Source organism: Vulpes lagopus, chromosome 19, assembly GCF_018345385.1.
Source record: "Vulpes lagopus strain Blue_001 chromosome 19, ASM1834538v1, whole genome shotgun sequence".
In the NCBI taxonomy this organism is placed as follows: domain Eukaryota; kingdom Metazoa; phylum Chordata; class Mammalia; order Carnivora; family Canidae; genus Vulpes; species Vulpes lagopus.
In genome coordinates this window covers 31,197,296-31,475,015 of record NC_054842.1, presented here as the reverse complement: position 1 = coordinate 31,475,015, position 277,720 = coordinate 31,197,296, and the positions used below count along the sequence as shown (strand labels likewise).

The 277,720-nt window shown below is 42.6% G+C and overlaps 4 protein-coding genes and 2 long non-coding RNA genes across 11 annotated transcripts; 3 read left to right on the top strand and 3 right to left on the bottom strand.

Moving 5' to 3' along the window:
• The first annotated feature begins 19,979 nt into the window (after positions 1-19,979).
• On the top strand, positions 19,980-77,278 carry RAB6B (RAB6B, member RAS oncogene family). Its single transcript, XM_041734424.1, has 8 exons — positions 19,980-20,285; positions 46,769-46,827; positions 64,879-64,932; positions 65,124-65,229; positions 66,971-67,082; positions 68,183-68,276; positions 71,132-71,198; positions 72,817-77,278. Exons 1-8 carry the CDS (start codon positions 20,216-20,218, stop codon positions 72,879-72,881), a joined length of 627 nt encoding a protein of 208 aa, XP_041590358.1. The 5' UTR covers positions 19,980-20,215; the 3' UTR covers positions 72,882-77,278.
• A 3,411-nt stretch (positions 77,279-80,689) lies between these two features.
• Positions 80,690-135,322, bottom strand: LOC121478740 (serotransferrin-like). Its single transcript, XM_041733979.1, is given in 25 exon segments — positions 80,690-81,944; positions 91,940-91,994; positions 93,551-93,687; positions 99,539-99,621; positions 103,475-103,552; positions 104,369-104,463; positions 105,926-106,096; positions 106,099-106,186; positions 111,031-111,035; positions 111,311-111,500; positions 112,680-112,864; positions 116,055-116,119; positions 117,220-117,364; positions 119,644-119,799; positions 121,384-121,422; positions 122,085-122,175; positions 123,758-123,912; positions 125,246-125,423; positions 126,186-126,364; positions 126,911-126,966; positions 127,799-127,946; positions 128,685-128,855; positions 129,643-129,751; positions 133,086-133,258; positions 135,166-135,322. Coding segments are annotated over 25 exon segments (3,009 nt in total). The 5' UTR covers positions 135,209-135,322; the 3' UTR covers positions 80,690-81,730.
• On the top strand, positions 106,215-136,245 carry LOC121478741. The gene is made up of 2 exons (XR_005984580.1): positions 106,215-106,303; positions 135,776-136,245. It is a non-coding gene; the product is annotated as an uncharacterized LOC121478741 (long non-coding RNA).
• A 22,346-nt stretch (positions 136,246-158,591) lies between these two features.
• On the bottom strand, positions 158,592-196,449 carry LOC121478881 (inhibitor of carbonic anhydrase-like). Its single transcript, XM_041734305.1, is given in 18 exon segments — positions 158,592-158,798; positions 159,880-160,066; positions 161,341-161,525; positions 162,088-162,152; positions 168,157-168,298; positions 171,341-171,496; positions 174,468-174,509; positions 175,658-175,748; positions 178,227-178,369; positions 179,278-179,449; positions 181,015-181,193; positions 183,074-183,129; positions 183,904-184,060; positions 185,286-185,447; positions 186,356-186,464; positions 188,927-188,991; positions 188,994-189,098; positions 196,389-196,449. Coding segments are annotated over 18 exon segments (2,097 nt in total). The 5' UTR covers positions 196,435-196,449; the 3' UTR covers positions 158,592-158,763.
• Positions 196,450-197,031: 582 nt separating this feature from the next.
• LOC121478882 lies at positions 197,032-207,407 on the bottom strand. The gene is made up of 3 exons (XR_005984601.1): positions 207,276-207,407; positions 197,366-197,539; positions 197,032-197,145 (listed from the first exon to the last, which is right to left on the bottom strand). It is a non-coding gene; the product is annotated as an uncharacterized LOC121478882 (long non-coding RNA).
• A 6,531-nt stretch (positions 207,408-213,938) lies between these two features.
• On the top strand, positions 213,939-275,986 carry TOPBP1 (DNA topoisomerase II binding protein 1). 6 transcript variants are annotated; one of them, XM_041734301.1, is made up of 28 exons: positions 213,939-214,115; positions 214,674-214,764; positions 216,885-217,019; positions 218,465-218,608; positions 219,890-220,071; positions 221,153-221,349; positions 222,770-222,949; positions 223,653-223,807; positions 225,450-225,613; positions 225,761-226,008; positions 236,697-237,013; positions 237,672-237,844; positions 241,324-241,535; positions 243,521-243,807; positions 252,932-253,105; positions 253,196-253,305; positions 257,299-257,422; positions 257,978-258,124; positions 258,247-258,349; positions 259,478-259,670; positions 261,210-261,430; positions 262,259-262,425; positions 262,849-262,960; positions 266,313-266,476; positions 267,451-267,588; positions 269,260-269,349; positions 269,524-269,685; positions 275,250-275,986. In XM_041734301.1, the coding sequence occupies exons 2-28, from the start codon at positions 214,681-214,683 to the stop codon at positions 275,391-275,393; spliced, it is 4,527 nt and encodes a 1,508-aa protein (XP_041590235.1). In that variant the 5' UTR covers positions 213,939-214,115; positions 214,674-214,680; the 3' UTR covers positions 275,394-275,986. The 6 variants fall into 6 exon arrangements, with proteins under 6 accessions (XP_041590235.1, XP_041590234.1, XP_041590233.1 ...); XM_041734300.1 differs by having other exon boundaries at positions 223,638-223,807; positions 262,262-262,425; XM_041734299.1 differs by having other exon boundaries at positions 223,638-223,807.
• The last annotated feature ends 1,734 nt before the right edge of the window (positions 275,987-277,720 follow it).

Below are 277,720 nucleotides of genomic sequence, written 5' to 3'. Positions count from 1 at the left end.
GTGCTGGGCTGTCAGGAGGCCTGATTTTATATCCATAAGTTTATATCCATAAGTAGAGTGAAATACCAAATCTTGGATCTTTGGAAATAGCTAAATCCATGATACAAATCAGAATTAGGATCATAATCATCGTTGGTCACTTGGTCACAGCCATACTACCACTCCCACAGCAAACCTTTCCTCCTGATGGCCAGCAGAGAATATAATGGTGTCACCTTCATTTCACTTCTAGAGCAAACACTTCTAAAGCTGAACAAACTTCCTTGAGTGCTGGACACTCATAGAGGGTGTGATTAAAATACAGATTCTCAACCCCTCCAGCCAGCCCCCAAGGCTATGGGAGTGGCCCCTGTAACTGACCATTGTGAGTGGTCCCTAATCCCTTGTGGGGTGTCATTGGTACAGCAGAACCTTGGGGCCTTATGCTTAGGCCATTGAGAAATTTACAGACTCTGTAGGCCTTTGGTAAGTAAAAGATGACAAGGGAAGGGGGGCCAGTTAATCTGATTTCCTGGGTGGCTACAGTCAGGAGCCAGCGGGCATGAAGAACAGCCCAAGAGCTCGCTGTACCGTATGCAGTTCATACCACGTACTGAAAGTGGAACCCTCACTCTCCAAGCTTGAATGTGCAAAAAATGTCACAAGTGTTCTCTAAATTAGTTATGTTTGATTTCTCGCTGTCATCCTGTTGACTGGCTGGAGATTTAGCATCGGCCATCCTCAAGCCTAGTCCCCAAAGCCATCCACAGTCCCGTGGGTCCTGCTAGTATGAGTCTCTGGTCCTTTCCCAGGCTGAGGCTCCCTGCTTCCCTCTGAGCCTGGAAACCCTGCAGAGGCTGGTGAGGGGAGGGCCCAGCCCTAGAAAGCCCACCCCTCTGCTCCATTCCCTCTGCCAGCATAATCCAGCCCCTCAAGGGCTGAACAGAAAAAGCCATAAAAGGAAGGGTCTGTAGGCACTTTTTATCTCATTCTTCTGGAACCTCCTTAGCATAGGAGTGGGAAAATGCAGTGGAAATCAAATATCGTATCTCCACAAATTATGGCCCCATAAGGGAGGCCAGACTGGTCCTAAGACCCCTTTGAGGATGAGGAATCTGAAACTGAGGAAATCGTTGTGGCTGACTTCACCCAAATGACACCTGGCTGGGTCTGGACGTAAACCAGGCCGTCTAGATCCTTCCATTCCAGCCCCAGCTGCAGCCTCAGCCTCCCTGCTGAGATAATCTGAAATAGGGGGAGGCCCCTCTATTCCCACTGAACTTCCTGGTGGCAGGTGGGGGAATCTACTGAGGGCTCTCTCAGGTGGGAGTGCAGGTGAGAAGGACCAGGTGCTGCTTCATTTACCCGCCTTCTGTTCAAGTAGCAAGAATGTCACGTGTGCTCATTAAGCAGGGCCGATTTAGCCCCATAGCACCATGAGTTACAGGAGAGTCTCGGAGAAAGTGGACAAAGAGGAAACAGCTTTCAGGAGTAAACGTCAGGAGAGCTGCACACAGACAAACCCTGAAGGGTGACACCTGGTGACGGGTTAGCAGATCCTCGCTTAGGAAACAAAGCCATATTGTGATTTTCTCCAACCGCTCGCAGAGGTGGAGAGGGACAGCTAAGCTGCGGGCTGAAGCCAGTCAGTCTCAGACTGTTATTAAAATATCCTATTACAGATTCCCAAAGTGATGAGATTGGCAGGAGCTCTGTGTGTGTGCGTGTGCGTGTGTGTGTGTGTATGTGAGAGAGAGAGCCCGCGAATCCAAAGGAGAAATCCTATCTTTCCCAACCATAGGAACTACATACCTGGGGAAAATACCCATCCCCTGCCAGTAGCACCCCATCCATTGTAACCTTTCCTCAGAGATTAAATATGTAAACAGGCCCCGGGCAAGCCCTTGGCAAATCACAAGTGAGAGAAAGCTTTGCTCCCTTGACACGCCCTGCCATTCCTCCCCACATGACACAGGTCGCCCCAGCTTGCCAAAGCCCCTGCCCCCCAGGCACCTGCCGCCCCTCGATGTCAACAACAGTGACTAAAATGCACAGGGATCCGTACAGCTCACAAAGCCGCCCAGCCACTCATCTAGCAAGCTCCCCTAATTGCAATTGGGTCAGGACAGGCTGGGCCGGGCTGCAGGTAACCTCAGCGAGGTGCCACGTGACATAACAGGAGGTCATATCTTGCTCACCTAGAGTCTCCTGTGGGTCTAGGTAGCTCTCCAGGGCAGGGGCTCAGTAATGCAGTCGGCTTGGGGGCCGAGGTCTCTCTGTTTCATCACATGCCACCCCAAACTGACAAGGCAGGGGCAGCAAGTACCCAAAGGTCTCATGCTGGTAAGTGGATATTCTGGAAGTAATACGCTCCACCTCTGCTCCCAGCCTGTTGGTCAAACTTGCATGTCCCTGCCACCCCTGTGTGCCACACAGCTGGGGAAAGATGAGCCTGTGAGCTCAGAAGAAACAAAAAGCAGGTATGGACAACAGTGCTAGCATCCTCTACCACTACGGATGAACCGGGGACATGGGTGCTCCCAGGACACTTAAGCCAGCTTTGTCAGGCTTTGTCAGGGGGCGGAAAATGTTTTCTGAAGGAGGCAGCATCAGTGCTGGCTCTGGAAAGGTGAGGAGATGATCTCCAGGCAAGGCCCAGCCCACAGGCAGTTGGCAGAGGGATGGAGAGGTGGGGAAGGAAGCAGAGCTGGGGTGGCAGCTGAGAGAGATGCAGGGAGCCAGGAAAGGTTCTCTTGAGGTGGGAGAGATTTTCTAGGGAGGCTGAAGAGCCAAAGAGAAGTACAGCTGTCTCCTTCCTTAGCGAAGGAGGAGGGGATGAGGCAATGTGCACTAGAGGAACCTCACCCAGAGCTTCCACCAGCCCTGGGAGGCCAGTATGGCCAGTCGTATCCTCTGAATGGAGAAAATGAGGCCCCTTCTAGTTGTCACTTGTGCCTCCATTTGTTCATTTAGTACCTGATACAGATGACAGCCAGAGATGACAAACACATGGTCCCCAGCCTTCGGGGACATATTAGGAGCCAGAAACAGAGGGCAGAGTTCAAGTGCTATGAGCTCATTTGGTTGAGAGATCAGAGAAGGGGGTTGATCCCAGAAGGGGGTTGATCCCAGTCTTGCAGGATGGACTGGATCTCAAGAGACCGCATGGTCCAGAGACATTCCAGGCAGAGGGAAAGGAGCAGGAAAACCTGGGCAAGCTCTGAGAAACCATGGACACAGGACCCACCAAGGAGATAAGATATAAGGCCTGGAGAGGCAGTTGGATCCAGGCTTAGAGGCTGCTGGAGGGTGTTGAGAGCTGGCTTATACCAGGTTGTTGGCGGTAGGGCCAGCTAGGTCCCAGGGCCTGGGTCAGGGCCTGGGAGGGGCACCTCAGAGCCCCAGCCAACCAATCCCAGGAAGGTGTTTCTAGCGCAGGGTCTCTTCCCAGAGTCTACACTGGAAAGGAGCTCCTGAGTGGACCCTGCCATACCCGCAGGGGGCTGTCCTTTCCATAATCCCAGTGTACACTGGCCCTGCCCAACACGCTCACAGGGAGCCTCCACCTCATGTGCTTGAAGGAGCCACCCACATGCAGCCGTCCTCTTGCCCAACGCTCCAAGGCTGCCCCAGCCCAGGGTGGCGTGGAAGCCACTCTCTCCCCATCCTTCCCCTCCCACCTCCTCTCTATGCCCATCTAGGCCCTGGAGCTCCACGCCTGGAGCTGGGAATTGGAGAGGCTCAGTGTCAGGGCCAAATAGGGCACTAGTTTAACTCTCCCAGTGTTGCCAACCCCCTTCTCTTTACCCTGTGGTCCATCAGTGTGAGATAGAAAGTCTGTCCCCTTTACAGACACCAAATCCATAGAAGTGACCTCAGAGGTCCCAGATTGGAACCAAATATTTGTTTAAACGTCGGTCCTCATTACACCTCACTACCCCTAGCTTCCAGAAGAGGAACAGCGACGGCTGGATGAGACGGAAGCTCTCCCTTTGGGTCCCCACTGGGAAAGGCCCCAGGCGGATCTCACACTTGACCCAAGTGGCCTCTCCAGACGCACTGAGGTTTCAGAAGGGCTCTTGAAGCGCAGAGTTTCAGTAGCTCAGGTGTGTTGAGCGCTCAGGCCACTGTCCCAGGTGCTTCAAACAGGTTTGCACCTTGAGTCAGCGCTGCAGCCCTGCAAGATGCAACCAGCGCGCCGCTTCTCAGACGCGGATCCTGAGACGCGGCGCTGCCCTTCTCAGCGAGGGGGCGCGCGGGGAAGGCGGGCGCCGGCCGAGGGGCGGTCGGCCACCAGGGGGCGCGCCCGCCCCTGTCCCAGGCCGCATCCCCGCCCCCGCCCCCGCCCCCGTCCCCGCCCCCGTCCCCGGCCGCGTCCCCGTCCCAGTCCCCGTCCCCGTCCCCGCCCCCGTCCCCGGCCGCGTCCCCGTCCCAGTCCCCGTCCCCGTCCCCGCCCCCGTCCCCGGCCGCGTCCCCGTCCCAGTCCCCGTCCCCGTCCGCGTCCCCGGGCCCGTCCCCGTCCCCGGGCCCTGCGGAGCCGCGGGAGCCCCGGGGACGCAGGGGTCGCGCGCCAGCCCGCTCCGCGCCCCGGGGGGCAGTCTGCCGGGGTGCGGGCCGCCCGGCCGCCCCCTCCCGCCGCGCCTGGGGCCTGCCGCGCTCCTCACGCCGGCCCCGCTCCCGCACCGCCTGCACCGGCCACCCCAGAGCATCCCGGGGCTGGGCCCCTGCTCAGGGTCGTGGCCTTGAGATGTCCCTCTGTCCCGCTCCGCGACAAGGCACCGGGTAGTCTGTTTATCTGTATGTTCAGTACGAAGGTGTAGTGAGCCCATTAAAGAACAAGGGAAGCATGGTTTGTCTCCCTCTCTCATGTTTCCCACTCAGTTCCCCTCCTTTCCCTTATAATCCTTTTCACTATGTCTTATATTCCATGTATGAGTGAAACCACATGGTGATTGTCCTTCTCTGATTGACTTATTTTACTCAGCATCATACCCCCCAGTTCCACCCACTATGAAGCAAATGGTAGGCATTCCTGTCTTCTGATGGCTGAGTAATATGCTCCTGACTCTGGGAAACAAAGGGTTGCAGAAGGGGAGGTGGGGGTGGGGGATGGGGTAGCTGGGTGACCGGCCCTGAGGAGGGCACTTGATGGGATGAGCACTGGGTATTATACTATATGTTGGTAAATTGAATTTAAATTTTAAACACATGTAAAAATAAATAGATAGATGACAGATAGATAAATTTTAAAAAGGAAAGCAAAGAAGAAGCCAGAAGCACCAAAACACACACAGGGCTTCCTGACACTCTCTGACCTGTTGCTGGCAGAGGGGCCACCCAGCCCGCAATATGGGATTCCCACAGCCTCTCCACAGCATCGCCCTCTGGAGACCACCCTTCTGTGGCTTCAGGGGGCTCAGATCCCTCTGACTCCTCTTTCCTCCAGTTCCTAGAGCACCTTGTAGGGCCTGGCCCTGAAATAGTAGCAGGCATCAGAGAAAAAGCTATGTCTGCCTGTATCCTGCGCATCTCCACTTGGGGAATGTCCCAACTGCCCATCCTGTGCATTTAGGCATCTGGAAAGTGCTGGACACCAGTCCTGTGGAGCGAACAAGACAGACCGAACCCCATCTCCCTTGGAATTTGCAATTTGGGAAGCAAGACAGACATAATCAAGAAGGCCCACAAATTGTGTAGCAATTGGCTAATAATCTATCACAGGTGCAGCCATGCTGTGAAGCAGGAGTGCAAACACACAGATGGATACCTGCATGGGAACGCAGTGGGGTGAGCAGGTATGCAGTGGACCCAAAGGGGAGAAAGGCCAGTTCCCTAGCAGATGTGGGGGGGGCAGGTAGGAGTGAAGGCAGTGAACTTCAGCTGAATCTTGAAGGGTAGGGCACGTTTGTTGAGCAGGGCCTCAGAATGGAGGTGTTCTGGGCAGAGGGGGCTGCAGGAGTGAAGGCTCAGAGGTGAGAAAGCTTGGGATACGTTTGCATGAAAAGCAGGGGCAGGTTGCATAGTTACGAGCTGCCGGAGCGTAATGAGTGGTGGTGTACCACGCACACCTCCCATTGTAACTGGCTGCTGCCTGTGGGAATGGAAGGCACTGACAGCTTTTTAACAGGCGATGCAACGCAGTTTCTGGGTTTAATAAAAGGTCACTTTTAAAATGGGCTGTGGGTGTACCTGGCTGGCGAAGGTGGGCTCTATGCAAGGAGGCTTCTTTCTTGTCATTATGGCTGCTGAGGGAACAGGTGCTGGAAAAGATCAGAGCTGGGGTGCTCCAATGGGACCAGAGCTGGGGGAAGGACCAGTGAGCAGCAGAGCACCCCAGGCCCCCACAGGCTCCCAGCAGCCAGGCTGTGTGCTGCCCAGGGTTCTGGGGCTGATCCCTGGGCCAGAATGCACCTCCCAAGCACATGCTGGGAACCGGCTGTCTCTGGGCCCAGCATATGGGTTCTAATAGGTCCACATGACATTTATGTTTTAAAGTTAGCTGCATATATCGGGAGAGTTTGAATTTTGGATTTCCTCTTGAAAAACCCTGGGCCAGCACTCCTGCCGGATGACAAGGGACTGGAGCTGAGTACAGAGCACCTTCGGATGGTCCCTGTACTCTTAGGGGGGGCTGTGCTCCCCACATCACTAGCTTGGTCCTTGTGGGTATTTAAATTTTCACACATACACATGCCCTTAGAGAGTCCAGCTAAGCCAATGAAAATCTAGGTGAATGTGGGAAAAGGCCTGGAGGAGGACAGAGGGGCTGTGTTTGAGAAATAACAAGCAGGTGGATGACTACCCAGTAGAAGATGAGAGGAATCAATGTGGACTGCTGGGCGGCTAGAGAGTCAAGTCGGAACTGAACTCCCCATCTCTCTGCCCAAACCTCTCACTGGCTTTCCCATCTCACTTAATGGCAATCCAGCCTTCAAGCTGATCAGACCAGAAACTGGGAGACAGAAGAAAATAAGAGAGGACAGCCTAGTAACTGGGGAGGCACGAGGGGAGGCTTCATAGTAGCAGCAACGCTCTACTTCTTAAATTCGTGTTGGGTAGCTGGTTTTGTGAGAATGCATTGAGCTCTCTGTGCTTCCGTGTATTGTAGTTTACAGAATAAAGTGTCAACATGTCATGCATGTGTCTCAGTTGGGCACCGCTATAACCACACCATCACCCCAGGGAAAAAACAGACTTGTCCTTAAAATAAAACTCACACTTAAGATTTGATTTTCCAAAGGCTTGTTTAATCAGTGATTCTGAGTAAATGTTAGATTTACACTCATGGTTTTATTGTACAGTAACATTTTACCATCTTTTTAGGTAAATAGTCTGTGTATTGAAATGTCCTCAAATGAAAAGCATTTCCCATTGTAAAACTTTTACCAATTTACTTTTATATTTATGATTTGTTTTTAACAAGGGCCAATATTACCATGTTGCAAGCGCCACCTGCCCTGCGATGTATTTGAGACAGAGGGATGGCTCCAAGCCAAAAGTCTGATTTTTTTTTTAACTTAATAAAATAAAGAAGTGACTTTTTTATGCTCTACTTTCTCAGTGTGCATTGTCTGATAGGGTAGAAAACAAATTATGTGAGGGAAAAAATAGAATTATCAGTTTTAACAGTCAGCATAAATTGTGATAACACTTTAATCTTTATTGTTTGAAATTCATCTGGAACTTAAAATGTTATTATTAATAGCCTTTTACTCGAAAATGCCTGCAAGTATTTGTTCTTTCTTGTCAGAGCATAATATTTACTTGTTAAATGGAAGCTTAATTTTTAATACATAGTTTAATTTTATACACACAAGCTACCTAGTTCAAGAACAAAGTTTTTGTTTTTTTTTATAAAGTCCATTCTCTATCCATGAATTTTTAAAACTCATTTAATATGCTTACACACATCTTAAGAGTTTTAAAATCACACTCTTTCGCTGGGCTTGCCTTAAGATTGCAGAGATGGGTGGGCCCCCTCGGGCTGCTGGGACACAGTGGGGGCCAAGGGGAATGAACATAATGTTCACCAAGTCTTTGGTTTTTAAGACAAGTCAGGAAGCCACGAGTCACTGTACTGTTTACCTGAATACCCCTGGAATATTATTGCACATCTTTGGATTGCACACCTCGTGTGGCCACAATTCCTACTTGCTGAGTGAGAATCCCTAGAGACACAGCCTCCTGTCGTCTCCCACTTCACTCTGTTCATGGGGAACATCTTTCACACTTAAACAATGGGACAGAGGTACTCGATCCAGTGCCAGAAGGGCGTCTCAACCCTCATGGCTTAGTATGGAGATTTCCTGGAGTGCAAAGCAGAAGGTGCAATCCAGGGTGGAGGCTACACATCCTGACACATACACAGCAAGCACCTCCTTTTTGCTCTGGCCCCATTGTTGAAATGTGAAGGATTCTCCATATAAATGCCCCGTGCACAGTTAAGAAAAGGAAAGAGACGACGTGGTGGGAACTGACTCTTGTTAACGTAAGTTGGAGCTAGAAGCATGAAAGCCCTAGACTGGCCCTTTGCGGATCAGTCCACCCTCTTCTGCCTTCCTGTCCTTACCAAGGGTCCCAAACAGCAAATAGTCAAGCCAGCCTGTACAGGGATCTTCTCCGACTCAGGCTTTATCCTCTAAAGGCAGAAAGACCTCCGGAAGGGTGGCTGGCGGGTGCCCAGAAGCCCTGAGGAAAGCCTCAACCTCTGCTTTGGCCTGGGGCAGTGAGGAAAACCTCCCGGGGTGGGGTGGGGTGGGAGGATTCACAATTCAGATCAGAGTACAGTCATGCATTCCCAGCTTTGGGATGGAAACCTTCATTTCTACAGTGTGAGGACAGAGAACTTTCTCTAGCTTTCTTTCTTTCTTTCTTTCTTTCTTTCTTTTTTGATTTTATTTATTTAGTCATAGACACAGAGAGAGAGAGACAGAGACACAGGCAGAGGGAGAAGAAGGCTCCGCACAAGGAGCCCGACGTGGGACCGGATCCCGGGTCCCCAGGATCACACCCCAAGCTGCAGGCGGCGCCAAACTGCTGCGCCACCGGGCTGCCCTCTCCAGCTTTCTTAATCTTATCACCTGTGGTAGGCTGAACGTTGGCCCCCAAAGATATGTCCATGCCCCAATTCCCTAGAATCTGTGAATGTTACTTTATATGGCAAAGATTCTGCAGATGTAATTTAAGGATCTTAAAATGGGGAGATTATCCTGGATTACCTGGGTGGATCCTAAATACAATCACAAGTGTCTGTGCAAGAGGGAGGCAGAGGAAGACCACACACAGAAGAGAAGGCCATGGGAAAAAGCCAGGAATGATTCTCCCTAGAATCTCTAGAGACAGCATAGCCCTATCAACGTCCTAATTTCAACCCAGTGATCCTACTTCCAGACTTCTGGTCCCTAGAACCCTAAAAATAAATTTTGATTATCTTCTGTTGGTCAGAATGAAGTCTGACCAAAGTGGTGGTCATTTGTCACAGCAGCCCCAGGAAGCTAGAGAAACACCTTCTCAGCCAGAACCCTACATTCTCCTTGTGACCAAATCTGTAAAATTTTGGTCCTCAACCCAGGACTGGCAGGCAGGCACTTCCTTGCTATATGTGATTTAGTGATTATTCGGCAAAATCAGCCTTCCTTGCTGTGAGCTGGCAGGGAAGTGTTGCATCCTCGGCATCCCACAAGATAAAGCTCCGTGCCAGGGAGGCCAGGCATCCTATCCCTCTGGCTAGGATTTCCATAATTGTTATAAAAGACTATATGTTTTATTTTAAAATAAATATCCTACAAATTCTTACCTAAATATTTTTAAGGAAGAAATCTTATCTTTAATTTTGTATTCCCCAGAGACTCTCCTTAGTTTAACAACTCTCAGATTAATTATAACAAGGTCAGAGGGGATATAGTCAAGGATTACTCATCAAGTGGTTGTGAGCAAATCAATTTCTACCACAAATATAGTTTGCAACTCCAGGCGAACATTCATACTTTTTTATAACAAGCATCTTGATAACTACTTTGCTCTACCGAACATACAAAAAATAATAATAACACTTTTCTCTACCAAACATACAAAATAAAAGCATTGCAGTTTCTAAAGCCTTGAGATGAGAGGTTACATTCCAAAGAAAATTAATGGTAATTCTAAAGGTAGACTGCAGAAGATTACAGTGCACTCCTGCAAATAAACTACTTAAGGTAATGATGACAAGATTCAAATAAGCAGATAATTTTTAAAATTTTTTCTCTTGTATATGAAAGAAAACCAGTAGGAGTTTTGTAAAGAGAATGCATACTTATTATGAATTATTCAAGCACTGCATGGAGGTGAAAAAAATTCAAATGCCACTGCTCATAAATAATTATCATTTACATTAGGAGAGTCTTTTCTTATGTGTGTTCCAGAAAGGCTAAATAGATATACCAAAAGGTTTTGATAAATATGTGATTATTTTGTATATGCTATTTGTAATATTACATTTGATTTCATTTGTATTTAAAACTTGAAAAAGAAATCAAAAGGAATCTAAAAGACTATATCTAACTCTAATTAGTATATCTAATAGTATCTAATGTGCATAATTATCATATAAGTATACATGACATAATAATTATATGTATTATAATTTTTAGATTTTTTATTAGATAGCTTTCTAGATTTTTTATTAGATAGCTTTTTTAGATATTAGATATATATTTTATTAGGTACATTAAATATTAGATTTTTTAAAAAGATCTTTTTATAACTACAAAGAGATTTGGAGGGAAAAACATTGAGACTAGAGAAATTGTTTTTATATTCTGTATTTAAATTTAGGCAAATCCTTTGACTCCTTGATATGAAAAATGAGGACATTGATCTAGAGCCTCCTTTCCCTCCCCCACATGCCTACATACTGTGATACAAATATCTTACATACACAGCATTTATATTTTAGCTCATGACTATAATTTGTAAATTTTTTTGTATTAATATTACTTTGTAGTTAAATGTTTCTGAATCTTACCACAGCTTCTCTACCCCTGAAATCTTCATTTTGATTTATAGAAATTTAACTTCAAATAAGACCTTTTTCCCCTCTCAGCTAATGATATTTATTGCTTGGATGTTTATATTTTCAAAAATACTTATTTTCAACAATATTTCCCCTTAACTTTTTTACTCTAACTTACAACTTCTACTTTTCTGAATATTTAAATTTTTCTCAAGGCTTAGAGAAATTAAAAGCTTTTACCCAATGTCACACAGCTAGTGTGCAAAGTCAGGACGCCAATGCAGGCCTAATTTCAAAGCTCACCATGTTGTCATCTATCCATCATCCACTGTTCCCATTCAGTTACACACTTGCTCATTATCTATCACTCCTCACCTATGTAGCTCTGTATCTATCTGTTACCTCCATTCATCCTTCAGACATCCATTTACCTACTTCGTTATTCCATTCATTCATATACGATACCAATGCGAGCATACGTACATAGTCATTCATCTATCCAGACATTCCATCTGTCAATCAGCCCATCATCCTTCCATCTACCTATCTATTTATCTACATTAATTTACTTTAGCATCCATCCATCCACCTATACATGGATACATAGATACAACCACTCATCCAGACATTCATCTATCCCAACTATTCATCCACAAAGCCACTCTTTCATAAATCAGTCCATTCCATTTCCTATGGATCCTTTTATCTTTTCTATTAATTCATCTGCTCATCCAACCAGTCTATCAATTTATCCAGTCACTGATAACTCTGAAAACGAGAACTTTCGTAGAATAGGGAATTGTCTTCTTCTAAGAGTCTGTTGTATTCTCATTCCATTTCCCAGCCATCAAGAGAAGACCATAGTATTTCATGAGACAATAAGGAGGTCTATGAGCCCTTGACTGTCTCTCACCCATATGGAAATTCTTGCAAGAGAGACTGTGGGTCTTATGGTCTTAAATATGGAGGTCTTAAATATGGATCCCTTCGGTAATCTACCCAATGATTGAACCCTCTAATGTTTGTGCAGTAACGAATCCTCTCTTTATGGAAGAGTCATCAGCAAAGATTACAACCTAAGACTATGAGGCAGAAATTTTGCCCATTTAGACCTCCTCTGTCATTGGCCTGGTATTTTTATTGCAGTCACAACCTTCCATCAACCGACCCACTGCTTAGTTCTCTGGCCATCCACATGGAGTCACTGAATGTGACTTGTCAATTTACACCTAGTTTATCATCACTTTCTTTCCCTACCCCCACTGTGGTGAAGCAGCCTGGAAGCACCACTTGGGTGGACCTCAGTAAGAGCTTAATGTGAAAGAAGCTCAGTTCCTCACTCAGATGAGTGATTCACAGTTAACATGATTGAATCTAGGCTATTCGTGACAAATACAAGTCAAAACAAATCAAGAGGAAAGAGTAGAGACGTAAAAATAAATTTTGAAGCCTCTCTTGCAGGGTATTTTGCAAATAGAGAAAGAAACTATAATCAAACTTAGAGCAGAAAAAGAAAAAGAGTAAGAGGAAGAAGGAGAAAGAAGAGGGCATTTGCGATAGTGACAAGGAGTTCTAGGAGGAGGAGGAGGGAGAAGAAAGAGAGAGAGTAGTGCCCTACAATCTAGAGAGCTAGACTTGTCTTCTGGTTGCCTCCAGAACAATCAATGATAAAGAAATTACAGAAATGAGACAGAGAAGTTATTATAATAACAGTGAATGGTTCCTGGGGAGACTAAAGCCAGGGTGAACTCATATGAAACGTTAACAGCAGTCCCAGGTGGGGGTGGGGCAGCAGGTATAGAGAGGGGAAGAAGACTGTGAGGAGAAACTTCCAGTTCTGTTCATTCCTCTCTCCCATATTTCCCAGGGAAGATGACTGGTGGCCTGGTGGCCTCTGTCACTGGAAGAAAGAAATCAGTGGTAATAGCTTGGCTATTACCCTTGCTCAGGAATGCCAGGGTAACATCAGAGCTGGGCCGAGTTGAGATTCTGATGAAAACACATGCAGGCTGACCAGATGCCCAGGCATTTACTCCTCTGTCTCAGTCTCCTCAAAACCCTCATGGGATGGCAGGTGACCATTTCAAGAACAGTGGCTGAGCTCCTTGTGAATGGAGCCAACCATTCTAAAGATCTTGTTTTCTTTCAGTGTTTTTTTTTTTTTTTCAAATAAATTAAAGAAGAAACCCTGAATAAAGAAATTTCTCTGTGAAATGAAAGCAAAAAGGGATGTTGAGTGGCAATCCTGGAGTACCTGAGGCTCTCCATTCCAGGGCTCGTTCCCACTCCTTCTTTCATACTCATTGGAAGGACAAAAGCAGACCTCTATTGCATCCCTTCCCATTATTGGACTGGGCAGCTGATAACCACAAGAGAAACATGATAGTATAAACAAGATAAGTATAAAAAATATAACAAAGATATTCAAAGATATGAGAGAGAATATTGGTAAAGTTAAGAAGGAATAAGAAGAGGTGCCTGAGTGATGCAATTGGTTACGCATCAGACTCTTGGTTTCAGCTCAGGGGTCCTGGGATCAAGCCCCACAGGACTCCATGCTCTGCTTTTCCCTCTGCCTCTGCCCCTTCTCACCACTCATGCTCCCTCTCTTGTTCTCTCTCTCAAAAAGAATAAATAATCTTTTTTAAAAAAAGGAACAAGAAGCAATAAAAGAAGACAAACATGTGCCTCTTCTGATAGAAAAATAGGAAATTCATTCAGGACAGCAAGAGAAACTAGGCACAGTTTTATAAAATATACTTAAAGATAACAAAGAGAGAACAAGGTAGTAAAGAAGTGGCTTTACCCAAGATCTTGAAGAAAACAGGGATCTAGAAAAGCATGCTTGACATTTGGACTACTTCTGCCCTGGGAGCATGTACTGATTCTGCACAAGTCAGCAATATCTGTAATAACCAAACACTGGAAACAACCAACATGTCCCTTACAATAGGTGGATAAATAAACGGACACAACCCCTTGTTCATTTCTCAGAGTTAGGAGTCTCTCATGTTGGTGGTGGAAAGGGAGGTGGGCAGGGGGTTGGGGTGACTGGGTGACGGGCACTGAGGGGGGCACTTGACCGGATGAGCACTGGGTGATATGCTGTATGTTGGCAAATTGAATTCCAATAAAAATAATAATAAAATAAAATAAATAAACTGACACATTCGCACAATGCAATACTACACAGCTGTGAAATGGATCAACTACAATTACATGCAACACCATGAGTGGATCTCAAAAACTCAATATTTAATGAAAGCAGCTAGATGCAAAAGAGTACATATTGTTTGATTCAATTTATAGACAGCTCAAATATGGGCACAACCAATCCATACTGCCATACCTGAATAGACATTTCCTTTGTGGGAGCAGCATAATGACTAGGGATGAGGTGATGAAGATTTCTAGGGTACTGGTAATATGCAGGTAGGAAGGTGAGCACACATACTTTTCCCTATTCCTCTGCTAAATACAACTTAATGCCCTAGATATTGTGTATAAAACAAACATAAGAAAACTCTGAAAGGTGGAGAGAAGAAAACAGACCAGCATTGGACCTTGGGACCCAAGGAATGACACAGTGATGAGTTCCCTATATTTTCTTTTTACTTATATATTCTGGACTTGGAGCACAAGAAGGTAGTGATAAAAAGACCACTGAATACAGACAAATATAAAGAATCAAACAAAGCCTGCTCTCTCTAGTCAATGGATGGAGAAAAGGATAGCCTAACAAGACAGAGAACTTTAGTCAACAACTGCTGTGCTCCAATCGAATACCACAGGTAAAAAAACTATGAGGTTTCCCCTATCATCTACCTACCCCAGCAAAGTCCAAGTAGTGAGTACAACCTTCCACCATCACTAAGCTGTATCAAAGCCGGGATGGAGCATCAAGGAAGGCCAAGATGGGAGCTGGCCCTTTCATCCCCACGGGGCAGTACTGAGGCCTCCCACCCACACTCACAGTGGAGACCATGCAGCAAGTCTTCACATTCATCCCCTCTCCCACCTTAACAAGACCCAACTGATTTTTTATAAAGGTGCAAAGGTAATTCAATAGAGAAAAGATAGCCTTTCCAAAAAGAAAGAAAAGAAAAAAAGACCACCTCCAACACACCCCATACAAATCTAACTCAAACTCTATCATAGACTAAAATGTAAAACTTAAACCTATTTTTAAACTTTTAGAAAAAACCTAGGAGAAAATCTCTGGGACTTAGGACTTATTGAAGAATTCTTGGACATGACACCAAAAACACAATTCCTAAAGGAGAAAAGTCAGTAAGTGGGCTTCGTCAAAAGTTAAAACTTTTACTCTGCAAAAAACCCTGTTAAGAGGTTGAAAAGACAAGCTGCAAGATGGGAGAAAATATTTGCAAACCACACATCTGATAAAGGACTAGTGTCTATAATATCTATATTGTATCTACAATATACAGAGAATTCTCAAAACTCAAATAATCCAATTTTAAAAATGGACAAAGGACATGAGCAGACAATTCACCAAGGAGGATATACAGATGGCAAATAAGCACATGAAAAGATGTTCAGCATTGTTAGTGGTTAGGGAAATAAGGATTAAAACCACAATGAAATATCACCAGATAGATGCCTCTCAGAATGGCTTAAAAAAATAAATAAAAAGTGACAAAACCAAAGGCTGTGAGGATGTGGAGATACTGAACCCCTCACACATTGCTGGTGGGAATGTAAAATGGTACAGTTACTCTGAAAAACAGTTCGGCAGTTGCTTAAAAAAAAAAAATAATAAAACCTGCCATATGACCCAGTAGTGCACCTCAGGCCTCTATTCTAGAGAAAAAACAAACAAACAAACAAACAAACAACTTACGTTCACATAAAAAACTTGTACATGGTTGTTCATAGCAGCTCTATTGGTAGTGGCTAAAACCTGGAAATAACCCAGATGCCCTTTAATAGGTAAATGCTTAAATAACCTGGGGTAATCCATACCATGGGATAATATAAAACAGTGAAAAGGGAGCTAATTATTGATTCATACAACCTGAATGAATCACCATAGAATTATGTGAGTGAAAACCAATCCCAAAGGGTTATATATGTATAATTCCACTTACATAACATTCTTGAAAAGAAAAAATTATTGAAAAGAAAAATAGCTGTGGGATGCCTGGGTGGCTCAGCGGTTGAGTGTCTGCCTTCAGCTCAGGGCGTGATGCTGGTCCAGGGATGGAGTTCCGCATCAGGCTTCCTGCAAGGAGCCTCCTTCTCCCTGTCTATCTCTATCTCTCTGCCTCTCTGTGTGTGTCTCTAATGAATAAGTAAATAAATAAAGTCTAAGAAAAAAAGAAAAAGAAAAAGAAAAATAGTTGACTGGTTGCTAGAGGTTAGGAAGGGGGTGGGGCATGAGGGACCCTTGTGGTGATGGAAATGTCCTGTATATTGACTTTATCAGTGACAACACCGTAGCTGTGTCATTGCACTACAGTTTCGCAAGATGTTATGACTGGAGGAATCTGGATAAATTATACACAGGATCTGTCTTATTTCTTTCAGCTGCTTGTGAATCTACAATGATCTCAAAGAGAAAGTTTAATTTAAAAAAGTATATATAGTAGCAAAGGGCTGAGAATAGCCAAGATTTTCTTTTTTTATTTTAAATTCAATTAATTAACATATAGTGTTTTATTCATTTCAGAGGTAGAGTTCAGTGATTCATCAGTCTTATATAACACCCAATGCTCATTACATTCTGTGCCCTCCTTAATGTCCACTACCCAGTTACCCCATCCTCCCATCCTCTCCCCTGCAGCAACCCTCAGTTTGTTTCCTATGATTGAGAGTCTCTGATGGTTTGTGGACATTGATGCTATAAGCATTGGGGTCCAAGTGCCCCTTTGGATTGTTATATTTGTATCTTTGGGGTAAATACCTGGTAATGCAATTGCTAGGTTATAGGGTAGCTCTATTTTCAACTTTTTGAGGAAACTCCAAACTGTTTTCCAGAGTTAGCCAAGACTTTCTTTCTTTCTTCTTCTTTTTTTTTTTAGCCAAGACTTTCTTAAAGAAAATTTAAAAATATAGGGAAGATGTAGAAGTACATCTAGATTGACCAGAGGACATTTTCTGGAAAACAGTTTGGTTTAAAATCAAACATATTTGGTTCTATATACCAATGTATCTACTCGATGCATATCTTAGAAAAACTTCTCTCAGGTGCATGAGGAAGCATATAAAGAATGTTCATAGCAGCATTTGTAGTAGCACAAACAATACTGTGCATTTTCCAATGTTAATTTCCTGGTTTTACTAATGTATGATGGCAATGGAAGATATTATCATTATAAATCTAAAATTATTTTAAACTTAAAAACATCTTTTATCTTGGACACATTTTACCGAAAATGATTTAAAAACTGGAGCATACACATCAGTATTCACTAAACAGCAGTGCAAACAAAAGAACTGCTACTATATGCATCAACAAACACATCTTAGGAATATAATGTTAAGAAAACTGCAAGTCATAACAGAGACCATACCTTACATAAAGTTCACAAGATGCAAAGAAAACAAAGTATTGTTCAAGGACACATCAAAATGTGATAAGACTCAAAGAAAAACCAGAGTTGTGCATTTCTGCAAATAGGGAGGAAGGAGAAAGGATGCACGGGGAGGGAAACAACTGGAGACCTTAGAAGTATTGTAACATTTGATTTCTCCAGCTGGGTGGAGGGTCAATGGACATTCACAATGGAAAGTTTTCTTTACAACTTACACAGACATCAAACTTGTGCAATAAGAAGCTTTACCTAATTAAAATAATAAATAAAATAAAGGAACACAAAAACAGCAGAACCTCAAGTTTTCAGAAACTTATTCTGGTGGGTTTACCAAACTGAGTGATCCAGGGGCCACATTTCCCTTTTTTTTTTTTTTTTTTTTGGAACCTGGAGAAAGCCTATTTCTTCCAGGGCAGGTTAAGGACAAGAGCCCAAATGAGGAGAGACAAGCAATGACAAAAGGTAGAGAAGGAGGGGGATATGGAGCAGAGCAGACTCAGACTTCCACAGCACAATGACCACATTCTCTGAGCAACAGCAGTTATTACCTCCAGCTACATGAGCCAACCTATCGTGCTGTGGTTGAAGTAGGTAGGGCTTTTGTCATTTGAACTGGAATAATTCTGACAGTGTCCCATAGGTGTCCTGGCCCATGGGTCTGACTTTGAGGCTTATAGGTGGCCAGAGGGGCCTGGGTCCCATCCATCCCTCCCCTACTGTCATACTGCCTTGCGTGTGGGGGACCGGGTGATCAGAGAAGGTGTAGGACTTGCCCAGGCTTACCTAACTTCCTGCCAGTAGCTTACCTGACTTTCTATCACAATTCAACTGCTTTGTCTCGACAGTGACAATGTCCTCAGTACAGGAGGATGAGAGGGTACAGGAAGACAGCACCAGGTGGCATCTGGAATATTGGTGGAGGGACCACTCAAGAGGTAGGAAGTGCTGCAGTGCTGGAATCGCCTCTCCTTCTAGAGCTTCCTTCAGCCCCATGCTGGATGCAGTCTCCTGAGAGAGCAAGAGCCCCAGAGCAGAAGTAGAGTGGGAGTTTGGAGGGTGCCCCTGAGCCTGATGCCAGGCACAGTGGGGCAGGTATCCTAGACTGCTGGCCCTACAATCTCTGAGGCTCCAAACCAAAGGCAATTCGGAGAAATAAAACAGTTGTTTTGATTTGCATTCTAGACATTCATTCAAACATTCAACAACTATTTACTGAGTTCTCATTTAGGTCCTTGAGATCCTGTGATGGAGCTTCAACAGCTGCTTTCATGGAACTCACTTTCTAGTTTTTAAACAAGCAATGAGAGAGGGATCCAGCTGGGTTGACTATGGGCCAGGATGCCTATGGGGCTGGTAAACAAACCAGAGACAGACAGGAAGACACCCCAATCAAGCCCTGTAAGTCAGAAAGAGGATGACAAATGTCCCTTGGTAATCTCTAGGGGCTGAGCTTGCTTCTCGTCTCTCTGTACACACACACACACACACACACACACACACACACACAGGGCTTGCTCCCAAATGTTCTTTGAACCACAGTAAAGAAGGAGACCATGTGGTGGTTGAACAGTAGGAGGCAGCTTCATGAAACCTCCATTAACTGGAATGTCTTACCATCTGCTGTCCTGGGGGTCCTTCTACCACTTGGGTTCCCTGCTCTCACCCACTCACAACTTGTCCCACGTGCCTCGCTGGGCCAGAGGAATACAGAGGGGAATGGGAAGCAACCCTCCTGTCCTCTGGAAGCTCCTTGTCCGGATACAACTAAGTGCCAGGGCAAGCAGAGGCCTCGGAAGCCTGGTGGCCCCAGAGTCAAGAACTGCAGGGCACTGTCCAGAGACAGCCGTGCTGATGTTCGGGCGTCTGCTCCTTCTCTCTCATGGGACAGCAGATTCAGGATAAAATTACCTGTCGGAGCGGTTGGCTTGAGATTGGCACCGTTTTCTGGTCCTCCTCTCTTGCTGGCCAGGTCTGAGGTGACACCCCTGACCCCAGAGAGGAGCCCAGAGGAGGGAGGGCTAGAGCCCACCCACACGGGGCCACAGCCACAGCCAGGCCGGTCAGGGCCCTGGCCCACCACCCGGCCCTCCCCCGACCTCCTTTCCTTTCCCTCTGGGCTCGCGGGAGGTGGAGGAAGGGACCCGCATGTAGGTTCTGGAAGACTAGAAACAAAGGTCCCCTGGCAATTTCGTGTCATTTTTCTGGATTCAAAGGAGGGGTCGCGTTAGAGCGGGGAAGGCAGGCAGACGCGGGGGGGGGCAACGAGAGGCGGCGAGACCCGGGTCTCCGGAGGCCGGGCGCGGGCCCCGCATGACATCAGAGGCTGGGGAGCGCGCAGGCGCAGGCGCGGCCGCGGAGGGCGGGCGGCAGGGGGCGGCGGCGCGCGGCTCGCGGCTCGCGGCTCGGGAGAGCGCTCCTCCGCCCCGCGCCGTCCTGCGCCCCGCGCCTCGGGCGTCCAGAGCGCGCCCCGCGCCCCGCGCCCCGCGGCAGCCCAGCCCAGCCCAGCCCAGCCGCCGCCGCCGCCGCCGCCGGACACGCCGCCCAGGCCGGGCCGGGCGCACCGGGAGGCAGGGACGCGCGCAGCCGCCCTTCCCCCTCCGGCTCCCGCACCGCGGCCGCCTCCCTCGCCCTCCGCCTCCCTCCCGCTCCTTCGCCTCGCCGCCGCCTGCACGGCCCGGCCGCCAGCACCATGTCCGCAGGGGGAGATTTCGGGAACCCGCTGAGAAAATTCAAGTTGGTGTTCCTGGGGGAGCAGAGCGGTAAGTGCCCCCTGGTTCTGGTTCTGGTTCTGGTTCTGGTTCTGGTTCTGGCTGGGCGCCGAGTCGAGCCCCGCCGCCGCCCTCGTCCGCCCGGTGAGGCCCCGGCCCCGGCCCCGGCCCCGGCCCCGGCCCCGGCGCGGAAGGGCCCCTCCGAGCCCGGGCGGGGGGAGGCCCCGGGGAGGGATGCGGGGGGCGCCGGCCCGAGGAGGGGTGCGGGGCTGCAGCGGCGGGAGGCCGAGGGCGGCGGCTGCGGGCGGCGGGGCTCGCGGGCTCGCTCGCAATGCGGCAGCGGCTGCGGGCGACCGCGCAGGTGGCGGGGCGCGGGGCGCGGGGCGCGGGGCGCGGGCAGGGGGGCGCGGGGGCGCGGGCAGGGGGCCGGGGGCGGGGGCCGGAGCCCCTCTCCCAGCACGAGGCGGGCGGGCGTCGGGCCGGCGGGGGCTCCCTGCGGACCCTGCCCCGACAGGTGTTTCGTGCTGGGCACGGCCAGGCCCCGGAGCGGGCGGCCTCGGGGGAAGCCGACACCTGTCTCCCGTGGGAAGGGCGGGCGCCCGCTGGGGGAACGCGGCGCCCACCTCCCCCGGCCTCACGTCCGGCTGGGCGCGGAAGGTTCTAGACGCTGCCCTGTGCCCGCGTGTGGGAGCGCCCTCGGGCCCAGGGTCTGGGCGAGGACAGCGAGGGTTCCCCGGTGCGAGGCGGATTTGGGGGATGGTGGGGGGCGCCTCGCTCCGGGACGCGGTGCAGCCCGGCGCTGGGCAGAGGAAGGACCGGGCGGCACGCCCTGCCTGGCCTCCCAGCACCCTCCCAGCACCCTCCCAGCACCCTCCCAGCACCCCTCCGGGAGCGCCGAACGCAGACGCGTCTTCCCACCCCCACCTCCCGGCTCTCCGCCCGCCTTGGGGGAGGGGAGGTCACCGTGGCAGCCGGCCAGGGGCGGGGGAGCGGGGGAGGGGGAGACAGCGGCTTCCCTGCCACCCGGCAGCCTCTCGGGACAGCATCTCAGAAGCCCCGGGTGGCCCCGAGGTGAGAGGACCAGATGGAAGAGCGTGGATCCCGCTGACACCTGTAGGAAGGAGTGGCCCTCGGAGCATCTCCCCAGAGGCCTCTCACCTGGGGCTGCAGAGAGACAGGCTGGGCCTTGCCCAGCTCACCTCAGGAAGAAGGCGGTCACTGGGGACAGGATCCCCAGCTCTAGCTCTGCACACCAGTCCAGTTCACGTGGTTTGATGCCTGTCCAAGGGGCCAAGACACAGGCAACCTTAGGAGGACCTGATGGGCTCAGGGAACAGTGCTACCCTGCTGCGTGTACAAGTGGGTTGTGAAGGTCACATGGCAGGCCTCTGTGTTGCTGCTCATTCCCTGGGGTGGATGGTTCAGAGAAGGATGTCAGAAGGTGGTCAGGCCCTAACGTGGGGATGGATCCTGGGGCCAGGCTGGGCATTTCAGAACAGAATCAACTCAGCCAGCCAGCCCTGGGTCCTGGACTATGAGTTTCTGATCTTAACAGAATCCAGCTTCTGAGCTCACTATGCCTGAAGGGATTTCAGGAGTCTTCACATCCCAGTGCTACTCTTACCCAGCCTGAAGCCCTGGGAGAGAACTCTGACCAGACAGCCTGGGAGTTGAATTCCTGCTTGTGTTGTCTCGAGCAGATTTCCAGGCCTCTCTGGGCCTCAGTTTCTGTCTCTGTGAAATGGTTGCCTGAGGGCAGTTCTCTTAGTCCTTCACATTTCCCCAGTGCTTCTCAAAGGGCCTTAGCTCTGTTAAGTTAGTTCTCAAGAAACATGTTTTGTTCCCAGTCTGAACATGTTTCAGCCCATCAGACCAGGGCTCTGATGAGGAGAATGCCTCTTGTGAATTTGAGTGAAAACTCTGGACTCCCTCAGAATCTCTGATGGGCTGAGGTCCCTGAGGAGCCATGCAAACCCTCTTTGTTCCTAAATCACAGAAACGAGAGCTTAAGGCCTCAGAGATGGAGTCCCCATTCTGCATGTGTAGATAAGAAGTCTGACCCCCAGGGAGGGGGAGGACTTATGGAGAGTCCCAGGGTGAGTTACTAGTACTTCAGGGGCTGGAACCAACATCTCCTGTTCCCAGTTGTCAGCATGTCATTGGGAATTAAGATGACCTTGAATCAGGGAGATGGAGAATTGGGGAGCCCTCCTGAGTTGAGGTAAGGATTGTCACCCTCTGGCCAGCCTTGTGGCCGTGTTGGATGACCTGGGGGGAATGCTGAGCTGTTTGGGCTGGGGACAGGGTTTGTAGGCCCACCCTTGGAACACAGGTCATTAGAGATGAAAGGCTCTGCCGTCAATGGGATTGGCTATTGGCCACTCTGGTCCCTTCTGGCTGGGAGCCTTTGGGCCCTGAGAAGCCTTCTCCCGCTAGACTGTGTAGTGATTGTGTACTTCATATTCTACATGGCTTTTGGGGCCCTGAAATTAGGTGGGGGACATAGGCATCCCAGAGCCTGGTAGGATGGGGGAACTGCCTTCGGAGATACTGCTTCTGTCTTGCCTGCACACAGTTTTGTCTGTGTTGGTCCTTTGTGTCACTGTAGCCTATGCAGTGTAGGGAGCCCCTGAATTCTGGCCCTCCCTCTACCCTGGCTCTCTCTCCCTATGTGACTTCAGAGGTCCTTCACCTTCTCTAGCTGAGACACTTGGGTCAGCTGAGCTTGACAGAAGCCATCTAGAGAAGCATACCTATATGAGCTGACTCCCCTGGATAGAAGCCAGGGGAAGGGGCTGGAGGAATGTGGCCTTTTCTTGTTTCTTGTGGGTGGTATAATGGTGCCATCTCCCTAGGCTAGTGGATGAGAACACCTGGATTCCAAAAAGGAGTACCTGACCTGGAGCCCAGTGATGAGGAGGACACCTGGAACGGATAATTCTAGGAGGGCATCAACCCTTCAAAGATACCAGGATCTGGTTTGAGTAGGAAGCCCTTAAGGAACCATGCTAGAGAGAATACCTCTAGCCCACAAGAAAGCCCTCCTCTTGGCAGCAGAATGACTGCTGTCCCCTAGACCATGGAATACAGGCTGACTGACAATGTCAGCCTGGCAGGGGGTGGGACTGTGGAGAGGGCTGTGGTTCCAGAATGAGAGGAAGGCTGTGCAGTACTGCTGGTGTTCAGATGGCTGTCACTGGGCCTGCTGGCCATGCTCTTATGCTGATGGCAGTGGTGGGGGATTCGATGGAGGATGAGGCACACTGGTCCCAACTGCAACACTTGGTGACATCCAGAGAATATAGGCATGAACTGGTGTCTTAGGAAGGAGAGGAGGTCTTCCTCCTCTGGGGGGACACATCTTCCTCCTAAGTTCTGATAGTGTTCTGCGGGGGTGGGAGTGGGGCATTAGGCCTCCCTCGGGTGCATCTGGGTGTGTCATGGGGACTAGGGATGTGGCGGATAGGCCTGTCCAGTGTTCTGGCCCCTTCTAATCTCCATTCTCTGAGACTACTCTGCCCAAAGCAGAAAGATTGAGGGCCCGCCACAAGTTTGATCTGCTTTCTCAGGTTGAGGTCACCAGACAGCGTGTCCCTCTAACCTGCCTCCTCTCTGTCTTGTCCCTGGCAATTGTGCTGCTCACCATAGTGAGCACCATGTGAATGGCGTCCCCAGAGTTGTGCAACACAGTGACTGTGCACAGCTGCCTTTGACTATCTAGTCATTTGTTCACTTATCCCTCTCTCTCCCACACATCCCTCTTTCCCTTCCTCCTTCCATCATCCATTTATTCATTTAGTCAGGTCTTTGAGTGTATTCCTGAATCATAGAATTTATGGTCCACTGGGGAGTTCAGACATTTGTGGCTATAATTATAGTAAAGGTCTGTGCAAGCTATGACAAGAGAAGAACAGCTGCTGTGAAAGCACATAGCAGGGCGTCCCACCCACCTTTGTGGGCAGGTGTCAGAGATGGCTCCTAAGACTTCAGAGGAGGAGATGCTTCTCTAGGCAGCCGTCTGGTACTCCGGTGGGCTGAGTGAAGGGGCCCACCCTCTCCAGGGAGCTTTGTCTGTTCTTCATCCTGCTCTGGAGAAAAAAAAGGGCTGGGATGGGGAGCAGGAGGATGAGGGTGTCTGGCTTCCTAGTGCTGAGAAGGGGCTTTCCCCCACTGTCATCTCATTCCTCTGGGTTAAGGAGTGGTTGTTTCCCCTACACACACACACTGCCCAGAGGCTTGGCCTGCCTTGCCTAGGGCCTGGCCCAGCCTGACCCCTGCCATCCCACCACACACCATCCATAACCACATGGGGAGCCCTTTGCTGACCTGGGCATTGTACCTGAAGCCCATCCTGGAAATCTGCTCCCTGCTACCTCCCAGATCCACTCATTCTGCTGTGCCTGGCCCATCTGGACACTCACCATGGCATAGCTTTGGTTTCTTTCTGAGTATTTTAAAAACACAATCACATGCTGCCCCATGACCTCTCTGTTGTTTCAGTTATTCTGGATTTTTACGTGTTTATTAGCTCTTTCAGGTACAAAACCCCTAACTGAATTTTTAAGCCCCTTAAAGGAAATTTAAGTGCCTAAGAGGACAAGGTCTTAGCTCCTTTCCCCTTTCCCTTTTACAGGGAGTTTGTGCTCCTTAAATATCTGCATTTAAAAATGATGAGATTATCCTCGCTGTGTGATATGTCCTGATAGTCCCTCAGTAGATTAAAAGCCAGGGGAGTCAAGGCAGCTTTGAAACAGGATTCTTCTTCCTGACACCTGCTGGTTTCCCAAGCCCGAGATTTTTACCAGCAACACTTAATCTTTCACAGAGGGTTGGAGCATTTAGCCTTGATCGTGCCCAATCCATAGTTCATCTCACAAAAGCTGACATTCTCAGGGTACCCACCTCCCCACCACCTTCTCTAAAGAAATAGGAGAAAGCAGCAGGGCCACCAGAGGTGAGAAGGAAGGGAGGCGCCCAAACCGGATGTTGCCAGAGCTCACTTGGAGATCTGAGGTAAATCACCAGTCGTCCTGTGTCTCAGCTTCTTGGTCTTGTTTTCTCTCCTCCCAATTTTTTCCCTCTCTTCCGCAGTGGCTGGAATGATGGGGGGAACCTTGGGTGTTGGGTATGGACCCAGAATATTGGTTTTATTTGTGTAAGGAAGGTGTGCATGAGATGAGAGAATCAGATGAGACCCCAAGGTGAGAATTAACCTGTACTTGGCATAAGACAAGCATGGCACCCTCAATGCTGAGGTCAGAGACAAGAGAACTAACCAGAAGAGAAAAACGAGACCATTAGAATACACTCTGGTTCTGCATGATCTGATAATCATTATCATTTGCAGCCCCCAAATTATAATCAGTCCCATTAAAATACAACCAAATAACCTCATCGTTCTTTTGTTATCTATCACATCCCTAAAGTCAGCCCATGAATATTTACCCTTATAGGTGTTCCCCTGACCTTGCGAACTGGCCCGGGGCAGACCTGTGAATGGTACCGTCTGCGTCCACCCCGGCTGCAGTGTCTTCCAGTCCTCTGCCTTCTGTGTCTTCCACTGTTGCTGAATGAATGAACCATTGAATGTGCAGGGCTGTTTGGTCTCAGTGTAAATAAGTTAGAGAAATTGCTGGGCAGAACCATTGATCAAGGTGAGAAGAGATTAGGGTGAGCAGCAAAATCTATAGACATCAGGGGTGGACTGCCCGAAAAACTGGGCTGGGCACCTTCCTCAACTATCTGTCTGTCATCCTTTTCCATTTGTCAGCACAGAGTAGAGGAGATGGGGGAGGTTGTCAGGGAGAAGTACCAGCCACGCCCTGAGATGAGCAGCTTTTGTTAGAGCCAAAAAGATGTGCACCAGGAAATGGGGCCCCCAGCAGAGCCCCTGCTTCATGAGAGAGGAAAGGAGAGGATAAAGATTCATAATGCCCTGTGAACTCCTAGGAGGAGTTCATTGCTGTATCTTAAGGCTTGAAACTTCCATTTTTCCTATTTCTGTAACTATTGCCCTAAACTAAGTGGGATTTTTTAAAAAGTAAATGTTCACTGCTGTGAATGCTTTGTCATGTTAGTGAAGTGATTTATTTTTAGTTTTTAAAAAAGCATATTTATCCTGGTCTCTTGGTAACAAGACCAGTGGGAGCCCAGGTAATTCAACCACATGTCCCGGGCCAGGCACCACCTATTCCCAGGTGGGGACATATCCAAGGGACAGGCTAGGGTCCAGGAGAAAACAGATGATACCCTGCTCCTTTGGGCAGAAGAGAGTCTTAAAAGCAAAGGTTACTCCCAGGAAACACACTGAAGACTGGCAGCCTAAGCCACCAGCAGGTACTGTGGACAGTGAGAGGAAGACTTGAGTTGTGTGCCTTCTGTGCTAAAGACCACAGCTTTCTTCCAGGACTCGGAAGGATAGTTGGTGAAGGGGCATGATGTCTTGGGATTTCCCCAGAGAAAGGAGCTTCCAATATCGGGTTAACTGGGCTCACCCGATTTCCCCTGTGGCTAGAAATGAGGTAAGGGCAAGTCACAGAGATTGGCCATGAGCTGGGACTTTATTCTGAGGGAATCACATCCACACCTAGGAAGGATTCTTCATCCTAAGGGCATAGAGAGGGTACTAGATGGGTAGGGGTCCAGAACAAGTCTGTCTTTCCTAGAAAATGGAGCTGACCTTCATGGGTTTCTGTGTTTTTCCTCCAGTTAATCTCAGGTGGCATTTAGGCTCTACACGGGGTACTTTCTCCCCAGTATGTTAAGATAGATGTGGAATTCTCCCTGTTTTGCAGGTCAGGAGACAGAGGCTCAGGCAGAGCTGGTCATGGCCACGGACTCACAATGCTGCTAATGTGGCAGCATTGAATTTGAACCCAGGTCACTATGAGAAACCCAGAGTGATCTGTTGGACCTCATGCCTCACAGGCAGATTCAGGCCCTGTTGTAGGGTAAGAGGACAAAAGAACACTGAGGCCTTATAGACACGAGGTCTGCTGTAAATATTTCCTGTGGAATTATGTGCCAAGCTCTTTGCTGAGGATGAGCCAGTGGATCACAGCATGGGGGTGCATGGGAAGAGGCCTTAGATTCCCCTAGGCTGGTGAGGAGGGCAGGGGGATTGCTCTAAGAAGCAGGCAGGGTCTCCATGTGGGAGTCCTGGAGCTGGATTGCATATCAGACATTCCTTTCTTATGCAGAATGAACTACTTATTTGAGGTGGTTTGAAGGGAGTTGATTGTAGAGATTGTAGGGATAGCTAAAGCCTTCCCAAGTCATCCCTGCACTGTCATGGAGGCAGATGCCATCCCAGTTTTAGCAGAGAACTAATTCCTAAGCAGGGAGAACCAGTCAGACTAAGCAGCTTGTTCCCACCTGTTCTGGGGCAGCCCTTCTCCTGGCCTCATCCTCCCTTCAGACCTGGAGATATCAGGGCCCTGGAGACCCTGATTCTCTTCTGGGTCAGCCACCAGCAGCCTCTGTGGTTGGTTAAGCCCCAGCCTTTCTCTGGCTTTCCCAATATATTCTCAAAGGCTGCTGGACTAGATGGCCACTCAGGCCAATGAAGCTCTAACTCTGGTCCTGTAATTCAGCGCCAGCTCAGGGTATGAAGCTAGTAACACTGCCAGCCTGGAGAAAGCACTGCTGGCTAGTAAGGTCAGAGGGGCTGCAGAGATGAAGGCATGTAATCAGGGCCTCTGCTAACTGTTTCCCCCAGAACTTCCCTCGCCAGGCCTCAGTGCAGGGTCCTCTCCAACCAGCTGCCTCTTCTCCTGGGAGAAGAGCATTGTTGGCCCTCCTTCCTCGTGTGCCCCCAGGGTGCTGTGGCTCATCTCTTCTCATGGTGTGTTTGACTCAGGTTGCCAGGCAACAGGGAGGGGACTGTCCTGCCCTTCCTGCTGGCATGCGTTTTATTCCATACAGAGAGGACCTTTGGTGGGGACAGCAGAACAGGTGACAGCTCCCAGGTACTTCTACTCCAGGATCTTCTTTCTGAGGTCAGGTGGGTGGGTGGTAAGCAGGGAGGTCTGGGAAAGGGCTAGCGCCAAGTGGGATATGCAGTATCCCCACCAGACCAACCTTAGCTCCTGCTCCAGCCCCAGCCCCATCACTTACTTGGTGCTCCTGAGCCCTATACTTCCACTCCAGGCCCACTCCTCACTCCCTGGGTGGTGCTGAGATATAACAGGACCACCCCAAGCTCATTTTCCTTTCCAGACAGCAGGGTAATCCTTACCTTGTTGGAGTTGCACAAAGATCAAATATGTCAATACACGGCACTTGGTAAATGCTCGAGTGATAGGTAATTTTGTTAGTGAACCAGTGACAGCAGTCCCCCCCCCCTTTGTAGATGAATGAGGGAGAAAGAGGTAGGGGTAGAGTGGAGGTTTTTGAGACTCACTGATGGGTCATTTTTGTGTAGTGAGCTGCAGAGCCCACATCCTTGTGATGTGATGAGTGGAGCTGCATAACCATTTTAAAGATGAAGGAAAGTGCATCTCTGAGAGGGGAAGGCTTTTGCATGGATTGCAGGGCTCAGACTGCTTACTGCTGAGCTGGGAATAGCTCCTAGGCTTTGGACTCCCTAGTTGGCATTTTTCCACTGCCCATCCCAGTAGGAAGTAGGACAGATTCACCCAGCCTTGCTCTGCTGGGCCCCCACAGCTGCTCACAGGAAGAGTACCTCTTCTTCACAGCTCTGTAACTTCCCCCAAGGACAAGGAGCAGAGCCTGGGTAGATGACAGGGGCAGAGGCTTTGCCATGTTGTGATTACAACAGTAGTTAGTGAGGTAAGCAGGTAATAAATCTCAGCTAGTGGTAACATGACTATTAAGCACGCAAATAAGGCTGTGGGCATGGTCTGCTGGTGCCCTGGGGTTGGGGGCAGTCAGGGAAGGCTTCCCAGAGGAGGTTTTGCACAGTGAGCAGGAATTCATAGGCACACAAGGAAAGCATCTTAAGCAGATGGCCTGACTATGCCAGGGCTAGGGGGCTGGGAGGAGCTTGGAGCTTGGGAAGTGGGGGGAGTTGCACATACTTCAGGGTGGCTGGACTCTGGCATAGATGTTGGGGGCGAGGTAGTGAGCATGGTTGGAAAAAGCATTGAGCCTGAGGAAGTGAGCAGGGTCAGGCCCCAGAGAACCTTGCTTCCATACACAGGGTCTTGTTCTTCCCTAAAGGTAACGGGGACACATTTAGGAGTTTTGACTAAGGAGGGACATGCTCATGGATTAGAAGACAAAGGTGGAGTATGGGCAAGAGATGCAGGCAGCCTGAACCAGGCCATGTGGAGAAGAGTCAGAGGATGGAATATAGAGGAGGTTTGTGTGCCTGAGATTTAGACCTCTGGGCACATAGATTTTCCTGGTTCTTTATAGGGTGAGAACTCCAGGATATTGGAAGGTGGCAGGGGAGGAGCTCTTGTCCTTCTCTACAATGCTATACTATACTCAGATGTACCCAAACCAGTCACCTTGACCTCCTCTGCCCTTCCTGCTTCTACAATGCCCTGCGTGTCCTGACTGCTTCTGTCTGGCCAAAGGGGGTGCTCCAGGGCTGCTGGTATCCCTTCCAGACGCTTCACCTCTGCTACCTGTTCAGGGCATGACGTACTACCTGGTGTGAAGTTGATTATTAGATGTCTGTGCCCCCAGCCACCTGGTTATTGGGTGTGTGAGCTCCCCCAGCCCCCTGGTCATTGGGTTTGTGAGCTCCCCTGGCCCTTTATGCAACCTCTTATCACTCTTTCCCTGGCTGGGCTCCTCTTCCAATAGATGCTTGACCCACCATCATTGTTTTCTCCCATGATTCATTTGCTCTTCTTTTTGGAATTATATCTAGCTGCCCAACAACTTAGGGGTGCCTGAGAACTTGAGGGAGGACAGCACTGTATAAGGGAGAGCCCCACTCCCTGTCTTAGAGACAAAAACCCAATCTCAAGCTGGCCGGCTGCACAGAAAATAGAGGGCAAGAGCCAGGGAGCCAGAGTAGAATCAGCAGACTGCCGTCCTGAACCCAGGCCTGGCCCAGAGAGGGTGGCCTGTTCAGATCAATGGGTGCAGTCCCCTGCCCATGAGTCAACTCATGGTCTCTTTTCAAGGGCTGCAGCTTCACCCTGCAAAGCCCTGGCGACCTCTGCTCCCTGTCCTTCCTGTCTTCTGCCTAGGCAGTGCCCATGGAAGTTACTAAGCATCTTTGTTAGTGTGACTGGTGAGTGAAGAATATTCTAATTATCAGTAATCAAGCACATTTTAGTCACTGCCTATGGTCCCGGTAAGCCGTGCCAAATTGTCTGTGAAGTCAGGATGGGTAAGGAGACTTATTCCCTTGCTCAGCACTCAGCAGAGGTGTCTCCCCTGCCTGGAGTTGCTAGCCTGGAAAAAAATGGTCCCAGAAGCTGGCCAAAAGCAGCTCAGTGCAGCTCTGACCATTTGAACCCCCTCTGTTCCCTCCTCATTGCCCCAGCTCCTGGGGCAGAGGCAGGACCAAGAGACCCGTCATCCCTGGTACAGGACTGGAGAACTATTACTGTGCCCTTTACACACGAGACAAGTCCCTCTGAGGATAGTGTACTAATTCAGAGACATGGAGAAAATGTTCTATTCTGATCCTGTTGATGAGCAGGGAGTAAACACTGTGCAGCCTGAAGAGAGTAAAGCGAAGCATCTCAAACAAGTGTTTCTTGTTTGTTTCCTGTCCAGTGACAGGAGAGGGCTAAGAGGAAAGAATAGAGAAGGGAGAGCCGTGGAAGCACTGAGACAGAGTGGGGAGGCACTCCCACCAGACACAGGCAGACCCAGGTGTGCCAGGCACAGAGCTTCTGGGCCAGCACCAGGGCCTTGGGAGAGCCCGGGTGCTTTGCAGCTCTAGATGGTGGGGCCATCCGTCCCAGGTTCTGTCCAAATGGAATGAAAGACTGGAATGCCTTTCAATGGAGGCACTGATGTGTGCTGGGCACAGGAGTGAGGGGACCTGTCCTGTGTTGGGTCGAGGACAAGGTGAGGAGCAGGGCTGCTGCTGCAGAAGGCTGATGACCTCCAGCGAGGCAGAGCAGCCGAGGAGAGAAGGGCCCTTACCTTGTCATGGAGGATGAGAGAGGATGCCCAGCAGCAGCACTGCCACAGTGCTGGGCCTTGGAGCCGACTCAGCTTTGTCCTTCCCTCTCTGAGGTGGGGTGCCTCTGCCCCACTGGGACCCTACAGTTCCCAGATTGGGCGGCTGTGAGTAGGGACTAGTCTTGGGACCAGGAGATCTTTGTTTAGTTCGGCTCTTCTCTGAGTAGAGAGAACCTCTGAGAATGGTTTCCTTTTAGGGAGGGGATAAAAGCACCCCCCCACCTAAAATTAGCCAAACTTTTAGAATATTAACAGATCTTACCTATAGCACCAGGATCCAGAAATTCTCTGATTCTAATTCATTAAGGCCCTCCTTGCCTCCCCCACACCCAGCCAAAGTGCTGCAGGTTGCTGCCCAGATCAGAATCTGAAATGCAGGCCTGAAAACATGCCCCCGAGAGACCGACCACCCACCTTGGTTCTCTCCCACCTATGTCAGAAGAGGGTAGAGTCCACATGGGGGGCCAGAACCCAGTTGTCTCCTGCTCTCAACGTGCAGCAGAAGGGCTACTTTTGTTTTTAAAGATTTTTAAAATTTATTTATTCATAGAGACAGAGAGAAAAAGAGAGAGAGGCAGAGACACAGGCAGAGGGAGAAGCGGGCTCCATGCAGGGAGCCCGACGTGGGACTCGATCCTGGGTCTCCAGGATCACGCCCCAGGCCGCAGGCAGCACTAAACCGCTGCACTACTGGGGCTGCTCTAGAAGGACTACTGTAAGCCAGCTTTCTGATCCGGACAGTGTCAGCTCGTCCATGCACCTTGGCTTGGGAGGGCTGGATGTGTGCAAGAACTCTGCAGAGCAGTATGCAAATACATGGTGCAGTAGATGCCACAAGGGGCTGCCGCTTCCAACCTCCGCCCAAGACTCTGTTCAAGCCTGCTGTGATAGCTTCTGTCTTAGGCAGGGAGGCCCATGAGGTTCTGTTGCAGGTGACCAGCCATTTTACCGCTGTAGGAGAGGAGGCAGAGGCTTAGTAAAGAGTAGAGGTGGTGTCTCTTAGAAATGTGTGAATATGAGATAGTAGATCACATGTGACCTCAGGTGACCCCGAGTGAGGCATGCCCTTGCATAGCCCCTCACCTTGAGTGCACATGGAAACGAAGGCTTGCTTCTCATTAGTATGGTATGGCAGAGGTGATGGATGTCCTTCCCATGGTTGTTCCTGTAGAAGATTCTTCTTGCTGGCCTTGAAAGAAGCAAGCTACCACATGTGAGAAGGCCTGCGAGGGATCATGTGGCATTGAACCTCCAAGAGGTGGCCTCTAGGAGATAAGAGCAGCCTCTAGCTGGCAGCCCCAACAAAATGGGGGCCTCAGCCCTCCAGCTTCAAGGAACCGAATTCTGTCAACAATCACAGGCGCTTGGAAGAGCTTGGATGCCAAGCCCCAGAAAAAAGTGTTGACACCATGCTCATACCTGATTGTAGCCTTGTGAGACCTGGAGCAGAGGACCCATATAAGCCATACCCAGACTCCTGCCCACAGAAACTGTGAGATAATGAAGGGCTTGGATTGTGCCCATTGCCCTCTTGTCAAAGCAGCAAATTGAGCAGCAGTGAGCAGGCTGTGTGAGGGTTTACATAGGAGAGCAGGAGAAGAAGGAGTACCAAGGACAGGAGAGCAAGAAAAGGAGTGTCAAGAACAGTTCCCTATGCTCATGGAGACCTCAAAGACAGCACCCATGGATGTCCAGCCCAGGGTCCTCTGACAGACTCTGGATGCCACCCTCCATCTGCCTGAGTGAGCTTGCCCTCTTGGCCAGACCGTAGCAATGACCCCATGGATGGGGACTTTGGGTCTACTGTCACAGGGCCCCTCTGACTGGGCCTCAGCTGACAACCTGGGTAACATAAGCCATGCCTATCAACACTGCCTTCTTATTCTCACTGCCCTACTCTTCCCTCCCTGTTAATGAGGCTTTTGCCCTTGATGACACCAGCAGTTTGCTTCTGGAAGAAAGGATAAACATGAGCATGTATGTGACTTTGCCAAACTCCATGCTGTGGATGGGCCAAGAGTTCCTATGAGTTAAATAAACTACCAAATTGCATTAACACCAGCCTAGTCAAAAGATCAGCTGGTGGTGGAAATTTAGCATTTGCTTCCTTCTCCTTTCAAACAAACATACATATCCTTACTATGAATTAATTTTTCACAGCACCCATGCAGCTACTCAGGCATGTGAACATGACTGGCCTGTGTAGGGTGTGAGTGGGATTGGGCTGAGCCACAGGCCATTCTGCCCACCCTGGTCTGGCTAACGAGGGAAGCCATGCCAGAGGGTCACTGTGTGTGCTGGCAGTGGGGGCTCCTGACCTGAGCAGGGAGTGGAGGGTGGCTAGTACTCAAAGCTAGCAGGTGCTGGTGCAGCCTTTGGGACCTGGATGGGAGACCCTGCACCGTTTTGAAGCTGACAGGAGTGTTTGAGATGACTCAGTGAGGCATAGAAGGTCCAAATAGTAGGTGTACTAGTTGTGGTTGGGATGAGCTCTATAGTCTACACACACTATCTGGCCAGGTCCCAAGTGATTGTCAAGAAAGTCCTGCAGATGTTGTCTTAATAGGGTTCTCAGTTTCACAGCTAAGACACCAGAAGGATCAGAGAATTCCCACACACACTGGTCCCTAACTGGATTGAGTGTGTGTGTGTATTTGCATGGATCTCCATGCACCTGCACACGTGGTGGTTACACTTGGGCTCTGCCCACTGAGCTCATTTGTCCAGGCTTGCTCAGTCTCCTGGCCCATGGTTAGGAGGGCTCACAGCAGCTTCCCAGTTAGATTCTGGTTTTCTATAAAAGACTAAGTTGATGTCAAGCACAGTTATATTCTGGTTTCTTAGGAAAACTTCATGTTAACTGGTATGTTTAATAAATCAGAATAAGCCATTTTCTGAAGGTGCCAGGAATCTGAGAGACATGGATGTGTGTATGTGTGTGTGTGTGTGTGTGTGTGTGTATGTGCATAATTTTTAAAAATCACCATATTTTTCTTCCTTTAACTTTTTATTTTGGCATAATTTTAGGCCTTTAGAAAAGTTGCAAGAATAGTACAGACTTCTCAAATGCCTTTCACCCAGAATGTTAACTTTTTACTGCTCTCATAGAATTCATAATATGAGAGGTGAGGCTAGGCATTTCTGCCTACATTGTACATATGAGGAAGCTGAGCCTCAGAGAGGATAGTAACTAACTTAAGATCACACAGCAAAGAAGTGGCAGAGACAGGATTCAAATCTAGATCTGTCAGACTTTAAGCACATGTACTATGTGTGATGTAAACATGAGTGTGAGTGTCCTCCTCTGCCCAAAGCACTTTCTTTCTTGTGTTGTAGGTTTGCTAGTGGCAAATTGTTTTGGCATTTGATTCCTTTCTTCCACCTTCATTTTTAAAATATTTTTGTTGGGTATAGAATTCTGTGTTGACAATATTTTTCTTTCAGTACTTCAAAAATGTTACTTCATTTTCTTCTAGTTTGCATGGTTTCTGACAAGGTAACAAAAAACTTTTTCTTCCATGTTTTTGTAGGTCTGTTATCCAACAGAGTGTTGTTATTTTTGTTTGCAAAGTCAATGATCTTTTAAATATTTTTTTTTTTAAGATTTTATTTTTAACTAATTTCTGTGCTCACCCTGGGGCTCAAACTCACAATCCTGAGATCAAGAGTTACATGCTCCACCAACTGAGATTGCCAGGTGCCCTAAAGATTTTTCAATAATATGAAATAAATATTACATATTTTACCATATATTAACCATTCCTCACATTCATCGTTCCATTGTGCAGATCCCCATTTCCATCTGATGTCATTTCACTTTCTCCTAGAGGACTTCTTTTAACATTTCTCATCGTGAGCATCTGTGGGTAATGAAATCTATCAGTATTTGAATGTTTGAGAAGGTCTTTATTTCATCTTTGGTTTTGACAGATGTTAAATAATATATACCTGAAAGTATAGAGTTTTATTTTAAAAAAATATTTATTCGTTCATGAGAGAGAGAGAGAGAGAGAGAGAGAGGCAGAGACACAGGCAGAGGGAGAAGCAGGCTCCATGCAGGGAACCTGATGTGGGACTCGATCCTGGGTCCCCAGGATCATGCCCTGGGCTGAAGGCAGCACTAAACCGCTGAGGCACCCGGGCTGCCCAGTTACAGAGTTTTAGGTTAATAGGTTTCTTTCAGTACTTTATAGCTATTGCTCCATTGTCTTCCTGCATGCATTCTTTCTGAGGAGAACCTGTTATCTTCTTCTCTTTGTTTCTGTGTATCTAATGTGTCTTTTTTCTCTTGCTACCTTTATGATTTTCTCTTTATCACTGAATCTGTGCAAATGCATTATGGTGTGCCTTGATGTGGTTTCTTTTACATTTCCTTTGCCCGGGATGCATTGAACTTTTTGTATCTGTGTGTTTACATTTTTCTTCAAATTTCATATATTTTCAGTAATTATTTTTTCAAATATTTTTTCTTTCATTATTCCCCCACAACCAGTCTTCTGAGACTTTTTTTTTTTTAATTCATGAGACACAGAGAGAAAGAGAGGCAGAGACACAGGCAGAGGGAGAAGCAGGCTCCATGCAGGGAGCCCGACACGGGACTCCATCCTGGGTCTCCAGGATCACACCCCTGGCCGACAGCGGCGCCAAACCGCTAAGCCACTGGGGCTGCCCTCTTTTGAGACTTTAATTACATATATGTTAGTCCACTAGACATCATTCCACAGTTCACTGGGGTTCCAGCCATTTATTTCTATACTTTTTTCTTTGTTTCATTTTAGATATTACTGTATCTTCAAATTCATTGATCCTTTCTTCTGCAGTTAATCTGGGATTCATCTCTTGTTAATCCCATATGATGTATTTATAAGTCTCGGAGATCCCTGGGTGGCACAGCGGTTTGGCACCTGCCTTTGGCCCAGGGCGCGATCCTGGAGACCCGGGATCAAATCCCACATCGGGCTCCCGATGCATGGGGCCTGCTTCTCCCTCTGCCTGTGTCTCTGCCTCTCTCTCTCTCTGTGTGACTATCATAAATAAATAAAAATTAAAAAATAAAAAGGAAATACAGGCAACTTAAGAGAAAAAATTATAAATCTCATACTTCCATACATTGTGTCTTTTTAAATGTTTTCTACATCTCTATTTAACTTTTTGAACACATAAAATAGAGTTGAGAGCTTGTTTGGAGGTTCTAGCAGGGGAGCGCAGCTACTCGTATACCCTTGACTGGAGAACGGTCCTCCTCTATTGGGGATGGTTGTCCTCTTTGACCGAGTGCGCAACTTCGGGAGGGACGCACATTGAGCGGTGAGGGAGGAAGGGGACACCCGCCTAGCCAGCCAGATCAGCTGAATCAACCCTGGCAATCAATGGGGTGACAGATGTTGCAGCCAGATCGCCCTCACATCCCATAAAATGGAGTTGTAACAATTTTTTAATGTCTTTGCTGATTCTAACATCTGTGTCTGTTTGAGGCTGGTTTTGATGGATTGGTTTTTCTTCTTCATCAGAGATCTATTTTATTGGTTCTTTGCATGCCTAGTGATTTTTTTAATTAGGTCTTAGACATTGTGAATTTTGCCATGGTGGATATTGGATAGTTTTTTGTATTCCTATAAATATTCTAAGATTTGTTAGCTGGGACTGGAATGGCGCTCACCACAGTGGGGCTGATTATGGCCCAGTACTGAGGCACAGCCCAGTGTTCCATAAATGGTGAGGCTTTCCACTCTGGCTGGTAAGAACAGGTACTTTCCCCAGCCTTGGGTAGTTTCCCTACATTTGCTGATCCATCCTCAGCTGAAGACTGAAGATGTTCAGGAGTTCTCTGTCTCTCCATGCATCTCACTCTTCTTAGGCACTCTGTCCTGTGAACTCTAGCTGCCTTGTTTTTCTGGACTCTCAGCACTACCTCTTCAACTCAGGGAGTCCACCTGGCTCCATCCTTCCTGTGCTGTGGCCTGAAATGTCCTCATAGCAACAATTTGAGGATAGTTGTGGGGCTCATGTCATTTGTTTTGTGTCTCTCAAGGTTTCCTGTCCTTCATTGTCTGCTGTACGATGTCTTAGAAGTCATCATTTCATGTATTTTGTCTTTCTTTTGATTGTTTCAAGTGGAAGGATAAGTCTGGTCCCTGTTATTCCATCTTGATTAGAAGCTGAAGTCCCAGGCCCTTGGTTTTTCATTTAATCATTTATTTGTAGGAGACACTGGTCTGGGCTTATGACTGTGATCACTGACTTGGGCAGGTGGTGTTGGGGCTGGTTAGCATCCTCCTTGATTTTCATCAGTGATGTTCATCTAGTTGGTTGTATTAGCATGTAAATTTAACTGGCTACATGATTTATGCCCTCTAGACTCTTGAGGAACTTTCTGTTGTCCAACTCTTATAAAAAGTGCAGTATTAACAATTGGTTTGGTTTATCTCATAAATACAGTGAACAGTGAATCTTACAGTTGGTCATGAGGTTTGTTTGTTTATTTTGGTCTGAGGGGGCTTATGTTTTGTTGTTTATTGCTTTGACTGCCAAGGAGCTCAGGTAATTTTTTGGTCTGACTTCTGGAGTTGGGTAAGATGTTTTATATTTATATATATGTGTGTTTTTTTTTTTAACAAACTCTTCATTCCAGCCTTATCTTTTTAGCTTATTTATCTTTTGCCTTATAATGCTCTCAGAATTATTAGTTGCAAAGCAGAGATATCTGTTCTTACTATCCAGCTGATTTGAGCAGAGCAGACAATGAATGTGAGCAGTGATTGGGAAGTTCAGAGTCTCTGAGAGGGTCAGAGAACCAGGCCTGGAGCAGCAGTCTGAGTCAACCAGGACTGATCTAGGAGGAGGCATGGTTCCTGTGCTGAGTTCTGGCAAGAGCTGATGCTGAAACCCACATCAGGCTGCCTGCATGTGCAGAACCCAGAGGTTCTGTTGGTCATTTCTGGTAGAGTCTCACATGAGGGTCTGATGGGAGAGCCTAGGTCATATGCCTACAACATGGCTGCAAGAAAGACTCCTACACTGGGGTGGATGGCTTTGGACCTCCTCAAACAGAGGAAGGATATTCAGAAAGATTCGAGGCTATTCAATATTATTATTGATACTTAACTACTGAATCCTGATATTTTAAACAGTTATATTTCCAAAAGTAACCAGTAAATCCTTTTGGAAGAAAAAAGGTGGGGGGATTAGCCCAGGCAAGTGCTTCTTGTACACAGCAGTCACATGCCAGGCAGCACAGCCTCTTCTCCATGCCAGTGCACCATCCCTAGCTCTCCTGCCAGAGTAGACAGCCAGGGAACAACCCCTTTTTAGGCTCTCAGGGCTCCTGGCTGGTTGGGGTTGGCGGTGGCGATGGGATGAAAAGTTTGAAGGTTGACAAAGCGCAAAGGTTGGAAGAACTCTGGCCAAACAGGAAAGGAGCCCATGTTAGTGCTTCCATCAAGCGGTACTTCAGGCTTGGTGAGCCTTTGTCACCAGCCCCAAAGTAGAAGCAGGCCTTTAAGACCATCTAGCCTGGCCTCACTGGAGTAATGACCTCTTAGCCTAGTGAATGGCAGAGCTGAGATGTATGTTGGTAGGGGCTAAGGGAGGGGATGACACCCCATGCCCCTGACTCAGAGTGGGCTTTCCTAGGATTGCTGGGCTTGCACAGAGAAGACAGGGAGGGATGGAGGACAGTGGGTAAGTGAGAGGGTCAGGAACAGGTCAGGTTCCCAACTGACCAGGAGAAAAGGCCTCGGCCAAGCCAGCCCCTGGCACTGTCCTGCCAACCCCTCCACCCACTCCCTTCTTCCTCCTCCTCCTCTGTTCTGTCTACCCTGGGTCCCTTAGTGAGGCCCAGGTGGCTGAGCAGCCTCTGTCAGAGGGAATTAACACACTTAATTAAAGTGTCCAATGAAGAGCTTTGCATATTTCTTAATTACTGTCTGAGTCTTTTGGGGGACGGTTTGAAATGGGATTTTTCACATTTCCTCATTTAGCCTACAGTGAGCCAGCTGGCCCCTCAGGGCTTAGGTAGAGGCTGGCAAAGCCCTGGTTTGGAGCTGCCTTTCTGAACACGGGGTGGCAGGGTGGGTGGGGGTGGGGGGGCCTGGCCCCTAGCCCTCCAGGCTTGTCAACCTTATGGGAAGGTTAGAGCAGGCTTTTCTGTTCTGTGAAAACAGCACAAAAGGAAACAAGGGTCAGACAGTAACTGGTGTCTCACCGGTTCCTCTCATCATCGTAGAGCCCCGAGGCTGTGTACCTCATGGTCAGGCCAGAATGGGGAACTATATGGGTATGGGGGTGCAGGGGGACAGCGGAGTCCTCTCCCCAGGCCCCTGCAGAGCAGGGATACTGGCCCAGGATAGCCTGGCCTCCTTCCTAGCTGCTGGGCAGGGATGGAACCCTTCAGCAGGAGGCCCACACCAGCACTCATACAGTTTTTCCCGCTTGTGTTCTGGAAACTGAACCACCAGAATACCTGAGTCACCTGGGCCCAACCTCAGCCTTGGGAAGCAGATGTGCCTTTTTAGTGCCAAGGGCCACCTTCTGACAGCTGCAGACATTCTCTGACCTAGACCTGGCTATGGGCCAAGGATGCAGGGACCTTTCCCTGGCATGAGGACTGCTCTCCTAAAAACACAGGTATCAAAGAGGCGGGCGGCCTGCCGTGTAGCTGAGAAATGGCAGGAGGTTCTTCCTAAGTCTTTCCTGCCTCTACCCTCCCACTCTGGGCCTAGCTCTCTGGCCCCAAGGAGGACCAGATGGAACCCCACTGTCTGTCCAGCAGGGTCCTATACCTGGTGTGGGCAGTAAATGTGGTTGTGTCACTTAGAACAGATTATGGGCCAAGGTTCTGGCTTAACCCAGCAAGAGGGCTACCCGGTGCACAGTTCATGCTCTTCCAGGTCTTGCCAGACCTTCCACAAAGTCTCCAGCTAACTTTTTGTGCCCTCCCTCATATTCTTCCCCATTCCTGGCCCTCTCAGCAATCTCTCCACCACACCCACACCTGCTGTGGAAATGACAGGATGGAGAGGGGTCCTTCCTGGAGGGAGACAGTGTTAGAGCAAGAGTCTGGGGGCTCAGGGCCCATTCAGCTGTCAGCATGTTGCCTGGGCACAAGCCAACCCCAGGAGCCCTCATAGCCACTGACCCCAAAGCCATGGAAGAGTTTGGCTTCACGTGGCAGCCTTGGAGAAGTGTGAGTCACCGCTCTATGCAGAGGATACCTCAGCCTTGCATCACCAGCTCCATTCAGTCCCTCCCCTGGGGACACTGTTCCCCCTGACACTCCATCCCGTTAATCAGCCCAAATGGCCACCTCCTTCAGGAGACCATTGAGTTTGCCAGCGGAGTGACCTTGCCTTCTGGTTGGTTCTCAGCAGCCCCTCCCAAGTTGCTTGGCACTTTTAGAGTCTGCACTCGAATAGCTCCACCACGGGAGCAGGGCTGCTGGGGAGAGCAGAAGAGCACCTGCTGTCTCGCTGAGAATTCTGTGCCCAGCATGGGCCTGGCACAGAGTAAGCCCCTAATGGCTGTTTGTTGAGTGGCTAGGGAGACCTCTGTGGCTACCTGGAAGCCACCCAAATGTAAAAAAAATCTACGTATCTGGGACCCGCCACTGAGATGGGGACCGGGGCCCATGGGAGGCCGGTGGAGTGAGGTCCAGGTGGGTGCTGGTAGCTGATTGTGAAGGGCTGGCATTCAGTCCACATTGCACTAGTGGAATTCCCAGGATGTATGGGGCTGAGCCCACCTGGACAGGCTTGCAAAACCCCTGGGCTAGCAGCTCACACTTGGGTAAGAAAATAACTATTTTGAATAGTAACAATAATAAAAAAAAATAAGCTTCAATATTTAGCTCATGAGATTGAAAAGTTATTACTAATAATTTTTTAATGGTTTTCTCTCTGAATTTAGTGCTGGTATTTGTGCTTTGGCCTGACAGTTTTTTATGGGTGGCCTGAATCCAGGTGATTTTAGTTACTTGCTCCTCATCCGGTTTGCTTAGGCTTAAGGAATGACTCCATTGTCTGCTAGTAACAAAGCCAGGTGACAGGGAGGTGTCCTGGGCTCTTCTCTGCATCCGACCAGTCACTAGATCCTGCCATCCCCAGCTCTATTTCTCTCCAACCCCACTGCCTCTGCTTTCACTGAGATCTGCTGTCTCTCGCTGGACTCCTGCCCCCAGTCTGGCCCCTTCTGCCCAAAGTGGTGTTAAGTTTTCTTCCTAAAGCACAGATCTGTTGCTCTGATTACCTAATGCTATACCACAAACACCACAAAACTCAGTGGCAAAGACAATGTGAATATTTCCTTTGGTTAGGAATCTGTATGGTTTGGGCAGATCCTGGCAGGGAAAGAATGTTTCTGTTTCACTGGGCGTTAGCTGATGGTTCCAAGGCCAGGGGCTGGAGTGCTTGGAAGGCCCCCTCGCCCACAGGTCTGCTGCTGGTGGGGACCTCCATTTCTTGCCAGGTCAGTGTCTCTGTGTGGTCCTTCCTCACATTGGCTGCCTTGGGCCTCCTCACAGAATGGCACGGCTGGGTTGAAGGGACAGCGTCCAGAGTGTGAGGGAGCAGAAGCACTCGGACAGGCTGTGCCACCTTTCCCAACCTAGCCCTTGAGAGTCACAGCACCATCCATTTCTGCCCTAGTCACAGGCCTTCCCCTAGACAAGTATCAGTGGCACATTATAAAAAGAGCATGAAGATGGGGAGTACCATTATGGAAGTTATGAATGGCCGCACCTGTTTCTACCGTCTCTCTACTTAAGACCCTTCAGAAGCTGCTACCACCCTTGGGAGAGAGTCCATGGTCCTTGGTGTGTTCCCTGCCCTGCTGGCTTTGCCCCTCTCTGCCTTCCCTTCTTTCTTTCCCTCTGTCCACAGCTGGCACCAGAGATAGAGTCTGGCTTAAATCAACCTGCTGGCCACAAGGAGCTTCCTTGAACAGTGTTTGCCACTCAGGCCTCTCTTCACACACTGGTCGGGCTCCATTTTCCCTGAGATAAAACTCAGATGTGGAGACCTCCACATGTATTCCCCATGGCTCCTAGACACGTTTCTGCTCTCCCTGGACTATTGCCTCCTGTCCCTTATCATGGCCTTTGTGTCTCTGCCTCTGTGCCTTTCCTCACACTGTTCCCTCTGCCTGGAACACCCATTCTCTCTCACCTCACCCTCCCACAGCTCAGTGACTGCCTCCTCCCTGTGGCCTTTCTGACTGCCTAGCCACCTGGGCCCCTGACTTTTGTGATCTCCTGCTTTGCTGCTGGTCAGACCTTTCCATAAACCAGCATAGCATTGTGCATGCAGCATGGACAGTGGCGTCAGATCTGGGTTTACACGCCAGCTCCTGTTTGTCTGTCTACCAGCCCTGTGACCTTGTTGACAATAACTAACTCATTGGATCGTGATGAGGATTCAATGAGGGAACCTAAGTTAAGCACCAGTAAGTGCTTGTCTGGCATCGAGTAGAAGCCCAGTAAGAGAGTCCGTCTCCTTCTTTGTAAGGACTCCTGCTCAGTAATGAATTTTCTCACCCTCATTTGGTTGAAAGAGGAAAAATGCATCTCCCTGTTTAATCATGTGGGACTAAACTACCAGAAGATATTGCTGAGCCGTGAGCAGTGAGAAGAGCTCAGTAACGATATGCCTGCTTATTTAATCTAATCCTGCCAGTAGAGCTGAATCTTTGTCCTCAGAAAAAGCTCTGCGTTGCTGCAGTGGTGTCCAAGAGCTGCTGTTAGAAGGCATGTGGGACAGCATGACCTTGAGAACAGAGCTGCGAGGGGAGGACAGCTCCCAGAGGCAGCAGGAGCTGCTCGACTGCACGACTGCACGATGCCGCTGCCCCTCTCCGGCCTCCCCCGCCTTTGGCGCAGTGGTAGTACCCAGTCAGGTGATGGCTGCAGCTGTCCTGCCACCCTTCACAATGAGACTGAGAATAGGATGGCCCAGGAGGTGGGCGATGCGAGCTCTCCGTTTGCAGGTTCCCAGACCTTTCTCCACCAACCCTCCTGCTCCCTGGGCAGTTGTAGAAGGTCTGAGCCACATTATCCTGGCCGCTGTGGACAGTGAGGGTGGTCTTGGAGAAGCTCTCAGGCAGGGAAGAGGGTGGGCTTCTGCTCTGAGAAATGAGAAAGATGGGTCTGGAGGAAGAGTAGGAAATTACTCTCGTTTGCAGGGAATCAGTAATGAACCTGTCATTCGGTCCAGGCCTCGGTTGGGGTGCTGGGCCCCAGGTGTTCAAGCCCACTCACGTGTACATTCTGAGCCCTGCCTTGTGTCCCTCACTTCCCAGTTTCTGACCTTCCAGACTGGCCCCAGTGGGGAAAAGCCCCCTGCCTTTATCTAGTCCCAAGGAAAAGGTGCTGTGGTTTGGTGGGGCCATTTCCAGAGTCCTGTGATAGTGGTGGTGGCGGCAATGACTTATAAGAATCTGGAGACCCAATGTGACCCCAAGATGCTGAAGAGAGTCAGGGAGAGGAGCTTGTTCCCTGGTCAGGCCAGCCCTCTACCTGGCCCCACTCAGTCGGGCCCTGGGTAAATAGCTGTCAACTTCTGTCCCCTTGCATATATAAAATGAGGATGATGTGAACACCTGCTTCAGAGTTGAGGCCTAAACCATGTTATGGTTAGTGCAGGGTTGCTGCAAGCACAAAATTCCCACAAGCTTCTGGTGGGTAAGGGTCTCATGTCTTCTGCTCACTGCTGTCAAGCAAATCTGTGCCTGGCACGTACCAGGAACACACTCTGTAAATACAGAAGGCATGTGCTGCCCATCATGGTTATCGTGGGAATGCTCAGGAAATACTGGCAGGACTGCACACCTAAAAGTTCCTCCTGCACAGCCCCAGTGAACAACTTGTTGTCCTGGAACCTCCTTCTTCCACCTAGTAGTCACCCTGTGAGCCAGTGCTCACCCACTGCCAGTGGATGTTGTCTCGAGATGGGGTGACTTGGCCATAGAAACCCTTGCAGGGATTTCTAAGTTCTCAGCCACTCCATGGACCTCCTGCCCTTCTAGTTACTTTTAGCAATTCTGTGGTCTCACCTCCCTGCCTGCTCAGCTGTCCCAGGGAAGAACTCATCACAGGAAGAGAACTGGTGCCATCCCTCCTTCTCCCTATCCTGCTCCCTGATGCTTGCCCCTCACCGAGATATGAGATGCAGTGTGTCACCACCTGAAGAAATTACTAGTGGACCCTGTGATCCCTCTCTTCCTGGGGAGGTGATAATTTTCCACTATCTTTTGGAAAAGGAGGATGCTGTGTTGTCTTCAATTTTGTCTGCCTCTTGCTGGCTCAGGATTTCACTCTGTGGTCCCCTTAGCACTTTGCAGCGAGGCCTTTCTGTGTGGGAAACCTCTACTTCTCACCTTCATGTGAAAGTTAAGAGGAGATTTAAAGCATTTGGAAAGCACTTAACAGATTAATACCTATCAGTTTCCAAGTTAGATTAGAAGAGATTGTGGCTGTGTTACTGCTCACCCCAGAGATGTTCAGAATAGAAATGTGGCTATTGTGATGCCAGCTGGTATATGACCTGGCACTACTGCATCAGACCCCCGGTTTAAGGGCATGGCCCCCCCACTTAGGTGCCAGCTACAAGTGGGCTCCCAAGGACACCGCATTTCGGGCCAACTGGCTGCAAATTCAGGGGGTTCTCATGACCCTCCTTAGATTCTGTAATTTACCTGAACAACTCACAGGACTCAGGAAAGTGTTCTACTTATGCTTTTAGTTTTATTTTAAAGGATGCAAATCAGAAACAGCCAAATGAAGAGACATGATGGACAAGGTCAAGCCAGTGGCTATGGTAGTTTTGTTTTTGTTTTTGTTTTTGTTTTAAATCTGATCTTCTGGAAATTATCTCAGTATGTCAGTTACCTGCCACCTCCTTCCACTTTTAAGCATTTCCTTTGTGCCTGGCACTTTTGTTTAATTCTTATCACTGTTCTTTGAAGTCTTTGATGTTATTGTACCCATTTTAAAATGAGGAACAGAGGTCCAGAGGAGCGGTCCTCACCACCTCAAAATGACACAGCTAAACAGCACCTCAGCTAGGATTTGAGTCCAGCTAGTCAAATCTGGGTCAGAGGTGGGGCCTTCTAAGTTTTGCCACAGGCAGTCTGTCAGATGTCCCTTTTGGCTAGAAGATGATTATCTTTCCCTTAGAAATGTGGCTTTTGGAAGACAGTTGCTTGTCTCTTAAATGGTGTACTACTAAGGCTTCACAGCTGGTAAAGGACCTTTCCCAGAGTTGCCAAATTGGGTTGCCCTGCTCCATCCACAGAGTGACCACAGCCACGCCACTAAGCCCAGCCTGTGGACATCCCATCCAAGAATCAAGGGGCTGCAGGCTGGAGAACCTGCAGGTGCTGGCTCTTTTGTTTTCCCTGCCAAGGTTGTCTGTCTCCAGCAGTACAGAGCGGGAGGGGCTCTGAGCCACTCTCAGCTGGGCCAGTCTCTGTCTGAGCCTCCCAGACCCATGGCAGAGACTTGATGGGACAGTGTAGAGAAGCACTCCTCGCTGGGCCTGACCCAACAGATGTTCTTTGGTCACCCTTCTTCCCCTCCCAGATAATGGGAAATGCCGCCGTAGGCATTTCCCTTACTTCTGGGCCCCAGGGGACCTGCACAGGGTTAGGTTAGAAGGCAAGTCCTGCAGTTTGGGAAATTAGCAGCATTTGTGGAATTCCCAAGAGACTGCCTCGTTTCTCTCAACTATGCTAGTGGTTCTTGTTTGGGGGTGACACTGCCCCTTAGAGGGCATTTGCAAATGTGGGAGGGGGGTCCTGGGTTGATACAGTGACTAGGGATCCTGCTAGCATTCATCTGGCAAGGTCCAAGGATGTTAAATCTCCTGCAAGTAGCTAGACTGTCAGGCACACACTGCAAAAAATACTCCTGCCCTTGAGACATTAGGGGATAGCCCATTTACTTCCACTTCCCCCCAGTTCCTTGGAAAACCACTCTCCTTACTAGTCCCCAGGCTGAGTGGGAAGAAAAGAGCATGCCACCCTCCCAGTGTGTGCCCAGTGGCAAGGCAGTATTTCCAGGTGAACATGGGCCCAAGCCAGAGGAGCATCTTGTGTTACACTCTGACTTGCTCTGATTCTTCATATATGGTTCTTGCTTCATTCAGACTCTTGGAGATCAAGGAAGACCCGGTGTGGGTGGTGAGAATTCTCGGGATGGGAGAGGCCTCCTGCTTGTTCCTGGACAAGAATTCCCCTACAGCCCACCCAGTGGAGACTTGGCCACCTCTCCTCGGGGTCCCTGTCCAGGGGTCTGTCTCCTGCTTCTGTTTCCACTTTTCATCCTTTCCTCTAGGCTTTTTCGTTTCCTTATCTGTTTGCTTCACATGACATGTGTTTAGAGGAGTCTAGCATACCTGTTACAGCTGAACCCCTCTCTTCTTGTTTTGCAGTCGGGAAGACGTCTCTGATCACACGGTTCATGTACGACAGCTTCGACAACACATACCAGGTGAGGTTCTGGGTGCTCATGCCTCCCCCACCATGTCTGCAGCCAGAATGGCTGCCCAGAGACTATGCTGGCCTCTCTCAAGGTCTTCTAATGCTGGACGCGCGCACAATGGTCCTGGGGTCCTTGGGCATCTGTTCTGCTTGAAAGACCTTTCCATCTGTGCATTGGCCTCAGTCCAGTGAAGACCCAAAGCCCTTTTGAAAATCCAAACCTTGGTAAAAGAAACACTTTCAAGAGGAAAATTGTAAAAACAGAGAGAAGACACATTTTAGTCTCTGTTCTTTTGCTCCCCATGGACAGTGTTTGGTTATGTGCAGGGTCATCATGTAGAGGAGAGTGGATAGGTAAGATGTAAAATGAGGGAGATGAAAATTAGAGCAGTAAGAGAACTTGCTCCTCAAGCATGATTATTTTTGCTGGACCCTGCACGCATGCACTGTTGCTAAGGCACTTCCTTCCTGGAGAGGCTGGTTCCACTGCTGTGCATGGGCAGGAGGCTGGACAGAGTGAGCTCCATGGCTTCTGGCTCTCAGGAGTGGTTTGGGGCCAACCAGTGGCCCAGAGGTGGCTCCAGCTGGCCCAAAGACTGAGCTCCTCGGTGTCAATAACATATCACTCTCCTGAAATTACTGGTGAGTCAGGAGGTATGTGCAGATGAAATGAATTTCCCCTGCAACTATAGCTTTTTGCAGAAGGCACCAAATTTAATCATCTCAACTGTGTTTAAGGAATAAAAAAAGATATTGTCTTCCGTAACAAAGGGACAAATAATAATTTTTCTAAGCTAGTGAATTCTGTAAGATACTAGTTCCAAGAGATGTTAGCTGGTGTTACTCCAGAAGAAAAGATAGGTATGAAGGCTCAGTGCTTATACAGATTTAGGGAACACTGGTAAACTAAAGCCAATTGACTTTTCCATTGCAGGATTTCTCAAGACTTTTACTACATCGATACATGGTTTTGATTTGCTGAAAGAGGGATATGGGTGTCAGGATCTCCCAGATGTGTTTGATCATGGAATCCTTTTGTTCCTGAGTCCTCAGAGGACAAGTATTTACAGCACAAACTGGGGAGCTCTGTGCTAAGAGGTCCCTCTGCTTCCCTGGCTTTACAGAGGATGCAGAGCACAGCTCAGTGCAGATTACCGTTCTGTGTCTGCTCTTTGGTCTTGTCCCCTCTGGACCAGTCATTGCTTTTGCCTCCAATACAGCCACTCTTTCTGCCCCCTCTCATTCCCTGCTTTTCCTCTGCTGTGTCTGCAATACCAGACAACTAGCGGCCTTGGGAACAGTGGGTAAGAACGTGCGGCTGAAGCCAGGACCTGTCAGATCTGCTCCTCCATTCATAGGCCCAGCACAGGGCCTGGCCATAGCTGGTGGTATCAGGTGCCTGCTGGCACCAGAGTGGCTTGGAGAGGCATCCTCTGCCTTGGTTTTCAGACCCCACTAGGCTCTCTGGGAGAGGGGCCCTGAACTCTCTGCACGACCCAGGTCGTAGGCTGTAGAGTGTCTATCTTGGCCACACTTTGTCTTCGTTGTGTTCTCTCTGCAGGCCAGGGCTTTGTATGACTTTGTACAATAGCAGGCTTGCCAGGGCCTCCTCCCCATAAGGGGGCCTCTTCCCACATCAGTCTTCCTTCGAGATTATGGTTCTAACAGACTTTAGTTCTGAAAGCCTGGGTATTCATTTATTTGTGTATGTGCATGTGTTTGTGTGTGAATGACCTCCAGATATTATTTTGATTATTTGATTTTTAAAAAAAATACTAATTTATTTATAACGCCTCTTGTTGGTGTCCCATTGAAAACAATGGGACTCTTGGCTGACTACTGTTCTTGACAGTAGGTAGCAGCATATATGGCTTTTGCAGTGACTGGTGATTCTCATGGGCATGGATCAAGGCCTCAACTCCCCCTCATGTCCTTCGAGTTTCTCAGAATCTCCTCCTACCTCCATCTCCAGTGTCCTCTCCCACTGCCTCCGCTTGCCCCACATCCTGTGGTCCAGCAGGCGTCTCTGCTAGCTGCTCCCCACACGGGCAAACAGTCACGCCCTCCACACTTTGGCTCATAGTGTTGCCTCTGCTGGAATGACCTTCCTTCTCCTCTCCTTAGCTGTAAAAAATTCTTCTGACTCATCAAGGCTCTGAGCACTTGTTTGCTCTGCATATGGGGCCCTCTCTCTTCTCTCTGCCACGGCCCTCTCTGCCCTGGCACATTGTCCTCAGGTCTCCTTTAGTCTCCCAGTTCCACAGGAACTCCAGTGTGCTCTGGCTTCTTGGACGGTCTCTGTTTGGCTGAAGCCAGGACCTGTCAGATCTGCTCCTCCATTCATAGGCCCAGCACAGGGTCTGGCCATAGCTGGTGGTGTCAAGTGCCTGCTGGTACCAGAGTGGCTTGGAGAGGCATCCTCTGCCTTGGTTTTCAGAACCCACCAGGCTGAGAAGCCTCAGGGGCCAGATGTCTTGGTGAGAAGGGGAGAAAACCCAAAGGGAAGCAAGACCTTCACCACCTTGGACTTTTTTGCCTTTGTTATTGCAGCAGATAGAATTTCTTTCCCAATGCTCTTTAAGATGGTAATTAGGCTGGGAGGCCAGGGATCCAATTCTGTGTACACATAGGCCATTTTAATGAACTCTCTGGAGAAAGAGAGGGGGAAATGGTATTATTTTGTTTTTCTTAACATGGTGGCAGAGACATTTGGGAAGTAGACAAGATCCCCAAGGGCTCTGGGGAATATTCCTAGTTGTCCCTGACCACTCCTCACCAGCCCCCTCAAACATCTACTCCATTAGCCCGCAGGGCCCCTCACTTTCGCATAGCTAAGATGCTCAGTTCCCTGGACAGAATCCTTCCTCCCTTTCTCCCATCCTTTTGTGTGCCTCACGCGCTGTCTCTCATCCTCCGTGTCCCTCATTTACTCATTCTGACAACAGATGTCTGTCACATGCCTTCTCTGTGTTTGGAGGGACAGCGGGAGAAGATGACCTGGCTGCAGAATCTGGCCCTGCCTTCAGCCAGGGCATGGAGGGCAGAGGGTGTCAGATCTCAGCCTGGGTGGCAGTCAGTGAGCCCTCTCTCCATCTGGGGCTGAACAAGCCTGAGGCCCTAAGGGGCTGGCGTGAGGTCTTGTGAAGACCAGGGTCGTGCAGAGTTGGATTTCCTTGTTCCACCTCTTGGAAGGGTCCTGTCTGCCTGGCAGGCCACAGAGAGAGGCCACCTTGTCAGCTGGCAGGCCTCAGGAGAGCAGGTCCCCTGCCACCTCTTGCCTGGCACTACCCCTGCTACATACACACATGCACATCCTTGTTCTCCTCTTGGCGTGTTTACTAACCAGCCTCTCACCACCCCTCCCTTTACCTCATCTAAATCTACTCACCTGAAGAAGCCAAAAATCAAGACTTTCAGCCTGGTGAGATTAACGTCTACAATAATTCTCTTGTATAAAACACCAACTAAAACATTGCTTTCAAAAGTAGTTGTAGAAGACACCTTTTGGTACCTGCACTGTGATGAGACTTGATCTTCTGTGTAGGCCACATGAAACACATCTGCAGGCTTAGTCCTTAGGCTACCTGTTTAAAACCTGCACTAGCACCATGATGGGAGGTTTCACGCATCTGCAGGTGGCCACTGGGATGAGAGGCCAGGATTTGGAAGCAGCACTCTTCTGGGGCTTCTCATAGGTCCTTCATGGGCTCTCTGTCTTGGCCATACATTAGCATCACCTACAGGGGAGATGGCCTAGAGATTCACAGGATGGGTCAGACAGTAGCATTTTTTAAATCTCTGAGGTGATTTAAATGAACTTTTAGCCAAGGCCTGAGCCAGTGGCCCATTCTTAGATCTCCTACAGCAGCACAACCTAGGAGACACTGACCTAAGGGGCTGCTCCTGGGAGAGGCCCCCACCTGCCGGAGCTTACTCAGCTGTTCCAGGAGTACAGGACCACTCCTAAGGGACTGGGAGGCTTTGCCTGTGCTGGGTCACTCCGAGGATCCCACGGAACCTCTGGGAAAGGAACAGAACAGATGTGTCCGCTGTGCCGGCACAGGCCAAGGGGTTGCCTAAGGGACCCGCACCCCCTCAGTGATCTGCACCATAGTTGCCAACTGCTCTGCCCCGAGGCTTTCCTCTCACTTCTGGGCTCTGGATTGGTTTTCTGAGTTTTGCCATAGCAAATTGTCACAAACTGAGTAGTTTTATACAACAGAATTTTGTTTCTCACTGTTCTGGAGGCCAGAAGTCTAGGACCAAGGCTGAAGGCTCTGGGTTCCTCTGAAGGGACTCTGAAGGCTCCTGTGAGGCTCTGGGAGAACAGTCCTTCCTTGGGCCTCCCCCCAGCTTCTGGCAGCTGTGGCTGCAGCCTCTGTTGTGAGGCTGCAGAGCTAGAGTCTCTGCCTCTGTCTTCATGTGGCCTTCTCACTGGGCTTCTGTGTAGTCTGCTCTTCTTGTGGGGACACCAGTCGTTAGATTTAGGGTCCTACCCTAAATACAGAATGATTTTTCATCTTGAGATTCTTAACTAATTCCATTTATAAAGACCCTATTTCCAGATGTCATGTTCTGAGGTTCCAAGTGGGCATGAATTTGGGGTGGATCATTATTTTCAACCCATTATGGCACCCCCAGTTTGATCCCATCAGGGACCAGAGCTTCTGGCCTGGGCCTCAGCACCATCTGGAGCTTCAGACAAGGCAGGGATCAGTGGCTGTTCTAGTGGACACAGAAGTCTTCCTGGAGAGAGTGAGGGACGATTTGACTGTAGCTGCGCTGGAGGGAGGAATGATTACGTGCTGAAGGAGAAGCATTTGTGGAAGTCCAAAGTGTGATGGTCCAGCACTGTGTGTGTGTATGACGGGGAGGGGCCTGCCTACTGCAGTGGAAGGGAAGAGTGGGGCCTTTGGATGGATTATTGGCAGGCTGCATTTTCATGTTCATGGGACTTACACACTTTTGTCTTTATGGGTTCTTTGTTCCTTCCTTCATTAAATATATATATATGAAGTTATATTTAATAACTTGTTAAAAGAATATATAATCCATACTAGATTCATTATTATATATTTATTATTATATTCATTTTTATCTTGATTTTAAAAGGAATTAAAATTTAAAAGTTAAATATTTTCGTGGTCCCCTGAAAGTACCATAGGCCCTAGGCTCTTAGCCTGCCATGCCTCGTGGATAAGTGGGCACAGACGGTTGGGATTGTGGCAGGCCCTGGAAGCTCAGAGGGGCTTGGGCTTGTAAGGCAGGAAACAAAGCTGTTGAGGGTTCCTACTATAGGCACTGGTGGGATCGAAGATTTCAGACTTTGTAGGAGACAGATGTGGAGCACTGGGCTGGGGCAGAGGGGACAGTTGCAGGCGGGGCCCACATAGACTTGGATGCAGCTGCGTGTGACAGGGCAGGGCATAGAGAAGTGTGATGGAGCAGTTAATGCAGGGCTGCATGGGAGCTAAGTGAGGAGCCTGGGCTGAGGACAGAAACACCACAGGGCAGTGAAAGGAATGAGTGAACCGAGGATCTTAGGGTGCAGAAGAGGGAGAGGCCGGGGTGGGTCTTAGGTTTCTGTCCAGACACCCTGGAAGACTCTCAATGCCATCAGCACAAATGAAAATGAAGAGTTGAGTAGGAAGGGCTGATGGAACAGCCAAGTGAAAGTGTTTGAGAATTTTACATGGGGTAGACCCTCCAGTGGTTGCACAGAATCTGGATCCCCAGAGTCCTAGGAACTGATGAGTCTTGTGGGTTGGTATACAGAAAGGAGGAGCAGACAGAGGGGCCTTTCTCCACAGAATCTAAGATGCCACATGTCCCCCCCGTGTGATGTTCAGGTAACCACGCAATACCTGGGGGAGACAGGGATAGGATCTTCTGCCCCTGGTTGAGGTGGTCAGAGTGAGGTCACATACCAAGGACAAGGATTCAACATTTTCCCTTTTACCTCAACTCTTTCTTTCTCCTTCAGAATGATGCCACATGCAGAGGAGGCCTGGGTTCCAATCCCAGGTTTGTCACTTAGCTCAGAGACCTTGGACCAGCATCCCCATTTCTTAGTACTGCATTCTCTTTTGCCCTGGGAATTATTTGGATAGGATTTAACCCCTATTTCATCTAGACCAGTTGCCTCAAACTTTAGCACTAAAAATGTGGTTAAATTGTATTTAGACCATAGCTCGCATCAGTCTTAAAATCTAGATGATGGAAAATCATAGGCCAGAAGTACTGTTGACACAGATGTGCATTACTATACACCATATAGAGAAGCAGAACAGAACAGAAAATTGAGGGACACCTGGGTGGCTCAGTGGTTGAGCGTCTGCCTTTTGGCTCAGGTTGTGATCCCGGGGTCCTGGGACCGAGTCCTGCATTGGGCTCCCTGCAGGGAGCCTGCTTCCCCCTCTGCTTATGTCTCTGCCTCTCTCTTTGTGTCTCTCATGGATAAATAAAATCTTTAAAAAAAAAATCCAAAACACAGAAAATTGAAGGCAATAGCAGCAACTCTCCTGCCAACTAGGTCGATAGTGATGAAATGAAGCTGACAAGAGCTTACTAACAAAGTGTCCTGCTAGGAAATCATGGGCCTCCCAGCCATCCCTGTGCTTACACCTGGGCAGTGCTTGGCGACTCTGCCAGATGCTGCTGTGCTTCTGGCAAAACACTGAACTCTAGTCCTAACTTAATTCTAGCAACATGATGATTTTATTTTCATAGAGTGGAGTTCCACCTTTGCAGACATTAAGTTCTGTGGTCAAAATATGAGGCGACAGTCATACAATGAAATCCCCCTGAATGCCGGGCATCTTGGCAAGATGACCTGGCCCTCTGAGACCCACCGGAGTACCACTGGTCATCCACGTGCTCCTTCTGGAGTTCTGGACTGAGGGCAGACCTGGTCTTGCTCTAACATCTTTTCTTTCTCTCCACCTCTCCTCTGTCCTTTCTCTCTCTCATCTGTTGAGCATATAACAAATTAGGAATGTGGTTACCTCCTAGTACAGAAAACTGACTAATGGTGGCTTGAGAAGAGAGGGTGAGATTTTCCAGGTACAAGCGGTCACAGTGGGACTTGAGGTGGCACGGCTGCACAGTGATGCTGTCACTCCCTGCGCTCTTGCTCTCACTCTGTTCCTCTTTCTGGTGTGTGGGTTCTTATCTGCATGTGGGCTGGCTTTTGCTCCAGACATCATCTCTGCATTCAAGGCAGGAAAAGAAAGCAAGAACTTTCCTAGGATCTCCTCCCCCTCCAGCAGACCGCAGCTTATGTCTTAACCAGCCAGAATTAGGTCGCCCAGTCACCCTTAACCCCTGGAGAGGCTAGAAAAGCAGAATTTCACTTTTATTGTCTTTAGGCCAGCAAGAGGTGGAGTAAGAGGTGGCTGGGGTTATTGGGCAAGCTCACCAGCAGCAACTGTTACGTTTCATAGATTAATGGAACTCATATTGCAGTTCTCTGCCCTAGAGGTCAGGAGTCCATCCTGTTCACTTTGCAGGTTACCCTTATATGGTTCTTAGACACCCTCAAAAGTCCACCACTTTTGGAGGAGCATCTTTTGCCCTGTTAAGGAGAGGAGGGCAAAAGATCCTCCGTGCTTGGATCCTTCCATGACCTTTTGAGAAGCCTCCAAGGGAGCATCAGGCCACACACATCACTGAGCATCTCTGTGGCTTTTGAAGGGATCGACCGATTTGGATGAAATTTAACATTTAATCCCTTAGTTAAAGGCAGGAGGTGCATACTCCTTGGTTGACCTTTCAGACCGTAGGAGATAAAAGAGCAATTGATAAGTACTTAAATTGGGTGGTGACAGGCACAAGCCACATTCCACTGGGAGGAAAGTGACTGTGCAGGCTTTGAGGCTGAAGTGGCTGAAAGGAGCCTGGTACCTGTGCCATGACCTCCTGAGTCAGCATCCCCTCCCCCAGAGCACTCTGCTGAGCAACTGGCACAGACGGATCCTGCCCAGCATGTTTTCCCAAGGCTGCCGCCTCCTTCCCCCACAGTGCCCACTTGCCAGTCTGAATCCTAAAGTTTTGCCAGCCTCATTTGCATGCTAATTTGCATGACTCTACCCTGTACTCTCATCTGATGGTCAGTGCAGAGCACAAACAGCCGCTTCATTGTTGAGGGCTTGTCATGCCCAGCTGCTTTCTGCCACTTATGGATGCTTCCCCAGCCATGGGCCAAGGCCTGGCCAAGGCTAGAAAAAGACACAAATACACTCCTTTCCGTGAGTTCTCTTCCTGAGAAGAGTCTTGAGTCAATTTATGCAAATCATCATGCAGATTTCCACTGCGGACTTTATTACTGTGTCTTGTCAGAATGTGGATGCAAAATTATATTTCATAATAAATGCACACAGCGAAAAAGATTCCAACGAGTGCTTCAGGAGACATCTCTTTTCTTGGAGATCCACTGGGCTGATGGTGGTCTCGTACAGAGGGAGGTGGGCAATGTCATTCTGTGCTCTGTGTCTGAGCCCCCATGGACACTGTGATACCACCTTCAGGACAAAGTGGATGTAGATGTGGCTATGAAACCTGTGCTTGTTAAGATTCCTCATATTTTGTATAAAATGAAATGCTTGCCCTTTTTCATAAGCAGTGCAGTGTGTAAGCACGATATTAAAGGAGTAACTAGTGGAGTGTAGAGTGCAGCCCAACCTCCTGGGAAGGGGCATCGGGCAGCACAGCTGAGGAGGGGAGGGGAGGATCCGGGGAACTGTGGACTGGCAGGAGGGCCCCCCAAATCAAGCCTGCTGCTCATGTGTCTTGATATCCTGCTTACATTCCTGTGGCATAGTTACCAGCAAGACTTATTTATAAGAGGAAACAAAGTACAGAGAATGAATACTTTGAGTCAGACTCCATGCCAAGCTAGAAGAGGGATGTGGTCTCCTTTAGAACTCAGCCAGCCTTTCCTGAAGCCCTGGGAACACTAGTTTATTGATAAAGGATGTTATGGAGATTACAAGCCCAACGTTTCCTAGAGCAAGGAAGCTTGGGAAATGTTGGGTTCCATGTAATTGTTCATGTTTCTTTCGTGCAGGACTTCTCAGAGTGTTTACTGCACCAGTGTGTTTTATGGCTCTCCCCTAGGAGCTGGAATATGCAACCTTTCTCAGAAACATTTGATTACAGTTTACCTTTATCCTGTAGATTGCCGCATGGGGATGCATTTCCCATAACCAGTCTGAGAAACTTGGGAGGGTCTTCTGTGGAGTGGGTTTCTAGAGTTTCTTCCGGAAATCCTCTGGTGGGTTGGTCATTTGTGTTTTTACAGAGTACCTTTGCATAGTCTAACACACGTGATCTGCAGCCCTTAACGGAGGCTATGAATATACCCATTTCAGAGAGGAGAGGCTCCCAATCCAGTGCTCTTCCAAGCCCATCACTGAGTACTTAGATCCTGCAGAGCACTGGGAGAGGTCACTAAAAACAGCCCGTGATCCATCCGGTCCATTTGGCAAAGGTGGTAGCAGCATCCTCTGGGCCTGGCCATGGTCAGCCTCAGGGAGTCATTGAAGGCAGCCTACATTTGCTGGCAGAAGTCTGACCTTTCCCTCTCCCCAAAGGTCCATGAACTTCTGGTCTCCTCAGCCTCTCAGCCTCCTGGCATCACCAGGCTATGTGTATCTCATGGATCTGGGCTTTGCCTTCAAAGCAGAAGTGACTCCCTCTGCACCCCACACTCACCCACACAAGCACCATGTTCCTGTCAACACACACCCCCCTTTATGAGGCATGCTGGCCTTTAAGAGGGAATGTGGGGGTGGCAGGTAAGAGGGAATCACTGAGGTTTCTACCTGGGTGGCTCGTTCTTTTTGCTTGCTGTCCTCCTATTGTCGTGTCGCGTTGTGTCCTATTTCTGTTGATCTGTTTTCACATTCAGTGTTTATGTGCTGTCAAGCCCATGAGTGATTTTAAAATTTCAGATATCTGTTTTTTAGTTCTAAGTTTGTATTTGGTTTTTCTTTATAGTTTCTCTTTCTCTGCTGAGATTTTTTAAATCTGTGCCTTGGTTATGAGTGTATCTATATATTTGAGCATAATCCTATTAGCTACTTTAAACAACTTGCTACCTTCAGTAGCTGTTCACCTCAGCGTTGGTCTCCACCTCTTTTTTTTCTTGAACATGGTTGGCACTTCATATGCTGAATAAATCAAGATTTATCCTACATGTTGTGATTAAGACTGAATTGTTTGTTCCTTTGTAAGAGTATTGGTTGGATCCAAATTCTTCATTGTCTTCCCTGTAGGCAGTAGGTAGGCAGCAAATTAAAGTTTTGTTCAGGGATGCCTGGGTGGCTCAGTGGTTGAGCATCTGCCTTTGGCTCAGGTTGTGATCCCTGGGTCCTGGAATCGAGTCCCACATCAGGCTCCCCACAGGGAGCCTGCTTCTCCCTCTGCCTGTGTCTCTGCCTCTCTCTGTGTGTCTCTCATGAATAAATAAATACAATCTTTAAAAAAATAAAGTTCTGTTCTGATTTGTTTGTTTTGTTTTCAGTTTTAGGTAGGCTGCTTGGGGTCTGCACAAGCAGAGGTAGTGGCAGAGGGAGAGGAAGAAGCAGGCTCCCTACTGAGCAGGGACCCTGGGATCATGACCTAAGCCGAAGGCAGACACTTAACCAACTGAACCACCCAGGCGCTTGGGCAGCTTTTGTATATAGAATTTGGAGTGCCCTCTCTGTGGCTTTCTTGTGGTTAAGATTTTGCACATTTTCTGGCTGTTGTGGTAGCTTTGGGATCTGACTTGTTTCTCAAAAAGCAGACTCTGGGTTTCTTGCCAAATTTTAGCAACCCCTGTGCTCCAGCCAGGGCTCCCCTCAAGTGAGCAAGCAGTCATAAAAACAGGAGCTTCACCCAGGGCTGTCCCCCCCCCCCCTTTTTGCAAGTTGACTCCCCTCCAATCCCTACCTGCTTTTGGTCACTTGGCAGTGCTTTCAGATAGTTGTTTGTTGTGTTTTGTTCAGAGTTTATAATAGTAATCTGCAAGAGGGTTGGTCTAATAGGAGCTCTGCCATTAAGGAAATCAGAACTGTCCCATTCCCTCCATCTGGGCTTCCCCCTCCACACACGTTTCCCATCCTCCACTGCACCCCCTTTTTCACCTGCTAGAAAGTTAGTATTCACTTCAGGACTTGCATAATTCCATCATCTTGCCTCAGGAAATTAGTTAGAAGCTGGGTCCCTCTCCTCTTCATGTTCTTCTCACTACACACTGTTCCTTTCCATCGTCAAGGAGCACAGCCCTGTGTGCTAATGTTAGCTCCTCTACAGGTTGGAGGTTCAGCTCTGAATAGGTATTAACCATGTGAAAGAGCATTCCAGGGGAGCATTCCAGCTACTCATGGGCAGGAACAAGGGCTCATTCTGCTCTGTGACTAACACATAGTAGGCATTCGAGGATGAGAAGGTGAAGGAGTATTACTTACTTGCAGTGTTTGCCAGAAAGGAGCTGCCCAGGGCCTGACAGAGATGGGCTCCAGCTGGCAGTGCTGTGGGGCCAACTGCTTGTGCCTTGTGTCTGGGAAAATAGATGATGCCAAGGAGCTAGAAATTTCCTGGTAACCAAGGCTCAGCCAAGGCCATCTTAAAAGTTCTTGTTTTTGCTCTGTCTTTAGAGAGCGGACTTTAGTTGTCCTTGTTAAAATGCAAATGAATTTCCTCTGAAGTGGGCTCTGCAGAGCTATTATGGCTAATGACCATAAGAGTCTGACAGTAGGAAGCCAGACAGGATGTGACCCCCACGTAGACCCAATGACAGCTTCAGAGCACAGTGACAGCTTCAGAAGCGAAGGGATTTCAGGAAGCAGAGGAAATTCAGCGGAATAGTCAAAAGCAGAGGCTTTGCAGTAAACGAGACCTGGGTTCAAATCCTTGGAGATACTGCAGGTTTGGTTCCAGACCATGTGATAAAATGAAACATGAATTTTTTGGTTTCTTAGTGCATATAAAAGTTATATTTATACCACATTGTAGTCTATTAAGCATATAATAACATTAGGTCTAGAAAATAACATACATACCTTAACTTAAAAAACTTTATTGTTAGAGTGTCTGGTCAGTTAAGCGTCTGCCTTCAGCTCAGGTCATGATCTCAGGGTCCTGGGATTGAGCCCCACATCAGGCTCCCTGCTCAGAGAGGAGCCTGCTGCTCCCCTTGCTTGTGCTCATTCTCTCTCTCTCTCTCTCTCTCTCTCTCTGTCAGATAAATAAACAAAAGCTTTAAAAGAAAATAAAAAGGACTTTATTGTTATGACATGTTAACCATCATCTGAGCTTTCAGCAAGTTGTAATCATTTTGCTGGTGGGAGGGTCTTACCTCAGTGTTGGTGGCTGCTGACTGATCAGAGTGACAATTGCTAAAGGTTGGGGTGGCTCTTAAAATAAGACAACAATGAAGTTTGTCACAATTGACTCTTTCACAAAGGAATTCTCTGTAGGATGTATGCTGTTTGATAGCATTTTACCTGCAGTGGAACTTCTTTCAAAATTGGAGTCAGTCCTCTCAACCCTGCCACTACTTTATCAGCTAAGTTATGTGATGTTATCAATCTTTATTGTCATTTCAACAGTCTTCATAGCATCTTTACCAGGAATAGATTCTATCTTAAGAAACCCCTTTTTTTGCTAATCCATAAGAAGCAAGTCCTCAACCATTCAAGTTTTATCATGAGATTGCAGCAAGTCAGTCCCATCTTCAGGCTTCACTTCTAGATCTCTTGCTGTCTCCACCACATCTGCAGTTAAATACCACCTGAAGTCTTGAACCCTTCAAAGTCATCCATGAGTGCTGGAATCAACTTCCAGACTCTTCTTAATGTTTATATTTTGATCTCTTCCCATGAATCACAAATTGTCCTAGTGGCTTATAGAGTGGTTAATACTTTCCAAAAGGTTTCAATTTACTTTGCCCAGATCCATCAGAGGAATCACTATCTTTGGTAGTGATTTACAAATGTAATTTACAAAATGTATTTCTTAAATAATAAGACTTAACAGAATTATAACTTGATTCTTGGCTGCAGGGTGGCTGCTGTGTTAGCAGACACAAAAACAACATTAATCTCATTGTACATCTCTATCAGAGCTCTTGGATGACTGGGTGCATTGTCAACGAGCAATAATATTTTGAAAAGAGTCCTTTTTGCCGAGCAGTAGGTCCCAACAGTGGGCTTAAAATATTCAGTAAACCATGTTGTGAATAATGTGCTATCCTCCAGGCTTTATTGTTCCATTTATAGAGCACGGCAGAGTAGATTTAGCATAATTCTTTAGGACCGTAGGAGTTGGGAATGGTATATAAGTACTGGCTTCAACTTAAAGTGACCAGCTGTGCTGGTGCCTAACAAGAGAGTCAGCCTGTCTTTCAGAGCTTCCAAGCTAGGCATTGACTTCTCCTCTCTAGCAATGAAAGTCCTAGGGGTACCTGTGTGGCTCAGTCATTTAAGCATCTGCCTTTGGCTCAGGTCATGATCTCAGGGTCCTGGGATGGATGGAGCCTCGCGTTGGGCTCTCTGCTCAGAGGGGAGCCTGCTTCTCCCTCTTCCTCTGCTCCATCCCACCGCTTGTGCTCTCTCTCTCTCTCAAATCAATCAATCAACTGCTACCTAGCTAGCTATGAAAAAGTCCAAGATGGCATCTTCTTCCAACATACGGCTGTTTCGTCTATATTGAAAATCTGTTGTTTAGTATAGCCACCTTCATTAGTTATCCTAGTTAGATCTTCTGGATAATTTGCTGCAGCTTCTACCTTGCTGCTTCATGTTGCACTTTGATGTTATGGAGATGGCTTCTTCCCTTAAACCTCATGAACCTGTACTGAATTCAAGCTTTTCCTCTACAGCTTCCTCACCTTTCAGTCCTCACAGAACTGAAGAGTCTGGACCTTGCTCTGGACCAGGCTTTAGCTTAAGGGAATGTAGTGGCTGGTTTGTTCTTCTACTCAGACCACTAACACTTTCTTCAATTCAGCAATAAGGTGGTTTCATTTTCTTACTGTATATGCGTTCACTGGAGCAGCACTTTGAATTTTCTTCAAGAACTTTTCCTTTGCATTCACAATTTGGCTAACTGTGTGGTGCAAGAGGCCTACCTTTCAGCCTTTCTCAGCTTTTGACACCTTTCATCACTAAGCTTAATCATTTCTAGCTTTTGATGTAAGAGATGTGCAGCTCTTCCTTTCACATAACACTTAAGGCCATTGTGAGTTATTAATTGGCCTGATTTCCACCCTGTGGTGTCTCAGGGAATAGGGAGGCCTGAGGAGAGGGAGAGTTGGAAGAATGGCCAGTTGATGGGATACTCAGAATACACAACATTTATCGATTAGGTTCACTGTCTTATCTGGGTGCAGCTCATGGCACTCCAAAATAATAACAGTTGCAACAGCAAAGATCACTGATCATAGATCACCATAAAAAATATAATAATGAAAATTTTGAAACATGAGAATTATCAAAATGTGACACAAAGACACAAAGTGAGCAAATGTGATTGAAAAAATGGCCCCAATGGACTTGCTCTACACAGAGTTGCCACAGACTTTTAATTTGTTTAAAAAAAAAAAAAAAAGAGTTATCTGCAAAGTACAGTAAAGCAAAGCATGGGACAATGAGGTATGCCTACAATAAATTATAGAGATTCTTGGATTCTGTTACCTTCCTCTGAAGAGTGTTTGAGTTTTATTTTAATAGGCAGTTAAATTATGGAGAGCTAATCTTTTTGGGAGGATGGGGCAGGATTACTTATCATGTTTAAATTTTGTTAAGATAGGTCTCTCTTGGTTTTTCCCTCAGTCCTCTGGTGTGACCCTCAGTCCTGCGATGATACCTTTCCTCCCAACGCCAGCCCTTCTGGGTTTCCCGTGGAAAGCCTGAGGTGTTTACCAAGCCCCTCTAACTTGTAGGACTAGGAAGTTACCTCCGGAAAAATTGGTTAAATGTTGGATCTCACTTCGTTCTCTTGCCTTCCTTCAAAGCTTGTAACCCCTCCATTTTTCTGCCTGCTTTTGCTCACTCTTCAGTGCTTAAAAATTATTTCTTGTATTTTTCCACAGTTTATAATAGTTATCTGTAGGAGGGTTAGTTCGATAAAAACTACTCAGCCATTATTGGAAACTAATCATAGGAATATATTTTGGGGCAAAGCTGATGGTTCAGCCATTCCCAGGAACAATGCCTGTGCTTTGGCAAAAATGTGTACAGTTACAGGAAGGTCTGCTGTGGCTCAGTGGCCTGGCTTGTTGGAGACAGAGTAGTCAGTTAAGAAACCAGATATTTCTCTGATGTGCAAGAAGCATGAAAGTAGGACTAAAGGTGGGAGACAGCTGGAAAGGGAGGAGGTAGAGAGGAGGTTGGCCTCTCCCAGACTTAGTTCTTCAGTACCGATGATGTGGTCAGGCTTTTGCAGGGGGGCGGGGGGGGGCAATGGAAATAAAATATGTGGGTGTCCAGTAATGGCAGTTATGATTGTAGAGGCCACTGAGTTGAGCTTTGCCAAGGCTTGATCCAGATGGCACAATTCTTGTCATGTCATCTGGTGACTTCTCAGTCCTCCATGGAAGCAGAAGTGGCTTGTGCCCACATGAGATAGATTGGGGTTGTTACTGTTACACTATCATCAGTAATATCACCATTGCCATCCATGCTGCTTACCTTTGAGGGGTATGTTTCTCCAAGGTTCTTTGCTCTATTAGTTAGACTATTGTTAATCTGTGTTAAAAGAAACCCAAAATAACAGTAGCTTAAGCAAAATTGAAATTCCATTCTCTCTCGCACAATAGTCTGGATGTAAGCAGTCTAGGACACTGAGGTAGCTCCCCTAGGTCAGGGACTCAGGCTTCCTCCATCTGGTTGCTCTGTCATCACTACTATATCACCTTCATCTGGATGGGCCAGCATGACTCACCACTACCTGTCTTCATTCCAAGCTGCAGGAAAGGGAAAGAGGGCAGCTGTGAGCATGTCACCTGCCCCCCATCATCCCAGAAGATGCATACATCACCTTTACATCCCACTGACCAGAATTTAGCCATCTCCCTGCAAAGGAAGCTGGGAAATACCATCTTTATGGGGGTAGCCATTGATCCATCTACATATCTAGAATCCTATTACTGTCGAAAGGGAGACTGCATATGGGAGGATAGCCAGCAGTCCCTGCCACCAATCCTGAGGTCACACACCTGGTTTTCAGCTCAGGGGTCACTTTACAGAGGAGCTTGCCACTCCTGGGGCACTGATGAAGGGAGAGATTTCCACGTGGTCTGCACAATTCTCCTTAAGGGTATCTGGAAACAAGGACTGTCACGCTTCATTGATGAGTGAACATTGTGTGACTTAAGGAACAAGGCTGGTTCCACAAGCCACCTGTCAATTCCAGACTTGTTCCCCAGTGACTACACCATGTAGGAAAGATGTGCACGTTGGGCTACAAAGAGCCCAAGTGATACCGAACTTGTAGTGTTGACCCTTCCAGCTCTGCCTCTGACTCGTGAAGTCACCCCAGACGTGCCCTCTAACTTCCCTGATCTTTCATCTCCAGTGTAAGGGCTTGGATGGAGTTATGTCTAAGGTGTATGTTTTAACACCCGTGTTCTAGGATTGTAAGATTCCTCGACACTCCAGGACTCTGCATTAGGGCAGACTTCCAGGGGGGATACAGTTTAACTCCTTTGTGGAATGATTTGGAGGTCTGAATGTACATGAACATGCTTGCAGACAGCCTGGGACCTGCAAACATGGGTTTTTCTATCTCCTTGGGCTTCCCTCCATTGTGGTTTTTGTAATCAGAAGTCACTGCAGTTTCCCATACAACTAAGGTTACTTTTTAATCTTATATTTTTGTTTAAAAATATTCTATTTCTGCTTCTAGAACTATTACACGTTAATCGGAGAAAATGGAGAAAATAGAGGAAATTATAAGGAAGGAAGCAAAAAGAACTGCCCATACTGTCGTCATTCACACTGGTGTTTAGTGTGTTCTTTTCATTTTAGTATCCAAGAAAATATGAAAAATACTTCTCCCTACTTAAGTGCATCCTGTTGGGATTACGCTATACGTGATATTTACAACCTGCTCTTTTCTGCTTGATGACTGATTCCTCAGGTCCTTAAATACTTTTTGAGAACACGATTTTAAATGGCTGCTAAGGATTCTAACCACATGGGTGTACCACGCTGTACTTTATCATTTATCATTGCCCTGGACATTCAGGCTTTGTCATCAGGCATTATTATTAACTGCATAGCAGTGACATCTCCATATCACACTGACAGTGTCTTAGTTCCTATCCTAGATGCTGTGGGGCAGGTGAGCCTAGAGAGGTTGGGTGGCCTGTCCAAAGCCACATAGTGAGTGGTGGGTCCCAGCCATCTGGCCACAAGGCTGACTATATCCTACCCAGCCACCTCTCCCCACTGCCAGAAAAGAGAGGGCACAGGGGTGTGCTGGGGACAGTTGGCTCCTAATATGTTGGTTTGGAAGAAAAGAGTCAGTGTGGTTTCCCAGGGAGATGCTGCTCTGGATGGTTTGTTGTGTCCCTGAGGAAACCCAGCTGCTCTCTTCTGCCCACACAGCAGCAAGCCTTGCTCCTGCTCCCCACTCTACCCCTGCCTGCTGGGGGCAGTGGTGGACCAAGCCTGGGGGCCGGAGTTCCAGGAGCCCGGAGCGGAGGCTGTGAGAGAAGGGAAGCAGGTGAGGTCAAGCAGGCTTGGGCCAGGAGACCACCCAGCTTCTGCTCCTCGAGGCTCCCACCTGAGGAAGGCAGGGGATACACCTATCAGAGTGGGGAAGTCTCCTCGCCTGGTTCTCTTGTCCCCTTCACAGAGCAGTTTTGTCACTCCCTGAAAACCTGTCCTCATCCTTACTTAGCCCCAACCCACTTCCTCTGAGAGGCACAACTGGCTTCACTGTTGACAGGGGGAGGCAGGGACAGCAGGGCAGGACTTGCCTTAGGCTTGGCATGGGTGTCTCTTCTTTTGCTGGCTATCACTGCCTGCCTGAGGCATTTCAATTTTAACCTTTCCCTGTTTTTCTCTAATAGGCAACCATTGGGATTGACTTCTTGTCAAAAACCATGTACTTGGAAGATCGTACGGTGAGTACCTGACTTTAGAACTAGAAGGACAGAGAGGGCTCCTTTGGACTTATCAGCTGAGGCCATTAGCTGGGCAGCACTGAGAGAGCCCATGTCTACCGCAGAGCTGGCAGGGCCGGCATCCCAGAGCCAGGGCCTTCCTCCAGCCCCCAGTGAGGATCACACTGACCTCCCTGCCTTCCGTGTGACAGGTACGGCTGCAGCTCTGGGACACAGCCGGCCAGGAGAGGTTCCGCAGCCTGATTCCCAGCTACATCCGGGACTCTACAGTGGCTGTGGTGGTGTATGACATCACAAGTGAGTGTGGGTCCAGGGTGCCAGAGGGAGGGTGGCTCATAGAGGCTCTGGGGCCTGTGTGCATGCTCATGTGTGCACACGTGTATGCTGTGTATGCTTGTCTTCTCACTGCAAAAAGATGGGTCCTTGGTGGTGGAGGGTGAGTTGCCTTTGAATACGAGCATGTTTTCCACCTTCCCCCACCATCCTGTGACAGGCATGGGTATACAGGATTGAGTTGGGCCTGCTCAGAGCAGGGGGCTGTGTGTAGAGGTAAGCGGAGGTGCCCATGAGGCTGGCCCTGCTCCTATCACTCTGTGTCCTCATTGGCCCTGATGGCCAGAGAGACCCCTGTGGAGCCACTTCAGTATGTATATATGTCTGGATGGGAGAAGACACTGGTCTCTGGGCCAGCCTTGAACCAGCAGCCATGGTTTTGTCAGCTGACATCCCAGCTCCTCAAAGGGTCTCCTCTGAGGGGAGGCCAAGCAGGTCTGGGAGAGCCATGGGTGGGCTGCATTTCCCACACAGTGTGGCTCCTCTGGCCAGGGCAGCTGTTCTTGAGAGGAAGACTTATTTCAGGGAGAAGGGGTGGGGCCTGGTGCAGCCTCAGCTGCCCAGACAAGTTAACAGGACACACCTGATAAGCCCTGGTGCCATGGTCACACCTGGGGTGGGAGGACACCCGGGTGCTGTCCACAGTACTGAAATCACATGGGGAGGCATGTGTGCTCCACTGCTTTGAGCCTGCTGCCCTTGGCCCTGCCCAGCTCCTCTTTCCACCCCTCCATCTGACCACAGGCTCCCCCCACACCTGAGTAAGGTGGGAGCTGGGTCCTTCGGCCTGGGTTTGTGCAGCCTGACACAAGCAGGATGCAGCGCAGGCTGGGAGCAACCGAGGCTTCCTGGGATAGGCCATCTCCCCTGCCTTCAGGTGTACGGGTGTTGCCCTGCAACCACTCCCCAAGGTCTGTCACATCTTTTTTTTTTTTTTAAAGATTTTATTTATTTATTCATGAGAGAGAGACAGAGACAGAGACACAGGCAGAGGGAGGAACAGGCTCCATGCAGGGAGCCCAACATGGGACTCGATCCCAGGTCTCCAGGATCAGGCCCTGGGCCAAAGGCAGGTGCTAAACTGCTGAGCCACCCGGGCTGCCCACATCTTCTGAGAAAAAGGCTGCCTTCAAATGGCCTTACCTTTTGTGGCCATTGTCTCTCTTGGGGCCACCTCTCCCCTCCTCTTACTTGCAGATCCTGAGAGTTCTCTTTGGAGACTCTGGCCCTTCCCGAGCACCACCCTCCTCGGTCAGAGCCCACTGTGTAGGGCCCGCCTCCCCCAGGGTCTGTTGTGGCTCTCCACCAACACTCACACACACGCACACACATTTCCAAGCTCAGCCAAGTCCAGTGTACCCATTTCTCACTCTCTGTTCTGCACCTACAAAGTCAGGTCTGATTCTCAGGTGGGCTCCTAAAACCACTAGTCTGTGTAGCAAATCATGACAATGACCTTCCAACAGGAGGACTCCCACCCTGCCCCAGGGGGTGGTTCAGCAACACGAGGTTTCTCCAAGGCCGTGGGGCAGCAGCTCCACAGACACCCATGGGCCCCCCACTAGAAGGCCCAGACCCACTGGTCTGGGTGTGAGGATGCACAGCCCCCCTCCCTCCTGCTCCTGGTCTCATGCCCCCTCCCACTTTGCCCTCTGTCTGCTCAGGCAGACTCTCATTCTGTTGTCTCCCCACTTTTCCCACCCAGATCTCAACTCCTTCCAGCAGACCTCTAAGTGGATCGACGATGTCAGGACAGAGCGGGGTAGTGATGTTATCATCATGCTGGTGGGCAACAAGACGGACCTGGCCGACAAGAGGTAGGTGTGAGGGTGCAAGGTGTGGGGTGCTGGCAGGCCTGGCCCACCCTCTCCTCTGCGGCTCCTCCTGGCGAAGGAGTTCTTGGATGCGTGAGTGGTGAGTCTGTGCTTCTGATGTGTCCCCATGCATCTGAGAAAGGCGCCTTTGGGCCACTGGAGGCTGTGAGAGCCCTGGGAGACCCTTGTGTACAGTGTCTCAACTCTGCACCCTACCTCACACTGTCTGCAGGGGCGCTTCTCCATGAGAGGTCTATGGAACCCTATGTGCCTGGCCGTGCGCAGCAATGGGTGGTCTGGGGCCCAGCACGGCCACAGCCCAGCTGCAGATGGCAGTCCCTCAGGCCCCAGTTGGCTTCTGCTTCTGCATGTATCTCTGCCCCCACGAAATACTTGCACTGGTGTGAGGGTACTGATCCCCAGGAGTGAACGTGCAGAATTTCCCATCTGTGGCTGTGTCTGGGTGGTCGTGATGCTTCCTCCGGAGACGCTGCTCCATGGCTGCCTCCATAGACAGGGCTCACTTAAGTGAGAATACACTTTGTCCTACATATATACTTTGTCCACTCATCCCGTGGGACCCAGCTTGGTCAGATAGAGCAGCAGGTCCTGGACGGTGGGCTTCCTCCAGTGTGCTCTGACCATCTACAGAATTATCTGCCTTCGAGCCTACTCTAATAGAGTCCTGTCTTTCAAGTAAGGGAAATGGGGCTCAAAGCCCAGTTCCATCACTCAGTAGCTCTAAGTACAACCTTGAGGCAGTCACTTTTAACCTCACCATCTGCCTGTGGAAAAGGAGACTGCTGACACCACCCAGAGAGGCAATATGTGGCCCAAAGTGCTTTCTAGACACAGACACATGGGATGGTTGATTGTTAGGAAGGGCAGGCATGGGAAGGTCCCTGACCTTCCACAGAGGTCTCTTCCTGAGCTGGGAAGCACCACAGAAGGAAAAGTGGGCATGCTCATATCCTGCTGTGGCCCTGTGCCCTTCATCCTGGACGGGAGCCCTGTCCTCAGCTGACTCATGGGCGAGGCCCTCATCTCAGCTGCTCCCTCCACCTCTACCAGGGGCTCATTTTGCCCTCTCCCCTCACTCACAGGCAGATAACCATCGAGGAAGGGGAGCAGCGTGCCAAAGAACTGAGTGTCATGTTCATCGAGACAAGCGCAAAGACTGGCTACAACGTGAAGCAGGTAGGATGCACCTGGCGCTGGTGCCAGCCAGCCTGGCCAGGGAGCCACGTGTGGCTTCCAGCCTGGTTAGTCATGGGCCTGGCTCTGCCTTGCCCTGAGGGGCTAGTGAGCAGGTTGGGGCAGGCCACCAGAGCACCATCAACCCCACTTCATGGGAAATGAGCTAACCTCTAGAGCTGGTAAAGCACATGAGAGAGGGTAAGAGCACTCACTCTCTGGGGGTGTCTCGAGCATGTCATCCTTAGCCACTTTACCAGACTCATGGCCGTGTAACATGCTGAGTGTCTGGCCACCAACTTCCAGGTGACAGCAGCAGCATTTCCCTAACATCTTACCTCACTTGGGATGGAGGAGTGGGAAATTGAATCTGACCAGCATTTTGGGGTTCATGCATTGTGCTTGACAAGTGCTCAGGGCTGTGGAGGGCCAGGTGGGCTTGGAGCTTACAGAGGGAGAGGCCTGGGGAATCAAGATGGTCAGAGAAGCCCTGGAGGAGGTTACTGCTGAGCCTCGCAGCAGTGGGCTTCCCTAGGACCATGGACCTCTAAGGGTGGGGATCCATAGGTCAACAGACTTGGGTTGGCAAGGGCTACCCCTCCAGTCTTCATACACCTCCTCAGAAATAAACGTAGGCAGGACAACTCTGTGATGGTGGCAGCCCCTGTGACTTTATCACCGTACAGATCCCAACCGTTCTCTTGTCCACCTGCCATGTTATGGGTCTCTTGGCCTCTACGTGCATCATTGCTCCAGTTCACGGGGTAACTACACCTGCTGCCAGCTCTCGCTGTTTAACATGTCCACGGGGAAGCACAAATGCAGCTGCATAATCACCTAGTGTCTTTAAAGACTTTAGAAGTGTATTTCAGTCCTGAATGATTTCCTTTATACCCCTATGTAACCGAGGTCACATGCTTATAAGGAGCCTGTTGGCTTCAGCAGGCTGCCAGAGAGGTCTTTGGTTCACAAAAGGTTAGGAGCCCCTGTCTTCAAGGAAGAGAGGACTTGAAGAGGTGAAGAGGGAAAGTGTGTTCTCTGCAGACAAGGGTAATGTGTAAGCAGAGATGCGGCTGGAGGGGTGCGTGACATGGGGAGGGGACTCTGAGTGAGGAGCGTGGCTTGGCAGGGGTGTTACTTCTTCTCTGCCACCCCTAGCAGTGCCTGGGAGCATTACACAAGCTGCCCATCAGCTGTTGGCCTGGATACAGTGATGGTTCATCCCACATGGACAGTGCCCATGGCAGAGGAGTGGAGAAAGACAGAGTGAGGGACCCCTAACCCTTCCTCCCCAATTAGAGCACCCTCAGCATGGCTGTGTTCATGCCCATGCCCTTCCCAGTGCTGTTGTGGTGTCTCTTGGAGCAAGAGCTGCCTATCCCAGGAGGCATGGAAGTGGCCCTGGGTTGCTGCTCTGTGTGGCCCTGATGGAAATTCACAGGATGCAGGGAAGCAATGGGCAGTAGCCCATGAGGCAGGTCATTTCTGCCCTAGTGGTCAGGGGCAGGGAGATGCTGATGTCTCCCTTTTTAGAATGCTCTGGAAGCCACTTGATGGTCTAAGCATGAATTAAATGTGGTCCGTTCCAACTCTGTGGTTCAGAGGAATCTTCATGCAGCGCAGACTCCTGGATTCTAAGGCTGATCATATCTGCTCTCGGAGACCCACATGTGACCCCAGGAGTTTCCGTCTAACTGGCAGTTTGGCCGCCAGCAGGCAGGACACGGCTGCGTGGGCAAGGCCGTGAAGGAAAGCTCAAGAGTGACTGGGCCTCTGCACCCTCACTCACTTCTTCCTGCCCCACTTTGGAACCCCCTCTGCATTTGCCCACGGGCTTCCTTACCCTGCCAGGCCCACCAGTGACTTCCCCACTCAGGCCCTCCTCACCCTTGGCCCTGTCACTTGGCTTGGGTGCTCCCATAGAGCTGGGCTCTAGGGTGAGACCATGAACAAGACTCGCCCTGTCTTTAGAGAGCTCACTGAGTCCCTGGAGTTGGAGTATGTGGCGGGGGCTGTGGGGGGCGGTGGGGTGGGGATGTTCAGAATCATCTGGTGCATTATACTTCTGCTTTGTACTTGTCACCTGCTAAGTTCCACGTCTGCCCTGCCTGACGTCCCCACCACACGGTCCTCCCTGTCTGCCTACAGACACAGACACCCCACATGTGTGCAGCCTACACAGTTCTCCCCCCACACTTACACAAATTCGCACACAGACAGTCCACATGTGTATTTTCCACACATGCGCCTCTACACACAACATACGCATCACCCTAACACCCATACCCAAACAAACCTACAGCATCGCATTCACTCTCCTGTATGCTTTTTCTCTCAGAAGTCTTGTTTTCCATGATGTGATTGTACGGCCCTGGCTCCCAGCACCCTGCTGCCCTGGTGCCTGCAGCCTCACAGAACCCCCTCCCCCCACCCGCCCTGCATGAAGAGAGGGTCAGAGAGGGTCAGAGAGGGTCATTTGTCTCAAGGGCAGGTTGAGAGTTGGTTCCCCACCCAGGCGGTGGGACAGAAGCCTGCCTAAGGGCTTGTCTCCCAGGGCCTAGATCATTTTCTCCACTAGGGTAGGTAGGTCCCTTACAGTCACCAGGACGCATGCTGCGCTCCTGGGGACCCGTGGTCAGCCTGCCTGAGTGAGAGGCCTGCCGGGGCCCAGACCTGTGACAGGCACTAGGGCAAGGGAGGGGGCAGTTCAGTGCAGCACCGGCCCTTCAGGGCACAGTTGGAGGGCAAGACAGGAGAACAAGGCCCAGCGTCAGGACAAAGAGAGGCAAGAGGGTGGAGATGGGGGTGGGGGGCAGGATGGGGCCAGGGGCTCACGCTGCGTCTCCCCCTCTCTCCAGCTCTTCCGACGTGTGGCATCAGCTCTGCCTGGAATGGAGAATGTCCAGGAGAAAAGCAAAGAAGGGAGTATCCTTTTCCTTTATTAAGTGAGTGAAAGATGTGCTGGAGAAGCCATTTATCCACTGGTGGATCCCCTTAGTGTTTTAGAACAGTGGGTGAGCCCTCGCCTGGTCTCCAGCCCATCCTTCCCTGCTGAGTATGGCGTGGGCCCTCCTCTGTACCAGGACGAGGCTGGACTCCAGAGGCTTTAGGAACTCGTCCAGCTCAAACCATCCTAAAGCCTCTATTTCCAAAGCAGTGGGGGTACCAGGTGGATGTGAAGGATGGTGTGGGGCAAGTGAGAAATAGGAGCTCTGCCCATGTTTACAGTGAACACCACTTGTATTTCATGGGTACAAGTAGACTCTCCACTGCACGGAAGGCTTCTGCACCCAGAACATGGTCCAACCTATTCTACATGGGAGTTTCCCCAACACATCCCTCCTCCCGTGTCCTGCCTGCTTCCCTGGCCCAGCCCTGCACAGCCCCAGAGCTCCCTCTGCTCTGTGGGATGAGGTCTGCATGCGGCCACTCGCAGAGCCCACCCCAAACCTCAGATGACACCCAGAAGCTGAAATTGAGGCTCAGAGAGGTAGTCTGATATGCCCAATGGGAAGGAAGGCAGTTGTTCATCCTCTACTATGTTACCAAAAATGTGTTTATGTAGATATATACCAGAAAAATGTTATTTTTGTAGGTATGGGGAAAATAAAAGGAAGAAAGGTCAGAAATTCCTACTCAAAATATAGGCCATGGCCAGAAAGTGGCATGGAGGGAAAATGTGATCTTTGGGAGAAGCATGGCTCTGTAGTACTCAGAGCCAAAAGAGTCTCTCTCAGAGTCCTTAAACAGGGGCCACAAAAACATCCCTAGGACACCCACAGCAGGACTCACAGCAGGTCCCACAGCAGCACTTACGCTTCCGCCCCGTCCACTGCCCCAGCTCAGTCCTCCAGAGGGGCCCACAGCCCTGCCCGGGAAGAGCCATTCCTTGCTGTGCCAACAGCCTGGCCGTCAGCCGTGTTCGAGCCTGGCGTGAGGGGCTGTCAGCTTGATGAGGGCAGAGGAGCAGCCTGGCTATGCGTTTTGAACCCATTCCTCTAGTGGAGCTCTGATTGGGGCTCCTCCAGCCCAGTCCCCAGGGCACCAGTGGAAAGGGCTGGAGGCATTTCCCAGGGATGCAGCCCCCGGCAGCCCTCTCAGAGTCTAAGCGACACACTGGGACTAGAGCTTGAGGCGTCACTTGCTGTGAGTGGTTAGGGCAGGGCCCACGTAGCCCTGTGCTAAGATGTGGGATCGTCCACTTCCAGTGCACCCAGAGGGTGGGATTGCCTGGTAACCAGGCTGAGGCACTGCTTACCAAGAAGGCTTCTGAGGAAGGGCCTGTCCTGCCTGTGTTTATGTGGTCATCCCACAGCCTAGGACCAGCTTTGCTTCAGGTCGATGAAGGGGAGGGGTCGTGGGAAGGAGGGGGGTGGGAGCTGGTGACCCTGCCTCCTTCCTGCCCAGGCCAAGCAAAGACCTGAGTAGGTATTTGTGGAAGGACAGAGGATCTACATGCATAGGGCAGATGAAGGGTGCACAGGGACAGGAGCCAGGGAGCAGCTTCTCCGTCAGTCATCTTCCTTAGCCCAGGCCCCTGCAGTGATCGACATCAAGCTGGACAAACCCCAGGAGCCCCCAGCCAGTGAGGGCGGCTGCTCCTGCTAATGCAGCCTGACCTGCCAGCTTCCTTTGACACTACTCGCTTGTTGTGTTGCTTCCTATTGGTTAGCTTCCTAAGGGGGGTGGGAAATGAGCTTATCAAGATGGGAGGATTTTTCTTTTCTCTCTGTCTCTAGGAGTAGGGTGGGGTGGGGAGGGAGGCTGGGCATCAGGGATCACGTCACTCTTAACAGCTGTTACTTAAACAACTATTTTTTGGTTTGGTTGTAATATATTGTACTTTATTAAGATTGCCAAAAACTGTTAAAATTTAAAAAAATTTAAATCATGTGTATACAACTTTTTGCCAGATAAAAATGTAGTCATTTTTATTTAAAAGATGTGCTTTTTGTTTTTGTATATTTGTAAACTTACAGAGAACCTTTTCCACACACCTCCTCCTTCCTGCCCTCTTTGAACCATTCATCACCTCTGCCCTCCTTCCACCCTGGCCCGATAAATTACAATTAATGGGGCAACTTAATTAGGTTCCAATCCCAGGCCCCACCCACCAAACAGGCCCTCTCTGATTAAATCAAACACTGAACACAGCCGCCTCTGAAGAGGCAACCTTTAACTCTGTCCTTCCGTGGCCAGAGTGGGACATCAGCCATGGCCCTGAGCTGAAATTAAGGCCTTGTGGACAGCAGGGAGCCAGCAGCAGGCCTCACTGGAATTCCTCCTGCTTCTCCCTTCCCCTCTCCGATAAGCCGAGAAGGGCGTGGAGGGCACGTGCCACAGGCAACCTGTGTTCTCTGTGGTCCACTCAGTGGTTGGCAGAGAGGTCACTGGAAGGAAGGACGGGGTGCTGTTGGCTACTGGGGCTTGTGTCGATGTGTGGTTCATAGCCTTGGGGCACCATGTGGTTCTGAAAAATGTTCTAATCAGCCTTCCCAGCAATCAGCACACATGTCTGGGTTAAATCTAAGGGAAGGGCAGAAAGGAACGCAGTGTGTGCTGCCCTGAAGCCTCGTCCTCGCACCTCAGCAGAGCTAGAGCCTGTATCGCACAGTGTCCGTCTGTGATTGGGGCAGGGGGGTCAGCTGCTGTACTGCCACCTTGAAGATGCATATTCAGATCCTTGGCTGCTAGTACTATGGAGTGCTGTTCTGGAAAGGCTGACCTCTTGATGTGTTTGCCCCACTGGCATAATGCAGTTGTAATTATTGTGCACGTACCTTTGAGGGTATTGTGGCAGCACTCTGGTTGCCGGAAGGTGCTGCTGAGGTGGGGTCTCCAGAAGGCTGCCCAGAGAGAGCCATCCTTGCCATTTTGACTCATTTCTGAGAAGGGCTTGGTCCGAGGACCTCTAAAATCTCTGAAGATAATTCTAAGTGATGGAACCCATTTGGCCAGCGTTCCAAATAGACCCAGACTTACCGACCCTGAGCCCGCACAGAGCCAGGCAGTGGGCTTGGCGACTCCGGCCAAGACACAGTAAACCCTGCTCTCCAAGCTGGGCTTGAGTCTGCCTCCAGGCTGCTGTTGGGCATGTCTTAAGGGAGCTAAATGACCATCTGGGAGTGGTAGGGGCTGAATTCCTCCACAAAGCAGGACTCCAATAAGTTATTGCAGTGAACTTCGGAACTTCTCAGAAACTAATCCAAAATGGCAGCCAGTAAGTAGACAGGATTCACTGATATTTGTCCAGTGGGCCTGTCACACACTCTCAGCTTAAGGAGACGGTCAGAGCTGATGTTTAGAGAGGAATTTATCTTCAGGTGAAGAAGAGAGGAAGCAGGATTTTTCACTGAGCTCTTCTTCCAGAAAGCAGACTGATGTACGAACGTAATTCCAGTGTCATGTGTTTAGTTTTTATATGTGTGTACATAATTATATATAGAGATAGACTTGTGTATACACCTTCCACACACACATTCTCACAGAGATACATGTGCTCAATGTATATTGTTTTTCCTGCTCTCAAGTTGGAACTTGCATTGTGATAACAGTTTTGGAAATTCAAAAGTACTGCAACGTGTTGAAATAAGAAATACTTAATATTGTCAAAAAACTTGTGATTGTCTTGCCATCAATAAACTAATGCATAGATGTGTTAAACTACAGGCAAAAATAGCCATGGGAATATGTGCACCGTTTCTCTCTATACTTACATGCATAGGTGTGCATGCCCATGTGGGCCAGTACCCCCCCACCATGGCACACCCCCAAGTGGTGCTTGTTGGAAGAGTGCTTACTTACCTCGTGAGGATTGATAGAGTCCATGTTACAGTATCAGCCTGGTTGGCAGTGAGGCCCATTGCTTTTGGCCTTGGGGACAGCCCCATTTGCTGGGATCTGCACTGGGTCCCAGGGAATGAATGTATGGTGGATTTTAATATTCTTGGTACTAAGTAGCTTTTCTTAAACATTCCTGTAAAAACAAAGCAGAAACTCAGTTCCCTTCTCATGTGCACACGTAAGTTAAGGCACCATGAACATTTCTTTCCATCACAGCCCAAGAGCAGTAAGAGATGCAGAAGATGTCATTTGGCTTGATGTGGCCTCGGGGAGCCTTCCTAGCATGTACACAAGGTCCTCTCTCGAGTCCAGGCTCTCCTGAGCGGCTTCTTCTGAGGTGAGGGCAGTTGTCTCCTCTTGTCCTTCCAGCCTAGTGGTGCCATGCCATTCCATGACCCTCCTTCTCTCAGGCCTGATTTCTGCCCCTCACTTCCTGGTCTGTTGGGGCAGCCGGATCTCTTGCACAGAATTGGGTTGGTTCCTTGGCTCTCATTTTGAGCAGATGCCATCACTGACTCTTGGTTGTAGGTAGTATCTTGACTTGGAGCTGAGGTTTAGTAATAAAATGATCAGGTTCCTTTGAAGAGGGGGTGAAATTGCCACCACTTCCCCAGCGAGTGTTCCATCCCTGCCAAATCCAGATGGGCTAGCATGAGGCAAAGCCATCGTTCAGTCCCTCTCCCTACGGACTAGCCCTTACCTGGGAGATGGCCAGGGTCCTCTTCTTCAGGCCCTTTTTTTTTATTCTTTGAGGGGAAGTGTCAAAGAAAAGTTGTCAGTAAAGCTCCTATTCTAGAGGCATCTGAAAAAGCGTAAGATACAGGAAGCAGACAGCATAGTTATAAATGCACACACGTGCCAGAACGAAGGTCGGCGGCAGGTGTGAGAAGTGCAGCGTTTAGTCCGCGGTTAGCAAGCTGACCGGTTATGAGCAATCCCTCTCAGTCAGAGCCCTCTCTGCCATTACTCTCACCACTCTCTTCCTGTCAGCATCCTTAGACATTCTGGAACACTCCTGGGTCTGAGGAGCAACCAGATCACTTCAAGTGTCTCAGGCAACAGAAACAAGAATTAAAATGCCGGTAGCTAAGTGTACAGACATATCTTTGAGTGCAAACGTCTCTGACCTTCCAATGGCAAGCCGGTGCTGGGAGCCCCTGCCCTCAAGCACCAGGTGTGACAAAATGGCACCGCTGGCTTCGGTGTCCTTCAGGCAGAGCAGCCACATTCCTTCATATGGCAGAAGGCAGGTGAGAATGTCAGGATGTGAGAACAGGTGGCCAAGGACGGAGTCCCAATCTGAGCCACGTGAGGGGCAGCTGAACAGAAGTCATTGTGCATCAGCCAAGCAGGGCCGCATGCTCACTAGTTTCCAAACTACCTCTCCCCCAAGCATGTGATGAGGTGTCACCACCTAGCTACAGCAGCACGATGCGGAGGTCTCACGTCCTTCCTGTCTCCGAGACAGGAAGACTGAGGCAGAGAAGGGCCACTTGCTTGTGAGCACCCAGCAAGTCGGAAGTGCTCAGAGCCGAGGTGTTTCCATTCTTCATCCATCGCCAACCTGCGCGTACCAGTGTGACTGTGCACCCGTACGGAAGGGGCTGCTGTGCGCGGCTGCTCCTCAGACCACCTCTACTCTGGTTAGAAGGTTCTGGCCAGCGTACCTGAGCCAGCTGGGAAAGAACGCATGTCCATTTCACGCTCCTCCATTGCTAAGAAGGGCCAGTCCCCAAGTCCACTCTGACTGTCATGGGCACAGACCAGGGCATCCTTTGAGTTTTTGTTTGAAATGAACTATTTAGATGTTCCAAAACCTTGGGCTCTCGAGTGTACTCTCTCCAGCGCCACAGCCCTGCGTGGCTGACACTCCCCGCAGGGCATGGCTTATCCTTGCAGTGGGGTTTGGAAGCTTCCTTCCACTGGGAAGCCTCCATACATGGAAGGCCAGCCTGCATCGTGTGGTGTGTCAACTTGTCCCCACTTTCCCTCACCCATCCCCTTCAAAGTGATTGGCCACGAGGAGCACAGAGGGTGGCATTTCCATCTTTACTGGCTCAGCAGGCATAAATGGCCACGTTGACTTTACATGAAACTGTGTAAAATGTGGAAGACTCAGCATGTTGATCAAACAATAAACTGTCCTGATTCTCAACACAAAACCTCTTGTCTACTGTCTCTAAGTGGTGCAGTCATATATGGCGGGTGGGGGCGCAAAAATGTATTTCTTCAAGTGCCTGCTCCACAAAGACCCTCATCTCCTGTCTGGTGCAAGGTCTTCCACCCAGTGCCTTGTTTCTTCCTCTTCACCCAGGCCCTCCACATACTCAGACATACAAATGAGGGGAAAGGTGCCCTCATTTCCATCATCTCCGCTCTGCCTAAAGGCTGATGGGAAGGGAAGCCCCGGGCAGAATGGAGACTCGGGGGTGTGTAGTAACTTCTGTCAGTCCTGGTCTCCACAAGTCATGGCTGGAGGTCTTGAAAGGCGGGTGCAGGGACTGAATCTCTCCTCCTCCTGGTGATCTCCAGAAAGCCATTTAAATAATTTAGGGTGAACCATAATCATTCTCCAGGTGACACCACCAAGAAGCCACATACCACCTCCCCTTCCCCCCACACTAATTAGAGAACATCCCCTGAGAGGCCCCTCAGGTCTCCATCATCTCCAGACTAAAAGCTGCCATAAAGGCCAGGACAACTGTGGGGCCAATCCGGAGAGGATGCAAAGGCCAAGATCAGGCCCAGAACTGCCCTGTCTGGGAATGCTGGAGTCCTGGAGCTATGGAGTACGCCAGGTTCACCAGATCTCCCTCTTCTTCCAAGTTCAACTTTACATTATCTTTCCCCTTCAAAGTTTCTAAAGTTTCTGGAACACCCTCCAATCTGCCACCTCAGGGAAGCCACCTCTAAATTAGGAGGGACAGGAAATAGATGTCTCTGCCCACCAAGCCTAACCTTTGTGGCTGCCAGGTGTAAAATGTGAGGCAGAGGAGGTACCAGGGATGACAAGGGGCAGAGGAGGCCTGACGACCAAAGTACACGCACTGGTACAAACCAGACTGAAGCCAGAGCCAAGCTATTCCAAGACGGGGAGGGCATAACCTTACCGAGGAGGACTGCATTTATACACACGACCGTCCAGCAGCCCCTCCTCCTGCCAGATGAAGGGAGTAGCACCCTGGACTCCCCAGACTCAGATGTGAAGATAACAGAGGGTTGGTGAGTAACCTGTCCCAGGTGCCCCGTGTGGCACTGATGGATGCTGCTCAAGGTGACCAGTGAGCAAGAGTGGAGAAAGGAGCTTTGATAATCCTATGCTAACCTCAGACTTAGAAATGCCACAATAAGTATACTGATAAGTATATCAAAAATACCACAAATGAAAACACACATTTCAATTGAGATACAATCATCTTAAGTCAATGGAACACTAAATGTCTTACACATAACAGGACCCTGGGATCCGGGGGGGGGGGACACTGGGACACTGGGATCCCAGGAGGTGCTAAGACAGAAGCCATGGGGAAAAGGTAAGTGGTGCTCTCCATGAACGGCAGCTGTTGGTGCTACGACCGCAGCAAACTGGCAGATGCCTGGCAGTGGAGGGGCTACCGAGGCCCCAGAACCCTTGGGAGAGGGCTTGAAAAATGACCTGGAATAAGAACCGTATGGCCAGCACCCTGACCCCTCAGTCTGTATGTGTGCTCCATACCGTGTAGAAGGCCCCATTCCAGAAGCAGTGGCGTGCCCAGGCATATTCACTGCAGCCACCCGCCTACCAAGGCATCTCCCCACATCCCGAACCTCTCCCTTAGCCAGGAATGGGTGATTCGTACCAGGTGGCAGCTGGCCTGTGAGGAGGCCTTGGGACCCAAACACGCCCAGTGGCTCAGACACTGCTATGTTCCCAAGAAGGAGCGGTTTCAAGCCATGATGGTCTCTAGGACATACAGCTGTGCCTTATATGCCCGTCACCACTGACCTCTCTCCATTCTGGCCACACTTGCCTCCGGGCTCATGAAGAAACGGGACTACTGTGGCTGGATGGCTTCAGGGCCACAAGAAGACACCAACAGAGTAGAGCATACATGTAATCTCTTGAAAGCCCTTCCCAGCACCCAAGGACTGGTCACCATGGTCTCTTCCTGACCCAAACACAAGAATGGGAAAACTGTAGCACAGAAGTAGGAAACAGGATGAGAGTGCCCAGGAGGGACTCTGTAACCTGCTGCTTACACACCCTGCAGAAAAACTAAACAGGGCTGTGGCCCAAAGTAGTTACACACAAAGCCTACTGAAGGCACACCTGATTCTCCAGGGCAGGTGACGTCTGACGGTGCTCCAAGGAGCCCCCCATACCTGGTACAGGACACACTGAGCCCGCGGACGCCTGAGACCACACCCAATCTGCCACTGAACTGAATGTTTAGGAGCAGGGTCCTCAGAAGAGCTGACGGGCCTCACAGATCATTCTGATGCACACCAGCATCTGAGAATCATTGTTGGAGAGAGAACTCCACTTTTTCAGAAGATCTTTAAGCCCTGAAGATAATTCAACCTTGCTCCCCTTGTCATTTTTTTGTGTATTGCTTTCTCCAGTAAAGAAAATAATTAACCAGGAGAAAAAAAAAAGAAAACCTGAGAGAACATATATGTTTTTTTTTTTTAAAAAAAAAGATTTTATTTATTCGAGAGAGAGAGAGAGAGAGAGAGAGAGAGAGGCAGAGACACAGGCAGAGGGAGAAGCAGGCTCCATGCAGGGAGCCTGACATGGGACTTGATCCTGGGTCTCCAGAATCACACCCTGGGCCAAAGGCAGACGCTTAACCGCTGAGCTACCCAGGGATTCCCCATATATGCCTTTTAACAGAAACATCAAACCACTGATTTTTATTCACATGCGCACCTACTCTGATTATGTGAACATGTCACATTCATCACATTCTCTTTTGATTTCTAGTTCATTATTCTTACCTATTTCCTTAAATTACTGTTGGCTAACAAGGAAAGGACAAAAACTAAGAATCCAAAAAACGGTAAGGACATGAGCAGCAATGAGGCTTTTGAGTAAGAACTCTGCCAGGGGTGAGGCCCACTGTCTTCTCCATTTCAGCCTGGGCTTCCTCCACATTCGAGCGGCAAGTGCTCTCACGCAGAGCTAGGGTGACCAGAAGGAAGGGGTGACAGGCAGAGGCTCACGCTGTAGCGCATACGGGGACCACACTCACTGGGATCTTACCATGCTTCGCTTGACTCTCCCTGACACCCTACATCGCCCCCCCCCCCCGCCCCGCCAGGTGAGATGCCCCTCCTGCAGGTCTGCAGAGCAGCCCGTGTCTCTCTTGTCGTGGCTCTTGACCACACTGTTCTGGGATTAGCGTCTCATTGACCCACAGCTCCCCTTATTGCCTCTGAAACTGCAGCTGGGCTTGCCCCTGAGGGTGTGAAAAGTAGGGACAGCAGTTGGTTCTGGTGTATACTGCCGTCTTCAGGCCCTGGGAACGTGCAACCAACCAGGCCTGCACCCTAACACAGGCCCCTGTTTGTACACACTATACCATTCCATTTAATTGCTTCAAGCCAGACAGGTTGCTTTATTTAACCAAAAAATGCATTAATAATTTATAAAAGCCATAAAAAAGCCACCATACAAGATAATGAAGAGCGTCACTTTGAAAAGGCTAACTTTTCTTTTAACCACCTGTGACTATGGGCTTTAAGTAACTACAGAGAAGTGTTTTCATTCACAAGTGGTCCATGGCATTCTAGCTCTGAGTACAGGATAGGGGCTACTCAAACAGCACATGAACATAGCCCAGGAGCCCTCGGCCATCCAAAAACCCACAACAGTCTGGAAATCTTCATGTTCTCCTCTGTTAAGGAAAACCACAAGAACATACTAGAGCGTTGGCATGTGGGGATTTAGCATTTATAGTTCTATCACCTGGGAATGACTCCAAGGGTTCAGGGCAAGTTTTTGAGACCTAAGTGCTATGAGGCTGGAGTGCGGACAAGTCACCAAGCTGATGAAGAACAGACCCGCCATTGGCACAGCCTTGCTGTTTTCTACTGTCTTCACATGTTGAGGGACCGCACTGTAACTACACTCACACCTCTGAGAATTCACAAAGAACTAGACGATATACTGCCCATGAATGTCAAGGGCAAATGGAATCAACTGGCTCCAAACAGACAGATCTGTTTTCAGGAAAAGGGACTAATACATAGAAGCAGAGGATAAGAGACTTCTCAGATGATAACCATACTCTCATGACAATATCCTCTCTCTGTGGATCCACTCCTTAGGGTCACAAAGACCCTGACCCTCTGTCACGTATACACTAAAGGGACGCAACATACACCTTAACCAAGGGAAGACACATAGGCAGGTAAGTGACTAGAAAGCACCGAGGGAGAACTAAACTTAAAAACAAAAATTCCAAGTTACTTTCAACAATAATTTCTTTCCAGAACAAGAAAATGTTTTCTAATCACATTTTGTACCCCTTCTTTGTCAGCTCCAGACTACCACACCCTTTTCCAAAACTGTCAAGACACACACACACACACACACACACACACATTCACGTCCTGCGCTTTGCCTCTGCCCCTCAGGCGATTTTAGCCAGCCACTTCTCCAGGTCCTGGATGTCAGCGGAGCCAGTATCCCCTCTTCCGCCCTTGGCGCTGCACTCCAGGAACTCCACTTTGAGGGGCAATTGTGAGAACTCAAATTCTTTGCCTTTCTTTCCTAGCTGAGCAGGGGCAGTGCTGGAACTGTCCAGTGTGCTGGGGGCCGCAGAACGAGTGACCCGTAAAGTGTTGCTGTGAAACAAAAGAAGAACAAGTCAGAAGGAGAGAGTAATAACTTTTAAAGAGCAACTAAAGGCCTTTACGAAGCCAAACTCATTCCTAAACATTTCAGCACTCATTTACATATTAATCATAAAACTGTCAATTATGCTATTAAGACAGTTGAATAATCCTTTGCATTCATAGATTGCTCTCAGACAGCAGAGATGGTTGTCCAGCCTGACTTGGCTGGATAAGAGTAGGTCAATAATGTGCCCAGGTCACACCTTCTCTCAGCCTGGGGCCCCCCTATCCCCTACCACTAGGATCATCTACATGATGCTAGTTTTGAACAGATTTTTTAAAATATGCTGTGTCATAATAACTTAAGTCTCTGCAAGTTATGTGTGGGAAGATACAGTATTTATATTTGTCACGAGTCTATTTGGATACAGAGCTTAGTAAATCCACAAACTCCAGATTCTCAAACCCAGTTTGGGCTCCCACGTCTTTGCCCATGAAAACGTTCCTGATTTAAGCTGTTTTACTGCCACCTGCTGGCCCCAAAACAGCGTGCACAGCAATGTTCATGTGTCTACTTCTCCCACCCTTTCTGCTTTCCAGAAGCAGAGGAATACATGCTCCCAATGTGCCTCCTTACAAAATAAAGCATTTACTGGAGCTGTAAGACTACATGAAAATTAGTGAGGAATCTGCAGAAAAAATTAATACCTTGTCTAGAAAGAAACCTTCACACATGGAAAAATATTTTTAAAAAACAATATAAAATTCAAGATATTAGGGAGGAGCCTATAGGGCCTTCTAAGCAAGGTGGTGGGTCCATGGATATTCATTTTAATATTCTTTAAATTCAACATATGTATCCCTTTATATGTAAAATATTTTACAATAAAACTTTAAAAGGAAAAACACCCAACATAGTAATATGTACTCAGCTCTTGCCATAAATCCATGTGAACATAGTTATTAGCCTTGTTATCCAGAAGACTCTGAAATGCTTCAGGGCTGATAGGACCTAATTCTCACAAATACAGGATTAATCTAAAATCAGACTCCTGGGGCACCTTGCTGGCTCAGTCAGAAGGCATGTGACTCTTGAGCTCAGGGTTGTGAGTTTAAGCCCCACGTTGAGTGTAGAGATTACTAACAAAAATAAACTAACTTTTAAAAATAAAATTTGACTCCTAATTTGATACTAACCTTTCCAACTTCTAACTTTTTACTTCACTAACTTTTAATAGTATATATTGCTTTTCTATGGATCTTCAGAGTGAAAAACTGGACTAAGGAAAATATATGTTTAGAACATAGGAAAAGTTCAACCATACTGCTTAAAAGAAAAAAACAAAATGGACACATAAGTATTATGATCACATTCCCCCCTTCCCAACAACGGCAACAGAGTCTCTATAAAAACCAAATTATCAAAAAAAATAAAATAAAAATAAAAAAATATAAAATAAAATAAAAACCAAATTATCTAATTGTTCCAATTTCCTTAGCCTAACGAGCAACTTATAGTCTCAAGAGAGTGAACATCAGGACTAAGGGAAGAAATGATAAACATACAATTTCAGAAGGGACAAAAGACACTGACACTGACACTGACATCAGCAAGATGGGAGAATAGGAATTTCTAGCACAAGCCTTCTCACAGAACCATTAATTTGAAAAACCACCCATGCATTAGAGAGAAGCAATCCAGGTCTCAGATTACAGCACCTGACTATTACACAGAAATAAAAAAAGATGCATGGAAGAGAGTAGGAAGGACAGTTTCACATTATCTACATTATTTCTCCTGCAAGCACGGAGAGATATGTTTCACTTGGTGGTAGGACAATGAAGTAAGCACTCACTACATCACAGAATCCAACACCAGTCTAGACCCATGGCCGCAGCCCACTCCTGTGGGACCAAGCTCCAGGACCACCACCATGGACCACAGCACCAGGCCTGCCCCAACAGATCCAGTTCTAGGCCACCCAAATGGATCCTGGTGCAGGGCCCACTTCTATGAACCCAGGCAGTAGGCCCACATACCCATGGACCTAGGAGCCGGGCCAGTCTGCCCAAGGACTCCAGCAGCCTATCAAAGGCACAGAGTAAAGCACCAATAACTAACCTTAAAGAAATGGAAATCTATTAAATGCCTGACAAAGAATTCGAACTAATAATCTGAAAGTTCATTGAGCTATAAAAGAGGACAACTCAACAAAATGAGAAAAATAATATATGAATAAAAATGAAATTTGGGGCCCTTCACTGGCTCAGTTGGTAGAGAATGAGACTCTTGATTTCAGGTTTGTGAGTTCCAGCCCAACGGTGAGCATGGAGCCTAAAAGAAAGAAAGAAAGAAAAGAAAGAAAAGAAAGAAAGAGAAAAGAAAAGAAAAGAAAAGAAAAGAAAAGAAAAGAAAAGAAAAGAAAAGAAAAGAAAAGAAAAAATGAGAAGCTCAACAAAGAGGAGGCCATAAAAAATTTTTATGATATTCTGGAGCTAAAGAACATAATGACTAATGTGAAAAATTCAGAGATCCTTAACAGCAGACAAACAGAAGAAAGACTCAGCTTGAATGCAGGTAATCTGAAGTTATCTAATGAGAAGAACAAAAAAGAAAGAGTAAAGAGAGACTGACTACATAACTTATAAGACATCATTAAAGGAATCAAGTACAATCATTATGGCAGTCCCAGAAGGAACAGAGAAAGACAAACAGAAAACCTATTTATAAAGAAATAATACAGAAAATACCTAAATCTGGAAAGGGAAATGAACATCCAGGTCCATTAAGTCCAAAGAATTCCAAATAGATTAAACAGAGTTTCACCACGACACACTACAATTGACAAAAAGTCAAAGACAGAGAATTTTGAAAGCAGCAAGAGAAAAGCCAATGGTCACAAATATGGAAACCCCACATGAGCAACTTTCTTAGTCTTAGCAGAAACTCTGTATGCCAATAAAGAACGGAATGATATATTCAAAGTGCTGAAAGAAAAAAAACCCGCCACCAACAATACTATACCCAGCAAAACTGTCCTTCAGACATGAATGAGAAAAAAATTTCCCAGACACACAAACTCTGAGGGAGTTCATAACCACTACCCCCACCTTGCAAGAAATACTAAAGGCAGTTCTTCAAGGTGAAACAAAAGGACACTAACAACATGAAAACACGTGAAAGTATAGAACTCACTATAACAGTAAGAGTATATTCAAATTCAGAATACTCTAACTCCATAATGGTGACACATAAATCACTTAACTCTAGAATAAAAGTTAGAGACAAAGTATTAAAGGTAACTATGGCTACAATAATTTATTAATGGGGCGCCTGGGTAGCTCAGTGGTTGAGCGTCTGCCTTTGGCTCGGGTCATGATCCCAGAGTCCTGGGATTGAGTGCCGCATCAGGCTCCCTGTAAGGAGCCTGCTTCTCCCTCTGCTTATGTTTCTGTGTCTCTCATGAATAAATAAAATCTAAAATATATATATATATGTATCAATGGATATACAATATAAAAATGTGAATTGTGGATAAAAATGTGAATTGTGGAATCAACAGTATAAAGTGAAGGGGAAGAAGTTAATGAATATAATTTTTGTATGCAGTGGAAGCTGTTATCCACTTAAAATAAGATTGCCAATATTATGTTTTATAAAAGTTTCATTGTAATCACAAAGAAAAAAACTTATAGATACACAAATAAAGAGAAAGGAATCAAAGCATAACACCACAAACAAATCATTAAAGAAAGAGAAGAAGAAAGGGGCAAAGGAATTATAAAACAGAACACAACAAAACTAAGTCCTTACCTATCAGTAATTCTTTAAATGTAAATGGTTTAAATTCTCTAATCAAAACAGAGTAGATGAATGGATTAAAAAAAACAAGCTGTCTCCAGGAGACAGAAAAACATATACCAAGCAAATGATAACCAAAAGAATAGAGCTGGCTATGGTTATTTCAATAAAACAGACTTTCAGTCAAAAATTGTCATGAGAGACAAAAAAAGTCATTAAATAATAATAAAGGGGTCAATTCATCAAGAGGGTTTTGTAACCAAATATGCACCTAACATCGGAGAACCTAAATACATAAAGCAAAGAGTAATAGAACTAAGGAGAGAAATAGATATCAATACAGTAATAGCAGGGGATTTCAATACCACACTTCCAACAATGAATAGATAATCCAGAGAATCAATAAGAAAACAACATATACCAAATATACCTAACAGACAAATACAGAATATTTCATCCAACAACTGCAGAATGCAGTCTCTTTAAGTGTACAAAGAACAGTCTCCAGGATAGATAGTATGTTAGGCCACAAAACAAGTCAATAAATTTAAGAAGACTGATATCACATCAAGTATCTTTTCTGACCACAAAGGTATGAACCTAGAAATCAGTAACAGAAGGAATACTGGAAAATTTACAAATATGAGGGGAGTAAATAACACATTTATGATAACTAATAGGTCAAGGAAGAATCCAAAGGCAAATAAAAAATAACAAATGAAAATGGAAACCCAACACATCAAACTTACAGGATACAGCAAAAGGCAGTTCTGAGAGGGAAATTTATAGCAATAAACATCTACTCTAAGAAAAAAGAAAGATCTCAGATAAACAACCTAACTTGACACCTCCAGGAACTAGAAAAAGAACAAACTAACCCCAAAGTGAGCAGAAGGAAGGAAAAAATAAAAGCAGAAACCAATGAAATACAGACTAGAAAACAATAGAAAATATCAATGAAACAAAGAGTTGTTTTATTGAAAGATAAACAAAATTGACAAACCTTTAGCAGAGAGAAAGACGACTAAAATTAATAAAATCAGAAATGAAAGGGGGTAACTTATACTACAGAAATACAAAGGGTAAGAGACTACTACTACTGCCCAGATGCCTAAACAAATTAGACATCTGGGCAGCCCGGGTGGCTCAGCGGTTTAGCGCCGCCTCTGGTTCAGGGCCTGATCCCGGAGATCCAGGATCCAGTCCCGAGTCAGGCTCCCTGCATGGAGCCTGCTTCTCCCTCTGCCTGTGTATCTGTCTGTCTGTCTCTCTCTGTCTCTCATGCATAAATAAATAAAATCTTAAAAAACAAAACAAAACAAATTAGACATCCTAGAAGAAATGGATAAATTCCTAGAAACAGACAATATACCAAAACTGAATCATGAAAAAATAGAAAATCTGAACAGACCAATAACAAGGAAAGAGACTGAATCAGTAATCAAAAACCACCAACAAAGAAAAGCCCAGGATCAGATGGCTCACTGGTGAATTCCACCAAACATTTCAAGGAGAATCAACACCAATTCTTCTCAAATTCTTCCTAATTAAAGTGGAGGTAACACTTCCAAACTCATTTTACAAGGCCAGCATTACCCTGATATCCAAACCAGATAAGGATACTACAAGAAAAATATAGGCTAATATTCCTAATGAACACGGATGCAAAAGTCCTCAACAAAATACTGGCAAACCAAATTCAACAGTACACACATTAAATGAATTGTACACTATGATCAAATGGGATTTACTCAAGATAGATAGTTCAACATATACAAACCAATAAAGGTGATACACCTTTACTTTATGATCATCACATTATTGATGATCATCTCAACAGATACAGAAAATCACCTGACAAAGTTCAACATACTTTCATGATCAAAACTCAGCCAAATGGACACAGAAGGAATGTAACTGAAAATAATATGTGGGCCATATATGACAAGCCCACAGAAAATATCTTATTCAACAGTGAAAAGCTGGAAACTTTTCCTCTATCAAGACAAGGATGCCCACTCTCACCACTTCTATTCAGGGTAGCACTGGAAGTCCTAGATAGACTAATTAGGCAAAGAAAGAAAGAAAAAGCATGAAAATCTGAAAAGAAAATGATTATCTGTTCACAGATGACTTCATCTCATATATATAAATCCGTAAAGACAGCACCAAAAAAAAAAAAAACAGAACTACCAAACAAATTCAGTAAAGTTTCAGGATACAAAATCAACATACAAAAATCAATTTGTTTTATACACTACTAACGAATTATCAGAAATTAAGAATTACCAATCCTATTTACAGTAGCATCAAAAATGTAACACTTAGGCATAAATGTAATGAAGTAGGCAAAAGATCTATACACTAAAAAGTTTAAGACATTCATGAAAGAAATTGAAGACATGAATAAAGGAAAAGATATCCCTTATTCTTAGATTGGAATAATTAGATATTGTTAAAATCGCCATATGATGCAAAGCCCTCTAGAGATGCAATGCAATACTTATCAATACTCCAACGGAATTTTTTACAGAAATAAAAGAAACAATGATAGAATTCATATAGAACCACAAAAGACCCATAACAGCCAAAGTAATCTTGAGTAAAAACACCTTAAGCTGGAGGCATCACACTTTCAGATTTCAAATTGTGTAACAAAGCCATAGTAACAAAAACAGTATGATACTGACATAAGAAGACATACAGACCAACAGAATAGCATAGAGGGGCCAGAAATAAACCCACACATATGGTCCGTTAACCTCTGAATGACAAGGATGATGACAAGAAATAGAATTAGTAAAGGATAGTCTCTTCAATAAATAGTGCTAGGAAAACTGAATATCTATATGCAAAAGAATAAAATTAGACCTTTACCTTACACCATACACAAAAATTAACTCAAAATGGATTAAAGACTTACATATAAGACCTAAAACCATAAAAATGCAAGAAGAAAATACAGGGGAGAAGCTCAGTGACCTTGGTTGTGGCAATGAATTTTTGGATATGACACCAACAGAAGAAAACATAATTGTGATTGCTAAATTAAATAACTTCTGCAGAGCAAAGGAAACTATCAGTAAAATAGAAAAATAACCTGGGACTGGAAAACATACCTATGAACCACATAGCTGATAAGGGTTAATATCCAAAATATATAAGGAACTCATCCAAGTCAGTAACAAACCCCTAATAATCTAACTGAAAAATAAACAAAGGACAGACATTTCTGAATAGACATTTCTCCAAAGAGGACAAATAGCCAAGAAGTACATGAAAAAGTATGTAACATAACTATCAGGGAAATGCAAATCAAAACCACCATGAGATATCACCTCACATCTGAGATAATGACTAATAAACACACTAAGCTGTCTGTGGAGATGCAGACAAGGCCAATCCTGGTACATTGTTGGCAGGAATGTAAACTGGTATAGTCACTACAGAAAACAGCATGAAGATTCTTCAAAAAAATTACAAATAAAACTACCACCATATGGTCCAACAATCCCACTTCTGGGTATTTATCCAAAGAAATTAAAATCAGAATCTTGAAGAGCTACTTGCACCACCATGTTCACCGTCACATTATTACAACAGACAATATATGGAAGCAACCTAAATGTCCATCAAAGGATGAATGGATAAAGAAAATAAAGAACATAAACACAATGGAATATTATTCAGCCCTGAAAAAAAGAAGGAAATCCTACTATTTACAACAACATGGATGAACCTAAAGGACATTATGCTAAGTGATATAACAGGCACAGACACAGTAAGACAAATAATATATGATCACACTTATATATGGAATCTACAGCAAACACATGGAAGCAGAGTAGAATAGTGCTTACTAGGATGGGAAGAGGGAGAGAAAGAGAGTCTTTGACCATCAAGTCAAAGGTTATAAAGTTTCAGATATGCAGGGGTGCCTGGGTGGCTCAGGCAGTTAAGTGTCTGCCTTTTCAGCACTTGCCTAAGCAGCTCAGGCCATGACCTTAGGGTCCTGGGATGGAGCCCCACCTCGGTCTCCCTGCTTAGCAGAGAGCCAGCTTCTCCTTTTCTGAAACTCTTCTTCTGTCTCGACCCCTCACTCATGCTCACACACACTCTCTCTCTCGCAAGTAAAATCTTTTTGTGAAAGTTTCAGTTATGCAAATAAGTATGTACTAGAGACCTACTACACAGCATAGTATCTATAGCTAACAATACTGCATTATATACTTAAAATCTGTAATATGGTAAATCTTAAGTATTCTCATGAAACATTCTCTCTCTCACACACACATACACACACACATACACAAATAATAAAGAGAGCAGGAGGAAACTGAAAAGTGATAGATACTTTTACGGCCTCAATGGTGGTGATGGTTTCAAAGGTGGATACTTATCCCCAAATGCATGGAGTTGTATACATTAACTATGCACAGCTTTTTACATATCGATATTACCCCTCCATAAAAGGGTTTTAAAAAAATCTCTTTGATATTCATTCAACTTGAAGGCATGAGGTCTTTGATAAGTCTGATTAAACAGCTAACTTTACTCTTCTATTCATATATTAAAAACTTTAAAGCATATGGAATTAAATATATCATTCTCAATTAAAAAAAAAAAAAAGAGGGATGCCTAGGTGGCTCAGCGGTTAAGCATCTGCCTTCGGCTCAGGGTGTGATCCTGGAGTTCTGGGATCAGGTCCCAAATCCGGCTCCCTGCATGGAGCCTGCTTCTCCCTCTGCCTGTCTCTGCCTCTCTCTGTGTGTCTCTCATGAATAAACAAATAAAATCTTTAAAAAATTAAAATTAAAAAAGAAAAGAAGCCACAGAAAATACATAGACCAGGCCTGGTAAAATTTTTCTGTAAAGAGCCATAAATGAAATGTTTATGTAAATTAAATGTGACAGTTTCTGTCACATATTTTTTATTTTTTTTACCTGCCCTTTAAAAATGTAAAACTATACCTTCTTTGCACACCCTGAGCAGCAGTTTGTCAACCCTAAGCTCCTGAATATAGGAACCACACAACATTTTCCCCTATGGTCATATCCTAAATGCAGTGTTTGCCATCTACTAGATGAATTATATAGGTGCTTGTTAAATGTATAAACGAGTTAGTAAATTCTAGTGGGGAAGAAATGTGCTCAAAGTTGAAATGTTTTTTTAAAGATTTTATTTATTTATTTGAGAGAGCATGAGCAGGGAGCAGGATAGAGGGAGAAGAAAACTCTCCACTGAGCAAGGAGCCTAACTCGACAAGGGGCTCAATCCCAGGACACTGGGATCATGACTTGAGCCAAAGGCAGACACTTAACCAATTGAGTCACCCAGGTACCCCCCAAAGTTGAATTTATACAATTTTTCCTCATCAGATTCTTTAATAAAAAATAAAAAGTCCTATACGACAGCAACAAGAAAGCGTAACTTGCTTCATCAGGATGTTGATGGTAGCTCCGAGTAAGCAAGCTGTTAGCTAGCTCTTACAAATCGGTAGAGTAGGGATCCCTGGGTGGCGCAGTGGTTTGGCGCCTGCCTTTGGCCCAAGGCGCGATCCTGGAGACCCGGGATCGAATCCCACGTCAGGCTCCCGGTGCATGGAGCCTGCTTCTCCCTCTGTCTGTGTCTCTGCCTCTCTCTCTCTCTCTCTGTGACTATCATAAAAAATAAATAAAAAAACAAAACAAAACAAAAAAATCGGTAGAGTACAGACAAGCTGGATTCCTTAAATTCAGAAGGTTATTGCTCAACTTACAAATTTTTAAACATTAAAATCAAGCTAAATAATACTGCAAAATAGCTGGAAAACAATAAATTAAGTCATAAAATAGTATAATAGACTTTTTAATTCTTCGGAAGCATTCATTTCTTATTCTGTCAACAAAAATTTCCATGGCTTTCAAATTTTTTAGTTTCTAAAACCTTTCATATCTACTATAAATGAACTAGAAACAGTAGGAAAATAATTGAGCTTACAGTCTCAATAAACCTGAGATCTTCTTTCTATGAATTTATAAAGTATCCCATCCCATTGATGCTTTTTAGAATTCCATTAATTCTTTTGCCAATTATTTAACAAATATATTTCACACTATTCTTTAGACTGTGGTAATCATACACAACCAAAGATCTTAAGTGGTATATATATTTCCTAGGTTTTAAGATATACATTAATCAATATGACTTATTCATACTCACAGTTCTTTCTCAAGCTGTTGCTGAATTAACTTTGCGGATTTTGCCATTGTAATGTCTGTTAAAAAATAAAGACTGTTATAGTTTAAACAGAAAGGGTCTTTTCCCAAGACTTACACATATGGAAAGTTCCAATTTAAACTAAGAAACTGGGGATCCCTGGGTGGCGCAGCGGTTTGGCGCCTGCCTTTGGCCCAGGGCGCGATCCTGGAGACCCGGGATCGAATCCCACATCAGGCTCCCGGTGCATGGAGCCTGCTTCGCCCTCTGCCTGTGTCTCTGCCTCTCTCTCTCTCTCCCTCTGTGACTATCATAAATAAATAAAAATTAATAAACTAAGAAACTTCTTTTTTTTTTTTTTTTAAGAGCTTTTTACCATTAGTAGCTTCACTATCAAAGTAAGCTTTATATTTGCATGTATGGGATATCCCACAATAATGCTTACAAGTACATTAAGCTTGTGACCCTAAAACTGACTAGCTCTTTCATCAAAGTTTTCTACATCTTACAGACCTGCTAAATCAACATATAGAGAAGTCCAGCCCGAGTAACAGAAGAAAACCTTACAGCTTCTTATTTGTAACAAAAGCCTTCACCCCCAACAGAAATATCCTACTTGTCATATTAAAGTAAACCAAGCACATTTCCAGCTGATACTAAGACGGTATGTCACTCAGGTGCACCTTGGAAAGAAACACTGGTTTGGCACACAGCAAAAGCCAAATAAATATTACCTTTTCTCCTCATACTGAATAAAAGAAAACAGGTCAGGTAATGATCCTAAGACCAATTCCTGATTAGGCATTGTTAGGGTTATTACTACTCGATCACTTCTGAGAAATGTACTGGGTTCTCCATAAGATCAGAATTTTAATCTGAAAGAAGACTGTAAAATCAAATGGTTTTACCCTATGTTAGAGGTAATGAATAAAAATTAAAAAAAAAAAAAAAAAAAAAAAAAAGGGATCCCTGGGTGGCGCAGCGGTTTGGCGCCTGCCTTTGGCCCAGGGCGCGATCCTGGAGACCCGGGATCGAATCCCACATCGGGCTCCCGGTGCACGGAGCCTGCTTCTCCCTCTGCCTGTGTCTCTGCCTCTCTCTCTATCTCTCTGTGACTATCATAAATAAATAAAAATTAAAAAAAAAAAAAAAAAAAGAGGTAATGAAACTGAAGTCTAGTTTTATTGGGTGTGACAAAAAAAAAAATTAATGGTTACAGGGTTAAAGAAACACAACTTGTGTAAACTCCCCTTGATGAAATGTGCTGGAAGGTAAGCTTGTTCGAAAGGAGAGCTTCCCCCCAGCCCTCCGCAACTGTGTCAATACTGTCAATCTGACAAACTTAACTTGGTAAATGAAGTAAAATGATTTATGATTTTGAGAAATGCAAACACTGTATCAAAGAAAAGTTGGTAGTAGAACAGGTGTTCCTTAGAACAGCCTGGTAAAATTAATGAAGATGCAGGTATATAAATGATCTTAGGATTTAAAATCCTCATAGTTCATTAACAATTGCCTCTCATCTCAATAATAACAACTGTAGATAACTATATTAGCTCCTAGTAGCATTCCCAGAAAAATCTCAATTATTATTGCTGGAAAACATGATGGCACCTTGCTTATTGCAGGCAATTAAGAATGACGGTGTGTTCTTCAGACTCATGCTGTCAATGAGGACTTGATACAGGAACTCGGCCACATCTTTTACCTCTCGCTGGAAGGTTGCACTATCCACAACAAACACAATAGCCCTGGAGGGGGAGAAAGAAAAACCACCACAGAAGCATGAGGTACTGCAGCATTATATTGAAAAATTGTATCCTTAATTTCATCGAATTCAATCCTAATGAATAACACACAACAGACTCACATGCAAGCATGCACAGGTATAATCACACCATACAAATACTCACTTAACAAAGGACTACTGAGGAGATGTCAAGTGAAGTGTGTGCATTTTTGATGACTATGTACTTCTGGTGACTGTACAGTTTGAAATATTATTTTTTATCAAGTTTTATAAGACAACCAGAAACAAAGGACTACTGAGTGTTACTATCAATGACTGATCTGAAAAGACAAGAAGAAATCATGCCTGCCGTCAAAGACCAAGAAATCATTATATGCAATACTGTGATAAAATGCTAAAACAGACATATATACCTGCTATAACAGGAACAGAGAGGAAGACCATTCACATGAGAACAAGTCAAGAGGACTTAAAGGAGGATGTCAACAGCTGAGCTGGATTTTAGCCAAACAACTGGAACACAGTCCTTCTGGAAAGTAGTATGTGCCGAGCACAAAGGAGTGGGACAACATGGCCTAGAGAACTCAAGGTAGGCTAGTACACAGGGAGGAAACCGGGTCAGGCAGCAAAGGGGAATGACCCACTCATCTACAGTTTTTACTTTTCTGTTACAAAGAATTTTGGTGCTGAATGGAAGACAGATAATTCTAAGAGGGTAATCAAACTAGAAGCATAATGATCCAACAGGGCCTAATCTAAGGCAGCAACGGTGAGAATCTTCATGTGCCAGAAATAAAGAGGTATCAAAGCTAAAGCAAAGCAATCCAGGAAAAACAGCAGATAACAGACTGTAGGGACCAGGGTCTGAATGAGCATTCATCGCTGGAAATGTGCAATGGCCAACATGCAGCTGTGGAAGTAAACACCCTGCACAAAGCTTACACCCTAAAATCTAGTGGAAGGTGGTATGGGAAAATAATCCAAGAGGAACTGAAATACCAGACCTCCTGTGCCGCACAGATGGGGGGTGGGTATGAATTTACACTCTTTCATGGTGTATGATGCAGAAAAATTTATATAAAACTGGGGCAAGACTCAATGAACCCCAAGGGCCCCCAGGAGAAGGAAATATGAGCCCTTTCTGGAGAGAGGTTTTCATAGCCTACAGCAGTAAAAAACAGCAATGATAACAAAATATTAAAAACACAATACCATTTATATTATCATCCCCCAAAAATGAAACTTTGATATAAATCTAATAAAATATGTACAAGAACTATATAAGGAAAACTATAAAACTCATCAACACAATCAAAGCAGAACTAGATAAACAGAAATATTCCATCCACAATCATGGATAAGACTAAACGACTTCAAAAATATCAGTTCTTGGGATCCCTGGGTGGCGCAGCGGTTTGGCGCCTGCCTTTGGCCCAGGGCGCGATCCTGGAGATCCGGGATCGAATCCCACGTCAGGCTCCCGGTGCATGGAGCCTGCTTCTCCCTCTGCCTGTGTCTCTGCCTCTCTCTCTCACTGTGTTCCTATCATAAATAAATAAAAATTTAAAAAAAAAAAAAATATCAGTTCTTCCCAACTTGATCTATAGATTACAATAAAATCCAATCAAAACCTCAGCAACTTAATCTGTGGATGTTGAAAAACTGATTCTGTAGTTTATATAGAGGCAAAAGACTCAGAAGAGCCAACACTAAACTAAAGAGCAAAGCTGGAGGACACTGCCCAACTTAGTATGAAGCTTTAGTGATCAAGACAGCATGGTCCTGATGGAAAAAGAGACGAGCAGAACAGAATAAAGTCCAGAAAGAGACCCCTATCTATGTAGTTAAGTGATCTTTGACAAAGGAGGAAAGGCAATACACATGGTCCCCAACTTACAATACCAACTTAGAACTTTTTTACTTTACAACGATGCAAAAGCAATACATATTCAATAGATTTTGAATTATAATACCTCAGATTTTGAATTTTAATCTTTTCCTGGGCTAGTAATATGCAGTAAAATCGCTCATGATACTGGGCAGCAGCAGAAGCCACTACTCCCAGTCAGGCACTGGGTCAGGAGGGTAAGCAACTGATACACAGAACTATTCTGGTTTTTACTTGTAGTACACTATTCAACAAATTACACAGAGATATTCAACACTTTATTATAAAATAGACTTTGTGTTAGATAATTTTGCCCAACCGTAGGTTAATATAAGTGTTCTGAACACATTTAAGGTAGGCTAATAAGCTAAGTTATGATATGTGGTATGTGTATTAAATGCATTTTCAACTTGAAATATTTTCAACTTACTATGGGTTTTATCAGGATGTAACCCTATCGTAAATCGAGTAAGATCTGTACAACAGAACAAAGATAACCTTTTCAAATAATGCCAGAACGGCTAAACATCCACATGCAAAAAAATGAATACACATAACAAATAGATACAGACCATATCCTTTTCACAAAAATTAAATCAAAATGTATCACATAAATGTTAACCACAAAATTTTAAAACTCCTGAGAGAGAACACAGGAGAGATTCTAAATATCTTGGGTCTGGCAATGATTTTTTTTAAATGCAACACTAAAGGTACAATCCATGAAAAATAAAATCAATAAAGTAAGACTTTATTAAAGATAAAAATTTCTGCTCTACAAGAGTCACCATCAAAAGAATGAGAAGATGGGGGATCCCTGGGTGGCGCAGCGGTTTAGCGCCTGCCTTTGGCCCAGGGCGCGATCCTGGAGACCCAGGATCAAATCCCACGTCGGGCTCCCGGTGCATGGAGCCTGCTTCTCCCTCTGCCTATGTCTCTGCCTCTCTATCTCTCTCTCTATGACTATCATAAGTAAATAAATAAAAAAAAATAAAAATAAATAAAAAAAAGAATGAGAAGATGAACCAAAGACTGGGAGAAAATATTTGCAAAAGATATATTTGATAACAAACTGTTATCCAAAATATATAAAGAACTCTTAAAAACAAACAACCCAGGGATCCCTGGGTGGCGCAGCGGTTTAGCGCCTGTCTTTGGCCCAGGGCGCGATCCTGGAGACCCAGGATCGAATCCCACATGGGGCTCCCGGTGCATGGAGCCTGCTTCTCCCTCTGCCTGTGTCTCTGCCTCTCTCTCTCTCTGTGACTATCATAAATAAATTTAAAAAAAAATTAAAAAAAAAAAGAAAACAAACAACCCAATTAAAAAATGGGTCAAAGATCTTTACAGACACCTCACCAAACAAGATCTATAGACAGCAAATATGTCTATGAAGAGATGTTCCACATCCTGTCAATGTCATCAGGGAAATGCAACTTACAGCAGTTAGTTATCACTGCATATCTATTAGAACACCTGAAATCCAGAACACGGACAACACTAAATGCTGGTGAGGATACAGAGCAAGAGGAACTCTTATTGACGGTGGGAATGCAAAATGGTACAGCCACTTTGGAAGACGGTTTGGCAATTTCTCACAAAACTAAACATATTCCTACCATGTGAGTCCTCAACTGCACTCCTTGATATTCACCCAAAAACTTATGTCCACACAAAAACCTGCATGTGGATGCTTAAAGCAGCTTTCTTCAGAACTGCCAAAACTTGGAAGCAACCAAGAAGTCCTTAAGTAGGTGAATGGATAAACTGTGGTACGTCCAAAGACATATCATTAAGCACTAAAAAGAAATGAGCTATCAAACAATGAAAAAATATGGAAGTAACTTGAATGCATATTAGTAAGTAAAAGAAGCCAGTCTAACAGGCTACATATTATATGATTCCAACTATTTGACATTCTGAAAAAGGCAAAATATGAGGACTATAAAAAGGTGAGTAGTTGTCAGGGGTTAGGCAACAAATGGATGAATTAGCAGAACACAGAATTTTTAGGACAGTGAAAATTGTTTGATGCTATAAATTTTGAATACATGTCATTATACATTGGTTCAAATCCGCAGAATGTACAACACCAAGAGTGAATCCTAATGTAAAACACAGATTCAGAATGATTATGGTGTGTCAGTGTAGGTTCATCAATTATTAACAAAGGAATCATTCTGGTGAAGGATGCTTATAATAGGGAAGGCTAATCATGTTGTGTGGGGCGGGGAAGAATACAGGAAATCTTTGCACCTGTTGCTTAAGTTTGCTACGAAGCTAAAACTGCTCTAAAAAATATTGTACTTTTTTAAAAAATCCACACAATAAACAGACTGCTCATCACCCCCATCTTGTGGGCAAGGAAGCAACAACAAATTAAAATTAAGACCTCTTTAAAAATAAGAAAAGACAATTGGACTCTTTCCATAGTTTGACTATTGTGGGCATTGCTACTATAAACATTGGGGTGTAGGCGCCCCTTCAAATCATGTTTATATTCTTTGGGTAAATACCTAGTAGTGCAATTGCTGGGTCATAGGGTAGTTCTATTTTTAACTTCTTGAGGAACTTCTGTACTGTCTTCCAGAATGGCTTTACCAGACTGCACTTCCACCAAGAGTGTAAGAGAGTTCCACTTTCTCTGCATTCTTGCCAATGTTTGGTGATTCCTGACTTGTTAATCTTAGCCATTCTGAAGTTGTATCTCACTGTGGTTTTAAGGAGAGCATGTGATGTAATGAGCGCTGGGTATTATATGCAGTGGATGAATAACTGAACTCTATAGCTACATAATGATACACTATTTGTTTTCTTGTTTTTGAGATTTTATTTATTCATGAGAGACAGAGAGAGAATGAGAGAGAGGCAGAGACATAGGCAGAGGGAGAAGGAGGCCCCATGCAGGGAGCCTGACGTGGAACTCGATCCCAGGTCTCCAGGATCACGCCCTGGGCTGAAGGTAGTGCTAAACCACTAAGCCACCAAGGTATCCCATGATACACTATTTGTTAACTAACTGAATTTAAATAAGTTAAAAAAAATAAGGAAAGAAACAACTACCTCATTTAATCAAACCTAAGATTCCATCAATTAAAAGACACATTATTATCTCAGATACAAGAAAGGGAAAATATTGCCAACTACTATGACACAAACAACTATAACTAGCATTCTAATTTCACAGATATGAAAAGGACTTAAAATCAATGAAATGTGATATACTGATTTTCCTCTTAAGTTCATATCAGTGTTAGAGACGAAACAAGGGCAGCCCGGGTGGCTCAGTGGTTTAGCGCTGCCTTCAGCCCAGGGTGTGATCCTGGAGACGGGGATCAGGTCCAGTGTTGGGCTCTCTGCATGGAGCCTGCCTCTCCCTCTGCCTGTGCCTGTGCCTCTGCCTCTCCCTCTTTCTGTATGTCTCATGATTAAATAAATAAGAAATCTTAAAAAAAAAAAAAAGGGGGGGGGGAGACAAAACAAGAATCAAGTATTTTCAACTGCAGCACCAGAATTTTAAATAACAGTAACATTAGGAAAATACTAAAAGAAATATGAAAATATTGTTCTGTTCTTTTGAGGCACTAAATTTAGGTAATTTAAGAACAGAAATATATAATGTTGAATTTAAATAACTTCTAAGATTTCACCTGGCTTTCAAATTCCTGTTTTGGATTTTAATAGTTCTACACATTATTAAAATTTATCCTCAAAGTAAACGAAAACTTTACTAACATGGTTACAGTTAACACTTTCTGAACTCTTGAGAAACACTTTCAAATGTTATCTCATATAATCTCCATAAAATCCTAGTAAAGGTGGGCTTGCAACCCAGAACTGGTTGACCTCAGGATCCATGCTCTTTTCCCTATAGGGCACCAGGCTGCCTCCTGAATACCACCACTGCAAGCATGGGTGGCCTTGATATACAGATTCAGGCAAGTTGACACCAAATCCTACTTACCTGGCTGAAGCCTTAAAACGCTCTAAGAACTGAAGTCTCAAGCTCTCATGGCCAGGGAGATCAATCAAAGTCAGGCTAGTGGCCTACAGATGACAGTAATAACATTAAATAAATGTTTTGGTCCTTATTCACATTCACAACATGAACTTTTCATATGAGATTTCAGGTACCAGAAGAGTGTCCATAAACAAAAAAATGTTCACCATAATTAATTAATGAATCAAATAAATGTTCACACAGCATCTTCTATTTATAAATCACTAGTAGGGGCTCCTGGGATTTAACAGTGAGCAAAAACAGACATGATCCCTGTTCCAACAGGGTTTATAATATAATCAGAAAGATCAACACAATGTAAAATTACAAATAAATGTAAAATTACAACTTTGATAAATGTTCTGAGGGTACGTGAAAAACCTGACCCTGTCTGGGGGAGTCAGAGAAGTAAGATCCGTCTGAGGTTGGGGAAATATACTAGTATGAATAAAAACAAAAACATGTGAATGTGAAAATAGTAGTGAACATTCACAAACTAAATCATGTAATTGGAGATCTACACTTTATCATATAGCATGTTATCATTACAGGGATCCCCAATCTTTGTTAACAACAAAACATTCCTTTACGTGTCCACTATAATTTTTTAAATATTTGTCAACTAGACATACTGTTTATTTGTTCCAAATGTCAATATTTTGTGTCAATCACTGAAACAGGGAGGCAATGTGCCCATTCTGAGCTGACTCACTAAGCACCCACTAAAGTGCTGTTCATTCCAGGCATTCTTCCTTGAGCTCAGAGTCAATCTGGATGTGGCTATGCTCAGTAAGACTCTCTGGTATAATCCTGGTAAGTTTATCAGACCTATGAACGAGTTCCCGATTTTCTACCTTATCCATAGCCAGCCCTAACCACTGTTCAGCAGGAGCAAGTCAGCAATATGCACAGATCTGACATAATTACAACCGGATTCATTATGACCTGTCACTGAGTCTGCATAGTCTTTTAAGGGCAAAAATATGATGGATGCAAAACAAACAAAGATGTATGCTAGCTTAAAAAAAAAAAAAAAAACATACTGGTAAGAGTTTGGGGATTTCAGGTTAGGATCCATTACCGTATTTCATAATCAGCAGTACACCACTATAAGGAATTTAAAAAGACACATTAGGGATCCCTGGGTGGCACAGCGGTTTAGCGCCTGCCTTTGGCCCAGGGCGCGATCCTGGAGACCCGGGATCGAATCCCACGTCGGGCTCCTGGTGCATGGAGCCTGCTTCTCCCTCTGCCAGTGTCTCTGTCTCTGTCTCTCTCTCTCTCTGTGACTATCATAAATAAATAAAAAATAAAAAATAAAAAGATTTAAAGTGTTTGAACTAACTTTAAAAAAAAAAAAATAAAATAAAATAAAAAATAAATAAAAAGACACATTAATAGATACATTACTAACTTGAGAGAGACTAGATCTAAAACATAGGAGGGTGGGAAGCTGGGAGGAGTTTAAAAAGGGAGGAATGTTCTACATTTTTCTCTCTCTCTCTCTCTTTTTTTTTTTTTAAGAGAGAGCATACATGGAATGGGGGCAGAGGGAGAGCTAAAGACAATCTCAAGCAGGCTCCATGCCTAGCACAGAGCCCTATGCAGGGCTTGATCTCTTAACTCTGAGATCATGACCTGAGCCAAAATCAAGAGTCAGCTCCTTAACCGAGCTGAGCCACCCAGGCGCCCCTACATCTTCAATAAAAATATGCAAGCCTCGTATGTAAAGTTTTCCAAAAGCCATATTAAAAAAGTTAAAAGATATAAAGTTAAATTAATAATATATATCATTTAACCCAATGTATCTAAGAAATCTTTTTAAAAGTAAAAAAAATGTCAAGGGGATGCTTGGGTGGCTCAGCGGTTGAGGGTTCGCCTTCAGCTCAGGTCATGATCCTGGAGTCCTGGGATCGACTCCCACATCAGGTTCCCTGCATGGAGCCTGCTTCTCCCTCTGCCTGTGTCTCTGCCTCTCTCTCTCTCTCTCTCATGAATAAATAAATTAAATCTAAAAAAAAAAAAAAAAAAAATCAAGAAATTGTTGGTATTTTACTTTTCATTCCAAGTTCAAGATCTGTTGTATACTTTACACTTCTAGCATCCCTCAATTTGGACTAGTCACATTTCAGGTGCTCAACAGTCACACATAGCCAATGGCTATTCCATTGGAAAGTACAGGTCTAAAGTATACCCTGGAATATCCAGGTCTAAAGTATACCCTGGAATATCCCACTTAAAAAAATCTGGCACAAGTCCCTCAAGAATTAAAAATCTCTGAAACCTGAACCACCAAAACCTAAAATCTTGGGAGTTTAAAAAAGACTGGGCTAGGGCCTGATCCTGGAGACCCGGACCCTGCATGGAGCTTGCTTCTCCCTCTCCCTGTGTCTCTGCCTCTCTCTCTCTCCCTCTCTGTCTCTCGTGAATAAATAAATAAAATCTTTAAAAAATAATAATAATAAAAAGGACTGGGCTAGAAAGAGCACATTATTGAAAAAAGCAAAAAGTATTTGTAAGACATTTAGAAGAATGTCTCTTTATCTCTGTTTACAATATTTAATTCTGGAGGCACCAGAAAAGGGGGCAGGAGGCAAAGAAAAGGAGAAAAGCTCTCTAAGATAACTATTTTCATTCATCTCTCTTTACATCCACCCCTCAACCAGCCCCCACCCTTTCTTCCACTCATCAAATACTTATTTTGCATTATAACTGACTTAGCAGTCACTATCCACATTCTGGAGCTACATAGGTACATAAAATGTCCTTCTGGTGATTCCTAACTGGTATCTGAAATGTCACATGCATGCTCTTTAAGATATTCACCACAACAATGTATAACCAAAAGATTTTAACAAACTAAATGTTTGTTAATAGAGCTCTAAGTAAATAAGAACTTAATTGAATGGTACAGTCACATAATGGAATACTATGTAGTTCACAAATCAATCAGGGTGTACTATGTGTACAAATGAGGGAGAAAAACAAAACAACTCAACTCTATCAGTCATACTGTTAAAAAACAAAAGAAAACATGGGGCACTTGGGTGGCTCAGTGGATTGAGCACCCAACTCTTGGTTTTAGCTCAGGTCCTGATCTCAGGGTCCTGGGATGGAGCCACAGGTCAGGCTCAATGCTGTGCTTGCAGAGAGTCTGCTGAAGACTCTGTCTCTTGTCTCTCCCCTACCCCTCTCCTGGCCTGTGCACATGGTCTCTCTCTCTAATAAATAAATCTTTAAAAAAAAAAAAACAAAAACAGTGGGCAAAGGGAACGTTTAAAAAAAAAAAAAAAACTGGGGTGCCTGGCTGGTTCAGCTGATGGAACACAGGACTTCTGCTCTGCCGGTTGTGGGACTGAGCCTCATGCTGTGTGAAGAGATTACTTAAAAATAAAATCTTAAAAAAATGTAACAGATACACAGATATGGTTGCATATGCACAGACTATCTGAAGGGTACACAGGAAAATGGTTAAGTTATTGCCTCTAAGGAGAAGACCTAGTAGGGACAGGAAAGGCAAAATTTTCACTGAATATTCTTCTTAACCTTTTGAATTTTGAATTATTGAACAAAAATTCAATATTAGAAAATTCAAATATAAGAAAGGCTTAATGCTCACCTTCTAGAACTCATGGTAAAGTTGGAAAGACATAGAAACAAAAACTAGTAAAATGTAATGTAACATCTGTGTGCATGAAGTACAACAAAACAGGATGGCATGATTACATCTGCTGCTTGGATGGCCAAAAGCAGAATTTGTCACATGGATTCTATTATCCATAAAAATAAGCTATGAATGGTACCTACACCCTTAGACTAATTTATCCTACATATGTCCTTTCATGAAACACCAAAGTAAAGTAAAATTCTCAGATTCCCAATATTCCATGAACCCCTTACCCTGGTATTGTTGACTCTGTACATAGCAGAGCTGTCGGTGATAGAAGTCTGAGTGTCCCTATAAAGGCCAGTTAACAACTGTAAAAAAAACAATATAAAGGAGATCAGAGTAAATACATAAATAGCAAATCTAAAGAGAGCAATTTTATTCTAACTCTCCAATGGGCCAGGTCAAATAAATGAATGTTGCTTGCAACAACTGAAAAAGACTATATTGTTTTTTTCCTTGTAGAAAAATCTGATTCACTGCATCTTCATTCCCCTTTCCACAATGAAAAAAAAAAAAACCAAAAAACCTAGTTTTCAAATGGTTTGGTGGCCAAATTTACCAAACTTCTACAAATATTTTTAATTATCACAAATCATTATAAATTATATTTCTGTAGTGGAAGGGAAGTAATTTATCCTCTCAAAAGGAAGAATAAAAGGTAGTTCATAAAACTGCCCCCAAAATGGGATAAGGACTAAATAACAGTATCTGGCAGGTGCAAGAAAATAGCAAAGGTCAAGAAATTCCAGTTCACAAATTTTTCAAGAGTCTTTTCAAGTTTTTCAAGTCTTCAAGTGAGTCAAGAATTAACTCCCCAGGGATGCCTGGGTGGCTCAGTGGTAGAGCGTCTGTCTGCCTTTGGCTCAGTTGTGATTCCAGGGTCCTGGGATGGAATCCTGCGTCAGGCTCCCCACTGGGAGCCTGCTTCTCCCTCTGCTCATGTCTCTGCCTCTCTCTATCTCTCATGAATAAATAAATAAAATCTTAAAAAAAAAAATTTTTTTTAACTTCCCAAATTGTGAGCATCAGCTCCCTTTCCAAAATGAACTATGACCTCGCAGGGATAATGGGATGGCCTAACATTTCCTATCAACTTTAGAAGAGGTGTAAATCAAAGCATTTACCCTGACAAACAGCAATGTTTTCCCAGAGTTGCAGAGGCCAACAAGAAGAACAGCTCTTTGACTGCTCCTTCTGCTCCGGATGAACTTCCAGAACACTGTGGAATAGAGAGAAACAACCAAAATTATGCCTTTTTCCCCAACACAAATAACACAAGCTATTCTAAATGTTTTACATTTATTTCAGTGCACATTTCCAAACGTTAAATGGAATGAAGTTATATTAAATGGTTATATCATATTTGAGCATATTATGGAATCTATATCACACAAATCAATTCACATCAATACCGTAATTCACTCTAAAAGAACGTTTATTAGACAAACTTAGGCGCTTAACTTCCTTACACAGGACAGGTGAAAATGACATTTGGGTTGTTCTATACTATGAACCATTTGTAAATGTCTCACTCTTGATGTAAACATCTCTGAAACAAGATAGAAGGTTTTTTAACCTTCAAGTAGCCCTAAACAGGAGATTGACAACTGCATCTGATTCATAGAGGGTAGCTGGTTTTTAACCTCTTCTGAATGTTTGATGATCTAAATCGTAGGGTGCATATTAAAAACACTATGTTGATCTAAAAAGAAACTGGAGTTATAGATACCCGTCATTAGACACCCAAAAGTCCAGTATTTGGGGGACTTCTTGGGGCTTGACTATAAAATCTTTATTTTAATAACTTTTCCCCCTGTGTAAGTTACTATTAATGGTTTGTCATTCTCTAGGATATTAAATGGAAGCAGATGCTCCCTACTTTTCATGTGGAAGTGGACCAATGTCTATAAAGAGTGATAAAGTTAATAACTCAAAAAATATATATATATATAATATATATGCCTTGATCATCAATAGTATGCCTGAATGGTCGGGGTAGAGAAATTAACAGAAGTCTCACAGAACCCCTCATTCGGCTGGAACTTCCCTGGTATTTTTGCCACCGTTATAATCATTACTGTTGTTAGTGTTCCCAGCGGGAAAGTATGTGCTGAGTGAATGGAGGGCTGGTTCTTGGATTCCCCATAAACGTGGGGGTGTTGTGCCCCCAGGCTTCTCACGTGTAGCCTATTTATCACCGTCCTTACCTCCGGCTCGAGTCTAGCCGCCTACTCGGTCATTAGGCCCTTCACGGAGTGCCAGCCACTATCAACTGTCAGCCCTTCTGTGTCTGCACACCCCCCCCGCCGACTGTGGACTCCTCAAGTGCAACCTTGTCTTATGCACTGTGTATCCCCAGCGCCCAGGAAGCAAACTTGGAGTTAAAGACCTGCGAGTCTTGGTAGAAAGAGCAAAGAAAAGGGGGGGCGGGGAGGACCGCGCGCTCCAGGCGTAGCAGGGGCAGAAAAAGGAAAAGTAACCCGCCCCCAAGGACCAGGCCGTCACTCCAAGGTCCGCAGGAGAGCCTCTTTATTGCAGCGCTACTCCCGCGGCTGCAGGCAGCAAGGCAGGTAGACAGGGAGCGGTGAGTCTCCCGCCCGGCGTCCGCGGTCTCCACGAGCCCGTCCAAGCCGGGAACTGCGCCTGCCTACACCCGCCCAAACCACCGGCCGCCTGATTACCCAGCGTCAGCAGCACCGCCAGAACCGCCACCACGACTGACAGCAACGTCGGGTCCCTCTGCTGCAGCTCCTGCCGCAAGGAGTCTAGGTAGGGCTGGAAGGCTCCCCCCACACCGCCACCGTCCCCCATCCTCCGGGAGTCCGCGGCAGCCATGGCTGAGATGCGTGGTCTCCAGCGCCGCGAAAGCGACGTGGCCCTGGACTCTGCGCAGGCGCCCGAAGCGGAGCATCACGGGAGTTGTAGTTCCCGCGTGGTATTTCCTCCTTCAGGGGCGGGGTTCCGGGAGGTCCCGAAGGCAGTTGCAATGCTCTGGGACGCTGTCCGCCGAGCGAGCGGCGTTGCACGGTATTTCACGAGTGACACGCTTATCCCTTAAGGTAGGAGTTAAATGTCGCCGCCCTCTTCGTGGGTGTTGACGGAATGATGGATGCATAAAATGAATGGCTTGAGAAATCTTCACGGAGGCTTTCCAGTCGCCCCCTTAGAGAGGGGAGTCTTGCGAGGAACTCAGGCATTACACAAACATTTCATCTGCATGTAATCCGGCGTGGGGTGTGACAGAGGATGTATGATGCGATACGGGGGTACAGAAAGGGACGCTTCGTACCCATCATAGGTTCAGAGACCAGCTCCTGGAGGAAAATGACGGGAGCTGAGCCACGAGGGATGATGGGTTAGCCTCTGCAGGTGCAAAAGGACAAAGAGCGCCTGAGTAGCAGAAAACGAGCAATTCGGTGTAAATCTAGGGCTGCAGCTGAGATTTTTGACATTGACGGGAGCAGCTGGGAAAATCAGTGCGCGGGGTGGAGGTGTTGAAAACTGCAGCTGTCATTCCTGCCTGGAGTGGACAGCCCCCGCTATGCCAGGCACGTAGGTGAGACCAAGGTAGCCAGTCCTTCCAGTTTTCCCAAAGAAGCCAGAAAGGGAAATGTTCCCCTTTTCAAATTTCGGCAAGTAATGAAAAACAAAAACACCCAACAACTTATCACCCAAATAAAACACCCTAGGGAGCCCGAAGTGGCCTGCCTAGGGACTGCCTGTCACGAAACTGGTGTCCTTTCCGCAGAAGTGGCAGGAGATGAAGCAGGAAAGGTTGGCAGGAACGACCTGAAGGGATTTTGTGCTATGCTAAGGAACCTAGACTTTATCCAGAATGGGATAAGAAGTTTCAGTTGGGGGTAACATAGATGACTGGCAGATAGAGAACTGTGATTGGAGAAAGACTAAGGTAGGGAGGCCAGCCCCGGGGCTGTTGCAGTGTTTTGGCAAAAAAATGCACGGGGTGTGAACCAGGAACAGAGGTAGTAGTGGAAGGAAGCCACAGATTTGAAATATATGTAGGAGGAAAATGTATAGGATGCGGTGACTAATTGGATATGCTGAGTTAAGATGGAGAGTTATCAAGCCTGCATCTGAAGCAGCTGGTGTGGAGTCCTGAAAAGATCAAAGTTCATAAAGTGAATTAAGGAGGGACCTTGGGGCTGAGGGCATAACCAGAATGAAAACCTCTCTCTTCTGTATAGTGAGTTTCAGGTGCCTTTAGGAGTTCTAAAATCTTATATTAAGCAGGCAATAGAGTAAACAAATGTAAAGCTTCAGCAATAGGCACTATATTTTCATCTGAGTTTCAGACATAGATAAGTGGTCATTAAAATCAGGGACAGAATGAAAAGTGAGGAGAAAGAAACCCACAAAGATACCTAAAAAGGAAGAGTCAGTGACACAGGAGTAAAACGTGTCCTGGAAGTGATCAGCAACATCTCTTGTAACAAAGGGGCTCCCGTGATGAGGGCTTGAATGAAAAGTGAGCTCAGAAGGAATGGTGAGGTGAGGGTGGGGCATGGGTATGGAAGCAAGGCTGGCAGATGGAGGGGAGGGTAAATAGTGAGGATAATCGCTAACATTAATGAGTGCTTGTTGATACCAGGCACTGTTTTAAATAATTTTAATTTATAACTTTGCATAATCTTCACCTATTATTCCAATTACAGAGGCAAACTGAGGTAACTTATCCATTAAGCCCAGGCAGTTGGGCTTTTTTATGCTTAACTGTATGCTCTAACATAGTACAATTCATTTTCCTGGCCTTTCATCGATAAATGTAGGCAATAGGGAGTCCAGATTAAGAAAGGATGTTTAGGAGGTGAGGTTAAAGAGGGTAAACCAACTACTTTTATTTTATTTTGTTTTATTTTATTTTTATTTTTATTGGTGTCAACTACTTTATTTTAAATTAGCATTGTCAATTAAAATGATCAGAACTGACAGTAATTTTACCATATTCTCTCTTTCTTTCTTATGGTCCTGGCCCCTGCTCTGTATCCATCACCCAGCGCATGCACATACAGACACACACATACACATCACTCCTTTATAATAACCATTGATTCCTCTGCTAGGAGCTAAAAATTCAGGGGAGGAAGAAGGGCCAAACAGGAAAACACCTACCATAACTGCCCCAACTGTATACGAATTTTTAGTCAGAGCTATGTGAATGAGAAAGTTCTGCCGTGGTGGTAAAGTTTGGGAATGATGAAAGGTTTTAACAAGAGACAGACTTTTTTTTTTCCAATAGGTTTCCTGGGTAAAGGCAGGAGAAATGTGCACACCTTCCACACTCAAGTGAGAAAGTGGTGCCATTCTCAGGAATGAGAGCAGGAGAAGATCAGCTGCTTCCTATCCTTTCACATCTCCATCAACACACACTTCCAGGAGGTGAGCCCAGAGGAAGGGGAGGCAGATATTGACTGCTGCTTACTGAAAGTGTTCTCTCCTTCATTCAAATAGCAAGTGGAGAGTTACAATGAAATAAATGTAGTGACAGAATTTTTCCTCTCTTGCATTAATTAAAATGTCTCATTCACCAGACACTTTTTTCCATCTTCTATTCCCAGTAGCTCCAAAGTACAGTAGACACAATCTCAGACCCAGGGACACCAGTCACATGATTGGTGAGTGATCAGCCCTATCAAGTGCCGTAAACAGACTCAGGAATGAAAGAATTACAATTAAAACTAAAATTTTCACAGTTGGGGGACGCCTGGGTGGCTCAGCAGTTGAGCATCTGCCTTTGGCTAAGGGTGTGATCCTGGAGTCCTGGGATCGAGTCCCACATTAGGCTTCTTGCAGGGAGCCTGCTTCTCCCTCTGCCTAGGTTTCTGCCTCTCTCTCTATGTCTTTCATGAATGAATAAATAAAGTCTTTCAAAAAAAAAAAGAATAAAAATAAATAAATAAATAAATAAATAAATAAATAAATAAAATTTTCACAGTTGGCAGATGGGAAGTGACTTTGGCCAAGGTAGCTTCAGGGAGTTAAGTGGAGCAGAAGACTGGTTTCTGTGTGTTCAGCCATTAATAAGTAAGGCATGGAAAGAGTGAGCCTCCATCTTTCAGAAGAAGGAGAGGAGACAGGGCAGTGACTACTGTGGGAATCAGGGTAAAGCAATAATTTTCAGATGTTCCAGTGGTTCATTTTTCCAACCCCTTTGAATCAGGACCTGATTCAAGTATACCTGATGAAACTAATTTAAAATATTGGTAAAATATGTAAGTCTTCTGTATTCTTTTTCTGTACTCCTTGAACACTCCATCTCAGTAACTCCTTCCTGCCTCTCAGCATCCTCCTTCCTGCCTCTTCCCCAGCAACACACACACACACACAGAGCCACATACACTTGATTCTATTATGATGATCATGCAGACACTTTTCAGAAAGAATTCCTACTTGAACCGTACCCAGGGTGTGGCTGTGGCACCATGACCAAAGCTGTGAAAGAGGTCAGTTGAACACTGAGCTCTGAAGGAAAGGTTCAGATGCACAAGTCTTTAGTCAGATCGTATTTTTTAAAAAAATCCTTACAGGCCAAACATTTAGAAAACAATGACGTTTTTAAAAGATAACACCAATAATAATGTTTATTTAATGTTCTACAGAGGTTCCGCCTCTGAACTGTGAAACCAGACAAACCACCCAGGCCACTGAGGCCCCCAGGGAACTTATGGGTCATGTGAGCTCCCATCACCATCTGGTGTGTCTCCGCCTCTTGGATTTTAAGATGTATGGAAAGTGCAGGCCTCCAGGAGTTCTGTGGGACAGAGAAGAGAAGTAGGACAGTCAAAAATCTACCTATATTTATTTTCTGTCGAATGAATGAATAGTTAAGCCTGATAATAAAAGCACTCAGACCCATTGGGGTCTGATGGGTGGACCAGGCTCTTCTCTCAGTGGCCTTCTCCACTTGCCTGTACAGCTCCTGTGTCTTTCTGGGTAGTACTGTATACCAAACATGGTTTCCCTGCCCTGCATCATCCCCCACCTTGTGTCTCATAGGCAGGGCTCCCACACCTAAATCCATATAGCTGGGAGGGGCCTGGTAGGACTGTCCTCTCTGATCCCCTTAGACAGGTGAGGAACTAATACAAGCACCCAGAATATGCCACTTTCCATGCTAGGATCTGGAAAAGGAGCAGAGAATGCAGAGCCAGACTTTCTCCCCTTATGGAGGATGTAGGGTAGGTGACTGTAACCTAGGTGCTCACAGCAGTGACTGTGGATAAGCACGTTCCTTACATTGGAATTAAGGGACCCTGGCACAGACTTGCTAACTCAATATTCCCCAGCCTGGGAATCAGTATTTTAAGGACCATAGCTCACTTACATGCACACAAAACTTAGAGCATAACTTCCCTCCATCACATGTTCTTTTCTCACATCTTCCAAATGACTTCACGTGATTAGATGATGTCCAACATAATTATAGTGCAAAAGTGTATTTTATTGTACTGTAATGCTTAGAAAACTGGTGTTCTGGATGAGCAGTACGTACAGCAACTTTATGGTTATAAAACTTGTCATTGTTCAAGCTCACAAGAGTAGCGCTGTATAAAAGAACCTTCTGCAATGATGGAAGTGTTTTGTCTGCTCACCTGTCTGGAGCTACATGAATTGTGGCTGGTGTGGCTGAGGAACTAGATTTTTAATTTTGTTTAATTTTAATTAATTTAAACTTAAATTGACTTAGGTAATTAGAGGCTACTGTATTTATTGGCTGATGCAGCTCTGTCTAAAAATGAGTTTACTGCACATGGGCATGGACACATACAACCTCTTCCTTTTCTTAGTAATAACATGGAATTATTCATGTCGGGACAGTTCATGACCTTAGTGCCCTGAGCGTGTGTCCATCTTATCATCTGCCCGTACAAGTAGCCTTTTACACTTTCTTGATTACAGTGTTCTCTTATCATCTCATCTTGCCCATTTCCATTGTTCATCCCCAGAGGGCCACAGCCCACTCCTCTTTGCCCACCACCCAGAACTGCTTGCTCCTTTTGCCCCCCTTGTTGCTTGGTAGCTTCCCCCATGCTGTTCCTCCTACTCACTCGAGGTGGAGCATTGTCTCAGGTTAGCAACAGCCGTGATATACTCTGCTCCTAAGTATGATTTATATGTTGTGTCCTCTGGAAGTTTGGCCAAACATTGTGTGTCGTCCCTGAACAGAAGGTCCTTGGTTGCTGAGTGGAACAAGCAAAACTTGCCCGAGCAGTCATTTCCATTTCTTCCAAACAAAAGCTGTCAAATGGATGGAAGATGCATAAGGACTTGTGGCAGTGAGCAGCTGAGAATACAAAGATGGGGTTGAGGAGGATAAAAGCTAGGAACCAGCCCCTGGAAGAAAGAGAGCTCCAGAGGATGCCTCGAGATGTTTCCATATCCTTCACCTGGAATTCACCCATTTCATGCCCCAGCTTCATGCTTTCTTTAGCATCCTCTGTAGGCTCCATCCTGGTCTCACCAACTCTAGGAAGTCCCTCCTACCCACCCAGTTACTCCTTCCCCATTTCATTGGCTATAGCCTTGGGTACTGCTTCCAGGAAATGGGAAGACAGAAACATGTCCCTTCCAAGTATCAGTGTGAAAAAAGATATAAAATGTGAGCCCCCCCGAGAGGGTGGTATGGGTAGTTACGAAATCTCATGTTTGACTAGATCTTTGATCCTATGTTGGGCAAGAGGCTTAACTCCAGGTCTTGGAGGATTATAAGTGAAATGATGAGTATGAAAGTTTAACATTCCATCTAGTACCTAAGAAATGTTCATCAAATGATAATTATTGTTATCATTTACCTTAGGACTTGCAAAGATATGCTATTTTAATTTTTAAAAAAAGAGGAAAAGAAAACCAATGGCAGGCAGGAAGCTGTTATTGAGGGCGAAGTAGTATTTGTGGGTAAAGGACTCTTAGAATTAAAGTATTCAGGCAGCCTCCCCGCCTACATACACGCAAGGCTGACTCTGGGGCAGTTGTTCTCCCCAGAGGATGAGCACCCTGATGATAGGGATCCTGTGTTTTTTTGGCTGTTGGAAGGTTCTCAGTCTCTCTAAACAAAAGAAATATAGTCCACATTTCATGACTTATATCATGGAGAGCTGACACACAGGATCACTTGCCTTCATTTTCAAAAAAGATAGAGGTGGAGAAAATGAGGGTACCACAGAGCAAGGTCAGAGGCAAGCAAGAAAGCAGAGGTGTGGACCCAAAAGCAGATGAATCACATGGGAACTAATCTCCAGTAACCTGGAGATATAAGCAGAGCTGGGCTTGAGAAATCCAGTTCCGCAATCCTTGGCCTCTCAATTCTAGTTTCCAGAAAAAGAATGCTGGAGCATGGGCTTTACTGATCACTAAACTCGCCCAAATAATCTACACCCTCCCAGGAGGAAAGAATGGGAGGCCCTAGCTGGTCCATACCTGCTGGTCAAGTAACATTTTGCTAACACAAGATGCCTTGTCTTTCCTTGAGACCACAGCATGATTTGGGGCTTTGGCTAGGAAGCACTCAGGAGCCTTGTCCACAGACTTCCTTTGGCCATCAGGGCACAGCAGCTGAAAGTCCTCTTTCTTCAGATCCTTAGCCCAATCTTCAGTGTTCTTTCCTGGGGACAGAGAAGGTGGGTCAGCTATACCTGACAGGTTTGGTCAAGGTGCCCTCACTGAGGGGATGTGACTGGCCCACTGACATGTGAAGGGCCTGGGGCCATTGGCCAGCAGAAGTACACACACTGGGGTCACTGTGATGTGGAAAGGAAGAGATGCTCCCATGTACATAGGTCAGATTCAACTCAAACTCAATTCCTAGCAACCACCCCTTCCAACCTGCCCCACCCAAACAGGAGAAAGTGAGCTATATTCTTGGATGATGTTCAAAAACATTTTTATTTCTACTAAATTCCAAAGCATCTGGATTTATTACTCTAGCATAGGAAGAATGTGACCCTCTAAGCAGGCTGATAATCTCTGTGCAATACCATCTGGCATTAGCAAGCAAAAGAAGTTTCCCAGAGGCCCTTTTGCAAGCTGGACCAGTGTTCTTAATCTAACACACTCATACTGGTTCTACATGAAAATGTGCACATGCCTCTGTGCATACAGATCCATATCCTGTTCTCAGCCCCTAGCTTCACCATTTCTGTATTCTCCCTAAAAAGAAAAAAAAAAAGAAAGAAAGAAAGAAAGAAAATCTCACCCATTTTCAGGGTTTCAACTCCTTCTGCCAAAGGCAATTCTCAAGTATGTTTTTCCAGTTTTTAGTTCTCATCTAAAAGGCGGGATTGTAAATCTTTTTCTTAATTTAGTTTTCATTTAATTCTTTAGTTGAATATCTAATAAATGACTTCACTATCATAAAATTGTACGTTATTTATATATAAAATAAAAATACCTCTATTCCTACTCTTCCCAAATAAATACTTACAGTTTTAATAGAAAACTTAAAATTGCCTGTGTCTCTCCCACAAGTAACTACACACATCTCTGTTCACCTAACATTTCTCCTTCCCTTTCTTACCAGTACCTCCAACCCAGCTCCTTCCAAATGAAACCCACCATCATTCTCTCCAAACCAATTCTGTTCCACTTCATAATGTAAGAATTTCCTCAACACTATGTTGCATGCCGTCTATAAGCTGCAGTCTTATTGGAGGGAGAAAATAGGATACATACCAAAAGCACTAATTCTGGATCCAGATAATAACACTTTATATTTTGTGGACCACACTGTAAATGCTGTGGGAGCTGAACCAGCTTGGTGAGACCATATTCATCAGGGAAAGCTGGCTGGAGGAGGCATGGTTTTAGGTGTGTAACATGTGTTACATGTACTGACCACTGAGAGACTAATCTAGGCCTGACTGACTCGGCATATGATGAAGTCCCCAATAGGACAGAGGCCATGAGAAGAGGAGTGGATTTGGTGAGAAATAGGAGTTTGGACTTAACAGAGGTTGAGGTTGCAGTGCCAGTGAGTTTTGTATATAAAAATGACCAATGGCAAATACAGGCTCCAGGATGTTATTTAGATAGGAAGTTAGGCCTCTGCTCTATATTCCTGCCAGGGAGGGTAAGGCTTTTGGAGTCACTGCAGGGTAGAGAGGTGAGGTCAAGAGAGAGATGCCCTACTCAGAGGAGTTAAAAAAAATAGGGGATCCCTGGATGGCTCAACAGTTTAGCACCTGCCTTCAGCCCAGGATGTGATCCTGGGAACCCAGGATCGAGTCCCACGTCAGGTTCCCTGCATGGAGCCTGCTTCTCCTTCTGCCTGTGTTTCTACCTCTCTCTCTCTCTCTCTCTGTGTGTCTCTCATGAATAAAAAAATAAAATCTTAAAATGTTTCTCAAGGGATGACAAAAACCAATCTTAGGGTAACACTCAGGTAGTAGGAAAAAAGGAAGGCTTTAAAGGAAAAAGCCAAAAATAATAGAAGAAAATAAAGAAAGAAAAATTAGCCAACACAGTATTCCTTCAAGTATTCCTTAGCAACTTCTGTGTGCCACTTACTATAGTTAATTTTGGGATATAAGAGGAGGAAAAAAGAACTCAAATAGTTTCTGTGGCCACAGTTTATTACAGCATGAGATGAACTCAGTAATACTAGCCACAGGGACAGAAGGTTCCATTGTAGGATGGTGGCATGCCATCTGGGAAGGCTTCTCAGAGGAGTTGGTACTGAGCGAGTTCATTCTAGATGAGTTGCTGGGAAGAGCTGAGGTTGGGAGAAGGGACATGAGAAAGAAAGTGAACTAATATCTGCCTGGCCTATAGCAGGTTCTCTAAGCGGTTAGTGATACAGACAGGATAGGTGGAGTGCTAATTCTTACCAACTAAACAACTTTTTGTTTGGGTTTTCAGTGCCACAGCATCTAATATTCACCCACTAGTTTTAGTACCCATTGATGCTTCTTGCTTGAAACAATTATTACTATATTATTTACCAACTGATAGTTTTTAAACTTTGTAAGTATTGCTACATTTATTCATGTTCTACAATAAGGAAGATCTTTCCCTTCACCTTCATTTGTTTAATCAGGATAGACTCATGTATTCCTATTTTATTCTTACTACCATTATTTCTTTTAGTGCCCCAAATGTCCCAGATTTGGCTGGTAGAAGGGCTTTAAAGATGGCTTCTGATATTTTGACCTATCCCAACATCTTCAACATGATGTTCCAGGCTCACCTTATATTTTTCCTGCCCCAGCCCTAGAATCAGCTATTTTCCCAAAGGGCCTTGGCTCCTTCTATCAGAGAATGGTTCTAGAATCCAAGATCTTCATTCCCACTGGTGCACTATTGTCTCTAAGTGTTTTCAGTGATATAGAATATATTTGGAATATATATATATATATATACATACATACATATATATATATATATATATATATACATGATATAGGAAATATAGGAAATAGTTACAAAGGACTTTTTGGGGATAATTCACAAAGACTGAATGTGGACATAATGAGTATTAAATCCATGTTAGGATAAATTTCCTGATCTTAGTAATTAAACTGTAGGTATGTAAGAAAATATGCACTGAAGTATTTAAGGGAAAGGCAATGTCTGCACCCATGGGAAGGTTCCTGAGAGAGCGTTCAGGACCACCAGAACTTCACAGTTCCTACTGTTCTGCCTACCCAGATAAACACTTCTCTGTTCACTGAACAAACAGGTTGAGAATCAGAGCTCTGGAGCCTATAACAGAGACCATAATACTTCCACAAAGGCATCCTGAGTATAAGTGAACCCAGAAACCCCAATTTGTGGGGACAGAGGAGCAAGTGAACATACCCCCAGTGTTCTGCAAGACAGTCTGGTCTTTCACAAAGGCCACATCTCCCTTCTCAACCAGACACCTGCAGAGTTCCAGACAGGGAGAAAGAAGAGAGGAGGTCAGAGACACATCTGTCATTCAGGAGGGTCACCTTGTAGAGATAACCAATTGATATTAGCAATTGTGACTCCCATTCAATCACTAATCTTACAATTACTTATATAAGTAACACAGAAAAAGAAAAAAAAAACCTCCAATTTGCTTTGTGGTTATACAATCTCAGTTCCACACACTGAATGCTAAATTCTGGCACAGTTTCTCCAGTGGAGCTACAGCATTTCCCTACCATAAGTAGAGATATTAGATGGGAATCACCAATAAGGTGATTCCTGACTCACAGTCTGCTTTGTAGAAATTGGGAACTTGTGGACTGTGAATTATATTTGCACTAACTTGCAAGGTAGTTCTAATTGGAGAATTAGAATAATCTTTCTTTTCTCCTTCACTACTGAGAACTTCAGCTACAGTATCACTATGCGATTGACAGACTCCTGAACTACTAACACAAGCCTGAGTCAGAAAATACAGTTAAAAAGTAAAAAGGTCATAGGTGCACAGGTGTCTTTATAAAAGCAATAAACACCCATAAAATAGAATTGCAGCTGGGAATGTAGAAATCATGTATTTTATTTTTCTATATTACCAGGTGAGTAAATGGCTGTAGGTTCACCAGAGATGCTTGGAAGAGCATGAGCCAGACTCCTGACTCCTGTATTCAACCAAGGCAGGCTTTCCTTACCTTGGCAATAGGAACATTTTGAGCCAGACAATTCTTTCTGTAGAGTGCTTCCCTATGCATGTAAGATGTTTTGGCAGCTTCTACCAATTAGATACCAGTAGCACCCAATCCCATTCAATAATCAAAAACATCTCTAGACACTGCCAAAATTCCCCCTAAGGGGAAAATCGCCCCCTCTTGAGAACTAATCTGCTCTGTACTGCCCTTCTGGAGAGAGTGTCTTGGAGGGGCTTGGATGCTCCTTCATGCAGGGTTCTACATATGGTTGCTAAATGTGGCACGCTAACAGGCCAGGAACATAAGAACCTCACCTTAGTTCCTAAAAAGGAATCTTGTAAAGGCTGGATTTATTATTATGTTTGTTTTAGGGTTAAAAGACTCACCTGAAAGCCCCTGTGTAGCCATAGTATCTCTCATGGTTATTGGGAACACACTCCTTTCCTGGAACATTTGCTGAGCCAATACACAGAGCACAGAGACTGGAATTCCGCATAGATCCGGGGGCACAGCCTTGAGAGAAAAATTTATCTGGACAGAAAGACAAGAGGAAGTCAGCTCCTCCTGAGTCAATATGAGTAGCCCTTATCTAACACATAACAGGTGTGTATGGCCCAGGCTAGGTGAAATATATTCAATGACCAGCCACTAATGAAGACCTGCCAGGCCGGAGGCTTTAAAAGGAAATTTAATTGAGGCTGGAAATAGAAGTTAGTAGACCACTACAGTTCAAGTAGAGAGGATTCCATGGGCACCGTGATAGTGTCACCATTTATCTAAAGAGACAAGAAAGGGAAATTACATGAAAATTGACCTAAAAGAGATAAAATTGGAGGTCTCACTCCCCAGGCTGTGCCACCTGTTTCCAGAAGTTCCCTTCCCTCGCTATTTTTTCAGAAGAGACTTTAATAGAACTTAAAACTCCAAACTCAATTAAAGGCTGGGGGATTTTACTCCCAGCTCAGCTGCTTTCCCATGGCTGTGAAACTGCCAGGAGGCTCAGAAAAGCAGAGGTAGTGCCCTTGCTGGTAGGGAGCCAGAGCTTTCTGGATATCACCCCCAGCCATACTTTGCTTCCTCTCAAATTGGTGTCAGAGAACACCCCAGTGCAGAAATGTGGTCTCCTCTCCAAGTCCCCACACACAGGACTTGTCTGGTTCATAACTGCCTTTAAAAGCCTCTCTTTTTAAAGCAGTTGCACATATTTGGGGGTGGCAAGGAGGAAGTTGATGTTAATAACCATTAGAAAAGATTTGTCTGTGGTTAACTTAAACATATATTTTTTACATACCTGAAGATATTCAGAGGACACAGAAAATAAACTGATTCCCATCCCTTTGAAGGGGCCTAAGGGCTGGGAAGTCACTCAGTGAGACTGCCAAGGCCTTAAAGAGATCCAAGGATCCCAAACACTCACATTACCTAGAAAGCCTGTAGGAGGGATTGCCCACCCGACAGCCATTTCCCCTTGTCCCTTAGTAACAAAGACCTAGTTGTTTAATTCTTTTAATTTTTTCTCCATTTTTTTTATTGATATACAACTGACCTATAATATTGTATCCGTTTCAGGTGTTCAACATGATTTGATGTTGCAATATATTGCAAAATGGTCCCCACAAAAAGTCTGGTTAGCATCCATCACCACACATCCTTATAAAATTTTTTTCTTGTGATGAGAACTTTTAAGATCGACTTTCTTAGCAACTTTGAAATATGCAATACAGTATTATTAAATATAGTCCCCATGCTGTACACTACATCCCCAGGACTTATTTAGTTTATAACTGGAAATTTGTACCTTTTGCCCCTTCACCTATTTCGCCCATCCCCCCACCCACGTCTGGCAACTATCAATCTGTTCTCTGTATCTTGGAGTTTGGGGTTTTTTTAGATTCCACATGTAAGTGAGATTATACAATATTTGTCTTTCTCTGCCTGATATATTTCACTTAGCATAATAACCTCAAGGTCCATCCATGTTGTCGCAAATGGCAAGGTTTCTTCCCTTTTTATGGCTGAGTAAAAGCCTATTTTATTATTTTCTTTATCCATTCATTCATCAGTGGACACTCAGGCTGGTTCCATATCTTGGCTTTAGTAAATACTGCTGCAGTGAATGTAAGGATGCATATATCTTTTTCAGTTAGTGCTTTCATTTCCTTTTGATAAATACCCATAAGTGAAATTGCTAAATCATATGGTAGTTCTATTTTAAATTTTTGAACAAAGATCTAGTTTTATTTGGGACAGAGACACACCCAAATAAAAGATGACATTCCCAAACCTCTTTTACAACTAAGTGGAACTATGTGCCTGAGTTTTTAGCAATGAAATGTTACCTGAAGTAACTGATTTAGATTTCCTGAATAGCTCCTTAATAGAATGACTGCAGATGGCATATACTTCAAGTTGCCCTTATTCCTTGCTCCTTGAGGCTACCTGAGTCATGGATGTGATGGCAACCATAGTTGACCTTGAAGATAAAGGCCTCATGCTCAGAATGTTAGAGGAGAAAGAAGGAGCCTGAGCTTCTTGTGACCCTATCAGTCACGGACTGCTCACCTGGTCCTTTTCATGAGAGATCAAAGTAAACATATATTTCACTTAAGCCACATATGCATCCAAAACGAACCATTCTGATTCAGCTGTCCAGCCCTACCATCTCTTTTAGATAGCTCCTTGAGGTTCATTTTAACCAAATTTCACTACTATAGAACCGAGCCACAGCATTTTGTACCATACTACTCTTTTCCCAGAATACCTCTTTCCAGCCAGGTCCTGATCACAGTACCCTCCCAGGATTCGCTTACCAAATTCACAGTGGTTGATCCTGTTGTAGAGCAGGCCCATGGGAATGTTCCAGCCTGCGGTTCTCTCTACTGCAGTGTGGCAGGACTTCCTGCCTTGCAGATTATTCCAAGAGATGGTTTCATCTAATTTCTTAACTACGGCCACAGCAAGATACCCTACAAGAAAGACATCAAAAAATAAAATATTAACGCCCTCCAGAATATATGTCTGCAATCAAAGCCTGCCATCTCTTTGTGAAAGCAAAATTATCCTGAATCATTCCTTCTATCTTTGAAAGGGTCTTCCCAATAACTGACTGAGATAAGGTACCAGTCACTCTTGTCAGATGGAGATGATTCTGAACTTTAAAAACAAAATAGTAAGAAAACGTCATCAACAGAGCAATGGCTGGTATATAATCCTTCCTTAAATGCATAAAACTACTAAAGTTATAAACCAGCAACTCAGCCTTCACTGTGGAATATCCCAGGAATGGATACTGAAGAGCACATGTGACTCTCAACATTTTATACAGTAACAATTAGGAAAGAGTAGTAAATGACCAGTAAACTACAGGGAATATTCTGACCAGGTGCCTTGGATATGGGGAATACAGGTTTGCATGAAAATAAGTATGTGAAGCAGAAATTCAAAACTCAAGACAGCTGCCATCTTTAGCAGAAAATACATGCTGCTCCTTAAAACTGCAGAGAGATCAACCCATGATTTCAGCTTTTTAATTTAGTTAATTCAGTCAGCTGTTTACAGCAGAAAACAGAGAAGCACTAGCATCCATGGAGTAAGAGCAGGTCTTTCCATTTTCAGCTAAAGAGCCTGGCTCCTAGAATGAGGGGGAGAGGATGAGAGGTTGTAATAGGGGAAGTTACAAGAATAGACTTGCCCACAAGTGTCTGGAAAATAAAATAAGAGAGGTCTGACTGAGTACTGGGGCTCTGGGACCCAGTGATCACCTTGGCAAGGTTTCCTGTCTTGTTCCTGCCCCATCTTTCCAGATCCACCCCTTACCAGAGCACTGGCTCAGAGCCAGATTGGCTTCCTGGGTCCAGCCGTGGGTGGGTGGCTGGGTAATTTCATGCTCTTAGACATCTGCCTGTGTGAGCCTCTCTGCTGCGCCCTGCTGGGCATAAGCAAGATTCCTTGGCTGGGGTAACTCATCTAAAACTGTGTAGGCCTTATGTAATGTGCAGCAATTGGGAGTGGTGGGGAGGGTGTGAATTTGTTTGCTGTATATAGGAGCCTAAATAACTTGTAACCTCTGTGAGCTGTTGGTTCTCTTAGGTATCCTTAAAGGATGACAGTACCACTTATAGTACTTCTTACAGTACCACTTATGGTACCACTTATAGGATTAAATGAGAAATCCTGTGTACAAGTCATGGTAAGTGTAAAAGAGTAAGCATTATTATCAATCATCATCTTTCTATGGTTCTTTTGCATTCTAAAATTGCATCTCTTCCATTGCCTTATTTAAGCACACCTCATCCAGGACGCCTGGGTGGCTCAGCAGTTAAGTGTCTGCCTTTGGCCCAGGGCATGATCATGGAGTCCCGGGATCGAGTCTCACATCAGGCTCCCTGCATGGAGCCTCCTTCTTTCTCTGCCTATGTCTCTGCCTGCCTCTCTCTCTCTCTTTGTGTCTCTCATGAGTAGATAAATAAGATCTTTAAAAATAAACATACCTTACCCTTTCCCCAAAGCAATTAAGAATTAAACTCATGAGGTTACCAAACCCAACTCACCTTCCTCTGCTGTGTCGCTACATGTAGAGCCCTGAGTTTCTGGAGGAGAAAATGAAGAAGTCATTAAACATTCATTCGTTGGAAGTCATGCCATTCCCATGTGCAGCTCAGAATAAAAAGAGCCGGGAAGACCATCTACATTTCACCAACTCCTAAACAGTCCAGGCTGTCTGGATTACGCAAATTCACTTTTGCTCATTGGTCTCTGGAATTTAGCCAAAAATTGTGAATTTCAAGCTTCTTCCCCTGTTTGACCTGTGACCACAGTGGTCCCTACCAACTGTACTTGAATCTCTGCACCAAGGCAACAGGAGAAGTGTGAGCTTGGGAAGCAAGAAGACCTGCCAGGAATCCCAGCTGAAAATCCCAGCTGTCCTCTGCAGAGAGGTCACTTTTAGCTGGAACTTCTTAGCCCAAAGCCTCCAATCCCCCTGGTGGAAGGTGTGATAGAAGATTCTGCTGTATGTTGGCAAATTGAACACCAATAAAAAATAAATTTATTAAAAAAAAAAAGAAGATTCTGTCCTTCAAGATGACTGTGGGGATTAGAGATCAGGGAGCCCAGAGCCTAGGAAGTAAGAGGTGCTCAGTAAGCAAGAACTTTCTGGCCAATGTGGTGCAAATTAGGCTATGATTTTCCCATCTTCTCTCTCCCTACCATCAGAGGAAGTAAAACACAGAGAGGGACCCCTTCCACTCACTGTAGTTCTCTGCCAGGACAGGCACCAGACCGCACTGGCCCGCTATGTAGATATAGCCTCCATCCAAGCTCATGGCATCAGCCTCTCCTTTCTGCCAAGACACAGCACATTACAGCAGGTTAAAAGAGGCCATCTCCTGTCTTACCTGCTCTTCCAGTCATTTCCTTGAGGCAGCCTTCTCCGCACAGGCCATGAAGGCCCCTAGAGATAGCAGGTGCTGTACCAGACCTCCATACCAGGCAGGAACACCCAGCAGAGAAAATAAAATGTACTCTCATTTTCACCCAAATCATAATGAACTAAGAATCAATTTGGGATGCCTTACATAGTTTCTTTAGGAGCGAAGACCCACAGTTAGTCCTCCTGTCCTCTCATAGGATACACTGTCCCAGAGACATTTCCACAACAACTTCCTGACACCAAGAGGTCTGATTTGTAAGACAGATGAATGGAGTCAGGGACACAAGGCCATGTCTGTGGCATAGAGCGCCCCTCATGGGGCTCCAGCCCTAAATCATGACCTTGTGGCTGAGTGCTATTCAGTGCTTGGTGTGGACAAAATGAATGAGTAAAATATTCTTGAATGACCTAATTCCCAGTTTATAGGTCCTGAATTATAGAGATGCTTAAATTCCACAAGACTGCCAAGCTTTCCATGGAGCCTGGAAATATACTTTCTAGGAATACACCCTGAAGAAGTAACCAAATCTGTGGGAAACTATATGGATAAAAAGTACAAGTGCAAGCGCAATTCATGCAATGTGTAAAACATGCAATGTATAAAACATAACAACAAAAAATACAGAAACACACTAAATGATGTTATAGGTAATATGGATAAATTGCTAAATAGATTGCATCATATCCATACCATGAAATAGATTGTAACATTATTTTCAGGGCACCCAGGTGGCTCGGTCAGTTAAGTGTCTGCCTTTAACTCAAGTCATGATCAGAGTCCTGGGATTGAACCCCACATCAGGCTCTCTGCTTAGCAGGGAGCCTGCTTCTCCCTCCCTCTCTTCTTCTCTCTCTGCCACTCCCTCATATTCATGTGCTCTTTCTCTCTCTCAAATTAAAAAAAAAAAAAAAGAATAATTAAAAAAAATAAAAGATCATGTTTTCAAAAAATGATTTGTGACATGGAAAAAGCTAACTAGATACCAGGTGAAAAAAGTGTAGTAAATTATGTATATTATATGATCCCATTTAACAGAATTTTCTATGAGTTAGAAGATTACAAGTACTCCTCATTTTCTTTTTTATATCATTCAGGACCTTCAAAACTCTAAAAACGAACATGGAATGCTCTTGTGAGCATGGACATGTTTTAAACTTCTACCTGCTTGTACAACCAGCACAGCCCTGTCACACTTGTCATTGCACACCATGGGTCTCAGGCACACCCACACCATGGTCCAGCCTCTGATAAGCAGACACAGCTCTGGGTGCCCTACACCATGTGCTAACACCGGGTAAAACAGAGCCCTAAGGAACCCTTCAGATCCTTAAGTTCAAAAGTACTGAAGCTCCTATGGGGCTGGGCTCCCACATGAGGGAAGGTTCCTGGGAACATGGGTTTTAATATCATTCCTAAGAACACTCACTCAGCCTTAGGGACAGGCAGGCAGCAGTGGCAAAAACACTGCCCTACCGTGGCAGGAGGGACATACCGCAATCTTGGCAATACAGTCTTCAGTAGACTCTGCTGATTCACACTCTATTTTCCCTTCGCTGTTTACACTCCACTCATCACACTTGGCAATCTCATGGTGACCTACTGCACACCATTTCACCTTCTTGCATTCATCCCTTGGGGTATCTGGGCCTAGGGCATAAGAAAGAGAACCAGATTTCAGAGGAGGCCCCAGAAGTTCCTGGTGATTATGAATGCTACTATCCTCCTGAAAATGCTTGGATTTGCTAGCAATATACAGAGCCCACTTCAGGAATTCACCATAGAAAACAAAGGCAGTAACAATCTCTTTGTTGGCGTCTTATTATTTAGATATGACTTAAAATAATTTCTTCCAAGAAGCCAACTTTCTTCACAACCCCTCTATCAATTCAGGCTGTTTTGGGGGTTGTCGTCGTCTTCTTCGTCGTCGTCGTCGTCATCTTCTTCTTCTTCTTCTTCCTTCTTCTTCCTTCTTCTTCCTTCTTCTTCCTTCTCCTCCTCCTCCTCCCCTTCTTCTTTTCCTCCTCCTCTTCTTTTTCTTTCTTCTTTTTGAAATAACAGCCACCTGAGTTGTTCTTATTTATTTGTTCATTGTTTTTTGGCTGTTCTCTGCAGGAGAACATAAGCTCAGCCAGAGCAAGGGCTATGCCTGTCTTACTCTCCATGGCACCCTTGTTGTTCAAAGGCAGTGCCTGGGTCATTGTCAGTGCAATAAATGTCTGCTGAATGGATGGACATCTATTTAACAGTCAGGCTCAGTTCAAATCACTCCCTTAAAGTAGCCTTATCGCAGCTCCAGTATCTATTTTTCTTTATTTTCATGGTCTGATGAGACCTATTCAAAATTCCTATTTTGTTTTGTTGTGTTTGTTTCCCCTTCTAAGCAAATCTCTCATTTTTAATCATTCAACAGAGTGAATATTCATTGAACGTTTGTCTTCTCCACTGGTGAGAAGGTTCCATGACAACAGAAGCTAGCATATGTTTGTCTTACCATTGCATGCCCAGCACCCAGCACAACTTATGGCTAGATGATGACTAAATTCTGTTGAATGAATGAATAATCAAGCAAACGCCCAATGACCCAAGGAAATTCAGGGGCAGGATCAACTGGTCCAGGACTCCAGCTTTACTGGGGCACATGTTGATTATAATACTGGGTATAGATGTACAAGTCTAGCAATTTTATTCTATTTTACTTTGTGCCAGGCTAATTGGCTTCACAAAGTGGGCAGAGTGGCCCTGATTTATACAAGGAAAATAATGCTAGTAGTAAACCAAGTCATGTTAAGCATGAATTTCCTTTAATGCCTTTTGGTGATGTCCAGGCACATCTCATGATGATGACAACCATTTAGCATCAGTCTGACACTGGGCAGCAAGGCAGAGTGAATTTCAGTACCTGGAAAGAATCTTTTGCTGGTCCCTGCCCCCACCAAGTTTCCAGACTCCTAGGGTCACATGATCCTTCCCCAATACTTACGCACATCTTCCCTTAGGTTCCGAAGAGCAGTGACATACTCATATCCCAGGTACAGCCAGGTGTCCATTTTAGGAGGAATCCTAAAAAACCCTTCAGCAGAGTCTTTAAACAGCAGGTCCTTCCCCAAAGTTGAGCTGAAGAGCTGGAAGACTTTAGATTTGTCTTTGCCATAATGTTCCTGTGTATAGTAAAACACAATAGTGAATGGCTACAGCAACAAGGAATACTGCAAAAGGGGACTGGGGAAAAACAAAACCCCCAGAAAATAAAATTAAAACCATGACATTCTTAGATTCCAGGAGAGAGGGCAGTCAGGCCTACTTTTTCCCACCCAGCACCATCATTCCTACTCCCAGCCCTCTTGCAGTCATGCAAGAACCTATTTCGCAGGATAGGTTTCTGTGCCTATCTCCCTGCTTGGGTTAACAGCTCACTGAGTCTAAGAAATACAAACTCCTTCAGAGGCTGACACTGTGTGGTTACCACTTAAACTCTTGATAGATAGATGGGAGGGCTGGATGCATTCTGCTGCTCTAGGGAAGTAAAGTTGGCTGTGTGTGTATTCCTTGCAGTCAGGCTGAGGGACATTAGGAAGGAGATCATTTCCTTCTGGGGAAGTCTTGGAAGGCCTGATGGAGGACGGGGTATTTCCCTTGGCCTAGAAGCCCTGGTTTAGATGGAAAGGAATAGAATTAAGCATTAAGGAGCATCTCCATGTCACTAGTCCAAAATGTAAGGGTCTGACAGGCAATAATGCAGGACTAAGCTCTGTGCAACTCTGAGTCCCAACTGAGTACTTTTAGACAAGTGGATGATGTGTGGCACAGTTCCCACTATGTCCTAAATCAAGGAATTCCATAGTGACAAGAAGAGAATGTAGGAAAATTCCCCAAATCAATCAGAGACCACTAAGCAGGAGGGAGGACAGTGAATTCAGTACCTGGGCCTGGTTTAGAAGCTCCCAGATCAAGTCTTCCTTGCCCCCCACACTTCGGGCCACAACAGCATGGGAAGGGACCTTGGCCAGGTAGCACTGCCTATATTCCTCCACTGGCTTTCGGCTGTTGTCTGGACAGAGCAGCTCATACTGGTCCAGGTCAGCTTTGTTTGGCAGGTTCTCTGCGGGAAGAAAGCCTAGATGAGCCAACTGCAGATAGGACAGAGTTAGGAGCTGTAGTCCCTCTCCCCATCCCTTGCAATCCCAATGCATCATAACATGCGAGCTGAGATACCTAGAGCATTGAGGGCCAGAGCACATAAGGGAACTGACTTGATCAAGATCCGACAACCAGTTATAGGCAAGAAAGCTTCTGGTACCTGGTACAGGGGTGCCTGCCCCACCACAGGTCTCATCTCACTAGACCAACTGCAGGCCAAGGTCAGCCTAACCTGCCCATGCCCACAATCCCTTGCTGTGGCAACATTGACCAGGATGCAGGATCCCCATGTCAAGGAGGTTGAGTGATGGAAAGAGGCCCAGGAGTCCAGGTGGGGACCGTATGGGCACACAACTCTGCACAAGTAGAAACCCAAGCAATGATAAAGGAGGAATACAGTATGCTCATATCTGACTACTGCCTGTGGAAAGGGGTGCAGGAGAAAACAAACAAAAACAAGAGAAAGTCTACTGCCTGGAGGGGATGTGCAGATCCTCCTGTCACTTACCCAACACTGTTGAATGCTTGACAAAGGCCACTTCCCCAGCGTCCTCCATCAGACACCTGTGGGAAAGGAATACATTGGGATTCCTGCATGGCAGGCCCTTCTTCTCAGGCTTGAGGGTCCATCTAATTACACTGTCCAGCCCTAGAACAAGGGCAGAGACTGGTGGAGGCTCCTGTGCCAACCCACAGCTGAGGAAGCACTATGGGGCACTGATACGCCACTAAAATGGAGGGGGCTAAGAGGGGGTGGTGCGAGCTCACAGGAACTAGAAATCCCTCATTTGTGCCCAAAAGTCGCAAAAAAAAATCACTGAAGATATTTTAATACAGAAAATAGTTTTCAAATTTCTGAAAGGGAAGATAAAAAGAGTCTCCTGAGAGAGGCAATGTCCCTTGGCTGGTTGTCAAACTTTAGGATATAACCAAAGTTAAAGAGGGAGTGAAAAATCAATCACGTGGGCTGTCTGCACAGGTCATGAGAGGGGCAATGAGAGAAGGCAGGAGAGAGGCCACTGCATTGAACAGGAGACACTGCTATAATAGAAAGCAGAGGGGCAGTCAGTCATTGAAGAGTGGACTAGACACTAAGGATGTGCCTGTTCCCTTAGACTCTGCCCCAGTCCAGTGAGAGGACACACTGGACAAGTTCAAGGGCTCTGGGGAGATAGAAAAGATCTCCAGGAGAGGGGCTCTCTTGTCAAATGTCACATGAAAGGCATTTGCACTGGCCTGGCCTAGAGAGTCCCAGTTGGATCACTGAGTCACTGTGAGGGGATTGTCTCCTGGACACCTTTTGTAGTCTGGGCTCTGCTGTGGGCTAGGTAGGGTCTCTCTGCCTGAGGACTTTGGACACTTTGGCCACCATGGAGCAGCAGCTGGTCTCACTCACTTGAAGGCACCCGAGTAGCCGAAGTATGGCTCATGGTTGGAGCAGGCACACTTGTCCGTCCCTTTCCCCACACACAGTTGACACAGTTTGGGGAAAGCTGTCCGATCCACACAGGGAACACAGCTGGCCGCGAAGAAACTGGACGCTGCTGCTCAATATAAGACATGCAGTGCAGTCCATGAGCCACCCTGGACACAGGCAATTGCAGCTCCTAGTCTAGACTCATTAGGGAACAGAGAGTGACTAACGCAAAACCAGCATACCCTGTTTCAGCACACCCTTAAGTGTGTTCACTGATCAAGATCAAGGTTTTCCAAAAAGGAACAAGTTAACCTTTGTCACCCCACTTCCCTCCCCAGGCCTGTCTCAGGTCACTGTCAGACTGGACAGCTCTCAGCTCAGAGAGAGAGTTCCTCTGGGAGTTATATCTGAGAGATGGGAGGCCCACATAGAGAGGTACAGGCTAAGCTCATGGCCAAAACATAGCCACCAGAAAACCTCTAGCAGAATGGGAAACACAGAGGCCACAGACAGGAAAGAGCCCCAGGAAAGTGAACAGAAGGGCCCAGCAAACTCAGTCCTGACTGAGGCCCTCTGATGGGCTTGATGCCCTTCCTTCCCCCTATTCCTCAGGATAGCCTCTGGTTGGGTGTTAGAGAAGAAAAAAACTCAGCTGACACTGCTCAAGGGCTGCTGGTATCACAGAACTGACCAGTTTTTTTGTTTGTTTGTTTGTTTTGTTTTTATAACTGACCAGTTTAAAGCTGGTATACCACCCACCTCCACCTCCAGACTCATCACACATGATCACCTGATCGTGTCTGAGTGACCCCCAGTGTGGCCTATCTAGGTCCGCTTGATAGGACTCACTCTCTTGCCCACTTACCCTTCTGAAGAGATTCACGTGGCTCTGGCAACTTCCAATAAAGTAAGCCCATGGGGATGTTCCACCCAGCAGACCTGCCAAGGCCTGTGTGGCAGGATTTCTTGCCTTGGAGCTGATTCAGATTGAACGTACTGCTCTTCTTCACCACAGCCACAGCATAATAGCGGGTTTCTTTAATTGCAAAGAGATGGTGTGAATAAAGGACCCTTATCCTGGGCCATAGGGAAATATTGCTCATCACCACTGGGCTGCTGAGTAGAGAAAGGGAATCCACAGGGCATATTTATGTTGGGTTGGTTCCCAAAGAGAGAAGAAATCAGGAAAACCTGATTTGCATGAGGAAGAAAGGACTGCAGAAAGAATATTTGTAATAATGGTCCAAGTAAACACAAGGGCAAGAAAGCCACATGCACATATGGCCCAAATGCTTTTTGCCCACCATGGCCCTGCAGGGTATTTGCCTACGCCTACCAACCCAAGCCCACCAGGAAATTGGAGTTGTGGCACAGAGACCACAACCATTCTAAGTATTTCCTGTTCCCTGACACAGGCCCAGGGATAGCTGGTTGCTCTCAGAGGAGATACAAGGCTCAAGTATGTACTGTAGTGTGATCTTTTCCCTGTGTGTGGCACCTGTGGTTCTTGGAGGGCTTCTTTACAGAGCTCTAAACCCCAGTGGTTCAGGCCAGGTTGCACACAGTCTGCTCTGTTTCTCCAGGGAGCACATTTCCTGGCCCAGAAGTGTCAGGAGCACCAGTCCTTAACCCCAACATCAAGCCCCAGAGGCATTGAGTTGTGCCTGTGGTGGCTGATATATTGGGCCTCTTGTTCCCCACTGACACCCGATGGGGAATGTTCATTAGTATTTAATCTCCATTACCTGCCTGGACAAGACAAACTCAACATCTACAGGAGAGAAAAAGAGCCACAAAATCTTGGGTCCCCAGGAAGAACTTACCCTTATCTTTCCCATAGAACTCTGCCACTACAGGCTTTAGGTTGTAGGGGTTCAGGCCTGCCTCAAACACCAAACCTGCATCAAGTGTCACAGCATCTGCTTCATTTGCCTGAAAGGAAACAGACCAAACCCTGATGAAGTCCTTACTTTTGAGGAAGGTCCAAGGACAAGTGAGTGACTAGCAGGGCTTCTTGGACCTGGGGCCAGGAGAACCCTCAACTTGGCCCAACCACGCACCACACCATGGGCTTCAGTTGACTCCACCTCCCTGGTGATTTGGCCACCATATTCCTATTCCTCCCATATAGAGAAAGGAATGGAATATGTTTCTCTTTCCCCTGGTAAGGAGTCTGGATCTTGCCCCAGAAACTTATGTGTGATCTTTCAAGGTCAATATGACCTTCCTGAGTGCCTGGGTTGCCCAGTGGTTGAGCATCTTGCCTTTGGCTCAGGGGGTGATCCCGGGGCGCTGGGATCGAGTTGTGCATCAGGCTCCCATGCAGGGTGCCTGCTTCTCCCTCTGCCTATGTCCATGCCTCTCTGTGTGTCTCTCATGAATAAATAAATAAAATCTTTAAAGAGAGAGAGAGAGAGAGAGAAGCTTTCTTCCTGGCACACCTCATGGGAGAAAGCTGTCCCCGAACCCTGGACTGGACATACTGCCCAAGCACAACAGATACTGAAGGAAGTTGCATTCATGCTCTTACACATATGTACATTGTGAGCCCAGTTGCTTTTGTTTGGTAATCTCTTTGTCTTGGGACTTCGCCTGAGATCTTATTCAGGTACTCTGTGAAACCCTCCTTATGGAGGAGGGGAGCCTTGAAAACACTATCTCCACTCTGATTTAGTACTCGGAACTTTTGCTTCTTCTGGGAACCAGTAACTGCAAGAGTCTTGTTCAAGGATTTGGCACTTCCTCTAGGCTTTACCTCTCACTTATACTATGAACTAAGGGTTAAAGGCTGATTATTATTTCTATTATGGCTCATTTTTTGTTTAATGGACTACTCAGACATGTCACAGGTCACCACTATTCAACTCAGCTCCATTTTGTAGATTAAAAAACAAAGGCACAGAAAGTTTGTCACTTCCCCAGTTTACAGAGCTAGTAAGTCATGGAGCTGGGATTTAAATTCAGGTCATCTGGGTTTATTTTTTTTTTTAAGAAATAAAAGTAACTACATGGATAAATATTTTTTAAAAATAGAAAGAGAAAAAAAAAGAACCACATTGAATTGGCTTCCAGATTAAACACTGCTGGTGGGAATATAAGCTGGTACAGCCACTCTGGAAAACAGTATGGAGTTTCCTCAAAAAGTTAAAAATAGAGCTACCCTACAACCCAGCAATTGTACTACTAGGTATTTACCCAAAGGATATAAACATAGTGATCTGAAGGGGTATCTGCACCCCAATGTTTGTAGCAACAATATCCACAATAGCCAAAATGTGGAAAGAGCCCAGATTTCCTTCAACAGAAGAATAAAGAAGATGTGCATACACACACACACACACACACACACACACACATACACAATGGAATATTACTCAGCCATCAAAAAAATGAAATCTTGCCATTTGCAACGACCTGGATGGAACTAGAGGTATTGTGCTAAGCAAAATAAGTCAATCAGAGAAAGACAATTATTATATGATTTCACTCATATGTGCAAATTAAGAAACAAGACAGAGGATTATAGGGGAAGGGAGTGTAGAATAAAATCAGTTGAAATCAGAGAGGGAAACAAACCATAAGAAACATTTAACTATAGGAAATAAACTGAGGGCTGCTGGAGGGAAGGTGGGTAGATGGGATAATTGGGTGATGGGCATTAAGGAGGGCACTTAATGTAATAATCACTGGGTATTATTGCATGTAATAAGCACACAACTGATGAATCACTAAACGCTACCTCTGAAACTAATAATACACCATATGTTAATTACATTTTAATTTTTTAAAAATCAAACATATTTGTCATTGTCTTAAAAGGCAAATACAGATCCCATGGCACAACATATATATGTATGTTCCTATATACATATATTCAAGAGAAACTATTAATATTTGTGCTGCAGGAGATTTGTATAAAAATATTTGTCAAGCCCTGATTAGAATAACAAAAAGCTGGAAACAGCCCAAATGCCTGATGACAAGAAAAGAAAAAATAAATTGTGTTATACTAACATAATGGGCTATTGTAGAACTCTGAAAATGAATGAACAATAGCTATATTCAACAATGTGGGTAAATCTTAGCATGACATTGAGGAGGGAAAAACAAGAAGACAACACATAGTAATGCCATGTTTATGAAATTTTTATGAACCACAATTGTGCAGTCATTCACACATACCTATAAACATCCTAAAATTCAAATAAAGGGCAAGAAAGTTGTAGGATTCAGTTTGTTTAGGATGGAGAGACACTCGGTAGTTGTAAGTAGGGTCAGTGGGTTATACCACGCTATATGGTTGCCATTCCCATAAAATCCAGTGCTGCCACACAGCAGCCCTAGAAGTAAGCTACTGGCACTGATGAAGTTTTGAGAACCTGTGTTAGGTTCATAGATAATACTATTTTATATTATCAACATTTAAAAATAAAAAGGGGGCATGCATGGACTAAAACTGAACAAATATCATAATTCAAGGTTTATAATTTAAAGCATGAGGTCCAGTTAAAAAAACACACACAGACCAGTTGTTTTTACCAAACCACCATTCCTTCAGTGACTCATGTTCCATCTGGCTGAGTCTATCTCTCCCACCTCATTACTCCTTCCAGTCTCCCGCCTGCTCTAACTCCTGTCACCCCGACCTCCCTAAAGTGACTTCAAAAAGCCTAGCTCTCCTGTCTCAGGCCCTTTGCATAAAGTTTTCTTCACTACCTGCCGTATTCTACCCATGGCACCCAGCAGGCTTACCATACTCATCCTTGGTGTCTTAATGTCATTGCTTCCCTCTCAGGGAGACTGTGCCTGACACCCAGGCCAAAACAACTTTTCTTCTGAAAGTCTCTGTCAAAGCATTCTACTCTTTCCTTTCATAGTACATCCACACAATTTGAAATTACAGTTTACTTGTTTGCATATTTTTCTTCTCTCCTGACTAGACTGTAAGCTCCTCAAGAGTAAGGACCACGTGTGTTTAGATTCACCACTGTAGCCCCACTGCTCAGCACAGGGTCTGACCCACATTATGATGTGCAGAGACAACAATGAAGGAGTGAAGTGTTTTTGGAAAGTGTTGGATTTTGCTTTAAGACTGCTTAAGGATAACCACTCCAATTTCCCTTTCTGAAATACTTTTATTAGCATTGGGGCTTGACTGTCCCACACACTAGCATCCTACCTGTGAGTAAAGAGTTGTTCCAAAATGACAGAAGAGAAGGGGAAGTATGGATTTTCTTCCACTCCCTTTTAGAAAACAGTAACTTACCCAAATAGCCTTGATGCACTCAAGGTAGGAGGTTCTCTTCACACAGCTGACAAAAGGACCATTTTCAAGGACAGTTTTCATATTTTCCATGAAACTGGAACACTTACTGGCCTCATGATTTGAGACAGTGCACCATCTCACAGTTCTGTCAGGGGAGACAGCCAGACACAGCCCTAGGAGAGAGGCCAGAGGTCATACTAGTGAGAGAAGCAGAGCACCCTCTGGAGGCTCCTGAAGTTTCCATCCACTTCCTTCTGTCCTCTTCCCACTCCTCCCATTAACATTCCAGAGCACAGATTCCATTGCTTTCTGAGGTTGGGGACAAGAGAAGAAACCCTAATGCCTCCTAGTCACCTGCTAACTAGCCTGTGCTAGCCAGAGCGATGCTGGCTTGACCATCAGCTCTCAACTGGAGACCACAGTAATCTCCTTTTCTCTGTTTTCTCTACCTCCATATCTCACCATCATGGGACTGCCATGGGACATAAGCCTTATCAGTGTGACAGGGTATTTTCAGCCACTTGAAGGTGTTGGCTCCATAAGACAATTTGGGGAAGCTGGCAAGGTAGGAATTACCATCTTAAAGATGATGGAACTGGGCTCAGAGAGTGATGCTTTTACCCAAGGTCACCCAGTCTGTTAGTAGCAGAGACTGGCCTAGGCCCTGGGCCTAGAGACTGGCCCAGACTTTCATCTCTGCCCAGGGAACAAAAGATGACATTCTGAGTTATTTTCCATCTGCCAGGTCATTAGGTAGGGGTAGATGATTGATGAGATAATGAATTTGCCAGTGATACTCATCTATCATCCTCTGTTCCAGGAATAACTAGAACTCCACATATTCAGTGGCTGTTTCTGTTTCCAGTGACCCCTCCTTCAATGTTCATCAGTCTTTTGGGCTGCCATTTAGGAGAAGCTAAAGTGAGCCGTGTCTGTAGCTCTTAAAATCATGTAGTTGCTCTGCTCCCAAAGACCTCTGTCATCTCCACTTTCTGTGGATAATACCACAGGGCCAACTCAGGGGAGCTAATGAACGTCCACAAAGCACAAAGCAGGAAAAGGGGAGGGCATAGTTCTCCAGGACGCATAAGGAGGGGCCACAGGGAAATCACTGCCCCATCCACCCTTTATCCCCCATCTGCCCATGAGAAGTCCCCGGAAGCATCAGGATTCAGTGGCAGACCCTCCCTAACCTGCCCCTCCTGAGGTTTCATGGGCAGGAATTTGTCCTGAGTCCTGCATTTACCTTGCACAGCCTTAAGAGATGCTTTGAGAGTGGGAGGGGACTGGGGGCAAAGGCAAGTAATGCAGGGCCAACTCTCAAGGGTAAACTTTTCCAGGAGAGACAAATAACTAAACCCAAGGTTCCAAAGGTGCAACAAATGCACCAGGAGTGGCAGGCAAAAGTTAAAGGACAAAGGGAGCTAATCTCAGGATGGGCATGGCCCAGACCATCCAGTGACAGGTCCCATAGCACAGATGTGTGCCACAAACTCCCACTCGACTGGGGCCTGGATCCTTGGTCTCATCCACCCTCACCTGACCCTCCCAGGCTAGGAATACTGCCCTTCTCACTGGTGAGAACCTCCCAGCGGCTCTGCTTCTTGTCAGGACATCTTCAGCGCCAAGGGCACCCATGGGGCATCAGATTGCCAAGGGTGGGGGCGCCCTCAGATCCGAGAGGCCTTAAATGCCAAGTTCAGCAGTTCAGACTGGACTCAGGAGGCCTCATAGAAGGGATCTGATAAACCATGACGGAAGTGCTCTAGCTGTATTCTAATGCTACAAAACTTACTGGACAATGAGGAAGAGGAAAGCGAGAAAAGGAAGCAAGGAAGCGCGGAGGGCACGGAAAGGCGGCAGAGGCAAGAGCGGGAGCAGCGGCTGCGCACCGGCGGCGCAGAGCTGAACCTAAGGCAATGCTGAACCAGGTGCAGGGATGCGACGGGCAAGAGAGGAGGAAATGCTCTGGCTTCCAGGCTGAGCGTGGAACCTAGAAGCCCCTGCGGCAGAGTGGAGGGTGCAAAGAGCTGCGGGGCTGGCGACTGTGCGCGCCTTCCCCGCGCCCGCCGGCACTCACCCAGGACCGCGCAGGCCAGCAGAGCGCGGACGGCGAGCCTCATCTTCCTGGGCCTGTGGCTGGGAGCCTGGAGCACAGACCTGTGGGCTTCTGCGCCGCCGCCCGGCGTCCCGGGCCCCTTTATCTCCGGCCCAGCTGGCAAGCAGAATCTTTGACCTCCTGTGTTTGCGCAGCCCTCTTGCCCAATCACCCTCATCCACCACCACCACCCCCCTTCATTCCTTCCCCAGGCCGATCACCTCATTTCCTGAGCTCTGGAAAGACCCACGGATGGAATCCAGCACAAAAATGCTGATTGTAAGGGAATTAAAGAAAAATCAACCCTTTGTTAATGCTGCGCTCTCTGTGCCAGGAGCAGGGCTGCTGCGGATAGGGACGGGGAGGAGGGGTTGGAGTGGGTGGATCTGCTCCTGAATCTCAGGATGCCAGACAGAGCTGGTCCTGCACCAGTTCTGTGTTCATTCCACGGATAAAAGAGGGAAGGAACTACCCCAGATCCAGCCTACACGCTCAGAATGACAGGCAAAGACCTTCCTGGGAGAGGGTGTCAGAGAAGAAAAAAGCTGGCCTCAAATCAAAGATAAATTCAACACCCTTTACTTGTTCCCAGGTGTCCCCAGCAACCCTGTTCCCAGGCTGTCAAAGGCCCTCCCAACTGAGGAACTGCTCTCTCCCCATATGCCTGGCTGAACACAGACTCCTGGACTGCAAACCTTCCTTCCCTCCATGCAGCCAGCTGGACACCTGGGCCTAAGGACAGAGTCACAGAGGAGACAAACTCTCTTCCACAAGAAGCTACCCAGGAATGTGATCAAGACTTTGGAGACTCAGAACAAAGTGACACACAGGTTCAAAGCAAGGGAAGGGGACTATGAGAGGATGTGGCCTGGTCTCAATGCTCTGGGTCATCGCTGGCTCCCTCCAGCTAAATGGTTTCCAATTGGCTTTGATTGTGCACCTCCAGGAAATATAGTGAGCTTGTACACTCTGAGTATGTACTTTTTAAGCTAATATATTGTGTACATTTCAACCATGTGAGGAACAGAAATGTATACATCGATGCACCAAAGATGAAACATTCTTTTTGTTCCTTTGTTTAATCTGCTTTGTATATACACTCAATATCTCAAGGCAAAATATTACACCTGGGGAAAGAGCAAGTGTTCTGATAGTAGATAAAAATCAATGCTCCAGAAAACAATCAAGATAATTTTAGGGTTCTCTAAAAGTTACCTGATCAGATGATTGTGGTTTTGGGCTCTATCTCCATTAATTTATACCAGGTCTAGAAGATGTCAGTATTGTCATTTTATTTTTGTTCGCCTGTGTTTGTGTTATCAGAATCATCTTCTAATTCTAGTTTGTTTTTGTTTTTGTTTTTTGCAGAAAAGTTTTTAAGGCACTTGTGCATTTTATGAGGTTTGGTGAGTTAAACCCCATCATGTAATCTGTACATCCAGTTTCCTGGCACATGAAAACCACAAAAGCCAAAAGGAAAGGATACGGCAGAGAGTCACAAGTATCCAGGACCCCCTTTTCCACCCCACCCTTTTTGAGGTGTTCCTCATCTTGCCACAGGATACTTCAGAGGCTCTACAAGACCTGTGTCTCTCTGGCCTACAGACCAGTGGGAAACAGTGCCAATCCTCATACAAAATAGTAGTGAATGTTCATTTGTTAATCTTTTGCATTAACAATAAATATTCTTATTTATTGACTGGGTGGGTGGCCCAGTCCATTGAACATCTGCTTTCGGCTCTGGTCCTGATTCTGAGGTTCCAGGATCAAGCCCCACATCAGGCTCCCTACTCAGCAAGGAGTCTGCTTCTCCCTCTGCCCCTCATCCCACTCATGTGCTCTCTCTCTCTCTCTCTCTCAAATAAATAAATAAATAAAATCTTTAAAAAAAAAGAATAAATATAACTGGAAGTTAGGTTTCTTCTCCCACACTGCAATAGATTGTCTCATATACAAGTAGTTATACACATCCCACTTCAGAGAGCATTGCTATAGTAGGGACTTTGTTTACACTGGAGACATACAAGCCTAGCCAGCCAAACACCTGCCTCACCAATAAGGAAGAGTAGCTGCTGCTGCCCTCCATCTGTCTGTGCCTCTCATGGACCCTCTTGCTTAAACCAGAGTCATGGCAGGAAGGACACATACCTACTTCCCCCTACAGCAGACATTAGGCGGTGGTCTGGCTTTATGTGGAAGACCTTGCGGTACAGAGATGAAGATAGAGGGAGAAAGTCAGGGGGACGGGCTGGCTGGGAGGAGACTCCACTCAACTGATGACTCCTTAGGCCATCCAGTGAGCTTTCAGGATCTACCCACAAGGAGAAAGGAGAGATGTCCAATGTTGAATAATCCACAAACTCAGGGAAGCTCTGTGGAGGGTATGGAAGGCAAATGGACCATGATTCTTGCCCCCAGGCCCCTACTGCTCTTACTTTCATACCAGAGGGGTTAGTGAGCCTTTCCTGAGGCAACTCTTCCAGGGACAGGCCCACAGCCAAGCCTTGAGCACCCCAGAGGGAGCACCTTCTGGCCAGTGTGCTAGAATCCCCATTTTAAAGATAAGAGAAGGAAACTGAGGCGCTGAGGGGTTAATAACTTGTCCAAAATCAACTGGTGAGTCAGATGCAAAATCAAGCAGTCTGGTTCCAGAGTGCATGTACTCATCTGCCAGGGACACGGCCTCTCCCAGGAAATAAGGCTCATCTGGGCTCACACTGAGAGGGACAGATAGGGCACTCTGAGCCCTGCCATTCCTTCACAGACACACAACTCCACATTTCAGTTTACAGAGGGGCTTGTCCCTTTGGGAGTGGGCTAAGTGTCCCCACTGCAGAACCTCAGGCATGTACCAGTTTATTATGCTCACATGGAAGGAAAGTATCACATTTTCAGTTCCTCCAGGTGCCAGGCACTGTTCTGGGGCAAGATCTCTGTGATCTTGACCATCTACCTTGAGAGATGAGATCAGTTCTCCGTTTTTCAAATATGAACACCACACTAAAAGGACAGGTCTCCTTCACAGAGCTCTGGGACCTGAACTCAAATCTCTGAAATCCCAGCCTTCTCTAGATCACAGCTACCCTCTGGATATTCATCTTCTCTTTATCCAGAAAAGGAAGGGAGCAATGAAGGGAAGAAGGGAAGGAAGGAGATAAGGGGGGTGGGGATGAAGAGAGCTTCCAGTTATAGACCAAACCAAGTCATGACACAAATCTTCCACCATAAACTGAATAAAACTTTTAAATTTCAGTGGGATTTTCTCCCTTATAGAAAGAGCTGAACTTGTGTGTACGTGCCGGGGGGGGGGGGGGGGGGGGGTAGGATTGCTGACCTAAAGGGATGGGCAGGAATGCATTGGCTCTCTGAACCAATATTTGTTGTTTCCAAATATTGCCTCATTTACAAAGAAGCAGAGCAAACAAAGAACTTCTGTCTGGTTGAAACAGTCCCTCTTCCCCTTCCCCCCTCCTTGCTTTCTTCCCAACACCAAGGCTTCTCCTCTGAAAGACCTGAGTCTGGGTCTTTGGGAAGGTGGGATGCAGTAGCCTGAGAACGATGCACATAGACCCACAATCCCTCAGAACTACTGCTCAGAAAAGAGTGTGGTGTGAGAGGTGAGAACCAAAGGAACTGTCCTTTTAGGAAAATGTCAGGCCACTTGAAATGCCACACACATACCCCAACTCTATCTCACTTATACCCCTCAGAAGTCCCTGGACAAGGGAAGATTCTCTGGCTTTCCATTCTTTTCCCAGAGGAGTCCATAAAAATATCCTTTTTGCGAATAGTCCAGGGCCAGACAGCATCACCAATGAACTCTACCAAACATTTAAGAAGAATTTATAACAATCTTACACGTACTCTTTCGGAAATAGAAAAAGAAGAAGCACTCCCTAACTGATTTTTGAGGCCGATAAGTATAGTTTGAAAGCAAAAACCATCAAGGAAAGGACATCATGACAAAGATAAAAAAAAAATACCTTTTATGAACACAGATGCAAAGATCCTAAGCAAAATATTAGCAAATTGAACCCAGCAATATCTAAAAAAGGATACTAAATCATTTGCAGGTTGGATTTATTCCAGGAATGCAAGTTATATTTTGAAAAATCAACCAGTGTAACTGATCACATTAACAGAATAAAGGAGAAAAATTATATGACCATATCAGTCAGTACAGGAACAGCATTTTTAAAAAGATTTTATTTATTCATTCATGAGAGACAGAGAGAGAGAGAGAGAGACATAGGCAGAGGGAGAAGCAGGCTCCATGCAGGGATTCTGATGTGGGACTCAATCCCGGGACTCCAGGATCAAGCCCTGGGCCAAAGGCAGGCGCTAAACCACTGAGCCACCCAGGGATCCCAAGGAACAGCATTTGGTAAAATTCAGCAACCATTATTTTTTGTAAAGGTTTCATTTATTTATTTACAGAGAGAGAGAGAGTACACGAGCAAAGGGGTAGGGGAAGCAGGCTCCCCACTGAGCAAGGAGCCTGATGCGGGACTAGATCCCAGAACCCCAGGATCATGACATGACCTTAGCCAAAGGCAGATGCTTAACTGACAGTCACCCAGGTGTCCTGCAACCATTATTTTTAAAAGCTCTTAGCAAAGTTATCCTAGGAAACATGTTTAATCCCATTGTGTGTGTTTTAATAATAATAAATACATAAAATAAATGTTATATATTATATGAAATCATCATACTCAGTGGTGGGATGGTGAATGAAAGCTTTCCCTTTGAGATCCAGAAAAAGGCCTACTATTATCATTTCTATTCAACATTTTACTTGTGGACCTTGCCAGTCCAGTCAACTACAAAAAATATATAATAGGTAAAAGAATTGAAAAGGAAAAAAATAAAACTTTCATTTTCTTCTCAGGTTATTGCATTAGAAGGAGCACAAAAGCAATTTGTCTCATCATCAATTCTATTAAGTTTGCTTGGTTAAGGTGGTGTCTGAAAGGCTTCTACACTGTAAATTTCCCTTTTAATTAATGAGTAGTTTGTGGGAAGATATGTTGAGACTATTTAATATTTTATTCTTCATTAGACATGTACCGCCTAGTTTTGGCATCCATTGATGTTTCTTGTGTAGATCAATTATTACTATACTGGTTGCCAAATAGTGATTTTCTGATTATATCATTCTTTGTACATTTATGAATTGGCATTCTAAAATAAATAAGTGCTTCCTGTTCTCCAAGTATTTATTTATTTCATTTTATTTGTTTTTATCAGCATGGACTCAGGGGTTTCCTCTTTCTCAGTGAGTTATAATCCTTTGCTATAATTTTTTTCAATTTTTTATTGTGGTAAAATACACATTACCTAAAATTTATCATATTAACCATTTTTAAATGTATGATTCATGCATATTGTTGTGACTATGACTATCCATTTCCAGAACTTCTTTTACCTTGCAAAACTGAAACTCTATGCCCAGTAAAAAAAATTCCTCATTTTCCTCTATCCCTAACCCCGGGTAACCACCACATTATTTTCTGTCCTATGATTTTGACCACTCTAAATACTTGATTTGAGTGGAATCACACAATATTTGTCTTTGTGATTGACTTACTTCGTTTGCTGTAATGTCAGCATTTCATACATGTTATAGCATATGTCAATAATTTCCCTCTTTTTTAAGGCTCAATAATATTGTGTTCTATATATTTACCATATTTATTTATCTATTCATCTATCAGTGAACACTTGGGTTGCTTCCACATTTTAGCCATTGCAAATAATGCATCTATAAACATAAGTGTATGAATATTACTTCAAGACCTTGCTTTCTTATACTCAGAAGTGGAATTTCTGGATCATGTGGTAATTCTTTTTTTTAAGTTTTTATTTAAATTCCAGTTAGTTAACATACAGTGTAATATTCATTTCAGGTGTACAATATAGTGATTCAACACTTCCCTACAGCACCTGGTGCTCATCACAACAAATGCACTCTTTAATCTCCATCACCTATTTCACTCATCCTCCCACCCACTTCCATTCTGCTAACCATCAGTTTGTTTTCTATAGTTAAGAGTCTGTTTCTTGCTTTGCCTCTCCCTCTCCTTCTTTTCCCCTTTGCTCATTTGTTTTGTTTTTAAACTCCACATAGGAGTATGATCATATGGTATTTGTCTTTCTCTGACAGATTATTTCACTTGGCATTATACTCTCTAGCTCCAACCATGGTGGCAAGATTCTAAAAAAGAATGAACTGGCAATATTTCATTCTTTTTTATGGTTGAATAATGTTCCATTGTATATATACACCACACCTTCTTTGTCCGTTGGTCAGACAAGGGACACATGGGCTGTTTCCATGCTTTGGCTATTGCAGATAATGCTGCTATTAACATCAGGGTGCTGTATCCCTTTGAATTAGTATTTTCATATTCTTTGAGTCAATACTTAGTAGTGTAATTGTTGGATCATAAGTTAGTTCTATTTTTAACTTCTTGAGGAAACTCCATTCTGTATTCCACAATGGCTTCATTAGTTTGCATTCCTATCAACAGTGCAAGAGGATTCCCCTTCCTTCACATCCTTGCCAACACCTGTTGTTTCTTGTTTTTATTTTAGCCTTTCTGATAGGTGTGAGGTGATATCTCATTGCAGTTTTGATTTGTATTTCCCTGGTTATGAGTGATGTTGAGCATCTTTTCATGTGTCTGTTGGCCATCTGGACGCCTTCTTTGGAAAAAATGTCTATTCATGTCTTCTACCCGTTTTTTAACTGGATTATTTGTTTTTTGGGTTTGAGTTTTATAAGTTCTTTATGTATTTTGGATACTAACCTTTTATCAAATATATCACTTGCAAATAATTTATCCCATTCTGTCAAGTTGCCTTTTAGTTTTGTTGATTGTTTCCTTCACTGTGCAGAAGTTTTTTATTTTTATGTAGTCTCAATAGTTAATTTTTGCTTTTGTTTCCCTTATCTCAGAAGACGGATCTAGGAAGAGGTTGCTATGGCTGATGTCAGTTACTGCCTGTGCTCTCTTCTAGGATTTTATGGTTTCAGGCCTCACATTTAGTTAATCCATTTGGAATTTTTGTGTGTGTATATTGTGTAAGAAGTTGATCCAGTTTCATTCCTTTGCATGTTGCTGTCCAGTTTTCCCAACACCATTGATGATATGGTAATTCTATGTTTAATTTTTTGAGGAATCTTCATACTGTTTTCTACAATAGCTGTACCATTTTACATACCCACTAGTGGTGCACAGGGTTCTAATTTCTCCACATCCTTGTCAACATTTACTACCTTCTGGGTATTTTTTTTTTAACGGTAGCCATCCCAGTGGTATGAGATAGTATCTCCTTATAGATTTGATTTCCATTTCCCTAATGATTAGTGATGTTGGGCATCTTTTCATGTGCCTATGGCCATTTGTATAATTTCTTTTCAGGAGAGTCTCTTCAAGATTTTTGCCAGCTTTTTAATTGGTTATTTGTTTTTCTGTTGAATTTTAGGAGTTCCCCATATATTCTGGATGCCAATCCCTTATCAGTTACCTAATATGCAAATATGTTTTTGCATTCTGTGGGTTGCCTTTCACTCTGCTCATAGTGTCTTTTGTTGCACAAAAGTTTTAATTCTCATTAAGTTCAATTTGTCTACTTTTGCTTTTATTGCCTGTGTCTTGATGTCATATCCAAGAAATCATTGCCAAATCCAATACTATAAGGCTTATGCCCTATGTTTTCTTCTAAGAGGTTTTTTTTTTTTTTTTTGAACTTTTAAGTCTCAAGTTTAGGTCTTTAAATGATTTTCAGTCAATTCTTGTATATGATATTGAGACTCCAACTTCATTCTTTTATTTTGTTATATCCAGTTTTCCCAGCCCAGTTTGTTGAAAAGACTGTCTTTTTAACCCATTGAATGTCCTTAGCCTCCTTGTGGAGAATAATTTAACCATATATGCAAGTATTTATTTCTGGGTTCTCTATTCTATTCCTTCAGTCTATATGTCTGTCTTCATGCTAGCACCATACTCTTGATACCTGTAACATATGGCAAGTCTTGAAACCAGGAAGTATGATTCCTCCAGCTTTGTTCTGTCAAGATATTGTAGCTATTCAGGATCACTTGAGATTCCAGATGAATTTTTGGATTTTTTGCTTATGAAAAAAAAAACTTGTTGGGATTTTGATAGCATTCAACCTGTAGATTGTTTGGAGTAGTATTTACATCACAACAGTATTAAGTCTTCTATTCCATAAACATGGGATATCATAGCATTTATTTGTGTCTTCTTTAATTTCTTTCAGCAATATTTTGTAGTTTTCATTGCACAAGTATTTCACCTCTTTGATTAAGATAATTTCTAAACATCTTTCTGATACTATCATGAATAGAATTGTTTTTCTTAAATTCCTTTTTGGACTGTTTATTGTTAGTATATAGAAGAGCAACTGATTTTTGTTTGTTGATTTTGTATCCTATTACTTTGCTAAATTTGTTAATGAGTTCTAACAAAAAATTTGAGGGAGAATCATTAGAGTTTTCTACATATAAGATCATACCATCTGCCAACAGAGATAATTTTACTTGTTCCAGTTTGGATGCCTTTACTTTTATTTCTTGCCTAATTGCTCTGGATGGAACTTCCAATACTGTGTTGAACAGAAGAGGTAAAAGTGAACTTCCTTGCCTTGTTCCTGATCATAAAGGAAAAGCTTTCAGTCTTTCACCGTTGAATATGACTTCTGCTTTGGGTTCTTCATATATGGCTTTTACTATGTTGAGGTAGTTCCCTTCCACTCCTAGTTTGTTGAGTGATTTTTTTGTCATGAAAGACAGTTGGATTTTGCCAAATGCCTTTTCTGCATCAATTTAGATGATCATGTGCAGTTTTCCCTCCATTCTGTTAATTTGGTGTATTACATTACTTGGTTTTCATATAGAGAATCATCTTTGCATTCCTGAAATAAATACCACTTGGTCATGGTGTGTAATTCTTTTAATATGTTGCTAATTCAGTTCGTTAGTATTTTGTTCAGGATTTCTGAATCAAAGTTCATAGGGATATTGATTTATAGTTTTCTTTTCCTGCAGTTTCTTTTCCCAGCTTTTCTATTCTATACTCTATTTCATTCATTTCTACTTTAGTATTTCCTTCCTTTTACCAGCTGAGTTTAGTTTGTTATTCTTTGTTTTTTAGTTCCTTAAGTTGTGAAACGAGGCTGTTGATTTGAGACCTTTCATCTTTTTAAATGTTTTTTTTTATAGCTATATATTCCCCCCTTAGGACTGCCTATAAGTTGTGTTAGGTTTTCATTTAATTTATATCTAAGTATTTTCCAATTTCACTTGTTATCTTTTTCTTTGATCCATTGGTTGCTTAACAATGGATTGTCTAACTTCCACAAATTTGTGAATTTTCCAGTTTTCCTTTTGCTATTGGTTTCTGACTTCATCCTACTATTATCAGAGAAGAATCTTGGTATTGTATCTATCTTTTAAAATCTATTGAGAAAAAAAAATCTATTGAGACCCAATGTGTGGCTTAACATATGGGCTGTCCTGGAAAATGTCCCATGTGCACTTGAGAAAAATTTGTATTCTGTTGTTATTGGGTAGAGTGTCTATTTCTGGAGTGCCTGGGGGGATGACTCTGGATTTCAGCTCAAATCATAATCTTGGGGTTTGGGGATTGAGCCCTGCATCACGCTCCATGCTCAGTAAGGAGTCTGCTTGAGAAGTCTGTCTCCCTCTCTCTCTGCCCCTCCCTTCACTCTCTCTCTCAAATAAATAGATAAACATTAAAAATTTTTTAATTAAATAAAATTTTTAAAAGGAGCTATTTCTCCTTTCAATCCTATCAATTTTTACTTCATATATTCTGATGGTCTGTTATTAGCTTTATAATTATTGTATATTCTTGATGTATTGAACTTTTTATTAATATATAATGTCCTTCTTTGCCTCCTATAAACTCTTTTGGTTTAAACTCTATTTTATCTGATATTATTATAGCCAATGCTGCTCTCTTTTAGAATATCTTCTCTATACTTCACTTTTTAATCTGTTTGTGTCTTTGGGTCAAAGTAAGTCTCTTGTCCGGTATATAGTTAGATAGTATGCTCTTTTTTTCCATTATGCTAAGTTCTGTTTTTTGACTGAAGTTTAATTCATTTACATTTAAAGTAGCTACCTCATAAGGAGGGACTTACTTCTGTTAACATATTATTTGTTTTCTATATGCCTTATAGCTTTTTTGTTCCTCATTTCCTGCATTAACATCTTCATTTCTGTGTAGTTGATTATTATTTTTTTTTATTTTTTATTTTTTTTAGTGAAACGTTTCAATTCCCTTCTCATTTCCTTTTGGATATATTCTATAGCTATTTTCCTTGTAGTTGCCATGGAGATTACATTTAACATCCTAGAGTTATAACACTCATTTGAATTTATATCATCTTGACTTCAATAACATAAAAAACCCTGCTTTTTCATAGCTTCATTGCCCACTAGCTTTCAGTTGTTGATGTCATAAAATTACATCTTTATACATCATGTGTCTAAAAACAAATAGGGGCGCCTGGGTGGCTCAGTTGGATAAGCAGTTGGCTCTTGATTTCAGCTCAGGTCAAGATCTCAGAGTCCTGGGATTTAGTTTGCATTAGGCTCTGGACTCAGTGGGGAGTCTGCTTGAGGATTCTCTCTTTCCCTCTGCCCCTCCCCCCAGTTGTGCATATCTACTCACTCTCTTTCTCTCTTTCCAAATAAATAAATAAGTGGATCTTTAAAATAAATTAATAAAATAAAATAAAAACAAATGAATAATTGGTTTAATGCATTAGTTTCATATATATATAAAACAAAATGTAAAGTTACATTGTTATAATACTAGCTTTTACAAGAGCCCATTTATTTTCCTTTACTGTGATCTTTGTTTCTGCATAAAATTTCACGTTATCATCTAGTGTCGTTTGTTCTCAATCTGCAGGACTCCTTTTAGCATTTCTTGTATGTCTAGTAATAACAGACTTCCCCAGCTTTTATTCATCTGGGAACATCTTAATTTTTCCCTCATTTTTGAAGAACAATTTTGCTTTGGATACAGGATTCTTGGTTGACAGGGTTTTTTTTCTTTTAGCACTTTAAATATATTAGCCCACTACTTTCTGGCTTCCAAAGTTTTAAGGATGAATATGCTATTAATCTTATCAAAGATCTCTTATATGTGATAAGACGCTTCTCTCTTGCTATGTTCAAGATTCTCTTTTTTCTTTGGCTTTTAACAGTTTGGTTATTAAAAAATAAAAAATAAAATAAAAAACAGTTTGGTTATTATATGTCTTCATATGAGTCCCTACTTGGTGTTCATTTAGCTTCTTGGATATTTATATTTACGTATTTCATCAAATCTGGGATGTTTTTTGGCCATTACTTCTTCAAATACTTTCTCTACTCCTTTCTCCTTTCTTTCTGTGACTCCCACAATGTATATAATGTACTGCATTTGATGTCCCACAGGCCCCTTAGGCTCTGTTGACTTTTCTTCCATCTTTTTTCTTTCCATTCCACACTATAACTTCAATTATACCATCTTTGAATTCACTGATTCTTTCTTTTGCCTACTCAAATATACCTTTGAATCTCTCTAGTGAATTTTTACTTCAATCATTGTACATTTTTTAGCTTCAGAATTTCTTTTTGGTTTCTTTTTAAGTTTTCTTTTTATTAATATTTCAATTTTGTTTGTAAATTGTTTTCTTCACTTTCTCCACATCTTTTAGTTCTTTGAACATTTTTAGGACAGTTGTTTTGAAGTTTTTGTCTACTAGATCCATCATTAGGTCCTTTTCAAGGACAATTTCTGTTGGTTTATTTTTTTCCATTGGATAAGCTATACTTTACTGTTTCATGATATGCCTGTGATTTTCTGTTGAAAACTAGATATTTGAATCTAATAACGTAGTAACTCTGGAAACAAAATCCCCCTTCTTCCCCAATGTTCCCAGGTTTGTTTTATTTTTGTTTTTGTTTTTGTTTTTTATTGCTGTAGGCTGTTTCTGTACCAAGGATCAGAAAACTTAAGGTCCTTTTCGATCTTATTCCTTTCCCTGAATTTTCGCGGTAACTTTCTAATTTCTCTGGAACATATCATTGCTTTTGAATGCCCTAATCTTAAGTGTATGGCTCTCAAAGGGAGAAAAAGAGAAATATGAAAGGGGAAAAAGGTGCTAGTCCTTCAAATTCTCTGGAAGTCACTTGGAGGAAGAAACACTTGCAACAATGAGGGGAGGTGCAATAAAAAAAGCCTTTATCTCACTTGATATTTGCATGACAGGATGCTTATTGCCCACCCAGGCCCCACAGCTGGGTGCAAGGTTCTCTTGAACTATGTGCAAAGCTGCCTGACGCAGAGTGGGAAGAAGGGGATGGGTAGCCAAAGTAAGAACTGAAATTAATTTTCAGTTTATCTTCCTTGCAAGACTTTCCCTAGTTGTTGAAAACCTTCAATAGCTTCCATAATTCCAGAGTAGCTGGAAGGAGCCTATGAGATTCCAAATTTGGTTGGAATCTCAACCTTCAATAGCTTCCATAATTCCAGAGTAGCTATATCAAACAGATCTTACCAGTGTAATTGTTGTCTGGGTGGGGAGATAGATTCCTGGTGCTTCCTACTCTGTCATCTTCCCAAAATATTACTCCTCATTTATTTTGATGTTCAAATTTTTTGCAAATTTGGCCACTGGGTGGCCCTTCAAGCTTGTTCTGGTGTATATTTCACAAGCCCCAATATTTTTTAAGCACTTCACTTTCTGACAGAATAAGACAGGCCTATCTTATAGTTTCCGTAGCAGCTCTGGAATATCTGTTTCCGGAATCTCATTTCTCTACAAAACTTTATCCTTTTAGTATAGAGTGGTATTTAGGAACCAAAATCTGGGTGCCACATATGGTAACTGCTTTGGAAAGAAATTAATACTAGGATCTTTCAACAAATAGAGCTAGGAATACACACACACACACACACACACACACGCACACACACACACACACACACACCATAACATACATCTCCATCTATTTCCCTCTTTCCCTCTCCAACCATGAGTTCATTACTGATTCCTCTAATTCCAACTGAACACCACAGCAAATCTTCTAATTTTCTTCTCCATGTTTGCAACTTCCTTCTCTGAGAGAGAAACCTAGATCCCAATATTCTCAATATTTTTTTAGCTCTTTGCTAACACTTCCTCCATACATAATCAATCTACTGATCTCCAGCTGCCTCTTTGCCCCAGTCTCTCAGGCTCCACTGCCCCTAGCCATCTCAAGGACAGGAAAGGGTAGAGAACAGATACTTATTTTTTAACTGAAGAAAAGAACAAAAAAAAAGAAGGAAAGAGAGAAAGGTAAGAAAAAGGAAGAGTAAAAGGGGAGCCTTTTTATCTGTCTCCACAGTCACATACTTTGAAGGGCACATAGCAGGATGTTGTGCAGACTGAGGAATAATTGAGCAGAGATGGTCAGCATTGTTCATTGTTACAAAATTCTGGGCTTCTTTTCCTCAACTCAGTCATTCTTCTATAATATACTGGGAAAGACTGCAGACTATCTTCATTTCAAAATCTAGAAATATCCATTCTGCAAGCAAAAGAACTTCCTAAGAAAACCCTTTCCTTTTCAGTATAATGTTCAACTTAACCCAGCTGTACCTGACCTCTAGGCCAACAGGTGCAGAGGCCACTGACCCTGGAGCTAAGTAGACTCTGGTAACTGTCATGTGTAAAGGAACAAAAGTCCCTGGTCAAAGGTAGGCATCCAGGGAAAGCTGGTCTTCTCTAGCATGCCATTTGCAGGACACCTGGTCAGGCTTGGCAAAGATAGGAATAGGATTAGAGGTCAGGGCCAGGGGCATAGTTTAGAGCTCCATGGCAGGGCTGGTTTCAGACAAAATTGTGAAACAGGTAATATGTTACAGAAGCTGCTTCAGTTCTCACTCCAGGGCCCCTCTGACAATTGGCTTCTCCTTGACCATAAAGTGGGTTACTAGGGAGGAGTAAGAAAGGGTGGTGGCGAATTTTGAGAGCATGGTATAAAGTGGGGCAGGACACCAGAATGTCAAGGAGTCTGGATTTTAAAATAAGAGAAGGATCTCAAGTATAAGAATCTGTTCCCAGAGGTAGAGTTTATTCCCAGATTTGTATTTGGAGATCATCTACCCATACAAAGCAGGAATGTAGTGATGATAAAAGTATCATTAGATAATTATAAAAGTAAGTATGAGAAATGATCACAACTGCAAAGATTAGGACAAGAAAAGAACATGGCCCTGGTTCTCCCTGACTATGAACATGACTAAAGCTAGTGTGCTTTGGACATTTACTTCTATAGAATAAGACTTTCAGTTATTTAGTGAATTAGGCAGGTTACTTAACTCTTGGTATCTGTTTCCCATCTATAAAGTGGGAATAATAATACCTATTTCATAGGTTTGTTATGAGAACTAAATAAGCAATTAAAGTAAATCACTGAGTATAGTACCCAGCTCATTATTCTCCTTCTTATTTTTATTTGTATCATGACCAATATCTTTCCCCTTTAAGTCCTGTGTACACAGCACTGTGAGCCTAGCCCCTCAGGTCACATCACATCAGGGAATCCTACAAGCATGCTGACCTCTATATCCTAGACAATGTAGCATAGGCAATACCCCATGCAGAGCCTGGCAGCATTATTTTGTCTGTATACCAGTTACCTGTATGCTGCTCCTTATTCACCTGTCCATTCTTGAGGGCAGGTATTAGTATTAACATGCACAGTCTGTGGAATAAAATGGGTATGAAATTGGGGCCAGAGATCCCTGGGTTTAAGTCATAAGCCACTTAAAAGCTACATGATATTGAACAAGTTTTTTCCAGTTTTACTACTGGACTCTGTTTTCTCATTAGTAATAAGAATATGAATACGTATCTTCCAGGGCCATTTTGAAGATTACTCCCAGTGCTATTAAAGTGCTGGCCCTGCCAGCAGATGGTAATGATTATCATTATTACTAAATAGCTAGTATGGACTAAATACTACCAACATGTTCAGTGACTTAATGAAGTGACCCCACATAATTTCTTAATGGCTTTGTCTATTGCTGATGGACCCTTCAGCAAAACATACTCTACAAGACCATTTAGTACAATGACCTCATTTTATGGAGAGAAAAACTGAGGCCCAACTAGAAGGCATAACTGGTAGGGTGTCCAGCAGGGCAGGCAAAGCTAGAACCTACTTTGGACTCAACATCCTGAGCTATCTTCATCATCCTGTAACTCACTGTATTAGAGGGTCATTCATACTTTCTCCCAGGATTATTTAGGTATTTCATTTCCCATTGCTTTTTCATCAGGGGAAGCCCAGTCCTGAGATCTTCAGGTGGGCCCATGAAACGTGACTAGTTAAGCAGAGCAGAGTCTAGTACTTGTGGGGCAAAACAAACAGATCACTGGTCCCTCTACTGCCCCACAGCAAACGCCTCTGTTTGATGTCCTACTCTCCATGGGAAGAGAAGAGCAAAGTTTACCTATTTCTCAGCTGTTCCAAAGTAAACCTCTGGCCTATACCGATCTATATAAAATTGGTATCAACTGTTGGATTCTACAATTGAATGATTTTACCTTTTTAATAGTTCTAAACATTCCTACAGATAGGCCTTATACATAAATATGTACAGCTTGTCTATATGTGTAATTTAGTAAGACTTCTTAGCACCATAGGGTTGCATCTGCCTGAAAACAGATTAGCTACTAACCTCACTCCTTTACCTCAGAGGAAAGTGGTATGAGGTCACAGAAAAATCACTGAACTGGAGCTATGAATACACAAAAATTGTAGGTCAAGTAGTGTGTGTGTGTGTGTGTGTGTGTGTGTGTGTGTGTGTTACTAAGGTTAGAGTCCCAGGATTTTATTATATCTGAAACAAGTCCAATGGTATCCTAAATATGTTGAAATGTGAAACATTAATTATCTGCTCTGGTCATCTTTCCAAATCTTAAAATTCAAAGAAAAGTAGGTTGGGTACTTGATAACTCTTACCTGGTATCAGATCTCTGTTGGTCCAGGATCTTTGAGCTCCTTCCTCAAGGTTATGCCACCAAAGACTGCAGGTTTGGCTCTCCTGGTGGGGAAAACTGGCAGCAGAAATCTAAGCCCCTCAGAGCCAACAGTCTCTGAGGCTTTGGTCAAGAGACCTTGAGAACTTTGTAGGAGATGAAACGCTAGGAGCCTTCTGGAAGCACCAACATAAAAGATAAACATGCAGGTGGCTTCCTGGGGACAGCCTGCAGGGAAATGACCTAGGAGTAGATGTGAAAATACCTTTCCTAAGAAGGACCAAAGTGTCTGGAACAATCTGGAGCTAGAAGTGGAATCAAAATCGCACAGAAAAGGGACAATAAGGATGAAGAAACAAACAAGGTCTAGACCAAAGTAGACAAGAGAATAAAACCAAGAAGCCCTAGAAAGCAAGTTACTATGTTTTTAAATAATGCAAAAAATGACAGAAGAAGGAGCTCTGTGAAGTAAGAAACACTTTTCTAAAAACAGCCTTATTATAAAAGTTCAGGGAAACAAATTTAACCTAAGTTGAACAACAGAAACTACCACGGTCAAATATCATACTGTTAGTACACAAAAATAAAAAAATAATAATAATATGTCTACAGACAATGAGACTTTGCCAGAAAGATTTGCCCACTAAATACCCAAAACCTGCAATCTACACAAAGTATGAAGAGAGCTGGAAACAATAAAGATTTGGGTAGATACTAAAGATTTCTTTTTATCACTTAAAAATGTCACTAAAAGATAATTGATGCTTGATGTAAAAATAATAAAAGTTATTGTCAAGTTTCTAATGTATGTAGAAGTAAAATATGTGAGAGTAAGAATACACAAATTAAAGAGGATGATCAGTGGGGTAGTGCAGTCAGCTTGTGCTAGCTTGCAAAAACTGATTGTATATATCTCTTCTAAATGCTGTATTCGGGACCCCTGGAGGGCTCAGCTGTTTGGCACCTGCCTTCGGCCCAGAATGTGATCCTGGAGTCAGTCCCAGGATCTAGTCCCCGCGTCGGGCTCCTTGCATGGAGCCTGCTTCTGCCTCTGCCTGTGTCTCTGACTCTCTCTCTCTCTCTCTCTGTGTGTGTGTGTGTGTGTGTGTCTCTCATGAATAAATAAATAAAATCTTAAAAAAAAAAAACGCTGTATTCATTGACATCACTTTGGTAGCTTGAAATCATCCATGGTAAAAGTACTTACTTCATGAAATTGGCAAATGATACAAATCAGGGCCTTTTCTTTTTACCTTGAAGACCTTGTTGTTGAAAGTTTATACAGAAATCAATGACAAAAGAGGGACTATAATATAGGATCTTACATTATACACGAAGTGATATGACATTAAATTTATTTTTATTGATGTGTAATTAACATACAGTATTATATTAGGTGTATAATATATCATTAAACAATTCTATACATGACTCAGTGCTCATCAGGATAAGTGTACTCTTAATCTCCTTGATCTATTTCACCCCTTCCCCCACCCAGATCCCCTCTGGCAACTATCAGTTTGTTTTCTGTATTTAAGAGTCTCGTTTTTTGTCTCTTTTTTCTTTGTTCGTTTGTTCTTTTTCTTAAATTCCATGTATGAGTTAAATCATATGGTGTTTGTCTTTCTCTGACTTATTTCACTTAGCATTATATCCTCTAGGTTCATCCGTGTTGTTGTAAATGGCAACATCTAATTCTTTTTTAGGGCTGAGTAATATTCCATTATACACATACAAACACCAGCTTTCTTTATCCATTCATCTATTGATTAACACTTGGGTTGCTTCTGTATCTTGACTATTTCAAATAATGCTGCAATAAACATAGGGTTGCATGTATCCTTTCAAATTATCATTTTCATTTTCTTTGGGTAAGTACCCAATAATAGAATTACTAGATCATATGGTAATTCTACTTTTAATTTTTTGAGGAACCTACATTGTTTTCCACAGTGAGTATAACAATTTGCATTCCCACCAACAGTACATAAAGATTCCCTTTTCTCCACATCCTCGCCAACATTTGTTATTTCTTGACCTTTTAATTTTAGCCATTCTGACAGGTATAAAGTGATATCTCACTGTGGTTTTGATTCACATTTCCCTGATGATTAGTGATATTGAACATCTTTTTAAAGACATTAAAAATAAAAGAAAAATAGCTAAAAGCCAATAGAGAAGATAAAAAGTAATATTTTAAAAATGTAAGCCAATAAAAGGCAGAAAAGAGGAAGCAAGAAATAAAAAACACAGGAGACAGAAAACAAATATTAATAATTACATTCTATATAAATAAACTAAACACATCCTTTACAAGGGTAGAGATTGAGGTACCTGGGTGGCTCAGATGGATAAGTGTCTGTCTTCAGCTCAGGTCATGGTCTCAGGATCCTGAGATTGAGCCCTGCTTTGGGTTCCCTGCTCAGTGGGGAGCCTGCTTCTTCCTCTTCTTCTGTCCCTGCCCCCTGCTCATGCTCTGTCTCTCACTCTCTCTCAAATGAATAAATAAAATCTTTTTTAAAAGTTAAAAAATAAAAAATAAATAAAAGGGTAGAGATTGTCATACTGAATGAAAAAATAAAGACCCAACCATGTGCTCTTTATAAGAAGTTCTCGTTAATATAAACAGATGGATTAAAGTAAAAGATTGGAAAACAATATTCCCAAGCACATACCAGTCAAAAGAAAGATAGAGTGGTCAATTAATATCCAATGAATTAGACTTAAGAAGTACTACCAGGGACAATAGGGACTTTTCATAATGATGAAGCAGTCAATTCATTAAGAAAGCCTAACATCCTAAATGTGTATGTACCTAACAGAACAAAATAATATAAAGCAAAATCTGACTGAACTAGAAGGAGAAATGAGCAAATCCATACTTACAGTTGAGGATCTCAATCCTCTTCTGTTGGAAATTAATGCAAAAAGTGACAGAAAATGAGTCCAGATGGAGAATTTGAACAATAACATTAACCAATTTGACCTAATTGCTATTTATAGAGCCACACTACATGTTACAGATCTATACATTACAGAACTACACCCCCAAAATACAGATTACATTTTTTTCCCAGGTGTGCATGGGACAACCACCAACATAGACCATATTATGGCCATTAAAAATAACTCAATAAGTTTAAGGGGATTGAAGCTATACAGAATATATTCTCTGACCACAAAGGAATTAAATTAGAAATCAATTAACAAAAGGCTATCTGGGAAATCATCAAGTATTTGGAAATCAAAAATAACTTTTAAGTAATCAACAGATCTAACAAGAAATCTTTGGGAAATTAGAAAAAATGTTACCTGAATGGTAAAGAAAACATAGCATACCAAAATTTTAGGAATGCAGCCCAAATAGTACTTAGAAGGAAATTTATAACTTAAAAAAAATTTTTTTTATTTATGATAGGCACACAGTGAGAGAGAGAGAGGCAGAGACACAGGCAGAGGGAGAAGCAGGCTCCATGCACTGGGAGCCGGACGTGGGATTCGATCCCAGGTCTCCAGGATCGCGCCCTGGGCCAAAGGCAGGCGCCAAACCGCTGCGCCACCCAGGGATCCCAATTTTAAATGTCTATATTAGAAGACTGTTCTAAACTGATCTAAACTTGTACCTTAAAAAATAAAAATAAAAATAAACTTGTACCTTAAGAATCTAAGAAAAAAGCAAATTAAATGACAAGTAAATAGAAGACAGGAAATAAGGGCAAGAACAGAAAATGAGATAGAAAATACACAAATAGTGAAAATTTAAAAAAAAAAAACAAAAATTTGTTCTTTGAAAAGTTCAATAAAATTTATAAAGTAACTAGGCTGATCAAGAAAAATGAAGGGATAGAACACAAATTACCAATATGGAAAGTAGAAGAATAGATGTCATTTACATCCTATAGATATTAAAAGATAATAAGGAAATATTTTTGGACAAGTTTATGGCAAAAATAGACCATTTTGATAAAATAGACAAATTCCTTGAAAAACACAAATTTACAGTTCTATATTTTCACTGGGTCTTCTTTAAGCCTTACACTTTTTTCTTTGTTATGCTCATGTTTTCATTTAAATCCTTGGGAATGTTTATAACAATTGTTTTAAAGTTAATTGACTGTATCTGATAAAGGCTTAATATCCAAGACCTATAAAGAATGTATCAAACTCAACACTCCAAAAATTAATAATCCAGTTAAGAAATGGACAGAAGACATGAATAGACATTTTTCCAAAGAAGATATCCAGATGGCTAACAGACACATGAAAAGATGCTCAACGTCACTCATCATCAGAGAAATACAAATCAAAACTACAATTAAGGACACCCGGGTGGCTCAGCAGTTAAGTATCTGCTTTTGGATCAGGGCATGATCCCAGGATCTGGGATGAAGTCCCACATCGGGCTCCCTGCGGCGAGCCTACTTCTCCCTCTGCCTATGTCTCTGCTTCTCTGCGTGTGTATGTGTCTCTCATGAATAAATAAATAAATCTTTTTTTAAGAAAAAAGTTTAAAAAAAAACACGAGACACCTGTCCGAATGGCTAAAATAACAACACAAGAAACAACAGGGGTTGGCGAGGATATGGAGACAGAGGAACCTTCTTACACTGTTGGTGGGAATGCAAACTGGTGCAGCCACTGTAGAAACCAATATGGAATGTCCTCAAAGAGTTAAAAATAGAACTATCCCATGATCCAGCAACTGCACTACTAGGTAATTACCCTCTGGATACAGAAATACAGATTTGAAGGGGTATATGCACCCTGATGTATGTAGCATTATCAACAATAACCAAAATATGGAAAGAGGACAAATGTCCGTCAACTAATGAATGAATAAAGAAGATATATGTACAATGGAATATTAGCCATCAGAAAGAATGAAATCTTGCCATTTTAGCAATATGGATGGACTTAGTCAATTATGCTAAGCAAAATAAGTCAGTCAGGAAAGACAAATACCATATGATTTTAGTCATGTGGAATTTAAGAAACAAAACATATGAACATGTGGGAAGGGAGGGGAAAGAAAAAGAGAGAGAGAGGGAAACAAACCATATGGGATTCTTAACAATAGAACAAACTGGGGTTGATGGGGGGGTTGGGGATGGGCTAGATGTGTGATGGGTATTAAGCAGGGCACTAGTGGTGAGCACTGGGTGTTGTAAGTGATGAATCACTGAATTCTTCTCTGGAAACCAATATTGCACTGTATGTTAACTAACAAGAATTTAAATAAAAATTTGAAGAAAAAATTTTTTAAGTTCATTATCTAAATACCATCATCTCCTTGGTTTTTAGGTGTTTGGAGGCTTAAAAAAAAAGCTTTCATTTATTATTTGAGAGAGAGGGAAGAGGGGCAGAGGGAATCTCAAGTAGATTCTTAAGCATACTCTGCACTGAGCACGGAGCTCCACACAGGAATCAATCTCATGACCCTGAGATCATGACCTGAGCCAAAGTTGTGATTCTGGTGCTTAACCGATTGAGCCACCCAGGCGCCCCTCTAAGTATGCTTTTATAGAATGATTTTTCTTTTGATTCTGAGTCAAATTTTATGCTTCTTTGCATATCTGGTAATTTTTGCATACGATGCTGGATATTACGTATACTACATTTTCAACGTATTTAGATTTAGTTGTCTTCCTTTAATAGGTATTGAAGTTTATTTTATTATTTTATTATTTTAAGATTTTATTTATTTATTCATGACAGACACACACACACACACAGAGAGAGAGAGAGAGAGAGAGAGAGAGAGAGAGAGGCAGAGGGAGAAGCAGGCACCATGCAGGGAGCCCGACATGGGACTCGATCCCAGGTCTCCATGATCACACTCCGGGCCAAAAGCAGCGCTAGGGCCACTGGGGCTGCCTTGAAGTTTATTTTAGAAGGCAGTTAAGTTACTTATAGATCAGCTGGATCCTACCAAGGCTAGTTTCATTTTCAGGGCAGTTATGGAGCTCCTTCAGTCTACAGCTACTTTATTTATCCTCACATCCAAGATCTAACCTTCAGTGGAATCCTTAGGTGTTTGATTAGGTCTCTTCACTCTGATTAGGAACACAAATGATTCCTAGCTCTGTGTGGGTGCTGGGAATTATTCAGCTTATAGTTTTCTCTCAGTTATTCTTTGTCTAGTTGGAAGGATTTCAATTTCATCCTATACTCATGTGGATTTGTATTTCACCAAACATTCAAGGAGACTCTTCTTTTTTTTTTTTTTTTTAAAGAATTTTATTTTATTTATGATAGTCACAGAGAGAGAGAGAGGCAGAGACACAGGCAGAGGGAGGAAAAGCAGGCTCCATGCACCGGGAGCCCGACGTGGGATTCGATCCCGGGTCTCCAGGATCGCGCCCTGGGCCAAAGGAAGGCGCCAAACCGCTGCGCCACCCAGGGATCCCTCAAGGAGACTCTTCGACAGATTTCTTCTGTATACAAACTCCAGTCATTTTGCTTCCCTATGCTCCTCTCTCTGTTTCCTCAGCTCAGTGAGACAGGCTTTCTTGGGTTTCCCCTCTTTGTGCCATCATCTGGAAACTTCCTCTAGACAAAAAGTAGGGTCATCATTCTGCTTACCTCTTTTCTTTCCCTTCTTTCAAGGACCAGAGTCCTGTGCTGCTATTGTCCAATGTTTGAAAACAGTTGTTTCATACACTTTGTCTAGTCTTTTAGTTGTTTATGGAAAGAGGGCAAGTCCTGTACTGGTTGCTCTTTCACAGACAGAAGCAGAAGTCCTACACTCATAAAACTAACAGTTAAAAATATATACCTTAGGGTCCCATTCAGTTTTTATGGAGGCACTACCATAAGCTGCAATTATGGTAATACTAGATATAGCAAAATCTCTGATAAAAAAATGACTTAAATGAGTGTAAATCATACTTTCAGGAAATTGACTGTAAAAAGGGAGTAGGGTTAGATTTTTGCAGTAATTTTAATGTTTTCCAATTAATCTGAGTCATGATTTTGATTCCACTTTATGAATTTTAAATGTTCAGATATATTTTTTAAATAGACAAGCTCATTCCTTATCCTTTGTTTTTATTATGTAAGTCCTTGATACTGCACACACGGATGCTTTTTTTTTTTTCACACTTGTAATCACCACTCAGACTCCCTTCAGATAGATTTATTGCTTAAATTCTATTTAAGTGATTTGACTCTTGGGTAAAATAAAGAATAGGGAGGGAAGATGAGCTAGTATTATATAGTTCTTTTAAAAGGTACAATTTAATAGATACTAAATTTGGAAGCATAACTCTATAACTCTAGTATAAAGACATAGTTTTCTCCCCTTAAAATAAATCTGAGGACATTTAATGAAGTTTTCTGAGAAAACACAATAATTTTTATTCATTTTAATTTTTGTATCAATTATAACATGTAATTATAAAACAACTGAGGTTAATAGAGGCCCACATGCAGACAAGCAAGGATGTGTCTCCATCGTATTTGCGGACGCTGAGCATCTCTGTAGTTGCCCACTTTAATCAGTTTTTAATGTACATGGAATGTACAGGCGTCCTGAAGTTCTGTGAAGCAAAACATAACAGAAAGACTTTCAGGTACTTCCTGTGCTTACTCAACAAGTCTGTTCCTGTTTTCTGAAAGTAAATGCTAGGTAATAATAGTTTTTTTTAAGATTTTATTTATTTATTCATGAGAGACACCGAGAGAATTCTCGATCCCAGAATTCTGGGATCATGCCCTGAGCCAAAGACAGACACTCAACCTCTGAGCCACCCAGGAGTCCCAGTAATAATTCTTTAAAATTCTTTCATTCTCTTCTCTTCTCTTCTCTTCTCTTCTCTTCTCTTCTCTTCTCTTCTCTTCTCTTCTCCTCTCCTCTCCTCTCCTCTCCTCTCCTCTCTTCTCTCTCTCTTTCTCTCTCTCTCTCTCTCCCCTAACTAACATCAGTGCTATCCTTAAATAACTACATTTTCCTTTCCTCCTGCTCTCATCATCTTCAACACACAATATAATTCAACAAAACTTTAGGCACACTCCCAGCAATTTGATTATCCTAGCTCAATTTTATTTCTTCAACTTAATCCTTTTTGAGGCAACTATGTTATTCTAAAACACACACATACACACACACATACATATAAATTATGCCATTCTAATATATATGTATATAAAAAACTAGAAAGGGTACACTATTGTACTAACTTCATTTTGTTTGTATTGATATTATTTACACATTTTACTTATAATCTTTGAAAGTTGATCCTTTATGAGTGATATATAGGAGTCATTTCCCAACCTTCTCCCTACACTGAAGAGCTCACATATGTGTACCTTTTCATTTTGTTATGAAAAAAATGGAAAAGCACAATTAAACAAGTTTAACTTCCAAATAATCTCAATTACACTCTCTGTCTCCTTCAAATGATTTGGTCTTTTTTTTTTTTCAGGTAGCCTCTTACATTGTTGTCTAATTGAGCTGCCTCACTGGTAAGTCTGCATCCTCCTGCAGGGCCAGGAGCAAGCCCTCTCCATCTATGTGTTCCTATCAGTCCTGGCCCAGGGCTTGGCATACGACGGTCCTTAATACAAACATGTTTACCTTGATTCCCGTGGTATTGTTCCTCAGTGTTTTATTCTACTCACCAGAGTGTAAGCATTGTCCCATGTTATCAAGAGCCTTAAGATACTCTGGTCCTAAGTATTTTCGATAAGTTGTTCCATCCTGAAGGTTAGCCAAACATGCCGTGTCATCACTGAAGAGCAGGTCCTTGGATGAGGATTGAAACATCTGGAACATCCTGTATTCAAACCCATTTCTTCCAAAGAGCTCCTGATTTAGACAGACAGACAGACAGACAGTAAGCACAGTGCCAGGGAGCACGAGGTTGTGCTTCTGAGGCTTCTTCTGCTCAGATCTGAGTCTGCTGTGCTACTCAGCTCCAGCCCCTGGGAGACTTGGGACACACAGCACTATTAAGGCAAAAAATATGGCCTCTGGGTTCAAATGCTGGCCCTAGCTTTGCCTTGTCATGTGACTTTAGGAAACTTCTTGAGCTCAGTGAACCTCAGACTACTCATTGGTAAATGGAGATAACACTAACTAGTGAGATAATGTATGTGAAGTAATTGCTAAATGGAAAAAAAAGCTTCGAGTTTTGTGGCCAGTGTATCATACTACTCCAATCACTGCTGGATATTTTCAACTTTCCGGGTCATACTACCTTTCCTCTTGCTGCCCAAAGCCCTTACTGTCTTGCCTCTTCTCTAGGTCTGCCCCAGGCACCTGACTGTCTCCATCTCTTCCTTCTCCTCCTCTCTTTTTCTTTGTTCAGGGGCAGCTTGCCTTTTGGGAGACACATCCCTTCAGAAGTACCTGACCACGAGCCCTTTGTCTTGCCGGTTCTCCCTGGGTTGTAGTCCTTTAACTGGGATGTGTGGCCAGAATATACTCATCTGGGGCTCTTCCAGGAAGGGGATGTGTGAGTGCAAAAGGCAGATGAGGCTTTGGGTTTTCCTTAAGATCATTTGGTTTAGGCATCCTGCTACTTCATAGCCTTTGTTGGCTGCCTGTAGAGGTCATGAGTTGCCTGAATGTTGGCTCTTGAACTTTCATGAAGCCTAAAACGGTGCTCAGTCTGCCCAGGTTCAGCAATGCATTGGGACCCAACCTAAGTCAGGTAGAGTAGCCTCCATTCTGCTTTTTCCACATATACCTCCTCACCTTAGTGTGAAAGGCACTGAGCCAATTCCCTTATTTCTGTGACAGAAGAAGAAAGAGACAACTCTCATGGAGGAACTGAACAAGTCCACGAGGTACCAGGAGTGTGCTCAGAAAGGCAAGTGGGTCTCAGGGAGACCCTTCAGATACTCATGTGTCCGAGGCTTTTTCAGTCCACTTGAATATCCTAGATAACCCCAAAGCACAAAGTAAACATAGCCACCAGCTAGCTTTTTGCTTTCATCAGAGGCAGGGCTGCAAGAATCTAGTTCCACTGCCCAGGGAGAGAGGGTATGAGACTGGGCTGGGTGTGTCAGTCAGTTCTGAAGGTGCCTGAGCACTCAGTTGGGGGGAATGTGTCGACAGGACCTCCTCTGTGTCTATACCTGTTGATTGAAGAGCATTCTACGAACAGAAGCTGCCTTATCTTTCCTTGAGACCACAGCATGATTTGGGACTATGGCCAGGTGGCACCTGTGAGCTTCAGTCACAGGCCTCCTGGTACCATCAAGGCACAGCAGCTCAAAGTCTTCTTGCTTCAGATCTTTAGCCCATGCTTCAGGGTTCTTTCCTGTGGAGAAGGAAGGTCAGTCAGCCACAGCTTCAGTCAAGGTGCCCTCCCCCGGGGGCTGTGACCTAACTAATGATGTCTGGGAGAATCACAGACACAGGAAAATGAAATAAAACTTTAAAAATAAAACAGAAGAGAAAAATTCATGGTTATAAATTCATAGCCTCTCTGGTTAATGCCTTTTCAGTCCTGTTAAAGGGCAAAGATTTCTTAAACAGGTCTGACAAAGCACTAGCTAGAAAGAAGGCTGATAAAAGAAAGAAAGAAAGAAAGAAAGAAAGAAAGAAAGAAAGAAAGCTGATAAATTGAACCACATTAAATATTAAAATGTTCATAATTAAGACATCATTAAGAAAATGAAAAGGCAAGCCTTTCAGAGAGAAACAAGATACTGTCAATACATGTAGCTGACAAAAACTTGTATCCAAAATATATAAGGAATGCCAATAAATTATGAGAACCAGACATGCTTTAATAAGTTTCCTGGTTGCCCAACTGGGGAGTGACTTCCCGGCAAACTCAGATTTTTTCCAAGGGAGGAAATGACAGCACAAGTACACACCTTCAGTGTTCTGGAAGACGGTCGTTTCCTTCACAAAGGCAACATCTCCCTTCTCAACCAGACACCTGTACAGCAAGGGTTAGGTCAGGGAGGATCAATAGGAGTGGGAGATGGAGACACCCAGAGGGAACCACCGAGAAGATCACAACCCCTCCACCGGAGCCCCCAGGCACACTGCACGCTGACCACATCCACACACACAACTAACACTCAGCTGTCCCTGAGAATTAGAGGGGAACTGTAATAGAAAAAGAAACCTGCTTATTTTTGTTTCTATTGTCGATAACCACTGTTTGGTTCCTTATTTTAAATACTGATTGGTTTCTCCAAAGAAGAAGTTTGTGTTCTCCTATTAACAGGCATATTCAAGGATGACTCTCATCAGAGATTAAATCAGCATGGGAGACATGATCTTGACGTAGTCTTTTCACATCCATATGTCTAGTCAGCCTTAATGATCACTAGTTAATATGCATCACTAGATATGTGTTCACACTTAATATCCAGAAAAACATTTCTCTGTGTTTAAAGTCCATTCCTTATGAGAAATGTTGAATACATTAACAATCAGTTCTACGACATCCAGTCAGTTGGCAGTTGACATTAATGATTCATTTTCAGGAACACCTCTCTGGTTTTCTCTCTCTCCTAACTTCAGGTCTCTCTATACTTAGCTAGGATCAATTACTCTCATTCAATTTTCCTAAATTCCCTTTGCCCTGTTTCTTTCCTCTTCCTGCTCTTCATATAATTCCAGGCCTGAATATGGATGACCTCAAGTGTGTCTGCACCTCAGCAGGGAGGCAGGCCAGAGACCTTCGTGATCGTTAACTTCTAGGCCTTCCTGCTTTCCTTGCTCTACTTTAGATCTGTGATTCTCACATATGGGCTGGGATCAGCAGCATCGGCACCAGCTGTGAACCTGTCAGAATTGCACATTGTTGGGCCCCACCCCAGACCTACTAGATCAGAAATGTCTTGGGTGCGGCCCAGCAAGCTGTGTTTTAACAAGACCCCTGAGAGATTTTGTGCCCTAATGGTGAGAACCACTGTTTGAGAGGGCCACCTCCCTATTCTATAGTGCAATGACCAAAATGTTTTCCAGATTCCTGCATGCCTCTATCTATCTATGTCTATCCACATACCCTCTCAGCAGCACTCACTCTGACAGGTGCTCCTGCTTCCCAGAGAAAACAGGTATCATTACATAGGCTTTCTTTCAGCCTCCCTCTGCCAAATCTGTCTGCCCAAGTCTCCAGTGCTCCTCTCCTGCTCTCTAGGCACAAAGAAGGAGTGGAGGTCTCCCTCTCAACAAAAGTGTCTTTCCCAGGTACCCTGCATCCCATCCCCACCCACACTCTTAGGCACCTTCCCATAGTTACCCTCTTTTCCTTGTGTAATTGGAGTCTTTCTCCATTCACTGGGCTCTTTTTATCAGCATTCATACTTCTTTTCTTTTTTAAAAAGCAATAATCCCTATCTTGATCCCACACTGCTCTTAGTGATGGGCCTCCCTCCCCTACTCATCCAAACACTTAAAAGGAATCATTGCCCTTTTGATCAGCACCCCTTCACACCACCCTCACTGACTCCTGCCAGTCAGCTTATGGGACTGACTATTGAATCTGCTCCCACCAAATCCAGGGGCCAGTTTACCATACTCATTTTATTTGACCTCTCAAGGTCATCCTTTCCCAATTTGAAATATCATCTTTGTTATACACCAAATATAATGTATCCATGTATAAATAAGTCTTAGAAGTCTATTCTCTCCCACTGATTTGTCATTCTTGCATGCAAACCAGTATGTACTGATCATAGTATTACAGTATTATATTTTATTATAATGTGATTTTTATATCTAGGAAAACAAAATTCCCCTTGTATAATTTCATTTAAAAATTCTTGACTCTTGGGATCCCTGGGTGGCGCAGCGGTTTGGCGCCTGCCTTTGGCCCAGGGCGCGATCCTGGAGACCTGGGATCGAATCCCACATCGGGCTCCCAGTGCATGGAGCCTGCTTCTCCCTCTGCCTATGTCTCTGCCTCTCTCTCTCTCTCTCTCTCTGTGACTATCAAATAAATAAATAAATAAATAAATAATAAATAAATAAAATAAATAAAAATTCTTGACTCTTGTTTGGTCTTACTTTGAGAACTGACTCCTTCCCCCCACACTCCCCAATCCATCTGGTCACAGCTAAAACTAAAACTAAAACTTTTAGTTTAGTTTAGGCAGCTAAAACTTTACAATGCAGCTTTGCTGCATGAGTTGTGTGAACATGAAGCCTTCACTGGAACTGGGCTGACAGTCCCATTTCCTGAGAATTGGGACGAATACATTGTGGTCTGTGTTTGCTTCTTTATAACTGAGAAGCTAATAATAATGCTAGTCACAGACATTTTCTTTCATGTAGACTGAGAAATAGAGAAAACTATCCTGCAGGAAAAGAGAAAATGAGGCAGATGTGAAGAGGGAGAGAAGGAGGAGGAGGAAGAGAAAGAAAAAAAGGAGAAGTAGAGAAGGACAAAGAAGGAAGAGTGTGTAATCTTATGCTAAACATTCATTCTGGAATTCTAATTTAACTAGGTGTCCTCAATTTCATCTGGCAACTCTCACCTTGAAGTATCTTGGCTGATTTCTGAGGCTCAAGTCTCAGGCCTTATAAAGAGTAAGCACCTTCGGTTTTTTCACTTCCAACAAAGAAGACTTTGTTCATTTTATTAAAGGGAAAAGACATTAAACAAGTAGATAAAATATATAGTATTCTAAAGAGTGAAAAATGCTTTAAAAATATAAAGCAAGAAAGAGGGATATGAAATATTGGCAAAGGCATATGTGTGTGTATGTGAAATTATAGTGGCTAGGAAAGACTCCCTGAGAAACCCTAAAGGAAATGAGGGAACTAGCTATGACATGAGTAGGAAGAGCACTCCAGATGAGGTAAGACCACGAGCAAAGGCCCTGAGGCAGGAGAGTTGATAAAATCACTGAGGGCATAGAGAGAAGTTCAAGGACAGAGCCTTGGAACACACCAACATGCTGAGGGTAGGAAAGTAAGGTGGAACCAGCAAAGAGACTGGAGTGTAGTAGCAGGAGAGGGAGGAGGGAATCCAAAGACTGTGGTGTCCTGAAGCCAAGGAGGAAAATGCATCCATGGAGAGGAAGTGATCCATGGTGCCAATAATGCTGGTAGATGAAGCATTGCAAGGACCGAGAAGTGGTCATTAGATTTATTTACCAACACAGAGGTCACTGGTGATTTAGAAGTGCAGCTGGCAGATGGTGATGAACCAAAGAAGGTGTATGGTGGGAATATGCACCAGCAATGAGAAGGAATGAATTCTGTAGGTAATTTTAAAACAATAATAAAACCAACTCCACTAGTTGGGGGTGAGAGAGAGGAATAGACTCTTAAACTGGGTTCTGAGGAGACTGAAAGAAGAGAAATTGGAATGAGGGAGGATATTAAACTCCTTCAAGGAATTTTATTTTTGTTTTTTTTTTAAGATTTTATTTATTTATTCATGAGACAGACAGAGAGAGAGAGAGAGGCAGAGACACAGGCAGAGGGAGAAGCAGGCAGGCCCCATGCAGGAAGCCCGACGTGGGACTTGATCCCGGGTCTCCAGGATCATGCCCTGGGCTGATCTAAATCGTTGAGCCACCTGGACTGCCCAAGGAATTTTATTGTAAAAAGAAGATGAGAAATGGGAAGTTGTTGGAGAGGAAAGTGAAATCAAAGAAAGATTTTACTTATTTATTTATGTTTAAGATGAACAAAACAGCAGCACATGTGGATGCTGGTGGAAATGACCTAGTAGAGAAGATGTGATGGTGCAGGAGCAAGAGGGAAGAAGTGCCAAGCAATGTCTTTGGATGGGTTGGAGGAGAGGCTGGTGCAGGTCCAGGACAGGGCTGAGTGAGGTGACCCAAGCAAGCGGAGGGAGGGCAGTGTCTGTGGGCACAGATGCCATATAGGGGTAGATGTGGCAGTGGGACACTGTGGCATTTCTTTGGACTGCTCCAGTTTTCTCAGGTAAAATAGGAAACAAAGGAATGACAGATGGAGGGAGATGTGTTGGAGGACTGAGGCGAGGAGAGAGTATGGACTCATCTTCTAGAAGAGTGCCTGGGGAAGGGACTAGGCACATGTGCACATTTGAGGTGGGTTCTCCTTGCTTTAATAGGGGGGAGGGGGTTGGGTCAGGCATCCCAGCAGTGAAGACACCAAGGAGTGGAACATTGGACCTAACCAATGCCCTGCTTCAGCCAGGAGATCTCGGGCAGGCATTTGAGGCTATGCACGGGGGAATGATTACTGTGGTTGGCTGTGGAATGGATGTTGGGTGTGGAGAGGAAAAGAACATGAAGGGGAGACAGAATGGGGAAGAGTTTACAGGATCTGTAGGTCACAAGTCTGTAGGAATGAAGAGCTGTTGGAGTCAGGAAACCCAAGGGAGTGAAAAGGCAAGCAGGAGGTAGTGGGGGGAATGAGCCATCAGAAGCTAAGGTGGTTCTGTGGGCATCCAACCTCATTTAGGGAAGAGGGCAAGTTGTGTTTCAAGACAGAGTTCTGACCATTCTGGGTCCTCTGTGATATCATATTAGTACCTATAAGACCATCAACCCTAATACCAATGCACTTTCCGATGTAAAAAAAAAAAAGAAAGAAAAGAAACAACCTCCCCCCCCCAACACACATGCTACTTTAGCCTAAGTTTCATGTTTAGCATACATGTAGTGGGATCTGTGGAAATATGTCATTATGTATGGCTTATGAAAGAGATAAAACTTTGGTGATGGCAGGACAAAGTCATCTGGCAGTGTGACAAATAAAGGGGTCCTTCCTAGATGCGCACACATTCTCCACACAGCAGCCAGAAAACCCTGATCCACACCACATGCTTACTGCCTCAAAGTGTCCCATGCTGCTCAGCATCCTTAGAAGTAAATCTATCTCCTTGGTCAGGCTGATAGGGCACTGAGACATGTCCAATGCCACAGCTCCGGCCTCTGTACCCACACAATCCACTCCCTCCCATGCCCCACTTCAGGGCCTTCTTTTCTGGCCTCTCACACAGCATGATTTGTCCCACCTCATGCCTTTGTCTTTGCTGTTCCTTCTTCCTTGATACTCTTCCTCTGTATTTTGTCAGCTCTGATTCCCTCTCCATATTTAATTCTCAGGTCACATGGTCCCTTCTGCTTGCTGAGGCTTTCCCTGGCCACCATTTTCAAAACTTTCCCCTACCCAAGTCACTACTACACCACCCCCCTTGGTTCCTCTGTAGCACTTATCACAGTCAGGAAGTGAATGGCCCTCATGGCCCTCATTTATATGTTTATTGTCCTGCTCTCCCCATGAGACAAGTGCAGGGGAGCTACATGTGTCTTGTTGCTGCTACCCCTCTACCTAGACCAGTACCTGTCACATAGTAGGTGCTCAATAAAGGTTTCTTGAATGTCTGGAGGAGCACAGGAATACCTTTTTTTTAAAATGTACTCATTAGGGACTCCTGGGTGGTTCAGTGGTTGAGTGTTGCCTTTGGCTCAGGTCGTGATCCCAGGGTCCTGGGATTGAATTCTGCATCAGGGTCCCCAGAAGGACCCTGCTTCTCCTTCTGCCTGTGTCTCTGCCTCTCTTTGTGGGTCTCTCATGAATAAATAAAATCTTAAAAAAATAAATTTTAAAAATAAAATAAAATTTACTCATCAGCCAGGTGGAAGAAGCACATGTCCAATACTCCTCCTCTAACTTTAAACTGGAACTCTAAAAGGTTCTGTGACTTGTTCACATCACACAGAAGAAAAGAACAAAAGTAGAACCAGGGTCATGACCCTGCACCCATCATTCTTGCCTCTCTCCTCAGCTGGTCTGCAGAAAAGTGTTCCAGAAAGGAGCTGGTCTTGAGTCCTTGGGGCTAGTGGGAATTTGCAGTTCCGTTTTCTAATTCTGGTTCCTCCTATATGCAGCACCCAGATTCTGGGGCGATAGAAAAGGTGAAAAGGACAAGAAGTTCACTGGATCGGTGCCAAAGAGAAAGGTGCTGCATGGATACTACTCACCTGAACGCTCCACTGAAGCCATAGTATCTCTCGTGGTTGTTGGGAGCACATGTGTGGGCTGGGTCACTTCCACCACTGCACAGAGCACAGAGATTTGAATTTGGATCAGATCCAGGGGCACAGCTTTGACTGAAGAATTCATCTGTGCAGAAAAACACAAGAGGTCAGCTCTTCTTGCCCATGTTAGCAAGAAAGCTGCAGAATTTGTCTCTAGAACTACCAGAATGGTGTAAAGACACATTCAGGTGTTTGGTACCATATTATTACAAATAAGAACCTTTTGCAACTAGAGTAAAAGGGGACTGGCTGAAGTTGGCACAAGGGTCTATGGGATAGAAGTGACACAGGGTGGAAGTATGGAAGGACAGATACAGATGTGATCCTGAGAGTGAACAAAACCAAAAGCCCCACCTGGTTGATACTGACCCACATTTTCCCTGACCTCTGCTATCCTTACCCTCCCTTATAAGTTATCCCATCTTGATCCAAATCTGGGAAGGGGCCTGAGAGGCCCAGCTGCCAAGCCCTGGCTGGACCCCAGGGCACTGTGGTGAGGACATCACATAGGCCCCATGCTCCTGGAACTCAAGTCCATGAGCCAACAGTCATAACTCAAGGAGCCACACCAGTGAATCTGTACCCCCACCCCCTACTCCAGCTTGCAATGGGAAAGACGAATATGGTTCTCTAGAGCTACAGGTATAGGAATCTGGTACAGCCCTGGAAATCAGAGAGAGGCCTCAAGTCGAGAGATAAAGAATGAATAGCAATTACTTAAGTGAAGGGTGAAGGGACAAGAGTTTTCCAGACAGGGAGGAGCATCTGTAATGGCCTAGGGGAGGCATTGGTGTGGGGGGCAAAGGCACAGAAAGGTTAGTAAGAGTTTATTGGGCTAGGCCACCCAATGCAAGAGTGAGTTGGGAGGACGCAAGGTCCAGACCTGCTTTTGCTCCTTTGTGTAAGTTTTGTTCTTTATCCTTAGAGAAATGGGGAACTTCTGAAGGGCTACAGCAATGCTGGACCAAGGGTAGTGTGCAGGGTATTTCCAGAACTGCACTTTGTAAAGATTGGTCTACCAGTGGGAATGGAATGGAATGGAATGGAATGGAATGGAATGGAATGGAATGGAATGGAATGGGATGGGATGGGATGGGATGGGATGGGATGGGATGGGATGGGATGGGATGGGATGGAATGGGATGGGATGGAATGGAATCCAGGGCAGATGTGGGGTGCAGGCAGCAGGTTACTGTAATAGTCCAGGGGAGATGAGGGCAGTTTGAACTAGAATAGCACACATGGGGAGGGAGACAGTGGAGGGACTCATCACTGCTAATTGATTGGTGCATGGAGGATGACAGCTTGGTTTCTAGCTGGGGCTAATGGATGGACCATAGGGTCCTCCACCAAGCTAGGCAGCTCTGGAGCAGGCTCAGAAGAAATTATGCATTCTATTTAGAGCTTAATTGCTTTTGAGATATCCAACTAGATAGCATTAATAGGCAGTTCAATATACACAGGTGTGAAGGTAAAGCAGGGATCTGTGCTAGGGATAAAGACACAATAGTTATCAACATATAGATATAATAGTAATAATAGCAAACATTTATCTAGTGCTGGCTATATGCCTAGTTTTGTATATATAATATTATTTGTTTAGATGGCAAATGAGGCTGTAGTCATAGATGTGAGTGCCTGTGGAGGAAAAGGTTGCTTTAAGGAAGTGAAACATGTATTAACCAGACTGGGAAAGGGGACTTTGAAGGGGCAGGAGAAAAATCAATCCAGTGTGTTTTCACAAAAGCCAGAAGATAGTGTTTTGGGGTGATCTGAAGAAAGAGAAGCCATGGAGGAATGGACTGGAGCATGACCTTCCAATTCATCAACATGGAGGTTACCGGTAGCCTTGACCAGAGTCCTTCTATGGAAGGACACAGAGAAGCCAGAGGACAGGAGTGGAGGGGTGAGTGGGAGAGGAGTGGCTCAGACCACACTGTTAAGAAGCCTGGCAGGAAAGGAGGAGGAAAAACAAGTCAGAAGCTGGAGGAGACTGCTGAGCAAGGGAGGACTTTTAAAGATAGGAAACACTGGATGTGCTTAATGTTGAAAGAAATTATTGGCTACACTAGAGAGAGAAGTAGTAACCCAAGGTATGAGGCTCTTGGGAGGGGACCAGGGGATGGGCCCACACCCAAAGTACAGGTGGAGGGAGGCTGAGTACAGCCATAAGGAGGCCCGCAGCTTTGGCCAGGGGATGGTGACGGGGAAACTTTCTGACCATTTCAGTTGTCTCTTGCTGCTGAGATGAATCATCTGCTGAGAAAGGATGGTAGAAGGGAGTGGGTTGGAAATGTGTGGACAGTGAGGACATTAGGATGATTATTGGGAAGTGTGGGGGTGTGGAGTGGCGACACAGTGAGGGTATGACTCTGAGAGGCCCACTGAGGCCAGCAACTGGGGCATTTCCAGCGGAGTGAACCACTCTGCCCCATGACTTCTCCAGCCATGTTTAGCTGCAAAGGTACAGAGAGTGAAGAGAGCAGGTAATGGGGTTCATGCAGAGGTGAGATTTGTCAGATGCCTAGGGAAAGCAGGGGACCAGGAGCCTTTTAGGTATTGACAAGAGTGCTGCTAAAATGATCAGTATGAAAAAAAAAAATATATATATATATATATATATATAAAATAAAATAAAATAAAATAAAATAAAATAAAATAAAATAAAATGATCAGTATGAGAATCTAAGGGAGATAAGGATGCAAGTGAAAAGGCACCCAAGGACTTGCTGGTACATGATTTTCAGTCCTCACAAAGCAGCCAGTCTGGTTTCTATGGGAAAACAAAACACACACACACACACACACACACACACACACACACACACACCACTCTTGCTCTACAACTGACTTGTTCCCGGAGCCAGTTGTAACACGTAAAGGCTAGGGTATTTCCCTGATATCTGCCCTCTAGGCCAAGCCACTCTCAGAAGGAAGGAGGTTAGGTGAAAGGGGAACATCTGCTCAAAGAGAGATACAGCTCACCTGTAATAGCTGCCCAACTCTTGACCCCACTACCCGCTTATGCCATCCTTTGGCTTCCTGTGCCATTTGAACTGATTCCTGTCCTACACAGGCATAGGCGCAAGGAAGGGGCTGGCCACATCGCCTCCCAGAACACACTTACCAAATTTACAGGACCCAGTTTTGTTGTATATTAAACCCATGGGGATGATCCAGCCTGCAGAAGTACCAACTGAAGGGTGGCAGGACTTCTTGCCTTGCAGAGAGTACCAAGTGAGGGAGGGATCTGATTTCTTAATCACTGCCACGACGTAATGACCTTGCAAGAGAGATAGCAAAATGCAAGCTGAGTAGCTCCAGGACCCTCTGAAAATGTATTCTAGGGCTGCTATAGTTAGTGCCTGCCTGCCATTCTCCCAGGGGAGGGGGAAGCTTGAGTCCCTCCCAATAACTATCATTATTAGGTATGGGGCCAAACAGTCTGACACTACTGCTCTCCAGGCATGTCTACATACATATATCCAAAAATATTTACACACATACTTCATACTTTTTCATTGGAATCCTGTTATACATTCTTTACTGCAAGATGCTTTGTAATCCCTCTACTGGTGGGCATTTATGTTGTGACCCACTTTGCCATATTACAAATAATCTACATAAATCCTTGTACATATAAGTGTGCTTCTGTTGAAATCCAAAAGAAAGAGCTTTAATAACTTCTTTTTTAAGGTTAAGTCTGGGCACTTGGGTGGCTCTGCCTTTGGCTCAGGTTGTGATCCCGGGTCCTTGGGAGAGGGAGTCTACTCTGCCTCTGCCTAGGTCTCTGCCTCTCTCTGTGTGTATATCTCACAAAATAAATAAATAAAATCTTAAAAACTAAAATTAAGTCTGATTTTCTAGATTTATGATAACATCATTTTCTAATAGTGGCGATTGACTCTTTTTTCTCCAATATTAAAGATATTTTTCTAATCTTTTAAATCATACTGCATTCATTTCCAAAGTGATACCAAGTGTCTTTGTTGGGAGTGGGCCTTTCTTCTCTTATTCTTGATTCTAATGGGAACACCACTGATACTTCATATATTCTTATCCCAATACTCTACAACTGAATTGTGCTTATTGAGTGAGGCCTAAACAGCAAAGCTGAATTTATAAGAAGATTAGAATCCTAAATCTTCAGAATTAGAAGATAACGTGGTCCTCCACCACCACTCCGAACCCCTCTCCCTACTACACTCTCTTCCTTGCCATTGTGGTTCAGGTTTCTACATATTCAAGCCTGGAAAAATTGGAAGTCTGCATTGCAGGTGGAAGACCTGCCTTGCCAGTTACTTCCTGAATAACCTCAGACAAGCCACTTATATCTAGGATCCTCAATTTCTCCTCAGTAAAATGGTGACAATGATACCCATCGGGAAGGGGGGTTATTTGGGGGATCAGATGTGCTAATATGGGCACACTGTACAGCATTAGGATAGTATGGGGGGAGGTTACATTGCCGGGTTTCAGCGGTGCTGCTAGTGGCACAAACCGCACCAGAGCCCCTCTCTCAGTGCAGCAGATTCTCCTGAGGCCACAGCAAACCCTTGCTTGCCAAACTGTGCTCTGTTACACCATTCCAGCAGCCAAATACATTAATAGTGCCTTTCTGGATGTGTAACTATTCCTGCACAAATGGCATTATTAACATCGTGTGTGTGTGTGTGTGTGTGGGGTTGATCCCTCTCTGTCTCTACTCAAATCTAAACTTCTCCATCACAGCCAGTCACCCTAAACTGTCTTCTAAGCATCTTTGCTGACCTGCATTTGCCTATTACTGCAGTTCCTGGAAATTTCAACCATTCTTGAAGCAGATTTCTTTCTGACTTCATGTATTCTATAATCGATAGAGGGCATGGCTTATGAAATACCAGCCCTTAGTGTTGGGGATAAGACACAAGTCACTGAAGACTGTTAGCCATAAAAGCAGAAGAGGAGAGAGACAGCATATCATAGGACTTGACTCCTGTTGCACATGGAGGGGAGCTGCTGCAGGGGAGCAGCTTTGCACTCTAGAGGCCTTGGTGGAGTGTGGGGCTGCAGGGCGTCTGTGACCCTGTGCTCAGCAGGGAACAGAGATGTTGCTGGTGCTGTGGTGGTCCAAACCCACCCACCTCTCCCAGTCCACCTGTCTCATAAGAAACTCCAAACCCAAGGATGCACTTGTTTTCATCTCAGGGTCCTCTACCACAGTTGTTTTTCAGCCTCCATGTGCATCAGAATCAGCTGGAAGGCTTGTTAAAACAGAGCAGTGGCCCCATCCTTGGAGTTTCTGACTCAGTAGATTTGGGACGGAGCTTATATCCAGGATATAAGAATTTGCATTTCTCACAAGTTCTCAAGTGATGCTGATGCAGCCAGTCCAAGCACCACACTAGATTGAGAATCACTGCTCTGTTTTCCAAAATGGTGCATGGAGCCTGCTTCTCCGCTCCGCCTGTGTCTCTGCCTCTCTCTCTCTCTGTGACTATCATAAATAAATAAAAATTAAAAAAAAAAAAAAAAGTACTTCGGGGACAGATACAGACCATTCCTGCTATGTAGAGATACAAATGGGAGAACTTGTCACCTAGTCTATTCTAAGGACAAGACCAATTCCTCTGTCAAAATCAGCTGGCTAAGAGCTAAAGGGTTGAGTTCATTTTCCTCCTCCTCTTCATTAGAGCATCTATGACTCTCCTCTCATGAAGCCTCCACTTGGCCCAGAAGTGCTAGGGATGGGCTCCTGCCTCCTGGTACAGAGAAGGCAGGCAGCATGTGACAAGGATAGGGTGGTGTGGGAAGGGCAAGGGGCTTCCAGTCACACTACCTCTTATCAAGCCTGGGTGCAGCCACTCCCCAGCTGTGTGGCCCTGGGACTCACTTTCCCCATCTACACAACACAGGATGATGATGCCCATATCCTAGAAGACTGCTGAGGAGAGTAGACAGGAATAGTGCAAGCAGGGGTCCTTTGTTGACTGTAAAGTATCCCACAAACAGTAATTATTGCCACAGCTTGTGACAGAGTTGCTCCTTAACAATAACCTGTAGTGGTAGTGGCTCATTCTCCCGGTTTCTTTCTTTCTTTCTCTTTCTTTCTTTCTTTCTTTCTTTCTTTCTTTCTTTCTTTCTTTCTTTCTTTCTTTCTTTCTTTCTCTTATTTTTACAACTCTAGTAACTTTGGTTCATTTTAAGACTTTCCTCACCCTCTCCCCAACCATGGCCTGTACCTCTGAGCCCCAATGTTACTGATTCTGACTCACCTTGTGCAGGTGTATTTACACATGTAGACTCATCCTTGGGCACTAAAAGGAAAAACAGTCATGGTTCATGGCATTAAACTGTCATATTGCTCAACCCAAAGTCTTGAGCTTCTTAATCTCAAGAGTGAGGAGTAAAATAAGAAACATTAGCTAAGCAGTTTATCACTGGTTGTCAACAAGCCAGGATTCTGCAGCTATTAAACCCTTCTCATCCCTGTCCTTTGCCATATGAACATCAGGTTCCACCCCAGAATCTCCCCACCCCTCAGGGAGTTAGAGAAAGAAAATGAGATGTCCTTCAAAGAGGATCAGAGACCACTGAAGATCTTGACCCAGATCCTTTTGCATTGGCTAAGTAACTCAAGTCATCCTGACATCTTTCTTCCCTCTGGACTGGGTAGGCAATCATTATATTCTTGTTATGTTGGAGGGGCAAAAGCCAGTCCATGGAGTCAGAAAAACCTGGATACAATCTTCATTCTACCATTGACACATCATGTAACTTCTCTAAGCTGTAGTTTTTTTTATCAGTAAAACGGAGCTATCATTATTTACCTCAGAGGTTTTTTTTTTTTGAAGGATAGTGTATGGTTTCCTTCTCACTGCCTAGCAGATGAGGTGCCTAATAAGTTAAATTGGTGAAATCCTCTTTTCCCCAGATTTTTTTTTTTTTTTTGTGAAAGGATCTCCACTGAAGAACATGACCTTCCCCAACCCTTAACCTTCCAGTGCAGCTAGGGTGAGTTAATTTTGGACTAGTGAATTTGGCAAAAGTATCAAGCGAGGCACATGTGGCTTAGCCCCTACTTTCTTTATTGAAAAGAGTGGGGAGGGGATGGTTTAGATCTTTTCAATGAAGCTCTATGACAATACATGTTCTCCTCTGCCTTCAGCCTGGGGTAAGCCAACAGACCTATTCTCCTGAACTAGTGGGTAACTCTAACTCAGTGGCAATTTGGAGAGCCCTGCAGCCAGTTCTGTACCATGCCCTCTAATATCACCCTTTAAGTAATAAAAATTTCTTTTGATCTCTTTCTGTCTAACTCTGGGGAAGGAGGATACTATCTGCTAGCCTTTCCAGTTCACCAGTAGTTGATTATTATCTCAACAATGAACTAGATCATTTCCCCTTCTTTCTACATCCATAGCCCAGAGAAAATAAAACACTGAGAGGCACCCCTTCCACTTACTGTAGTTCTCTGCCAGGACAGGCACTAGACGGCACTGGCCTGCTGTGTAGATGAAGCCTCCATCCAAAGTCATGGCATCAGCCTCTCCTTTCTGAAGTTAAGAAATAAGTCAGTAGCACAACCCTGAGACTGTTTCCTGTCTCACTGACCCTCAGAGGTTTCTATTTCATTGGCTTTATGTCACATGTCCTTTGGATTAATCAAATCATGGATCACCAAAAACTTCTGCCACTTAAGCACAGGGTTTAGAAAACTGGACATGTTGGGGCACCTGGGTGGCTCAGTGATTAAGCACCTGCCTTTGGCTCAGGTTGTGATCCTGGAGTCTTGGGATTGAGTTCCACATCAGGTTCCTATGAGGAGCCTGCTTCTCCCTCTGCCTCTCTCTGTGTGTCTCTCATTAATAAATCAAGTCTTAAAAAAAAAAAAACTGGATGTGTTGACCCATGAACAAGTGCCCAACCCAGATCATGCTCCTTGGCAACTCTGACCTCTCATTAGACCAATGTTGAGTATTGGACATGGCCTCACCACATTTTCTTTATGACCACTGTCACTCAGCAATCTATATGGCCAGACTCAGGGATTGAATTTACTGTTTCTTTTTTACAAGATTTTAAAAATTTATTTATTTGTTTGTTTATTTATATATTTATTTATGTGAGAGAGACTGCAAATAGGGAGGAGCTGAGGGGGAGGGAGGGAGAAAGCATCTCAAGCAGACTCTCAAGCTGTGCTTGGGCTCAACACAATGGCTCAATCTCACCACCCTTAGATCCTGACCTCAGCCAAAACCAAGAGCTGGATGCTCAACCAACTGAGCCATTTACTACGTTTCTATGCAACTTGTTTTCTTCTGAATGGTGGAGTTCAATTCTGTTCCCACAATCCCATTAGCACTATATTCAGAGCCCTGGCACAAAAAAAGACTTTCAATAAACAATTTCTCTAATTCAATAATTCATTAATAATTAACCTATTATTTCAATCAATGAAATTTTCCAGCAACAGAGCAATAAATGTATACTTACAGTGACAGATAAGATCTCTGAAATAAAAACACAGATACATACTCTCTCTTGGCTTTTGACCTATGAACTGTCCTTCCAGAAACCTATCTTAAAACAGTAGCAACTATACAAACAAAAAGTTACCAAGCCTTTACTATGTGCCTGCCAGGCCACTTCTAAACACTTTACAGTGGTTACCTCATGTATTCCCCACAGAATCCAATAAGGTAGGTCCTATAGTTCTTCCTCTTTTATACATTAGGGAAGTAAAGAAGAGGGAAGTTAAATAATTTCTCCAATAGATGGTCACTAAAACTAAAACTTTAGTTAATTTTAATTAACTTTAATTTAGTTAACTTTAACTTAGTTTAATTACTTAGCTTCTGCTTATAACCACTATATCACATAGCCTCCTGGATCTGATATATATATTCCAAAGGACATATACCTAAAAACTATTCTATACACATTTTTTTCATCCATAAGATGGGCTCATAAGCTCATTGTGAGGATTCAAGGAATTAATGCAAGTTAGGAGTTCATAAACATGCTTGGCATGTAGTAAGTAATTTCCAAAATATTAGCTATTATTACTATTAAAGATAAACCCAGAATGTTGAGGTTATAGAACAAAAATATTCATCTTTATATTGTCTACAATAGTAAAGGATTTGGGAATAATTCAAATGTAGACATTTAGAAATCAGTGAAATAAATTAAGGCAGAAATACTTGGTGGAATATTGTGCAGCCATTGAAAAGATTTTAAATGAATATTTCATTACTTAAAAAAGTGAACCTACTGTACTGACTTTAAATACTAATAACAAATAACATTTATCAGGTGTTTACTATATGCTAGGCAATATCCTGAGCACTCAAATTCATTTAATCCTTAACATTGACAAATTTAAGAGACTATATAAATTGCAAGATCTTATGGTATGGGTTAGTCCCAGGAAAGTTTATCAAAATAAAGGTCTTCTTAAAGAAGAATGTGTGTCTCCTGAGTTTGTCAATTTTTTAGTCTCTTATTTATAAATTTATTTTTTCTAGTCACAAAAATATTATCTGCCCATAGAGAAATGGAAAGTTAATAACAATACAACTTCATAACTCAGAAATTATGTGGCAATAATTTCTGAGTTATAAAGTTGCGAATGATTTTATTTATCTTTAATTTCTCTTCCAACATATATTTTTATCACCAGAAAAAAATTATGCTTACAATTCAAGAACTGAAAAGGTTGATTTGCTTTCACAATCCATAGGGGCCCTGACCACCCCCTGGGATGTCACCCTACTTCCCACAGCTCCTAGGCAGGACAAAACTCAGAGCTCCCAGGACTCCAGAGCTGAGCACCTGAGGAGTCTGTGCCTTGGGCCAGCCTGAGCTGCAGGGGCACATTGAGTAGAGTTGGGTTGGGCTTTGGAGGGTGGGGGCAGCATACAACAGGTGCATCTTAGCCTCATGGCCACCAGGAAGACATATGAGAAGAGGACAGAGAGGCCACATGTCTGGGTGTCCAAGCCCAGCTGTGGAGATGGGGCCCTCCTTACTGCGATGGCAGCGATGCAGTCCTCAGTGGTCTCCTCTATAGTGCACTCTAAGGCACCTCCACTTAGGACACTCCACTCATCACACTTGACCCTCTCATGGTGACCCACTGCACACCACAGCACCCTCGGGGAGTCTTCCACACCTAGGACAGATGGAGAAAAATCAGGGATCCAAAAGAAGTCCCAATATGAGTCTGGGAGCTTAGTGCCACTGGCTACAGAATGGCTACCCACTGGGGCCCTCAATCGCAGCAGCAGAGTGGCCACATCTCATGCCCATATCACCATTCATTCCTACCTATCATCCTCCAGGAAAAATGAAGAACTCAGTACTCAGAAAGAGCAGTGTAGGCAGAGCAGTTCCCCACCTTCCTTACCTCACCTCCTTGGGTATATCCTCCTGAGGGAAGGCCTTTCTGAGCACCTGCCCACATTAGGACCTTTCAGAGTTTTCTCTGACAGGAATGGGTTCTCCCACCCAGTAGCATTCCCCAGGTGATAGTCATGTGCTCTCTTTTGGGTGGGCCTAATGGCTCTCCCCTTACCCAATGTCTGCGTACCACAGGATGCCCACAGCTAACACAGTGGCTTTTGTAGATGCTCAGTAACTATTGGTTGACTAAATGAAAACAAAAGTAAGGAAAGAAGAAGGAAGTAATGAACCACAGGGATCCAGAGGAAGGCAAGAGCTGGATTAACACCCTCCGAAATTCTAATTCCACTCCTAATAGTGGCAGAGGCCACATTCCCACTTAGGTTGTCAATGTGCTAGTTTCCCTGTCATATAGACCTAACACTGGGTGGGGCAATCCTGGTTAATACACAGGAGCAAGAACCATCATTACTTCAAGTTGACTGTAATCTGAAGATCTTCAAAACCCTTTTGTAATCTCATAATTCAGGTCTTTCCCCCAGCTCAGCAGAAAATCCCCCCACTAACCCAGTGCATTTGGTAGCTCCACGGGCCAGTGAAGGTTGCATGAGGTGAGGCTTGCGGGCACTGGGAAAGCCTCTCTGGCTTTCCTGCTCTGCTGTCCTCATAGGCCCTTACCTATCTTTAGACGCTGAATGGCAGAAAAATATTCGTATCCCACGTATAGCTTGGCGTCCATCTTGGGAGGGACTCTTAAAAACCCATCGGTAGCATCTGTAAAGAGCAAGTCCTTCCCATGAGGAGAGGCAAAGAGCTGGAATTCTGTTGACTTGCCTTTTCCAAAATGTTCCTGTTCAAAGGATAAAAGAAACAGGGAAGGAGGGAAGCTGGTATAGCAAGGGAAAGGGAAAACAAATCCAAAACCAGACAAGGACAACTGGAAGGGAGAAAATATGAGCACCTGAGAGTGAAGACAAAGCACCCAGGGATGCCTGGGTGGCTCAGTGGTTAAGCATTTGCCTTTGGCTCAGGTCATGATCCCAGAATCCTGAGATCAAGTCCTGCATGAGGCTCCCTATAGGGAGCCTGCTTCTCCCTCTGCCTGTCTCTGCCTCTCTCTCTATGTCTATCATGAATAAATAAATAAAATCTTAAAAAAAAAAAAAAGACAAAGCACCCAGCCCACCAAAGTCCCTGTAGTTCCCGGAGTTCTCATGCCTCTCTCCAGGGAATGCTTTATCTAAATCCCAGCCAGTCTACTGGGTGGAGCTTCAGGGAAACTGCTAGAGGCTGTTCCCCAAGATCCACACCAAGAGGTATGGGTTGCTATATGCCAGGCAGTTGCCTTTCTCCAATATTCCCATGGGGCAGGCAGCAAAGGCTGTCTCATTGCTGGCCATCCCACTGTCCCCAGTATCTCTGGTGGTCTTCATCCCGGAACTGCTGATGGTCCAGTGCCTGCCACTGAGCCTGGAGGTCAGGAGTCCTGGGTTTTTCTCTGACCTCAAGCCTACCTGGGAATTTTCTGCCTCCAAAAAATGGAAGGGCCCTTTCTTTGCCTACAACTCCCACTAACAGGCCCAAAGCCATTTCTGACTATAGCACCTACCTCCCAAGCTCTTTCCAATGTCTGTCTGCTTTTTGCTTTTGCAATGGCAAAATGTGAAATGTCACCTGCTGCCCTCTTTGGCAAACTGCCCCCTCCTACCTAGAGGTATGCACAGCTTCCTTCCCAGGGCTCAAGAATCCCACTACATTTGCCCTGCAAACCAGTTCCTCTGTCCTCTACAAAGTACACAATCCATGCCCCCAAGGTTGTACCATTTCATCTGATGATAATTTGTATGTGTACTCATCATGTCCCTCACACTTGTCGGGGAGCAACTCAAGGGAAAGTCATTGTCCACTTCATCTCTGAATCTTCAATGCTAAGCAGAGAGCACCAACAGAGAGGGGCTGGGAAATGAATGAGGATTGGCTAGGAGAGGCTGCTACCAACACCAGACGGAGAGAACACTCATGGCCAGGGAACCTGCCACTGAGGGAAGTCAGGAGGACAGGAACACATGCCAGCAAGGTAATAAGGGAAAACTCCATGGAGGAGGGGTATCTCCCCTACATCCTGAGGACCCCTCTAGAACTGAAAAGGAAAAACAAAGCAATGAGGCACTTCTACGGAGTCTGGTCCATGGAGTCGATGATGCCAGGTAAGGGGTTCATGGCCTCTGTTGTCTATAACATTTACAGACTGAGTGGCTTTTCAGCAAAGCAAATGATGAGTGGCATGGTTCCTGTCCTATGCCCAAAAGAACTTTCAGAGTGGCTACAATGGAATGTAAGAGAATGCCCCAAATCCAAACAGGGACACCCGCCCCCCACTGTTAAGCAGGAGGTGAGGATGGAGGGTGGGAATACCTGGGCCTGGTTGAGAAGCTCCCAGATCAAGTCTTCCTTGCCCCCTATGTTTCGAGCCACAACAGCATGAGAAGGGAAGAGGGCCAGGTGGCACTCCCTGTATTTGTCCACAGACTTCCGGCTGTTGTCCAGGCAGAGCAAATCATAGTGGTCACTGTCAGTCATGTTTGCCAGGTTCTCTGGAGGAGGAAACCCCAAATGAGCCAACTGCAGACAGAGCCATGAGCTGTGGTCCCTGCTCTTCCCTGAATTGCAAACTATTTGACCTTGTTGTAATAACTTTCTAGGCCCAAGATGGAGTGGCTGCTGGCCAGATGCCACATAAGCAAGCCAAAATTTAGATAGTTTTTGTGTCCCTGTCAGTCAGCCAGTCCCCAAACACAAGGCCCACTCTGGGCCCTCTCATCCCATACAAGGTTGACTGTGTGGTCCCAGCCAATCAGAAGCAAGGAACCTCCAAAAGGAACCACCAACCCATACCTTGATCTTGAACTTCTAGTCTCTGGAACTGTGAGACAATAAATTGCTGTTGCTTAAGCTACCCAGTTTGTGGTACTTTGTGATAGCAGCCCTAGCAAACTCATAGAGGTCTTTGGGGTTCATAAATTCTCATACTGAAAGAGGAGTACAATTAGAGTTCTTGTGAATGGCTTAATTAGGTATGTTGTAGAGAAAACACACTCTACATCTTGATATTGAAAGAAAAAATTTAAAATGATTTAGTAATGTCAGAATTAAATCAAGACTCAATATGATTTAAAAAAAAAAAAGACTCAATAGGATTTAATAGCTTCAAGAAGACAGAACTTCTCTACATGAATCACTCAGGGGCCCAGTGGTGGTAGCAGCTCCACACCAGTACTCGTTAGCACCCCCAGAAGCCTGATGGATAGTCATAACCTTCTACTTATAAAGCGGTGAGTGATCTTATATATTAGCAGACAAGGGACTTTCAGCAAAAATAAACCATGATGTCCTGGGACAACCTGTTGTTTCCAGAAAGTGAAGATGTCTTCAAATACTTCAGAGTGAGAGTTAGAAGCTGCTGCCCACTGCAGCAACCAGAGGAAATAACAATGACAATTATCCGGAACAACTTGATTCCGGGAGTAGAAACCCACATATGACCCCACTAATTAAATTTACCATAATAAGACAGGCATCAATTCCCAAAATACCAACAAACCGGGTCAGTGTGTGATAATGAAGGGACAGTGAATTGTGAATGGCTGAACAAAGGAACAAACAACACCGAGCTCCTATTTCATGCTAGAGAAAGGCATGAGGTTATACGGATCTAAGGCCCATGTACAAAGCAAGGACTTAACATTCCCTGAGGTAGCCAACATCAATCTTCAAAAAGAACCTAGCATCCTGAATATACGTCTGCTTTAAACATCCTGAGTGATACAAGTGTATTCTGTATATGATAGAAATATAATTGGTTTTGTTTTATACAAAACAAAACCCAGATCCTATAACTTCAACTTGTCTGAAATTTATGTTGTTTCTTTTTTGTTTCTTTCTGATTAGTTGTTCAAAACTGTTAAAAACGGTTTTTTTTAATATAGAAACAAAAAAGAAATATATTTTTGTCTACAGTAGTAATGCTTTTGCAACACATCTAGTTGTAAATGTGCTAAGAAGTTCTGAAACTGTTATAATAATTTGTGTGTTTGTTTAAGGTATTTATAGCATTTATTTTATTCTTTTTTTATTTATAGCATTTAGGAACCATATTTACACTGAAGCATTCGGGAGAGTGTGATTACATTTGAAATGGACATTGCAGTGGCTAAGAGAATTATTAAAACCTCTTTCATCTTATTAATTGGTAAATACCATTTAAATGTTCAGAAAATTTGTTTAGTAGATTTACAGACTGTACAAATTGAACACTAAACAAAGTATAGCAGAAATGGGTTTTATACAGAAACTCTCCTATTTCATTAACAGTCTTGTCATTACCCATCTCTAGATGTAGGGAAACTTTCAGGCAAGAGTCAGTTCCTCCGGCCAGGGTATGGCTCACGTGATTCTTCCTCCATCCAGAACTTACCAAACACTGTCACATGCCTTAGGAAGGCCACATCCCCTACACCGTCCTGCAGACACCTGAGGAACAGGACAGCAGTAGTCAGGCCAGTCTCCGTGATTTGGGCTCACCTCTGCCTAGTGCAACCCCTCTGAGGCTCTGCCCTGACCACTGGCTCACAGGGCTTTGCCCACAGTTTCCCGGGCTTCCATGTGTCCTCACAGAGGCCATGGCCCTGAGAGGACTTTATACCTCGACAGCCAACCCGAGTCTGAAGCAAGCAGGAGCTCTGTACCACAACACGGGTAACTCTGGTGAGGAATGATGTGGAGTCACCTTCTATTTCAAAGGTACCCTAAAGTGACTGACTTTTTTTTTTTTTTCCAATAAAGGCTTAAAGCCTAATATGGAGGATAAAAACTCAGGATAGTCTTGGGTTCCTGGACAGTTTCGTTCTGGTTTTGAGTAGTAGCTTTGTCTCTTATAGACATGCAGAGGTGCCTGCAGGGGGCTGAGACGGAGGTGGGGAGAGGCAGGCACATGACACAGGGAGAAGCTCAGACAGAAAGAAGCAAGCTGGGAGGTCCTGGCCTTTGGCCCAACTGGACGCCCAAGCCTATGTCTATGAATCCCAGAGTCCCAGATACCTTGTTGGTCCAGGAGGGTAGCACACAGACCCTAGGCTCCTCAGGTCGTTAGGAGTGAGGGCAGGCCATGGGAGGCACTCAGGACCCTGGGTTTCACACTGACACCCTAGGTGATCTGAGAAGATCCTATCCACTCCCTGTACATTAGTTTCTCTGTCATCAGGGTGAGGAAGAACGGCAGGGGCAGGGAGGGGGGCCCCCACTCACTTGAAGGCGCCCGAGTAGCCAAAGTACGGTTCCTGGAAAGAGCAGGCACATTTGTCTGTCGCTTCCCCCACACACAGTTGACACAGCCTGGGGAACTCCATCCTGTTTGCACAGGGGACACAGCTGCCGACGAAGAACTGGGCCATTTCTGCTGTGGCTGCTTAACACAGACACAAGGACCTAAGGGCACGAACCAGCAACCTCCAGGTTGCACGTGTGTGTGAGCGAGTGGCCCTAGGTGAGAGCCCACGAGGCTGCACACACTTCCCAGAACTGTCTCAAGGAAGCAGATGTGCAGAGGTAACTGATAGTACCCATGGCTGAGGAAACAGATGCCCCAAGGTCCCCACTGTTCAGGCATCACCCTAATGCGTGGGCCTGGGGCTCCAGCCCACCAGATGCCTCCTAGCTTGTCCACTCAAGACACGAGGGCGGCTGACCTACACTGAGCCGAGCTGCAATCCAGTACCACTTGTTAACTCACCGCCATGGAGGCCCTAGGTGTGGTAAGCCGAACTCCAGACACCACAGGACCTCCAACAGTCCCTCCTCACCTCAGAACTCGGTCCCACCCACCCCTCTCCCCTTTGGATCCAGGGGCTGTGGTAGCTTATGGGGATTCGTCTTCCAGGAATCCATGGAAAGGTGTTGGGATAACTTGCCTGGTGGTTGGTAGGGGACATGTCAACAGCCACACAGACATCCAGCAGTGTCTGACAGTGAGGCAAGGAAGACCCCAAGAGAGGGCAAACATGGTCAGAGCTGTGGCCCCGGCTATAGTACTCTATCCGGCCCCAGCGGCCCCTTGTCCCTATCACAGGCAAAACGTGAATGCTACAGAGTTGGCAGGCCTCAAAAGTGCAGAAAGACTTGGCCATCATCTTCCAAGGGCTAAAGAGGCACCCTAGGCTCCCTTGGCTCATCATAACTGAACAAGAAGTATCAAAAAAAAAAAAAATCATGCCTCAGGTCCACTCGTCTCTTCTTGCCCCCATCCCAAGCTCTTACCCCAAGCTCTGAGGCCTGCCTTCTGGTGCCTATAATCTCTAGTGAGCCTTCCTGAGAAGCCAGAAGGAAGTTCCCCTTTCTCATGAGCCTCAACCTGGCTCTTGTCGAGCCAAATGGCTGGGATTACAAGTACGTGGTCGTGGGGAGCTCAGAGACCAAGGCACCTTTGCTGAGAGAAGATTCAGCTGCCAGTTCCCAAGGGTTGCTGCTGCAGCAACCCCAGCTGATCACATTTTACTCAGGGTATCCTCACCCCATCTTGCTGTTTGTGAAACTGGTGTACCTTATACAGTGATTGTATGGCCCCAGTACAATCCAGGTGGGCGACTGGAGTAGGAGTCCTGCCTGAGGGCACCCGGCCTTAGCCAGCTTACCTTCTTCAACAGAGACAGAAGGAAAAAATATCCTAATGGGAATGTTCCACCCAGCAGACCATCCTAGGCCCGGGTGGCAGGACTTCTTGCCTTGGAGCCCTTTCAGCTGGATGTTGCTGTCCTTCTTCACCACGGCCACAGCATAATGGAGGGTTTGTGGATCTGCAAAGAAGCAGAGAGAAAGAAGGGCTAAAGAAAGGTACCACATGGTCACTAACTCATCTTGCAGAGTGTGTGCAATGGGCAGCTTTAGGGGATCCTAGGATCTGTACCATCCCCCAGTGAACAGATAGAAAAGAAAAAAAAAAGCCTTTGATTAGCAGGAGGGGGGAAAGTCCCTTTTCAAGGCAATGAACACTGGTGCCTTTCTGTCAGCACCTCTAAGCCAGTGGAGACATGGCACTGGGGGCCACCAGCTACTACAGGGCCTGCAGGGCATGCTCGGGGAGATCTTCAGCTGCCAGTCATTGTGATGTTACTGTTGGCTTTTCTCCCTTCTCTGCTTCTCTGTCTGCAGCCCAGACACAACGGTGAAGATCTTAGAGGAAGGATGCAGGGGGACCCCAGGATCTTGCCAGGGCCCCGCAAGTTGGAGTCCGATTGAGGTGGGCAGGGCTCATGCACACAGTGGTGATACTAATGGATAAAAATGGAGAGGAGGCAAAGCCTTATTCTCCGACTCCCCCCAAACCTCTCATCACAGCATTCACAGACTCCTGCTCTGTAGCACCTGCAGGGGACTCAGCACAGGGGAGAGGCTGTCCAGGTCTGTGTGTCTCCAGAGGCAGGCCTCCCAGGTGTGTCATCCCACTGGGTAGGCGATGAACCCCAGACAGCACTGCCCCCTCTCATCCAGCAGTACCAAGGGTACTTCCATCAGGATGCACACAGCTCATGGCTTTCCAGGGAGAATCCACATTCCAGGCCTTGTGGGTCAGTGTAGATGACAGCCTCCTTCAATCCAAAGAGCTCGGGCAATTCTCTTCAGGTGTAATGTTGACAGAGACCCCGCCTTCCCCCCCATGGCTGCAGTGTCAAACCAGAGACCTGGGGCCCCGGGGAGAACGCACTGTTTTTTGACCCATGGAATTCGGCCACGATGGGCTTCAGGTTGAAGGGGGACAGGCCCGCCTCAAACACCAAACCTGCTTCAACGGTCACAGCATCTGCTTCGTTTGCCTGAAAGAAAAGAGACCAGACCGTGAATGGAGCTCCCAACTCAGCCCTCTGCAGGGATGTTTGACCCATAGATACTTGCATGGGTCAGACCTCCTTCCCTCCCTAGCGTCCACTAAAATGTCACCTCAGTGAGGCTCTCTCCAACCACATCTTAGAACTCCCACCTCATGCATAAATGCTAGACTCCTCTTTGTTTTTTCCTTAGCCCTTATCAACTACCTGACAAACTTTTGTTGTTTATTGCATGGTCTTCCCTTTGGAATGTAAGCTCCACCAAGATGGGTGTGTGTGTGTGTGTGTGTGTGTGTGTGTTTTCCTACTACAGGTAGATGTTCAATAAATGTTTGTTGGATAAGTGAGTGGATTGTCATATATTTCTATCTGTAAGTCATGGTTTGCACTCACAGATCTGGATTCCCTGTTAAGTATCTGTCAGCCCAGCATTCCTTCCTTCTTGTGAGAGGCAGCAACTTCATAGCCTTTTCTCAGAAATGAGATTGGATCATTTCTCAACGCATCATGGAAATCATTTTTTAAATTCATTGATTACTTAACATTTGAAGTAAGTTGACATTATCTGAATTTATGTATTTATTATTCTTTTAGAGATTTTACTTATTTATTCATGAGAGACACACAGGGAGAGGCAGAGACATAGGCAGAGGGAGAAGCAGGCTCCCTCCGGGTAGCCTTACTTGGGGTCTGATCCCAGGACCCCGGGATCATAACCTGGGCCAAGGGCAGAACCTCAACCACTGAGCCACCAAGGGGCCCCAACTTCATCTGAATTTATTATTGCATTTCTATATATTTTCTTCCTTCACAGGATCCCAGGACCCTGTGATCACGACCTGAGCTGATGGCAGAAGCTTAACTAACTGAGCCACCCAGGCATCCCAAGCATTTCTTATAATTTTAATGATATCTTTATCTAGTTTTTATATTATGCTGTTTTGTCACACTTGGTGTGGATATATTTTCATATGCTTAAGGCTTTAAAAAAATTTTGTCAGAGATTTATAATTTTTACATTTCCAAGGTTATCTACCTCTATGATTTATATTGTTATGTCTAATCTGTATTAGTCAAATTCAGTCAAACTGAGATCTTGTTTTGGTGAATGAATTAAACATTTCATTTGATTTTTTTTTTTTTTTTTGCTAAATAGCTACCCAATTGTCCAGTTAAAGAATCTTTTCTCAGCCATTTATTTAGAAAGTTTGCCTTATCATACAAATCTATGTAAATCTACACATATCTTACCTAAACTTAGTAAACCTAGGGCCCTAGTGCCCTAATGTTGGATACTGATCATAGTTGGCATCTGTATCATAGCACGTAGACAACTAGATAGGTGAATGTATATAAAGAAAGCTGTTAATGTGTGTGGATTTTGTTCTCTTCCAGGTCTCTTACATCTACACCAGGACGCTGGTCTTTGTAACACTGCTATTTTAATATTTTATAGTTTCAGGTAGGTCTCAGCCACTCCTTTGCTGCTGATTTTCTTTTTATAATACTATTTATATTCTCATCCATGTGCTTCTTCTTAGGATTTTATAATTATTTAATTGATTCTTTTTAAGAGATTATATTTGGATGAAAATTATGTTAAACTTATTAACTTTCGGAAAATATGCAAGTATATGATATTTAGTCTTCCCATCTAGGAATATGGCATGTTTTAATTTATTAATAAATATTGCTCATTTGTCCTAGACTTTTGTATTATAACAATCTTGCACATCTCTCATATGATTGTTTTTCCTGGAATGTTTTTTTATTATATTATAGTATAATATATTATAGTATACTAGAATTATAGTTTATTATTTTAAATGAACATGTGTCACAATTTTAGTGTACTTCCCAGCTAATGACCGTTAAATATGAAAATGACATTGTGATCTGTTTCTTTTGCCAAACTAATTTATTCATTAATAAAGAATTATAGTAGTATTTTTCTTGATCCCACTGTACTTTCCAGGCATGCAATCAACTGTAAATATTGATATTTTGTTTCTTTCTGTCTCATAGGCATTTTGTATCTTATATCTTTCCTGGGAAATTCTAAAAACAAATGTAAGTAATAATAGTGATACTTATTGTATCATCATCACTTATTGTACTAAAATACGGTACTTCTTGTTTATTTCTGGCTGTTTATGGATTTCTCTTCCAGTGCAATTCTGGCCTTGCTTTACTGCAGGCATCTTCACTGAATCCTTCTCTATTAGTTGTTTCGTTACTAGTATTGTCTTACTATTAGTGAATGTTGAGCACTTGTATTGTTTTCTACACATAGTCCCTGTACTTTCAAGTCTTCAGCTTACTTCTTTCTCCTATAAAGCATAGTCTAGTTCCCGCAGGAAGAAAACTCTTCTGAAGCAATAGATAATAACAAGCACAGAGAAAAGAAGTATGGATTTTCTTCCACTCTCCTGTAGGCAGCTGTAACTTACCGTAATGGCCTTGATGCACTCAAGGTGAGAAGTTCTCTTCACACAGGTGACATGAGGACCATCCTCTGAAGGACTCTTTTCATATTGTCACTGAAACTGGAGCACTTCCTGGCCTCATGATTTGAGATAGTGCACCACCTCACAGTTTTCCCAGGAACAGCCAGACACAGCCCTAGGGGACAGAGGCCAGAGGTGTGAAGAAAACACAGCACTCATCTTTCTCTGCGGAAAGAAGAGTTTAAAGACAGGTAAAGGTGGGCAGCCTGGGTGGCTCAGTGGTTTAGCACCACCTTCAGCCCAGGGAGTGATCCTGGAGACCCGGGACCGAAGCCCACGTCAGGTTCCCTGCGTGGAGCCTGCTTCTTCCTCTGCCTATGTCTCTGTCTCTGTCGGTGTCTCATGAATAAATAAAAAATCTTAAATAAAAATAAAAATAAAGACAGGTAAAGGGTTGGCTGAGTGGGATAGAGAAAAATTGGGTTGGCTGCATGGCTCACATGAATTCTCAGATCCCATTTCTCTGATTGTGCCTTTCCTCTTAGAGAAAAAAAGCATCTCCCAAAAGTCAAACATAGAATTATATAACCCAGAAATCCCACTCCTCAGTATATATCCCAAAGAATTGGAAAAGGGTACTCAAATACACATACACAAATATTCATAGCAGCACTGTTGCCAATGGTCAAAAAAGGCAGAAAAAAAAACCAAAAGAACCTCAATGGATGAATGGATAAACAAAATACGGTATATCCATTCCATGAAATATTATTCTGCCATAAAAAGAATGAAGTCCTATATGCTCCACATTGATGAACCCCAAAAATATGTCAAATGAAAGAAGCCAAATATAAAAAGCTACACATTATATGATTCATCTTACATGAAATATGTAAAATAGGTAAAAAAAAAAAAAAAGAGAGAGAGACAGAAAACAAACTGGTGGTTTCCAGGGACTGGAAGACAGGAGAATGGGTACTGACTGCTTAATGGGTACAGGTTTTTCTTTGGGGGTGATGAAACTATTTTGGAATTAGAGATAATAGTCGCAAAACACTGTGAGTATATTAGATGCCACTGCATTGTACACTTTTAATTAACTGATCTGACGTTAGTGAACGTCACCTCAGAAAAGAAAAAGAAAAAAGAAACCTATGGGAAGGAATCTTGAGCCTACTGATTTACTCTTTCTTTTGACATTGGGTACTCTGACCTCACATGGTACTATTTGCTGGAGCATTAAAATCAGTGCATGTTTATTTCACTGGCATTTTAAGCTATATTAATAAGTGTAGAGAATATTACAAAGGCAAAATGCTCTTTACAAACCTATAGTACTAATTTGAGCCAAACGTTATTTTAAATAAAATCTAGAAGATGAAAGTTACAACAGTAGCAGCTCCTCATTTTTTATGAGGTCCAGGATATTTGAACTACCCAAGTCTGTTTGACTCCAAAATCTGTACTGCCTTTTAACTGTCCGTAAGTAGGAAATATCAAAAGAAATAGGACAGGAGATGCCAAATTACCTTTGACAGAATTCCATATGAAAGACAGAATGACACATGGAGCCCCTCAACTCTATCTGAAAAAGTCTTTGATAGTAGCAACCCAGGGAAGGGAGAGCAAACTAGGAATGGAACTACAGAGGCCACGTGCCCTTGTGCAGCATAGTTTGGAGTCGATTAGCTTACATTTGCATTTTGAGCCTTTCAAAGCATGTTTACTCTGCTTGCTAAACTAGATTGCTGAAACATTTTGTGCTCAGAAATAACTGATAGCAGTAGAGACAATACAACTCTATAAATGAAAATAGCTTTGTAAGCAGGCTAAATTATACAAAGAGCTACTGTATCCAACTACATACAGTTTTTTTTGTCTTTTTCAAAGGTATACACTTTTGGGGAAAGCCTTTTTAAAAGCCTATATTTTTAATCACCACCATGCTTATGTCCAAATGATTAAAACTAGTTTCTGCCCTTCTAGTTTCTTTTTTAAGTGTAAAAGAGGCAAAGATAATACTTTCATTATTTCTGTTTAACATAGTCTTAGCCATTTTAATAAGATGCAAAAGAGAAATAAAAGGGAGACAGATTGGAAAAGAAGACATAAAATTGTTTTTCTTCACAGATAACATGTTTGTCTATATAGAAAGTTTTAAAGACTCTACAAAAAAGCCACTAGAATAAATAAGTTTAATAAGTTCACAGAGGAAAAAAAAAGAAAGTTCACAGGGTTTGATTTCATATACTAAAATCAATTAAATTTCTATAATACTAAAAAGAAAAAATGTGATGGGATCCCTGGGTGGCGCAGCGGTTTGGCGCCTGCCTTTGGCCCAGGGCACAATCCTGGAGACCCGGGATAGAATCCCACATCGGGCTCCCGGTGCATGGAGCCTGCTTCTCCCTCTGCCTGTGTCTCTGCCTCTCTCTCTCTCTCTGTGACTATCATACATAAAAAAAAAAAAAAAAAAAAGAAAAAATGTGAAATGAAAATTTTTAAAATACTACTTACAATGGCATCCAAAAAATATGAAACATCTGGGGATAAATTTAATAAATTATTATTATTTTTTATTTTTATTTTTTTAGAGAGAGGGACACATGGAGGATCAGAGGAAGAGGGAGAGAAAGAATCTTAAGTAGGCTCCATGCCCAGGGTGGAGCCCAACATGGGGCTGATCTCACAACCCTAAGATCATGACCTGACCCAAAATCAGGAGTCAGAATCTTTAACTGATGAGCCACCTGGGCACTCAAAATATAACAAATTATTGATAAGACTTGCACAATAAAAACTACAAAATATTCCTAAGATGAATGAAAGAAGACTAAATAAATACATACAGAGTGCTCATAGACTACAAAACAACACTCCAGTGAATGTTGCCAATTCTGTGAAACCGAGTAAAGAAAACCTCATTTAAAATATAGCAGGGGGCGCTGGGGTGGCTCAGTTAAGCATTCAACTCTTGATTTCAGCTCAAGTCATGATCTTGTGGTCCTGAGATCAATCCCCACATAGGGATCTGCACTCAGTGGGGAGTCTGCTTGTCCCTATCCCTCTGCTACTCTCTCCTCCTCAAACAAATAACTAAAATCTTTAAAAATAAAATAAAATAAGATAAAATAAAATAAAATAAAATAAAATAAAATAAAATAAAATAAAGCAGGAAGGCTAGAAGTGGCAGTTCCCATACCCTGACTAACACTCCTTGTCAATCGCAAACTCCAATAGGAAGAGAGATACCCTAAATAACAGGAAGAAGCCTATACTTTACTACCCCAGCAGGAGGAAGAAATTTTCTTCCAGGCAACAGCCCAGTCAATGAGAGACTGTCACAACTCAGCCAATGAAAACACACTACACTCAGAATTCCCAGTTTACTTCATTGGACTTTTTGTTTATTATAGCCTTAACCAACTTCTCCCTTTCTCTCTCTCTCTTTAAAAAAAAAAAAAATTACCTGTCTTTTGTTCTCTAGTCTTGCCTATGGTTTTGCTGTAGCTTGCATGTCCTGAAATCTAACTTTCTGCTATTCCCAAATAACCCCATTTTTGCTGGTAAAATAATTGACAGGTTTTTTTTTAGGTTAACACTCCTCAAAATGATCTATAAATTAAATGCAAACTCTACAATATTTCAAGATTAAATGCCCTTTTTATAGTCATTGATAAGCCAATTCAAAAACATATGGACACACAAAATATCTAAATGGCCAAACCAACACTGAAGTAGTATCATAGAGTTGGAGGGCTTATTCTACCTAGAAATCAGGTATTTTATATTTATTTATATTTATAAGAAATCAGCTTAGGGACCCCTGGGTGGCTCAGTTGAGCATCTGCCTTTGGCTCAGGGAGTGATCCCAGGGTCCTGGGATTGAGTCCCACATCAGGCTCACCACAGGAAGCCTGCTTCTCCCTCTTCCTATGTCTCAGCCTCTCTCTCTGTGTCTCTTGTGAATAAATAAGTAAAGTCTTAAAAAAAAAAAGAAATCAGCTTATTATAAAGCTACTGTAATCAAGAGAGTGTGATATTGGTACAAGGAGAGACATAGAGCTTAATAAAACAGAACAGAGTCTAGAAATTAAGCTACATTTATAGGGTCAGTAGATTTTCAACAAAGCTACTAAGGTAATTCAGTGGAGAAAGAATATCCTTTTCAAAAACAAGTCCTAGAACAACCGGATATTCATGTGAGAAAAGTGAATCTCATCCTTTACTTCAACCATACACAATAACTACAAATGTAGCATAGACCAAACCACAAAAGCTGAAGCTATAAAACTTCTAAAATAAAACAAAAGACAATATTGCAACTTCGGGGGTTGCCAACTATATTTTTAGAGAGGACACAGAACATACAAATAAAAAAATTAAATTTGTTAATTTGATCAAAATGTAAAACATTTGCTCTTCAGATGATAGCATTCAGAAAATGGAAAGCTAAGCCATAAACTTGGAAAAAAATAATTGCAATACATGTGTGACCAAGGACTTGTATCCAGAATATATAAAGAGCTTTTAAATTCAATAATAAGTCAAATAACCCAATTTAAAAATGGGACAAGATTTGAATACATAATTCATAAAAGATATACGAGTAACCAGTAAGAACATAGAAAGATGCTCAACATCATTGTTCATCAAAGAAATGCAAAGCAAAACCATAGTTATATATCATAACATACCTATTAAAATGGTTAAATGTTAAAAGACTGACAATACAAAGTGTGGGTGGGATGTGGAGGAAATGAAATTCTCCTACATTGCTGGCAGGAATGTAAAACAGTACAACTACTCAAAAAAGTTTGGTATTTTCTTAACTAGTAAAGAAAATTTTACTCCTAGAAATTTGCCTGAAAGAAATGAAAACGTATGTCTACCCAAAGACTTGTACCCTAATGTTCACAGCAGCTTTATTCATAATATCCCCAACCTGGAGACAAGCTAAAAATCAGTCAACAAGTGGAGAGGTAAACAAACTATGGTGAAACCATACAATGGAACACGGCTTATCAATAAAAAAAAATGAACTTTAAAAAAAAAAAAAGAAAAAAAAAAAGAACTTTGATATATGCAACAATGTGAATGAGTCTCTCAACGATTGTGCTGAGACCAGACACAACAGACTGTGTACTGTATGATTCCATTTCTGTGAAATGGCAAAACTTACCTATAGTGGCAGAGAGTGGGAATGACTGAAAAGAGGAGTTTGGGAGTGATAAAAATGTTCTGTACCTTGATCGTGGTGGTAGTTACATGGATAGGTATAGTTGTCAAAATTCACTAGACCACATGTATACTTAAAATGAGTGTGTTTTATTATATGTGAATTATACTCCAGTAAAAATTATTTTAAAAAAAGAGAGAGACTGCAAGCAGCTAGAGTAGACCAATTCAATAACACTCCATGCCAGCCATATGACAATTTCAAGAAAGGGTGATCAGCCCCCACTCTGGATTTTTCAGATTGATCCTGGTGGTGGTCACATGCTCACTGTGTGGAGAAATCTCTTAAGCTCCAGAGAGCCTGAGGTAGGAGGTGGAGGCCAAAGTGGACATACAGGCTGTCTGGGAACCTTTGGTCCTTGGCTCTTGCAAGGTCTACTAATGACAAACGCCCTTCTTTTGATCTTTTTAATCTTAAACTATTTTGGTTGCATTTCTGTCATTTGCCATCAGAAGAGTTTTTGTCAAAAGAAAACACTGACTTTTGAAGAAAGCACATCCTAGACTCTAGCCTGATCCACATCCAGTGCCCAGTAGGAAGGACTGTGGGCAGTGGAGATGGGGGGAGGCAGGCAGCTCTTGTCTCTGGTTTGTAAATACAGAGCCGATTGGGAAATGAGCTACTGGGTAGTGCCTGGCATTGCCAGGAGAGGAGATGGAGGAAGAAAAAACAACATGCATCCTATCCAGAAGGAACCGGGGAGCAAGCAGGGGGCTTCACTCTGGATTTGCTGGTGGCTGTAGTTGGAACGCGGCTGTACACTACGTTTCCAGCCTTCCCCAGCCCCAGTAGGGCTCACTCTGTGGCCCTATGTGGCAGCATAGGCCTGGGAGGACCCACCATGGCACGGCTTGCCCTTCCTGCCTTTCCCTCTCATGTTCCCAAGTTAGTCCTCTCCTCAGGTAAGACACCTGACCACTCCAGAAGTTATTTAAGACACCCTGAGGCCAGACAGAACCAGGGCAAGAACCAATAGCTGTTGAACCATGCCGGTTGGTTTTTTGTTTTTGTTTTTTAAAGATTTTATTTATTTATTCATGAGAGACACACAGAGAGAGGCAGAGACACAGGCAGAGGGAGAAGCAGGCTCCCAGAGGGGAGCCTGATATGAGACTCGATCCCAGGACCCCAGGATCATGCCCTGAGCCAGAGGCAGACGCTCAACCACTGAGCCACCCAGGTGCCCCTGTGGTGTTTTCCACGTGCATGAGCACATTAACTGTGTACCATTACCTACCTTACCCAGCCAAGAACCCTGGCTCCCCCTACCCAACGCAGGAAGGGGCCCCCTACATTTATGTGCAGGATTTTTACCAGTGATAACTCACCTGTGTCTAGAGCTCTGTCATTAGGTACATTATCTCATTCTACTTTCATAGTGTTGGTTATGAAAAAGCAATTCTTACCCAACCGAGGAGGAAACCAGTTCAGAGAGGTCAAGGGATGGCCCAGAGTCACGCCGAACTGGGTGGCAGGGGGATCCTATTCTAGAATGATTACTTTTCCCATACATTCCTCACTGTTGTATGATAAGGATGGGAGATGCTGTACAGTTCAAAGCAGGAAAAACTCTTCTCCTTAGATACCTGACAGGTCAAGCATACCTGACATTAAGCCCCTCCCCCACCTAATACCAACACAGAGCCAGGAGCCCTTGGGGAAAATCCCTTCCCTCTTCTAATCCTGTTTCCTTGGCTGTGAACAGGATCAGTAGCTTCCAGGCCAAGTGTCATAAATCTTGTCAGCAATGGGCTAATAAGTATTTTTGGCTTTGTGGGCTATGCGGTCTCGGTAGCAATGACTCAGTTCTGTCCCCAAAGTGGGAAAGCAACCACAGACGATACTTACCTGAATAAGCATGATTGTGTTCCAATAAAATTTTATTTATGGATACTGACATTTTAAATTCCTGTAATTTTCATGTGTCAAAACAGTCGTTCTTTTTATTTCCTTTCAACCATTTAGAGATGTAAAAATCATCTTTCGCTCATCCAGCTGCACATCAGGCGGGCAAGCTGGATCCGGCCCCCTGCTGTAGGCTACAGAAGTTTGTCAGGTGCGTGTCTACACCACAAGCCGAAGCATTTTGGGACCAGCCAGGTGCTGGGTTGCTTCTGGACCCCTTAGACCCAGGCTGTGCAGGGTCCCGCTGCGGCCGACCCTCCGCTGACACCCAGTCCAGGTCCTGAAGGGCAAGACCCCACCGGGCTCCCAGTGCGCACTCACCCAGGGTCCCCGCACACAGCAGGGCGCAGATGGGGAGCCTCATCATCGCGGTGGCCACCGGACACTGACACAGCTCCCGGCGCCTAGGCAGGCTCTGCGAGCCCCGGGGGGTGGGTGGGGGGCGGATCCGCCTACTAACAGGGTAGCCCTTTGGGCGGGTCACCCTTGCCACACCTCCGACCTCTCCCGGGCCCTCCACGGCGCTGCAGGGCGGCAAGTCTGCGAGCTATGCTGCCGCCGGCCCGCGGCCGCCCCCTGGGGCCCGGCCGGGAGCTGCGCGGCTGCACCTCTGCTCCCGGGATGCGGGGGTCGGAGGGCCACAGGTGGGAGCGGAAGCCACCTGGGAGCCCGCGGGACTGACCGCCTAGAACAGAAGTCCCCTGATCTTCACCCAGCCCAAGCAGCTTAGATGTTTGGAAAACACAGACTCCAGAGGAATGGGGTGGGGGGCAGTCTACAGGGTGAAAATTGGGGACTCTTCCCCCAAGAAAGCATGTGTGCACGTACACACAATGTTTTGCACACAGTTTTCAGGGATCCTCAGACTCTACCCCCTAAAGCACCTCGGTTGCCCACTCCGACTCCCTCCCGGAAGCCCTCTACCACCCCCACCACCCCCACCCCCGCCCAAAAGACAGGGTTTCCTATAACCCTCTGCTGAAGGCTTAAAGTCAAGTGAAATGCTGAACCCCAGAGGGCTGCTTCTGCTTGGTCCTGCGGCCTGCAGCCCAGTCCTTCTGAAGTCTGTGAGCTCCGCCTGGGGAAAATTTAAAGTTTTAACAACTTTTGTTTAAGTACAGTAAACATACCTAAACCTTCACACACCCTAAGTGTACAACTTGATGAATTATCGCCAGGTGAACATAGCCTTATAACCAGCACCCGCATCATGGAACAGAACATCAACAAGGCAGGGATGGCCCCCCGGTTCCTTCTTCCACTTGCCTCCCATCTCCCCCCACAAAGATATACTTTACCTTGACTTCTAACAACAAAGATGAACTCGGTGGATTTTTTAATGTGATAGAGATGGAATCACACAATGGCTTCTTTCACTCAAGGTTGTATTTGTGAGATTCCTCTATGATGTTGTGTATAGCTGTCCTTCACGAGTTCTTGGTGTTGCACATTATCCTGTACTTTAATCGTGCCTGTTGGTAATTGTAGTTTCTTGTTTGGGCTCTTCTAAAGAGCCAGTGAGTGCTGCAATGAACATTCTAGCACATGTCTTTTAGACATGTAGGTATGCATTTCTGCAGGATATTTCTGGGAAGAGTAATTGCTTGGTCATAAAGTAGAAGTATGTCTGACTTTAATATATACTGCCAAACAGTTTTCCAAAATGAAACCAATTTACACTCCCAAGAGTATGAGATTTTGGTTGCTCCACATTTTTAATATTTTAATGGGAATGTTACTGGTTTTGCACTGTAATTTTGAGTTTCTCTAATGATTAATGAGATTGAGCATCTTTTTATAAGCATATTGGCTATTTGGGTGCCCTCTTGTATAAAGTATTGGTTCAAGTCTTTTGCACTAAATACATTTTAAATAGACTTTCCTTGAATTAAGTTTGGGGACTGGCAATACAATTAGTCAAACTATGAACCGAGGCTTGTGTAATAAAGCATCCTCAGAATTGGGCCTTAAGAACGTAAAACTGGGGCACCTGGGGGCTCAGTGGTTGAGTGTCTGCCTTTGGCTCAGGTCATGATCCAAGGGTCCTGGAATCAAGTCCCACAGCAGGCTCCCTGTGCCTATATCTCCCTCTGCCTGTCTCTCCCTCTCTCTGTGTCTCTCATGAATAAATAAAACTTTTTAAAAAGTGTACACTGGCATTATGTTTATAAAAATGTGCATACTTTAATTAAAAATACTTTATTGCTAAAAAATGCTAGCCATCACCTGAACTTTTAGTGAGTCCTAATCACTGATCCTATATGACTGTAACAAATATGACAATAAAGAAAAAGTCTGAAATATTGTGAGAATTGCCAAAATGACACACAGAGACCCATTGCAAGCAAATGCTGTTGGAGAAAATAGTACCTATTTGCTTTTTTGACGTAGAATTGTCACAAACCTTCAGTTTGTAAAATAAGACATACAGTATCTGCAAAATACAATAAAGCAAGGTGCAATAAAATGAGGCATGCCTTTATTACAATTCTCATTGCTCTGTGGTATTTCAATGGTGAATATATCATTGAGTACTGGTGGAAATTTGGTTGTTGTTTTCTTTTTTTCCAATTTAAGGCTATTACGGAGTAATAACTGCTATAACAATTCTTGTACCTGTCTGTTGGTGAACATGTGTATGCATTTCTAATGATATATAAACAGGATGCAATTGCTGAATTACAGGGCACACCTATATTCTGCTTTTAATATCTGCATTTTTTGACGTGGTTGTACAACTTCCACTCCCCCTCTACTTCCAACAGTGTATGAAAGTGCCAGTTGCCCCATATCCTTGTTAATATTCAGTTTGGGATGAAATATAAATTTAAATTTTATTTAAATTTTAGCTATTCTGAAGCACATGAAGTTCATTATCGATATTGTTTTAATATTAATTACCCTGATAACTAATAAAGATGAATACTTCTTAATGTTTATTGGTAAATTAGATATCTTCTTTTGTGATGTGCCCATTTTCCTATTGGATTGTTTGCTTATTTTTTATTGAGTTGTAGTAGTTCTTTATATATTATAGCTACGAGAACTTTGTTGGATGTATTTCAAATATTTTCTCACATTTTGTGGCTTGCCTTTCACTCTCTTAATGGTGTCTTTTGGTGTCTTTGTCTTTAAATATTTCTGAATCCAATTTCAACATATTCCTTTATGTTTAGCACTTCTTGTATACTGTTTAAAAAATCTTTGCCTGTACCAAGTTCATGAAAATGTTTCCTTCTGAAAGCTTCATAGTTTTTACCCCTCATATTTAGATCTAGAATCCACCTGGAACTGATTTTTTTTTTTTATCCATAGACATTTATTTTCCATTCATCTTAGAAAGAAATTAGATTAAAAGAAGTAGATGATTTCTTATTGTGCCTTTTTTTTTAAGATTTCATTTATTTATTCATGAGAGACAGAGAGAGAGAGAGAGGCAGAGACACAGGCAGAGGGAGAAGCAGGCTCCATGCAGGAAGCCTGACTCGAGACTCGATCCCGGGACTCCAGGATCACACCCTGGACTGAAGGCAGCGTTAAACCGCTGAGCCACCTGGGCTGCCCAGACTTTTTTTTTTTTTTTTTGCTTCAAATAGTCACTCATTAGGTCTCCTCAAATTTAACAAATGATTTATAAGCCCTTTAATTTGTGCTATAAAACTGTAGTTATAAACTAAATAGCTTGGTGAGCTAGCATAATGTCATAGAAGAAAAAACTAAGCCACATAGCCTAGATGTTTTTTTGGAATTGATGTTTGTAAATGGTGTGAGACAGGAGCCTATATTCATTTTTTCTCTCATGTATATGTCCAATGGACCCAGCACCATTACCAGAAAGCTGATTTCTTTCTCACTGTACTTTAGTACAAGTTTTTTTTTATAAATCAGGCAATTGTGTATGTGTTTCAGAACTCTCTAATTTGTTCATTGATCAATCCTTCCACTTATATCTCACTGTCTCAATTTCTATAGCTTTATTAAATCTTGATATCTCATAATGTAAGTCCTTTGTTCTTCTTCAGGATGGATTGGGTTTCATTGTTGTTATTGTTTTGGTTTTTGGAGTTCCAAGTAAATTTTAGAATTGACATGTCAATTTCCAGAAACAAACAAACAAACAAAAAAACCTGCAGAGATTCTATTGAACTATACAAAAATATAGATCAATTTGGAGGGATTTGACTTCTCCACAATATTAAGCCTTGCAATTCATGAATATGGCATATCCCTGCAATTATTTAGGCCTTCTTTACTAGCTCTTCTCTTGATAACATTTTATAGTGTTCAGTTTAGAGTCCTTGAACATCCTTACTATATTTGTTCCCAGTTATCAACTGGTTTTGGGTGATATTATAAATAGGACCATGATTTCAGTTTCCCATTTGTTTGTTGCTGGAATATGAAAAAACCAACTTCTTTTTATATTGATCTTGAGTCTAATGACTGTACTGTTATTAATTATAAATTATTCTTTTGGATTTTCTGTGTATATCCTGGTGCCTTTGTGAATAATGTTTTTGTTTCCTTTTTTTCAGTTCTTATAATTTTTTTTCTTCATTTACTGCACTGACTAGAAGTTCCAGTACATCACTCCATAGAAGTAGTGAATGAGGAAGAAAGTTTTCAATAATTCACCATGAGGTAAAATGTTTGCTGGTGTTTCGTTTTGTTTTAGGTATTATTTACCGGATTAAAGAAGCTCCTTTTCTTCCTGGTTTGGTTAATTTTTTTCCTTAAATCATGAATGGGTGCTGAATTTTTATCAAGTTTTTTTCTGTACCTATGGAGATTATCACATGATTTCTCCTCCTTTTCCTGTTGATGTGATGAACTACTCCAGCTGTTAAATGTTAAACCACTATTACATTCCTGGAATAAACCCCACTTGATTGTTATGTATAACGCTTTTAATATACCTCTAAATTTGAATTTCCAACATTTTGTTAGGATATTTTGCATCTGTCTCATCTTTTTTCATGAGAGAAATTATTCTTCAATTTTACTCTTATTTTAATATCCCATAGGCTTGGCTTTAAAGTTATGTTAGCTCATAAAATAAATTGGAAAATGTCACTTTTCTTATTGTCTTATGCAATGTCACATTGCATAAGAGTAATGTTATTTTCTTCTTAAATCTTTGGAACAGTCCACCAGTGAAGCCACTCATCTCTAGAGTTTTATTAGTAGAAAGGTTTTCAATTACAGATTAAATTTCAGTAATGCCTAGAAGAATGTTCAGATTTTCTATTTCTTCAAGTTTTTTCAAGTATTGGTAATTTTGCTTTTCAAAAAATGTCTCCAATTCATCTAAATTTCCAACTTATTGATGTAAAGTTTTCTCAATATTATCTTTATGCTTTTTTAATGTTTATCACAAAGAATATATAAAGGGTACAGATAAGCAGCCAGATGATGAGGCTCATAGGTGAGGTCTGAAAGGGTCTCAAGCACAGGAACTTCTGTCCTTGAGGAATTGGAGTGTATCACCTTCTCAGCACATACATGCATTCACCAACCTGAAAACTCAAACATTTTTAATGTGGGGAGATTTTTGCTACAATCCTCTTTTTCATTGCTGATATTGGTAATTCTTATTTTCTCCTTTTTCTTGATTCTTACTGCCAAGGTTTTATCTATTTTATTAATCTTCGTGAAGAGCCAACTTTTTGTTTTGTTGATTTTCTTCATTGTAAATGCATTTGTTATTTCATTAATTTTCATTATCTTGATTTTCTTTTGGTTTTGTTCTTTTTCTAGTTTTTATGAAAGGAAGTTAAAAACATTGATTTTCAGGCTCTCTTCCATTCCAATATATGCATCAAAGGCTATAAATATCCCTATAAGCACTCTTTTTCTGGATATATCTTTATGATTATCCAAAATATTTTAAAAATACATATTCTAATTCAATATAGATTCTAATTTTCGTTGTGGTTTCTTACTGGACTCATAATTTATTTAGAAGTGTATTGCCTGATTTCCAGTGTTTATAATTTCCAAGCTAACTTTTGTTGTTTATGTCTAGTGTAGTTCCATTATAGTAAAATAACATGTTCTGAATTAAGTTATCTTTTGAAATGTATTGAAGATTGTTTGATGGCCCAGATTACAGTCACTTTTTATTGTTTAGTGTGCATTTAAAAATAATAAGTATTCTATAGTTGTTGGGAAAAGTGTATTTGTATATATAATATATAAACATTTATATGTAATTTATAGTACATATAAAGCATTTTCATAAATACATTATGTATGTATATATATGACAATTGTGTTGTTTCCTTTTTGATTTTTTTAATCTGATTTTTCTTTAAGATTTTATTTATTTATTCATGAGAGACAGAGAGAGAGAGAGAGAGGGAAGCCGGAGTGGCTCAGCGGTTTAGCGCCTGCCTTTGGCCCAGGGCTGATCCTGGAGACCCAGGATCGAGTCCCACGTCGGGCTTCCTGCATGGAGCCTGCTTCTCCCTCTGCCTGTCTCTCTCTCTCTCTGTGTGACTATCATAAATAAATAAAAAATTTAAATTAAAAAAAAAGAGAGAGAGAGAGAGGCAGAGACACAGGCAGAGGGAGAAGCAGGCTCCATGCAGGGAGCCCGACGTGGGACTCGATCTTGGGGCTCCAGGATCAGGCCCTGGGCTGAAGGCAGGCGCTAAACCGCTGAGCCACTCCGGCTTCCCTAAAATTTTATTTTTGAGTGCATACCTATTTGGAATTGTGGTATCTTCCTGGTGGGTTAGTCCTTTTATACTTACGATCATTATGAAAAGCCTCTTTTTATCTCTAGTAATGTTTCTGCCTTAAAGTATCATCTAATATTGGTATTAGTTACACTAGCTTTCTTTTAGCTATTGTATGCATGGCATATATTCTAATTCTTTGGTGTTCAGTGTTGTGTCCTTATATTTAAAGAGTGTCTTCTATAAATAGTAAATATTTTTAAAATTCCACCTGACAATCTTAGACTTTATTTGGCATACATAATTTGTTGGTATTTAATGTAATTACAGATATATTATTATCTAGACCTTACTATTTGTTTTCTATTTGGCTAACCTGATTTATGTTCTTTATTTTCTTTTACTTTTTAAAAGATCTTATTTATTTGAGAGAGAGACATAGAGAGTAGGGGTGGGGTGTGGGGGCCTCTGGGGCAGAGGCTGAAGGAGAAACAGACTCTCTGCTGAGAGAGCCCAATTTGGGGCCTGATTCCAGGACCCTGAGATCATGACCTGAGCCCAAGGCAGCTGCTTAACCGACTGAACCACCCAATCACTCCTAATTAATTTTTAAATTACCCCATCTTTTCCTCTCTTATTCACTTGTTACACATTATTTTCCTATTCTTTTGTAAATACCCAATAGATTACAATATTTATTATAGTGTAAGGAACATTATCACTCCTTTAACTTCCTTGCTAATCCTAGGAACTTCATAAAATTTAAGTTCAATTACTCCCTTTTGTCTGTTGTGTTGTTACGTACTTTTAATTACATTTATAGTTTAGAATGTCATAATATCAATGTCAATATTTACAAATATCGTCAATATTTATTTATATTTCACCACATATTTACTCTCTTTATTCATTCCCTCCTCAATTTCTGTGTTTCCATTTGGGATCATTTTCATTCTGTCTAAATAATTTCTTCCCCTTAGTACAAATCTTCTGGCAAAGAAGTTTCTCAGGATTTTGAGTATTTTTAACTAATAGCTTTGTAAGATTTTTCCCCACTGAGTATGTTTCACTCTGTTATTTTCTTCTACAAATTCAATAATGTCACTTTACGGTTTTCTTTTACCCATAATTCCTGTTGAGAAGTCAACCAAAGTCAACAGTTGTTCCTTTGAAGGTAACAAGTCTTTTTTCTCTGGCTGCTTTAAAATAGCCTCCTTATCTTCTTTATACTCTTTGGTTTGACTATGCTATGCCTAATTATGATTTTACCCTAGTTGTGGGCTGTTTTACAGCACTTTTGGAAAATTCTCATTGTTTAAATATTCTTTCTGCTTGTTTTCTGTTGCTTTTTTGCTTCTATAATTGTATATTAATGTTTTAAAACTACACACATGTATCATGCTTTTTCTCTATATTTCCATTTTTTTATTCTCACCGTGCTCAGTTGGATATTTTATACTGACCTGCCTTTCAGTTTACTAATCCTCTCTTCTGTGTATCTATTGTGCTGTTAAATCCATCTATCGAGAAATTGCCATCAATTATTGCCTTTTTGTGTAAAATCACATAGATTGTTTTTTGCAGTAAGAAAATCTTTTTGCCATTTACAAGGTTATTTCTGAGTTGCAAAAATTCTTTCCATATTTTTGTAATTTCTGTATTTTGCCACACAATTTTGGCTGCTCCAATCAGACAGATTGAAAGCATGAAGACACTTTTTCTTGCATCCATAATGGAATAACTTCCTGCCTCTTTCACTTCTAGAATTTCCACTTGATTTCTTCTTCATAGATTTTAGTTCTCCAATGGAATTCTCCATCTCTTCCATTATTTTCACCATCTTTTCCTCTGTTGTCACCAAATTTTTCTTTTTTTTTTTTTTTTTTTTTTTGCCCTATTTATCATAGTTTTTAAAGGTCCATGTCTGCCTGCTAACTACAATATCTGGATTACTTGTAGATGTATTTATATTGTGTGTTTTTCTGTTAGTTTCTTAATTCACTTGGCATGCCTTTTAATTTTTGCTGGAATAACTAGACATGTTCCTAAGTTTTTTTTAGAGGCTCCAGATGATATACCATCATTTCCAAAGTGTATTCACTCCTTTATCCTGCTAAGAAGATAGAATGAGGACTGATCACTTTCAACCAGTCGAGGCTGGGCTGAATCAAGACTAGGTGGTTGCTTCCAATTGAAAGCCTGGTATGGTAGGCAGAAAAATGGCCTCCCAGAGATATCCATGTCCTAACCTCATAAACTGTGAATATGTTACATGGCAAGGGAAGATGAAAGTTGTAGATATAGAATTAAAATTGCTAATCAGGCGACTTCAGGATAAAGTGATTAGCCTGGATTATCTAGCTGGGTGGGCCACTGTAATCACAAGGTCTTTTAACTGTGGAAGAGAGAAGGGAAGAGTTGGTGTCTGAGTGAGGCAATGTAAGAAAGACTCTGCCATCGCTGGCTTTGAAGATGGAAGGGAATGGAGCCATGAGCCAAGAAATGTAACTCCACTGCTGGAAAAGGCAAGAAAATGGATTCTCCTGTCAAGCCTTTAGAAACACAGCCCTGCTGACACCTTGGTTTTAGCCAATGAGACCCACTTCAGAATTCTGACCTACAGAACTATAATAAACATGTTATTTTAAGCCACTAAATTTGTGGCAATGGTTACAGCAGCAATAAGAAATTAACCTGGTGGATTCTTTAGGCCCACTCTAAGGTGTGGGGTTGTTTTCTTTGCCTCCTGTTCCATGAAGCTTCAATTTGTGCCAATATCTTAAGGGGAAAACTGGTCAGTTGTCAGCTCTCTGCACCTCCTTTCTTAATGGGATTTTTCCTCTATTTCTGTTTCTCCAGCCCGGAGACTGCCATAAATTCTGCCAGCAGTGGCCCTCTGCTCAGACAAATCCAGATACCTCTTGCTTTGTGCCCAGAAGTGGCAAATTCCCCTGAAGAAATGTGTTGTATAATGTCATCTCACCCCTCTGTTATCCCCTCCCTTTTCTATAAATTTGGCACCTCTAAGTTTCTAAAGCTCTTAAGCAGATGTTTTATGGTGCTTTATTCACACCTTCTAGATACACTCAACAAGAGAACAATTCCTGCATAAGCTACTTCTTCATAAAAGAGGCACAAGTGAAAACTATGTTAGCTGCTAATTTTTCATCTTTATTTTTTAAAACTCTAGTGTATTATTACTGGATTAGTGAGTTTTATGGATTATTGTGCTCATTTATAACTGCTCCAGCTCTTCCTTCATTTATCCATATCTTTGAAAGGAAATAGGGTCTATTATAAGAGCAAACATCACATTTTTGTTGTTCAACATACTAATCCTAAGTTTGGAAAACAGTGCCTGGGAGGGCACCCGGATGGTTCAGTCAGCTAAGCATCTGATTTTGGCTGAGGTCATGGTTTCAGGGTCCTAAGATCAAGCCCTGCATCAGGCTTCTCACTCAGCAGGGAGTCTGCTTGGCCTTCTGCTCCTCCACCTGCTTGTACTCTCTCTCTCTCAAATAAATGAAAAAGAAAGAAGAAAGAAAGAAGGAAAGGAAGGAAGGGAGGAAAGAAGGAAGGAAGGAAGGAAGGAAGGAAGGAAGGAAGGAAGGAAGGAAGGAAGGAAGAAAGAGAGAGAGAAAGAGAGAGAGAGAGAGAGAGAGAGAGAGAGAAAGAAAGAAAGAAAGAAAGAAAGAAAGAAAGAAAGAAAGAAAGAAAGAAGAAAGAAAATAGTGCCTGGTATTATATAGGGCTAAAAAAAATTATCAAATAGATGAATAAATGCACATAAATGGTTGTCTTAAAAGTGGATTGATGGCAGGCAGCCCAGGTAGCTTAGCAGTTTAGCCCCGCCTTCAGCCCAGGGTGTGATCCTGGAGACTCAGGGAGTCCCACGTTGGGCTCCCCTGCATGGAGCCTGCTTCTCCCTCTGCCTGTGTCTCTGCCCCTCTCCCTCCCTCTCTCTCTCTCTCTCTCTCTCTCTCTCTCTCTCTCTCTCTCTGTGTCTCTTATGAATAAATAAATAAAATCTTTTAAAAAAAAAAGTGGATTGAGCAATCTTCTCTACAGGCCTGTGGACAAAAACCAAATAGGGTTAAGAGGTGAACATTTCTCCTAAGGTTAATGATCTACCTAAAGCTAACACAGCCTGTATCCAATAGGGCAGAGATGCCCTCTGACCTCTGAGTGGAGCAAACTCTGAAAATGTTATGTACAGGAACAAAGTCATACTGCAAAGGAGGAACATCCAAAGTGCTAAAGCCATCTCTGTTTCTTTGGCACAACTCTCACAATAGTAGAGCAGAAGGTTAGAAAATTATATTGTGGAAAATAATTTCAAGACTTCATGATGGGCTTTGGAAAATTAGGAATTTCTAAATTTATCATTGACTGTGTACCAGGTGCTGAAATAAGTGCTTTCCAAATATTAATTTATAGTAACTCTATGAGTAGATGCTATTATTATTCCTATTTCATACACGGGAAAGAGAAGCACAGAGAAATTAAGTAACTTGCTTAAGGTCAGTACCTGTTAGAGCCAGCATTCAAACTAGGCAGCCCACTTCCATAGTCCATGCTCTTCCCCATGTGACCTCTGGCTTTTGCCTCTGGAACAATTTTACTCTTTCCTCTTTCCAAGGGCCTTTGTGGTAATAAAAACAACTTCTGAAGTAGCTACACATCTGTTTAAACTTTGCCAAGTTCAGATTGATTAGGTTGATATTAGTTGCCATAAAAGATGAAGCTCCAAATCTCAATGACTTCACAAAATAAAGTCCAACTGGCAGCAGTGGTGGTGATTTGTTAGAGAGGCAGGGGTGGGGAGTTCAACTGCATAGCTATGGTCAATCATTCAGAGATCAAGATTCAGAAAGGCTCTGCCATTTTCAACATATGGCTTCCAAGATTGCCCTGTGTGCTGACACCCAGAATAAGGAATCATGGAAGACAGTACAAGAGGTTTTCATGGACGACTTCTACCTATATTCTGTTGGCTGTAACTCAGTCACATGACCTCACCTAAATGCAAAGAGGATGGGAACTTCAATCCCTGGCTGGACAACTTTCCAGCAACAACACACACTATGAAAGGGAACACATGTCTTGGGTGTGTTTTTTTTGTTTGTTTTAAGATTTTATTTATGGGAGATACACATAGAGAGTGGCAGAGACATAGGCAGAGAGAGAAGCAGGCTCCATGCAGGGAGCCCGATGTGGGACCGATCCCGGGACTCCAGGATCACGCCCTGGGCAGAAGGCAGGCGCTCAACCGCTGAGCCACCCAGGCTTCCCCTGTCTTGGGTCTTTTGTCTCAGTTTGAGTTTCCCCAGAAAATCGACTCTTAAATAAGACTTTTCAAATGTCATATTTGGTAAGTAAGGAAACATGGATAAGAGGATGAGAGAGTAAGGCAGGGAAAATAAAGCATCCAAAGCACGTACTAACAAATCAGTTACCCTGGGGAAACGCTGGGAACCAGGGTAGAGTATCCCATTCAAAAATCTTGCAAACTGGGGGATCCCTGGGTGGTGCAGCGGTTTAGCGCCTGCCTTTGGCCCAGGGCACGATCCTGGAGACCCGGGATCGAATCCCACGTCGGGCTCCCGGTGCATGGAGCCTACTTCTCCCTCTGCCTGTGTCTCTGCCTCTCTCTCTCTCTCTCTGTGTGACTATCATAAATAAATAAAAATTTTAAAAAAAATGTTGCAAACTGGGGGATCCCTGGGTGGTGCAGCAGTTTAGCGCCTGCCTTTGGCCCAGGGCGCGATCTTGGAGACCCAGGATCGAATCCCACGTCGGGCTCCCGGTGCATGGAGCCTGCTTCTCCCTCTGCCTGTGTCTCTGCCTCTCTCTCTCTCTCTGTGTGTGACTATCATAAATAAATAAAAATTTTAAAAAAAAATCTTGCAAACTAAAAGTCTATGTATACCTGTCAGTCATGGGTCATAATCTCACCCTCTAGCGTACTGTGTAGGTGGTAAAGCAGACTCCTGGCATCACAGAATGCCATTATGCAAAGAAACACAGATGCTGGCAGTTGGAAGTTTGACAGGGTGCTTAAGTGTTGAAGGGATATGCCTGGAACACTACAGGTCCGCTGCAGTCTCTGCCAGAATCTACCTCCTGGTCTGGTGACATATGGACATATGGTGACAAAAGACAAGTTGCTTCCCCCTCCTCAGCCCTGCCCAATAACATACCTGATATGCAATGGAGCAGGAACAGAATAACTAATAAAACTCCCTTTCCAAAAGGGGAGGGGTAGAGCCCCACAGCTCTTGCTAGTCAGTATCATCTTTGAAGATGCACCGGGGTGGCTCAGCAGTCAAGTCTCTGCCTTTGGCTCAGGTCCTGATCCCGGGGTCCTGGGATTGAGTCCTGCATCAGGCTCCCTGCAGGGAGTCTGCTTCTCCCTCTCCCTATGTCTCTACCTCTCTCTCTGTGTCTCTCATGAATAAATAAATAAAATCTTGAAGTCCTACTAGGCAGGTATCAGGTGGTTCTTCTGCCCAGTTAGGTTCAGATTCTACTCTCTGAAAGTAAATTCTTTGTTCATTACCCTCCAAGGTCTCTGGCATCTTCCTCTGGGAGGATCTTCCTCCTCCATTGTCCTCTCTAGCTACATCTGGATTGGGTATTGAGGAATTTGTGCTCCTTGGGGGCGATAGGAACTTTTCACCCATTTCCTATTGTGCAAGCTTGAAGATTGTGTCAAAATTTGAATACTTCAGAATTCTGGCTGCCTTCACAAAGCAATTATCTCAAAACCTTAGTACCTTAGTATCCTTCATATATCCATTTGCTTCCAATCAGTTTCACGTGCTAGTCATTAACCTCACACACACAGAGCAAGGGAAAGGCCTGACTGATTAGCTTGGTGAAGGTACATGAGACACTTTTAGATCATTTACTATTTCACAGATAGTAAAAAAAAGAATAATCCAAAGGTGCCATGGCGTTCCTTTTGTCCCATACACCAAAAGGGAGGACACTGAAACAAAAGGGCTGAGGACCATAACTTGAATTGTGGGAAACCCCATCACCAAGAAGCCAAACCTAGACAGCAGCCAAGTGGTTCTGATCTGAGGGGGGAGTGCAGAAAACTCCATACATCATCAGAATCTGGGAAGTCATAAGAAACTATCTGACCACAGCCTGCTAAGGGAGGCAGGAAGGCAAGTGGGAGGTAGCCTCTGAGCTAGCAGCTCCTTTGAAGCTTCCCATCCTCTCATGTTCTAGCAGATCACAAGGTCTGGATGAGGCACCACCAAATATGCTGCAATTCCAACCCCTTCCATATATGGACGTCCAGGTTTGCCAGGAAGTCATGGTAGAGCTGTCCCCCCTACAGTAGTAGCCACACACACAATTTTCCCCTAGACTAATTTTCAAGCCTGATTGCTATCTTGGCCACACATTTCTCTCTCAGTTGAGGGTCCCTATCCAGCCTGGCTGGGACAACCATACTCTCAACTAGATCTTTCCCACATGGATAGGTTGTAATAAACATTTCTTGGGCAAAACCTCCCTCCGGTGCATCTCTTGTTTTTAGGGTCTGAATGTACTCAGCTTTTCCAACCTTGAAAAACCTTACATTTTTGGATTTTTAAATTCTCTTTTATCTTTTTGCATACAAATAAGCCAATTCTTCTCTCTTTCTTGTCACCTGAAAGAAACTTGTCACCTGGTCTATTCTAAGGACAAGACCAACTCCTCTTTTAAAATACCTAATCAGTACCTAATGAAGTGCAACCAGTAGCAACACATGCCACTAACACTATTTTATTTCCTTTTCCCTGCACCTCAGTAGACTCAGTATGCTTATGCTTTACTTTCTAGGTTACTACATACAACAATTTAAACAAATGTTTTGCCACTGCAAAGATGGTTTCTGCAGCAATAAAGATCATTTACTAACCTCATTTTTAAGTTATAATCCCTATATTTATCCATTTACAGCACTAGAAACTTAAATATAAACTCTTTCACTTGAAAAATACTAAAAGTATTTTTAGTTTTCAGAAATCTTATCTATGTAGCAAAATATAACAAGAAATACTCATATTCCCTACACCTATATTTTAAAAGATAATTTTAATTTCTAATTTGTTATATTTGTTTCTTGTGTTTTTTCACTCTACAGTTAAATATCAAGTTCCTGGGATCCCTGGGTGGCTCAGCAGTTTAGCATCTGCCTTCGGCCCAGGGCATGATCCTGGATTCCTGGGATGGAGTCCTGCATCAGGCTCCCTGCATGGAACCTGCTTCTCCCCTCTGCCTGTGTCTCTGCCTCTGTGTGTCTCTCATGAATAAATAAATAAAATCTTAAAAAGAATTTTTTTTTGGTAAACATCAAGTTCCATTTAACCCTACTTCAAGGGATCCCTGGGTGGCGCAGGGGTTTGGTGCCTGCCTTTGGCCTAGGGCGCGATCCTGGAGACCCGGGATCGAATCCCACGTCAGGCTCCCGGTGCATGAAGCCTGCTTCTCCCTCTGCCTATATCTCTGCCTCTCTCTCTTTCTCTCTGTGACTATCATAAATAAATAAAAATTAAAAAAAAATTTAACCCTACTTCAAGCAGTTTGGAGTGTCTGACTACTGATGACAGAAATGCCAAAGAAACAAGAAGGTGACCCTGAATGCCAGTGAAGACAAACTTAATTCTGAACGCCATCTTCTGAGGCAGCTGTCCGTAGGGAAATCACAGCTGTTCCCCCTTTTCACCAAAACCTTCATGGACCACAACCCATATCACCACTTTCACCCTTCCCTCAGAAATGCTGTTTGGGCAAACTTTTGTGTGTATCAGAATCAGCTGGAGGGCTTAGTAAAATGGAATTCCAGGACCCACACGCAGAGTTCCTGACTAAGCAAGTCTGAGATTAGGACCAAGAATTTTCATTTCCAACAAATTCCTAGTTCATGCTGATGCAGCTGGTGCAGGCACTACACTACATTGAGAAACACTGCTGTTTTCCAAGACTAGGTACTTAGGGGACAGATACAGGCCTTCCCTGCCTACCTAGAGACACAGATGGGAGAACTTGTCACCTGGTCTATTCTAAGGACAAGACCAACTCCTCTGTTATTAAAATCAGCTGGCTAAGAGCTAAAGGGTTGAGTTCATTTTCCTCCTCCTCTTCATTAGAGCATCTATGACTCTCCTCTCATGAAGCCTCCACTTGGCCCAGAAGTGCTAGGGATGGGCTCCTGCCTCCTGGTACAGAGAAGGCAGGCAGCATGTGACAAGGATAGGGTGGTGTGGGAAGGGCAAGGGGCTTCCAGTCACACTACCTCTTATCAAGCCTGGGTGCAGCCACTCCCCAGCTGTGTGGCTCTGGGACTCACTTTCCCCATCTACACAACACGGGATGATGATGCCCACATCCTAGAAGACTGCTGAGGAGAGTAGACAGGAATAGTGCAAGCAGGGGTTCTTTGTTGACTGTAAAGTACCCCACAAACAGTAATTATTGCCACAGCTTGTGACAGATTTGCTCCTTAACAATAACCTGTAGCAGTGGTGGCTCATTCTCCTGGTTTTTATTTTTTTATTTTTTACAACTCTAGTAACTTTGGTTCATTTTTAAGACTCTCCTCACCCTCTCCCCAACAATGACCTGTACCTCTGAGCCCCAGTGTTACTGATTCTGACTCACCTTGCACAGGTGTATTTACACACGTAGACTCATCCTTGGGCACTAAAAGGAAAAACAGTTGGGGTTAAACTGTCATATTGCTCAACCCAAAGTCATGAGCTGCTTCTTTTTTTTTTTTTTTTAAGATTTTATTTATTTATTTATTTATTTATTTATTTATTTATTTATTTATTTATGAGAGAGAGAGAGAGAGAGAGATTGAGAGGCAGACACACAGGCAGAGGGAGAAGCAGGCTCCATGCAGGGAGCCCAATGTGGGACTAGATCCCAGAACTCTGGGATCAAGTCCTGGGCGGATCAACCCCTGAGCCCCCCGGGCTGCCCCTTAGCTAGTGTTTTTTATTTTATTCCTCACTCTTGAGATTAAGAAGCTCATGACTGGGGAATCCCTGGGTGGCTCAGCGATTGAGTGCCTGCCTTCGGCCCAGGGCTTGATCCTGGAGATCTGGGATCGAGTCCCACGTCGGGCTCCCTGCATGGAGCCTGCTTTTCCCTCTGCCTGTGTCTCTGCCTCTCTCCCTCTCTGTGTCTCATGAATAAATAAAAAAAAAAAAAAGGAAAAAGAAAAGAAACACTAGCTAAGCAATTTGTCACGGGTCGTCAACAAGCCAGGATTCTGCAGGTCCATTAAACCGTTCTCATCCCTGTCCTTTGCCTTTTTTTTTTTATTTATTTATGATAGTCAGAGAGAGAGAGAGAGAGAGAGAGAGAGAGAGAGAGAGAGGCAGGGACATAGGCAGAGGGAGAAGCAGGCTCCATGCACCGGGAGCCCGATGTGGGATTCGATCCCAGGTCTCCAGGCTCGCGCCCCGGACCAAAGGCAGGCGCCAAACCACTGCGCCACCCAGGGATCCCTGTCCTTTGCCATTTGAACATCAGGCTCCACGCCCAGAATCTCCCCAACCCTCAGGGAGTTAAAGGAAATGAGATAGCCTTGGAAGAGGAGCAGAGACCACTGAAGATCTTGACCCAGACCCTCTTCCTCGGCTAAGTGACTCAAGTCATCCTGACAGCTTTCTTTCCTTCCGGAGGCTCACATTCCTCCGACATTGGAGGAAAAAGAACCCTTCTATGGAGTCAAAGTCAACTGCCTTGGACGCACTTTTAAGTCTACCATTTACCACGTGACCTTACATCGCTTAACTTACCGATGACTCTGTTTTCACATCTGTAAAACGCAAATAGATGCGACACTATGTGCCTCAGAAAATTGTTTGGGGCGATAATACACGTTTTCTCACACACTGCCCTGCATATGGTGGTATTTTACTGATTGAGGAAACCTGATTTTCCCCGGGGCTTTATTTTGCCAGGTCGTCCCGGCCTGCTACCCCACGCCCTGAGCTGTGAACGCCCGGCCAACTCCCGACGGAGCCTGGGCCGCCTTCCAAGCCCTACACCCCGGCACCCCCCAAGCCGACAGGCAGCAGCGCCACTCCCGCCCCCGTCGCCGCCGCTGTAGACGTCGCCGCCACCCTGCCGCGGCGGCGGCTGGCGTCACTTCCGCCGGAAGAGGCGGGCGCGTCCGCGCGGTTGGCGCGAAAGTCGGTTCGCCGCCTCGGCAATTTCCGGGTTCTGCGTCGGCTTCGGGTCGGGGGCGCCGCGGGCTGCGGCGGGTGTGCGCCGGGCTGGCGCCCGACCCCAGCCGCCGTCTGGCAGGCCGCGCGCCCCTCCGCTCCCCGCCCGAAGGCCCGCAGGCTCCACCGAGGTGAGTGAGGCACGGAGGGCGGACCTGGCTCCCTCCCCACCCCGGTTGGGGGGTCGCGGCACCTCCGCCGGCCTACGGGGCCCTCGGACCGGCGGGTGGGACCTTGACGCCGTAGAGGATGGGGCCGCGGTTGGACCGAGAGGCAAGCAGGAGCACTCGGCCTTCTAGGGGCATGACCCCGCTAACCGGCTTCCTTGTTTATATTCAAGTCCGTTTACTGAGTGAACAAGCGTGGACAGTTTGGTTCTGTGTATCCTTAAGTGCAGTTGAATTGCTCCTTGGCTTAGGGGTCGTAGAGCCCCAGAGGCCCCGAACGTATTCAGTTTAAAGACATTCATTTCATTCTCTGACGTGCAAGGATTGATGTTGTCCTCTTTTTCCTTGACTTTGCCCACATTCCAGCGTTTCTTAGAAACTAATGAACGAATTCATGGGCAAGGCCAGAACGTCTCTATCCTTGGGCATTGCTGCTCTGCCCAGAAAAAATAGGTGCTTTTAGCATGTAACTTCGTACGTGATGTGTTTTTGTCCTTGTTAATGGTTCCTCTATTTTGACAGTTCAAAAATGTCCAGAAATGACAAAGAACCGTTTCTTGTGAAGTTTTTAAAGTCTTCAGACAATTCCGAATGTTTTTTTAAAGCTCTGGAGGTAAGAATAGTTTGAAAATGCCTTCTCTGATGGCCGTGAATTCATTTCCTGCGTTTTAGTGTTTTTGATTTGTTGGGCTTTTTATGTCTTAGTAATGTTTTATTTTCACTCTAGTTTTACTGTAGTGTACATTAACACGGATGTGTCATTACATATTTTTGGATTGGGGTAAATAGTTCATTATTGTATATTTTGGGGGGCATGAAATCTATCACTTTTTTTTTTTAAAGATTTTTATTTATTTATTTGACAGCACAAAGCAGAGAGAGAAGCAGACTCCCCATGGAGCAGGCAGCCCCATGTGGGGCTGGATCCCAGGACCGTGGGATCATGACCTGAGTTGAAGCCAGACACTTAACCAACTGAGCCAGGGCGCCCTATTATGACATTTTTATTTAAAGTAGCAGAGCTGCTATTCTTGAAAATTACATTGCTTTCTTTGTCTACTAGCCAGAGTAGACCTTTGTATGTTGAAAAAATTTGAGTCTGTTTTGTACTGGTTACACTTCATTTTTTGGTAATTAGAAGTAGGTTTCACCATGTACACTGTAATATGGGAAGGTGTGGGGGTGTTGTAGAGCCTTGCTACTTAGATACCCCGGCCACATCAGTAGAGTTGGAAATGGAGAACGTTGGGCCCAACTCAGACTGACCAATTAGAATCTGCATTTTAAAAAGATCCTCAGGGCAGCCCTGGTGGCACAGCAGTTTAGTGCCGCCTGTAGCCCAGGGTGTGATCCTGGAGACCCCAGATCGAGTCCTGCGTCAGGCTCCCTGCATGGACCCTCTTCTCCCTCTGCCTGTCTCTGCCTCTCTCTCTCTCTCTCAATCTGTGTCTCTTATGAATAAATAAATAAAATCTTTAAAAAATAAAAAGATCCTCAGTGTGATTCCAAAGTTTAAAAAGCACTATTGTAGCAGATTTTTTTTAATATATATTTTTTAAGATTTTATTTATTTATTCATGAGAGACAGAGAGAGAGAGACACAGGCAAAGGGAGAAGCAGGCTCCATGCAGGGAGCCCGACATGGGACTCGATCCTGGGTCTCCAGGATTATGCCCTGGGCTGAAGGCGGCACTAAACAGCTGAGCCACCAAGGCTGCCGTGTAGCAGATTTCTCTTAAAGTTCATTCAGCAAATAATTATTAAGTGTCATAAGGTGTTAAGCACTATTGTAGTACTTGGGATACACAAGTGATTACAGCAAGCAAAGATCCATACTTTCTCAGAACTTACATTCTATTTTAGCAATAAAAACTAGACATGAATCAGAGTAAATGAGTAAACTGTATGATATGTTAATAGGGTGCTATGTGTTATGGGAAGAGAAAAGAACAAAAAAGATTAAGGAGTTCTAGAGAATGTTTGTTGAGGGGAGAAGGGAAGGTTACAGTCTTTAGAGTGTGATTGGTGAAGGCTTTATAGAGAAGATAATTGAGTACACTTGAAGGAGGTGAGATGGTTGGCCATGTGGATGTCTGGGAAGAAGCTTTCAGGCAGAGAGAACAGCCATATACAGGCCCCTGAGAAAGTACTTGGGAGTGCCTATCCAACAGTAGTATGGCTGTAATATAGTGAACGGGGGATGGGGGAAGAATATTAAAAAGTACTTTAGAGAGTAAGGGTACAGAGGTCATGTAATGGGCCTTAAGGACTATTGTAAGGACTTTGACTTTCTCTTTTTCATTTGAACAGATCTGAAGTGAGGGAGCAAGTCAGATGAAGACTGGGAGGGTATTCCAGGTAGCAGGAACAATAGCAGAGCCTCTAATTAGGTCATGCTTGTCTTGTTTCAGGCCTAGCAAGAAAGTAGGAGTGGCTAGAGAAGAGTAGGAGAGGTGAGAGGTAGAGGGTTAAGAGTGAGGATATAGACAGGGGACAGACTCATGACCTGATTTGTATTGTTAGAGATCGATCACTAGTTGCTGTATGGAGAAGAGATTTAGGGCCAAGAAAGGAGAAGGAACCACTTTGTAGACTTCTGCAGAGGTCTAAGTGAGAGATGATAGTAGCTTTCAATGGGGGAAAAGATTGGGTGGATTTTGAAGGTAGAACTCCTAGGACTTAAATACAGGTGAAAATTTTTATGTGCATTCTTTCATTTTTTTTTTCTTTCAGTCAATAAAAGAATTTCAATCAGAAGAATATCTTCAGATTATTACAGAAGAAGAGGCATTGAAGATACAGGAAAATGATAGGTCACTTTATATCTGTGACCCTTTTAGTGGCGTTGTCTTTGATCACCTCAAAAAGGTTTGCTAACTTTTCATGTGTTCCTTCCATAGTCTGATTTTTATTTTTGCTTCAGTGGACATAAGTTCTTTACTGACGATGAGGTATTATACAGATTATGAATATAGAGGAATCCTTTGGTTTTAGGAAACCAGACTAGTATTTTTAAAGGCTAATCATGTTACAACAGGCTTTTGTTGTATGTAATTTTTATATTTCAGGAGATTTAACTTCTCTTAGCTTAAGTGAACTGTATAGTAATGAAACATTTTAATGACAGAGTTCTATTGTACTTAAACTCAGATTTTCAGTAAAGAGTAGGAAAAGATCTCAACATAACGCTTGGTTACTTACTGTCTTTCCTGTGTGCACTTGCATGCAGAATTTTAGTACCTGTACCTTGTAGAGGGTCTGAAACATTATATGCCTAAAGGAAACATTTTGGGGATGAGTATTGCTAATATACCAATGAGCCATCTTATTTCTCTTTGTTGATTCCAGAGTCTACTGACTCATTACTTTTTTGGTGTCTGGACAAGCGAGAAGCGTTGAAATAAAAGTAAACTGGCTGTAATTCCATCCAGATTACAAAGAAGTGATTCTTGTTTGAAGGAGAAGAAAACATAGAAGAGTAGGTAGATGCAGTATCTGCACAATTTATGGAAGGTCTGTGCCCACCTTTGCCAAAAGCATTGTTGGTCTTACCCTCCTTTTGGAAATAACACTCCTTGTCAGAGTCAATAGCATTAAAAACTCAAATTTTCTTAGCTGAACAAAAAGATAGCAGTAGTCTATCTACCATGTAGATCTTTTAAATCAGTCATGACTTAATGACTTTGGCATCCGTATCCTTTTTAGATCTGGCTTGAATATGCTGATGTTGAGCAAGACTCAACTTTTCTAAACTCAAGTTATCAATGAAAATGAAAGGCCATATTTTTAATAACCTGTAATATCTTTGAGAAGTACTTACTTGGAAAGACATTGAGTTGAAGACAAAATATTTAAAACACAAATGTAGACACTGCCTGGGATTTTTTTATGTGTGACAGAATAGGTATTTTAGAAGGGGTTAATTAGGCTCTTAAACTTTTAAACTGCTTGATTGGATACTTCATTTAAAAAGTATATATGGATGTTTCCTAATTATAGCATAAGATTGTTAGTCCTATACCCTCTCACTTAGACTATGTTTGTTTCAGATAACTAAAATTTGTTGGCTGTTGTGACTAAATGTGGCTCTTGGGGCATATATCTTTTGATAGACTGCATTGTTTGATTTGCATGTGTGTTTATTTAATGTGTAGTGTCTCTGAGAAATTATAATGGTCTTTATTTTTTCTTATAATAATTTAGTGATTTTTCTGCAGTGGTTCAACTGTATAGAATCGGTAAATATTACAAAATGTAATTTTATAAGCAGGAGGTCTTTTCCAACATACTGAACTTTCTCCCCTTTTTTGTAGCTTGGCTGCAGAATTGTTGGCCCTCAAGTAGTCATATTTTGTATGCACCACCAGAGATGTGTCCCAAGAGCTGAACATCCAGTCTATAATATGGTTATGTCTGATGTAACTATATCTTGTACAAGCCTGGAAAAAGACAAAAGGGTAGGTGCTGAGAATATCATGATCAATATATTTATCTCCATAGTTAATATTTTACTGCAGAGGAGACACTTTGAAAGACCTTGTACTTGGTGTTCATGACTTAATGTCAGTATACACCTATGAACAGCTCTTCTATTTTAATGAATACAGTGGAATCTGTTTTATTGAGAACTGACTACTTGAAAGAAAACATCCTTTTTCCCCTATGCAGTTGATGAGTTAGAGTCACATTTTTCCACTATAGATGGCTTATCTTTAAAAAAAAAAAAAATGATAGGGTGCCTGTGTGGCTCAGTTGGTTAAGCTTCTGACTTCGGCTCAGTTCATGATCTCAGCGTCCTGGGGTTATTGGGCTCTGAGCTCAGCAGGGAGTCTGCCTCTCCCTCTCCTCCTACTTGTGCTTGTACTCCTTCTCTCTCACTCTTTAATGGATAAATAAATCTTTTTTAAAAAATAATTTAAAAGAGCATTGATAGAATGGGCTGTGAGTTTAGCATCAGCTGTTAGGTAAGAAATGCTTTAATAATGCTCCCTAAGATAAAATACATATTTTTATATATGTATATAATTTATATTTTTAAATATGTATATGCACAAAGTATATTATAGAAGCAACATAGGTCATGGAGTTGAAAGAAACAACTATAGAAAATAATATGCAGGGATCCCTGGGTGGCGCAGCGGTTTGGCGCCTGCCTTTGGCCCAGGGCGCGATCCTGGAGACCTGGGATCGAATCCCACGTCGGGCTCCCGGTGCATGGAGCCTGCTTCTCCCTCTGCCTGTGTCTCTGCCTCTCTCTCTCTCTCTGTGTGACTATCATAAATAAATAAAAATTAAAAAAAAAAAAGAAAATAATATGCAAAGGTAATTATTTTTGAATTTGTTGTAATTCATATTTATCTTTATCCAAAAAGCAATTTGATTAATTATTTAGCTTTATAGTGGTGAGAAATATTTGTGTCTTCAAGCTAACAACAAAAGGTATTTTGGTTTTTGTATAAAAAATGGAAGAGATAGGGGATCCCTGGGTGGCTCAGCAGTTTAGCGCCTGCCTTTGGCCCAGGGCACGATCCTGGAGTCCCGGGATCGAGTCCCACGTCAGGCTCCCGGCATGGAGCCTGCTTCTCCTTCCTCCTGTGTCTCTGCCTCTCTCTCTCTCTCTCTCTCTCTCTCTCTCTCTCGTTCCATGTCTATCATAAGTAAATAAATAAATCTTTTTTTAAAAAGTGGAAGAGATGTTGTTTGCTTTAATATTAATGTACTTTCTTTTGGGTTTACAGGAAGAAGTTCATAAATATGTACAAATGATGGGTGGACGTGTATATAGAGATCTTAATATATCAGTAACTCATCTTATTGCAGGAGAAGTTGGCAGCAAAAAATACTTAGTTGCTGCAAACCTAAAGAAACCGATTTTGCTTCCTTCTTGGATTAAAACACTTTGGGAAAAGTCACAAGAGAAGTAAGAAAGACATGTGTTTTCTAGATTTGAAAAAAATGATATGTTCAATCATTTTAGCATATTGTGGGTTTTTACAGGGGAGGTTTTATGTTGTCCTCTTGGGATTTGTTATTCAGGGACAAAAAATGGGGTTATTATTCCTCAGTGAAAATAAGCACCATCTGCAAGCTCTTATCAAGATATACCTTATCAGGGTATAAGATGGTAAGTAGAATAGGCTATCGATTTAATATTAGCTATAAGTAAGAAATAAACATTGTTTTCAGCAATAAATTCTTGTTAAATAGTTGAGAAGATCACTGTAGCAACTACAGCTCTTAAGTTACATTATCCTTCACTACTCTACCCATATGTTAAGATAGGGAGTGAAGTAGCCATTTTGACAGCCATAATCCTTCTCAGAGGTATCTGTGTGAAGTTGAATGTAAACATATGTAAGCCATTAACTCAGATGTAGTCATTCAGTAAATGGTAATCAATCTCATTTTATATACCTAGCCTGGAGTGAGGCATTTACCATGCACACTAAGCAAACCAAAATAGCATCCCTGCCGTTGTGAACCTTAGGGTTGGACATTTTTCCAGTCTTCCTTTCAACACTATCCGCATCCTAAATGTGTCTCCACGTGGGTACCTTCATTCCTAGCATATCTCTCTTACATGGTAAAAGAATGATGATATTTTTGTTAGTATTCTGCCAAAAATCATTGCTTATTATTTATTTGATATAATGGACGGATAAAAAGTCCATTTTTCCAGTAAGTAACCAAGATCCTTCAAGTTTTTAAGTAAATTCACAATTAAAATATTGGAAAATACACCACTTTGACCAGCATGGACTTACAGAGTTAATGAAATGCATTTTACTTAAAACAGTTTTATTTGGGAAACCATCTGAAATATTTTTTTACTAGTGACATGGTTGAGCTAGATGAGCAATTAGTGTAATTTTTAAGTGTCAGTTCCCTTTTTTCTAAAGAAATGAGGAAAGCATTAATGATTTCTTTTGTTTATCATTATTCGTCTAAGTTTTAAACAAGCTAGTGTATTAATATGTTAATTTTTCCTTTGTTTTCCCCAGAAAAATATCTAGATATACTGATGTAAACATGGAAGACTTCAAGTGCCCAATATTTCTTGGTTGCATAATCTGTGTGACTGGGTTGTGTAGCTTAGATAGGAAGGCAGTTCAGCAACTCACGGTTAAGCATGGAGGTCAATATATGGGACAACTGAAAATGAATGAATGTACACACCTCATTGTGCAAGAACCAAAAGGTAAAAACTGTGTTTTCCAAATGGAAAAAAAACGGAAAATTTTCTATAGCATTTAAAATTAAAAATCTTTACAGAATAGGTTTTTTATCTGATATGTTATAAATCCGGTAATTTTTGCTCCCCTAAAGTCTTAAAAAGATAGTTTGGGTCACAATCTGTAGAAAAATTACATGACTATCCAGGTTTGCCCAGGTCTCTGAAAAGTATTTTTTTCTGTTTCCAGTGGTTTTTATTGTTTGATATGTTTTTTTGTAAGGAAAAAAGTTTCCTATATAATTATCAAAAACAAAACAAGAAATTTGGATGAATAACACAAAGGCTAATAGATGTAGCTAAATTACATATCTTTCTAATGATAAGTTTAAAAGGGTTGGCTTAAAAAAAAAAGGCTTGGCTTAGTTTTTAATCAGCTTTATTGAATAAATTACAAGTTGTAACTTGAAGATACACCTTGCCAACATGAGGCAGGTAAAGAAAAAAAATAACACTACCAATAAAAATTCCTTAAAATTGTGTTTAATTTTGGTGTCCTGTGACCTTTATATCTATTTTGGAAGTGGTGTTTTGGGTTTGTGTTTTGTTTTGTTTTTTTACACCAATACCCTTAAAATATTTACAAATTGATGTAAGAATTTTGTTAATGTTTTTGTTCTCTTTATAGTGTTTTATTAAGCTACCTGGATAACAAAATTAGAAAAAAAAAATAAACCCTGCTAAAATTAATTAGTAATTGTCCTTAAATCAAAACTTTTGGGTATGGCCAATTGTGACATTATAATTGTGAGTGGAGTTGGTAACTGCTGTTGAATTTCTAAATCTGAAGTCTGTTCATCAACTCTCAATGTCCAAAAAAATCCTTTTTGTGTTGTTGTTTACTACATATTGATCTCAGTTTCTCTAGGACACTCTTTCAAAATACATTGTGTTAAAAGCTGTTTAAGGCAATAAAGATATATTTCTTATATACCTATTTATTTTGACTTCAGGTTGAATCCTATTGACATTGGAGTGGTCTATTCAAAGCTGGTATTTTTTTTATATTACAGACATTTATAATCTTAACGGTTGTTTTAAGTAGTCTTATTAAATCCACATAATTTTAAAAATAAAATAAAAATAAATAAAGCCATATAATTCTGTGAGTTTTTCCCATGTTATAGATTAAGAAATTGGTTTAAAGAAATTAAGCAGTGGAGGCTATACTCAAACTAAGTCTAATATTTCAATTATCCCACATAAATTATGCAATCTTAAGAGATACCCCCACACATACACTGTATAGCCTACTGTTTGTGTAAGATTAATACTGGTAACTTTAATTTTGTTGATTTTTTTTTTTCCCCATTACCTATCATGCTTCGAATATTTCTAGAGATAGAATTTAATGGTTTACATTTCTGTTTCTTAATGAACATGATAGGTCAAAAATATGAATGTGCCAAGAGATGGAATGTACACTGTGTGACCACACAGTGGTTTTTTGACAGTGTTGACAAAGGTTTTTGTCAGGATGAATCCATATACAAGACAGAGCCTAGACCAGAAACAAAGACTATGCCTGATACTTCAACTCCTACTGGCCAGATCCACACAGTTGACAGTAAGTTTCAGTGGGATTAAAGTAGACATTTTTAACCTCCATTTTCTGTGTTAGAATTGATTTGTAAATAGAATCAGTGAGATATAGTAGGGAATTCCATCCTTCCTTGCTCTGCTTCCAGGCACAATTGTATAGCTAAATTGTATGAAAATTAGTCTAGAACTCCAGGTATTTCCTTTTATAATGGATGAATATTTTCTTTCATACCTTGATTTAATACAAAAGATGATTAAAGAAATCAAGAGTATTAATAAAGACTTAAAAGAATAAACTTTTCCAAGCCTGACTGGTGGGCAAATGTTAATACATTTTTATTAGTTTGCTACAATTGTTATAGACCATCTGCATTCATAGAAAATTGAAAAACATTTCGATTTTGTAGGTGCCACATTGGCAATTTAGCAGGTGTTATACTTTTTTCTTTCCCAGACCCTACAGTCAGCAACTTCAGAATTTTAATGAAAGCAAACCACTATTAAAATGTATTAAGTGTATTTTTATTTGAATAAGATATGAACTTTAATTTATTTCAATTTCCTTTGATACTTGACCACCAAGATTTCAATTAAACCATTTAAAGCTTAATTTGGAAATTGTTCACAGCTCTTCGTGTATAAGAAAAATAGTAGGAAAATAGGTAATCACAATTTTTTCTCCATAAATTTCCATATCTTTGTTTGATATGTAGGTCGTACTCTTTCAGATGTCAGCCATATTTCCAACATCAATGCAAGTTGCATAAATGAATCAATGTGTAATTCAGTGCTTAATAGCAAAGTGGAGCCTACCCTTGAAAATCTAGAAAATTTGGATGTCAGTGCATTTCAAGCACCTGAAGATTTATTAGATGGTTGTCGGGTATGTCTTGATTATGTTATATATGCAGTGATCCTAGTCTGACTTTGAGGACCCCTCAGAGTTGGGCTTACTCCTTATCCATATAAAATAAGCCTTTCACTCTAGGGAAGCAGATGCAAGCATTAGGCCACATCTGTCCGTAATTGTCATTTATTGTTTGTAAGATGCTAGACTGTGCTAATCAATTCATATATATTGTTAATATGTTGTAAATAATCTCATCTAATTCCCACAAATAACTAAAATGGATATGATGCTAAGGTTTAGCAGATTAAAATTCTTACTCAAATTCACACAAACATTAAGTAGATAGCCATCTACTGCAAATCCTATATTCCTAACCGTTAGACCCTCTGCTTTGTTTAATGACTCTTGGGCTCCTTAACTTTTTAGTGTATGAATAAACTATCTTATAAGCGCTTTGGTGGAAACCTCATATGCTATAAATTTCCTAGAGCTGATTACTTATCTAATAATATTTATTTTATTTTGTTAGAGAATGAGACAGCACGGGAGCGGGGAGAAAGGATCTCAAGCAGACTCTGCCCAGAGTGCAGAGCCCAACATGGAGCGCAATCTCAGGACCTTGAGATCATGACCTGAGCCAAAACCTAGAGTTGGACACCTAACCAACTGAGCCCTTTAGATGCCCGTGACTTTAGGTTATTCTTATAGGAAGTTTATGATTCCTGATTTTTGTTACAATATCTTCTAATACGGAGGTTACTTAGTTTGGGATATAAATGCAGTTAGGAATAGATTTGCCAGTCTTAAATTTTTTTAAAGATGATGTGAAATAAAGATGAAAAGTCTTTTTATACTTATTAAATTGGTTTAAATACATACATACTTAATAAAGATGTTATCGTGTGTGTTTTATCCTCAAAGCACCGTCCTCAGTTCAACTTAAATTTTCTTGTGTAATCAACTATGTAAAAGGTATCTCAATTTATAGGTAAGAAAATTGGTTTAAATAACCTGAGTAACTTATCATGGTCAGGTAGTTAATTATTGGCCTCTGAACCAAAATTTAAACCCAGGTTTTCTGAATTCAGATATATGTGAACTCCAGTTTATTTCTATAATTTAAATTTACAAGTAGTAAGATCTTTAGAATTCAAGAAGCTACTTATATTTTAGACATTGCTCTACAGTAATATCTAGCTTCTATTTTATTTAAAGCCTCAAAATACTTACCAAGTATCTATTGTGGATAGCAATGCTATGGGACTGTGAAGAAGTAACAAAAAATTAAAATTTCAGAATTGTTGGGATGCCTGGGTGGCTCAGTTGGTTAAGTGTGTACCTTCAGCTCTGGTCATGATCTCAGGGTCCTGGGATCAAGCCCATGTTGGGCTCCCTACTCAGTGGGGAGTCCTCTTCCTTCCCCTCTAACCCTCTCCCCGGCTCCTCCTTTCACTCCCTCGTGCGCTGTCTCTCAAATGAATAAATTTTAACAATCTAATTAAATGAATTGTTAAAATCAGTTTCAGAATATACTCCATTCGTAATGTATTTTAAATATACACAGAGCTGTCTTATTTACACACAGTGCATTTAGATACATATTTTTAGTATGTTTCTGTTGAGAGAAATCCTCTTAAATGCATTAATCTAAAGTAAATATTTTCTTTCTTTGCAGATCTATCTTTGCGGTTTTAGTGGCAGAAGGCTAGATAAACTAAGAAGGCTTATTAACAGTGGAGGTGGAGTTCGTTTTAATCAGCTCAATGAAGATGTAACTCATGTTATAGTGGGAGATTATGATGATGAATTGAAGCAGTTTTGGGATAAATCGGCCCACAGGTTTTGTCGGTTTTTAATTCAAAGCAATTTCTACTCTGTAATGATTTTCCTTAAAATTGCATATCCGTGCAATTATGGAAATTGCATGGCAAGTGGGATGATGGTCTGTAGCTTAAACTAATATATAATTATGTATTATTTTTATAGGCCTCATGTAGTAGGAGCAAAATGGTTGCTGGAGTGTTTTAGTAAAGGTTATATGCTTCCTGAAGAGCCATATATCCATGCTAACTACCAGCCAGTGGAAATTCCAGTTTCAGATCAATCTGAAAATAAAACAGCCCTTTTAAAAAAGAACAACAGCTTTTCTAAGAAAGACTTTGCTTCTGTTGAAAAGCATGAACAAGCTGATGAAGATCTGCTCTCTCAATATGTAAATAATAACCCGACAGTAGGTAAGAAATAGTTGATTAGTATTTACAGTCATTAAACATTTTAGTAGTAGAATATTTCTGCCAGGTTTCCTAGATTGTAAGTTAAACCTTTTTCTTTCCTTAATGTTTTGTTACTTTTTCTAAGCAGGCAAGGCCAAGAGGGCTGAACCCTCTGACTCTCTTCAACTCACTGGCTCTACTTTGATCTGTTTTATATACCAGCATCACTTTTTTACTGTGAGTTTGTAACAGCATAAACACTTTTTTTTTTTTTTTTTTTTAATAAACACTTTTTTTAAAGACTGTATTTATTTATTAGAGTGCACGTGGTGGGGTAAGGGATGGGCAAAGTGAGAGGGAGAAGCAGACTCCCTGCTGAACAGAGAGCCCAACTTGGGGCTCCATCCCAGGACCCTGAGATGATGACCTGAGTCAAAGGCAGGTGCTTAACCAGCTGAGCCACCCAGGTGCCCCATGTAACAGTATGAACTTTTATTTTAACCTTGTAATTACCTCTTACTTGGTTATTAGGATCTTTAGTGCATCCAGTATTGCACTGTGGACCACAGCCTCTGTATGTGGTCTTCCCATTGTGGGAAGAACTATTGCCAGTGAAGAGTTATGAGCAGCATTTCGTCTGTTTTAAGAAAAAATTTTTGTGAAATATTTAATACATTGAAAGAGATGTCAGTAATGTAATGAGGGGAAGCCTGGGTGCCTCAGTCGCTGAGCATCTGCCTTTGGCTCAGGTTGTGGTCCCAGGGTCCTGGGATCAAGTCCCACATTGGGCTCCCTGTGAAGAGTCTGCTTCTCTCTCTATGTCTCTGCCTCTCTCTCTCTGTGTCTTTCATGAATAAATAAATAAAATCTTAAAAAAAAAAAAAATACTGTGATGAATAACCATATACTACTAGCTAGGTATAAAAAAATAGAATACTGCACTGTACAAAAAGCCTCCTGGGAGTCTCTGTTTTCCTTATAGTTTACATGTGTGTATATCTGTACAAAATATATATACTCTAATTTTGTGTATGTTGTAGCTTATGTGAATGATATATGGTATGTATTATTTTGCTGCTCTCCTCTAACCATGAGAGAGATTTTATTTAATCCCAGTAACTGGTTGAGTATACCACAGTTTATCTATTTTCCTATCTGTAGACATTTTTGTTGTCTTCTTTCTTTCTTTCTTTCTTTCTTTCTTTCTTTCTTTCTTTTTTTTTCTTTTTTTTTTGCCAGTGCAAACAGTACTGCTGAGATTGTTCTTACCCATGTCTCTGCTTGGAGATTTCTCTACATTTACATAATATCAAATTTGGTTTGCTGTATATGGATTAATAGATGTGTTAAACTCTTCCACTGTAATGGTGGCTTTGACAGTTTCTCCATGTAGTTCTGTCAAATTAATTTTTTAATATATTTTGATCTATTACATGATCCTCATTTTCCTAATTTTTTTTTCTTTAAACTCTGTTTTGTCTGATATTAATAGAATTATCTCTGCCTTGTGTGAGTCAGTAGTGATCTGGTATGACTGACTTTCTTTTCACTGCAAATTTGGTCAATTTACACGTATTTTTACTTGTGATGTATTTTTATTATTTTATACCATCTTATTTTGTGCTTTCTGTTTGTCCCATTTTTCTGTGCTTCCTTGTTTAATATTTTGCCTCCTTTAGGATAGCCTGAGCTTGCCCCACTTACCCCTATCTCCCAAGTCCCTGCCTTCCCTCTACTGATGTGGAAGTTACATCTTTTTGTATTTTCAGTGTTTCCTTGGAACATGAATGTGCATCAAAACTTGAAATCTAAAGTTAATCAGAATTTTTATCTTCATCTTGAATAATACAAAAACTTATGACACTAACTTCAACATCATTGCTAATCACACTCCCCTACATACACTAATACAGTCAATTTATGTGATTTGGACTAGTATTTTCATTGTCCTTTTAATTTCACAATCAGACACACTGTTTTATGTGGTCCATATTTATTTTGATTTACCAACATGTTTAGCAATTTCTTTGCTTCCCATCCCTTGTTGTATCTGAGACCTCTTCTGGAATCATTTTCTTTCCTCTTATTAAATAATATCCTTTAGAAATTCCTTCAGTTTCTGTTAATGTCTTTACTTTTACCCTTGTTCTTAAAAAGTAGTTATGCCAAGAATATAGTTCTAGACAGTTACTTTGAGCTCCTTTAGATGTTGTTTCATTGTCCTATTTCCATGGCTGCTGGATAAGAAGTCATTTAGTCTAATTGTTATTCGTTTGTAGGAATTCGGTTTTTTTTTTTCTGGCTGTTTTTAATATCTTCCCTTGTATTGCTCATTTCTAGAGTTTTACCATGTACTTGTCCTACTTAGAATTCATTGTGTTTTCTAAATCTAAGGATTAGTGAGGGGTTTTGTTTTTTTCATTCCAAAAAAAATTTCATCTGTTATCTCTTTGAAGATTGCTTCTTCCCCATTCTCTATACTCTCTCCCATTAGCTCTGTGTGTGGACCTAACCTGCCCTTCAAATTTCATCTTTTTGTCTTTCTATGATTTATTATGGATTTCCTTCCACATCACTGTTTCTCTGTTCACCTGTTGACTAATGTTAACCTATCCATTAAATGTTTTATTTCAATAATTATTTTTTCAGTTCCTGGAAGTTCTAGTTCTTTTAATAATCTATCACTCTATATTTATGTCTTGTTAGTTATTTCTTGAAATACATTAAAGAGGGGATCCCTGGGTGGCACAGCGGTTTGGCACCTGCCTTTGACCCAGGGCGTGATCCTGGAGACCCGGGATCGAATCCCACATCGGGCTCCCGGTGCATGGAGCCTGCTTCTCCCTCTGCCTATGTCTCTGCCTCTCTCTCTCTCTCTCTCTCTGTGTGACTATCATAAATAAATAAAAATAAAAAAATTTAATAAAAAAAAAAGAAATACATTAAAGATACTGCCACACCTGAATGGAGAGGAGAGGTAAATCTCTTTATTGTTCATGGCGCCTAGATTCTTGATGTTTTTGTGATATTGTAAACCCATTCTTACTAGGACTGTGGGAATTCTGAGAAGTTTAAGGTGAGGATTTGTTTCTTTAGAAAAGATTCATGTTTAAATCTGTCTAGTTTTAGGTTTGGAAAACCCTAGTTTTCCAACTCATGACATGTCTCAGTTTATTAGCTGAATGTTTTTTGGACCATTGGGGTAGTGTAAACTGATACCCTAACCTAACCTACATCATAGGACCAGGCCTATGATGACAAATTGTCAGGAGAGAAGTTTTTCCCTCTTGACCCAAAGTCAAAGTCAAGCGTACTTGTCAGCTCTTTTACAGGGTAGATTGTTGTTGTTGTCTTTGTTTGGTTGATTTTGGACTACATTGTAACAAAGGCATTTCCCTTTAGAGTTTCTGGGTTTGTTTCCTCAGGGTATGCTCTGCCCCACCTCTAATTTGTGTGAGACTGAAGACTTGACTCTGTTTCCCTTGATATGATGTCCTTAAGTTCTGAGGGTTTGAGTTTCTGCCAAGATTAAGATTCAGGGTAACCATTAGTTTTGGTAACCACTTAATGCTCTGTATTCATACTACTATATTTTCAGTCCTTGAGGATCTCCCTTATTTTCCTACAAATTCAGTGTGCATTTGTACTGATGCCTTGTATTTTATATTTTCAAGTATTTGATTGTGAGAGGGTTTCAAATGTCTAGCTACCATATTTCTAGAAGGGAATTTCCAGTATTTCCTTTTTTTTAATGACTTACATTAACTCCAGTTAATATACAGTGCTGTATTAGTTTCAGATGTATAATATATTGATTGAACAATTCCATACATCACCTGGTGCTTATCATGGCAAGTGCACTCCTTAATCCACATCACCTACTAAACCCATACCATACCTCGTCCCCTCTGGTTACCATTAGATTGTTCTCCGTAATTAGGAATTTGTTTTTCTCTCATTTTATTCCCTTTGTTTGTTTTCTTTCTTAAATTCCACATAAATGAGATCATTGGGTATTTGTCTTTCTCTGATTTATTTTTAGTGTTATACTCTCTACCTCCATCCACGTCCTTGCAAATGGCAAGATTTCATTCTTATGGCTAAATAATATTCCTCTGTGTGTGTGTGTGTGTGTGTGTGTGTGTGTGTACACATACACCACATCTTCCTTATCCATTCATTTGTTGAATACTTGGCCTGCTTCCGTATCTTAGCTGTTGTAAATAATGCTGCTGTAAACATAGGGGTACATGTATCCCTTTCAATTAGTGTTCTTGTATTCTTTGGGTAAATACCTAGTAGTGAGATTGCTGGATCACAGGGTAGTTCATTTTTCACTTTTTGAGGAACCTCCATACTATTTTCCAGAGTGGCTGGACCAGTTTGCATTCCTGCCAGCAATGCACAAGGGTTCCTTTTTTCCCAGATCCTTGCCAGTGCTTGTCATCTAGGGTTATTATTTTAGCCATTAGACATGTGTGTGGTGATAGCACATTGTAGTTTTCATTTGCATTTCCCTGATGATGAGTCATGTTGAGCATCTTTTCATGTGTCTGTTGTCCATCTCTGTCTTTTTTGGAGAAATGACTGTTCATTTTTTAACTGGCTTATTTGTGTTTTGGGTGTTGAGTTGTATAAATTCTTTATAGATTTTGGAGACTAACCCTTTATCAGATACGTCATTTGCAAATATCTCCTCCCATTCTATAGGTTGCCTTTTAATTTTGTTGTTTCCTTTGCTGTGCAGAAGCTTTTTATTTTTATGTAGTCCCAATAGCTTATTTTTGCTTTGGTTTCCCTTGCCTCCAGAGGCCTTTCTAGAAAAAAGTTGCTGTGGCCTATGTCAAAGAAGTTACTGCCTGTGTTTTCTTCTAGGATTTTTATGGTTTCAGGTCTCAAATTTGAATCTCATCCTTTTTTATGTATGGTGTAAGAAAGTGATCCAGTTTTATTCTTTCCCATGTAGTTGTCTAGTTTTCACAACTCTAATTTATTAAAGAGACTAACCTTTTCCCATTGGATATTCTTTCTTGCTTTGTCAAAGATTAATTGACCATATAGTTGTGGGTTTATTTCTGGGTTTTCTATTCTGTTGCGTCGATCTGTGTGTCTTTTTTTGTGCCAGTATCATCCTGTTTTGATTAATACAGCTTTGTAATATAACTTAAAGTCTGGAATTGTGATGCCTTCAGCTTTGCTTTTCTTTCTCAAGATGCTTTGGCTTTTTGGGGTCTTGTGTGTTTCCATACAAATTTTAGAGTGGTTTGTTTTAGTTCTGTGAAAAATGCTGTTGATATTTTGATAGGAATTACATTAAATATGTAGATTGCTTTGGGTATTAGAGACTTTGATGGTATTTTTTCTTCCGGTCCATAAGCATGCAATGTAGTGTCAAATTCTGTAATCAGTATTTTACAGTTTTCAGAGTACAGGTCTTTGACCTCTTTGGTTAGGCTTGTTCCTAGGTATCTTATTTTTGGTTTAATTATAAATGAGATTGTTTTCTTAATTTTTTTTTCTGCTGCTTCATTATTGGTATAGAAATGCAACGAGTTACATTGATTTTGTTGTTATTATTGTTGTTTGAAGGGGGAGGGTTGTATTTTATATTTCTTTTAAGTAGGCTCCACAGCCAACATGAGGCTTGAACTCACGACCCTGAGCTTAAGAGTCACATGCTCTACTAACTGAGCCAGCTAGGCACCCTGTATATTGATTTTGTATCCTGTGACTACTGAATTGTTTATCAGTTCTAGCAGTTTTTTGGTGGAGTCTTTAGGATTTTCTTTCTCTTTCTTTCTTTCTTTCTTTCTTTCTTTCTTTCTTTCTTTCTTTTTTTTTTTTTAAGATTTTATTTATTCATGAGAGACACAGATCGAGAGAGAGGCAGAGACACAGGCAAAGGGAGAAGCAAGCTCCATGCAGGGAGCCCGATGTGGGACTCAACCTTGAGTCTCCAGGATCAGACCCTGGGCTGGAGGTGGTGCTAAACCGCTGGGCCACCCGGGCTGCCCTAGGATTTTCTTTCTTTCTTTTTTTTTTTAAGATTTTATTTATTTATTCATGAGAGACACAGATCCATAGAGAGCCAGAGACACAGGCAGAGGGAGAAGCAGGCTCCATGCAGGGAGCCCCACGTGGGAATCGATCCTGGGTCTCCGGCAGGATCACTCCCTAGGCTGTAGGTGGCGCTAAACCGCTGAGCCACCGGGGCTGCCCGGATTTTCTATATATAGTGCATTATCTGCAAATAGTGAAAATAATTCTTCCTTAACCAATTTGGATGCATTTTCTTTCTTTTTGTCTGATTGCTATGGCTAGGACTTCTAGTATTATGTTGAATAAAAGTGGTGAGAGTGGACATCCTTCTTCTTTTCCTGACCTTACAGGAAAGGCTCTCAGTGTTTTCCCCATTGGGTATGCTCTTTGCTGTGGGTTTTTCATATATGGCCTTTATTATGTTTTTGTTTTGGGGGTTTTTTTGTTTGTTTGTTTGTTTAAGATTTTATTTATTTATTTATGAGAGAGAGAAGGCAGAGACATAGGCAGAGGGAGAAGCAGACTCCATGCAGGGAGTCCGATGCGGGACTCAATCCTGGGTCTCCAGGATCACGCCCTGGGCTGAAGGTAGCGCTAAACCACTGAGCCACCTGGGCTGCCCTTATTTATAAAGTTTTATAAGTTTTATTTTATGTGGCAAGAATTAGTTTAAAAATTAAAATGTTAATTCTCTTGCAGATGAGGATAGAAATAATAAAGTGGCACTTATATAACAATGTTATGGGCTCTGAAGTCAGACAGCCTTTGGTTTATATCTCATTTCTGCAGCATAACTGTATGACTTTAGGCAAGTTACTTAACCACTTAAGCCTGAGATTTCCCTTGAAGAAAAGGTATAGATACACCAGTAGTGGAGTCTGGGGTGGCTCAGTTCGTTAAGCATCTGACTCTTGATTTCAGCTCAGGTCATGATACCAGGGTCTTGAGGTTAAGCCCCATGTCAGGCTCCACACTCAGCAGGGAGTCTGCTTCTCTCCCTCTCCCTTTCCCTCTGCCTCTCTCCATGTCTCATGTGTGTACTCTGTTTCTCACTCTCTCAAATAAAAAATAAATCTTAAATATAGATATACCAGTAGCATCAACATCATAGTATCACAAACACTAATTTTGTGCATGTAAAGCACCTAGGCACACTGTCTGTATTTGTGAATAAATGAAGAATCCTTGAATAGCTTCTAAGTTTGTTGAGATCTCATAAAGCAGGGATTGACAAACTTCTTTTTCAAAGGACTAGACAGTAAATACTTCAGGCTTCATCTGCCACATTCTGTCTCTGAATGTATTCTATTTCGTTTGGGTTCTGCTTTTTGCAACCACTTAAATATGTAAAAACAATTATTTTTTATTTTAAGATTTCATTTATATGAGAGAGAAAGTGAGCGAACACAAGCAGGGGGAAAGCAGAGGGAGTGGGAGAAACAGACTCCCCAGTGAGCACAGAGCCCAACTTGGGCCTGAATCCCCAGACTCAAGGATCATGACCTGAGCTGAAGGCAGACACTTCACCAACAGAGCCACCCAGGTGCCCTGTAAAAACAATTCTTAACTCACAGGCTGCAGGCTCAGTTTGGTCCATCGGCTGTAGTTTGCCAGTCCCTGTACATAACACTACTAGAGTTTTCAAAAACTTACTAAGTTTTTACCTTTTTTTAAAATTTAAATTTTAGTGAACATACAGTGCAATATTGGCTTCAGGAGTAGAATTCAGTGATTCATCCTTACAACACCCAGTGTTTATCATAAGTGCTCTCCTTAATACCCATCACCCACCTAGCCCGTCTGCTACCCACTTTCCTCCATCAACTTTCAGTTTGTTCTCTGTCCTTAAGAGTCTCTCATGGCTTGTTTCTCTTTCTCTTTTTTTTTTTTCTTGTCCCTGTTCCCATATGTATATTTGTTTTCTTTCTTAAATTCCACATGAGTAAGATTATATGGTGTTTGTCTTTCTCTGATTTAATTCACTTAGTGTAATACACTATATAGCTCCATCCACGTCATTGTAAATGACAAGATTTCATTTTTTTGATGGTTAGTACTCCATTGTGTATATATACCACATCTTTATCCATTCACCAATTGATGGACATTTGGGCTCTCTCCATAGTTTGGCTATTGTGACTACCATAAACATCAGTGTGCATGTGCTCCTTCAGCTCTGTATGTTTGTATCCTTTGGGTGAATACCTACTAGTGCAATTGCTGGATTATAGGATAGTTCTATTTTTAACTTCTTAAGAAACTTCCATACTGTTCTCTAAGTTCTTTAATAGATTTTGGATACTAACCCTTTATCTGATATGTCATTTGCCTATATCTTCCTTTCATAGGCTGCCTTTTAGTTTTGTTGATTGTTTCCTTTGCTGTGCAGAAGCTTTTCACCTTGAAGTTCCAGTAGTTCATTTTTGCTTTTGTTGCCTCCAGCAGTGTGTCTAGTAAGAACTGGCTAGGCCAAGGTTAAGGAGGTTTCTGCCTGTGTTCTCTAGGATTTTGATGGTCTCCTGTCTTGCATTTAGGTCTTTTATCCATTTTGGATTTATTTTTGTGAATGGTGTAAGAAAGTGGCCAGGTTTCATTCTTCTGCATATAGCTGTCCAGTTTTCCCAACACCATTTTTTGAAGAGACTGTCCTTTTTTTCATTGGATATTCTTTCCTGCTTTGTCAAAGATCAGTTGACCATGTAGTTGTAGGTCCATATCTGGGTTCTCTGTTGTGTTCTATTGATTTATGTTTCTGTTTTTGTGCCAGGACCATACGCCTTGATGACTGCAGCTTTGTCATATAGCTTAAAATCTGGAATTGTGATGCCTCCAGATTTTTTTTCTTTTTCTTTTTCATGGTTGGGTTTGGCTATTTGGCATCTTTTGTGGTTCCTTGCAAATTTTAGGATTGTTTGTTCTAGCTCCGTGAAAACTGCTGGTGGTCTTTTGATAAGAGATTGCATTAAATGGATAGATTGCTTTGGGTAGTGTGGACATTTTAACAATGTTTGTTCTTACAATTCGTGAGCATGGAATGCTTTTCCATTTCTTTGTGTCATCTTTAATTTCTTTCACAAATGTTCTTTTTTTTTTTTTTAAGATTTTTATTTACTTATTCATGAGAGACACAAAGAGAGAGAGGCAGAGACATAGGCAGAGGGAGAAGCAGGCTCCATGCAGGGAGCCTGACGTGGGACTCGATCCCAGGACTCCAGGATCACGCCCTGGGCCAAAGGCAGGCACTAAACCGCTGAGCTACCCAGGGATCCCCATAAATGGTCTATGGTTTTTCAGAGTACATATCTTTTACCTCTTTAGTTAGGTTTATTCCTAGGTATCTTTTGGGTTTGGGTGCAGTTGCAAATGGGATCTTAGATTTCTTTTTCTGCTACTTTATTGGTGTATAGACATGCAACATATTTCTGCACTTTGGTTTTACATCCTGCAACTTGCTGAATTCATGTTTCAGTTCTAGCAATATTTTTGGTGTAGTCTTTCAGGTTTTCTACATACTCTATTATGTCGTCTGCCAATAGTGACAGTTTGACTTCTTCCTTGATGTTTTGGAGCCTTTATTTCTTTTTGTTGTGTGATTACTGAGGCTAAGACTTCCAGTACTTTGTTTTTACCTTTTAAACTTTTAGCTTTGATTCACCAGTTTATTGCATATTAGGGGTTATATATTTTAGTTGCTAACATTTGTGTTTTTATATAGCTATGTTTTTTCTCCTCATCAGCCAGCTTGCTTTTAAAATATAGTAGTTGAGACCATTTGCTTGGGTTCTTCATCAGTTACTCTTTTAAGTCCATATTGTAGTAGCTAAGCAGCTGCAATCTAATATGAAACTTTTAGGAGTTTTTGAAAGATAAGTAACCATAAAAAGCAGTAACCATAATTATCTTATTTATATAGTTATTTCCATGTGGGCTTGAGCATTTAGGCCTATTCTGTTTTTATCCTTAATAATATTTTCTCAAAATTTTTTAGGGTATGTATGTCTGTATTTATTTATTTAATAGAGAAAGTGAGAGTATGTATGCAAGCATGAGCAGGGGGAGGGGAAAGGGAGAAGCAGACTCCCTGATGAGCAGAGAGCCTGATGCGGGGCTCAATCATGACCCAAGCCGAAGGCAGACACTTACCTGACTGAGCCACCCAGACGCCCCAATATTTTCTCAGTTTCTTTTGTGAATAGCACAACCGGTTTTGAGGGACGCCTAGGTGGCTCAGCGGTTAAGTGCGTCTGCCTTTGGCTCAGGGCATGATCCTGGAATACCGGCATCAAGTCCCACATCAGGCTCCCTACATGGAGCCTGCTTGTCTCTCTGCCTCTCTCTTTCTGTGTCTTTCATGAATAAATAAATAAAATTTTTAAGAAAAGGTTTTGGGACTTAGACAAGCCTGGGGAGTTATTGGAGCATCGTAATTTTCAATTAATTGGAGTTTACTCAGAATACTTAAAACCCTGACATGATTTCTATTGTCATTCCTAATGGAAGATAGAAATAATGACAGTACTTCTGGTGGCCAAGAAGATGAGATAGGTTCATATCCTTTCTTCATTTTGTACCTACAGTTTTTGTGAATGTGGGCGTAATTCTCAGGCTTCATGTTACCTTTAAGTATAAGATAAATTATCTGCTAGAAAATATTTATTTTTCTCTTTCAGGTGAAACTGTGAAGTCTGAAGTTGAGCCCTTTAATGACTCTACTCATATTTCTCCACAAGAAGAAAACCAGTCTTCTGTCACTCATTGCCTCCCTGATGGTTCTACAACTACTGAAGAAGGTTTATTTAGCCAAAAGAGTTTCCTGGTTTTGGGGTTTAGTAATGAAAATGAATCTAATATTGCAAATATCATAAGAGAAAATGCTGGAAAAGTCGTGTCCCTTCAGAGCAGAATTGTTGCTGATTATGCTGTGGTTCCTCTGCTGGGGTGTGAAGTAGAAGCAACTGTAGGAGAAGTCGTCACAAATACATGGCTGGTAAGAAAACCCTGTAGCAGTTGAAATGTAGTGTTGAAGGATATCAAATGCCGAAAATGTTAATGTTTATTTCTTGGACATTTGAGTTTAGGTAAATTGGTGTTTGTGTTTGAGCACGATTTAGGTTTTGTTTTTAGCAAAGTAAATTGTAAGATAGGAAAATGCATAAGCTTCTTGGGCCCAATCCTGGTCGAGTAGAGCATACTGTTTCCCTAGGGCCACAGCAGCAGCATTACTTCATAAGAAGTTACTCCAGGTCATCTCCTTCTATTTCAGTCTTCCCTGTTTTTACACAACCAAAGCGTGCGTGCACTTTTGTATTACTCTTTGTTATTGGCTAAACACTGGGAACTTCACCAATTTTTTTTAAACTTTCCAATAATTAAGAGGAAAATTTATAAACTAATACTTGGGAAGAAATTAAATTTACAGCAATATTTAGTAAGTTAAATGATTAACCTGATTGATCTTAATATCCTGTATAATGAGTTGATTTCTTTAATATAATGTGAAATGTACTGAAAATGAGTATATGTGAGGTTATGTTAAAGTAAAACTGCTTTTTATCTAAACTAAATTTACTGCTTCTGTAACTAAAAGTGTTAACCACTGGTTGCTTATTTCAGGTTGCTGTTTTTGTTTCTCTTGTTTTTAAAAGGTAACTTGTATAGACTATCAGACTTTAATTGATCCAAAGTCAAATCCTCTCTTCATGCCAGTCCCAGTTATGGCAGGAATGACTCCTTTAGAGGATTGTGTTATTTCATTCAGCCAGTGTGCAGGAGCAGAAAAAGATTCATTGACATTCTTAGCAAATCGCCTTGGAGCTAGGTACGTAGTATTTTTCTGCACACCTGTTCTCATGGTGTACCTTTTATCTGTTTTGGCGTATTGGTGAACATTCAAATCGGAATTAGCCAGGGGATATCTTTATAATGTTTATGGGTAGTGTGTAATGTACCTGTGTGATGGCTCAGTACTACTAGGTGAATACTTAGCAGAGATTAAGACCATGGGCATTAGTGCTTACCTACCAGGAAAGGGGATATTTAAAGCTAATACAAGGGCCATTATTGAATATTGCACATCTAAGCACTATTCCCTTCCACGGCCCATATGGGCGATTTATTCTTTTTCAGTAATGAAGATTTGGGAAGGGGAAAAAAAATGAACTTGAAGGTTACTTCCAAAATCCAAATTAGCCCAACCCCTAAGTGTACCTTAGGTGGTGACTATTTTAGATGGGAAGTAGAAACTATTATATCAGTAAATGTAAATGAACTCAACTTTTATATTTTATTTTATTTATTTATTTTTTTTAATTTTTATTTATTTATGATAGTCACAGAGAGAGAGAGAGAGGCAGAGACACAGGCAGAGGGAGAAGCAGGCTCCATGCACCGGGAGCCCGATGTGGGATTCGATCCCGGGTCTCCAGGATCGCGCCCTGGGCCAAAGGCAGGCGCCAAACCGCTACGCCACCCAGGGATCCCAACTTTTATATTTAAAAAAAAAAGTTCTTGTAGGTTAGATCTTGAAGCAACACCTAAAATCATTTTAAACAGGAGACACACCTAAAACATTGATTCAGAACAGCTGGGAAAAAAAAAAAAATATGGGCAAAGGTATGTCAAAGAACTGTAAACAGAAAGGAGGGATTCCAATTCTAATGTCAAGACAAATTTGGATTCAAATGAAAAGGCATTAAATAAGAAAAAGAAGAGCAATGTAAATACAGAACTATTCACACTACATCTAAAACATATACCAAAAAGAGCATGACTGTTGTTCATAAGATAAAATAGGAAATACAAGGGTGGAATCAATAGAAATACATTACTTGTAGGAGACATTAATTCCTATCTTTTACTTGATGAGAGGTCAACATAGAAAACAGGGAAGGATCTAGATTTCAGTAGCATAGTCATCTACCCTGAAACAGTGAACATACCTTTTTGAGTGCCTGTAGAGCACTTATAAACATTGCCTATAAAGAAATTGGCCACAAAGAAACCTTAATAAATTCCTTACAGTAGAAAGAGTACAGGCAATACTCTCTAATCATGATGCAGAAAGACTAGAAATGAGTAGTAATAAATAGAAAACTGGACATTTTAGAACTGTTTCATAACCCCTTGTTCCAAGAGGAATTCAAACCCATTTATAAGCCTAGAAATCATTATCAACCCAATGATAATAAGCAATCCCAGTGCCCAGACTATGATACTAAAATACCATTTTCTGCTAAAAGAAACTAAAATGTAAAGAAACGATTAATTCCAGATCTGGGGCAGGAAAGGTGCCAATGAGTCTGGGACACTTGTTGGACCAGATAGCAAAGACTATTGAGGAATTTGTGTCAAAAGGACCTCCACTGGTCAAAGACAGGAAAAATTTTAAGAATCACTAGAGAAAATAATGGCAGTGTTTCCAAACACATCAAATAATGTTTAAATAATGATTTCATAATAACACCAAGCAAAGCGAATCAGTCATGTTTGAAAGATGTTGGGAAACCAGGCCATTATTTTGAAAGCTGTTTAGATAAAGAGAAAGGATCAAGTATTTATCTTGCCTTCTCCATGTAATCTGTATCATAGTACCATAATATTGGATAAGACAGTTTCCCTTTAAGAGATCTTCCAACAAATAAATGAAATAAGATAGGATTATAACTCCTAATGAATGAAAACATCTAGGCCTTGAAAATCAGTAATCACATAATACAGAGGAAAACATTATATGCCTTGTGCTGAAGAACACACTACCACCTAAAGTGGCCTTACCAAAATGATAAAACCTCAGTCTGATGAAGCCTCTACATTCAACTACCGATTTATAGGAAATAGAATAATATGTTAAAGTATAGTACAGGAATGCAGTTAGCAAAATCCAGACTCAGATAACTTTATGTTATAAATAATAACAGTGGATAGCGAAAGAGGATGAAGCCTATAAGCTAGAAGACATTTTTAAAAAACTGTAGTGCCTAAGAATACACTATGTGATAAAACTAAAGAAAGATAAGGAACTGATTGCCATAAATATCCAAATAGTGGCTAGTATTAAGAAGGGAGGTAAGGCAGGCTTGCAATTGAATAAGGGACACATTGGAGAGGTTCTGAAGTGGCTGACAAGATTCTGTTGTCTGATGTAAGTGATAGATACAAGGGTTTTCACCTTAATTCACTAAATTGTGTATTTCCTTTATTGCTGTGTTCTGTATTTGAATTATACTAAACAATAAAAAACTTTTTAGAAAAAAACTGAAGTTGCAGGAAATCTAGAAAGTAACAGAAGTGTGACACCAGATCCCACATAAGCAATGCTTGCAGAAAAATTCAGCAAAGTGACTGTATAAAAAATTACTATACAGAAATCATTGACCTTCATACAACCTATTAGAAAAGCTAATGAAAACTAAGTTTATAATAAGAGATAAAATACTTAACAGGTTTAACATGAAACTTGGAAGAGCTGCAGAAGCTTATAAGATGCTAGTAAGAGAGTTTTTTGAATATATTTTGTAAAACCTCACTAAATAATAGTGTGGCTTTAATAAGTTGCAGAAAGTTCAGTGAACAAAGTCTAGAAATAGACCCAAATACAAACAAGAATTTTTGTGTATGATAAAAGTGATATTCCAATCATTGAAAAAGAGAGATGGCTATTCTATTTAGTAAATAGGATTCAAAAAATTTGGAGTTCCATCTCATACCAAATAAATACCAAATGGATCAATGAGTTAAATGTGAAAAATGAAATCATTAAAGTATGAGGAAAAAATGTGGGAAATTTAAAGAATCTTAAAAGTGGGGACTTAGAGTATAAAACCCAGAAGTTATTACCAAAAAAATTCTAATTATATGTCAAGTGATGGACATCTCTCCCCACACCGCATGTTCTCTGTGTTTAACATTCTGTGATCTTGAGCTAGTCACATAATTGTATCTTTTCCCAGGTTTCTTTACAATATTTTGTAAGATACTGGTATTACACAAATATAAAGAGTACCAAATAAGATTATGTGTGAAAATGCTTAGGGGAGACATAGTGGGCTAGAAAGGTACAATGTGTTATTCATACCATTGCTATGCTTCCTAGCTGTCCATGCTTCCTTTTGGGAAGAAAGGCCAGAGTAGGTTGATGATGACTAATTAAGGAGGTAAATTTCAATATATCAACTTTTTATCAGTGAGTATTATCTTATACTTAGAACTCTTAACAACAGTTTTATCAGAAACTTCCTTCTTAACTTGCTCACTAGTTGTGTATATGACCATTTGCTTTTATTTAAATATAATTTTCAGCGTTCAAGAATTCTTTGTTCGCAAATCCAATGCAAAGAAAGGCATGTTTGCCAGTACACATCTTGTATTGAAAGAACCAGGTGGTTCAAAATATGAAGCTGCAAAGAAGTGGAATTTGCCAGCAGTCACCATATCTTGGCTGTTGGAGACTGCTAGAATGGGAAAGAGAGCAAGTGAAAGCCATTTTCTGATTGAAAAGTCAACTAAAGAAGGTTAACACTTTTATTTGTTCTTTTATATGTAGCTTTACAATCTGGTGGTTTCTGGGACATGAATATACCAAAGCTTGTTTTCCATTTTTCACGTACAGTGTCATGCACTGCTGTTGAACATTCCTTATTGGGTGGCAAAATAAATGTGTTTATAGCACAGATATTTAATTTATATCTGCTTTCTACTGCAGGCACTGTCTGAAAGCTGGAAGATACGAAACAATCTAGGATTCTGGGGTCTAAGCGTTTGAGGTCTTAAGATGCGGGCTAGGACTCTGTTTACCTTTCCTTCTGTGTCATATGCTGACACCATGTCATTCATGTGTTCTCTGGTCCTCTCATCTTTGGACTTCTGCATTTTTCCTGTAACCCACCTCAAGCTTGCCTCTTCGTCCCTATCTTTCAGTTCTCAGCTTGAATGTTACTTTCCATGTGGGAAATCTTCCTTAACTCACCAAGTATGGCCTTTGTCTTGCCAGAATTCCCTGCGTTATCTCTTTTATACCTCTGATCCCAGTGGTCTAATTCTAGTTTGCTTTCATGTCTTCCCTACTCAGTTACAAGCTTTGAAAGGGCAAAGAATACTCGTGTGTTGTGCATTATATATTTCTGTTGTCTAGCATTGGACCTGGTGTGGCATAGCCATCTAATAAGTGTTTTTGTTAAATGTTGAAAAGGGGGGATCCCTGGGTGGCGCAGCGGTTTGGCGCCTGCCTTTGGCCCAGGGCGCAATCCTGGAGACCCGGGATTGAATCTCACGTCGGGCTCCCTGCATGGAGCCTGCTTCTCCCTCTGCCTGTGTCTCTGCCTCTCTCTCTCTCTCTCTCTCTCTCTCTCTCTCATGAATAAATAAATAAAATAAAAATAAAATAATAAAATGTTGAAAAGGTAGGCAGGTGAGAGGACAGTTGCTCTTCTTCTAAGATGATGGCACCCCAGGGCAAACTTCAGGGACAAGTCAGTAGCTTGGGAACAGGTCTCAGAACCATTACTTACCCAGACAGACTAGAAATTTTACAACTGAGGCCAAGTGATATTTAGATCATATTAAAATTTCATTAAGAACTTTGCAGATAAGGTAGATTTTTCTGGTTTTCAGAAATTGTAATTTTCTTGATGTGCTATTTCAATTTTTAGTAGCAAATGTGTACGTAGAGGATCTTATTAAAATTGAGACTTATTTGAATAAAAAAAAAAGAACTTTGCAGAAACATCACTGTAGTTGTTAACTTGGAGTACATGTAATTGGGTTTTTTTTTTTTAAGTCTGCTGTTGACTAAAATGACAATTTTTGGCAAATTGTGAGGTTTATTGAAAATATTTCAAGTTACAAGATGAAACAGGAAATCTAATTTCATTTGTTTCAGTTGACGTGGTTTGCCTGATTTAACATGTATTTTAACACATTGTTTGATTTGTTTTTTGGAAAGTAGGTATATAACTTTGTGATTTAAAGTGCACTTGTGGGACACGTGGTTGAACGTCTGCCTTTGACTCAGGGCATGATCCCAGGGTCCGGGACCAAGTCCCACATCAGGCTCCTGCAGAGAGCCTACTTCTCCCTCTGCCTATGTCTCTGCCTCTCTCTCTCTCTCTCTCTCTCTCTGTGTGTGTGTATGTGTGTCTCTCATGAATAAATAAAATCTTTAAAAAATAAAATAAAAGTAAAGTGCATTGTGAGGGGCACCTGGGTGGTTCAGTCGGTTAAACATCCGCCTTCAGTTCAAGTCATGATCCCAGGGTCCTGGAATCAAGCCCCACATTGGTTCCGTGCTCTGTGAGGAACCTACTTCTCCCTCAGCCTCTGCTGCTCCCCCTGTTTGTGTGCTTTCTCTCCCTCTCTATTTCTCTGTCAAATAAAGTTTTAAAGTGCACTTGAGAATTCATATGAAAACTAACAATACGATATAAAAATGTCAGCCTCTTTAGAGACAAAAGATGGCCTTAGTGGTTCACATTTCTTTCTTGTCATTTTAAATCTCTAGAACAAAGTTTGGAAACTGAAATAACAAACAAGGTGAATCTAAATCCAGATACTCCAGAGCAGCCTGTTGCACACCTGGAAACTCAGAGGAAAACAGCTGTTACACCTTTAGATATGAACCGCTTTCAGAGTAGAGCTTTCCATGCTGTGATCTCACAACACACCAAACAGGTTTCAACCTCCTCGCCAGTGGGACAGCCACTTCAGAAGGAGCCCTCCTTACATCTGGATACACCATCAAAGTTTCTGTCCAAGGACAAACTCTTCAAGCCTTCCTTTGATGTGAAGGTAAGATTTATAGAAAATGGCCCTGGAGTTAACAATTTTGTAGTATATAAAGTTAAAGCTCCACATTCTGCATCACTTTCAAAGTTTATAATAGTAAGTTTTCCAGAGATATTGGCAGGTAGATTCATTTTACCGAGTCCTACCATATACTTAGTGTTGAGATAAGAGCTGGAGATAAAATAGTGTGAAATCAGGACTGGGGGCTGGGGGCGTGTGGGTGGCTCAGTGGTTGAGCATCTGCCTTTGGCTCAGGTTGTGATCCCAGGGTCCTGGGATCAAGTTCCACATCAGGCTTCCCACAGGGAGCCTGTGTCTCTCAGGAATAAATAAATAAAATCTTAAAAAAAAAATCAGGACTGGGTTTAAGTCCTAGACTGTCACGAACAGTATGATTCCAGACAGATCATTTAACATATACAGGTATAGGCTTTTTCTTTTGTACAGAGAGGATATCACTTGCTCTGAAAACTCACAGATTTATCATAAGGATCAAATGAAATGATCTGATGAAATAATCTTATAAACTATGATATAAACCCATTGCTACTTCTTTTTTTATTGTAACAGTACACTTGGTGCTAAATCTTGAAGAATGTGTCTATTACCTTATTTTGTAGTCATTTCCTTTGAAAAAATGAGTTAAGTCTGCATCTTTGTTTGATCTCCTGAGCACTGGAATATGGCTCCCTTTATAAGAAATGTATTCACAAATCAAGAACTCATTTGACAATAAATGGTTTCCTTTTTTCCCCCAAAAATTATTTTCTTCACTTTTCCTTTAGTAGATGTTTCAAATGGCTATTCAAATCATTGATCATGAAAGAAAAAATGGACAATTGCAGTACTAGTCCTCTATTGGAGTTTTGCTGATAGGGTAATAAGCAGTATTCTGGGGTACCTGGGTGGCTCAGTTGATAAAGTGACTCTTGATCTCAGGGTCAGGAAAGTTCAAGCTCAGTGTTAGGCTTTAAAAAATAAAGCAACATTCTAATAATTTTTACTGGTGTGTTTTGGAGTAGGGTTATAAAATTTACAGACTATTCATCTTCAGAAAATAAATATGAATTAATATTTGGGACATTTTTTACCAAGTGAAACCTTGCTCACATCTTTTTCTAAAGTAATAATTTTATACTATGGTTAACGCTGCTCACTATGCCTTAAGAAATAGAGAAAAACCATTAGTTTGAAAACTGAGATCTAGAATCAGGCTTTGCCTTTTGCTGCCTTTTAAGGCAGGTCAACCTCTGGGCTCCATGATCCCCATCTATAAAATTGTAGAATATATTTAGATGATCTCTAAGGTCTCATTGCTCACAGACTCTTTGAAGAGTAAATGAGATGATACTAGTAGGCTAGAAAATAGCAAAAATATTCCCAGTCATTGACACCATTCTTCTTTAAGATACCTTGCAGAAAGTTGATAGTTCTGAAATGGTCTCAGTGAAAGGCACAAGACACACTTAAAATTTTTCTTGTGTTTTTTTTTTTTTAATTTTTATTTTATTTATTTATTTTTAATTTATGATAGTCATACAGAGAGAGAGAGAGAGGCAGAGACACAGGCAGAGGGAGAAGCAGGCTCCATGCACCGGGAGCCTGACATGGGACTTGATCCCGGGTCTCCAGGATCGCGCCCTGGGCCAAAGGCAGGCACCAACCGCTGCGCCACCCCGGGATCCCAAATGTTCTTGTTTAGATGCAAGTTCAGTTAGCAGTGTTGTTTGTTCTTTTTGTTTTGAGGTTTTTGGTAGGGGTTTTGTTTGGGGGTTTTTTGTGTTTTGGGGTTATTTTTTTGGTTTTTAGTGATGCATAAAATGGTACTTCATCTTACAATCAGTGGTTCTTCAAATTGATGTAATATGGTATATTGAATGTTTTCTCTGAAAACAGAAGAGCCCATGAAATAATCACAAAATTGAACATCTGTTAGGCCTTACATTTTTTTAAAAATCTCCTGTTTAGGGGCAGCCCGGGTGGCTCAGTGGTTTAGCGCCAACTTCAGCCCAGGGCCTCATCCCAGGGACCCGGGATCAAGTTCCCACGTAGGGTTCCCTGCATAGAGCCTGCTTCTCCCTCTGCGTGTGTCTCTGCCTTTCTCTTTCTCTCTCTCTCTCTCTCTCTTTATCTCATGAATAAATAAATAAAATCTTTTTTAAAAATCTGTTTAAACTTAATTTTTAATTGGCATACATCAGAAAAGTACAAACGTGCTGCTAAATGAAATGTTAGTTAACAGTTAGAAGGCCGCTGTACATGTTCAGAAAGAGATCATTGCCAGTGTCACAGAGCCTTCCTCCTGTCTCATCCCTGTTCCCTCCTCCCAATTCCAGAGATAACAGTCGTGACTTCTAACACTGTAGGTTTGTTATGCTTGTTTTTTAACTTTGAAACATGCAGAATTATAATATGCATTTTTCTGAGTCATTTTTGTTCAGCCTTTGTTTGAAAGCTGTGTCCCTGTACCTGTAACTTTAGTTCATTGATTTCATTCCTGCATAATCTATTACATGGGTATATAGACATTCTTGTGCATGTCTCTTGGAATATGTGTGCATGCATTTCTTTTTGGTCTATGCCTAAAAGTAAAATTGCCGGGTCATATTTCAACTTTAGTAGAGACTGACAAACTGTCAAAATGGTCATATCAATTTATACTCCTACTAATAATTTGTTGAGCAGCCAGTGTCCCCCATTCTTGCCAACAAGGAATTAAAAGTTTTTTTTTAAACTTTTCACTTGGAAATAATTCTTAACTTATAAAAAGTTACAAAATAAAAATACTAGAAGGAACATTTGCACACCCTTTATTTTTTATTTTTTTTTTTTAATTTTTCTTTATTTATGATAGTCACACAGAGAGAGAGGGAGAGAGGCAGAGACACAGGCAGAGGGAGAAGCAGGCTCCATGCACCGGGAGCCTGATGTGGGATTCGATCCCGGGTCTCCAGGATCGCGCCCTGGGCCAAAGGCAGGCGCCAAACCGCTGCGCCACCCAGGGATCCCTTTTTTTTTTTTTTTTTTTTTTAATTGCACACCCTTTATTCAGAAATAGTTTTCATTACTTTCCAGATGGAAAGACTTTGTGATTTTTAATTTCTTGTTTTATTACATTGTGATCAGAGTGTTTGTAATATTTCTATTACTGATCTTTGTGGCCTGTAATGTGATCAGTTTTTGAGAACATTTTATGAAAAGATATATTCTCTATCACAGATAGTCCTTGCCCCGCCCCACCCCCCATACACAGAAGATCATTTTTTGTTTTAACTCATCTCATACTAAATGGTGTTTTCAAGTTTTCTAATATAGTATGTTTCTGGTTCTTGCATCACATATGGTTTTGTTTTAGCTGGGTGATTGCTATATTAGTGCATAGATATTCATAGCTTTTAATGTTACTTGAAATGTGTCCTTCGTCTCATTTAATACTTCTTGGCTTGTAGTCAACTTTAAGTATAAGGATTTCAATCTCTTCTATCTTATGACTTTTATTTGCCTTATAACTCTGTTCATTCTCTTATTTTAGTCTTTTGGGATTGCTGTATTTTAAATGTAGAATTGAGTTTTACTTTATGAGTCATTCTAAAGAGCTTTTTCTTTCAACGAGGTGACTTAAGCCCATTCACATTTAATACGATTTATATTTGGTCTCAATTCTGTCATATGTTGTAATTACATATGCGCGTATGTTACATGTTTCTTCACATATTGTGTCCTCTGTTTGGGAGGGTTTTTTCCTTTTTCATATTTAGGGAAGGGTTTGTTAGTTTTATTCTTAGGGTGTCCTTAACCCCCTTCTTAACTTTTTGTCAATTGTAAATTATGTTTTGACCCCTACTTTTTATTGCTTCTGTTGCAGTCAGTGGTCTTACTCTGTTTCTCCATTTTCTCTCTTCCACTCTTTTTAATTAATTTATCTACTTTGTCAGAAAATAGTGTTTATATGTACTTTAAACCCATGGAGCTCACCCTTGTTTTAGTCTCTTTTTTTTAAAACTTCTTTTTTTTTTTTTATTGTTTGTTTAAAGATTTTTATTTAACAGAGAGCACACAAGGAATGGGAGGGGGAGAGGGTGAAGTAGAGAGCCCAATATGGGACCCTATTCCAGGACCCTGGGATCATGACCTGAGCCAAAGGCAGATGCTTAACTAACTGAGCCACCTAGGCACCCACCCTTGTTTTAGTCTTAACTCTAAGGTCAAATATGTGAAATGCTCAGTTCTTGTCTTTTGTGAAGTTTCACTGTCATCTGTTGGTAGGATAAAGGCATCCTCTAGAATACTCAGGAAAGACACGTGTACAGTATTTCCTGAGTTCAGCACATTCAAAGCCTTTACCAAGGCCGTGATTCTTTGACAGATTGCTTGGATATACTGTTCTCAGTTTGCTTTTTTTTTTTTTTTCCTTGAGTTTCCTAAAAATGCTACTCCACTGCTGCCTTCCTTTGTGTATATTTTTGAAAATTCTGATGCCAATCTAACTATGTTGTTTTTTTATGATATTTCATCTTTTTTTGAAAATTCTGATGCCAATCTAACTATGTTGTTTTTTTATAATATTTCATCTTTTTTCTTTTTTTTCTTTTTTTTTTTTTTTGGCCTGAGGACCATGTGGAGTTTTCTTTTATCTTTAAAGTCTAATTTTACAAAAATATGCTTAGATATTGATTATTCTCCATCAGTTTTCCCTGATACATAGCAGTTGTTTAAATGTTTGGAATTTAGACCCTTTTCCAAATTTTTGGTCTGAGAGATGAGAAGAATGGAGCTGCCAGTCAACCGAGTTGAATGGAACGGGTTGGGATCAATACCTCAGAGCAAGAGTTTGTATTTTGGGTACATAGATATCCAAGTACCGTTGTCAAATAGACAGTTACATATATAACTTGAAGTTTGGGCAATGATTTGGGCTAGAGAAAGAAATTTGGGGATTAGAGTTTGTAGGTGATATTTAAAGCCATATGGGAATAGATGCCAAGAGGGCAGTAGAAAAAATGTCCAAGGAACACTCTGAGGGGTTCACATTTAGAGGAGGAACCAGCAGGAGAGACTGAGAAGGAGCCACCCATGAGGGAAGAGAAAGCCTTAGACATTCTTAGAAGCCACATAAGAAAGTATTTGAGGAAGGAATAGTTAACTGTGTCACATGCTGCTGAAAGTCAAGAAAGGTGAGGACAGAAAATTGACCACTGGATTTAGCATTATGGTAGGTTGTTGGTGATCTTAACAGAAAGGGTTTTGAGGACATGGTGGAAATGGAAAGCAATGTAGACTCATAAGGGAATGTGAGAAGTTGATAGACATTGATATAAACAATGCATTTGAGGGGCAGCCCCGGTGGCGCAGCGGTTTAGCACCACCTGCAGCCCAGGGTATGATCCTGGAGACCTGGGATCAAGTCCCATGTCGGGCTTCCTGCATGGAGCCTGCTTCTCCCTCTGCCTGTGTCTCTGCTTCTCTCCCTCTCGCTCTCTCTGAATGAATAAATAAATCTTAAAAAAAAAAAAAAAAACAATGCATTTGAGGAATCTTACCTGTAAAGGGGAACCAAGAAATGGAGTCATTGCCATAGAAGAGTCAAAAGAAGGTTGTTTTGTTTCAAAATAGAAAAAATTAATTATATACCAGTGTGGCCAGTCTAGTAGAGATTCAGTTGATGATGCAGACAAGAGGGGAGAATTGCTGAAGCCACATCCCTTGAATTGGTGAGTAAGGGTGGGATCTAGTGCTTAACTGGAGGGAAAGCAGTGTTAACAAAGGCACAGGTGCAGAAGGTAGGTCGATGTGGTATGGGAGGTTCTGATTTCTTTTTTGTTTGAAGAATCTTTTTAAATGCTGTATAGAAATGTTTAAAAAAAATTAGCAAATAGAAAGCCTTACCATGTCCTCACAAAAAAGATTAAACATCATAAGGATCTATAAAGGTAATGTAGATCCTACTAAAAATGCAAGCAAAAAGTTTTGTTTTGTTTTGTTTTTTAAGATTTTATTTATTTATTCATGAGAGACACACACAGAGAGGCAGAGACACAGGCAGAGGGAGAAGCAGGCTTCCTGAGGGGAGCCCAATGCAGGACTCCCATCTCAGGATCCCAGGATCATGACTTGAGCCAAATCCAGACGCTCAACTGCTGAGCCACCCAGGTGCCCCAAAAATAGTATTAAAAATATGAAAAGAACGATTGATGATAGGCACTAGCCCTACTAGTTATTCAAACATCCTGTGAAGTTGCAGTAATTGAAGCCGTCAGTGTGTCATCAAATGAGCACTCAAATTCATACACTCTGTACATAGGAGAATGTATTATATGATGAAGGTGGCATTCAAACCAGGCAACTGGGTAACCATCTGAGGAAACAGTTGGGATGAAAACTCACCCTTTACATCAGAATACATTTCAGGGGATATTTATTTCAATACAAAAAGTGAAGGCATAAAAATTACACAACAGGCTGTGAGTTAGTTTTTCAATAATCCCAGCATTAGGAAGACCTTTTTACCTGTAACATACACCCTAAAAGAAATAAGAGAGTCATATGAATCTGACAGCATTAAAAAAATTCTCCACATTCAATTGCATATTTTATAAATGTGCGTTATAAAAGTCTTTAAAAATTATCCCTGGCAAAAACTTGACAAATGACAAATTTGGAACAAATGTGTATATATCTCAGTGGATATGTGTACATATAAATTCATACAAATATATTCAGTGAATAAAAAAAAGAGAAACCAATGGGGAAAATGGCAAAAAATAGGAAGACATAGCTGTCACAAAAAATTAAATAGAAATGTTATATATGCATAAAGATGTTTAATCTCATTTAGTATTAAAGGGTGGGAAATTAAAGCATACAGTTAAAGTTTTTTTAACCTATCAGGCAAAAAAGAAAAATCTGATTACCCACTGTGCCGCCAAGCATGTTGAAAAATACTACTGCTTTGCTCATGAGAATGCCAACACTGTTACATAGATTTTGCTTAAATGTTTCCGTTTACTCTTACATGTGCAAAATGGTGTGTGTACAAGGTGGTCTGTTGCATTATACGGGCAAAAAATTGTTAATCTAAATATTCATCAGTTGAACAGTGGTAAATTGGTAAATACAGTCAGCTGTGTGTATGGAATACTGTTAATACAGATTGAAAAGAGAAGGAGCAGCAGTGGCCTGGATAGTGGTGGCCCCTTCTCATGAGGGAGCTGTGAGTGGCTCGGGAACAGGAATATATTTTGTGCTTTTCAGGTTTTTTCACAATTCTCAGATCTGTCTGATTAATCTGATTAACCTTATAGTTCAGATCTTGCTTATAAGCCATCCCTGATTGTTTCCATCTGTGTTTATTAGTCTTTGTTCATTTTGCTTTTTGATGTTCTTCATTTTAACTGTACCTCCCACTCTAAGATTCAGCCAAATATGATGAGCAGAGTTTTTTTTTTTTCTCTTTTTTTTTTTTTAATTTTTATTTATTTATGATAGTCACAGAGAGAGAGAGAGAGAGAGAGAGAGAGAGGGAGGCAGAGACACAGGCAGAGGGAGAAGCAGGCTCCATGCACCGGGAGGCCGACGTGGGATTCGATCCCGGGTCTCCAGGATCGCGCCCTGGGCCAAAGGCAGGCGCTAAACCGCTGCGCCACCCAGGGATCCCCTCGACTTTCACTCTTAAGTGTACCTTAAAGGGATTCTTGATTACAGAGTAAGGCTGGTCTCATTAGTTCCAACCTGATTATGCACATAGGTGCACCGAGGGGGTTCATCTACCTCATAGGCCTGAAGTTTACTTTCTTACCACGTTCACATGGATAGTCTCAGATTGGACACAACAGTCAAGTCCTCAAGAACTCTGAGGAGCGTTCAGGGGTTTGGAGAACAAAGAAAATACCCCGGACATGATGCTCTGGGTCAAAATTACTCTCATTTGCAAAACAGAGGCATAGTTGTATTTCTCTGAGACCATTGCTCCCAAGTGCAGTCTCAACAGACTAGTAACTTTAGAACAAAGTAGTTAGCACATTCAGAGACAATGAGGTGGAGGGTAATAGAACTGCCGGCCGTATGCCAGCATTTTATCTATCAGAGCTCATGAATACGCATAACACAGCTTTTGCCATATTCCTTATACAACTTCTCAGCGTCAAAAACGAACAGCTGGAGCTGGACCCGGACTGGCTCATCGGCGAGAGAGGCAACAAGAAGGGCAAGGTCCCGGTCACCTACTTGGAGCTGCTTAGCTGAGCCAGCCCCTCCCAGGCCCCTGCCCACTCAGGCCTGGGCTGGAGGATGGGACCAGCCGTGCCACTTGTCCACGGGTGACTCAGCTGCTTGGGGTGGGGACACCGGCCCCATCCTGTCCGTGCCCCCGGCCATTCAGCCCTGCTTCTGGAGCCCCCTGCCCCAGCTGCCTCCCCTGAGCACCCTGGCTCCCCTGCCCTCTCAGCTCCAGCTAAGGAGGGAGGGCCTGGCTTCAGTGCTGGCCTCCACACTGCACCATGGCCCCTGCAGGAAGCCGAGGTACACCTCTGGCAAGAGAGCACCTGCCTTTTGGTTGCCAAGAGCAGCAATGTAGGGGAGGCAGACCAGTATGGCAGGCCCGGGCCAGGTGCCGGCCCCTCTGGATGGACCAGAGCAGAGGGGCGACTGGCCGGAGCAGCGTCTCCCAGTGCTGCCCTCCCCTCCCGTGCGCACGTAGACAGCTCCTGCCAGGCTCCGTGGCTGCAGCCTGCACCTCCCCACCCTCTTTTTAACTTTAACTGATCTTTTTACTCTGCCTGTCTGCTTGCTCTCTGGCCAGTGACAAATAATAAACCCTCCTTCCCGTGAAAAAAAAAAAAAAAAAAAAAAAAAAGTGTGCTAGTTTCTTTGAACCCATTTGCTGGACAGTATGAAATTTTTTTATAATGTTTAGATGCAGATAATATTTCATTTCTTTTATTGTTTGGAAGAGACTAAAACTGTAATCCAGTTAGTTTTGAAAATTATGTCTCTTCTCTCTCTCCTTTTTTCTCTTTCCATGTACTCTTGACCTTCCTTTTCTCTTCTCTCCCTTTTTCTCTTCTGTCATTTCCTCCTCTTCTCCTACCTTTCTTACCCCCCCTTTCTGTCTCCCCTGCCATACATATAGGATGCACTTGCAGCCTTGGAAACTCCAGGAGGTCCCAGCCAGCAGAAAAGGAAACTGAGTACACCACTTTCAGAAGTCATTGTCAGAAACTTGAAACTTGCTTTGGCAAATAGCTCTCGAAATGCTGTTGCTCTTTCTGCCAGCCCTCGGCTGAAGGATGCCCAATCAGAGAAGGTAGAATTAGATCACTTATTAAAAGCAAGTTGTAGGTAAAATATTTCTGACAATAAGAGTTGATCTGTTTCTTTTATTTTCCATGGACAGGATGAAGCTCCAAAGCCACTTCACAAGGTAGTGGTATGTGTGAGTAAGAAACTCAGCAAGAAGCAGAGTGAACTGAATGGGATCGCAGCCTCTTTAGGAGCAGATTACAGGTAGTTGGCCCATCTTTCTGTTTGGTACTGATACTGTCTAAACGTATAGGAAAACCTAAAGTTAATTGTGAGTATCCACAAAGGAACATTTACTTTGCCTTTTAGTGTGTCATTGTCTACAGTATCTCCAGTTGATTTTTCATTTACTCTACATCCTTGAAAAATGCCCTCTCCTGTATCAATTCATGTTGATATATATATATTCTTTAAGATATATACAACCAATATTTGAAAACCTATTTTGTGCCACTCACTATTCTAGAAACTTGAGTTCTTTGAATTTAATAAGTACAGTCTAGAAAAATCCTTACGAAATACATTTAATAAAAGAGTCCTAGGACATTCACTCATATGAGGTATGAAATTAAGCATATTTGTACCTTAGTGACTTTCAGAGTAGAGTCCTTTCGTGAACAGTACTAGAGAACTGCAGCCTTCCTGTATTCCAGTGGTCTTTTAGTAGGATGGTTTAATTTCTATTCATTTTCACTACTTTGGAGACATAGATGATCAGATCTGCCCTCCACCTGACTGCCAAGCTAGAGACAGGCCTCTAGCATAGATGTCGTATGTGCCAGGGATTGAAGGAGCCTTACCCATGCCAGCCAATCCTGAATCAATCATACTCTGCAGTGCTAGCTTCCTTGATCATTTGTATTCAGCTATTTGTAGATTAGCATAATGATTGGTTCTACAAATAACAGTTTGAGAAGTATGTTTGGCTTTATCTTCCCCTTTGGTAAGTCTTATTTTGATTAGCATTCTATTTGATAAATTACATCAGGAGAATATAAAAATAAAATGTATCTGGAATAGTTATAAGTATCTTAACGTGTTTAATGTATCTGTTGTAGAAAATCTTTTTACTTGTTAAGACTAATATTTGTATTACCTGTTTTATATATATTATTATATAATAACTACTATATGATTATGTATTATTATACTCCTATTACTTTTTACCACTTGCTGGGCTCTTAGTATGAACCAAGCTTTATCTTGTTTCATTCCCACAAGAGTCCTTTGACGAGAATATATACGTTTGTCAAAATTGAATGCTTTATTGTTGATTCTTTTTGGATGTGAACTTGATGTAAGACGTAAAAGGAGGGGATCCCTGGGTGGCTCAGTGGTTTAGAGCCTGCCTTCGGCCCAGGGCGTGATCCTGGAGTCCCGGGATCAAGTCCCACATCAGGCTCCCTTCGTGGAGCCTGCTTCTCCTTCCCTCTGCCTGTGTCTCTGCCTCTCTCTGTGTCTCTCATGAATAAATAATAAAATGTTAAAAAAAAAAAAAAGGCATAAAAGGAACCTATAGGACTTGAATTTTAACAAGACTTAAAATTCCCGTCTTCTTGATGTGAAAAATAGAATCTGAAATTCCTGAATAAGATTTTAACTGATTAAAAGTTTGCGTTCAGTCAGTTCCTTGGGGTGCCTGGGTGGTACAGTCAGTTAAGCATCTAACTCTTGGTTTTGGCTCAGGTTGTGATCTCAGGGTCACGAGATTGGACCCTATGTCAGGCTCTGCACTCAGCAAGGAGTCTGCTTGAGACTTCTCTCTCTGTCCACCCCCCAACTCTCGCACTCATGCTTACTCTCTCTAAATACATAAATAAATAAATATTTAGGGGAAAAAAATTTATTCCTGAAAGGGATTTCTCAGGCTTGGTGATACATGGGAGGGAAGAACACTTTAATATGTGCAGGTTACAATATTCATATGTTCATAGGGCAGTCTGTCCTCAAATGAAACTGTCCCACTTGTTCCCATCCATAAGCTAGAACCAGAACATCCTGAAGAGATCATCTGACACTGCCCCCCCCACTTCTCACAGTTAAACATTGAGACCAGATCTCCTCAGCATGTCATAGCATTACCTCTTCTAAAAGGATTTCACAAATATAACAACTACTTTTTTTTTTTTTTTAAGTAGGCGCCATGCCTAGTGTGTAGCCCAATGCAGGGCTTGAACTCACCACCCTGAGATCAAGATCTAAGCTGAGATCAAGAGTCAGACACTTAACCAGCTGAGTCACCTCATAACTTAACTATTTTTATAATTTTAAAAAATGAAAATCATCAGAAGGCTCATAATCATAGAATATATGTTTAGTGTGCAGATGCCTGTGCCTGATGACACTGGAAGAAAACGGTGTATTCATATGTTTGCATATGTATGTAAAATCACTTAAAATGCTGCAGCCACAAGGCTGAAACAGATAAAGAGACCTAGATACCATGAGCAGCATTACCAAGAGTTGTTCACAATTTAGCAAAGTTACAAATTAAGCAAAGTCTAGTCTTCCATCAATTACTTAGTAGTTGGATGTTCAATATATTAGTGTATATTTAAACTGAATAAAAGCCCCACTTATGTTTGTAAGTAAAACAGGCTTCTAGACTCCTAATTTTATGAAGAGACTTTTTTTTTTACCTCTGAATTTGTGTCAGAACATTAGAAAATCATGTAAGATACGGGATAATTGTAGGTAAAACTGTTCCTCAGAATTTCTAGCATCCTTTGACCTTACTAAGTGCTAATAGCACTCCTCATCTTATAAACACATATTGTAACAACCAAAATCACTCCCACAAATTTACAAAGTAGCTTGTAAAGTAAATTAACAATTTTGCTGAAAGCACTGTTGTAGACTAGAGAGTGGGCAGGATAACCATCTGTTTTTGTAAGTGAGGTTTTATTGGAACAGAGCTGTGCCTCTTCATTTCCATATTATCTATGGCTGCTTTCATACAAGGCAAGTATTGAGTAGTTGTAACTTTTTACAGTTGAAACTATAACAACTTTCTGCCCTGAAAAGCCTAAAATACTTATCATCTGGCCTTTGAAGAAAAAGTTTGCTAATTCCTGATCTAAACCATTTATGAAGGTTGACAGTCTGTTGAAGGATCTCTGAGGACTGAAACTCAGTTTCAATATCATCACAGTGAGGAGTGAAGCAAGATGAATCGGGCAGAAATGTTCCTCTATTTTTTAAATTATCTTTATAATTTATGTAAGTTTGTATTGTTTTCCCTAACATCAGAAGTAGAAACTATTAGAAAGACTTTAACAACTAAATTAGGCAAGATGTTCTTTACTATTATTTTTAAGGAAATAGACAATAGAATAGGAAATAGAGATGTTTATAATATAATTTAGAAGGAAATATGTGTGCCTTCTTAATTTGTTAAACTTGGCTATTTAAAAAGTTTGGATATATTTCTTATTTAGGAAGTGGAAAGTATGTTCAGTGTCCTTAATGAGAAACCTCTATTTATTTTGGTGATTATATTCAGAAATACAATTTTTACTTTCTCTTTGTTTTTACTTGATTTTTTGAAGGATGGCATATATTTTATAATTTTTGGATTATTTTCCTAGGTCAGAAAACTATTACAGGGGAAGAATTGAGAGATTGTAGCATAATATAATTGTGTGGGTTTTTAAGTCAAAACTGGCCCTTCCACTTACTGAAAAGCCTTAAATGTGTTACCTAACCTTCAGTTTCCTTATCAGTAAAGTGGATATAATATCAGTGTGTTAGGATTGTTGAGAGGAATAGGTGAGATGTTGTGTAAAGTACATAATTTATTATGGGGCATAGAGCAAATGTACAATGATTAGTGACTGCCAATAACCAGAGGACAGATTGGATATTTTGCCTATTTTATTATTTGAAAATAATGTTACTATAAAGTGATACTCATTGTAAAAAAGAAAATTTAAACAATTCAGAAAAGTATAACGAAGGATATAATTAAAGAATACCTTTCCAGATATCTTTCTGCACTTACATACCTAGAGATATATGTGTAAAATTTGACGAACCCCGCCCCCCCCAAAAAAATTGAGCCTGTCATTTAATGTCCATGTTTACTCTAGATTGTGAATGTTTTTGAAGGTGAATATATTCTATTGATAGAGAGTAATGATCACCTTCAACTCAGGTATTTCTCTTAGTTACACGTTTTTTAAAATTTGATTGTTTCAGATGGAGTTTTGATGAAACCGTGACTCATTTCATTTATCAAGGCCGACCAAATGACACTAACCGAGAGTATAAATCCGTAAAAGAAAGAGGAGTACACATTGTTTCAGAGCACTGGCTTTTAGAAGTAAGCAGTACTTTTTTCCTTCCCTATCTGTTAAATGAAAATGAATACAAACACTATTTCAAGACACAAGCCAGTTTCCATGTATGTAAACAAGTTCGATAACCTTAGTTAACAGTGCACATTTCATGTCTTTGGCATTAAAAACTTAAGCTCAGTCCCTAAGTACTTAACAAGTCTTCTAATTTCTCTCTGATTCTTTTCACTAATTAAAAATGATATGAAGGGTAATGTTATGATAATTTAAGGAGAATTAATTTAGCATGCTAATGCAGTTTAGAACTTTTCTTTTCTAAGTATTCCCAGGAGTATGAATGATACCTTGACAAAAGCATAGGAATGAGATCTTACTCTTCAGGGTACATAACATTAAAAAGTGAGAACAATTTTGTCACTTGTATGATGGACATTTCAGTGTCATCTACTTTTTAGAACTTTAATTCTGCAAAATTTTGCCATCTTAGGACATAATATATTTGTTGTCCTTATTCTACTTAATGTAATTTATTCACTAAGAGGTTTTTCAGTCCTGTTTTAAAGCATGCCATTATATTGCAGTGTGCCCAAGAGTATAAACATCTTCCTGAATCTCTTTATCCACATACTTATAATCCCAAAATGAGCTTGGATATCAGTACAGTGCAAGATGGCAGAATCTCTAATAGTCGACTGCTCTCGGCTGATTCAACGACAAAGGATGATGAGGTAGATGATACGGATAACACATTTACCGTCTCCTTAACCTGAATGGATAATCATATCATACAGTGCTATGGAACTTATGCAGTGACTTGGTTTAAGAAATTGTAACTTTTCTCCTTGAATAGCCAGATCATTTGCCTGGAGAAGAAAACGATATAGACAATATGACCACCAGTAATAAAGAATCTGCAACATCAAATGGAGATGGAAGGAATGACTCTAAAGGAGGTAAACTATTTTAAATTGCAAAAAAAAAAAAATTATACATATATATCTTCCATACGAAATGCTTCCTTTGCATGGAAAAACAAAGTTGTTTTTCATTTACTATAAAGCATATATTTGAGGATTGAATTGAAGTTCCATGTCAATCATTAAGTAATGATATGCAGAGCTTTAGTGATTTATTAAGTGTCAAACTTGTGAAATCTGTGGGACTAGGTATTTTACAGAGTTAATGAGATACAGCCCTATTCTATTAAAGTTAGGTGGAGTTGGTGGTTTTGTAAAAATTTGGTTTTTGGTTCAGTTCTTTTTAGTAACTTTCAAAAAGCTTTAGTATATGTATAATATATTGTAACAGTTTATGGTGTTAGAAGAATTGAAACACGAGATACATTCACCCTACTTCCTCAGTGTCCTTTGACTCTGTTTTGAGTGACTCTTAGCAGTGCTTCATTTTGAATCGTCTTTCACAATTGCATGAATGGCTATTTAGCCCATCGCTTTTATGGGCGTCCAGGCTATTTCTGATTTCTTAGTATTAACAAAGAGTGCTGCAATGAGTAACTTTGTATCTATAGATGTCCTATTTTTAATGGATTAATATTTTCTGTTTTCTTAAACCATCTTACCCTACTGGAGCTTTCCTGATGACTTACCTATTTAGTTAGTCCCACTCACTTCATTCCAAAAGTGTTTATTTCATACCTATTTTTGTGTTCAATCTATAAGAAAAGATAAATACATTGTGGTCTGTTTTCAGGGACCACAGGGGGAAATCACATATAATAATTCCTGTAATGCACCTCAGAGTATGATACATAACACAGGAGAGAGTCAGAAGCAAGCAGAGAGCTCTACAACAGGGATAATTACCAGGTCTTAGCAGTGTCTCTTGGAAGGGCTTCCCCCCCCCCCCCCCCCCCCCCCCCCCCCCGCCACATACAGTTGTCCTGGTAAGGACTGCCTTTATGTTCTGCAGTATTCCTAGTCTTAGTACATTACTGTAGCCTGTAGTAAGAATTCAAAAAATATCACGTTAATAAATTTATGTCTATCCAAATCTCGATGAAATAGTTAATGTGAATGAGATACAATAAAAAGAAATCTAATTGGTATAATTTGTGTTTCAAGCTCTGACACAGACTTTGGAGATGAGAGAGAATTTTCAAAAGCAGCTGCAAGAGATAATGTCTGCAACATCAATAGTGAAACCTCAGGGACCGAGGGCTTCCCTTTCAAGAAGTGGTTGTAACAGTGCTTCTTCAACCCCTGATAGCACTCGCTCTGCCCGCAGTGGGCGAAGTAGAGTCCTGGAGGCACTGAGGTATGTACTTGTCACTGATGGCAGAAGGAAGTGACCAGCGGACTTGAGAGAAGGGAACTCATTCAGGCTCCTGCTGGCTCAGTTCCATGAGTTAAGCCTAATTTTGCATCCCTCCCTCTTTGTCAGCAAAGCAGATTAGAATATCAGGACGAGGAAAAGAGTAATATTACTGGGCTTTTATTTAGCCCAAACTTAGGTACATTGTATATAGATACTATATTGGTTGTGTGACTGGCTAGCTTTCTTCTAGCTTTTTCTCCTTCCCTCCCTTGTTCCAAGCGGTTCTAGAATTCTTCTTTGAGGTAGAAGCAGACAAAGGTTTGTTCCATACTAAGCAACTGCTTCATTGTGGTGTGATTAATATTTTTTATTACCTCCCCTGAAAAAGAAATGATTTTAAGATCCAGTTTGCTTCATTTAAAATGAATTCAATGGCCAATTCTCTCTGTTCTTTCATGTTAGTATTAATATTAGTTCTAAATTAAAGTTATTTCTTATTAGAACTACATGTATTTTATTTTCTTTTTACAAATTTATCCTTTAGGAAATGTGATCACAGTTCTCAGTGTGATATGACTTAAGTTCAGTAGCATAACTTCATCTTTTTCCTGATAGAATCTCCAATTGTATGATGAACGTTAGGGGACTTGTATCTTAAATTGATTGATAGAACTATGTATCTATCTTAAGCTACATATGTATTTCATGAGGCCAATTCTGTATCTGCATACTGAGTGAAAGTGGCTTTTTTTTTTTTTTTAATATACTTTAGGTCATGATTTGTCATTACAGAGGCCCTAAATCTTGTGCCAAGTCAGAGTAGATAAATACATTCAGAATAAAAGAATGAGGCGAATGAACTCTATGGGATACCATCAGCTTTCGTAAATTATTTTTGCTAAGATTCCTTTTATATATTTAATACATAGAAGGAAAATTGTTAGTATTATCTTTACTTTCTAGTGGAATTGGTACAATTATGACACAAAACACACTTTATTCTAGTTCAGTATATAGCTGATCTTAGACTCTGAGAGGTTTGGTTACCAAGAGCCAAAGGGACTTTCTTTTAAAGCAGTTTTTATAGTACCCTCCCTGTGTAATTACAGTTCTTATTATTTCAAGTGATAAAAATACAACCACTGGTAAGCAAAGTAACTAGTTTTCTAAACATTACCATGTTTCCCTAAGCCTATATAATTAAGAGAAATTCTATTTTTAAATGTAGCAATCATTTTAGAATTTTAAAACAATTTCCTGACAGTAAACTTTCCCTTTTGAAGTTTTAAATATATGGACGTTTAGTTAAAATAGATGTTTTCTTTTCTAACTAAAGCATTTTTGTAAGTTTCTGGAAGAAATATTTTAAAAAGAAAAAATGTCCCCACAGTTCATTTATTCAATACTTTGAGTTGCTTACTCTGCTAGATAGTGGGCATATAAAAGTGAGCCTCAAATTTGCAGTCTAATTTACAAATTTATGAGTGTAGATTTTGTTATAGCTATATTTTTATTAAAATTGTCACTTGTATTCTTTAGGCAGTCTCGTCAAACAGTACCTGATATCAACACAGAGCCCTCCCAGAATGAACAGATCATTTGGGATGACCCGACAGCCAGAGAAGAGAGAGCAAGGCTTGCCAGCAATCTGCAGTGGCCTAGTTGTCCCACACAGTATTCTGAGCTTCAGGTTGACATTAAAAAATTGGAGGATTCTCCTTTCCAGGAGCCTTTACATGATCCAGAAATTGCTGAACAGGGTAATGAGAAGAAATCTATTACATTTGTTTACATTAAGTGTATGTTGACTTCTTAAAACTAGATAAGCACTTGGGGTTCTCTGAATTTAACACATGTAAACAAAAAACTTACTAGATATTTCTGATTTGGGTTTAATGTAAGAGTCAGAGAAATGATTATAAATTGAGGCAACTCTGTATCAGTAAAATTGAAGAATATTTTTGGCTCTTAAATATGGAAATTGAGGATTGGACAGTTTTTTCCAGACATAGTTTTCACTATTGTTCTTTCTCTCATTCCTTTGTACATTTGTATCCTTAATGTTTGTCTTTTTCTCAGTCATCTTATTTTCACTAAGCCTTCTAAATTCCACCCAGCATGTACCTAGATTTGTTCCTTGGATTTGTAGGTGTTCCTTTCTAAATTCTCCTAGTTTTTTCCCTTGGGCTTTACCTTGAAGACAAAATGATTCCTGTCTTTCGTCTTTGGTCATCTTTTTCCCCATTTTCTCATATCACTTGAGCATGCCTCTGCACTAGCTAGATTTTCTCCCAAGTAGAGCACTGCTTTCATTTTATAAGTTTGGGTTACATTTTATTGTTGAAACCTTAATATTTAAAGAAAGGGTTGGCAGAAGCCCACAGATAACACTATTTGCCTTTTAAAAAAACTAATTAATTACATTTATTTATAAGCTCTAGAAATAGGCTACTTCTTTTGCATGTACTTTTTACATTCCAGAATTTGTGTTTAATTTCATCTTGGTTAAGACAGATGAGAATATTTGCCCGAATTTGTTCTTAGTCGTATTTGGATAACATCACACTGCAGCATTTTATTGCCCTCAGCAGTCTGTGATCCCGGAAACATGTGCGTGACTGAAGCCCCAAAACACCCGACCTCTGAAGAACTGGAAACACCAGTAAAAGACAGCCACCTGATCCCTACACCTCAAGCTCCCAGTATTGCCTTCCCCCTAGCCAACCCACCTGTGGCTCCACACCCTAGAGAAAAGGTTAGTTTATCCTTTTATGATATGCCTTTTTGATATTACTGTTATGCTGCATTAAAAATTTGCTGTCAGGGGATCCCTGGGTGGCGCAGCGGTTTGGCGCCTGCCTTTGGCCCAGGGCGCGATCCTGGAGACCCGGGATCGAATCCCACGTCAGGCTCCCGGTGCATGGAGCCTGCTTCTCCCTCCGCCTGTGTCTCTGCCTCTCTCTCTCTCTGTGACTATCATAAATAAATAAAAAATTTAAAAAAAAAAAAAATTTGCTGTCAGTATGAAGAATTCGCGAATGTTGAAACCTACATTTCTTCATGTTATTATTTTCTGTATTTGAGAAAAGATTAAAAATGTCACTTTAAAAAGCCCATATACCTGATTGATAACCTTTTTAATGTTAATTCTTTCTAAAATAAAACTCTTCCATTTCAGATTATAACAATAGAGGAAACCCGTGAAGACTTGAAAAAACAGTACATATTTCAGTTGTCGTCTCTGAATCCTCAAGAACGTATTGATTATTGTCATCTGATTGAAAAACTAGGTACAAGTATTTTTTTAAGTCAAAAATGTAACCTTATTTGGAAGGCAGTATAGTTGATAGCATTTCTAAGATGTACAAATTGAGAGGAAAAAAGATGGGTGGGGCACCTGACTCAGGTAGAGCACGCCACTTAGTCTTGGGGCCATAAATCATTGAAATTACAGACTTAAAATAAAACTGTATTTTAATGAAGTTGAAGGTATGGTAATACCTGGAGAGGAGCTCCTTTTTATGTAACATTCTTATTCTACTGTTGTCAGCCTCTCCACCTGATGTCATTTTGGTGCTCTATAGTAGGACTATCCAATAGAAAGAGAGCCACATACATAATTTTAAATTTAGTGGTAGCCACATTTTATTTTATTGTTTTTTTAAAGATTATTTATTTATTCATGAGAGACACAGAGAGAAAGAGAAGCAGAGACATAGGCAGAGGGAGAAGCAGGTTCCATGTAGGGAGCCCGATGCAGGACTTGATCCCGGGTCTCCAGGATCACACCCTGGACTGCAGGCGGCGCCAAACCGCTGTGCCACCGGGGCTGCCCAGTAGCCATATTTAAAAAAGTAAAAAATCAAGTAAAAAAAAAATTTTTTTTTTGAAAAATCAAGTAAAATTAATAAAACATTTTATTTAACCTGCTGTACACAAAATATTATATTCAACATGTAATCAGTATAAAATATCAATGAGATCTTACTTTTTTTCCTAAGTAGTTTTTGAAATCTGATCTATATTTTGCACTTTTAGCACATCTCAATTTGGGCTATGCTGCAAGTGTTTGATAGCCACATGTGACTAGCGGTTACTATATTAGAGCAACTCTACAGAATTAGGGAAAGTATAGGAAGAGAACTTAATCTGACAGGTTGATACAGAGAAAACATTAGGAAATAATGGTTGTTTTTAATAATAGCCCTGAGTCATCAAGAAAAGATTAAATGTTAGTGCTGTCCTTTTAAGTGTGTGGTAAATTATGATAGATGTTTTTGGGTTTTGTTTTGTTTTGTTTTGTTTTGTTTAGATTTTATTTATTCATGAGAGAGGCAGAGACAGAGGCAGAGGGAGAAGCAGGCTCCATGCAGGGAGCCCGATGCGGGACTCAATCCTAGAACTCCAGGATCATGCCCTGGGCCAAAGGCAGGCACTACCACTGAGCCACCCAGGGATCCCCGATAGAAATATTAAAAAATATTTTTGTCAAATACAGAGTTGAGACGCTATGTTTCTTAGAAACTGGACTCACATGGAACACTGTTTCCCAGTCACCTAGCAAATGAGATGGAGTTCTAAATCAAGATTTTTTTTTAAAATATTTATTTATTTGAAAGAGAAAGCATGAGCGGAGGAATGGGGAGGAACAGAGGGAGGGAGAGAAGCAGATGTCTTGCTGAGCAGAAAGCCCAATGCAGGGCTCAATTCCAGGACCCCAGGATTACAACTTGAGCCAGGGGCAGACACTTAACCGACTGAGCCACCCAGGCACCCCATAAATCAAGATTGTTAAGCTTTATCTGGAGCTCTCAGAATGGAAGAAGATGCTCCAAGCATCTGTCCTCCTGTATTTTATTCCATCTCTGTAAACTCTGGCAAGAGAATGGTCTAGAAGAGAGGCAAATGAGGACAGATTGTACTGGAATGGAGTCTGAGTGGGAAGTTTTTGATACCAGAATGCAAAGAGACCCTTCATCTTATAAATGAAGCAACTGTGACCAGTTAATTTACATAAGTAAATCTATTATGTTGTCTGGGTTACCAAATAAATTTGTTAAATAGAATTAGATCTCAATATAATATGGAATTTTCGCCTTCTTGTTTTTTTGTCATTCTGATCCTGAGTGAGTTACTGTGTACTTGTGTCATCATGGATAGATGGCAGATAATCATAGTAACCTACCTTCAGAGAGTTGTGCAGATTAAATGAGTTAATAATCCTGAGTACTTTCCACAATCCCTGGCATATAGTATGTGGTCAAACAATATTGCTTCCTTTATTAGTTATCTGTAAAGCATGAGTGGAGCTCTAATGTTTGTTGAATTCTTACAAAGTCGTTAATACAACTTTGTCTAACCAATAATCAGGTTAACTTCTGAAGTGTAAATCAAAAATTGATCAGTCAAAAGCCATGCTTTACATAAGCTTTTAAGCCTTCTTTCCTCAAAATCGGACATCATACATCTATGTCTGAGAAGAAGGTTCAGCTTCTGCCTGCTGCTTCATGTTTCCCTAGGGTGTGTGTTTTCCTCCCTAGCTTCTGTGTTGTTGAGCTACTGACCTTATTTCCACTCAAAAAATTTTCTTCTGCTTTTACTCTATAGAAGCCGTTTCTTGACTTCCATCTCCCTGGTTACCAATACTCAGTGGTTGGAAATTGCAAAAGTAGTTGAGACTTAAAAGCTATAACAACAGTAGTAAATGGACTCTGCTTATATTTTTTTTTATTTTTAATATCTTAATTGTAACAAGCCAAGTACAGACAAACAAAAGTTTGAATAAGAATTTAATATTGAAATAGCAAAGAATTTTTGTTAATTATTTTGGTCTGATAATGGCATTGTGGCTGTGTAAGAAAATTACCATGTATTGTAGAGATGCATACTGAATGGGTAGGGGTAGAGTAACATGATGTCTGGAATTTACTTTAAAATAGCTAATGGGGGATCCCTGGGTGGCGCAGCGGTTTGGCGCCTGCCTTTGGCCCAGGGCGCGATCCTGGAGACCCAGGATCGAATCCCACATCAGGCTCCCGGTGCATGGAGCCTGCTTCCCCCTCTGCCTATGTCTCTGCCTCTCTCTCTTTCTCTCTGTGACTATCATAAATAAATAAAAATTTAAAAATAAAAAAAATAAAAAATAAATAAATAAGTAAAATAGCTAATGGGCAGCCTAGGTGGCTCAGCGGTTTAGCGCCGCCTTAGGCCCAGGGCGTGATCCTGGAGACCCGGGATTGAGTCCCACGTTGGGCTCCCTGCATGGAGCCTGCTTCTACCTCTGCCTGTGTCTCTGCCTCTCTCTCTCTCTCCCTCTCTCTCATATGAATAAATAAAATCTTTAAAATAAATAAATTAAATAGTTAAGCCAAAAAGAGGGTAGACTGAAGTAAGGATGGCAAAATTTTGGTAATTTTGGAATCTAGGTGGCCAGTGTGTAGGGTTTCATTTTACTATTTCTTCTATTTTAATTTTTCATTAAAAAATATTATTTTATAAAAATATATGTATGTGAAGTAAAATAATTGTCAAAGTGTTTTGGTTTGGTGCATTTTATTTATAAATAATTTCTCTGTAGAGTTGATGTTTTTTCTAGGAAGAAGTTAAGAATTTCAATAAAGTATCAATTTTTCTTTACTTTAGGTGGATTAGTAATAGAGAAGCAAAGCTTTGATCCCAATTGTACACACATTGTTGTGGGACATCCTCTTCGAAACGAGAAGTATTTAGCCTCAGTGGCAGCTGGGAAGTGGGTACTTCATCGCTCCTACCTGGAAGCATGCCGGACTGCTGGGCACTTCGTGCTGGTGTGTATTCAAATTAATATGAAGAATCATTTTTCTTTAAAAGCATCTGCCTCAGGTCATGATCTCAGAGTCCTGGGAATCGAGCCTCAGTGGGGAGTCTGTAAGTCTTAATAATTGATTCCAGTATCCACATAATCATTCATATAATGGAAATAACCAAATATGACTAGTTAGATTATACCAATTTTATAAGGTCCACATTAACAAAGAAAAAAAAAAAATTTAAGAGATTACAGACCCAGATTCTTAGTTATATCAGTTTTGTTTAATTTGAATGTGGACTTAGTTTTTTTTCTCTTTGGAATAACATTAGAAAATGTGAAGATTATCTCATCATAAGCTTTATCTTTACTGCCAGCCCCTTAAATATTAAGTTGTCTGAAATATTTTGGTTCCTAATTAACCATCACAGTAATATCTGTCATGCAGTTTTTGAAGTTTTCAATCAATATCCCTTAGGGATCTGATTTCTATGGACAGGTAGTCCATAGAAATACCTCCACTGAGAACATGTCCTTCATGAAGTTCATCTTATAATAGATGAAGCCTAGTAATCTGTATATTACCAATTACTAAGGTGTAGTTACTATATTTCTTAGAAATGTAGCAGTATTTTTCTGATTTCTAATTAAAAGCCAGATATACTTAGGGTACCTGGGTGGCTTAGTTGGTTGAGCATCTGCCTTTGACTGAGGTGGCAGGGAGTCTGCTTCTCCCTCTCCCTACCACTCCCCCTGTTTGTGTGTGCTCACGCTCACTGTCTCTCTCTCTCAAATAAAATCGTTAAAAATAAATATATATACATGACCCTTCTATGAATTAAAGTACATATTCTTCCTCTGTGCTCATAAACTGATATTTAGTGCTCTGTATTTATAACAATTGAATGTATAGCTTTTAACTCTTATGAGATCATGGACTTCTTGAGGACATACTGTAGGACAACTCCGAAGTTTATTGTACTAATTGTCTAGGAAGAAGACTATGAATGGGGAAGTAGTTCCATACTTGATGTTTTGACTGGAATCAATGTACAGCAACGAAGACTAGCACTTGCAGCAATGAGATGGAGGAAAAAAATCCAGCAAAGACAAGAATCAGGCATTGTTGAGGTATTGACAAATGTGGTGATATGAACGGCATTCAGTTTGATGATTATTAACATTTTAATTTTAAGAGAATGTGCTTATTAACAAAATATAGTTGTCTTTTATGCCTTGGTTGATATACTTAGTTTGAGCATTCTAAATAGGGCTATGTTAATTCCTAATTCCTTTAATTATGATCAAGAGGAAGGTATATATAATGTTGATGTCTCTTAAAAATATGTGTGTATGGGATACCTGGGTGGCTCACTCAGTTAGGCATCCAACTCTTGATTTCAGCTCAGGTCATGATCTCAGAGTGGTGAGATCCAGCCTTGCATCAGACTCCTCGCTTAGCCAGGAGTCTGCTAGAGATTCTCTCTCTCCCTCTGCCACTCCCCTCACCACGTATGCATGAATGCACACTCTCAAATACATAAATCTTTTTTTAAAAAGTAAAAAGGAATGGTAAAAATAATTTTAAAATGTGACCCATGCTATATTTCTTCCAAAGACTCTTCAGCATCTACCTTCAGGGTTTCTTAACATGGGGTCCACAGACTCTCCCAAAGGAGTTGTAGATAAAATTCACTGTTTATACACTTTGGATGGAGCATTGGAATACATCCTTATTTTTACGAACCTCCAATTGGAAGCATTTCTTTTCATTATAGAAGTCTAGGTAACCAATCACAACATTTAACAGTACTTGTGATTTTACCCCAAGAGAAGAGAGACATCTTTGCATTATATTTGCAAGTATTTCGAGATACTGCTTATGTTTATCATCTTTTTTTAATTGAAATATAGTTGATGCACAGTATTACATTAGTTTCACATATGTAACAGTGATTTGACAACTATACATTATGCTCAGAAGTGTAGCTAACCATCTGTCTTTACTACTTTGAAATTGTAATAGCTCCAGTCACCACTAGGTCTTTTAATTCATTAATACAGAAGGGCATCTATTATGTTACAAATTTGCAAATATTTTGACAGTTTTCAATAAAATGGTTTTTTGTAATCTTTTATAGTTTATGTTAAAATTAATATTTTAAAACATTGTTCATATGGCACAGAAATCACATTTCAATAAAGCTTTTGTTTTAAAAGAATAAGAAAACAGGTCCAGAGGTTTCACTGGACTGTCAAAGGAGTCCATGGTCACAAAAGTTAGAAACCCAAATTAAATAATCTTGTGTGTTGTATTCTGAGCTCTCTACTGTATCCATGCCCTTGTTAGCCTTAATTCCCTTCTTTTAGAGTAATTCTACTGGCTTTTGTTGATAGTTATTCCCTAGTGAAATATTTAATATTTCTGATTTGCAAACATTTTCAAGAGAAATATAATAGAGACTTCATCTAATCTAAGAACTTGTACAATAAGTTCTACCGTGGATTAATTATAAGGAAAAAATACAAGACTAAATAAAAGCCAAGTTGCTTTGTTTTCATGTTAATTAATCATCAAAACATTTTCCTTCATTTTTCAAGTACTTATTGATAGCCTACTGTGTGCCAAACACCATAGCTATGTGTTTCAGAGTATTCTGACCAGAGACAATTACCACTGTGGCAGAAGTAAAGGTTATAAGATTATTTGTTGACGTAAAACTACATTTACAGATAAAATGATGTATTATTTGCATTTATTTCCCAAATAATTTCAACACTGATTATTTTTTTCATTTATAGGGGGCATTTAGTGGGTGGAAGGTTATCTTACATGTTGACCAGTCCCGAGAAGCAGGATTCAAACGCCTTCTTCAGTCAGGAGGAGCAAAGGTTTGTATTGAGTCAACTTACAGAATTTTTTATGTGAATTTTTTTTTTGACCAAGGTTGCTGTGATCAGTTCCTGATTTTCTCTACTTTGTGAGATGACAGTCCTTAAGTACAGATTATACTTGAACTACTTTGGGACACTGATAGATTGTGATGCTTATTATTTGTTCTTTAGGTACTACCTGGTCATTCTGTACCTTTATTTAAAGAAGCTACACATCTCTTTTCTGACTTCAATAAACTGAAACCAGATGACTCAGGAGTTAATATAGCAGAAGCTGCTGCCCAAAATGTGTACTGCTTGAAAACAGAATACATTGCTGATTATCTGATGCAGGTGTGTAAGATTTTTGTCCTTGACCTCCTCATCACCAGAGATAGACTTATATGCATAGGGTTGTAACTGCACGACAAAACCTTTGACTTGTTTATTAATAGAATGTTTGGCTCCTCTTATTCTGTATGCAATCCCTTTCAGTTTCATTCTATTTTTTTTATAATGAACACATACGTAAACATTTAGCTTGGAGTTAAATAGAGCAGGTATAAAAATCTGGGTTACCTAAAAGCATTAAAAATGCCCTTTCTTAGTGTTGGAATAGTGCTATTCACAATTAGCCTAAGTTTTTATTTGGGCAAAGAAAAATCTTTGTGATGCCAGAGCACCTGAAATGCCATCAGAAACCAGCAAGATATGACACGTGATAATGCCTTACTACCAAGGATTTCAAATAGAATGGTATAGAACTGAGGGGAAGCCAAAACTCACCATGCTGTGTAATTTTTGCTATTTGTGTTTTGGAGTTGCTATAGAAAAAAATGGCTAAAACATAAACATGAAACCTTTATTATAAAGCAGTGGGGTGTACTAATTAGGAATTAATAAGCCAGGACTAACTCCTAGAAACACCTAAGTAACTTTTTAAAAAGCTCAAGCCTTTTTACTCACCGCTTTTCTCAGGGTTACATTGTGTATCAGGCAGTAGATGTCTGGAGGAATGCAGTTGGGCGGAGTAGGCTGCTATGTATTTCTGTGTCTAAGCTCATCATTGCCAACCTAGCTCTCAGAAGTAGGTCAAAATAGAACACTTCAGGGAAGCAAAGCAGCAGACTAGGGAGGGAGAGTCAAGCAGACTTGACTTCAAGTTCATGATCGAGATAAGCCAAGCACAAGTAAGACTCTTGAGATAGGCTTACCCCAATGTTCTGACCTCAGGTTAAAAGCTGGTGGTGGGGTGAGGTATTAATTCATTAAAAAGCTGGGTGCAGTGGCCACGGGGATCTTGGTGATGACATGTCCTTAGCTACCTTGCTCCACTCTGGATGGTCACCCTCTACCACACAGTGCTATCATCCCAGGATCTCCATTCACCACCATCCTTTCTCTTCTCTGTTGGATCTCCTATTTCTGTATCCCTTGTCATCCTAATCTCTCATTTTGTCAAAGGTCATTTTATAGTAACTTGAGAAAGCGCATGGGGATAAACAGATTTTCTGTATGTGAAAATTCTTTTTTCTGTGCCCAAATTTCTCAGTTTGGATGGACATCAAATTCTAGGTTGAAACATTTTCTTCTTAATCTCCTTGCTTTTAGTATTGTATTTTGATTCATAATCTGTTTTAAGTAACTATAATTTAGTAGGAAGCTCTTTTTGTCCCTAGTTTTCTAAAATTTCAAAATGATAGGCTCTCAGGGTCTGTTTTTATTATGCTGCACATCACAGGCCTCTTCTGGCCTGGTAACTTGTGTCTTTCATTTCTAGAAAATCTTGAGTTATTTCAGCAAGGATATTTTGTCTCCACTTTCTGTTCTCATTTTTAGTACTTCTACTTGTACACTTGATAATCTTATTTCATAACTATTTTTATTTTATTATTTATTTATTCATGAGAGGCACAGACATAGGCAGAGGAAGAACCAGGCTCCCTGTAGCGAGCCTGATACAGGACTCAATCCCAGGACCCCAGGACCACAACCTGAGCCAAAGGCAGACTCTCAACCACTGAGCCACCCAGGTGCCCCGTAAAATGGCTTTCTTTTAAACAGAGTATCTTTGGACCTTGCTTTTTTATTCTTTGGAATGTTTAGTCCATCATGTAATTATTGATATGATTGGATTTAGGTTTTTTTGCAGTTTGTCTTCAGTTTGTCTCCTTTGTTTCTGTGTTCTTCCTTTCTTGCCTTTTTTTGGTTGGGGACAGGATGTGTTTTGCTCTACAGATTACAGTATACTTCCTTAACTTTCCATAGTGTAGCTGGAATGATATTGTGCCACTTCACACAGAATGTAGAAAGCTTGCAGTCATAGAGGTTCCTTTACTTCCCCTATCCTTTTTAAACCAGGGGCTGATAAACTGTAGCCCACAGGCCAAACCCTGCCCACTGCCTATTTTATAAGGTTTTACTGGAACACACAGCTCCAGCCATTTATATGTTCTCTCTTCTGCACTACAGTAGCTGGGGTGAGTAGTTGCAACAGGGACCATCTGTTCCCCACAGCCTGAAATATTTAATGTCTGGTCGTTTAACATAAAGCAGGGGCCAGCAAACTTTCTGTAGAGTTGTCATATATTTTACATTGGTCTAATACAGCTCCACAGAACAGTGTTCTGCCTTAAAGTAAAAATTGCTTAAACAATCCTATGTTTTGAGAAAATTAAAAGGAAGAATACAGTCTTATATTTATCCTATCTGGTATCACTTTTCCTTCAGCCCGAAAAACTGGTTTGTACTACAAGTCGGATGGGACCAATTCTAGTTAATTATTTGAGTGTCTATTTTACCTTTATGCTTGAAGGTTCTTTTTGAAGGGTATAGAATTTGGGAATTGATACCTGTTTTTCCTTGTATTTTAAAGATTCCACTTTCTGTTGGCCTCTATTGTTTCTGATAAGAAGTCAGTGGTAATTTGAATTCTTCTCCTATATGCAGTGCTCTGTGTCATTGTGTGTGGGGTATGTGTCTTGCTGTTCAGAATTTTCATCTTTGGTTTTCACCATTTAGGATATTGCCAGGTGTGCTTTCTTTATGTTAATGTAATCCTGGTTGGTGTCTGCAGAGCTTCTTTAGTCTGTAAACTTCTTTCACCACATTAAAGAAATTTTGGCCATTACTTCTCCATTCTTTCATCTAGTTATGGGAATTTAATCACTCATACCTTTGGATATTGTCCCACAGGTCCTTCAGACCATGTTTACTCTGCAGTTTTTCTGTTTTTCTGATTAACTAATTCCTGTTTATCTGCTTCCAACTTCACTGATTTTTTTTCTGTATTTTCATTCTGTTCTTAACCCTACTCCATGAGATTTTTTATTTAGATACTAAATTTTTTTATACATAGAATTCTTTGGTTCTTTTTTTATAGTTTCTATTTTTCTGCTTTTTTTCATTTCAAGATAAGAGCAGCTATAGTGTGTCTACTACTTCCAACATCTGGGTCATGAGCAAGATATACTGTTTTTATTTTGAGGGAATTGTAGATTTACATATAGTTGTAAGAAATAACAGTTTCCCCCAGTGGATAACATCTTGCAAAAATCTAGCAGTATTACACAGTATTACAGCCGAGATATTGACGTGATGCAATCCACACTTACTCCAATTTCTCCATTTCTACTTGATGTGTCTTGCCACCACAGTCAAGATATAGAACAGTCTATCACTACAGCAACCCTTCATTTTGAGTTTTCTTAACTAGACCCATCCTTCCCTTCATTCTCTTCTCCCAGGGGTCTCACACCTGGCAACCACTAATCTGTTGTTTAAATTTTAAGTGGAATCAATATAGTATGTAATCTTTTTGGATTGGTTTTTTTTCTCTTGAGAATCATTCATGTGTTGCTTGTATCAGTAATTTTATTACTACTTATTGCTGAGTAGTTCAGATATACTATAGCTTAACCATTAACCTATTGAAGGACATCTGGGTTGTTTCTACTTTGGGGCTATTATGAAAAAAGCTACTGTGAACATTTGTACACATATTTTGTGTGAAAATAAGATTTCATTGCACTGAGATAAATCCAAAAAGACAAAATGAAGGATCACTGTGGAGATATAGACTATTCTGAGATAAATGCTTCAGTGTGTTTCCAGAATAGTCACATTTTACATTCCTACCAATGAGATGAGCAATCCCAGTTTTTTCTGTATCCTCGTTGGCATGTTTACTTTTTCTTTATTTTAGCCTTTTCATTTGGTATGTAGTAATCCCTTGCTGTGGTTTTAATTTGCAGGTCTTTAATGGCTAGTCAGAGTGAACATCTTTGGTATACTTCATAAATGTATGAGGTGTGAGGTTTCATATAAGGTGTGAAGTTTAGGTAGAAAAAAAATCTGTTTCAGAAGGTCTATAAAATCTGTTTCAGAAGGTCTATAAAAGAACTATCCTCCATCTAGTTGCTTTGGCCCTTTGTCATAATTCAGTTGGGTATATTGTGGGGGTCTATTGATCTAGGTATCTTCTACAATAGCATCTTATTTATGATTTATGTATTAAGCCCTGATATTAGTGATTCCTCTTTATTTTTCTTTTTCAAGATCATTTTAGGCATTCCAGAGCCTATACCTTTTATGTAAGTTTTAGGATAACCGTATTTATATGCCTACAGAAACCTCTTGCTATGATTGATACAAATCACATTAAGCCTACAGATTAATTTGAGTGAACTGACATCTTTACTATGTTCAGTCTTTTGATCCCTGAACTTACTGATTTAGGGCATCTTTAATGAACATTTTGTAATTTTCAATACATGTGTTTTAAGTTTTGTATCTTTTTTGTGGTTTTGGACCCATTTTCTTGAGAATGGGTCATGTTCTTCGATGTGGTATAATTTTATATGCATCCTAGACATTTTAAGTTGTAAAAATTAGATTCTATTATGTTCCTCAGGGGGATTCCATTCTGTTTGCTTAACAGGCACTGGCTGCTGTGAGTGGGGGGCTCAAGTCTAAGCTTAAGCCTCCTCTGCCTTTCCATGGTGAGAGGGCAAAGATTGAGGCAGAGTTCATGACCGAGTTTGGGGCTTCTCCTGCTCCTTCCTGGGATTTCCCACCTCATTTTTCAGTGGCTGTGGTTTCAGGCCATTAATACTACCTGCTTTCTGTTGAGGCTTAGTTTAGCCAGCCCACATGACACTTCTCCTCAGACCGGACCCCCTACCAAGTGTCAACCCTTCTGATATTGCCTGATCTCATTTCCTCTCCAGTGTCTTGTGATAGTTGCCTTTAATATATTTGGGTCGGAAGTTGTCATCCAGGGAAGAGTTAAATCAAAAGGCACTTACCCAGTATTTTATGGTGATTCATTTTCATGTTATCCAGTCTGCCACTTGGAATATGGTTATTGCAAGGATTTTGGAGGCAGTGTTGTAATGATTTTGGCTTTGCCACCTGCTAGTTATATAATGTTATTTAGCCTTTTTTATCTTATCTGTAAAATGGGGAATATGAAACACCTATCTCACATGTTTACAGATTAAAAATATTTTTAAAAATTGACAATAAGGGGGATGCCTGGGTAACTCAGTGGTTGAGCATCTGCCTTTGGCTCAGGGTGTGATCCTGGTCCAGGGATCAAGTCTCACATCTGGTTCTGCTTCTCCCTCTCCCTATGTCTCTGCCTCTCTCTCTCTGTCTCATGATTAAATAAAATCTTTGAAAAAAAAAGTTGACACTAAGTATAAGGTGTCACTTCTTAACCTTACTCTACAAATGACACCATTATCAAGGTCTGAGCGGGCCCCATTCCACCTGAGCTATAAATTTTTCTGATAAAAGGTGAGATTTTGTCACATATGGTCTATTCCTAGCATACCTTAAAATACAAATTTTAAGTCTTTCTGGCTAAAAAGCATAGTCAAGGAAAAAAATGAACAATGTATTTTCCTCTTTTATAGGAATCACCTCCACCAGTAGAAAATTACTGTCTACCAGAAGCAGTTTCATTTCTTCAGAATAATAAGGAACCTGGGCCTGGATTATCACAGAAGAGGAAAGCTCCTACAGAGAAAAATAAAATCAAACGACCTAGAGTAAACTAATCATGTTTGCTCTTTAGTCACCAAACATTAGTATTTTAATTATAAAGCCTGAATGTTACGGTCATGGATTTGCATAGTAATTTAAAGACAAGTGTCTGAAGCATTCAGCTTCAGAGTATAATGATGATCTTGCTTGTAGTTAGTTTTTAACATCTGAAATTTTAATCACTGAAACATTAACTGTTTTACCTGAAATAACAACAAAACACAACTCCTTGGCTAGCTTGTCATTAAACCACACTGAAGTGTGTAAGGGGCTGTTTATTATTTTCTTGTAAATATCTGAGTCTATAGCTTAGTGAAGTTTTAGCAAGGTAATGGATTTTGCCTTAAAATGCCTGCTTTAATTCGTAACAATAAGGAGCTTGTAGATTGGGATTTATTCGTGTTTTCCCTGATTCCTCTCACCACTTTCCCTCTTTTTAACAGGAGCCTGAGTACAAGGTTTAATGAGAAACTGAGGCTTTAAACTTAAATATGTGTTAGTGTATATATGTATATGCATGTTTGTACAGATCTCCATGATGTTTGCCAAGTTTGGGAGCCAAAACTTGGAAAATAAAGACAATAAAGAATAAAAGTAGTGACTGAAATTAGTTGTTCAGATAAGTTTTTGAACAGAGCATCCTAGTATTCATTGTCTTATTGAAGCAATAAATGATTTGTAAAATTAAGCTTAAAAAGCAAATCGCTGGGGTGCCTGGGTGGTGCTTTTCTCAGGGTCGTTGGCTCAAGCTCTGAGTGGGGGCTCCAGGCTCAGCTTCTCCCTTTCCTTGCCCCTCCGCCCACTCTCTAAAATAAGTAACTTTAAAAAAAAAATTTTATTACTACTTATGTTTCTGATGTTTGTTACTTTAGAATATTGTATTACTGTGTTTAAAAAAAAGTTTATTGGAACTACAAAACTGCATTAGCCTTTATTAAGCTACACCTAAACACCCTGCTACATGTGTTACCACGGTCTTCTAAATGTAAAGCTACCTCATTTTGCTGAAAGGAGGAACCAGATATAAATGGTCCCCATTTCATAGAGTCTTTTTTTTTTTTTTTCATTTCCTAGATTCTTTGAAGGCAAACTCAAATGGTGACGGTCGAAAGTCTTAACCTGAACACAAAACTTTTTTTCAAAGTCTTCCTCTGTAGGGAAATAGTAGGGTTATCACAGCCCCTCATAAATGGCCCTTCAAAGTTTTTGGCCTTGATCTAAATTCCCAGCTCAAAACAAAAATTCCTGCACAGCCAAATGGATAGATAGCATTGTCATGTAAACATGTCCCTCCCCAAACAAAATCACATGGCCTGGTTCTACCCGGGCAATTTTGTGTGAGTAGAATCTTTCCAGTGGCATCTAGCAGTATGTTTCCCTGAATTTCATCACTTAAATTTTTCATTAAACTAAATGTTAGATCCTGTTTCTCTCTAGCCCAGATAAAATTATATAATGTATGCTCTTCTGCCAAAATTATGAACTGTTTTTCCAGTAAATAAACACATACTTTAAAACTTTAAGGCTCCAGATCTCAACTGTTCCTCCTGATTCTCCAAAATCTCTGTATCAACTATTTCAACTTTGGCTTTCCCTCTTAGACTATAAATGTCCTAATGCCAGCAAGACCATACATACAAATAATTTAAGATTTTATTAGAGAAAGGGCATGAGTGAGGGGGGAGCACAGAGAGAGAAGCAGGCTCCTCCCTGAACAAGGGAGCCCAATATGGGGCTTGATCCCAAAACCCTGAGATCATGACCTGACCTATAAATGCAGACACTTAACCAACTGAGCCACGCAGGCACCCCATGCAAATAATCTAAGCACAGATTTCCTTCATTTAAGGAAAACAAAAAAGCTTTCCTTGATTATTCTTAGTTTCTCCTCAGAATTGCTATAGTATTTTAATATGACACTTAAATTAGAATCTTCCATTCCTGCATGAATTTTCTAGTGCATCAGCCTGATGGCCAGCATTCATTTATTCAACAGCTATTCCTTAGCATATAACAAGTACATGGGGACGCCTAGGTGGCTCAGCGGTTTAGCGCCTGCCTTCGGCCCGGGCATGATTCTGGAGTCCCGGGATCGAGTCCCGCATCAGGCTCCCTGCGTGGAGCCTGCTTCTCCCTCTACCCATGTCTCTGCCTCTGTGTGTGTGTGTGTGTCTCTTATGAATAAATAAAATCTTAAAAAAAAAAAAAAAACTAGTACATGGGATCCAGGAGCAAACTACCTAGAAAGCATGCTTCCTTGTGGAGATTGAAGAGGCCGGATTGTGTGAATTGTTTCACACACATACACATTCAGAGATTGAAGCCTAACCCCTAAAGTGAC

Coding starts and splice junctions, on each gene's coding strand:
- RAB6B (XM_041734424.1), top strand. CDS start 20,216: ATGTCCGCAGGGGGAGATTTCGGGAACCCGCTGAGAAAATTCAAGTTG. Junction 65,230..66,970: donor GGTGGTGTATGACATCACAA/GTGAGTGTGGGT, acceptor TTTCCCACCCAG/ATCTCAACTCCTTCCAGCAG. Junction 68,277..71,131: donor CTGGCTACAACGTGAAGCAG/GTAGGATGCACC, acceptor CCCTCTCTCCAG/CTCTTCCGACGTGTGGCATC.
- TOPBP1 (XM_041734299.1), top strand. CDS start 214,681: ATGTCCAGAAATGACAAAGAACCGTTTCTTGTGAAGTTTTTAAAGTCT. Junction 226,009..236,696: donor AAATAATAACCCGACAGTAG/GTAAGAAATAGT, acceptor TTTCTCTTTCAG/GTGAAACTGTGAAGTCTGAA. Junction 237,845..241,323: donor GCAAATCGCCTTGGAGCTAG/GTACGTAGTATT, acceptor TATAATTTTCAG/CGTTCAAGAATTCTTTGTTC.